Source organism: Chlamydotis macqueenii, chromosome 14, assembly GCF_036417535.1.
Source record: "Chlamydotis macqueenii isolate bChlMac1 chromosome 14, bChlMac1.mat, whole genome shotgun sequence".
Classification (NCBI taxonomy): Eukaryota; Metazoa; Chordata; class Aves; order Otidiformes; family Otididae; genus Chlamydotis; species Chlamydotis macqueenii.
Window position 1 is genome coordinate 15,750,550 of NC_141569.1, and position 282,735 is coordinate 16,033,284.

At 45.0% G+C, this 282,735-nt stretch overlaps 7 protein-coding genes and 1 long non-coding RNA gene across 25 annotated transcripts in view; 4 read left to right on the forward strand and 4 right to left on the reverse strand.

The window, feature by feature from the left end:
- The first annotated feature begins 3,201 nt into the window (after positions 1–3,201).
- On the forward strand, positions 3,202–14,976 carry CLK4 (CDC like kinase 4). 4 transcript variants are annotated; one of them, XM_086758685.1, is made up of 14 exons: positions 3,202–3,326; positions 5,342–5,401; positions 6,053–6,210; positions 7,132–7,357; positions 8,548–8,638; positions 9,034–9,100; positions 10,419–10,535; positions 10,636–10,802; positions 10,906–11,000; positions 12,054–12,183; positions 12,503–12,585; positions 13,081–13,160; positions 14,446–14,533; positions 14,625–14,976. In XM_086758685.1, the coding sequence occupies exons 2-14, from the start codon at positions 5,348–5,350 to the stop codon at positions 14,760–14,762; spliced, it is 1,494 nt and encodes a 497-aa protein (XP_086614811.1). In that variant the 5' UTR covers positions 3,202–3,326; positions 5,342–5,347; the 3' UTR covers positions 14,763–14,976. The 4 variants fall into 4 exon arrangements, with proteins under 4 accessions (XP_086614811.1, XP_086614814.1, XP_086614812.1 ...); XM_086758688.1 differs by having other exon boundaries at positions 6,059–6,210; XM_086758686.1 differs by lacking the exon at positions 3,202–3,326 and adding an exon at positions 4,158–4,170.
- Positions 14,977–17,119: 2,143 nt separating this feature from the next.
- On the forward strand, positions 17,120–200,289 carry COL23A1 (collagen type XXIII alpha 1 chain). Its single transcript, XM_086759245.1, has 30 exons — positions 17,120–17,148; positions 17,438–17,666; positions 17,800–18,144; positions 22,240–22,309; positions 148,092–148,136; positions 155,371–155,378; positions 159,251–159,277; positions 173,824–173,850; positions 175,753–175,779; positions 176,460–176,486; positions 182,021–182,137; positions 182,597–182,632; positions 183,133–183,159; positions 183,581–183,607; positions 184,240–184,284; positions 184,882–184,944; positions 186,344–186,388; positions 186,882–186,959; positions 188,215–188,562; positions 189,340–189,384; positions 189,863–189,952; positions 190,291–190,504; positions 191,026–191,135; positions 192,018–192,044; positions 192,478–192,549; positions 192,642–192,695; positions 192,963–192,989; positions 193,497–193,550; positions 194,195–194,281; positions 198,224–200,289. Exons 1-30 carry the CDS (start codon positions 17,120–17,122, stop codon positions 198,269–198,271), a joined length of 2,448 nt encoding a protein of 815 aa, XP_086615371.1. The 3' UTR covers positions 198,272–200,289.
- HNRNPAB (heterogeneous nuclear ribonucleoprotein A/B) lies at positions 197,219–228,019 on the reverse strand. Of its 10 annotated transcripts, none has more exons than XM_086759277.1 (9): positions 227,863–228,019; positions 227,447–227,735; positions 224,282–224,450; positions 224,039–224,197; positions 223,498–223,629; positions 221,592–221,700; positions 221,346–221,498; positions 221,183–221,267; positions 197,219–197,463 (listed from the first exon to the last, which is right to left on the reverse strand). In XM_086759277.1, exons 2-8 carry the CDS (start codon positions 227,695–227,697, stop codon positions 221,197–221,199), a joined length of 1,044 nt encoding a protein of 347 aa, XP_086615403.1. In that variant the 5' UTR covers positions 227,698–227,735; positions 227,863–228,019; the 3' UTR covers positions 197,219–197,463; positions 221,183–221,196. The 10 variants fall into 10 exon arrangements, with proteins under 10 accessions (XP_086615403.1, XP_086615400.1, XP_086615409.1 ...); XM_086759274.1 differs by having other exon boundaries at positions 197,219–197,637; XM_086759275.1 differs by lacking the exon at positions 197,219–197,463 and adding an exon at positions 197,644–197,777.
- PHYKPL (5-phosphohydroxy-L-lysine phospho-lyase) lies at positions 202,014–218,569 on the forward strand. Of its 2 annotated transcripts, none has more exons than XM_086759272.1 (13): positions 202,014–209,334; positions 211,359–211,477; positions 212,295–212,454; positions 213,140–213,214; positions 214,045–214,132; positions 214,227–214,343; positions 214,563–214,645; positions 214,947–215,172; positions 215,439–215,593; positions 216,104–216,193; positions 216,413–216,543; positions 216,955–217,011; positions 218,389–218,569. In XM_086759272.1, the coding sequence occupies exons 1-12, from the start codon at positions 209,327–209,329 to the stop codon at positions 217,005–217,007; spliced, it is 1,305 nt and encodes a 434-aa protein (XP_086615398.1). In that variant the 5' UTR covers positions 202,014–209,326; the 3' UTR covers positions 217,008–217,011; positions 218,389–218,569. The 2 variants fall into 2 exon arrangements, with proteins under 2 accessions (XP_086615398.1, XP_086615397.1); XM_086759271.1 differs by lacking the exon at positions 202,014–209,334 and adding an exon at positions 209,358–209,573.
- A 3,333-nt stretch (positions 228,020–231,352) lies between the features above and the next one.
- LOC147599000 (uncharacterized) lies at positions 231,353–236,109 on the reverse strand. Its single transcript, XR_015260163.1, has 3 exons — positions 235,974–236,109; positions 235,829–235,875; positions 231,353–231,709 (listed from the first exon to the last, which is right to left on the reverse strand). It is a non-coding gene; the product is annotated as an uncharacterized LOC147599000 (long non-coding RNA).
- NME5 (NME/NM23 family member 5) lies at positions 232,871–246,301 on the forward strand. Of its 4 annotated transcripts, none has more exons than XM_086759284.1 (6): positions 232,871–233,100; positions 237,705–237,872; positions 239,689–239,894; positions 240,284–240,384; positions 241,340–241,458; positions 244,576–246,301. In XM_086759284.1, the coding sequence occupies exons 1-6, from the start codon at positions 233,083–233,085 to the stop codon at positions 244,660–244,662; spliced, it is 699 nt and encodes a 232-aa protein (XP_086615410.1). In that variant the 5' UTR covers positions 232,871–233,082; the 3' UTR covers positions 244,663–246,301. The 4 variants fall into 4 exon arrangements, with proteins under 4 accessions (XP_086615410.1, XP_086615413.1, XP_086615412.1 ...); XM_086759287.1 differs by lacking the exon at positions 232,871–233,100 and adding an exon at positions 236,202–236,223; XM_086759286.1 differs by lacking the exon at positions 232,871–233,100 and adding an exon at positions 236,516–236,646.
- Positions 246,302–264,638: 18,337 nt separating this feature from the next.
- Positions 264,639–268,254, reverse strand: WNT8A (Wnt family member 8A). Its single transcript, XM_010123923.2, has 6 exons — positions 268,184–268,254; positions 268,059–268,092; positions 267,708–267,846; positions 266,631–266,756; positions 266,363–266,505; positions 264,639–265,205 (listed from the first exon to the last, which is right to left on the reverse strand). The coding sequence occupies exons 1-6, from the start codon at positions 268,252–268,254 to the stop codon at positions 264,639–264,641; spliced, it is 1,080 nt and encodes a 359-aa protein (XP_010122225.2).
- A 13,890-nt stretch (positions 268,255–282,144) lies between these two features.
- LOC104482426 (thymosin beta 4 X-linked) overlaps positions 282,145–282,735 on the reverse strand; it is a 2,419-nt gene continuing 1,828 nt past the window's right edge. For both annotated transcript variants that reach the window (XM_010123912.2, XM_086758909.1), the window contains one exon: positions 282,145–282,473. In XM_010123912.2, the coding sequence (XP_010122214.1) occupies positions 282,436–282,473 (38 nt within the window). In that variant the 3' untranslated portion in view covers positions 282,145–282,435. The remainder of the gene's footprint in view (positions 282,474–282,735) is intronic.

Consider the following 282,735-nt stretch of genomic DNA (forward strand, 5'->3'; position numbering starts at 1 on the left):
CAAAGAGTATTGTCATTACTCTGTCCCTGAGCTCCCAAGAGAAGCTACGGCTCGTACCACCAATGGAGGGGATCTACGAAATTCTCTCCATCAGCATAAAAAACAAACCATGGAACTGCAGAAATTCATAAACAACTAAAGGCAAAGCACAGCTACTAATCAACCACCCTCTGATGCTAACCAGAGGGAGGAAAACCAAAACCAATACATCTTTAATTAAGAGAAAGCAAGCACAGCACTGGAAATACTTAAGGCCAGGAATTTTTGGCTCTGCCGTTGAGTTTTTCTGAGGCTTTGGGCAAGGCAGACAACCCCTGCTTTAAATTTTGTGTCCGAACAATGAGAAAACTAAATGAGATTTACGTCTCCTGAATAGCTGCTGTGAGGATGGATCACCTGCTGTGGTAAAGCATTTGAAAGAGGGACCATACAAAATTGCATTTTGAAGCAAATGTTTTGAATGTACCTTTTCATATATGCACAAATGTGTCCCACCAGGATAATTACACTGAATTCTAACACATTCTGTGGTACAAAGCTATCTAAAGCATAGTTGTATTGTGTGTTCCTCTCTCCTCAAGTTGTGCATACATCTGGTGTTGCAGAGTCTAATTCAGCAAGGAAATACCTCATGTAAACAACAGTAAACACCATGAGGGCTGACAGCAGAAGTAGCTGTACCTACACTCAAATGAGTCTCCTTCCCAGTTTTCTAAAGGCTAAATTTCTCTGATTTGATTCTTCACCATTAGATTATTCCTGTCTTAAAAATGGCCGTTTCTAGAGGGGCTGTTGACTTGTTTGCACTACATAACCTGGTCATGGCCAGTGAATTTTTCCTGACTTTATCCTTCTCTGAGACAGCACTTAACTTCCAGCTGACGTTGCTCTACTGCTGGGCCTCCACTGCCACCTCCTGAACAGGAAGGAAAATGAACTGCTTTCAATACTGCTTTGCTTTTGAATCTCTGTAGAGATATTTTTGAAGAGCAATAGCTGAAACTGGTTTGCAATCTGTCTACAGAGGCTACTTCCTATAAAATCTGTTGTAAGGCCTTTTCTTCAGAATGAAATTTCTTTAGTTTATGTATGTTTTATGTGAATGTGGGACATTCATATACCACTTTTCTTCTTCAAAAAGGTTCAAAACAAAAAGCTAATTCTTCTTAGCTTCTTTTAGATTTGTTTCTCTTTCAGTTGTCAGCTGAAAAGCTCTGACTGGAAATGATAAATTTTTACTAGTTCCCATTCATTGCACTGTCATAATGAACAATCGTTATTTCCACCTCTTCTATTCCAGGCTGAAGAACCTTCTTCCCGACAGGAGAGAACCGAAATACCCTAGAACCAAAAATCTTCCTGTTTCAAGGCAGTCAGTTCTGATAGTCTCTTCAGCATTAGCTTATTTTTTTACCATTAAATGGGATTTCCCTAAATTGTCCCTGAGCTGTTACACCGTGTTGAAGTCCCTGTCATCTATTTATACAGGAAGACAAAAATAGCAAAGGTAAGACCTAGTGAAACCCAGAAGAGGCAAGGACGGCAGATAACGTGATCCTGTCACATCCCATCTTCTCTGCCCTGCCTGGGATACCAGTCACCGGTTTGTCATCAGCCTTTCAGCAAGAAACTTCCCATAAAATCCAGATAGATACCCTTCCTAGACATTCCCCTTGGAATAACAAATCAGTGAGAAACTGTAATTATCTGGTACAGTTGGTCAGGTCAACAGATATTTTCTGCATGTTCACAACACTTCTGCGTGCATTTTCACGTGTGCATGCTCGCTCTGTATGTACAATTTTATCCTTCTCTCTTTTTTCTGCAGCTTGCAATCCAAGAGGATTCCTCAGGCACCAAAAGCCCTATTTGGCATTGACAGATTCGGTACACAACAAGGACTGGGATGTTAAAAGGTTTTTTAAAAACCACGTGACAACAAACTGCCATCAATGCTCCGTATCTTAGTTTCTCTTCTTGAAAAAAAAAAGAACAAAAAGAGAAACAGGATTTTCACTCAAGTGCAAACCACATTTGAATGCTTATCTGAAGCTCACTGGCAAACAAATTTTAATGAAAATTTTAAAACCATTAAACCAAATGTATGTCTTCATTTTAGTACTATTTGTTAGTACTTTGGGGGACTGACATTAAAAAGACACCAGCCCTCGCTCAATAAAAGTACACTAGACCTTGGATATTCTGGGTTTTGCTGTAGAAAAGGTTAAAATTATTCTGGGAAAGAGTCACTGAGTTCAGAAATTTTTCAATTTACTCACTAACCTTCAGAGATTTGTAATTTTCTGCAGATTAAAACATTGTGAGTTAATAAATTTGAAGCTTGTGTTTCAGTTCTGCTTTCCCTCATTTCGGGTTTGCTTTTCTTTACTTTAAAACAATCTCTTTGGGCTTTATTCAGTTCTCTATCCCAGCCCTGACTCTGCAGGGAGCGCGGCTGGGGCTCTCCCAGCTCCCCGAACAAGGAAACCCCCATGTGCTGGCGGTCAGCAACGCACCCCCTCTCTTTTCAGCAGCCAGAGCAGTTGCTCTTGGAGGAGGGGGTGGTTGCAAGTTGCCGATTTGGGCAGATAATCGATTTTATTAGGCGTTTTTCTGTACAGCCTGTTAGCATCACAGAGGAACGACTCCCCAGGGCCCCACCTGCGAGCCGCTCTTAGGCGTGCGCATGAAGCCAGGCCTATCAGTGGACTCAGCCTGGACGCAGAACTGCTCAAGCACAACGTCTGGGGAGTGAATTAGGGGCAGTTAATTGGCGCTGCGATCTCTGTACCCCTCCAGCCATTAGACCAGGCAATACTCAGGGCCTATTCGAGCCCCAGGGGAGGCGGCCCTGCTGCTCGCTGGCGGCCTCTGAACCCGGGCTCGCCGCTTGAACCCCTGCACCAGTCTGGGTCGCTAACCCACGCGGCCTCGGCCTCCTTTTAAGTCTCCCGCTACGAGGGGCGCGGGAAAGGCCAGGCCGAGGCGTGCGGGCCGGGTGGGTCGGGCTCTACTGCCCCCAGAGCTGCCGCCATGGCGGAGCGCGCCCGCCCCTCCAGGCGCTGGGCCTCCGCCCTTCCCTCCGTGCCTGTCAGGGCTCGGCTCTTCCCCTCGCCCCGCCTCCGCTAGGGGGCGGCCTTTTGCCCTACGCCCGCCCATTGTGCCGTACGTCTGACGTCACAGCGCGCCGGCGCCGCGAGAGGGAGAGCGAGGGAGGAGAGGAGGAGGAGGAGGCGGTTTCTCCGCGCTCGGTCGTGGCCGCCATTTTGTTTGAGTGCGCAGGGCGGACACGGGGCTCGCTCGCTCGCCTTTTTTTTCAGCTGTAAGTGGTGGAGGCGGCTTTCGTCCTCGGGCTCTTTTCTTCTTCTCTTTTTCCTCTTCCTCGTCCGTTTTCAGGGGGCCGAAGCAGCGGGGAAGCGGAGGGGGCGCAGAGGGTTGGGGGGGGGGGAGAGAGCGGGCTGCTCGCTCACCTCCGCGGCCTGGGGAGCAGGATAAGCGTGGAGCCCTTGCGTGAGGGGTTGATTAAGGAGGTGCTAGGGTGGGAGGAGGGATCCTGGGCATAAGACCCCCCTGGTCGGGGTTTCCCGTGGCGGAGAGGGCGTCGGCGGACGTGGGTGTGGGGGCTGGGGCGGGCAGAGCCGGGCCCTCGTGTGCGGTGGGTGCCCCGGGGGTGGCGGCCTGGCTCAGCCCGGCCTGTACGGAGGTGTCTGGCGCCGGCCCAGATGGCGACGGAGACGAGCCCTTCCTCCCCCCTACGGCTCCAGGAGCCTCCCGAGGGAAGATCGGCGGGGAAACGGGCTTCGTGGCCTTGGGTTGGGTTAGTGGGTGTTTTCTGTAGGACCTGCTCCTGCGTGTTTGTACCCCAGACGCTCAGGTCGGCCTGGCCCGGCGGACTTTAGTCATCTCAAAGAAGTAAGCCTTTGACCTCCTCCAATTCGTACAGCTTGCCAAGTTTTCGAGGAGAGACATTTAGAAATTGCTGTGTAGGCAGCTTATAGCAGGACTTTTGTGGCCTTCCTGAGGCGCTTTATACATGGATCTTTTCCAAAAGGTCCGTGGCTCCTATTTGAGAAACCTTATGGCAAAATGTGGGAGTGAAAACGGTCTGTGCTATGGATTAGGACCACATGCTATAGGAATGCATATGTTCATGTCAGCTGTCAGTATTACGTAAGTGAAGTGCTTCGGTGCATAAATTTAGAGGGAGTCCATAGTAGTAAAAAAATCTTAAGGTGGCTCCAGCTGTAAAGTGGATTGTGACCAGTTCGGGCCTCGCACAGACCGGTTCTAACCATTTCCTCCCCATTTGCATTTACTTGGCTCCTTTGGGGACAGAATTTGCAACTTCCGTCTTAATTCCACTGATTCTGTGTGCGCTTGAGCGTAGTTAAGCAGCAGTTACTCTTCAGCTAAATCTTTTATCCAGTTTTCTGTGTCAAATATCCATTCTTCCACCCCCACCCCCAACAGTACACTTTAGTGGTGATTTTCTTTAGATAATTTGTCCACTGTGGAGCCTTAATACAGCCTGCCTTCTGCCAAATGCGGAAGGAGAAAAGGAAAAAAAAAATGGCGATCATAAGTAAAATCCTCAGCTGAAACCTGAGTGTGTTTCATAATTGGACTTAAGTAGAGGAAAATGGCTTTGGAGCTGGGTAAGAAGAGAAGAAATTCAGACTTGTAAATGAAGCATTAATCGGTTTTACTTTTTTCTTGAATCTTTCAGGTGTTTTTGTTCGTGGTTCAATACATTAGTATTTTTTTCATAGTAATGTATCATAAGTGAATAAGATTTTTGCGAGACCTACATCATGACTGACTCAAAGGGTACCAGTCACTTGTTTTTGCACAGTTTGTTACTCTGTTTGCATTATATTTGTATTTTAAAAACAGATTTCTGTAAAAAAAAAAAAACAAACATTGGTGCAGGTGTATATTGTGCTAGTTTTTTTTTTTAGTTACCAGCCTATCACAAAGACTCTAAGTATCAGGAAACCTCTTTCTCAGAACAGGCTTGCCATTTACATGTTCTAAAAGTTTTGTTCTTAATGCCTGCAGTTGGTTTACAGGCAACCAATGTTGTTCTGTGTAAATTTACACAACCATAGTTTTTTTTTTTAGTGCTATGTTAGTTTCTAAGCTACTTTTCTTTCTGTCACCACTAACTAGGGAAAATTTTTCTTGTCCTGTGTTAGTTCATTCTTCAGAATATACTGAAATAGATACGCAGCGTATCTTATTTTCAAAAACTCCTGTCAAAGAAGAGTAAACAAATAATGGTTGGGTTTGTTATACTTTTAATTCTACAGCTGTGCTTTACTTTTTTTTTTTTTTTTTCCAGTTGTGCATGTACCTGTTTGAACAAAGAATTCCTGCATATAACATCCAGCAACGGAAGCTGGTGGGTTTTGTCTTTAGCGAATCAGCTGAATTGTAAAACGCTCACATCCTTGCGTGCTAATAGGGTTCAAAAGTTGCAAGTTGGCACATAGTACTACAGAGCTGTGTGTCGATACGTTGGAGTTCACTGTGATTGTTGCTAAAACTTTAAAAAGTGTCTGTTCAATAGCAATCTGTAAACAGATTTGTAAGATAAGTTTCTAGACTGATTGTACGTACTTTACTTTTCTGTAGTAAATTAGGTACAGTGCAGTATGAGCAACTAAATCTAGGTTTTGTCTGAGAGGATGTCTGAAGATTAAGGTCTCTTTCCAACAGAAGACTTGAAGGAAATGATTCCATTTAGTCACTTGAGAGTTTATTTAAATCAGGCTTTAATGACATGTTTGAAGCTATTAAGTGAAGATGAGTTGGCCTATTTAATCTTAATTTGTGTTTTGTAACAGTGTTACAGTGTTATGATGAGAAAGCTATGTCTGCTTGCCAAACCAAAATTCTATGTGGGGGAAGCTGAGGAAAAAGAATTATTTGAGGAAATGGTTATTTCTAGTTCTGTCATAGTTGATCATACTACAGCAGTTGACTTGAATCTACAAATATCAGTGTAATGCTTTTGTCTTTTATGTGTTTGTGTTGATTTGTTTTTGTTCAGTGGCAGATGAGGCATTCAAAGCAATCTCATTGTCCTGAATGGGAGGACAGGAAGAGCTGGGATCAAAGAAAGCACAGCAGCAGCCGTAAACGCAGGAAAAGGTCCCACAGCAGTGGACAAGAAAGCAAGCACTATAAACCAGATCACTTTTCAGAAAGGTATAAGACTGAATTGAGTAGCACTACTGTTTCTTGTCATGTCTAAAACAAAATGTTCTCTGGATGAAAGTGTTTGAGTGCCCAAAGCTGGTGATTCCTCAAGGTTTGACTCACTTAAGCTTAAGAGGTGGTTGGTTTTGTTAACACAGTACCTGAACCATTAACTAGAAATTATTTAATAAAGCAATTAAATGTTACTAGTTTGTTTCACTGTTGTCAGTTAAATGTTGGTAATGAATAAGTCCAATATTAAATTTCAAGTTAAAAGTATGCCTTTTCATTTACTTAATGTGAAGAAAAGGAAGAGGTTTGTTTAATCATTCAGTACAGTGGTAAGTATGAGTTTGTCTTACTAATTTGGAGGTGCGTTGGTTTTTCTCCCACACTGCTTTCACTGGAAAGATGTGTTTTTCTGGTTGGTTGTTTTTCCTTGAGAAGAAGATCCCATGGAATTCTTTTAAGAGCTCATACTCACGCTTATAAGAAAAATGCTACTTCTCTCAGTCTCTAGGTTTTATTTTTCTTTTTTAACATTTTGAGCTTTGAAAGCATAGAATGGGATTATTGCTGTATTGAGTGTCTTATCCTGTGACTTTGCAGGTTGTAATTGAGTTGCTCAATATGTTTTCGGAAGGATTTCTCCTTTTTGAGTCTGAGTTTATTTACGGCGCAAACTGTGGATGGATTATATGTTCATGTGGATGCCTGCTATGTAGTTGAGACTGACAGTGTTGTTAGATGCCTAATAAAGTAACATCAAAAGATCAAAAGCTCCGCTATTTTTGGGGAGGGAATTGGTTAGAAAACGTTCTTGGTGTAAAGACAGATACTATGTAACTCTGTAACTGAGCTCAAGACACTTATCTTGTTGGAACCTCAAGTTTTTGAAGTGGAGAACATTCACTTAAAATATATTTTCAGTCATTATTTGGACGATAGAGCCATAAATGAAAGAGACCATCATGACCGGAGATATGTTGAGGAATACAGAAATGACTTCTGTGAAGTATATGACCACAGGCATTATCACAGAGACTATGAAAAGAGTCACCATCATCACTATAGCAAATCCTCTGGTCGGAGCAGGAAAAGTAGTCATAAAAGGAAGCATAAGAGACATCATTGCTCCAGTCACCAATCGCATTCGGTATGAGTAATTTTTAACTTTATTAATAATAGAATTAGTGTAATGAACTTCTTAAGTGAGTGCTAGAACTTCAGTTCCTGGTCACAGTAATTTAAGAAATACCGTATTATTTAAAAAGGATTTGTAGTTCAGTCTGTTTGTGAGCATATGAATATGTTCTTACTTGAGACTTTTGTAAAGGTGTCGGGCGGGGGGTGGTATTATCATCAGTAGGTGGCCAGTAGTTAAGATCACTGAGGTTAATCTGAAAAATGTTATCTCAAAATTGAAAACAGGTAACTACCCTATTTCAAAGTACAGTTGTCACTTTTAAGTTTTACAGAATAGTGAACTATGTATTTTCAGGTAAACTGAGTTGCCATACATCCTGTTCCTAAAAGTAATTGAAGTGACATGCGTTTTTAGTGTACGCTTGATTGGAACTATGAAACGTGCATGTCTGCTAAATTGATAAGAACAAGATTTACAGTTCTACACCTGATTTCAGAAAACTTTGATAAGCCATGTACCTGGCTAATGGCAGCTCATGTCCTACTGAAGATGGGAGAAGTTTGCTGCTTGCCTTCTTTGAAGGCATGCTCTTTGGATTTCTCAATATTGGCATGGCCCCCTGATACATCTTCAGCTCCAGATGTTTCATGTCACGTTTCTGCAGTAGAAAGCAGCAAGTTGTATTAGATTATACAATGCAAATTAAGGACTTCAGAATAATTTTTCTTCTCTCTCTAAACATGAGGGAAGTAAAATGACTTGATTTTTTAAAAAAAATGTTTAGATTATATAAAGTGTATGTTTTAAAAATAGGAACATTTCGCCTGACTAAGTTTAGATATGTAAGTAAATACTGCTTTTTGCTATTTGCTAGTAAGTTATTAGAAATAGTAATGTTGCATTTTTAATCTGTCTTCAGTTAAGCCACTGTTTGAGAGACAAAATTGTGTTGTTTTTTCTGTTGCTTTATCACTTTAAGTATTTATCTGAAAATCTGTTCCTTGCCATGTTTTTCTTCTGTAACATAAACTGTGCCCTGTGAATTTCTGGGGACTGAATTTGAAATTGCTCCTGCCAACTGTTCGTGGCCTGGTGTGTAACTGAATGCCTGAATATCTCCCCGCTGAATGAATTGCGTATTCTGCCCTGAATTCACTCTGATATATTGATTGGCTGGACGATCTTGGTGCCGTTTCCAGAAGAGTCACCGAAGGAAAAGATCCAGGAGTGTAGAGGATGATGAGGAGGGTCACCTGATCTGTGAAAGTGGAGACGTTCTAAGAGCAAGATGTATAGAACATTTTTCAACACTTTTTAAAAACTTTTCAGCAAAAAATCTGTTTAGAATAGTATGTCAGAGGAGGGGGGCTAAAGAAATCTTCATTGCTCTTTTTGTTCTGTTTTTTTTGTGCTTTTTTGTTTTTTTGCATATCTTCTTTTCTGTAGAATTTAAATACTGTGTTCAAAAAGTTCCAATTAGTAAATGAACTTGAATCTTGAGATTAGAACAAGAGATAGTTTTTTGGCTAACTGTTTTCATGACACCTGTCCAATAAAATAATGCATTCAGATGCTGAGATTTAAAGTAATTATGCATTTGTAATGGCACATTTTAAAATCTACATTAATAATGTTAATTCTTGTTAAGTAGTTTTATAATTCTAACTTGTCTTTGTTCTTTTTAGATGAAATTGTTGCAACTTTAGGAGAAGGAGCTTTTGGAAAAGTAGTGGAGTGCATAGATCATGATATGTAAGTGTTGGTTACCTTAATAAGCAGATCTCATGACAAAGGACACTGCTTAGCTCAGGAATTAAAGCTGAGGAACATTTTCTTTAAAAGAATGTCATAGTTCAAATAGTTTCTTTCAAGAATAAACATTTTTATAATTGCACTTTTCCCTGTACAAGCTGTATAACCACATGGTGCAAACTACTGATTACTAAGTAGATGTCATCTGTCCTTTTTAAAGAGGGAGAAGTGTGTTTTGCTTCACTATGTTTTTCTGTTGGTTCTGCAGTGCTTTTGCTGTAACTAGAGAATGTGAGGGTATGTGAAGAGTACAGAATTGATTTGGGAGACTGACTTTTAGAACATGATACAGTGAAATGCTGATAAAGTAGTTTTAGTTCTTCGTAAGAGCAATTGCTTGGAGTTGGTGGAGCTGGACACTTATTTTGTGGGTCTCCATAATCAGAATTGTCCTTTAAAGTTTTTGTGAATGCACAGTACTCCAGTATCCAGTCTCGTTTTGATGGAATGGTTACTTCCATGTGATGGCATGTTTGGTGGTGGAGAAGAATATTGTTGTATTTCCACTACTTCTGTATGTGCTAGAGTTTTTAGACAGTAAAACTCGGATTATTTTAACCATATGCTTTATACCTGTAATTCTGTGATATGGTTCTAGTATTTTTTTCCTCTACCTTTGGTGTTGTGGGGGCAGACAGTATTTCTAAGTCATTAGAATCTAAATAGCTCTACAGAGACAATTAAAAATTGTCTAAGAGTGAATGGGGTAGAAAGAACTATGTGTGTCTGTGTTCCATTTAAGTAACAGCCTTACAATTTGAACGTTAACACTGAGTGCAGGTCAGTTTTTACTAGTACAAAATACTCAGAATCTGAACTTCGGAAGTTATTCATTTCCCCTGGTTCAGTAGGAGCACTGGAAAAGAGCCAGAGCAAGTTGTGCAAGTTGCAGGAAAAAATGTCGAATTTTTGCAGTACTTTCCTCAAATGAGAACTTTGCTAGTTTTTTTTTTTTTAATCATCTGGCAGGTGGATTCCTGATGTTTATTCTACCTTAGATGAGATAATAAGACTGAGAAGTAGTTAATGTAGCAAATACTATGAGTATTTGACAAAGGAAAGAACGGTATTAGATTTATTTATAAGAAGAGTTCTAGTTAAGTGCAGTGTGCTTAGGTCAAACTCCCCTAATCTAACTCGTAATTCTCTATCACTTGTAATCTCCCTGAATTTTACTAAAATTGAACTGCTTTGGAGTTTAACAATAGGTGTTTAACAATAATTGATGCAGTTTGTGATGCTTTACTTTCTTTTAAAGGAGAGGAATGCATGTAGCAGTTAAAATTGTGAAAAATGTTGGTAGATACCGGGAAGCAGCCCGTTCAGAAATACAGGTGTTGGAACACTTAAACACCATGGATCCAAGCAGCACTTTGTAAGTATAAAATTAGAATAGTCAGCATACTGAGGATTTGTGTAAGACAATTATTCAGTAAATTGAGTTTTGTTTTGGTTTTTTTTTTTCCTTTTCTAAGCCGCTGTGTCCAAATGCTGGAATGGTTTGATCATCATGGCCATGTTTGCATTGTTTTTGAGCTACTGGGACTTAGTACTTATGACTTTATTAAGGAAAACAGCTTTCTGCCATTTCATATTAATGACATTAGAAATATGGCTTACCAGATTTGCCAGTCTATAAACTGTAAGTAAATCTCAATATTCTTATCAAAGATGATATCTTTTTTTTTTTTCCTTTAGGAATTAATGTATTAATTATGGAATACTGTTCTTTTTTTTCCTTGTAGTTTTACACCATAATAAACTAACTCATACAGATTTGAAGCCTGAAAATATCTTGTTTGTGGAGTCTGATTACATAGTGAAGTACAATGCCAAAATGGTAAGTTTGTTCTTTATTTCTCCTAACTTGAATTGGGCTGCAACTTTACACGTAGAAAGATCGAGTGATGAAGTTGTTTCTTCGGGATTTTTTTGTGCTCTTTGAGATCTACTCACTTTCTGCTAAGCGAGTTAACTTTGCTCTGATTCAAACTGAACTGTTTCACCTGATGACTAGTTAAGCTCTTTGCTGTTTAATGAAGTTCTGGCATTCATAGAGAGCATTCTGTTAATGGCTTTGAATATAGACAGGTTTTTTCCTTCACACTTCTTAGGCCATTTGAATCCCTTTCTTTAAACCACCCCTCTGTTTTGAGAGGAATGTCAGATTTTGCTTTCTGTCTGATTACCCTGGAATCTGAAGTGCCTGACAGTTTTGCTTAGTAGCTAAGATGAATTTTCAGTTTGTCATTGACGTGACATGTTGATCATGGGGCTGTGTTATAATTGATGTGGGTCCTGAATAGGACTACTCTCCACCAACGCTTCCTTTTAAACGTAAGGAAACAGTAAGACACAATGTTAGGGTGAGAACTTACCTGCACAAATCACTTCTAGCACTGGCAGAAGTGCAAGTTTCTTTTTATGTCGCTGCTCTTTTTTCACAGTGTAAAACCTTATTCGAGACAGAAAAGCAATATGGCCTTCACTGCCTCTAGTTTATGCATAAGACTTGATTTTATTTTTTTTTTTATTTTAGAGCTAAAATTATATAAGTAAATTTATACACCAATGGACGGAAAAGTCGAGACAGAGATAACTAACTGAAGTTAATTTGAAGGTTAACAAAAGAGGAAAGAAGCTCTGTTACTGTGGGAAATGTCTTTACTCAGCTGGTTTGAGTATTCAGATTAAATCACTTTGTTACCAGCTCCTCTTTCTTGGAGCTTGAGCTGAATAGGAATTGATGTATTTTTAAGGAGTGTTTTGTTACACAGGTTTCATTTTTAGTGTTCTGTGTTAACTGCTGTTTTGAAGATAAAGATAGTGTGATTAGTATGTTTTGCCTAAGCATGCTTTTAAAAATACTAACAGCATTTTAATTTTCTTGCAGAAGCGAGATGAACGCACTTTAAAAAACACCGACATCAAAGTCGTTGATTTTGGAAGTGCAACTTTTGATGATGAGCATCATAGCACATTAGTGTCTACAAGACATTACAGAGCTCCTGAGGTTATCTTAGGTCAGTAAAGACTTTAAAATCTTCTGACAGTTAATTACAGTTCATTTGGATATCTTTATTTCATAGACCACAGCAGTTGCTTGTGGTTCTAATAATTCAGTCATCTCACAGATGGTGATGTTAGAATTCTTGAGAGTAAACAGTAAAAGAAATACTACTAAAAATGGAAATCCAGATGTTCCTCTCCCACTGAAGTCTGAGGAGAGATGTGGAGGAGAAGATGGGCATCAGTAAATGCATGGAAACCGGGCACGTGCTTTATGAATTGTGAGTTTTGAGAATATATTAAAAAGTAAAACAAACTTTGCCTGTTTTGCAGCACTGGGATGGTCGCAGCCTTGTGATGTTTGGAGTATTGGTTGTATTCTAATTGAGTATTATCTAGGATTTACCGTGTTTCAGGTATGTACATAAAGTTAAATTGAATGTTTTTGTTACAGGCTACTGGGTTTGATCTTGAAATGACATGTACTTAACTGTTACTGTAAAAGGCATAACCTCACAGGCTTTTCATATGTATGAGATTGTCAAGATGGCATGCATATCTGAAACTGTCATGTCTTGGATAGCGCCTTCAGACTATTTAAAACCATCTCCTCTGGCTTTTTGGATGATGAAGCCTGTCTAGAGTCTGAAGATACTGCTGGAATTAGGAGTAAAGAAAACGTATTTGTACAAAACTTGGTTTATGAACTCTGTTCAGGGGCCACCTCTAACAGTAGGAGGTGTTATATAACAAGCTGCTTTGCATAATCTGTTTTTAATAATTTAAGGTGATGACATATAAAAGATACTGTGATGGTACTCCGGCACCAGCTTGCTTGTAGATGAGTGTTCTTACCAAGTGGCTGAGAATAGAAAAATGTGTTAAGTGCATTCATTGCTTTTTCCACACAGACACATGATAGTAAAGAACACTTGGCAATGATGGAAAGAATACTAGGGCCTCTGCCAGCTCACATGATCAAGAAATCCAGGTAAGTTCATTATAGGAATATGCCTATATATGCCTAATATTTTCCTATCACAAGAGAAATTTTAAAGTTTCCATTGTTAGCTGTGAGCTTCCTAAGAGAACAAAGAGAATTCCAAGCTTCTTGTTACCTGTTAATCTGTTGCAAGAAATTGTGTCAGATTTAGTTGAATTAAATAGTTGACCGTAGTCCTCTCTTCTGGTTTTAGTCTGACTTGGCAGCAACCAAAATGCCAGCCTCTTGAAGAGTAACTGAGTATGAATGTTCTTAAGTCTTTAAAGCTAAGTTTGGTATGGTCACCAGAATAGTGTTAGAGACGCGTTTTTTTGTAAACTGTGAGAATAAAGAACCTGCTGTCATCAGAAGATTTATATTGAGAGGGAAAAAGTCCTGTTTTCCTAATAGAGCGGCCAGCCTCTCCCACTGTCCCTTCATATCCCTCACACGTGCACTTCAGTGATGTTTCTCTTCCTCAAAGACAACTACATGCAGCAGGAGTTTCCCATTTCCATTGCAAGGAGATGCAGCCAGCACAGGGTTCTCCCCTAAGCCTTATATGTCCAAAATCCAGAGCACATGAGATTTGATGGTCCATGCTGTTTCTGAAATAAGTTGTCCTCTTGCCAGCCAATCTAGTTAATTATTTAACTCATGTTACAGTAGAATTCAAATAATTCTAGGTTTGGTAATGTATTTAGTTTATTACAGTTGCCCAGCTGATTCACAATGCATTTTGAAAAATGAGAAAAAACTTAAAAAGCTGCAGTTGGAATACATTCAAATAGTATTTAAAAAAATAAGATGCTACTTACGATGTGATGCTGAGGTGTGGATTTGTCGGAACTGTATTTGCGCTGGTAGTCTCAGGTATTTGCAGCACGCTTTTAAAAGATGTCTGGGAATATCTGATTGTGGTAAATAGTTGCTAACCACTTGAACTCTGCAGATTTTCTAAGAAATGTTTTTTAAAAGTTGGTAGATTGACAAAGTGTCTTTTGTTTGTTACTAGCAGATGAGACCATGTTGTTCTCTTGGAACACATTAAAGGGTCCATCTTTTTAAATGTCAGTGGAAAATGTTTTCAGTGGCTTTTTTGTTGATTGGAATGCTGGAGGGCCTGTTTTCTAAATACTGTGATAATATAAAAGCAACAAATCTCTGAACAAATAGTAGCTAAAAGAGATGTTAGCTCACAGATGCTCTTACGATGTTTCAAAACTTCTTAGGAAAGCATGTTGTTTGCTTTATGTGCTAGCACTGTCTTAAAATGATTTTCTTTGTAATGCAGAAAGCATTATTTTCACCATGACCAGTTGGACTGGGATGAACACAGTTCTGCAGGACGATATGTTAGGAGACGCTGTAAGCCTTTAAAGGTAGGAGACGAGATTTTTATTATTTTGTTAGATATGCATTTGTGAAAGGTCTCTCTAAAATGCTTCCTTTTTTTTTTTTTTTTCCTCTCAGGAGTTCATGCATTGCCAAGACACAGATCATCAAAATCTGTTTGACCTTGTTCGCAGGATGCTGGAATATGATCCCGCCAAAAGAATTACTCTTGATGAAGCCTTGCAGCATCCTTTTTTTGAACCAATAAATAAATAAATTCAAAGATCTTTTATGCTTCTCCAAGGAGATTTCCTAGACTGTGTCAGTCAACAGAGGTTGCATGAAACTTTTGTAAGCTTTAAATTATTTTGTACAGTTAAGTCTGTAAATATTCACATATGTTTTGTAAAACTGTTATGTTTACCTTGTTGAACAGTTGTAGTCTTATGGGTATCAAAGTGAAAAATAAAAGTTTCATTTTTGAAAATTGCTTTTTCTTTGAAACTGTACTCTCCTTTTATGGGGGGGTGGGGCTAGTTAGGCATCTGACTTGAGGTGAGGAGTCTATGGGCTAGCTGAGTTTTGAAAACATTAAATGATTCAACTATCTTCCTTTCATTAGTCATAAAAGATTTGAAGGGTGAAGGCTACCTAATCAGGCTGTATAATACAGAATGCAGAGAAGTAGTGCGTGCCACAGAATTGTGGCGTATTTAAGCCCTTCTCTTGCAGTAGTAACAAGATCATCCTGAAGTGTTCAAATACATATTTCTGTGGCACTTGATCTGTAGCTACTGATAAATTAAGTAACCTTGGCAACCGAGAAACACTGTCATCAGACTCTAATCATAGGAAGGAGGAGGACAGGTTCTCAGTTGCGCCTGACTTCAAATTTTGTGCTTGCTGCCGAAGTCCTAATGCACAGTAAGATTTTTAACTGGTGCCCTTGTTCCACCGATGTGGAGGAGGTTTAATTTGCGAGAGGCTCCAGACGTGCATATCTCTGGCTTTGGGGGCAGAATATAGCTGGGACGAGGCGTTGAAGCTTATCTTCTGTAACCAGGGCCACCTCCTGTGTGTGGTTACAGCTCATAATAGACACCTTCCTTCCTAGGGTCCTGATGTTTCACCTCATTGTTTCTTCCCTGGGTGACAGACAAACGTCACAGCTGGTACCATCCAGGTCAGCTCGGCAGGACTGCGGAGCACAGGAGTGAATTCCTTCCTTTGCTTCTTCCCAGCGCACGTTCCATCCCACACCTTCCGAGGCAACACAAGGATTTGGCTAAGCATATCAGTTAAGCGATGCAAATCAAAGGCAGATGGAGGGAAGTTTGTATGCTGCTGTAACTATAAAACTGTAACTATGAAACAGTTCTATCAAAATTAGAAAGGGACTGATTGTGTCCTCTTGCTTCAGGGCTACTCTAGCCTTTGTCAATGTAGTTACTAGAATGGATTGCACTTGCTAAAGGAGGTACAGGTTAGAAAAAAACACGTATAAAAACCTGTTTAAATTTACTTTCCTTTTCCCTGTAAAACTAAAAAAAAAAAAAGCACTGTCAAGATTAATACAGCATCTGCAGCGAGGTGCCAAGCAGTTTTGCAGGTCTTAGAGCATGTACAAAAGAAGTTTTAGTTTGGAGGGGCATGAATCCAACATCCCCAGGCTCCCCAGTGAAGCAGCGCAGAGCTGTTGGCAGTTGAGCGGCAGCCAGGTGCCAGGGGATCTGTCCTTAATAGGTCTGATTTCTCCTGTTCCCTGGGCTGCCCTCAGCCTTCTTGTCTTTGCTAGGGAAGATATTTTTACACACACACACACCGCCCTCCGTTGTCCTTTCAATAGATGAATATAATCAGGGTAGTTTGTAATCTTTGCATGTTTAGATCAAGCTAATGCCAGCTGCTGATAGCTGTTGGTAAATAATTGTAAGATCCATTCACATCTTTCTCTGCACTTCTGTTTTTCAGCTGCTGGCACCTTAAAAATATGGTCTGTAAATCTGGGAGTGGTTCGGCCGGGCAGGCCAACAGTGCACTTCCATAAGGGGTCAGTTGTACCTTTCACTAAACATGGATGGTGGGAGGAAATAAAGCTGTCTTTTAACTGAACAGAGCAGGGTTTGCCTCTGAAGTGCAAACAGTGAAGGAGATCGAGAACTTCAGAAGCTGGGCAGGGGAAGAGATAAACTTCAAAGGAAAGGGGTGAGGAGCTCTGCAGCAGAGGGCTTAGCTCCTGCAGCAGTGATCGGTCCTTCCTCTTGTGATGGTTTCTGGGTGTCTTTGTAAGCAAAGAGGGGGAGAAGAAGGAATGGAAGAGGTTGCTCACGAAAACCTGGAGTTTTCTTTGTATCTTCAGGCATGTGAAGGAGAGCAGGAACTTGTTGGCAAACGGTATAGATTGGCCTGGCTAACTGGTTTGGAAATGGAAGCTACAGAAAAGCAGTGTATATAGCCCACGCGGCAGTCATCTTGTGTGCACGTGTGCGTGTTACTAGCACACTTACTGACGCCACTCCTAGTAGTGTTTTCGAACTCTTTCCTAGGCTTTACTCATCTGTTCTAGAAGAATTACACCTAGAAGGACAGGAGCTGTGGCCAGGAGGCAGGGAGTACATTTGGAGTAGCGTACTATGTGCTTAGAGTCCAGACAGGCGCTAAGGTACCTGAGGATGGTTCATAGGCAAGTGAAGAGTTGACGTGATGCAATCGCTGACAGCGAGGAAATTACAAGGGTGTTTGGCAAAATCTGGGGGTACTTAGTGCTTATGTATGAGCATCGTTTCTCTCGGGGCACTTCGTTGTGATAAAATCTGTGCTACAAAGCACAGGGGAAGACCGCAGCGGTTTGTAGATGAGCGTCTCTTCCCTAAACCAGATCGCAGGGGCTGTAGCACAGAAAGAACAACCCGCCCCGACGGCTGACTCCTGTCCCAGCTCGCTCTCGTTAGCGGAGGAGAGGCCGTTTCCCAGCTCCGTGCCCCGGGTAAGGCCGGGCGCAGCCGGCTGCCCGCCATCGCGGACGGGGGGGACCCCGCTCCGGCCGCCCCGGCCCCGCTGGAGGGCGCCAGCTGCGCGGCCGCCTCCGCCTGGGCGGCTGGAGCGGGGCGAGCACCCCGCACCCCGCACCGGCACCCCGGGGAGGGGGGAGCGGCCCCCGCGGGGGGCCGGGCAGCGGGGGTGGGATTTGCTCCGCGTAATCGCCCCCCCCCCTCCCCATGGCGGGGCGGCGGGACGCGCTCGGAGCATCCCCCCTTCCCCAGCGCGGGGGAGGCGGCGGGGGAGCCGCCACCCCCCGCTTCCTCCGTTTAAGACCCGGGCTGGCGGGGCGGCGAACGGTGGAGAGCGGTCGCTCCGCAGCCGCCGGCCCCACTTCCGCGGCGGGGCGCTGGATGCGGGGGGAGGCGGGCGGCAGCCGAGCGGGACCCCGCGGAGCGGCGCGATGAGCGCGGGCAGCGGCACGGCCGCCGCGGCGGGCACCGCCACCTCCGCCCTCTGCCTCCTCCTCTCCCTCACCGCCGTGGCCGTCTGCCTGCTGCTGGGCGCCAAGACGGCGGAGCTGCAGGGCCGCTTGGCCGCGCTGGAGGAGCGGGGAGCCGCCGGCCCCGGGCCGCTGCTGGACACGCTGCAGCCCCGCCTGGAGCAGCTCTTCCGCGAGGTGAGGGGCACCCACGGGCGGGGAGCACCCGCCGCACCGGGACCCGCGGGCGGGGAGCGCCCACCGGCGGGACCGCGGGACCGGTCGCGAAAGCCGGGGAGGGCGCTTCTGCCCCCAGCTCACTCCCCACTGTCACCGGCTTTTCCTTCCCTTTTGAAAAACTTTGCCCTTTCCCGAACTTTTTTTTTCCTTTTTCATTGCCGTTTCCGTTGATCGGGCTGTGGGGCGAGGCGTGGCAGAGCCGGGCCCTTCTGATCTGGAAGAGAAAATGCCCCGGGTGGAAGGGAGCAGGGTAACGTTTGGGAACGTGCGGCTTTTCCCCTCATCCCCCCACTGGCAAAGGTAACCCGAGCATTAAATACTGTTTCTCTGTGGATGTAGTGGACTGTAATATAATGTCCTTGTTAGAATTTATGAACGTGATCCCTGGTGTCTGGACGGTTCCTCACGGCATCGCGTGGGCCGGCAGTGCTGAACTGATTTACGGTGGGTAGGGAAGACTAGCAACGAGTTACTTCACTTTCAACCCCAACGTTTTTTGAAATGATTCAGTAAAGATTTCAGTGCTGAAAGATTTCTCCTACTCGGGGTACAGTTATTCACACCGATGCCCTTCTCCATAACTAAACCAAATTGCTGGGACAAGTTACGCTTATATTTTCTCCCAGGCTCTAGTGCTTTGGGGTTTTTTCAGGCGATGGGGACAGGGAGGGCTCCCGCCACTCATAGGAAACGCTGGAAGATCCCACAGCTGGTTTGCTGGATTTGCGTAAACAGTAGTTCATAAAGTACAGCGTGACTCGGCACGGCTTAGGGGTTGCTGCAGGACACTCCAAGAGACCGAGTCTGACATCTGGGGAAGGTTTTGCACCGGGGTTTTACTAATGGCCTGACCAGGATGCGAAACACCATACTGCATTCAGCTTGTTACAGCCGTGAAGCCTCAGTCGTGCAAAAATGTATTTTTTTATGTGGTGCCTTCCAGCTGCGAGCAGCTCTGGGGATACAAGGGGAGATGGAGGGGGCACTGGGGGGACAATTCCAGTTACACGGAGGGTGTTGCTGGCACCACCGCAGCGCGCCCGCTCTCCTGGAAACTTGGTTGCATCCATGTGCCTTGATAAAAGGGAAACGTTCAAAAATATTTTTGTGAAAACCCTGAATACCAGAACAGAGGGGTGCCTGCGAGGCGTAATCACACAAGCTAGTTAACGTCTTTTCTCCAGGCAGGAATTAGCCTGCCAGTCGTGGCGGTGGTTCTGTTCCAGTTACTCCAATAAATGTGCTTAGCAATGGGAATGGTTTCTGTGGCACTGCCTGAGATCATGTGCAACCTCTTGCTGAGATCTAGTTAAGTGTGGAAAGCTTGTTTTGTACTGGGAACGCTCAGATGGAGATTGTACAGGGGAAAACAGAGCAAAACCACATAATTGGGTTTCTAATGCAAGAGTGAGCTTGTTGACACATTCAGTATGACCAAACTTTTGTCAATACTGAAAGCAAATTTTGAAACGAGTAGCAGATTCCAGGAATGCGTGGTAGTGATTGTGCTATCTATTAATAGTCATTTTAAATGAACTTATTTATTTCTGTTAAAGTTTCAGAAAGTGTCTGTTTCTTGACCAAACTCCTCTCTGTTACATAAGACCGCTCTCGCGCGTCGGGCAACTTCTGTCCTTTCTGTGCTTGAGAGTTTCTGGAGAACGAGAGAATTTTTCCATCATCACAAACATCAACTGATGCCTGGGGTCAGTTTTTTTGTTAAATTCTGTGTTGGTCCTCCTTTGAAGTTTACCACAATATTTCAGAAGGGAAACCAAAGCTCCATACGCTCTCTGTGCATGACCTGGCACGCTTTGTTCTCTCTTGCTACCCAAAAAGCATTACTCCGTGTACCCATCTAGGGGTTTGCTGGCGTAATTTATGGCAGAGCTACGTATAAAGAGCAGCAAATACACCACCAACATGCTGGCTCTGCTCCTTTTAGTGTTGTTTAAATGTTTGGCAAGTAAAAGAGGGTAGGAAATAATAAAGGAAGGGTGGATGTGCAGTTAAGGCAATGAAAGGCAATTTGGACAACTACGATTTATTTCTGGCCCTCTGACAGGCATCTGTCTCTTTCTGGAGAAATTGCTGATTTTTTAACATGGCTGGACCTTGCCCTTCCCTTGGCTGTTCCTTCAGCGGGATGCGCTGCAGGGTCCCGTTTTGATGCCCTGTGAAACATTTCCAACAGCGTGGTCCAAACATGACGGCATCTCCACTTGCTCTGCGTCAAAAGCCCCCGTTCGAAGCCCGTAGTTTTCATACTGAAGGGAAAACGTTAACGGGAGGATTGTAGAAGAATCCAGTTGTTGTAAACAAAGCTGGACCCTTTTGTTCACAAAGGATTTATTGTCCATGGTAGGCAGAGAGTGTCCAGATTAATCGGTTTCATGACAAGAACAATTCAATGGGAGAACAGAGGACTCGCTCCAGGATTCGGGGTTCAGATCTCCTCTGCCGTTCCCAGTGATGCCTGCTGAACTGAAAGGAAGGACACTCTTATTTTTGTTTCCTCGAGCATCTTCATCATGCCAATTACTTTAAAATAAACACATAAAAATTGAGCAACTCTCTAACATTTAGACTGCAAGTGGCTGTCAGAAAAGTCTCTTTAGACACTTTCTTGCCACTTTTCCCCAAGGAAAGTGTATGTGCTGCAGAAGGCAGCTGGATCATTCTGCTTTTTACACTTCCCTCGGGACAGCTTCTCTGTCAGGTGCTATGAAACCGCGTTGATACTTTCAGGACCTCTTAGCATCACATCCGAGCAGCTAGAAAGGAATGCATAGGATTTCAACAACGGATAAAACTACTTAATCCCCAGAATAAAAGGAAAAGATCTTAGTTCACAGGTAGCCTAATTCCTGAATAGTCCACAGTGTTCAAATATTTGAACGTAGACTGGGGCATCAGCTGGGTAAAATTCAAGTGTGAACACCCTGAATTTACTAAGTGCTTTGAATTTTCTCTCTTTGAAGTGCGAGGAGCCCAGTTATCAGGTTGTCGGTTTCTGTTTTGGTAAATGCTTTAGGTGAGACAGGGCATTCCTGGAGGACTGAGAGCAGCGATTGCGGGTGGAGATGCGATGTTCCCAGCCTTGCTGGGCTGCCCCAGCCGCGAAGCGCTGGGCCTGAGCTAATACGCCTTACCTGTCATCAGGGCTTATTAACTTGGGCTTGGCAGCGTCCTGCACGCAGGCACGAACATTTTGGTTGGCTCGGAGAGCAGGCAGAGCGCGCTGACATCTGTCTGCAATATGCCACGTAGACATCGCGTTACTTTGGTGAATTTTTATGTGTTCTAGTAGTCCCATGGAAATACTCACCTTGGAGATGGAAACGCTGGGCTTTTGGGAGACAGGAGGGTGGGTGAGCACCCTGATCTCGCTGGCAGTGCCCACCCCACTGTCCTCCAACTCCTTGCCCTTGACCTAAAGAAACCTGTAATACTCCACATCGCGTGACGCTTTAAGTACAAAATCAGCCAAATCGGGTCGCAGCTGTTGCGCAATATCACCCTGCTGTGTAACCTCCAGGCTGCTGGGAAGCTGCTTTGCCGTGGGTTGGTGGCAGGAGGGCTTTCTCCGGGGCATTCGCCTGGCAGCTGGGGCTGGTGTTGGCCTGGGGGTCGGGGCTGGTCGTGGCGGAGCAGAGGGGCTCTCTCCCCCCGGCACTGTTCCCACCACCAAACGCGCCAAGATGGTGCTGGCATCTGAACGTGGGACTCGTGGTAGCTGCTCAGGATAAGCCCAGCCCGACGGTGCTTGGCACAGGGGACCGTTGGGATGTGCAGGAGTCTCTGCCTGCCCCGTCCGAGGGCTGTAGATGGGCCATTTGGTAAGAAACATTTAATATTTTGTGTGCTACTATAGCATTATCTGTTATATCCAATATATTTTGTATCCAAAGAGGCTGCACACAACGTGGTGAAGCTGTTGCCCTCACTGGGAGGAAGCGTGCTGGCTGGTTTGGCTGCTGGCATGCAGGCGCAGTCCGCCGTTGGGCTATAATGCATTCTCTAAATGCTTATTTTTATTCCTCCTCCAAACAGAAACTGGGTGAAGGACTAGCAAAGCTGCGGACGGCGAGAGAGGCTCCGTCAGACTGCATGTGCCCCCCAGGTAGGTGCCAACGCCGGACCGCCCGGGCGCCGCCGGCTTGCTGGACCGACACCGCTGAGCTCCTCCTCTCCTATTTTATATATTCCTCTGTGGCAAGGAAAATGCGCTAAGAAGTGGGGGTTTTTTCCAAGCTGAAGCACTCTCTTGGGCTCGAGACTGTTAACTTCTTCCATTGCCTTGCTTTGGCCTGTTTACAGATAAAGGGGTTTGAGGTTTGGGCAGAAGTGACGTTTGGCTATAAGAATAAAAGAGCAAATAGCTGTACTCAGTTGTGAGCCCCGGGTGTTGGGCCAAAACAATTTAGAAGTAGTAACAAAATCACTGGGGCTTAATGCAAGTGTGATAATTAAAAGCTGCAGCCTCTCTGCTTTTAGGAGGGTAGCGACTTCCCCCGCGCTGCCTTGCTGTAGGAAAGCTGTGACTGATTGTTTAAATTTCCTCCCAGAGTTTAATGAACTTCTTAAACTGTCAAAACTTCCTGTTCTGCTGTGGAAGTGCATGCTCCTTGGAAACAATAAACAGCTTAGATTGGTTTGTAAAGGAATCTCATTTATAGAAATGCTCTGTTAAGTGCTCTGCTGTCATATCGAAAGGCATGAATGACTTTGGGCTGAGGCACTTCAAGCCTTTTCTTCTCTTTTCTTTTCTTTTCTTTTTTTTTTTTCTTTTCCACAGAAGTAGGGAAAGATGGGGGAAAGATGTGCAGTACTTTGATGGGGGAGGATGCATAGGCGTGTCACAAAGCCTCGCAAGCAGCGGATAGTTCAATTCTGGTTTTAAAGAAAAAAAAAACAAATCTGAAACGCTACAGGTGGATGCAGAATAGGCAAAGGGGCAGTCTCAGATTTTCCTGCCATCCCGGATGTGAATCCCTCCAGAACACACAGCGTTAGTCCATACAATCACAGTGGGTGGGTGGGTGGGTTAGGGTTGGAAGGGACCGTTCAAGCCCACCCAGTCCAACCCCCCTGCCAGGAGCAGGGACATCTCCAACCAGATCAGGTTGCTCAGAGCCCCGTCCAACCTGGCCTGGAATGTTTCCAGGGATGGGGCATCCACCGCCCCTCTGGGCAACCTGGGCCAGTGTCCCACCACCCTCAGTGTAAAAAAATTTCTTGTTTATGTCCAGTCTGAATCTGCCTCCCTCTATTTTAAAACCATTACCCCTTGTTCTGTTGCTACATACTCACAGGACAAAAAAAAAAGATGGACTTTTTCTCCATAAGCTTATGTATAATAACCTCGGGAATATTTCAGTAACAATGCTTTTAACTGTGCTGCTGCGGTTGTACTCGCTGTTTTTCTAGTGGAAGGCTCCCACAGGCGTCCTGCGTGCCTCACGGCCTTGTAACCAAACCCTGTCCGCTGAGACACAAACCACGCTTATTTCCAGCCCTTCGGACACCAGTGATCAAATTCATTTTCTCCCTTCCGATGTGCGGACCCAGCCCAGTCCGTCAGCCTCTCAGGGCTCTGCGGGCTGCGTCTTGCTCCAGTCCGTGGGTCTGGGACACTACTGGTGTGCTAAGTGGTGAAGAGGCTTTTCCTTTGCTCTGCAGAAAGCAGTTGGGATTGAAGAGGCTCCTTTGTGCCCGGGAAGGTCCCAGTTCAGTTCTGGGTCACTGATTTTGCTGGTTGCTGTGTTTGAGAGATGGGGGAAAGAGAGGAGGGGGAAGGTTTTCCCACGTGCTGCTGAAATACTTGTAACAGTCATTAGTAACAAATGTCGAAGTAATTGGGGAGCCGAAGGAAGGAGAAGTGGTCTCCTGGAGGGTAGGAAACGTTGTGGCATCGGTGGCGGATCCTGGCTGCCGCCGTTGGGGAGCTGAGCGCCGGGCTGAGGCGAGGATGTGCTGCTGAGATGCCGTGAAGCCTTTCAGCTCTTTTTGAGCAAACCAAAGGAATCTTTACATGTGTTTCTTTATTTCCCTTCTTTCTCCTGAAGAAGGCTGAATTGCCTTCTGCTCTGTAGTTAAAGAGCTCGGTCCGGAAACATCCCGCGAGCTTGTGGCCCTCACTGGTGTTTGCTGCAGAGCTGGGCCGGGTTGCAAACTAACAGCTCGGCTTCAATTTGCCTCCATGCACCAAAAAAGCAGCCCCTGGGGAAAAGAAAAACCCACCGTGAAGGGGATGGGGAGATGGGGAGATCCTGGCAGCCCTGCGCACGGGCAGGGGGAGGTGGGGAGCATGGCCAGCGTTGGCAGCCCCCCGTCCCGCTTCCCAGGGGCGGCTAGAAGCTGGTGGGTACCCCAACCGCCTGGGCTGGGGGGCTTTCCTCTGCCAGAAACCCCAGTGAGCTTCAGAAGTCTTCCTTCTTGTCACTGGGTTTAAAGCAAGCCCACCGAAGAGCTGTTGATGGTGATGCTGTCTGTCCTCACGCCGGCGCGGTCCCTCTCTCGGTGCCTCTTTGCGAAGAGGGGACTCGCTGCCCCAGACCCCTGCAAGCTGGGCTTGTTTTAAACAAGAGCTGTTTCTCCTCGACGCGAGTCAATTTGGGGTTTTTTTGGAAGTCTGGAGGGCGTGTGGGTTTTGGGGGTCACTTTGATAAAAGCAACTTGCTGCGTGTTAAAAGCAGTTTGGGACAAGACGGCTATGGTCCATGTAAAAGTTAAATCAGGGCCAAGTTCTTCCGACTACAGCGCAGCCCTGTGCCAGTGCTTGTAAAACAAACAATCAAACCAAAAAAACCCCTAACAAAACAAAACACCCGCCCCGCCCAAGGAACATCCCCCAGAAACCCCGAAACCGAACCATTTTATGCTTTGTGCTCTGCAGTAAGCCACCGGTTTGGCTGCAGGGCTGGCTGGGTTGTTATAAAGCCGCTTGGCTTCTAAAATGGGACCCGCAGGCTGCGGGAGAGCCGCTGCGGAGCGGCCGGGACCGTGGCCGGCAGAGGGGGCCCGGCCATTTCGCCAGGGCCACAAAGGTATCCCAACGGTCAGGAAAAATAACATTTCTAAAAAAAAATTACTACCCTGGCTCTGACGCTGGGCATGGTGACTCCGCAGTTGCTCTCAGCATCTGTGTGCTGCTCTGTGTTGAGTTGTTTCGCTTTATTTATTCAACCAAAGCAGAGGGGAGGGGGGGGACGATGACAACAACTTAGTGTCATTTTGGCTCCTTTGTGGTTTGGGCGTTTCTATAGCTGAGGAAGAGGAGAGCATCCTTGGGGTTTGGGGCAGTTGGGCTCCGAAATGCCTCAACAGGGCAGGCTGGTGACCCCGCTCCGGTGAGGAACGCGGCCTTTCAGCCCCCCCGAGCTATTTGGGACGGGGCCGCTGCAGTTGCGTGCTGCTGGCGCCGGGCAGGCCCAGGACAGGCTGTCCCCATATGTTGGCTCGCTGTGAAACAGCAGCTCAGGATTTTTATTATTGTCATTCCCTGAGCCAGGCCTGTAACATTTTGCAGAGAGGTCCCTCGTCCCCTGACATTCAGCCTCTTTCTCTGGTGGGATCCTCACCCAGCCTTCCCCGCAAGACAAAAGCCAGCAGGTGCAGGACCGCTTGTTTGTACGGCATTTAGCACAGCCTCCAGCTGAGGAGCGCTTGGATGTGGCTTGAAAGCAAGACTTCATGCATGCAGATACCTTGCTGCAGTTGTGTAGCCTCTGACTGCCTTTTAATTTTTTTTTTTTAAGGAGTCGTCTTAATTTCATCCCCTTGTATTTCTAAGCACAGCCTTTTGAAACCTGAGGTGCAAAAGGCTCTGGTTAAATTCAGTACTTGCCGTGCCAAGTCTTCAGGGTCTGTCAGAAGGTCCCTCACGAGCTCAAGGTGTTGGATGCACCGTGCTAGAACCTGAGAGCAAATGTTTCCTCTTAAATCCAGTTTAAAAAAAGGCTTAAAACAAGCCTCAGTCCTCAGAAAATGCCCTGCCCAGCAGCCGGTCCTTGCTGTATTGCAGACCGAGGGTGTGAAGATCTCCAGCTCTTTCGGCTGCCCTTGCGCTGCGTATTTCGACGCACGCGCTGTGTTTCCACGTGCCTTTCTATTGAACAGCACCTCTGCAGGCTTTGCGCTCCGGAGCCTTAACGCCAAATTTCCTGGCTGCTGGGTGATGCATAGCCCTGTCTTCATCTCGAGTTCACACTGAGACGGTGTCACATGCTTTCGAACGTATGTATATATCACAAAAGAGTGTTAAATGTTCAGCGTAGTAATCCGATGTTCCAGTTAATATGTGACAAATATTTCCCAATAAGGGCTTGGCAGCGGGAAGAGCGGAGTGGTACTCCAGCCGGCAGGACGGCGGATTGCTCCATTTCTCCGCAATTCAAACCATCTGTGCTTGGGGAAGCCGATCGTTTAAAATCCTCCCTATCTCTGCAGACTCAGCAGCTCCACAGGCTCTGTTCCTGTGCTTATCACTATTTAGATACATTTTTATTAGTGTTATTTTTAATTTTTTACCCTAACTTTATACACGGGGATAGCCTTCTCCAGCTTGCTGGGGAAGTTTGGCGCCATGCTTCTCGTGGTTCCCAGCGACTTTGAAATATCTGCCTAATTTTTACTGGTGTAAATGTTGTCTTCAAGCGTCACTCGCTATCTGCCTTCTCCCCGCGTTGTCTCCCCAGGTAATTAGCACAGCAGAATTTCCCTGATTGCTGGAGATCAAGGAGGAGAGGGCTCTGCTTGCTTTGCAGTCCTGACAAATGCAGATGTTTTCCAGCAGGCCAAATGGGATGCGCTGACTCTGTTAGCGCCAGCTCTTTGTTTCACACGCTTGCGTGATAGCAGCTCTCTCTTATTGCTCTCTTTTTACATCTTCAGTATCTGGCTCTGTAGTGCCAGGTTTCTGAGTCATGAGTCCTTCAGGATAGTATTTATTTTTTAAATTAGTGGTGATTTCTGCTTTTCTGAGTTGCTTTGCATCTACTGAGCTTAAACATCTGAAGTATTCCTTACTGTCACTTCAAGAGACACTTTTCTGCCTACTGAAACCATCAAAACTCAGTACTTTTCTGTAATTTCTATGATTTAGAATAACACAAAGAGCTTTACAACATCTTCAAGTTTTAAAATGTTTCCTAAATCCTCCTTGCCTCAGTTTCCCTACCCTGCCAGTCACTTCGCTTCAGCAGGGCTTACTGTCTCGGTCTGACCTGGCCCACGGGAGGCTAGGACGTTGTAATTACAGTATTAGAATAAACAGGATTTATTTTTTTTTGCACTAAACTTACAAACACAATCAGAATTCTCTCCTGCATGGAAAAACCTGTGCCAGGATTTTAAAAAATGAGCCAGAAGCCAAGCGTTAGAGCATCTAAATAACGAGGAACAACTGGCGGGGAAGGACTCGTGACAAATGGTGCCATTTAAATGCAGGCACTGACTTTCTGTTGAATGTGTTTGCAAATCTCAGCCCTTCAAAAATACGATCTGATTGCAGATTTTAGCAGCTTTTGGAAAAACGGTCTCTGAGCATAGGAATTACTGCTGGCTACCTTCCATCGGCTCCTTCCCGGCGACCATTCCCCAATCCCTTTTGGATATTTGTGGAAGGCCCCGAGGACATCTGGAGCCGTGTCTGCTCGCCACATGTGCAGGAGCCGCCAGCCGCCTTCTCCTGGGAGCTACCTGGGATGGGCACGGATACCATCCATCTTCTTACAGGAGATCCCGGACAGCAGCTGCCGCAGAGTGGTGGGTCCCCATCTCATCCTTGGGCCCCTTAAAGTTCTGCTTTAGGGGAGTTGCTCCACGGCTTCCGGACTCTCCGTTGATGGAAACCTATGGGTCAGAGTGTTTTCTTGAGTGGTTGCGTTACGTGGAAATAAATGGAGGAGAGGGAGCCTTGCTTGGTTTGGCATCTCCTCCCTCCACAACTCATGCGGGTGTTGTGCGCTGCAAGGTGCCAGCCAGCAAGGCGGAAGGAGCCCAAAATTCCTCTTGAAAGCAAAGGAATAATTTTCTCATGGCCCTGTGCATTGCTCTGTGTCTGAAGAGGTTCATGGCAGTGTCAGGGGGTGTTCTGCTCGTGCTGGCTTGCCTTTCTCCATTACAAAGCCACTTTTGGCACTGCTCTGCACCCCTGTTGAGGTGCTCATGGTGGAGGGAGCGGCAGGCGACAGCCAGGTGAGCAGCAAAGGGGAGGTTTGAGCCTGGGAATTTGGGGGCTGCTCTCAAACCGAGCTCCCCAGCACGCTGGCATCCAAGGGAAGGCATGTCCTCTGCTCAACACCCATCCAAGCAACACTCTACCAGCGCAGCTGCTGTGTCAGCCAGCAGTGACATTTAATGTCCTACCGAGGTGACATTAAATGCTGGATGTGGCCAGGACTTTCCGAGGCAGGAAATAGCGTGGTACCACTGTTATTCCCAGAGCTGGCAGCGTCTCTGACACGGAGTCAGAGGCGCGAGCTAAAAGGCAGTCTGGCCTCAAAACCACTGGCGCAGGAAAATGGGCCGGAGCCATCTCCCAGTGAGACGGCGGCGGGATTTATCCTGGTGGCATTTGGTGCAGCTCTGGTGTTTGAACATGGAGGCCCAGAGCAGTACACTAGGAACCAGCCCTTTCCCGGCAGCATTCATCTTTGGACCACTTCAGCAAAAATTAATTAAAACTAGTGACATCAATGGGAGAAGGCTTTGAAAATTTATTTTTTCTCAGTCTGCCAAAGTTATTTTGAGTGTAATGAAAACTACAAAAATAAACCTGATGACCATATCCTCTGCGCGAGGCTCTGTGTAACTTTATCTTTGCCTCGACATATGAAGTCATTTATCTAGGCACGGATATTTTTTGCTGCCAGCCCTTTCAGCGCTGCCTCTCCAGAGAGGAGGCCCTCAAGCAGGTTGGTTCAGTGCTCCGGGACTGACTCACCTGGGGGTTTCCCATCAGCTTCCAGTTGGTTTCCTCCTTTTTCTTTTTCAAATGGTGGATGAATGAATGTCATCCATGTGAGCAGTGACTTGGCTTTGCAGAGCGGATTATTGGAAATAGACTGCGCTTGGTGTGGTACCTACTGTATCTCCATGCCGTCTCATTGAGCCGGTAGCACTGTCATCTCCTGTCCATCCTCTGTGTAACAGGATGGGAATGTGTTTCAAACCCAGCCTACTTTAGGTTGATCTTATCATTCATGCAGTGTTGACAGAAGCAGGCTTTAGCACACAAATGATTTTTGGGCAGTCAGCTACCGCTGATGTATTCCTGGAGAGCTGTCTTATTTCTCTGCCACCAAGAAGCTCCAGGCTGATGCTTCACAGTTTGCGTCGCACAAATCTGCGCTGCTCTTACCCAGGTGCTCTGTGCTTGCTCCTGTTTTATTGCACTGAGACATGATCACTTGTTTTACTTTGTAGGGTTGCAGGGGCAGCAGGCGTAGGTGCAAATCCATCAGTAGCTTTTGGGTTATTTTACAGATTTCTGGGCAAGAGAGTCCCTTTCAGTTCTTGTTGAATAGATTGTCCTTAAAGAAAAGTGTTCCTCTGAACTCCAGCACCTACACAGCGTGCCTTCGTGGTGTCAGATGTGCTTATCCTTTGACCATCGTATTTTCATGGGAGGAAGGGAGGTAATTGGAGAGTGGGACCCACAGTTGGCTACAGCTGATCCTAATAGGATCTTAACCAAATAATTATGCTGCAACCGTTGCTCGCTGAGAAATGAGGCTTTCCTGGCTTCTGTGGACCAGGGTGTGAACCCAAATACCAGCCACAGGCACGGGTCATTGTGCGTGTGTCATCTCTCTTGCCTCTCTGCTACCAACCCGAAACCCAAGCCAAGCATCAGCCAGGATCATACTGAAGGCTCCGGGTGTTATTTCAGGCATAGAGAGCGAACAGGGAACTTCTGTCTGTTTTCTCAAAATATGTGTCACCGTTCACCAGGAAGATGCAAAGAGGTAAAGGGGGAAACCTGTCAATGTGGTGAATAATTTCTAGGAACTGCTTGGAGTCAGTGAAGGCAAGGAACCAGGGTGGGTCACACCTCCACAGAGTTTGGGATTTGGCTATGGGTTTGTCCGTCCGTGGTTGTGAGGAGTCTGGAGATGGCATTGCTGCAGTGGTGTCCCTGGGGTCCCTTGGCCCCAGGGTGCTGGGTGGGGTGACAGGGACGCAGTGGCTGTACCTGGCTGGGGTTGGTCCTGGATGTGCAGGATCTGACCATTGAACTGACCTCGCCACCCGCGTGCACAAGGCACACCAGTCTCTGAGCGACAGATCCTCATGGTGACGCACTGCAAGGAGAAGTAGCACGAGGAGAGATCCAGTGGCCGATCTTTTTTTTAATTGCACCTGTCCTGCCGTGATAAACTAGACAGCAAAAAGGCTGGATTTCTTTCTGCTTTTCTATATCAGACCCAAGAGGCAACAGTTCTCATAATTTCCCAGCTATGACCCCATGGTAATCCCACCACTTGTACGCAGCATCCAGCCCTGGGGGCCGGTGATCGTCTCTGCAGGCTGTGGCCTTCCACCCCCAAGCATGAGCGTGGTGGGTGCAAGCATTTGCGTTAACGCAGCCTCATGGGTTGCAATTACATGGTTTGGTGATCTAATTAAACCTCCACCTGTTTTTTGCTTGTCACCATCAGTCTTTGTTTTGTCACGTGCCAGAAGATACGCTAGTGCCAGGATCCTCCTGGACGCTCGGATTTGGCAGCCTGTGCAAATACAATGTGCTTCTTGGGTTTCATCCCTGCGGCTGACGGATTGAGCTCACAGCCTTTTGTACGAGCGAGGCAAAGAGCTGCTGGAAATGCAGGGGATGGCAGGTCCTGAACGTCCCCCTGCCCACCCAGCATCTGCTCGTTTGCTTTTTTTAATGTGACCCAGTGGGGGCAAGGAGAAAAAACAGCACGTGTGGGACAAGTCGAGTGCAGCCAGGAGGCTCACGGAGGGGGCTCAAGAGAGCCTGTCACTGGGTAAATGCCACTTTGGTGCAAGAAGTCCACCTTTTTCTACAAATTGGAGTTGGGGAGGTATTTGTGAAAGACCTCACATTCATCTTGTAGGCTGTACAGAATCTTGGTCAGGGTAGGGATCTGGGGCTGCGTTGGCTGCATTTGAAGCTGTTGTTCATGTTTCTGGCACACTTTTAAATTTGGTCTATTTATGTAATTATTTATTGAAAACATTAAGAGGACTTGGCTTCTGCTGAACGGCAGCTGCCCTTTATGGTTTATTTTTTCAAAATGATTGCAATCATGACAAGACTTGAAGGCCAAGAAAAGCCAATCTTTACCTGGGGATGGCTGTGTAACACAAATTACTTTTTAACCCCCCTGAGCGACTCCATGGCAAGAGCCACTGACCCCCAATGGCAAAGGACTCTGTTCATCAGAAGATCCCCTTTGGTGCAAGTTGACTGGGACCATTTGTGTCAAGACAACTCCAGTGGTGGACTTGGCTCCAGCCCACGTGTGATGTTTCCTATGCACTTGCAAGAAATCCCAGGTTTCTCCCTTGGCTTCTGGCTCGTCACAGCACGACCATGGTCCTTGGCTGTACAAGCAGCATGTGGAGGCCAGCGGCCCCTGGGTGGACCTCTTAAACTCAAGCTCTGTGCACCACATAAAAATTTTACCCCTCATGCCCCAGGCTCTTGGGCAGCTTCCCAGCAAATATGACATGGAGAGGGAAGTATTTACGAAGGAAAATTAAATAGGTTTGATGAGTTCCCAAGCATCTGTGTGCTTGTGGTCAGCCTTCTAAAAAAAAAATACTAGTAGAGATGAGGTCTAACAGCACAGTACATCTAGAAATGTTTCTTTCTGGCTTGAGTTTGTCTGGGCTTTCTCCCCGTTTTGTGCTGTCTCTGAGCAGTCTCTGTTCGTGCTGCTCCAGCGCGCGGCGCGCTTGGTGCAGGAGGATTGAGCAGGTTTGTGCTGCTTCACTGCTAAGAGAGATTGAAGAGCTGGGATGAGATGTTGAACAGATTTTTCTTTTTCTTCTTTTTTTTCCCCCAGCAGATCTGTCTGGAAGATGAGAACAGTTGGTATTGATATAATCTGCTTCATATATTGGGAAGCTTTGGCAGTAACTCCTACCAAATAATGATGTTTCTGGGTCCTCATTGTGCAAACATTTAAATATGTTCAACTGGGTTGCGCAGAGACCCTGTGAAGAGACTAACGCGCTGTCCCAAGGGGACATGAGGGCATGGCAGATCGCAAAAACGGGTCCCAATAGGGAACTGTACGGAATGTATGGCCCATTTCTTAAGAGAAAGCCTGGCTTTTGGGCTACTGGCAGCTGCTCTTAGCTTGTCTGAAAACAGCTGGTTGCTTACTGGAGGGGGATTAGATGGGAAACACGCTGTTGGTAGTGGGTTGTGTGCTGCTGGTGTGGGCGACGATGCTCGTCTGTGCCACGGACGCAGAGACTCCTTATGTTCATTTGCTGCTTTAAAGTTTTGTCCTAAACTTTGCATCTTAAACCACAGCTTTTTCAGCTCAGTCCTGGAGGGCTTGAAGCAGGGGTGATCCTCATTATTGGGGTGACTGCTGTGTGTGAGTCTTCCCCTGCCCTTGTCCTGGGCGCACGTCGATCCCATGCTGGAGCGTGATGCGAAGGCAGAGATGCCGTGACACCAGCCAGAAGTTGCATATGCTTTTCTTTTCTGCTGCATTTTCTTTTTTTTATATTTTTTATTATTATTTTTTTGTATCTATCCATTTTGCAGATCAGGACTGTATAAATTCCAAAGACATGGTTCAGTTCCCCAAGAAGGGGTGTTCAATTCTGACTTGGGAGTTTATGCAGACTGCTTTGGCTTTCAGGATAAAAGCACTGTATTTTAGCTCCTTGAGGGTTGCTTTAATGTGAATTAAGCCAGACTTTAAGGAACTCCATTTCATTTTCAGAGTGAAAAGATTCACAGTCTTTAAACTCTTTCTTCACACAGACGTAAGGTCAGAGTGCATCAGTGCCTGCAGCATCCCCGGGCGCTTGGCCGTGCCCCAGTGCGGGGCGCAGACGGCCGTGCTGGAGATGATCAGACACGCGGGGTCTGGAGGATCTGGAGGAGCAGAAGCACAATCACCCCCCTGGTTTGGCTCCCCTTCCTTACAGCGACACAAAGACACATTCAGACCTTTGATAAAAGCCAGGCTTCTCCGCTTTTACTCACACACAAACCAAAAAACAAAAAAGCAGAGAAGGGGAGGCTGTGTTTTGTTAAAGCAGAGACTTGGGATTTAGCAAGAAAAGAACCCCAAGCTTCACTTTTTTGAGTTAACAAGGGGATCTGAAGTTGGAAGCACCCCTTCTCCATCCCTCCCGCCCCACCAGGTCAGTGGACATTTCCAACCTGTGCCCCAGGCACAGCCCCGCTCCTCTTCAGCCCCATGGTGGTGTTTATAAGGAAGACGGCTTTTATGTGTATATATATAAAATATCTGTATGTACTCTTTAGTGCTTGTTAAGTGGCAAAGCAAAATACAATGAAAACACAGGAGCAGGGAATAACAAACAGTTCCTTCTCCTCAGTGGATAAATGCCCATCCTCTTACTGGTCTTTATTCTGGGCTTTGCTTATTGCAGGTTTTAGCTCCTCTTTGCTCCAGACTGGCCCTGACGATGGCTCTGTGCGAGGGCTTGTCCCCAGGGCATTTCATTGCAGGGGCAATGGGTGAAATTGGGCGGCTCCGTGCTGATTTGGTTTCAGCTGGTAATGACGCGTTGTTTGAACCCAAGAGCCTGTTGAACTGTTTTGCTTTGAAATTGACTGGGTACCTAATTTCAGACGTTTTGTCCACCGCAGCTGGGGATTCCCTGTGGCTGTAGCACTGCCGTGTGTCTATACGCCATTACTGCCCTGAATTTCAGCCAGCGAGCTCAGTGCCGCTGGCAGGAATCCCACGCGGAGCCACCGTGATGAAGTGGCCATGTCAAACCTGGCACCGATACCCCAAAGGAGTTTGGCTTGAGAGACACTGTCTGCAGGCTAAAAATCGTAATGCTGAGCCTGTATTGCCAGATTCTGCTCTCATCCCTTGCTTACGTCCCCCCTGCCCCCAAGAATGACCCCAAAGTTGGCTGCTGCTTCTCTTCCTGAGGAGCCGGGAGTGACACCAGGAGCATCTCTGCCTCCTCTGAGTATCTCAAGGTGGGGAACACAAAAGGTGAGGGGGCTGCTCCCCCTCTTCTTGCAAAGGGGAGCCTTGCTTGGTGCCTGCTCTCTCCCCACGCAGCCTGTTAAGAAGCAGTGCTGTCACCTGCTTTTGCTGGGAACTGTGCACAGCTGCTGCTCCTGATGCCCTGCCCTCATCCCAGGTGTGTCTGAGGGGCTCCTCCTGCCTTTCCCACAAAGCCTGGGCTTGGAGGGAGGTCTCCTCTTGGCTCACTGAGCCTGCGTGGGGTGTTTGAGCAGCATGGATGGTCTCCAGGCTGGTGGGATGTGGCTCTGCTCTCCATGGCTGAGGTGAGTCTTGTGGTGTTCACTGTTCCTCAGTTCTCAGGGACAATTTGCATGTGTGTGCTCATGCTGATGTTAGTTAGGATTGCTTTTCAGCCTGGGAATGAGGGTTATGTGCAGATGTCTTTGAAATATCTGAATCCCCTTGCCTTTTAAGATAGAAGCGGGGGGGGCGATTGCGATGTACCAAGTGAAAGTCCTTGCGAGCAGGCAGGAAAGCAGCAGGGTGTGTGTATTTATGTGTGCACGTGTGTGTAGAGGAGCTCCTGTGAGGTCTGGTCTGTGGGTAGCTGTTGAAGCAGCCTGGGTGTTATCTTGAGAACTCCTTTATGGCTTTGATGTTGGAGGCATGAGGCTGTAGCAAGGCTCTCTGTGCCCCCTTTGTTGCAGGAGGTGGTGTGCTGCCCCAGGGAGGCTTTTGGTCTGACAGGTGACACAAGTGTGTTATTTTTGAAGTCCATTTTGACTCATATGTGCTGGAGCTCGATGTCTGCTTGTTGCAGACTGTGCTGGAATTGGTGAATGTGAGAAACACCTCACAAATGTGCACCTTAAGGAGAGATCCTGAGAAGAAGGGTGAAGTGGCCCAACTTCAAGATGTTAAACCACAGAATGCTTCTGAGGGATCTTCACCTTCCTGGCTGGTTTCTTTGGGGTTTTTTTTTTTTTTTTAGTGCTTTACTTGTGTTGATTTTGCTCTGAAGTAGTTGCAGAGCCCACAGGTATTCCCTCACCCTCCTGAGCAAGTAGTTTCACTGCAAACCGCTGCTGGTAACCCAGCTGGTTTGTCTGTAGAAGAACCTCCCCAAGATGGCCGCTCCCTGCTGGTGGGCAAATGCCAAGGTGAGCCCCTTGTGGGGGTCAGGGCTTGGTGGAGAGTGGGGCCTGGCCATGGGCCCTGGTGAAACAGCAACATTGGGTTCGTGCAATGGCAGATGAAGTAGTGGGTTGTTATCCAGAAACACTCCTGGAGATGAAGAGGTTTTTCAGGCAGTGGGGGGAAATTCTCAATAACACTAATTGGCTTCTGCCTGTGGCAGCCTTTCCACAGCTCTGTGACTGCACTGTTGTCTTTGGGGATTTTTGTTGGGCTGGCTTTGTTTTTTGGTGTTTTTGGGGTGTTTTTTTTTTTTTTTTTTTGGTTTTTTTTTTTTTTTTGTGGAGCGTCTGTATTGGGGCAGAGTGGAGTCAGGCAAACCTTTACAGATGAAGGAAATGTTGTCTGGGGTGGGTGTTACAGAATGTAAGGGGGAAACATCCAGAAGACCCCAAACCAAGCCCCAGCCTGGAAAGGCACCTTGCCCTGTGATGGGCAGTGACTGCTAATTGCTGTTCTGCTGCTCACCCGTGCTGACGAAGCATGAGCTGGTGGCTGTTGGTGGGGCTGGTGGACACAGAGGTCACTGCCGATGGGCGCCAGCGTTTGCGTGGTTGGTGCCGCGCTCTCTGCTTTTAAACCTTGCTGCTCTGAAGAAGTTAGCAAGAGCCTGGTTTAATGTAAAATGGGGCTCTGGGTTTAAGCTGTTAATCTCTTCTGCTTGGGGCTGTACCCTTGCCAAGGAGTAAGGAACAGCCTAATGAATGGGGCCAGCTGAAATACGGCCCTCAGCTGGGAGGGTGGTGGGGGGGACCCTCTGATCAAGGCCATTTACTGAAGCTGTTTCCACTCAAATTAAGACACGCTGACAGGGCCTGTGGATGATACAGCTGTTAGCACCTGAGATGTTGAATAATAACGCCTGTTACAGGCAATTTGTACTTATCTGATAGCTTTAAGTGCAAAAGCTGGAAAAGGGCAGATGAAGGGACCAAGGCTCAGTGCGGGACGGGAGGGTTTGATTTCCCTCTCCCGCCTGGTTTGATTTCCCACTCCCGCCTGCCAGCGTTTTCACTGGGAGCCAGGAAGGCTGTGGGCTGTGAAATGTTTTTGTTTCGCTTCATTGGGTTTGTGCAGCCAAGTCCTAATCGGGGCTGTCATTTCCAGGGAGGGGAAAATGTTTTGTCCGTGTTTGAACACCTCTGTGGGGCTGTTGCAGGGAAAGGATCTTTTCTGGTTAAGAGAGCTAAATGTTGCTGGTTGTTGTTCTTCTTTATTTTTTTTTAAGAGTTTGTGTGTGGTTTTTTTTTTTTAAGAGCACAATTTGATTTGCTGGTTGGACCAGTAAGTGGTACAAAATGGAGCTGAGTTGAAGCTTTTGGGTGCCAAGCACCGCACGCAGCTCTGATCAGCAGGGGAGCTGCCACCAAAATCTGCTCCTTCCAGCTCATCTAGGTAAAAATACATCGGAGATGAACATGTCCCCCACTTTTAGGGATCAGCCTAGATGTATGAACATTGCTAATGTGTTATCATTTAAGTCTCTGATTTCTGCTCACATGCAATTCTTCAGCTCTCATCTATAAATAATCCATCTTGCATTGTGACGAGCAAACTGAAGTTGTTTGCTTGCAGATATTTTTGGTTGGAGGAGCCCTCTTTGGTGCACTTGTCTTCCTTACCAGTTCATGTATCCTGACATGTCACTTCCTTTGTGGTCTTCCCACCTTCCCAGAATGGATTTGCATATGAATAATTAAAAACAAAAGGAGACAAATCTCTGTCATAAATGTCTTTCACATTGGGCAAGACAATTTTGGAGGGAAAGACAACTGATGTAGCCTGTAATTCCAACATCGCAGGCAAACTCCCTGGGCATGAAAGGGAACCTGCTCTACCGCTCCCCCATCTCTTGTCTCATCTTCTCTGGCTAAATGCTCTGCTGTACACATTGCCCTTGCTTGAATCCCCTCTCAGAAGAGCAGGAGGGAACCACAGTGGTTAAATTGGACAGTAATATGTATTTTTGCAGCAAGTTGCTGAAGGACATTGATTTAGTCAGCACGTCCATCCATCCTCCTCCAGCAGCCTTCAGTGCAGCTCAAGCTTGCCAAGCCCTTGCCGTACCTTACGCTGTTGAGTTAATCCCGGATCTCTGCTGTATTCAACAAGTCAGTTGTAATTTAAGGCAGCTCATAATGGGAATATAACTTTAAATCCTTGGGTTGCAGTCAGTTCTGGTTCTAGCTTTTGTTGGTCTGTATTGGTTCTGGTTACTGTTAACAGATTTATTTATTTTTTGTTAGGATTGAAAGGTTTTTGTTAGGATGCAGAGTTGTTTGGTTTTTTTTTTTTATTAGGCTTGTGTGTGCATTGATTTGTGCAATTGTTGCCATGTCTCTTGTTGAAGAGATCACCCAGGAGATGATCACATTTCCTGCAGGAGGTTTAACTGTGTTCTGTTATGTTGTGGTACCACTCTTTAAACAGATCGACCTTTTGGTTCTGGTTCTGCTCTCTTCTGCCAAAATAATTTCCTTCTTACTCTGGTTCACATTATCAAATTGCGAAGCCATTAGTTCTAGCTCTTGTTAAGGGCGCTGCTATCCAAATCTGGGCTTTACTCAAGCTTTATGAAAGTCATGGTTATTTGCACAGCCTGAGGTGACGTACCAGGAAAGATGAGATACAGGACTGAATAGTCCCGTCAATGAGAAATGAGTGTATTTTTAAGTTATTTGGTGGTGGTTGGATCTGGCAATGTGTGCTGAGGAGCTCAGGGTGCAGTGCCTATGTGACAGGGACAAGGACCAGGCTGGCTGGGAGTTTTCTTTAGGAAAACGCAGCGGTGCCGGCCAGCACTGGTTGCTCTCATGGAGGGCTGGAGGGCTCCGCTAAATACCTCCTGTGTCCCTGGACATGCACATCCCTGACCACGTGGACAGCACTGGTCCGTGACACCTCCTGCTTTGCAGGAGGGACTTCCAGGAGGAAATAAATTGATTACATTTTGGTAGCAACTGGAGTGTGTGGAATATATACTTTTTCCCCTCCAGAATTACTAGGTAAAAATTCTATTTGAACATGTTGGAGTGTAAGTTCAAACATTGACATAGGGAAATTTTTATTAAGCTTGAATTCGTCATTCCCTACCCCTGCTACATACAAACAGCCAACGCAGATGAGGAATTAGTCTTGTAGGAACCTGACTTGCTTTGGCTTTCTGGGTTCTTCTGGACTCACAGGTCTCTGAGTCACGTCGGAGAAGGAGGAGCAGCGCTGCTCCTGGGGTCCCAGTGCTGCATCCCTCCCCCTGCCAGCATGGAAGAGCTTGTGGAAACCATGAGCCTGCTGGGACCCAAGGTGTCCCTGCGATTAAAAAATAAATAAATAAATAAAATAAAAACACAAACAACCAAACACCAATTAATTGCTAACCCAGCAGAGCAAAGGGTGCGTGCTGGCGGCAGACTGGGCGCTGCTGCACGGCGTACCGAGGGATGCTTGAGGTGTTGCTGCTGGTGGGGCAGGAGGAAGAAATCTGGAGTGGGAAGGGGACAAAGTGGCAAAAAGAGTTTAAAACTTTGCTAGATCCTTGTAATAGTCAGTCTGTGAAATATTGGCTCACACTGAATGAGGAGATAGTCTTGGCATAATTCAGCGAAGAATATGACTCTTAAAAATGTGTGGCTTTTCTTTAGATTTCCTCTTAATACACTAAATAATCTCTGGCTTTGACATTTTAATTGTAGAGCCCAGATGTGAAAACTTTCCACCAGATCCTGGCAGAAATCCCAGCAAACTGTTTCAAATAGAGACATTTAAAGGCGGGGGGGGGGGGGGGGGGCGGGGAGTGTTTCTTGCACTTGTAAATCCTATTGTTTTAGAATTTATCAGCTAATATTGAACTCTCCGGGCTTTATAAAAAGCAGGATAAAAGTGTTGCAAGGGATAGCATGGAGTACGTGTGAGGGAGGCACTTGAATATGAAGTAGTGTATTTGATGGTGGAGAAATAGGAAGTTTTTGACACTTGTTCTGATTTTTGTAAGGTCAGAGAGGCAGAGATCCAGTCATTGGTGCTCAAAACTTGCCTAGATGTTATAGTTTGAGCCTGCTGCTTTGAATTTTTTTCAGTGGTACCATCTTGCAGGGGACAGAGACTTTTTCCATCTGTTTAGCAAGTAATACTGGTCTTGACTCCTTTTGTATCCACTCTGCTGCCAGGAAAGATAGGAGGTATGAAAAAAATCTACAGAATATGCATAAAATCAATTATGTAGTGGTTTTTGATTCTTCTGAGTCTGCTCTAATGGACAAGCTCCTTGAGAGGAGCCAGCCCAGCTCTGGAGCTGTCCTCCTCGTGTTTAGGGAGGTGGAGGGAGCCCGTGAGGCTCTTTCTTTCCCAAAAATCAGCGTCCTGGCTCTGTGCGTGTGCGATGGGGCTCTCGTTTGGTAGAGGTTTCTGCTTTCGGAGATGAACATGGAGTTTTTGATGCAATTTGTGGATTGGTTTTAGCAGTTGCTGTGCTGGTTACTTTTGGCATTGAAGACTTTATGGGATGGTGGCTCCCTCTCCATCGTGGGACAGCGGGTCCCGTGCTCGCGCTGTACTTGGCAGCTGTTTGTCTGTAACAGCTTTGAGGTTGGCATATGAGGGCTCTAGTAATGGAGATTGTCCTAGTGGAGACTGGAAAACCGGTAAGGGAAAGAGGAGAACATGAAGCTCTTGTAATTGGGCTGGGAAATTCAGAAAATTCAAACCACACCCAGACATCTTCCCCTTATCGCACAGAGTTTGAACTGATGAATGAATTCAATCCGCAGAGGAGGGATGGGCGAGTACAGAGGGACCAGAGAGGGGCTGTAAATGAAATTTCCGTGTGGGAACATGGATGCTGGAATATATCAGAAGGAAGGATTGATGCACAGGCATGGCCACTGCTGTAGGTGAGAGGGTCTGGAGCTCACAAGAGCTCAAGAAGCAAAGAAACATCGCTGGGACTTCAATGCTGCTGTAGCAGGAGAGAGAGGAGGAGGAGGAGAGTGAAATTGAGTTTGCAGATCTCCAGTGGCAAGGCCAGCCTGCCCATGATGGTTCTCCACTGTCATATAGGAATTCATCTCCCCTCTGAGGGCACCTGGGCCAGCATCGCTGAACAGGGAGACAGAAACACTAACGACGCTGCTTGTCTGTCTCTGCTCAATACTATGCAGTTTTCCTTTGGTGCCAGTGACATATTGACAAAAAAAATTGGGTTTTTTGGTGGGTTGCTGGGCATGAATTGTGTAAGGGCCCTTCCACAGAGCTCTGACATCTGAAATGGCAGCGAGGCATCTCTGGCGCTTTGCTGATGTCTCAGATTTCCATTAGCTTGCAATTGCCCTTAGTGCACTAATTGTCTTTCACTCCACCCTTTTTTTTTTTTTTTTCCTTCCCTGCAGGAAAACGTATGGTTTTTTTACAGACACTGTTTGTTATTTAGCTCTGGCTTCACAGAATGCCTGTGAAGATTGCTCTCCATGAGAATCACTTGCAGATAATTTTCATTGCAAACAGAATCCTGAAGTACATACATGTGCAGCCGGATTGGCTTCTCCTTGGAGCATATATAATGGTTTCTAGATGGAAAGGAAAGTCTGAGATGAAATAGTTCATGACATGACATTTTCGAAGTTTATGAAACAATAAAACACAATAATCATGGTTAAAATTTGATAAATATGTGGTGGTGTTTTTCTAGCACAGAATACAGTTCTGCAAGAAACCCTAATTAATACAGGCTGTGGCAAACATTAATTCCTTTTAAAATCAGAAACTTTCCATGCCCTGAACTGAGACAAACATGCATTTTAGCAGCCAGTGTCTAAGCCAGGGAGCAAAAATCTTCTGCTCTCTTTTTTTCTTTTCTTTTTAAAAAATTGTTATTATGTGTATGCCTTGAGCAAGGACAAAAAAAAAAAGCTGAGAAACTGCCCTGGGTGGTGTCGGGCTCTGGCTGTGCATACACAAACCCCCTTCTCTCTTGCTGTGAAACACGTATAGCTTCATATCTGCCTACGTGGGATTGCGTGGGTTTATTTTTTTCATGCAAGTCGTGATTTCTTCGCCAGCTCTGCTGCTTCCCTACCCTGACCCCAGCGCCCCAGCAGGGGAATTTTGCGCCCTCCCCGTCCCCCGGACTGAAGCGTGTGGCTGCGGGACGGGACACAAACGGCCTTGCAGGAATGCCTCGAGTGGGGCGAGGCGCTGGAAATTGTTTGAACCAAACTTAATGTTGACTTCAGCTGGAAAGATGTACACTTCCCCCTGCCTCCCCTGCAGAAATGTCATTAGAAGTCGTTAATTTGGCTATTCATCCTTTGGTAAATCAGGATTTGAAAATTTAAGATGCACAGGACATCCACGTGTGGCAGTGATGGGATTGGGGGACCTGTGTTTTGGGGGTGGGAAGAGCATTTGCCTCCCCAGGTTTGAGTTTCCAAGGCCACTTGGGCATCAGCACGAAGTTTCCTGGGCAGTTACATCTAAAACTGCTGTTGTATCAAACCTTTAATTTCTCAAAAGCTGGAAGAATGCCTGGGATTTCTGCATTGTTGAAATGAACTTTGTCCTTGCAGCATATACCAAATAGGATCTGCTCTGAAAATGCACCTTTTCACCTCTATCCAGCTGTGGTTTTCCTAATGTGTGTATGTGAAACAGACCCGACTGCCAAGGAAAACATCGACTCTTCCACTTGCTGGGAAGAGAGGATTAAATTCTGCTTCCTGATGGGATGGCGGTTGGATTTCACACAGGTAGTTTAGACCTAATACATTTCTGTTCTGGGGTTTGCAAAAAAGAGAGATTTTTATATTGGCACTGACTTGTGGCTTGGAGAGTGTGTACTTTGGCTTCGGCCATGCAGATTTTGTTTCACGGGTGTGGGGATGCCCAACCCCCTGTACCACCAGCGTAAGAAGCCTCTCGTGCAGCTCCCGCTCTGGCCTGCGGAGAAGATGCTCTGCTGTAATATGCATCAGCAATATTATTTGGAAATAAAAAAAAAAGTTAATTGAGGAGAATGAAAGCTTGACAGAATGAGGTGAAGGATGTATTTATCAAAGCTTTGCGCTAGTGCAGTTTGCACTGTGACTGTTGAATGAATGTTTGCACTGTGACTGTTGAATGACTGTTGAATACTGGTTGTGTTGCATTTTCCATTTGGTGGCAATGCCTGGGATGTGACTCTTGGGGGGAGGAACCAGACAAAATAGTACAATTGAGCATGATGGGGTCTTGTCCCCTAATGTAGCAAGTTTGGTAGAGTTTAATCATGTCCTGGCCAACTAGGAGCTGTGGGGACAGCAGTTGATGACCTACAGCAGAAGTCCTAGCAGCCTGACAGGCAGCTGAAGCTTGCTGTGGGAAGCCAAAGGTGAGATCCCTGCTGGGGGATAACAATTTAAGCAAATGTTCCCATGAAGTCCAGCTTTCTGGTGTGTGAGCCTGTGATGAGAACTGGCTTTGGGCTCTCTCTGCTCCATAGGCATAATTAAGAAATTGTCCTGAGAGCGTGGGTTTTGCTGCTGAGGAATTCCAGGTAGCTGTGGGTTTAATGAGGACAGTATGAATCTTTACATCCAAAAATGTCTTTTTGTTAACATAGGATGTCCTACTCAAATCTTGATAATGTGCCACTGAACACTTCCAAAGTGAATTTATCAGTGCCATGTTTGTTTACTGAACTAATTGAGTTTATCGTGTCCACAGTGTTTATAGCTGTCCCTGGAATCCTTCAGATAGACATATTAATGTGTTTTCACATACCTAAAATTTTAAAAACCAATTGTTTAGTGTGCACTTAACCATAAAGAATTGTGCCAGATTGAGTTTTCACACTGAGGTGAAAGGAGGTCTTGCTTCCTTACTGCCTTCCCCCCGCCTTCCCCCTTTTCAAAGCATATCTGAGAAGAGATGTAATAACCTGTAAATGTGAGGGGCAGGCATCCACGTCTACTGTGCGTTGTTACGAAGTAGTCCTGAATGTTTCAGACTGGGCTGTCTCTTATGAATGTAGGTGTATTGGTATTTGTAATTCAGTGGAATAAGATCAAAAGTTCTTAAATGTCTGCATAATAAAGTCTCTGGCCAGGGGTGGACTGTCCCCATGCTGGGCTTTGGGAGGGCATGGCAAGGTCTACAGCCAGGAGGAGTTTGAGTTAGGATCTCTGTACGTGCATTATCTCCTGAACCATCAGGGCTGAAGGAAAAAGCAGTTGTCTGGCCTGTTATGAAGACTGTTGCAGAAATGCACCGAGACATTTAGACTTAAATTTAGAAGGTTTGTAAGCAGTTATCCCCAGGAAGAAACAGGTGCTGAGAAATCAGTTGAGTGAATCATTTTCTATGCTTAGAATGGGTTCCAGTTTTCTTCTTCCTCTGAGCACCAAAAGACCTTCAACTAATCCTGACCCGAGTTAAATGAATGCTTTAATTAATGTGTGTGTCTGTTGCTTAACCATGAGGAAAATCACTTGGAAAAAGGTTTGGGTTTGTTTGGAAAACTCTAAATGGCTTGAATAGTTTCAGCTTAAAAACATCCCTGTTTACATTGACACAGCTCTTTTTTCCCCAGCCCCCTGTCTCTTTTCCTTAATAAGTGCAGGTCTAGAGAGGGATTTGGTAGCTTGGAAGTGAAATGGGTGACAATGCAGGCCCTTCACCCATTGGGACAAAATCAAGCCTTGAATTTCTTGACAGAAGAGGTGCTGATGTTGGGGCTGCATGAGGAATGTGCCACCAGGTCAGACCGGCATCTGTCCCTGTCCTGGTATGTTCATGGGGCCAATGGCAGTGCGCAGTGCCGCTTTTAGGACTTGCAAGTCAGGTTGAAAACTGGCGTAACCCAGAACTACTCCCAGGAAGTTAGCACCCTGCTCCTGAAATGACGTTAGGTTTCACACGTTCAGCTGCAAAGCAGGTGGAGTCATTGTTGGTGTGTGAAAGTGCTTTGGATCACTGGGAAAGCTTGGCAGTGGCAAATGTTCCTTCCTTCCCCCAAAGGTCAGTTGTCACAAATTTGCAAAGCTGTCCTGCAAATGAGTTTGCCTGGCCTCAGTCAATGTGGCGGCGATCCTAAAGGAGAAAGAGAAAAGGTTGTGTTTTCCTGTGAAGAGTGAGTTGAAAAAGGAGATGGAGGAAGGCTCACCATTGCGCTCTTACATGCCTTGAACTTTCCCACCTGAATGGAAATTTTGCAAGTGCCAAGCAGTGGCCCTGCTTGAGGGACACTGTCATGATTGCATTGAGGGGAATGGCGGAATTCTCCAACCACAGTCCTTTTTCTCCCTCTATTTCTGTAATCGAGAGATGAAGAACAAAGTTATTTTGTGCATGAGAAGAGACTACTCCTTTTGAGTAATTTTTACTGAAGGGAAGATTAAGTAACTGTTTATAGTGATTAGTTATGAGTTTTCAGATTGAATCAATAGCAGATGTTACTTTTGAATGACCTTTATGAAATGTATATGTATTTTCATGCTAGACTGACTCTTCAGGGTACTCTTGAAGGAAATCTGATGTCTTTAAAATCCCTAACCTGTGCTGTGCCAGAATGCCATGCGCTTGTGAAATAAATGACAGACAGCTCTGCTGGCCAGAGCAGCTTGGGATCTACGTAAGTGATTTTATACTCTTGCAGCTAACAAACATCAGGATGTAGTTTTCATACAGGTTTTCAGGCTAGTGGGGTTATACATGGAAAAACTAACATGACACAAAATCAACTTCATTTTCATAGAGCAGGAAAAAAAATGACCAGAGGTTCTGTGGTTCATTTTAGGAACTGTTAATTTAGAAAATGAGAAGACTTTTTCTAACATATTACTTCATGTAGCTGGCTGGCTGCTAATTTACAGGTTTATAGCTTTTTTTTTTGGCAGTGCGATTAACAGGCGTCCATGTGATCTTGATTTAGATTAAGATCTAAAAATCTGTTCCTTCTCAGAAGTATTTGACTCTGATCTCTGGTTATTCTTCAGGGGTTTTTTGATGCCCCTGACAAGTAATGCCAACTCGGCTGCTGTATAATCCAATATAATTGTTAGCTACAGCAGAAATACAGAACTGCGATGCTTGAGTTGAGTTAACCTGCCTTGCGAAAACAGGTTTGAATGTGGATAATGAGCAAATAGGCATCTCAAACTTCTCCCAGTAGTCCCTTGGTGCGGGAATACCTTGTGTTTTGGGGACTGGGGTAAGACAAAGTACTTTGTGAGTCTTCATTTTGGTTCTGAGCAGCGGATACCACACTGGGGTCTTCATTCAGGAGTGAGATCTCTTGATGCGCTGTACTCAAACAGCAAGTAACTGAGTTGCTGGCAGGCTGCAGAGACTTCAATCTGTGCCCCATCAAGTTGTGTCTCAAACTAGAGGAGAAATGAATGTTTCGAATTTCATCATTATTTTTCTGAATCGGTTGCTAGACTTGAACTTGCTTGCACAATTTACTTGCAGTTTCAGGTAGATCTTTGCATTATTCAAAAGAACCTATTAAGATTTTAGTTAAATGTTTGCAGCTTAGCTCTTTCTCCCATCTCCATAATACTGTTGAACAAAAAGCATTTGGAATCCTTAGGAGGAGGAAATGTTTCCTGATCAGTAGGCTTATTCCTGTTAGGAAAATATCCAGATCAACTGTAAAACATGGATGAAATCACAGGTCTATTTCCTCTGGAGTGACCCACTTTTATGGTGATCGCTGAACACATTTACAACCTGATACCAACTGGATCCTGTTTACAGGGAGCATCCATGCCGGTGCATGATTCACTTTCAGAGTGAAACTTTCCAGATGCATTTTTTTATTTCTTGGCTGTTTTATATGTTAACATGGGAGTTGCTTAGTAGCACCTGGCCATGATCTTTGTGAAGTTAGAAAACACAGGTGGTATCCCAACATCACATGTGAAACACTTAAATCCTTGCTGGGGTGGAGGGAAGGGGGAAGAGGAGGAAAAGGAAAAACCAGAGGAAGTGCCATGAGATGACTTCTCTGCAAACTTTTTGGTCTTGGCTTGATGGACTTGGGCTGCTGTGTCTGAATGTAGAAATGCAGATGTGCTTGAAGCTCGCCAGGGTATTTCTGAACCTGAAGAAAAAGACAATAGAGTCATTTTAGTTGTTACTAAAGCCTTGGGTGTCATCCGTAATTAAAGTGAATCATCTTCACGCTCTGGAATTTGTATGTGGAGTGTGGGTGTGTTTTTTGGGAGAGGCGCAAGGTATGTGTTGTTGTTTTTTCTTTTGTAGCAGTCTTGCATATGCAGTGTTATGTATGTAGCACCCAGAAACCTCAGCTAAGGACTTACTTGTAAGAAGCTGTGAGCCATAAAGAAAGCTGTGCTGTTGTGAATGCAAGATTTCGAACTTAATGAGAATCACAAAATACTTGCTTTTGGCTCTGTTGCTTACTAATTTTTATATTCTTTTCTATATATAGGTTGGAAAGAGATTTCTTGTATCATGCTTTTCTTTGAGTAAGCATAGCAATGTGACTTTCACATCTACTTGGGGTGACTTAATGAGCCACTGCCTCATGATGTAAGACCTGCTTCACATGATATAAAGTGGACACAGGTATCTTCCAGCAATTTGAATTTCTTAAATAATTTTCTTAAGAATGAATGAAATTATTTAAGCAGGCATCTTTTCTGAGACCTGAGGTGAGACTTGTGTCATTATGAGATGGCCATTGTAAGCTATGACAGAACCCTCCGCTTCAGTGATGGTGCTCATTAATGTGTTTAACTTGGGAGATTCCTGGGGAACTAAACCAAAACATCACAAATCTACATGAAATCTACATGTTTTCTAGTGCTGGGTGCTTGATGACACAAAGTCAGCATGTGAAACCTGATTCCTCCATGTTTGCAGACATAGCCACCTTGCTCTGCAACCTGTTTGGTAGTTATTATTAAGCACCCTGCTCTGGCATGTTTTATGTCTTCAGCTAAGTATTGTGCCTCTTAAGTCTTTGCTAATGATTGCCTGATGTGGGGAAAGAGGCTGTGTGTCTGCCTCTCCATTGGCAAATACATCTTCTAAGTCAGCTTCTAAAATGATGGTGTCCAAGGTTGTTGTTGCCCTTGTGCCAGCCCAGTGCATCTTCATTTCTTGCAGGGACGACGTAGATCATGCAGTCACACGGGGATTGCTCTCTGCCAGATGTTGCTGACAGGATTATCTAACCACTTTTTTTCAGTGCTGCTAAAGTGGACTTCTTGATGTCAGTTGGTGACCTAGGGTTCTGCAAGTCTGTGTTTTAATTCCATATAAACAGTGAAAGTAATTCAATGAAGGTTTGAGGAGCTGGCGTCTGTTTTTCTTTTATCCTTGTCAATGGTTCAGTTCAGGTTGGGGGCTCTCAGCTCAAGAGGATGCTGTCATGCATTGTCCATGTGCAGTGTGGGAGAAAGCTGAGCTGAGGAGGTGACTGCCCCTGGGGCCAAGCCCCTTCCTCCCTTCTTCCCCTTGGAGCTGCTGCCAGGGTAAAACTGGTGCACCTATTTCTGCCTGTTACTTGGCACTTCCTTTGCTTTTTAAAACATAATATTTCCCTTCTGAATTTTACTGCCTAAACTTACAATATTACCCTATATTTTGCTTAAGTCTTAAAGACTGTAAACATTTTATAAATATTAAAACTCAGGGCTGTGTTGAAGCTGCAGCAGGAGGATACCACCTTCCTTTTTAGCAGATGTGTATTTCAAATGCTCTTGGTAGGGTTCTCTTTCTCCTAATGCAAGTGTCAGTACAGTAAAAAAGACAGAAGCTGGACTTTTTTGTTCTTTTTGGGCTAATTAGCCGGGTTTTCCCTTCCTGTGGGAAGGACCTAGCTTGGCTTCCAGACTTTGGGGTGGTCTTGGGGGACCAGGAGCTGAACCAACTCTTAAAGCCTTGGTGACACGAACAACTCACTTGGTCTAGCTCTAAGCAAGAGATACAGGCATAGAAATCATCATATTCTGTTTTGGTAAGATCTTTATATAGCATAGGATCTCCAAAGCAAGCAACATGAGACAATCCTGAATGGGATTACAGCCATACGAGCTGCTGTACTGTAGAAACAGTTGTACCAGCCAGCATCCCTCACTTGGGCGGAGCGATGGGCATGCTAAAAGTGCTGTTAAATGTCCTTTATTGCTTTGGTTAAAACTCTTGTAGCTGTAATACAGTGGCAAAAACACTTAAGTGAACAATCACTTTATGGCAATAAAATCTGTGAGCAGGCCTGTCCAAGGGCATAGGCTGCACGCTTGCTAAAGGGCTTTGAGGGGTGTTAATTGAAGCTGTTAAGACTGCAGAACACTTTGTTACTGCAGGAAAAATCTTTGACTAAACTTCTTGGACTGCTATTGTTTCTTCCAAAGAGAACCCTGAATTGCAGAAACATCGGTGGGGAAGAGTTTCTGGAGGGCTCTTGTCCAGCCTCCTGTGCAGAAGAGTTTGATCAATGTCCCCCTTGATTTGGGGGCCTAAAGCTGGGTCTAGCCCCCCATCTGCAGCTGGGCCAGCCCTGGCAGAGGGGGATAGTGCTGCCCTCAATCCGCTGCCCACAGGGTGCTATTGAGTAATGCAAACCAATAAATCCACAGTGGATGTGGTGTCCTGCTCTGGCCACCCCCACCCTGTGCCACCCTGGGTCATGATATTAGTTTGGAAGGCAAAGCCTTGCTGTCAGAGGATGTGACATTTAACAGTCTGCATTGTAAAATCCATCATCTGTGTTTGGACATCCTCAAATGCCATGGAGGAATACAAGGTCGCCCATTAGGCTCCGCACTTCTGCTTGCACATGTCTGCCTCTGCAGCTCTCCAGGCTGGAGGGGCTTTTTTTTTGTTTGTTTTCCCCCCCATTTTGCATATCACCAATTGTTGCAGCTCTGTGGACCCCCTCAGAGCTACTGTTTTTTATATTGTGATAAGCCACAGCACTTTAATGCTCTTGTGAAAAGCATTGTATAAGTGCTGAAAGAGCATTTATGACTTTGATGTGGGCTGATTATGAATATCATGTGTCGAAAACAGACTACTGTTTTTTAAACATACAACACATGGTGTGGAAGGTGGAAAGTTTTGTTTGGTTGGTTTTTTGTTTGTTTGTTTGTTTTTCCCCTTTTCTTCTTCAGTGCCACCCCAGCACGTAAGGGAAAAACTTGGTCTCATGATTGTCGTGACTCTGGAAGTTCACTTCAGGTAGCTGCTTGAAGCTTGCTTTCTCACTGGCTTATGTTTAAAAGAGCCTTCAGGGAAAAGCTAGATGCTGCTTCATGAAACTCCATCAAAAAAAACCCAAGAAACTGAGCACCAGTCATTCTACTAAATTTAGGCTTTGAAGTGGATACTTGCTGTATACAAGTCCCTGCATTTGTCAAATCCAGTGTTCTGCTCTATCTGCACGTTTTTCTCATTGCATCCATCTCTGCTGCTCCACTTGCATGGAGAACGTAGCGCCTTGTGTAGGGCAGTGTGCGGTGGTAACTGCTCCCTACATGTTATGGAATTTGTTGTCTGAAAGTATGCATTTTTGCAAGAGATTAGGATGAGGGAATAAGCAGAGAGCGATGTATGTATTAAGGCATTCAGCTTGTGAGAAGACAGTGGCTGATGCAGGTGGACCTGAGCACGTTGGCAGAGGTGGGACAGGACATCGACCCCTGAGGCCACTGCAGTTGTGGCTTTAACACAATATTGCTGTGATTTACCAAAGAATAAATCCAACATGACTCCTTCAAGACCTGTGAATTTTTGTGGGTATCATGGCTGGCAGAGTTGGATCTGCTCTGCTGAATCAGTAGTACCTGCCTGAAGGATAGGAGAACAGTCCTGGGAAGCTTTGGTACTGCTAAGCTAGTTCCTTGTTTTGGTCCGAACTTAATATATTTTATCACTTAATGAAAAAAAAAAAAAGTCAGATTTTTCTATATGAAGGAGAGATTTCTGCAAAAGCCAGTGTATCAGTAGATTCTGTGGAAAAGTCAGTAGGTAATTCAAAGCACTGGGAATCTTTGTGGTTGCTGGAGCCGTTTTAACAGTATAAAAACATTTTGATTAACGCAATCTCTGATCTTCAGATAGTTTTGAAAGGGAGCAGGCTTCTGTGGGAAGTGAGCTCTCCTGTGCTGCCTGGGCAGACCGAAGGACAGCAGAAATGGTGATTCTCTGGAAAAAAGTGTTTTGTGATTCACTCAAATTCTGTAAACTGATGTGTTCAGGGTTTATTCTCGCTGAAATCCAGAGTGGTAACACCTGGTTTTAGTTTTTAAAGAAGCTTGTTGCCCACACTACTCTCTCAGCAGAGCATGACATTTTCCATTACTTTAGGCAGGAGTTTTAAGATGTTTTTTTAACAGATGTACTACTATGGATTTTTTTTTTCCAGTTTCTAAAAATACAAAGATTCCATTTTCTGGTAGGAAAGGATGCATTTCCAGGCGCAAGCTGGTTACACTCTACATCTTGCCTTATAGTTCAATAGTGTGTGCATAAATTCTTTTTTCCAAGGAAAACTCCAAGCTTAAAAGTAATAGGTTAAGAGTCACAAGTACAAATTGCTGCTGCTCTGTTGAATATTCCCACCCTGCACACATGGACGGATTTATGTCCACTCTTGTAATTATCATCTGGTCCCTAAAATCTGGCTTAACCTATGCATTACCTTTAATGTGCCTTTCTTTGCCTATAAACATCTGAAATAAGTCACCATTTAGACTTCGCACACGATTTGAGAGGACTCGCCGAACACGGAGACTCGATGCTGACAGCAGGAATCAATTATGAAACCCAATATGAGATTAAAAGGTTCCTGAGTAGATTTGTAATTGAATTGTACAAAATGCCTGATTTGTGCACTGGACAGTGCACAAGAGACCGCAAGCCCAAATGAAGCAAATTATAATTCAATTATATAAATGCTTCCAGAGCCGTTCAAATCACATCTTTAAGACCGCTTAATGCGGAGAAAATGCTTTTGCTTTTTTCTTTTGAGATGTAAAAATAAGCCCTTATCTGAAGGGTGTCCTCTGTACCGCCGCTGGCAGGGAGATGCAGCAGAGTATATAACCGCGCCAGCTCCGGTGATGATGTTAGTCTCTCAAAGAAAAACAAAATGGATAGCTTGTGGAGAAATGAGAGAAAATTACGATCACTTACGGTGAAACACAGTCCACTGTGGTCCACGGCTATCTTGCAAGCTCGGCTCAAATGTTAGCATTTTCATGAGGCATTTATTAATTCAGTCCCCTCAAAGAGGTTGTCACCAAGTAAGTCCAGGCTGACTTAAATTTAATTCAATCCAACTTGTGCTTAGCTGGGGATTTCTGCTTGTTTTCTCTCTTATAATCTTTCAATTTTTTTTCTTAATTTGTAAAATAAAAATAAATCAATGCATGCTTGGGATTTATCGCAAGTGTTGTGATATTTAATTAACCCTCTCTGTTGCTTTGTTTAGTTGCATGAAAAATATAGTCCTCACTAGAAATGCATGTCTAAGCCTTACAATAGCAAAAAAAAAAGTTAATTTTGAACATAAATGAGAACCCACTATCAGAAGGTTTGTGAAATGTGAAGGTTTCAAGTCACTTCTGACTTTTTTTGTTCTCCCTGGAAGGTGATGTTGGAGTCTAGTCTTACCACCCCTAGCAAACAAGCATGGGTATAGCTGTATGCAAAGAAGAAATTGCAGAGAAATTATGTATAAGGTGTGAAACAAATTAGGTTGGTGACTTGTGGAGTCCTAGAAGCTTGGTTGGAATTGAGATGCTTGGAAATCACCAGAGAAATTGGAGTTTGCTTGGCATAGGTTTGACACTAATTTTCACTGTTTTATAGCAGGTTATTGTAAGAGTGGGAAAAAACAAAAATCCCTATTAAATACTTTTTTTTTTTTTCTGGTAGGACAGATGATCGTAATGTGGCATTAGGCTCCTGCAGAGCCAGCAGCAGAAGTAATTCTGGCGACAGAGTTGTGTTGTGCTTTCTTGGCCAGACTTCTCAGCTATTTGGGCATCATTGTTAGTCCTTAAAAAACCCATTAAAATTTTTTTTAAAAAATTAGATACCTTGACAAACTCGGGGCCTGGGAGGGGTACAGCTGTCGGGCGTGCTGGCAGGCTGTAGCCACTCAGTAAATACCACAGGAAATTGCTTAATGAGAGCAGATATAATAATATCTCTGCCTCTCAAAAATTTTTTTTGGCTTGGCTGCTCCCGGATGATGTGAATTAGACTGTGTGCTTCGTGAGGCCCAGAGGGCAAAATTGGCATGGCTTTGCTGCCTGCATTAGGAAATAATTGCTGCATAGATAAGGAAGGGCAAGGTTGCCTATTAATTTTAACTGTAAGCAGTGAACAGGCTTGCTGGTTACTTCACTGTATCCTATGGAAAAGCCACTGTTCCTCCAGCAGTCGTAACGTAAAAACAAATCTGTGCGATGGTTTGTCACATCTCCTGCCTGGAGAAGCTCTGGCTTGGGACACTCCTGATGCACACTTTGTCCAGGAGGACCAAGATTGACCTGGGTAAAGAACACTCATGTAAAACGTGCTATATCTACACATTAAATTGCTACATAAACAAATCGGGTTCAGAAATAAGTAGTATGTTTAGAAATTCAGTGCAAATCTTCAGCGTTATCCAGCAGAGCAGTGATGAACATAAGCACTCATGTTAACTCTTGTGCAAGTCTTGCATGGGTGTGATCTACCCAACAGCTTTAAATGGCTCCATCACCTGCAGTCTACAAATATTTTAGTTTAAAAACCTCTTCTGTGTAATGATGTTGAATTTTTAGCTGGGATGATATAAGCACTATTTCACGATGTGTTCAGAACAGCATGCCAGACTTGCTTGTCTCAAAGTCAGGAGAGTTGCACCAAAGTTGAACTTGATGCATTTAAGGCAAATATCCTTTTGTCTGATAGTTCTGGTGTTTGTGGTAGGCATTTCCCAGCATTGAACATCTTGCTCATTTTAGTTTCTTCTTTGAAAATTCAGAAGTCTGAAAGACTGTGTGATGAATTGCCAAAGTTCATCTTTAAAATTACATTCCTTCTAGGCTATATAAGAAATAAATGAGCATCATGCTGCTTGTGTATTTCTTGTTCACTTTATTACGTTCTGGTTTCAAAAGAAGTGATTCTTTTTTGTTTTTTTTAAACTAGTGAAATGAAATATGCTCTTTTGCAAAAGTAAAATATCTGCACATTCAGATTTAGTGGAGAGCAAGTGCTCACGGATGAGACTTGTATATTGTGCAGCTCTGGGTTTCCAGTACAACTGTTTGGACAGGCTAATGGAGATGTTAAAACCAAGTGACTCATTGTTCCCTGACTTGTGTTCAAGATACCATCCATGGAAGCTGTTTTAAAGAGTGAATTAAGACCTACTCATATGCTCCTGTAATTATCTTTTCTCATAAGTCCTTTCTGGCTTGATGCTGTTCCTTCTGCACGAGCAGATTCTTCAGCCTTCAGCTCCATGTTCATCCTCTCCCTGGGAAGAGCTACACCAATTGCAGTGGCTCACATGAAGCTTTTTGGCCCTCCTCTACTTGTCAGGGCTCATCTGCCTTTCTCTTGCTCCCCAAGGTGAAATGCAGCAGGGCAGACACCCCCAGCTCTCTGACCACGAGGATTTGCTCTCCTTGCCCCCTTTCCCGTGCGTTGCGCTGGTGGGAAGCAGGGCTGTGGCTTGGTGTGGTCGGAACATCCCTGTGGAGCTCTGCTTCCAGCCCTGCAAGCCGCTGTCCCTGAGCCTTGTGTTCCCTCCTAATGTATGCTTAGGGGTGGATGGTGGGAAGATCACGGGGATTGGAGTTTGTTACTGCGTCCCACAATAATACGGTAAGCACTAGTGTGTTTAGAGTGACCTAAATGACACATTTACTAGACTTACCAATTTCTGTGGTCAGGCTGAAGGAGTTCCTTTGTTCTTGAATGTATTTTAACACCAAATGCCCCCAGTTTGTTGTATCTACCAGCAGCACATCTGCAGACCACAGGAGCTGCTCTGTGCAACGGGGTCTCTAAAACGCCGGCGGGCGATTTGCTGCAAGGCTTCCCTTTTGGAGCGCGTCAAGATCTGCCACGAGCTGAGAGCTCAACCCAGTGTTCCACATAAACATTTCATGGTACAGCAGGGAAAACTCTAAGCTCCTTCTGGTCTCAAACTTGTTTTCAAACGGCTCTTCTGTTACTCTTGGCCTGATCTTCTACACAAATACTCCAATAATAAAAACAAGATCTTTATTTCTTAAAGCTCAGTTTCTTTCTACTTTCTTGAAGTCCTCATCTTCTGCGTGCGATGTGCTCTAACCAGACAGACTTACTCTACCTGAATCAAATCCACTAAGAATCAAAAAATTTTCCTGTTTCTTATCCTTTTGAAAACTCTTTTTCCCTCCCCTTTCTGTGCTTATTCCTACCTCAGTTAAGGTATTTATGAGGATAAGTGCAAATTCATAGGTTTTGTTTTCTCAGCTTGAGTCTGCTCTCTTTTATGAGCAGTATTATATGTTTCCTCAGCTCGGCTGATCTGATCATCATCTTTAACAACCGATAAAGCTCCCTGCACAGCACACCGTGAGTGCCCCTTTTTAACTTCTCGCTTTAGGAACTTCATTTATTGTTTACCTTTTAGCCCAAAACTAAGATTTTTTTCATTGCTTTCTTTCTTGAATGTTTAATTAAAAAAAAAAAAACCCAAAACCAAAAGAAATAATAAAGCTATGAATGACTTAATTTAGGAAATGGCCCTAAAATACCTTTTGGCAAACATTTCCAGGAACGGGCAGCTTGCCATAACGCGTCTTTGGAGATGCAGGAAGTTTAATCCTCTAGACCTGATCAAATTTGCAAAGCTTTGAGCTTTTAGTGGCTTGGTTTTGTGGTAAATAACGAGGTTGAAACAAGTTGTGTGTCACCTTGGACCTTTTTGCAGAAGAAGGGAGAAAACTGATCTAACATGTCTAATGCAGAAAAAGTGCTGCTGTTCTTGGCTATCCCAACTCTGTGTTGTAGGATTGGGTTTAGGTTTTTTTTTTTGTTTGGGGGGTTTTGTACACACATTTATTGAAATTTAACTTATAACATGTAAGGATGTCTGGTTTAGTATAACATAGCAGGTTGTGGAGGTTAAGACGAGTGACCACGGGTGTGATGGAGAGGTGGAGGCACAGGGCATGGATGCACACGGCATCAGGGTCAGCCCATGTGCAAGGGACTTGAGGCCTGGGAAGAAGGGGTGGTGATGGTGAGTGGGTTTGGGGTTTTTTTGGTGGTTTTTTTTGGTGGTGGTCCCCACCCCCCCCCCCTCCCCCCCCCCCAAAAAAAAAGCTTGCGCTGTGCAGGCTGAGCTTGTACAGAGCTGGGTGTTTTGGGAGGTGAGGGCTAAGATGAGGAGTCAAGGTTGAGCACAGTGTGGTGGGGCTTGCTCCAGATCTGCTTTTGCATGCAGGAGTGGTGGCTTTCACTTAAATAAGAAAAAAAAAAGAGTGCATTAACATACATGTTTTTATTTATATGGGAGGGGCTGTGTGTCTGTGTATATATATATATCCATTGAAATAGAGCAGATTACTTATTCCTAGTGCTGGCTCTCCAAACTCTTTCCCACTGCATCTTTTGTCATTTGAGAGCAGGAAAGGCAGCAAATACACTGTTGTGCCTTTTCTTTAGGGCAAGTGAGGAAGGCAGAAGGTGGCAGAAAAATCATAGCTTATTGTGATGTGAACTTTTTGGTGAAAAAGCCTCCTTTTTAAAAAAAAAAAAAATCTCTAGCAAAAAGTAAGCTATGAAGGATGGTGTTGTTGAATGCTGACTTCAGCTGTGGTTTTCTTCCAAAAACTAATCAATTCTTTTATATATAAAAAAAGTAGTTTTGTATAAGTGAGTAATATTTCCTCCCAGAGCTCTGCCTGTAGCAGGGTAAGAGGATGTGTAAGAAAATGAAGTAAACCAGACCCTGACCTGCTTCTTTTTATCTGGTTGCCGTCAACTCAACTGATCTTGATTGTCGACTTCTGCGTTCCTGCAGTTTACTTGTTTATCTGAGCGCAGGCCAAATCAAACAGCTGCAGAATGTGCCTTTAATCTCCAGCGATAAAGAATACCTTGGAGAGGAAATTACATTGTAATGTTGGGAGAAGAGGAATAACTAGGGAGAAATGCATGTGAAAGCACTGCTCTGCTTTCCTTAGGACCTTGTTTCCCATCACATCTTTCTCACCGTTCTCCTGAAAGGGGCTGACTGGAGGGGGAAGGGGAGCAGCAGGTTGCTGCTTGCCATTTTGAAAGGAAATTGCACAGTATTAATTAGGAAGACAAAATTGGGGGGGGCAATTAAGAGTTGTTATCTTGAAACATTGGTTTCTTTCCTAAATGCTGTGTTGACTTTGCTGTGATACTGCTTTTTTTTTTTTTCTTTATTAAAAAGAATTTTAAACTTTGTCCTTACTTGGTGCAGTATGAATAAATTATCTTAGTGTTCTCTTTCTCCATTATTTCAAAATATGGGCTGGTGGTGAATTATTTTGAGTTTTCCTGGCCTATTTGAGTCTCTGGTCTTAGCCCTCTGATTGTCAGGGCTTTGAGGAAGGGATCGTATTTCATTATGTGTGGACTATCTAGCCCAGAGGTTTCCCCTCTCCCAGTTGGAAATGCTGATGCCCATATGTTCAGAAATATCCTGCTTTTTTTAGGTGAAAATAATTGTGAATAAATTTTCCCATGAGTTTGGTCGTTGGTTTTTTTTTCCCCCATCAACCAATGGGTTGTCTAAAACCTGGTTTGTGTTTTCTTATTTTCTTGGGCTCATAACTCTGACTTAACGTTGCTTAAAGTTTTACGAGGAAAACTGCCTTCGGGCTCAGACAACGCATGGAAAACTTTAGTCCTTTGCAAAATTTGTTTAATAAAGCTATTTGCAACTGAAAAAGGGGATTAAACTGGAAATGCCATCCAGTCCTAATGCTCTCTGCTGTAACCTATGCCCGCACACATACAATAGCTCAGATCTTTACCATAACCTATTGCCTTACCGAGTGGCTTATCTCGGCATGAAATTCCTGCTTAAATATTTTTGGTGAACAAGTTTAAATAAACCAATGGATAATTGCTTTCCCTACCTCCTTATAGCATTTGGCACTTCTAGACTTTGCAGAGGTTTTTATGAGGCATTTTAGTCTCATGCTTTAAATTGGTAACCTGAGAAGAAAGCTGGTGTATGCTTTATTTAAGTGGAATCAGAGCATTTTAATTAAGCCAGTTCCTTGACTGTGATGGGGACTGGCAGAGATGCAGAACGTAGCGGAGGACAGATGCCCCGTTGAGCGATGTGGATCTCCCTCTGAAGAGGCATCTCTGAGACGTTGCTGAGCCTGTGGCTGCTGAGCTGGCCCGAGGATTTGCATTTCTAGAGACGATGGAGAAACAGGAGGCATCTTGCTTGGTGTCAAGAGCCATTGACATCGTCCGGGAGAGGGTTTCCCTGGGTTGGGTAATGCCCATTATACGGTTTTCTCTTTTGCCAGTCTCTCCTCCTGCTGTACTTTAGCCTGATGCTGGCGTTGGCAGTGCGAGTCCCAGTTTCAACTTGTCGCTCTCTATAGTTGTCACTTTTAGTTTCTGTATTTTTTCAGTGTTTTTGATGTCAGTCTTGTACAAGCCAATTGACATGTTAACCCGGTCTTTCAGGTTCATAAACAGCCTGGAAATCTGAGGAAAATAACTCTTCCCTAAAGAAAACCCTCATATTGTGTTTCCACATGTGTTCTGAACCAAAGCTGGTCTTGGAAATGTAGCATAAAGCACAGCTCTGGTGACTCTGATCCCTGGTTTAGGATGGAGTGGAAACTGGTTTCCTGTGCTGTACTGGGCAGTGCTTTCACTGGGGCGCTTATTTGATGGTTAGGAACATAATCTGGTATTTTGAACCTATCCAGCTGATTTTGGTTGTGATATTTGCCCTCCCTGGGAGTTTGGGGGATGGAGCTGGAGCTGCATATCGCAACCCCAATCTTCTGTGGGGGTCTGAGAAGAAAATGTTATCCTCCCCTTGTTGCTTTTGAGTAGTAAATTCCCATAGTGACTTATGCATTTCATCTCCTCTGACTCCCCAAACAGAACAGGTTATGTGTTCAGTAGTATTTTGTAGCTAAGAAAGGGAAGGAAACGTACACGTTTCTTCATTTGTTGCCATTGGTATATTTTTGTTGAGTTTTTTGGAGGGCTGGAAAAGAATATGCAATTGTCCTCTTTAATCTAGATCTTGTGACACATTGCAGATTAAATACCGTGACTCAAAGCTTAACGTTGCCTGAACACGACAGTTTCAGCCATAAGAAATCAATCATCTTGCAATATAGCCTTGCAGCACATAAAATGCCCCAGCAGTTACATTCACATGCATCACTTGGACTCCTATACTTTAAAAAGTTGCTATTTCTGTGCTCTTTTGGAAATTGAGACATCAGTAAGGAGGAACTGGTTGTACCAAATTCTTTGCTGTTAACACAGAAAATGTACTGATAGTTGATTACGTACAAAGTCCCTTGCATCTGGCTCGGAGATGTGCATTTGGCTGTTGAGTAGGCAGTCATTTTTTTTGAGCCTAAAATGGTGAGTGACGTATGTAGCAAAAGCTAATAAGAGGTACAACTAAACTATTCTCATGGAAATAGTGAAAAATCTTTCAAAATTGCTCTGATCAGTAAGGACATGCAATTATGGCACTTAAGGTACTTGCGCTCCTGAATGGACTGCCCGCATTGGACTCTTGTAATGATTTTTTTTAACCTGTGGTTGGGAGCTGACCATAAGCGCACAGGCAAATAAAAATAGAAATAAGGTTTCTTACGCAAGAGTAGTTGCAAATTATGACGACAAAACCATGTGCAAAGCTTGTTCTGTCTTTTAACTTTTTTCTGGCAAAAATAAGGCCACAACTACGCTACTGATAGCTCAGCGTGAACATGGCAGAAGTGGATGCTGAGCAGGTAACTCTGCTCACCTTTACTCTCCGAACTGGCTCGGTTGGTGAAGTTTCTACGATGTCTTCTGCGGCAGATGAAGGATTGTAATAAAAACCTGGGGCTGGGCTCTCATTTGCGTACTGAGAAAGAGAGGAATCTTGTCCATAACTTGAAAAACACCAAATACAGAAAAAATTCTTGTTCTAGTTAAATAGTACTGGATTGAGTTACACCTTAAGATCCATTTGGAATCATGTCTCTTGCCCTGTTGGTTCAAAAGGCAATTTAAAGGTATATGGGTTCAGATGGTGTTATTCCTGCAATGCCGCTGTGTTTCCCTGAAGAAATTATTCTCGTTGAAGAACTTAAATTTTAATGGCTCAAGGAAGCGAAAAGTTTTAAACTGGATGACTGCTGTTTTGTCCCAATCCAAAATGATGGTTTACAATTTGATAAGCATAAGTGCTGCTGTGCTGAAATCACTGTGTTCCTCAACAGCTTTTTTTTTTTTTTTTTTTTTCTTCTGCCAATGTCGCTTTGACCCAATCTTCTGTTTGGGGGATTAGTCATTGCTTCCTTATGTTTTTAATCAACCTAATTAATAAAAAAGAAAACTAAAGAAAAGCTGAGACTTGTACCATTCAGTTTGGTGATCACAAATGTGGTGTATGGTTTGATGTAGATACTAGCTGTTGCTGCTGGTTGTCTCTGCAATAGTGCTTCTGATGTTAAAACATGCCAGAGTCCTTCTATTTAATTGCTGACACTTCCCAAACCAACCGAAAACTGGCATTGCCCCCTAACTCCTCTGCCTGGTGATGACTGGAGCTGAATCAGACTTTGGTGGCAGCCTGAAACCCTGGGATCTGGCAGAACTTAAAAGGGGCGCAAATGTCCAGCTCATTGCTGGTGGTGGAGACTTGCACTGTAATCAGGACCATAAAACAGTTTTCTTACGTAGCTGGATGCCTGTCATTGGTGTAATATGTGCTGAATGCTGAGATGTGGGCAATGACATTGGTGCCATCAGTAACAGAGCTCTGTGTTGCTTGAGAGCTGCGAGCTGTGGGCCCTGGTTGCATTTACATCTCCTTACTTGGGTTCGGGGTTGTAAAATCGCGTTGGGTGACCTGAAGAGCTCAAGTTCTCGAGAGGGTCCCTGACAGGGCTCTACCTAGCCAGCTCGGTCAGTTTAAGTACATCACGCTTTGTGGTTGTCATTACCGTGACACTGTAATTACTGCTTTCATGACAGCCAAAGTCTGCTGAAGAGAAGAGCAGATGCCAAACCCATCGCTCACCCTCACCAAAGTGACTCTGCCAGAAAAGATAAAGCCATGAGGATAAAACCCTCTAGGTCTGTGTTTAGAGACCATGGTGTCAGAGTCCAGCTAGTGCCCTGACAGCACTGATCAGGGCTTTTTAGTAACAGATTCCTTCCATGGAGTTAACGAGCGCTGCGCTCGTTCGGGCTGCGTTGAGGAATTTCTTGCCACATGCTCACAGGGAGCAGCACGGGTGCTGTGCAACTCATGAGTTATGGGTTTGCTGGATTGCGTACCAGTAATGTGTTACGCAGGTTGATGTCTTGCAGGGGAGAGGCAATATCTCTGCGTTACTCTGATCTGCTTATGGAAGACAGACCTGCTTTTGAGCACACGAGTGCTTTGGTCCCACGGAGACCTCGCCTCGCAGACGTACTCAGTGCGACTGGCTCTTGAGTGGCTGAATCCAAAGTGATTTTTCTTTGCAACCTTAACGTTTTTGGTGTTGAACGGGCAGTGTAATGTTGAAAAATCACTGCTCTGGGTGGCTGTAAAGCACCGTTTCTCTTTGTGTTACTGCACTGCTCTGACAGTCCCGTAAAGTGCTGAGTGAAAGGTGCGAGGCCTGTTGGAAATGCAGCTTTGCCAGCTGGAATGCTGAAGGAAAGAGCTGGAGTGGGTTTTTTTTTTTTGATTCAGGGTAGCAACTAGCTGTCAAGCCAGTAGAGCCCATGCCTTCTTGGTGCTGGAAATTCCCCTGGCCTGTCACTGAATTGCAGAATTGTCAGGGATGAGCAGATTTCCTAGGTGACATGGAGGTGTAGCAAGGAAATGCTTGCAGAGAAGGAAGATATAGAGGAGGGATGAATATGCAATATTTTTTGTTTCTTTCTTCAAAGATGATGATAAAGCAAAGAAAGCACAGGTTTCAAAGATGTTGCTCATATCTCTGTGCAGTATCATGTTTACAGCCAGGATAAAGCTCCGTACTGCAGTGGTAGATGTAGTTTCAAGCAAATGGATTCCTCTACCGCAAACAACAAAAGTGAGTACATGTGCACGTTGACCAGACGGCTGCTGAACTCTGCAGAGCAGCGTGAGATGGAGGAGGCAGAACAAATGGCTACGGGGGAAGAAGAAATTGCAGTTGTTTACAGCTTGCATCTGAGTCAGCCACAAGCTGAAAGGTCAACTGTCCTCGGAGAAGATGATGCTTGTTGCTGGGATCCCATTTCAGACCTGAGGACAAGTCAGATGGCTGAAGATGTTTAGACTTTTTTTACTATTATTATTTTTAACTGGGTGTGGGTGGGTAACAGGAGGCAGTTGGTGGCTCTGGAACTGCTGCCCTCGTATGGCACTGGGCTTCCCCAGGGACCAGCTGCGTGATTTGGGACAGCTGCAAGTGGACTTTGTGTTTTAGAGTAAACCATGCAAGAAATTAAAGGATAAGTCCGATGGCACACAGTGTTCCCGAAGGGCGTAACTTAAGATGTTTCTGAAAGGAGTAGCTCTCACTAAACCTTGCACTACAAGAGCTCTCTTGGAGCGTGAAGGGTTCGTAAATGTCAGGAAAATGTCTGTATTTCCAGGACCTTGGAAACACATTCCCAATAAAAAACTTGGTTTTGTGCTGCCTGGTCTCTGTGTGGAAGCTCCTCTTGTATTTGATAGATTCCTAACGATGGCATCATGCATGGTGGCTTTACTATTGGTTTGGTTTGGGGTTTTTTTGTTGTTTGTTTGGGGTTTTTTTTTATATGATAATTGGAAGCATAATTTGGAAATGAGACACTGCACTCTATCAGCAGGCTAGGACAAGCATGGGGCTACCAGTCTTGCAGGGGAAGCTGTCCCAATGTCTCACTTCCACTTTCTACAGAAGAAATGAGAAGTATTTTAATAAAAAGATGAAATATCACTGTTTGTAATGGAGTTTGCATTTTAAGCTTGCAGCAGGGAGACATCGGGGAGGAGTTTGCTATTCCCGTGCCATGGGAGAGCAAAACAGAGTTGGGAAAAGTTTCCCTTGCACACTCAGAGTGATTGGAAAAATACCTCCAAGTAATGGAAGCCCTAAAAAAAAAAAATCATCCATTCTTGCCTTTGAATATTTTTTCCTAAAAGGCATGAAGAAAAGATGAGCAGATGCTAAGCAGCTGAGCAGGGAAGACTCAGGTGTGCATGTGGGTGTTGACTATTTATTGTCTTTCCTTTGGCTGCTGCTGGTTCTTCAGATTTTTTTTTTTTTTTTTTTTACAGCCATGCATGAGACTTGGTTTGCTAGTGCTTTTAATTATGAGATACTTCTAAGCTGAGTTGCATCATTTAGTTTACAGGGGGATTTCAGAAGTTCATCCAGTCATTTGTCAGCTTTATGTAAACTGAAAATGTCCCTGCACTGAAATACCACATGAAACACTCGGGCTTTGCTGGAAGTTCATAGCTCTTGTTGATGAATTTTGGAGACCTTTTCACCATGGCACTTTGAGGAAGGTAGAGCATCTGTTGTTAGTCTTAACGCTTGTTCGGGCTGGGGATGGACCAGATGCCTCAGCAAAGGCTGGCTCCCTGGCTTTGGGCAGGCGCAGCCCTGGCAGCACAAGGCTGGGGCAGGGCTGAGCTGCTGTGTCCTAGGCATGTGCCAGTGGTAGGAGTTTATGGGGTATCTGTCCTCATCTTGGCTGCAGCTCAAAAATGCTGTCTTTTAAAGCAAACCTGGAGGCTTCTCCTGGAGCTCTGTGTGTTCCAGGTCTTTATAAGTGTCAGGGTTTAACCTCAGCTGGCAACTGAGCACCACACAGCTGCTTGCTCACTGCCCCCTCCCTGGTGGGATGGGGGAGAGAATTGAAAGGGTAAAACTGAGAAAACTCATGGGTTTAGATAAAGACAGTTTAATAGGTAAAGCAAAAGCTGTGCATGCAAGCAAAGCAAAACAAGGAATTCATTCACTACTTCCCATCAGCAGACAGGTGTTCAGTCATCTCCAGGAAAGCAGGGCTCCATCACACATAACGGTCACTGGGAAGATAAATGCCATTACTCCAAACATCCCCTCCTTCCTCTTCCTCTCCCAGCCTTATATGCTGAGCATGACATCATATGGTGTGGAACATTCTGGTCAGCTGTCCCAGCTGTGTCCTCTCCCAACTTCTTGTGCACCCCCAGCCTTCTCACTGGTGCAGTGGTGAGAGGCAAAAAAGGTCTTTAGTTAGTGCAAGCACTGCTCAGCAGTAACTAAAACATCCCTGTGTTATCAACACTGTTTCCAGCACAAATCCAAAACATAGCCCCATACTAGCTGCTATGAAGAAAATTAACTCTAACCCAGACAAAACCAGCACAATGGGGAGGAAAGATAAGGTAGAGCATCCTGCTCAGATGTTGATGCAAAAAAAGTCTTCCAATGACACCAACTCTGAGATGTCTGCCGGATTTGAGCTTTGTATATTTATTTTTCTGCAGATGTATTTACATATTCAAATGCCCCTCCTGCAATGGCAGCAGTAAAATGAAAAAAAAAAAAAAAACTACTGCAATTCTGAGCCCTTGTGCCTGGCACTCAACGTTGTTCCTGATGAGCTGTATACAATTTTCTTTGTTCACGTTTTGTTACAGCAGAAATCATAAATATTTATAACCTACAACTTGGGAAAGCATGTTTGTCAGCACAATGTGCAACTTCAGACTTGATTAATCTAATTGGGATGGGTTTAATCCAGAGCGCCTTACTGGGGGTTTTTCTCCTCCAGTTTGTGTACATGAGCCTAAAATTCTGGGAAACCAGCCTCTGTGTATGGTGAGGGTGACAATGCTAGAAAAATACTGGCAAGTCACATCTGCTTGTGACCTGGTGCCCTGCCTGTCGAATTGGTGGAAGATCTCCCAGTTACTTGTAAAACTTATCTCCTTAAGTTGCTTTTCCTCTGCTCTTTAAAATGTTGGGTCTCTGCCAAACCCAGCTAGGGCAAGCAGGGGACGCATCCTGCTTCCTCCATCTCCGTTGCCACTGAAGGATTCTCTTTTCCTCATTGATTTGCCCACAAAGCAAGAGGGATGAGGTGGGTGGTTTCCCACCAGTTCCACAAAATCCAAGTGTCTGACTACTGGACTGTGCTATGGGTTGGTAGACCTTAAGCCTCCCCCGCAGTGCTTGCGTAGGGGAGGGTGGCTCAGCCACGGTCCAAGAGAGCAGCAGTGCCGCAAGGCTGCAGGGTGCTGGTCTCCTCAGGCACATGTTGGTGTTTCCCCATCCAGCCCTTCCTCCACAATGTATTTCCAATGGGAAATTTGGAGAAGTGATGGCATTGGCAGGCAAGTGGGACTGCGGGATGGTATGATCAGAGCTGAACACAAACTGGGTTGTAGCCTGTGGACAGGAGCTGTGGTGCTATCGCATCGTGTTTCCACAGTTGTATAAAGATCAGTCTGTCTTACACATACCCTGATGAAAATAAACCGGAGAATTCCCATGTGCTAAATACACTTTCAACCACCTCTGGCTTATCTAAGGAGGCCTGTGCTTGGGCAGAGTTTTGCAGAGGCAAGCAACTGCTTTGTTTTATGAAATCTGCATTTAAAGAGTGCATGTGCCATTTGGTCACCAGCTGACTTAGCTTGAAAACCAAAGGCCCTCTTTGACTTCATAAGCTTTCAACTCGTGTGGCACCTACAGAGACTGACTTAGCAGAGAAGTTTTCTAGTAATAATTTCATTATAAGGATAAAAATAAGTGTATGAGTCACATAGTAGGATTAAACACATGGGGAAAATGTCAGCTTTTCGACTACATGGATTATTTGAAAGCTGATGGATGGTTTTTCATAACACGTTCATATTCTCTTGTGGGTTAAAGAAGTGGAAGGCTATTGCCCTGTTGATTAAAATGCCAGACATCTACTGTATTGAACTTGAAATTAATTCATTTTGATTTAATTGCCCTTCCTTTAAAATGTCAGTGAGCAACTTATGCAAAATGTATATTCAGGAAAGATGGGTCCTCACCAGAGGTCCAAAGTCAGAGTTGAGGAATGAGAAGAAAAACTGCACATTATGCCTGGAAGGGATTAATCACTTGGGTTCATATCTTGGTTTGCTATTCCTTGCCTATATCAAACTTGGAATTGTCACAAAGTTGTGCAAAATGAATTCTGATAATGCTGTCCCAGCGATGACTGACTTTTCAGTAGGGCCTGTTGCGATAGGACAAGGGATAATGGTTTTAAACTAAAAGAGGGTAGATCTAGACGAGATAGAAGGAAGACATTTTTTACAATGAGGGGCTATTGCCTGTACTGGAACAGGTTGCCCAGAGAGGTGGTGGATGCCCCATCCCTGGAAATGTTCAAGGCTCTGAGCAGCCTGATCTGGTTGGAGATGTCCCTGCTCCTTGCAGGGGGGTTGGACTTGGATGGGCTTTAAAGGTCCCTTCCAACCCAAACTGTTCTATGACTCAGATAGCAGGGAATCCTCTTTTCCCAGTTCTAGGCTGGAAGAGGCCGTGCCCTTTGAGTGGGCTGTGGTTACTTGTAATGTGATCGTTACGAAGAAGTAAAGCAACATCTGCCTGCCCCGTACAGTAGTTGTGTCCGGAGGAGGTGTGAGCTCTCGGGGCTCTGGTTTCTGTTTGCCAAACACCGATACCTGTTGTTCATGTGAATGAATTCCTACCTTGCCGTTGATATTTTTTAATGCCTATTTCTTATGTATTTTTGTCAACTGGAAGGCATCAAAGCTGCTTTACCCAGGAAAAACAGGAGAGATAGCGAATAGCAATTGTTTCAAATTAGATCTTAATGGGGTGCAGATGTTGAGCTATGTTTGCTAGAATTTCTTTGAAACTGCAGATGGTCTGGTAGTTCAGGGGTAAGAGAGGGGCTGGGAGGTTTTTTGGTTTCGTTTTCCCTCCTGTGTCATTTGCATGACATGTTAGATCAGGGCTGGATGTAAATGAAGAGCTAATACCCTGCTTGGGTCTCCGGTCTTGCAAAAGCAGTGCATGAGTAGTTTTGTTACTGGAGCAGATTTTGTTAAGCATCTCAGACTGATGTACGATACATCTCCATGCCTTCCCTTTACATTTAATATTGCTTGAGGATGGAGGAGAGCAGAGGGGCTGTGAAGCATGCAGAGATATCCCAACCAGCTAGAAATGCTTTGGACTTTTTCTGCTCGAAAATGTATGGTTGTATTTTAACAGAGCTGGCACAAATAGTCGTATTGAAAATGCATACGGCTTTCTCTGCTCTCTTAAACTTGGTAAAATGTAAAATCTGACTTCTCCCACTAGTTCATACATTTTACTGCTCTCTGGGGTGAATCTCAATAAATAACTGGGAACAAGATCAAAGGCTTGTCTTTAAAAGACTTACTGTTTGTAAATGTTCATGTTCTCTGGAAGAGATGATTGTGCACATTGGAGGACGGGGTTTGGTCTGAATGCAACGTGCATGATGCATGTAAGGACTGCTTTAAAATACAGAATATTTTAGTGGCTTTTCTTGCTGTCCCAGAAGTGCTGAACCTCAGAGCTTGGCTGATCTCTATGGGGGGTTCAGGCCCTTAGCACGTTTGCAAACTGCACTATCTGTGCTTATCAGGATAAATGGGAAGCCCTAAGGAGCGTTCTTAAGCTACTTCAACACCTTGGTGAACAGAGGGATGCGGTCGCTGTGCCTGTATCCTGCCCCGCTGGGTACTCTGGGCAGATCTGGCTCCTCTGGTCGCACTGCTGAGCCCCACAGCTCCCATCGCCTCCTATGAGAGAGGGATTTCCCCCAGGAAAAGGGGGACAACAGCAGTGTTTATGCCACAACACCTTGTGTGGCCCCTTATCTCTGCGGTGAATTTCTTTGGTGCTGTTTGCACGCTCAGCATTAGCCCTCCTGGTAATGAATGTGAAACGAAGCCCCTACGGTCCCTTTGATGTGGTCTTCTGCCTTTCTCCTCCTCCAAGTAGCGTTAAGCCTTTTACATCTAGATACATTAATACACTAGCTGCGGCTGTGAAAGCACTAATGTAATTAAACCTTCAGTAATAAGGTTACAACTTTGTTAGTTCAAAATCAGAGTTAGACTGAAATAACAAGGCAAGTGGGTTTCAGCATCTCAAAGCTTTTTTTTCTATTCCGTAGGTGTTGAGGAAGGTGTGACTTGGTCCATCTGCTGCCTAGTGCCTCCCCACAACGTGAGGAGGGATGTGTATTGCACGTGATTCTGGCAACAGGTCAAGGTCATTGGACCTGGGCTCGCTGTGGGTGCGATTGCATGGAAAAAATGGTTGGGGAAAACAAATAGCCTTTTGTGCTGGTATAGGGGTGAAGACACCAAAGGTGTCCCATGCCATGTCCCTCTAGGAAACAGTTATCAGAATATAGATGGTATTTGTAAGTTTTATAGGATGAGGTAAAATCTGTATAATACAAGACACAAAAAAAAAAAAATATAGTAAATTGGCAGGGGGAGGTAATTTGGAAATGCACATAATGAAAAGCATTGGCTCTTTTAATTAAATATCTTGAAGTGCTCAGTCTTAATGAAGCATTAACTCAAAGTGAAGCTTTTATTTTGTGGTGACATCCAGTTTACAACGCTGTTATGACAGCAGTTTGCATCAAAGTGTCAATCTGCAGTTAAATGTTTCATTTTGAATGAGTATTTGGATGAGCAGATTTAGCCCACAAATGGGAAGATCATCTTTAACCAGTTAAGGGGAGAGGCTCTACAACATCAGGCAGGCTTTGCCAAGTTTGGTTGGCTCTGAGAGGAACTTTATGATCCAGTTGCACCATTTGTGTTGGTGCAATAGTGACTTTTCTTCACTAAATAAAGCTAGTGTGAGCTGCAGTCTTGCACGGCTCCTTTTTTGAGGAAGGATAACAGGGAATAATATCTGGTTTCTGAAAACATGGGGTCATCTTCAAATAAAGGTCAACATGTTCTTGGGATGTTGGGTAGGGGTGTGCATTGCCCCGAGATGCGCAGAGGAAGAGGTGGGTGTAAGGAGTCCCCAGCTCCCTGTGGGCGCTCAGGGCTGGAGCTGTTGGTCCCTTTGAAGCCACCAAGGGATCTGGGTGCATGATGCAGATGTGTGATGACTGCTTAGTCAAGATTTGTCTGGATTTTGGAAGAAAAGAGCACTGTAGTTTGCAGTGGCCATCTGTTGATCAGCAAGTCAGTAGTTATTAAACATTTTATATTTATCCTCTTTTTTTTTTTCTTTTGAGATAAGTCTTGAGATTTTTTTTTACGTGACTCTGTAAGAGCAACGGAGTTGTAATCTCAGCGCTGAATAACAGATGCCTGCCACCTCCTAGATTACAGATTAGATTTTTTTTTTTTTTTTAAAGGCCGGAAAGAATTATTAGGGTTGTTAAGTCTGTGTTTGATACCTCCCACTGCAGGATTTCTTCCAGAAACCAGATTATAAATGTCTCATTTTAAAGAAGTATCTAATCTTCCCTGTAAGACTCCAGGCAGTGGCAAGTCATCCATCACAGACTGCACTGGTTAAACAGCGAAGGGCCAGCAGCAGAGATTTCAGATTTGGGTTTGGAGCAGCACCCGGACTTCGCATTCTTGCTCAGAGCTTATCTGGCCAGCTCAGACCGCTGGAGCCGGGTGGATTGAGCGTGAGAGCTAACGGGGACAGGCTCCTTCCTTGCATGGCCGCACAGAAGCTGCCTTGCTGTTCTTCATGTGTATTTGAGCACGGAGTAGAGCGAGATAACCTGGGCTTCTGGGATAGACTGAGCTCAGGTGCTGCTGCCGAAGCTCTGCTTGATCCATCCCTCTCCCAAGCGCACATCCTGTATGGACCCAAATAATGGCAGAAGTTTGGCCAAGAACAAAACATGCTTGAAAGCATCGCTTTGTGCATTTCTTTGGGTTTAATGTATGCAGAGGCATGCGGATTTAAATTTTCTCAGTTTATTTAATCTATTTGGTCTTCTATCCTAAACATTTTCTTGAGGGGATGTATTGGAGAAGCAGCTCCTACTGAACTTGAGGGATCGTACAAGTGACCCAGCTCACATCAGCAGCTGCTTTTGAATTTCATGAGTGAAAAGTGAGAAACTGCAGCGACACAACAACCTGTCACCGCTGGTGAATGTCATGATGCCTACTGGAGAGGGCAAGGGAGGAAGATTAAAATGAGAAGAGAAAGCATAAAGTCAATGAACTTGACTTCATGTTCTTCAGTGAAAGAACAGTGAAAGTTCAATCTACCCTTGCAGAAAGTAGAGCAGTTCAAACAAAGCTGTGTTGTTTATTGACAGATAAATTGCATCTGTTCTACCTGTTGTATTTTAAATATAAGATGTTTTATAGGGATTTGAAACATATCTGATCATAAATTATAAACTTCAGCCTCAAGTGAGATGTAAGTGGGTATTAATTGAGTGCTGGGGGGGCTTAAATGGATCTGAACTGCATTGGAACGGTGGGAATATTGACAGGGTATATAGGCAGTGCTGGGCTCCCAGTTGCAATGTCTACTGACAAGGCTGGGTAAGCTTAAAAAAATCAGGTGGTGGTAAAATACAACCATTATGTAGACATTAACTGTTAATGAGGTGGTTTCTGAGTGGTGAAAAGCTGGAGAAAGAGGTTTAGTGACACGGGAATCTTTCTTTGCTCTTTGCACAAAGAACTCTTCTTTATAGGGAGTTTTGTCATTAGGAACTGACTTTGTGTTGAGTCTTTCTTTTGTGTAAAGTTCTCCAAACCTTTTGTAAGTGACTACTAATGATTTTTTTTTTCTTTGCTTTTGTTTAAAATAAATCTTCACTGCAGTGAAAGAAGCTTCTAAAGAAGAAGCTTTTCTTGGTCTCACTGGCTGACAGCAGCCCTGTGTCACAGTCTCTTGTTTAGGTTTTGGCTTACTTTGTTCCAGGCATTGGCATGCTGGCATGGAAAGTGGTCGAATTTTCAGAAACGATAAAATCTTGAACATCTAGTATTGTCACAAGAGAAAGAGATTAAAGACACGAGCGGCTTCTTCATGCCCTTACCATTATGGGAAGGAGAGTGTTGCTCCAGAAAGGATGACCCGAGATGCAGGTCACTGTTTGGGACTGAGAGAGATCATCTCTCGGATGGGAGCGTCGATGGCGTGAGCCCGGGCAGCTCGTTGTGAAACAGCATCACGCTTGTCGCGTCTCGTCGCTGGTGGGGCTGTGTCTGAGCCTCCCGGCACAGATTGCATCGCCAGGCTGGGGGCTGCCTCATTGTTGTGTTTGCTTTTAACTGCAATGCAATTTGGAAGGATTGTGTTTGCTGCCCACAGACATTCCTGGAGCAGGAGTGCCAACCAGACCCATGGCGTTGTTTTCTCTCAACTGCTCAGCTCTAGTCTGAGAAGAAACCAGGTTTTGGCCTTTGGAAAAACTAAGTTCTGTTTGATTCGCTACTGATGATGTGACCTTGTGCATGCCCTAGGCTTGATGTTACCTGAAGAGGTCAGCTGTGGTGTTCTCAAAACAGCAAGAAATTATTCTGTGCTTACGGTAGGGTTTATTAATAAAAGTCACTGTACAACAGTTGGGTGGCATGAATTTCTCTGGATGCATAAGTGATACAGGCAGGCAAGTGGCAGCAAACACGGTGAAACTCGGACAAGCCCCGATAAGGTAAAGATCTTGCTCAGTGTTATCAGCTCTGGTGCATCTGCAGACTCTTCCTTGTTGACCCTTGTGGTTCTAAAGGGCTAATCGCAAAATCAATTACAGAGTGAAAAACAAAAGCAGTAAATTTGGGAAGGATTAGACATGATGAAGTCTTGCAGAGTGTCAGAACTGGAAGTGCCTCTCTTCACATTGTCAGCATCAGCGAGGTGATGCTGCTTCACTTGGTAGCAGGTTATTAGGCTAACTACAACCTGCGTAGAAGCTGGTTGGCAACCCGGGGCTTGCGTGATGCCCCAGAACTGTTTCTAGCAATTCAAATAACACTTTATTACAAAACAAACAGACAAAACACTAAACCATAGTTCCAGGAGTTGTAAGGATTATTTTATTTTAAAACTTACGCACTAGCAACTTAAGCAGCTTGTGTTGACTGTTGAACATAACCTGTTTGCTTTCTCTTCCAGCGGTTCCAAGCTGTGGTGAGGGCAAGTCATAAGCTTTAAATGAACGAAATGCATTGTCTAGGATGAAATAGCGGCAAAGCAGCTTGTAGAGCTTAAAGCACCCGCGTGTCAGCTGTCTCTGGAGCGGGTTGGGAGGCTGAAGTGGTGTCAGGGTCTGTCTCTGCAGCTTGGAAGAGGCTTGGTGTCCCCAAGGGTGTCCATAGGTGTCCATGCAGTTGTCTCCCAGGACTCTTTGCCATCCTTCTCTGTCGTGGTCCCTTTCCATGTCACAGCTCTCCTCCTTCCCCATCGTGCTGGAGGAAGCCATCTCTCTGCTCTCCGGCCCTCTCCGCAGTGAAGGGTGCAGCCCTGTGGTCCCAGCTCTTCCTCCCTCAGGCTCTCCCTGCTTTGAAGGCTTGCCAGGCGCCAGGCAAGCCAGCACTCTGCATGGGGGGTTTGGGGCAGGTCGAGTGCCACGGGGCAGAGAAACAGCGCAATCGGTTCTTGTCCTGGTTTTTATCTCTGTGCCAGGGATGGCAAAATTGTTTTTCCTTTTGCCTTCAAGTCAAGATTCCTGTCCCTTCCTAAACTAGGGTGAGTTAGGCAGTTGGATGGCATTTCCTGTCCTCGCCTGTGTTTTGGGTTAAAAGACGGAAAATTCTGCGCTGCAGTTCTGATGCAGCCTACATGAAAAGCGGTTTGATCTGTGCAGCGTACATGAAAGCTCCGCTGCAAAGGAAGCTCTTACTAGCCCGTAGTGGTGACTGTCCGTCTTGATCTGGAGGAGGTTGCTGGTTTAGGGCATGTATGTGAAGTTGGACGTTCAGGCTCCAGCTCCCAAAGGGAATCGGGGGAATCATTAAGCTTAATCTCATTGCCCTGGTGACTTCACTCCACTCCTATAGCCTGAGGAGCTGCAAAACTTCCACCGTGGTGGCAACTAGCCAAGCATCCACATGGCGTTGCACCTCCAAAACCAGGCTCTCACCCAGCCCTTGGAGGTTTGCCGAAGGACCATCTACTCCAATTTTGGAGATGACCAGCAGCTTTCTTTTCCAAAGTGCACAAATGGCATTGCAGCAACCCTTGAACTCTGCCTCTCAGGGCTGTGCGCTGAGCAGCTGTTTTGTTGAATTCTTGTCCTTTTTTTTTCTAGCAGAAAAAGGAAGCATCAGGAAAAGCTGTGGAGAATTTATCTTTGTCATGATGACTGTTTTAAATTATTGCTTCAAATTATAGGAAGAAAATACCATGCTGTGTATCAGTGCTACGCTTGTTCCTGTATTTTTCACTTCTTGTGTTGCTGTATATAAATTCCATCTTATAAGGGTTTGTAGACTTTTAGTGCTAATAGGGTCATAATGTTTGTTTACTTAATTTTTCAGATTCACTAGAAACTGCCAGCTCCCTGGAGGGTTTATATTTTTTTTTTCCTCTCTGAGTAGATAGAGACACAAGAGAAATTTGAACCATGTAGACACTGAAAGCTGTGGCGGAGGTGTGTCCCCCCTCGCTGGCCCGCCCTCCTGGGCACCCACCAGCACAGGTTACTGGTCCTGCTGTTTCAGCTTGCTTTTGACTGGGACACGATGCACAAGGGTTGCAGGGCAGAGTTTTAGTCGTTGTTATGTATTAAATGAGTGTTTGTATACTTGTAATGGAAATTTAGCTTGTCAAAGAAGGACTTTGATTTTCAACAGTGGAATTGATAATCGCAAAATCTTAAAACCATGGCCTTTCACCACAGTTCAAGTGTGCCTTTGAAATACTTTCAAGTTGTTCAGTCCCCTGTTGCCTTCAGATCCTCCTTTTCCCAGCTTTATTTGGCTGTGGGGATGAGAATCTTCTCTAGTGGAAAGTGAGATTTTTGTGCAATGCCCAGTTTCCAGGAACTGCTGTTTTGAGGGTGGGAGATGCTCACTCTAGCGTAAGATTTGGAAAAACAATAGTGATTGCTAACATTACTAAAACTAAAACACTGTTAGTGTTTGACTGGGACTGCACAGCGTCTTGCTAGTGGTGATGCCTTTGAGTTGGTCCCCTGCTTGCTGCTAACACTGAGCCAACAAGACATCGGTGCTGGTGTGGCATCAGACGGGACAACCAGATGGGATGACTTTCCCCATGCTTTGTGCTCATGGAAAAAAACATTTAAAAACAAACAAACAAAAAAAAAACAACAACAAGAAACAAACAAACAAAAAAGCCCAAACCAAACCAACAACTTTATAGCACACTTCTAGAGTGTTTAAAGAACTGGGGCCAAGCTAGCCGGGATGCCTTGCAGCACTGCAAATACCGGAGATAATCGGGATGTGTGTCTTCAGTTCTTAACCGTAGGTGCTTGTGCCGTTCCCTGTCTGCAGGAATCCTGCTCTCTAAAACTGGCTCTCCTGTTTATGGGGTTTTAATGTGCAGTGGTATCTTATCTGGAGCAGAAGGTATTTGAGTGGTGTCCTAATGAACAGAAGAGGAAAACATTTTTGAACAGCCATCCCATACCCTTTTTGAAGGGGAGGAGCGGGATGAGGACTCTATATTGCCCTACACCGCCTTGGTTAGTGCCTGGCCTTCCTTTGGGGGGACCCCAGCTGATGCTGCCTCCGGGGGTTTCCCCATTCAGTTTTGTGCAAGAACTACCAGAGGGCAGCTTAAAGATGCTCAGCGCTTTCTTTTTTTTTTTTTTCCCCTCTCCTGCTGCCCATGAAGCTGCTTCCCAGGGAGCCTGAGCCATGTGCTGGGGATTCCCAGGGAGCATGGAGAAGGAGGCACAGCATTAGGAATTTTTTTTTTTTTTTTTCCCCTGCCCTGCAGCTTTCTCAAGCCTAGCTATCTCTGATGTCCAGGCAGGAAATGAAGGGGCTGAGAGGTCAGGGGTGCCTGGGGAGCGCTAAGGACCGGCCTGCCGAAAGCCTGCTGTGACTCTCCAGGCTTGCGCACAAAAGCAGAAGGCTTTGTATATACTTAGAAGGGTTTCTATCTGGATTTGGTTTTGTTCATAGCCAAAAATAAACCCGCAGCCCTTCTAAAAGTGGAATATAACTTTGTGTGGAACTGGATGCTGTAGTTGGGTAGGAGCAGTATGGATGCTGCAGGAAATACAATGCATTGCTCGTTAAAAGTCTATAGGGATTACCTTGGGAGCTGTGTCCTTGTTGCTCTCATAATTAGTTTGCCCATCAGCTGTCATTAAAAATTACGAGTTGCTATCCTATCCAGAACTTGAGTCTTAAACGACAAGTGCTCTCTTGTATTTTCCCAGTGATATTCAGTGGATGAGAGGATGTTTTTAAACACTTTCCCAAAACTTTCCATGTAAACTTTCCAGAGTTGAGCAACACGGTTCACAGCATCACTAGAGAGAGCTTCTGAGCAGCTTCTCGAAGGATTCTCAGTTCATCAGGGCATGACTGAAGGGAAATGGAAGAGGCTTTCTTCACTCTGAGCCTTAGTTTAAGCTAAGCCTTGTTTAGACACTGTGCTGTGCTGGTGTGTGATCTCCTGTCCAAGTTAAAACCAGTTAAAGGAGGTTGTAGGTGAGGGAAACAGGAAAGAGTGCAGTGCCTGGGGCCAGGGTGCATGGTTGGGATTGGGGAATTGAAGAACAGGAATGGCTGTTTCTTCGCATCCCCCTGCTCCTGGCCACCATATCCCATGGGCCATCTGCATCCTCCTCTGCTGCATTTAATATTTGCAGTCATGTCTTCCAGGTGTTTGTCCTCTCTCTGCATGCCCCTCTCCTTTTGGGTTGGCAGAAGAGCCTTCCAGGCGAAACACCTGTGCCTTTTTAGATGACTGACTGTTATCTGGCCGTTTGGTGTCTGTGTGTGTTCAGTTTAAGGGTGGATGGAGAGAGGTGATGAGCTGCTGCCATGCCCAGAGGTGACCTCGCTGATGTGCTGCAGCTGCTTTGCTCCCAGGAGGCAGCTGGGGCTGCTCGGCCATCCTCACCTTGCAGGGATGCAAGTTTAAAAAATGCTCTAAGGAACAGCGTTCAGGGCTTCTGCTTTTTTAGCATAAGTAATTGCAAATAGTGGTTGGTTGTTTATTTTGCACCCCTGCTCCCAAGCCCTGGTGTGCAGTGGGTGCTGACAGATTGAAGCCTGGAGTGTTTTACCTGATGAGGATGTTTTTCCCCAAGTGATAATGAAGCTTTGTTACCGTATGCTTGATGATCTTGAGAACTCCAGTGAGCTACCAGGAAAAACATTTAGAAAGTAAGATTTCTTCCCCTTTTTTTTTTTTACTTTGTTTTCCCATAAGTTTAAATAATAGGGAACTAAATTCTTAAGCTTTTAAATTAGAATTTTGTTTAGTACTCCTTTATGAATAATAGGTTGGATATCTGCTCTGCAGGTCTCTCTCCTGGCTTGAATTACTTAACTTAGTTCTACATATTTTCTTGGCTGAAAGCTCTCAGGCTTCTTTATTTCACAGGAAGTTTGTTCCTTTCTTTTTTCTTGTCTTATCTTTTTTGTATTGTGTGCCTTATAAAAAAAAAAAGAAGCTGCATATGTGTAGTGTGCTTTTTTGGGGGTTTTTGCTAATAAACAGACATTTGTAAACCATTAGCTTAAGAATTATTAAGAATGGCTTTGACAGTTCTGTCAAATTGGACGTTCCTTTATCTCAGAGGAAGGCTTTCCAAGTCATAAGTGGACCAGCTCTCATTGCCTTTTTGGAACAGTAAGATGCATTTCTGCCTTATATAGCATTCTCTTAATAGGATGCAACTTTTTGACCTCCTAAGTTTATGTAGATATAACTATAATTGTATGGGATTTTTATTACTTAATTATGACATTCCGAAGGGTTGGTTAAAAATTGATGATATTCCTCCACTATGCCTGGAGATAAGCTCTCCTGTGGCCTTGTACTGAATGCTTTTAAGGTCGATTATGTGTGTAAACTGCTCCATGGCCTTAAAAGGAGTAGGAAAGGTGTCGTCTTCCCTCTATATGGTGGTACCTATGGCTCATGGGGAAAAAAAAAAAAACAGATGGAGTGCTTATGATGGCTTCGTTTCTTCCTCCATTTTCTCAGCTCACTTCACACTTCTTGCTGCTTTTTGCCCACATTAGTTGGTGTTTGGGTGTTGACCTGAGGTTTTCTTGGCTCTTCTTTTCCTCCAGCTACACAGTTGGAAGTGTCCCATTGCAGGAGCTACTGCGTGGTGGTTGCTCCCATTGTGAGCCGAGAAGTTTGTGCTGTTGGGGCAGGAGGACGTGGAGATGCTGTAGTGTCCCCACCAAAAGCCTGCTGTGTCCTTGGGGTCGCTCTCCTGGCATGGCCTTGACAATTGGTGCCAGGGGCCTGGCATGGGACCTCTCATTGTGCCGGTGCCTCCCTGTCCTTGACTGCTAGAAGTGCGTGCTCATACCTTAACTAGCAGGGCAGGCTTATGTGTGAGTTTTAAGTGGTTTTTCCTTTTAATCACATGGCTTGCTGCACACTGGGAGCTCAGTTGATACTGTGTGCGCTGCACGTGCAGCCCATGAGCAGTGTCAGGTATCGGTGACTTGCACCAGTTACCATCACGAGCTGCGTTTTTGGGATATGAGGGTGCTCTGTCTCTTACTGTCTGTTTCTCATGTTAGGGAGTAACTATTTTACCAGACTGAATTACGTCCCGTTCTTCACTCATTTACTTGCCAAAGTTGTGAATATGGAGACTTTTAATAGTGGCATTGCTTTTTTTTGTGGTCCTAGAGGTCTCTTGATCCAGCCAGAAATCAGATTCAGACATTAGTTATAACTATTTGTCAATATTTCCAAAAGTTTATTTCAGTTTGCATTTAGAAAGAAATGTATACTCAGTTTTCAGACATAGAGTTGTAAAATCATCTCACAGAGAAAACTCACATTCTGCATTACTTCGCTGTTGCAACTTTGTAGAAAAACAAATGATCTTCCCAAAAAAATAACACAGAGATCGTGCCAGCTCTTCTATTGCTCAATTCTCACATTTTTCCAACAAGCACCTTCATGCTCGGGAGGACCTGCATGTAGGCATCTGCAAAGCCATCTCATCATTCCCATCCTTATTCCCACTCATAAATCTCTCTGTAGCTATCAAGACTGGGGAAAAAAACAAAAAAAAAAACTTGGCTGCTAGGACACTGATACTACATTGATAGTTAGGGGGTTTTGCGCTCCTGTCTTGGTTTGGTTGGGCTGTTACCATATGAATTGAAGGCTTTTTGGGTAAGGGATTACCTTTGCGCTGTGTTTGTGCAGTGCTTGCCGTGGTTCTTGTGCACAACTGGAGTGGGATAACACAGTAATGCCAAAAAATACAAGCACTGCTAATAAGGCTTAAATTTGCCTGGCAAGACAAGACAAGACTCTTTAGTTTCCAAAGAGAGGAATGGGTTTCCCTTATGGATGGCACTTGCGTGCTCACTTCCCAAAGCTGTTGAATTGCTTTTTCTCTCTGAAAATATTTCATACTGGAAAAACCTGCAAAGCAGATCTGTACTTTTCTCCTCCCTCAAGTGTTCGAGGATGGCTAACATGGAGCCAGGTGTTTTGCTGGAGAGAAAGCCATTGGCACAACTGCGTGATGGCTGTCCTGGCCTCTTTGTGATGCTAGGGCAGAGCTTGTAGACCTCTCCATTGCTGCTGTCTCCTGAGGACGCTCATAGCTGAGGAGCGAGCAGTCATTCCTCAAGAGTCAGAGAGGAAACAGTTTGTCTTCTTCAAGTCCAGTGATACTTCCTTCTCGTTAATTCATCTCCCAGTGCTGAACATCAGGATGACTTTTTAAGAATGAAACAAGCAGTCAGAAGTCTTCTTTAGAAGATATTTTAAGTGTTTGTAATGTAATCTGTGTGGTTCCTGGTCTCAGTAGTAGTTTGCCAGAGTAGCTAAGAGTCAGTGGCAGGGGTCAATTACACTTGCGTGGAGAGGAGGAGATGGGAGAATAAACATAGGAGGAAAATACTAAATGTTGCAATAAAAATAAGTAAAGTCCTTGTCACGGGCTCTTGGACTCTGAGGCTGGGTTTGATGGGCAGCACAAGATTTGCAGCTGTTGTTCACCAGCCTCTTGATGTGACAGCTTCATAACCTGGGAGGTCTTTAAATACCAGCAGCACATCAAAAGCAAGAGGAGGAATTCAAGCTCTGGGCTTGATGCTTGCTTGTTAGGTTATGTGACTTTGGAAGCATGCGAGGGAATTGTGTGCTGCTAGCACTGTAACTTCTGCTGGGGTTTGCAGATGTAAACGCAACGCTCCGTGCTAGCATCGCTAACTAAAGGGCTCTCCCTTTGATTTATGGCTGGTACGCATGGCAATGAAACGTTATCCCCAGCCTGAGCGCACTGGTATGAGCGCCATGTGGGATGTGTCTGCCCAAGAAACAGGTGGTCACGTATTATCTGGGGGCTCCAAATCTCCTACATTGTATGTTTTGTATAGGGTGAGACTTAATGTTCAGCTGTTGGCCGCCTTTGATGGCTGTGCTTGTTTGCACAGGAAAAGTGGCCCTGCAAAAGCAGGATGATTGTGCTCCTGCAGCTGTACGGCAGATTTCCTCTCTGTGGTCCAAATTAATTTTATTTTGGTGCAAGTTGTCAGTAGTAGCTATTTCCCCCTGTAGACAAGATAGAGGGATGGATGATTCTGCCCTAATAATTATCCTTTGGTTTGCAGAGTCCCATTTTCTAAAGGGTTAATGAATTTTGTTCCCAATGTGCAGCAGAAACTTTCTTTCACTAGTACCATCAAACGCCAAAACACTTCTATTCTGCAGTGAACTTCAAAGGGGTAGAGGCAGAAGAACACAACTAGAAAGAAGATAAAAACAAACATGCTGACTGTCCAGGATGCTGTAAAGTCTTTATTGCTTTTGCTTGGGAAGACCTTCATAATTCTACCAGACCTGAACTGAAGGCAATAAAATCTTTAAAGGAATCTGTTGTTCACTCTATACTTGAATTTCATAAGCAGTGTAAACATGGAATTTTACCAGGCTCTGATCCCAGAGGGAGTCTCTTACATACACAAATAAGAGCAAGGATATTAGTGCTTTTCCCAATTTTTTTTTCCCTTGCATGTTGTTTACCATTTAGATTTCATGGACTCATATATTTTCCTGATTATTATCCAAAGGGAAACCGCAGTAATTAGGGAGGTTTGGGTATGTACTAACATTCTAGCAGCTCTCCATAAAAGAGAACATGGTGATGAGATGACTTGGGGCCTCGGGGTCAAACAGCGCTTTAAACCTCTGTCTGACAGCCCCTGCCTTGAAGCTGTGCTCATGGCAGTATCCATGTATCATACTGGGATGTTGTTGTGGGGACGCTCTCAGGCTTGTGCCTGAGTGACAAATATCGTCAGGACGGCAGGGTGCTGCTGGTTATCTGAAGGCTAGGGAGCCGAAGGAAATTGGTTTTTGTAAAGGAGAGGAAAAAGAAAATAGTAGAAACACTGAGATGTGTGTATATTTTCTCAGGACTCTGTTTTGATTGAGATCATGATTCAACTGGATGGTTTCAAGTCTTCTGCAAATATTAATGTGCTAGGTTTTTGTAGCAGGAGTATCATTGCTCTGAAGTGCACTTCCATGTCCGCATTGGGAGATGAGGTCTGTGGACTCATGTAGAAAGGTTTTGGTTCTTGTCACAATAAACTGTGAAAAGTGGAGGTTTGAGATCCCTGTTGGTGTAAACCACTGTAATCCTGCGGTTTAAAGTGGAGAAACTGTGTGATATGGGTGAAAGATGAATGTGCTTTTCTTGGATATAAGAAGGGGAAAGAGGCTCAAACTTTCTGGAGAATGTGTTGGTTGGCGTGGACTTTGAAGAAAGTGAGATGTGTGATGAACTTGGTTTATTGTATTCTAAAATCACCGCTCACTGTCTATTTGTTATGTTCTTCAGTGGGAGTTTTCTCAGTTTTTAAACATACATAAATGCACATTTTGTGATAGATGCAGAAGTGACTTGGCCTGAACCAGATACAAATTCTTATGATGTTTATGCATGCAGGAGGTAACTCTTGTTTGTAGAAGCAACTTTTAGCAGCACTTCCAAATGATAATCTCTTATTTGCACTCTTTAAAAAGCATCTCTCTGAAATGCATGGTTCTGATCGATCGTTGTCCCTCCTTTGTCTCTTCCTAACCAGCCTCCCTCAAACTTCTTAAGATATAGCTGTCATAGTAGCTTGAAAGGTGTTGGGGGTGTTTGACCAAGTGGTTTCTATAAAAGCAGGACAAGCCTGTGGGACGCATCCTGGGATGCATCTATTATGAGCTCTCCAGAGAGTTTTTCTTGAGGTCAAAGCCAAATGTGTGTTGTGAAGAACGTGGGTGTGGTTGGGTTTGGGTTTTTCTCCACTACCGAGGGGTTTTGGGGATTGTTTTCTAATGACAGATACATGTGTGGTGTGTCCATGTCAGAATTTCGCAACAGCTGCTTGAGTGCCAGGCGATAAAATGATAGATGAAATGTGCAGATATTGTGCGTGTGGGAAAGGAATAATTATTGTGAAAGATGAGAGAAATTTAGGCCTCACCTACATCTTGAAACAGCATGTGTGTCTTCTCCCTTCTCCCAAAGGAGATAGAAGACCTCGAAGTTGGGTGGAGGAGAGTGAAAAGGATGCTGAAAATTATGGGACAGCAAGGAATGGTTAAATACACAATTTTTGCATGTTTTCAAGTACCTGCCCAAGAGCAAGGAGAAAGGCCCCTGGGTGTTTTGGTTGACATGGTTTGGGTTTTTAGGCAGAAAAGAGTGCAAATGCAGTCCCCTGTGAGCATAGATCCTGCAGTTATTTCCTGCCTCGGGGGAAATTGCAGGAGTTGGGAATGTCCACAGCATGAGATGATCCTCAGCCTGGAAAAACTATCCTCCTGATCCCCACCGCTGGACGTGGGTTACTAATCAGAAGACTCATCCCACACATGTTCATGTTTCAACTTCTTACTAATGTTGTCACGTTCATCGGCAAAACTGACAACAGCAGAACTGCGTAACATGTTCTTCCCCCAGCACGGCTGAACTCCTTTGTGCAGTGGAGTTGGAAGTCTCATGCTCAGGGGGGATGTTTTTGGTGGTGTTTTTTTGTTTTGGTTTGATTTTAGGTTGGGTTCTTTTTTCAGTCTAAATCCTATTCATACTCATGGTACGCAATCTTAACCCACCAGAAAGAAAACTGGATTTGTGGGTTTGTCAGGCCAGTTGTAATCATGGCATGTGAGCACCAAAAGCCAGGCAAATCCTTGCACAGTTGTGTAGCAAAATTTTGAGATTCTTTTAGGTATTCAGTGTGCCTTCTCTTTTCATTAAAAATAATCCAGTAGTGGTTTTCTATTAGAATTAAGTTCACCTTATTTCTGAAACAGGTCTGAGTTCTATTGAAGCTATTTTTTGGGCGGTTGTGCAACCCAACCAGCCAAATGTTAAGGTTCTCCTGTTGATTTCACTAGAGCTTCAGTTGGGTCTGAAGTTACACGGGAGCGTTTTTGGTAGGTTGAAATTTTTTTTTTTTTCCTGTTGAGTAAAAAGGCATATCTCAAATTCAGTCAGCTGCAGGTGAGATTTCCTGGTCTTAATAAAGCATCCCATAGCTGGACAAATGATTGTCTCTTATGTGACACAGGAACTGGTCTTACTTGTCTGTGAGTGTGTATTTTGTCATATCAAAATAAAGGAAGAATTTCCTACTGTTAAAACCACTGGTGTAAGATACCTGGAGACAACTAGGAGTCTTTGGACTCCTAAAAACCCATATAAATATTGGAAGAAAAAAGGTCTGTTTATAAGTAGCCGTATGTCAATGATAAGCTAATAATTTGCCATGTGAGGTTTTACTAGTGATGCTCGTTAACAAGAAAATGCCTTTGGTCTTTTTAAGTGCTACATTAAACTTGCTAGTTAATGTTCTCCAATTAAACAGGCCAGAGATGGGCAGACATTAAGCTCAAATAATCTGCCTAAATGTGTGTACACTGTTGAATGCCAAAAGGTACACGTTGGCTGGGTCTGAGTCCACCAGACAGACCCAGTTAGAAGTCCGTCGTGAGCAGCCAGCTCTTCTGGGGACAGAGAAACTCTCCGCAGGCTGGCGTTGAGAGGAATCAAGTTGTGATCAATCCTTTCCTTTGACTGTAGAAGGGGTCTGGATGACCAGCTCTAGTGGGAAACTCTGCCTCAAAGGCAAGTCAAGACAAGTGAGAGAAATCCCACTCTCAAGTCCTTATCAAACATGCTGGAATAATTTTACTTCGGTTTGAGGCTTTCTTTCATAACGCGGTGCCAGGAATAGTGAACTATCTTCAATTTACTCAAGAATTTAGTTGTTACAACTTCTTTCAGATAGGAACAAGAGAACACGTTTCGTAATTTCCTTTACAATTGTGTGCATCCATCTATGCAAATATACAGGCTGTTTGAGTTATTTAATGTTAGAGTGCTTTGAAAATGTAATGTGCTGTGAAATGCAAAGTATCAACGATATAGTCCTACGATTAATACGGCCTTTTATTAAATAAATGCCGATCCTTGCCAAAATTCCAGAGAGACTTGTGGTAGAGCATGTGTACTTAACAGGTCAGAATGTGAAAGTAATAACACACATTCTCAAATAGAAAACACATGTATTTGTTTTTAAACTTGGATATATTATTTTAAATTCTTAATACCTTCACCCTTCTTTGATTAAAGGGCCATAGACTAAGTGGGGTTTTGTAAGAGATTTTTTGAACAGATGTTCACGGCTGAGAATGTTTCAAACTGAAGACAGAACAGATGAAAATCTGTAGAGGAAAATACAATACAATATTGATCTTTAAACCTGGAAGACTATGGGAAATAACAAGCGTAGCTTTCCTTCTTGAAGCAGTTGGTGCGTCGTACGGACTGGGAGGTTGCAGAACTCCGTGTATGGCAGTACCAAGGGGAAGACATTAAATTATAAAAATGGGAAAACTGGTGTCAGTCTTCTTTAATACTCTGTACAGAGAAATTAGGCTGATTGTGTTAATCCCAGTGAATGCAAGCAGATACATGAAGCTGTACTAAGGCTTAGATCTCTGACCTATCTCAACTGCATCGTCTTAAGTGGAAACGCTGCTCAGACTGATGGAGGTCTTGTTATCAAGCTCCCCTGTATTAATACTGGGCTCAGCTCTTGTTTCTGTTAAATTTATCAGGTCTTACTACAAACAGATTAGAAGCAATAGGAGCTTTATCTCTGCAAAAATTGAGCTGAAAGCCTCAAGATTTGACCATGAATAATCTTGTTTTGTTACAATGACCACTGGAAAACACGAACTCATAAATGAAATAAATTGCCTGGATTTTTCAGGCAAAAGCTTGGGCTTTTGAAAAGAGATTACCTTTGCTCTTGAATAGCCTATATTGCAATAAATTACTTTGTACTCATTTTGAGGTAGGAATGGGGAGGGAGTGAGCTTCAGATCCAGGGCTTCAGTGTCCTGAAGTTATTTGTTCAGTTTAAAAGCACAATGCAGAGGTGCCAAACAGACTCCCTGGCTACTTGCATCAAAGTGAGTGTTTTGACAGTTACAGAGGAATCTGAGATCCAAATCTATTGTAGCACAACTGTAGATAACATCAGTAAACAAGCAGAATAACCACATTAAAAAAAAAAAAAAACCCAAAAACCAACTCAACAAAAAATAAACCCTACACAAAACCAAAAAGAAAACCACCCAGACTAATGAACATGTGAGCATTAATGCTCCATGCTCTCCTCCAAAAAAAAAAAAAACCAAACAAAATTTTAAAACCCGCATCTCGGATGGAGTGAGAACTTGCTGTATTTCACGGATTCAGTACTGTGGGGTGGGATTGCAGCTTCACTCCACATCTTGTTCCCTACCAGGGAGCCCCAGTAGCCAAATGGGCTGGGGCTGGCACAGCTGGCGGCTCTGCGTGCCCAGCTGTGCGCTCCCCAGAGGGGCACTGCTGGGAGCACCGGTCCTAAAACACAGGCTGGAGCAGTGTGTTGCTCTGGGAATCCACTGCAGGTGGCTGTCTGGGGAACAAATGGACACCACCATGATGTCCTTCTGTTTTGACGGAGCTCTTGAGCTCTTGGTTTTTGCCCGGCTGTGGTCGAGCGTGTAGGGGGCAGCTGGCCGTGCGCGCTGGGCTTTGGCTGTGACAGAGCACGAGGACACTGATACTGATTTGTAACAGCTTCTCTCGCAAGTTCATTTTTCGTATTAAACTGCTGAGTAGTTGCTAAAAAAGGGTTAGCACAGAATATAGCCATTCTCACTGTTGTTATGCATTTGTTAATTAGTTTATACCTGTGGTTAAGCTGCTTTTCTTCTGTCTTTTGTTTCCCTTTGAATTTAAAAGGTGAACTAAGCAGATTCAAATAGTTTGATCTCTACTATCCTCCTCCTATCATTTTCTAGTTGTCTTTAGAGTTAAATTTGACTTTATAGCATATTGCAAATATAAAACGGGTTTCTGATTCTGCAAAAACTCTATTTTATTTAAAAAAAATTTTTGCTCTGCTTATTTTCTTCATGCTGTGATGTGACTTTAATTTCTCTTGGGTTTTTTTTTGTGGTTTGTTTTTGTTTTTTTTTGTTTTTGTTTTTTTTTTAACTATTAAATATTAATAGCCAATATGTTTGGGGGAAGCTTTTTCTTCTGCCTCGAATGTAATTTTGCATTAGTACTGCTGGAGCTCTGTGGTGTGCACGTTGAGAACCAGAGCCTCTGTCCATTTTGATACGGGGAGAGTCTGGCTTTGGTTTCTGTGCAAGAATTTGTTAAAAGCAGGAGGATGACCTTTCGTTTAATTTACTAAGGGAAACATATTTCACTGCAAACCAAGTTTGGAAAGGAGGGAATGTAGTTTGGGGAGAAGGGAAGTCATCAGGGATGGGGTAGCAAGGGCTTTCAGCTTGGGAGGCGGCGGCCCCGCTGCTGAAAAATGGTGACATCTATCAATCCATCAAAGGGCCGAGCAGTAAGGTAAACAAGGGCTGGAAGCAGGGACATCTGGCTCCCATAAATTAATTGGCCATTTACACAGTGAGGGCTGTTTGCATGTAAAAGAAGGCTTTCCTGCTAACGCTGGCATACGCTTTTGATTCTCCTGGTTCATCCGTGAATTAGGTCGGCTTGTTTGAGTCAGCTGGATTTAATTTATTTTACTTTGTCACTCTTGAAATGAAGAGGAACTGGGCGGTCATGAATCATCTGACACTGACACTCTGTCTTTTGATCCTCTGGGGTCTTGCTTATATTTTCTCTTATAATAAGAAACCCAAGAAAAGGGGATGATGAGCCTGTCTGCACGAACATGAGTTCAGACTCCTGTTCCCTTGAGAAATCTTTTTTCCCTCACCACCACCAGTACTGTTGAGTATAATTGATGGTGCCATGGGCTGAAGAGGTTTCCTTCTGGATAAAAATGTTCTGAAAAGTCCCCATATGTGAGAGCAGTCCAGATCCCCTGAACCAACAGTGGCCACCCCTCATGAGTTACTAACTGGGCATGACGAGCTCCTAGGCCTGAGCTTTCCTCTGGTGCAATCAAGAAGTCATAGCTGACCAGACTTTTGAACCACATGAGAGCGGATGGAGGGGTGTGGAGACGCTGCTGTTGGGATGGACAGGGCTTTGGATTGCGTCCAGTAGAAAGACTCGAAGTAAACTTCATCCAGTGTAAGGAAAAGATTTATGTTCCTGGGCCTGAGGCCAGGACATGCTGAATGCATCCCAGAAGTGTTGTACTACTTAGTTCACATGCCTTTCGCAGGGTTAAGAGAAGTTTGCCCTTCAGGGTTGTGCTCCTTGATTCATCCATTAAGTAGTGTTGCAGAGGAGGAAAAAAAAAAAAAGGGCTACTAACATGTTGTTTTAGCTTGAATGAAGTAACCTCGGCTGCCATGTGTGGCACTGAGGATTTTCAACCAAATTTTTGAGTCTCTTAAATAGTTGAGGCTTCCTCTCTTCTTCACCCTGAGGTGAACAACACATGGTCTTGCTTTTCCAGGAGTGTAGCTGAACTGAGACGTGTGCTGGGTTTTTTTAGGGGGTGGGGTGGTTGTTGTTGTTGTTTTTTGGTGTGTGTTTGTTTTTTTCCCTGGCATTTGTCAGTGACGCTGTGAGGTGGGCAGCTGGCAGGGGACAGCCTGTGCCTTGCAATGCTCGTTTGCTTCTCCATTACACCCATTCCTGAGCACTAACAGACCCACTGGGGAACAGGAGCAGGGCTTTGCTGGAAAACAGGGCATTGCGCACTTCTGCAAATCTTTCTTGAACCTGTGAAAGTCCCCCAAATATCTTTCCATTGCTAGGAGTTGCTGAAGTTAAGCCCAACGGGCGCTGGGTAGCAGTTGTTGGGGTTCTGCTGGGCTGTCTTGTCCTACTGGCAATGAAACAATACAAGTGCTGTTGATGTGATGGACAAAATGGTGATGGCTTTGTGAATGGTACCAAAATATTTCTGTAGTTCTCAAGGAGAAGTTTATTGATTTTTTTTTTTTCTTTTTTTAATTATTCCAGACACAATTGCTGGTGTGCGTTATCTAGGAGGGGAAGAAAATCAAAAAGATATTTTAAGTGGAAGGGGGGAAAAAAGACAATTTAAAACTGTGTGTTTTCATGTTTATATTCCTGTTAACATTTTAATGGTGATTTATCCTTGGCTTCTGACAGTATCCCCTTACACGTGCCTTCCACTCCACCCCGTGCTGCACTGTTAGATGTGTTCCACCACCGTTCCCCTTGCCCTGCTCCTCTGGCTCCGGCTGTCCTGCGCCAGGTCAGCCTTCCACGGTCTGGGGCTTCCTGGGGTTTTCCAGCAGCAATGGACTTTCTCTCAGCCCAGTTTGCTCAAAACACCTTCACAAACCACAGCCATGTAAGGGCAAAAGTTATTTTTCACACGTACGACACTAGGTTAGTTATGGCTTTGCAGGTTAAAACGATGTCCCTGTAAGCCAGGTCCCTCTGACAAACTTACCTATGTATTCAGGTTTGAGTTTCTTCTTTAATTTGTTCCTCAGCAGATGTGTTTGAGGGGGTAAAAGAGTACGTCCTGCTCTGTGAAGGGAATAATGAAATGCATACTGGAGGGGAAGAAGCACTTCTGGCTTACGAGACAAGATGCTTACTCTAGAACTGATGGGTCTGAGAACATGTGTGCTGCTGCTGCTTTTTTCTTTTGAGACTACGCAGAGATATTTTTTTTTTTCCCCATCTGTTTGGCGATCTCTGCCCCAAGGTATCAGGGTTTTGCTCTGCCAAACAGCCCCTCAACTGTGTCGTGGTTTGGCTGGGTGGATGGACCCTCCACAAACCTCTTAGCCTGTCTGGTAGAGATGGGTTTCAGGATCAGGACTATCTGGAGTGCAATGAAAAGAAATTTGCTGTTGCATACAACCAGGGAATCCAGCTTTTCTTGAGAAAGCACTATGGGATTTTATTATTTTTTTTTTTTGAGCTGGTCTGTGAGCCACTTGAGAGACTGGTAAGTAAATATGTACAGTTGGATCCGGCAGGCTTTGTAGTAAAAAGGGAATTTATTAGAAGGTATTCAGAGAATAATAAACATCACTGAGAATTCCTGAGTTCCTGCCCACGGATTTAAGAGTCGATGCTTTAGCTGGATCCATCTCTCTGCTTTAGTTTCCCCTTTGGGATAGAGTGTCATCTCCTGCCTTCTTTCCCTGCTCGTATCTTGAATCTGGAAAATGCGGTAACCAAAAGATACGTTAATCATTCCTGTAAGCCTTCCATCCTACGTCTATCCGTAGGCTTGTCTTCCTCATGTTGAAAGTTTTGTTGATTGCTAAATGACTGTTACTGTCGGGGTAGAGATTCAGGGAGATCCCTGCAGGGCCCAGGGTCTCAGTGAGGAGTTCCCCACGTGGTAACTTTCTGCGTTACATTTGGATGTGCTTCCCTGAGCCAAAAAGTTTGCTTCTGAGCACCTCCAGTCCTGAGAAGAGAGGAGGCATATTTTCAATGTGAGCATGTAAAAATGAATGAGTTAGAAAGCAGATGCTCTGTTTGAATGCAGTCAAAGGGATACCAGAGCCTCTTCTGCAGATTTGAGTTACCAGTGTTTTAAATGCTGGAACTGGCACCTTGGTTGTTCTTGGTGCTGCCCAGTATGAGACCAAACATAGCTGAGGCGGAGGTTGGCTATAGTTTCCTGAGCAGTGACAGCTTTGAGGTATGGGGACCTGCTACTTTATCTCGTACAGCTGTCCCGGAGCACTTTGTGAGATGAGACGTGCAGGGAGACAAAAATGTATGGGGAGAACACTTGTTTTGGAGTTGTTTTTTTTTTGTTTTTTTTTTTTTAAGCAAAGGCAAAGTTAAATGGAGATAGAAGCTCCTCTCCCCACTTTCCCCTTGAGCAGAGAAGTTGATCAGTATCTGAGCCCACCAGACCTCACGCTGTGCCTACGATTTCCCAGCCAATGGTGCTGTCATGGCTTTTGCCAGAGGGAGGGAAGCGATAAGAAAAGTCAATGGTGAGTTCTCTGCTCTTTTCACCTGGTTCAGGTAAAGTCCTCCACAGTGCCAAGTCTCCAGGGGTCCAACTCGGAAAGACATGATGGGACTCCAGACACCACTCTGCGCTTCCCCTTCCTCCTTCTCCAGCCCCAGGAAGAAACTGCCTTAACTGCTGCATTTCCAGGGTTATTTGTTTTGCCAAAACCTGCTGCTGCCAGGCCACCATAATGGTAAATGGAGCAGCATGTGATTCAGGGAGTTGTGTTGAAAGAGGCTTTCCTCTTGTTTCCTTCTTAAGGGGGTCCAGGTTGAACCCGCTTATCTCCTTTCCCGTGGATTATCGGGAACTTGTTTGCGTGCTCCCAAGCCTTGTCTCTTGGGCTTCATCTGCTTTTCTTAAAATGTAGCAGGCTTTTGGAAGCTGCAAGGCATCAATGGCAAAAAGCAGGAGCTGTATTTGGGGTTTGATGGTAAACATAAAAGAGATGGGGTGGCTGTCGGTATTTGGGTTACTTCTGAAGCTTGGAGCAGTGAAGAGTTTTAATTTCTCCTTTTTCCAGAAGGAACAATGTAGGTCTTTGTGTGGCTACATATTAATTCCCTTAGTGCATTTCTACTCATATTTTATCAATAAAAGAAACATATTCTAATAAATGTTTTTTCTAGTGGCATTCAGTAATGCATTCTCTTACGAATGAGTTGAAATATAGCCTTAAATTTTAAGCAGACTCTGTTAGTCAGGGTTGGCTTTGACATTTGAATCTCTGTCCAGTGCTGTAAAATCTAACAAGCGTTTTGGATAAGTAGTCTGGGGCTATTTTTTACTTCAGTGTAGACTTTTTTTCCTAGTACCTCCAATTTAAATAATTGGATTGATACTCCTTGCACTTCCTAAGCAGAGAAATAGTTTTGATGGATGAGATGCTTTAACAAGAAGAGATTAAAGTAGCAAATGCTTGCTTTAATGAGATAGAGTTTGCAGATATTCCTTATAATTTAGGATTTGATAGAAGTCTTTCTAGGGTTTATAGTGCATTCTTTTAGTCTCATTTCCCATTATCTTCTTGTGGTACAGGGACTACTACTAAATGAGGAGCTGGAGTTTAATTTATTATGGGTAACTCTCTTAAAATCTACTTTCATGTACAGATGGGCTGTAGCACTTTTAAGCGACTGCTGGACAGAATGATCTATTTATTTTTCTTACTGCTTGATAGAGAAGAATTTTTCCCTAGGGATGTAGTACTGCACAACTGACCTATTGCATTAAATAAATTCTCTGCTTTCCTTTGGAGTAAGCAAACCAGTCTATTCCCAGTGCGATTACAGATGCATGCCCCTTCCCCTTGCTGATTCATACCACATTGGTACAAAGTCTGTAAATAAACAGAGTTGAATTTTTACCTAACTGTTTATGTGGGCGTGCTTGGCTGGCTGAGGGTGATACGATGCATTTGAACTACTGCCACTGTGCCCGAGAATCGCCTTGAGACATTGGCCTCGTGGGAAAGGCTTGGAAATGAGCGTTGGAGGCACCAGGGTCTGGAGAGATGGTTGCAGCCTTGAGTGGTTGTGAAGAAATAAAGCACTAGCCATGGCATGATGGCTTTGAGCCTCAAGAAGAGATGAGTACAGTACGGCACACCGCGTCGAGCCATCATCAGTGCGTAGCTGAGGGCAGAAATACGATGCAGCTCCATCTTGACCCCAGTGCTGGCAGCCTGGGCTGCAGTGCTGAGTCGCCTGTAGTACCATGGCGGCACGGGGACGGGCAAATAGAGAGCAGTATTTGCTCTGTAGCAGAGATTATTAAAGCAGCTCTAATGTTAATTCTCAGCCCTGTTCCAGATTTCCTTTCTAGATTTTTACAAACTGCTGTTTGCAGGACAGCCCAGTTTGTCTTGATATCATCTGAGCGTTTGACATGAGCACAGATGTTGTCGACACAAACTCCCAAAGAATTGGCACCAGATCTGCGGCTTTGCCTCTCTTTATTGCGCCTCCATTCCCCTAACGAGCAGACACGCTCCGGGGCTGAGGGGAACAATCTGGTCATCTTTCTTCGGCACACCTGACACATCTGCTGCCTTATTTCTTTACCCATGGTTTTTCCCAAACACGACTTTGTTCTCCTCACTGGAGTTCTTATTTGCTTTAATTCCCTTTGACTTCCCACCTTCTGATGAGCATTTAAAGCTAGGAATCATGCAATAGTCATGAACAACCTAAGCCCTGTTCCCAACATGCTTTAATGAACAACAGAAAATGAGAAGGAAGTAACGCTCCTGCCAAACCCTAATGTATGACATAAGTTCCAGAAAACATCACAAATTTGTGCATGTAGTCTGAGTCCTAACATAGCACTTGGGCTTAGGGTTTTATGGGAAATTCTACCTCTGCAGCAGCTTTCCCTAAGAATGATGTCAGACAGTGGTCTAAAATAGTCGAGAAATTGTCCTCATTTTGCTTCAGATGGTGACAAACTTACTCTTAAAGTGAGAACCTGTTATACCCAACCTCAGATCCAAGTTTAGTTACCTTTAGTGCAGACATTCAGCCTGTTAAGCCTGGCCATGGGAACTATAGAGGAAAAACTCTGGAAAGCAAATTATTTATTCCTTAGTTGGGATTGCAAAAAAAAAAAAAAAAAAAAAAAAAAAAAAACCAACAAAAAAAACCCCCACCTTTATTTTCTCTTCTTATAGCTTCAGGTCTTGCTCATACTGCGTAGTACTTTACACTTCATAACAACTTTATAATATACAAAATTGACTCGGCATAAGCGCTTTGTTTATAAAAGGAATACTTTAGCCTGCAAGTGCTGGTGTTCCTGAAACTCGGGGATATCAGTTATTCCAAAGCATGTGATAATTTATATCATTCTAAGTTTTACACTTACACACAGAAAGCAAACCTTTCCTAAATGTATTCCCATGTCTGTTCTATGAAATGGAGCCTGGAGAAGAGGAGGCTCCGGGGAGACCTGATAGCGGTCTTCCAGTACCTCAAGGGGGCCTACAAGAAAGATGGGGAGAGGCTGTTCAGTAGGGCCTGTTGCGATAGGACGAGGGGTAATGGTTTTAAAATAGAGGGGGGTAGATTTAGATTAGAAATTAGGAAAAAATTTTTTACAATGCAAATTATAGAACACTGGCACAGGTTGCCCAGAGAGGTGGTAGATGCCCCATCCCTGGAAACGTTCAAGGCCAGGCTGGATGAGGCTCTGAGCAACCTGACCTAGTCAGGGATGTCCCTGCTCCTTGCAGGGGGGTTGGACTAGATGACCTTTGAAGGTCCCTTCCAACCCTAACCATTCTATGATTCTATGAAATGGGAAGGCTGCTCCTCATTACCAAAAGGGATCCTTTGAAAATATTTTGTATGTGAATGCCTCTGATAGTTTTTGAAGGCAAGCATCAGGGCAATCTTCCATAAAGCATTATGGTTATGATGTTGAAGATCACAAAAAAAAAAGCAGTGTTGCGTTTTATGTGATCGCTCATTGCTGTAGATAAGTCTAAAGCCTTCAGTGAAATGCAACAGCAGATTCTCCGTCAGCCTTAGTATTGTAGAGTGTCTTACTAGCTGTGGGAGTTTTGCTGTTAAAAATCAGGTTTTGATTCTGAAATAGATACCTTGCTATCCTGTCCCACGTAGACCAGTAGAAATCCCATCAGGCTTGCACTAAATTGCATCTAAGACTTCTTGGCTTTCGCCACGGCTGAGTCCAGCTGTAGCGTCTGGTTTCGTGAGCAGAAATGCAGAATATCGTGTAGACTTTAAATAATAAACAGCTGTCAATCCAGGCTGTGTGCTTCTACTATTTTTATCTATTTTTCTGTGTCAAAACTTGGTATTGCATTTGAGTTCTTCAGTTTTCTTTCTGTAAGAACACGAGACCCACATCTTTGCAGTATCAGAAGGACATGGAGTCATTTGTTGTGATTATTTTCAAAATGAACTATTTACTGTTTTTATAGTAAAACACAACAGCTTGAAAGAAACTTGTGCCCTGTCCAGGGATAGCTGGGTCTTCCTCAGTTGCATGTACAGCCTCGAGCTTTTGTCATTATTGAGAGCTGCTAACAGGACATCTGAGGAGTAAATTAACTCCATCCCGTACGCCTGTATCCTTTCATTATTAGCAGCAGCATTTAATTAAGAATCACAGGGCCTGAGATACTAACCCAGACGATAGGAAGGTACGCCTTGTCCTGAACAAATGAGTATTTAAACAAATGAAAAACACATCTAAGAGGCGTAGGCATAGAAACTTACTGCAGACTACAGCACCGTAACCTTGAGCAAGCTGCTAGTGAAGGGCAGCAGTCAGTAAACCCAGGCCTCCTGGGTCATGGTCAGATCTTCTTCTCCATGGATCACATTCTTCTGAACTTCCTTCTTTATTCCAAGTCACCTTGGTGCTCCTGATAAGAGTCACTGTAGAGTTTTTTCCATTTATCGTCCCTTTCTTGGCCAATGCAGTCTCATCTCTGCCTCCATGGTGGTTGTCCACCTCTCTCCTTAGGATGCACAGCATCTCTGGTTGCAGCTGAGTTTTGGGGAGCTGGGGCTGTTGGCAGTACTAGTGTCCGTGTCAGCTGAAGGAGCCGCTTCTGTCAAGTGATTGCTCTTTGTTTCGGACCCTTCTTGATAGCTTTCTTTTCTTCCTTCTCTTCAGAGTTCTGATTTTACAGAGTTTCTCTTTTGTATGTTGTTTTAAGCTGATAACTGTGCCCTGCTGAGACTTTTTTCAACTGCACAGCAATTGATTAATCTGAGCACTGGAGGGGTGCCATTGACAAAATATGTGCACGTTTCTATATTTTTATCAGTATAAAAAGACTAGTAGTCAGTAATCATTGTTTTTTCTCCAATAAAAGTTTTATTTTGAGAGATGTTGAGTATCCCTTGGAGCCAAGGAGAGTTTGTTCTGAGTCAACTGAAAAATAAGACCGTAGATACCAGTAGGAGATTTCTCTAATCAGATTTGTTGATCGTATGTGAATGTAGCATGCTAAAATAGAGCTCTTGGAAACACATGCCATTTCTTGGATTACAGCAATTACAGCGCAGAGAAAATCTTAAACTAGTGGAAAAATAAATTTGTACTTGACAATTTACATCCTAACGTCCAGAAACAATAAGATGTACTTCATGTGCAAATAAACAGATTCTCCTCTCTGATGAATTCAAGTGGCGTAGCTCCAAGCACAATAGGTTTCCAAGGACGACGTTTTCAGGAAAAAAGCACAGGTTTACTTCTTGTTTTCCTTTTCACCCATAGAGAATGCACAATTTGGGGAATTACAAGGGTCTTGCTAGAAACTGTGCCAATAAATAGACCTTGGCGGTGTTGGTTTTGGCAGCCAACCAGGGAATGATTCTGAATTAAAGGTCCTGTTTCTAAGAAGTCCTAGCAGGTCAAGGTCAGGGTTTAAACGACCCAGTAAGGCAGGATACAAAGGCCATTTTTTATCTTAAGCTACGCCTGTTCTAGCGCACTAATCTCATGGCCTGTGTCAAGCTCTGCCAACTGTGCCCAGGCACCTGCGTAAGGAAGATAGCGCTTGTGTGGGCTGACGGGAAAGGACACGGCAGGAGTCCTTGACACAACTACCTCTAAGGAAGAAAGTGATAGTGCACGTGGTATTGTTGGGAGATTGCTGGGGGACACTAAATGATCCCTGTGGAAGGGAAGGAGCTTTTGGGGCTCACCAGAGAGGAGCTCCTGGTGGGAGACTCACCCAGGCTTTGAGCTCCCCATCACTGGGGGCTGGTGGAGGTGATTTTTCTTCTCCTCACTTTCACTGAAGGGAAGGAAGGGATAATACAGAGTCTGTAGCTGTGGATTCATGAGTGAAGAATTGAGTTACTGTCTCTGTCAGCCAAAAGTCAGTTGAAAAGGTTTTCAATTCAGTACTGCTCCCCTCTGCAAGTAGATCTGTGTTTTACAGTATATGGTAAAGCTGATGGGATATTACTGGAAAGTGCTTCTCCTGCGTATGTGGCTTCTTTTATATGTATAATAGATGCCATTTATCTGTGTAAGTGTATGCAGATGAGTTGCATCCATATAAATTAAAAAAATATATATACATGGATGTTGTAATGAATATCTTTCCAGAAACTAAAGATATTAATTCCTGCCTTCTTTCCACTTATTTAGTACAAAACGTGAGAAAGGTGGAGTGCAGCCCATGTGGGGGAGCACTGGCCACCGCCCCAGCTCCGCGTGCTCCACCGTGCGAGGAAACCCTGCTGTCCTCGCAAAGCTTGCTGCAGCTGGTGATGCTCTGTGCACATACTGGGCCTGTGAATCCGCTTGCGTGATTGCAGCCCATGTTTCATGTTTGGGATGACTGTAAATTCTGTAATATGACAAATGTTTAAAAAAAAAAAAACAACCCTCTTTGGAATACTGTGCTGCTTAAAGGCTGAAGTCATTTTGATTTACTACATAATGAAGTTATACGTGGCTTTGAAATAGTATGTGCGTAGTTTACCAAGAGGTCCTTCCAAACTTTTTTTTAATCTTACCACAGAGTACCATGACTGCGGAACGGCTTGTATTTGGTCTGTGGTTTTGCAAATAGACTGCGAGACTGGAGTGTAAAAGACAACAACGACGAAAACCTCAGAACTTCGAAACGTATCCCTAGCTCTATTTTAGGATCCAGAGCTACAAAGGAGCTGGAAGAAGCGGGAGCCAAGGTCTGCTCTTGGTTACCCTGCTGAAGTACGGAGTTATTTCAAGCTGTCGTCCAACCAACGCGTCTTGCAGCAGCAATGCCAGCATCAGTAGCGTCTGCTGTTCTTTGTGGTGAAGGAGGCTAGGAACTGATTTGGTTCCCAAAAATAACATGTGGAAATGGTTCTTCTGAGCCTGGGCCAGGTCCTGATCGGGTACCAGTTGGCTCTGCCACCTGAGGAAACACTTCTCTCGTTCCACGCTCGGCTGATTGTAGCAGCCCTCTTGCTGCATGGAGTAACCAGAGCTGCTTGTTGCCAGCTGCTTGTTTTTTAGGCAAAAACCATCAGAAAATCTCAAACCTGCTGCTGTGAAAATATGGAAGGGGAAGCACTTGAAAGGCAGCAAGAGCTGTAGATGAGGAAAGGCTTGTTGGAGTGGACTTTGTGTCCAGTCCTGTTCACAGATGTAAAACCTGTACTGTAGTGGGGTGGTGCCCAGCTATGCCGACGTGACTGAGGTTCTTGTACTTGATTTACCCGGGAGAGATCAGCTGAGAAGTAGCATCTGGCGTTCAGCTTGCTTTTACACAGATTTTCAACTGGATTGACAAAGGCCGAAGGAAGGCCACAGCAATCTGCCCTGAGCCACATGGTGAATTGATGGCTTATTTTAGTTATAAAACGATCAGCCTTCTAGGCTGCGGTCCTGATAGTCATTGCTGGAGCTGTGTTAGCTTTATTAAAATACACAGATGTCCTTCATCGTAATAAGCCAATAATTCCCATATTGTTTGGAAATGCAGAGAGATGAATCCAACTGAATCTCAATGTGGCTGGAGTATTGCATCTATAATTACTAAATTTGACCACCTTAAAGCACAATGTGTTCGTGTTTCACATGGTATGTGAAATATTGCCTGGACTTTGGGCTGACCTGTTCTTTACCTGCTGTACCTAAAACGAGTTTATCTCAGAAATACCAGCTGGATGCAGAGCTGGCTCTTGCATGGGCAATCTGGGAGCTGCTTGCTTTTAATTGCTAAAAGCAATTAAGTAGTGGTATCCTGTGCTAAGAGGCAATCTTTCTGTGGTTTTTCCTTTTGGAAGTGCTCCCACGTTGTCTAAAAGCACAGACATGCTGTTGAGCCTCTCCAACTCACGGAGCAGGAGGTTGCACCACGATGCTGCTCCCTTTCTTACTACGAATCTGGCAAATGACCCAAAGACCCAAGATAAACACAAATACCTCTGCTTTAGTGGGACAGGGCAAGCAGAGGTGTCTGGTCTCCATCAGATCTCATGAGAAAAAGAAGTCTGTTGTGCCAAGCTGTGTGTCTTTCCCACAGCTGGACTGGGGCTCTTGGCTTGCCAGAGGGATGGGAAGCATATCTCAAAAGCAGAGTTCAGAACCGGCGTGAGAAGTAGTGGGGGGAAAAATACAAGCATTGGTGTGTTATGCTTTTCTATAGCACCTGGCAGTTTGGGATCTCATGGGTGCAGCTCTGTGCCGAACTCTGGTGCGGGCTGTGGGTGCCGCCGCGTGCCAAAGCTGGAGCTGGGCCGTGCTGTGCATCTCCCCCAACCTTAAGTAATTCAGATCAGCTACGCATGGGCGTCTAGGTTGCTCTGCAGTTGGTTTGTGGCATTCACATGCTGCTTTCGTTATACCTTACAGCCTTATTCCTTTTTTTTTTTTCATTTTTTTTTTCATTTTTTTCATTTTAGGGGAGGGAATAAGAAGAGGAACAAGTCCAAAACTAAAATTAGTCTTTTCAGAGTCCAAGTTTGTTTTTAATTTGTTTGCAGTAAGGGTGGGTTTGGGCTGGGGGAGGTTTGCTGAGGAAAGGGGGCCACAAAGATGAGTTGTGAGCCTGAAGTGTTGATGTCTCATCTCCCTCAATGTCCCCGTGGTCCTCTTGTGGTCACACCTGTGCTAATGTAGCACCGAGATCTTGATGATTTATTAGTTTTTTCCTCCCCTGGCTCTCCTCACTTGTGGTGTTTATGTGAAGAAGACGAATTATGGCCAAGCCACCCTCATCAGCACTTATAAGCACCTTGGTGCTGGGATGGCTGATCTTCTCATAGGCCTCCTGATGCCCTGTCACTGCTTCATGCTGCAGTGCCTTGTGGGATAGACTCTAAGTGGGAAAAAAATAGCACAGGTCAGATATGGTCCAGGTGTCATCCCCCATTGCCTCCCTGATGCTGATGTATTGTGATGGGTATTTCTGATAAGTAGTCAATGGCATGTCTATGTCATCATTGTGTCCTGTTTGTGCTTGGAAATCATGAAATGTTCTCTGGTGTCATGGGGCCAACATGGAAAATTATGCCAGTCTTGGATGAGACAGTGATGGTTTGGTGTGTGCTCCAGCTTGAGCTGCAGCCTTGCGTTTGGTGGGGTGCCCACTCTTCCATCAAAACCAGCACATTTTATCCATCTGCACCAATTTTCCAAAGCAAACCTGAGGGAAAGGGGCTTCATTAACTGGGGTTCCTTAGTTTAATCCAATTGCAGCTTTTGGAATGCTCAGTGTAGGGGCTGTTCATTATAAAACTGGCTTTTCCACAGTGTCTGGCTTCTCCTGGCTCACAACACCATTGTGAGAGGTGGCCATACTGATCGACAGCTCCTCCTTGTCAGTGGGCTCAGGCCCAGGCACTATTAACACCTACTTAGATCTCTGTTGACTAATAAAAAAAAAAAAAGATGTTCGTTTCCAACATATGCTGGCCCCCTACCAATCACCTGGATGTAAAACGTGTGGTGCCTATTGCTGTTCCTTAATTCCGTGCCTTTCCTGCCGCTCTCCTCGTGGTCCCTGTGCAGGGACAGGCTCCATTCAGCATTCCTGAGCGGTGCGGGGCAGGCAGCAGAGTCACCTCCTCATGCTGCCTGCCGAGAGATACCTCTGCCCAAGAGGTTTCGAAAAGTTGGGTCTCGGTCCTGCCGCAGCATTAGCAAACCTGCTGGCTGGGTAAAGTCGAAACGAGAGGTTTCCTTGATCGCCCTAATCCTGTCGCGCTTCTGGCTTCTCCTGTGCAGGATTGTGCCCTCACAGAGAGTCATTCTTTAAAAGTAGCAAGAAGCTGCTTTTCTACTTCTCCCCGTAAGAACTTAGGCGGTGAGCTCATACATCTTTCTGACGGGATGTTTCTCCTGGCTGCCAACCTAAACTTATCTTTTCCATTTTCCTAGGGGTCAGGTGGCAGCATGCACTAGATCACGGCTGTCGTCTTTGTGTTTATGCTACCTCTGCTTGGTCGATTCACTACAAGGCCCTTTTCAGGTTTCCTTTAGCCACCTCATCATCTTTTTTTTTTTTTTTTTGGCTGTATGAAGGTAATATTGTGGTTGCAGCAAAACTGAGGAGTGACCCGTTGCCACCCTGGTTTCTGGTGGGAGCACAGCAAAAATGAGAACTTTCCTCCTTGTTTGCAGCAGTTACACTGCAACCTTTTGTCTAATACGTAGATCTTTTTATTCACGTTTTTCTTGCAGAGTTACTGCTTCTCTGGTTTCTTCCTCCCTTTGAAGAAGTTGCTAGGAATGACAGCACTGGCCTTCCCCATAGCGTAGGGCTACAACGCGTTAACTTGCATCCTGTTGGTGATAAAACCACATCCTGCTGCACTTTTATGGTGTATCAACTCAAGCATCAGCTACGTTCATATTTTCTTTTAGACGTTGATAAATACCCTTGTATAAAATCTAATTTGAGATTTATAAGGAGAGATTTGAAACAGGAAAAACATCTGAGTAGAAACTGAGCAAAAATCCTATTAATGATGTGTTATTGAATTTGATGTCAGTCAAACGGTTGTAAAACATGTTACAGTAAAAGTAGGCTGAGAACAAAACTGCTCACTACCTTTTGGCTTTAGTGATTTAGTTCTTCAGTGTGAACATAACTTTATAATATTGCTTTTGTACATATTTTTATAGATTTCTTTTTAAAATACGTGCTGCAGAGCATCTTGTAAGATCCCTGCTGATCACTTTTAACCCCTTCAATACCGTTCCTAATAGAAATTTCAGATCAGGCTGTTGTGTTTGCTGGAAGTTGTTTCTGGTGATGTTTTGTTGAGACATAGAACATGTGTCTAAGAGCTGTGTGAGTGCCCTTTGGGTGGAAACAGGCTCCACTATGAGTTTACAAAAATTGATCGTGCCTGGGCAGAGAGAGCAGGGAGAAAACGCGCTACATATCCTCCTTCCTCCCACCCCCTTTTCCTCTTTGGCATCAAATAAAACAATGTCTCATATGGTAGAGTACACGGTTCCTGATGAGCTTACTGTCTCCATACCACCCAGGAGGAGTCTGGTTCTTATTGTGCGTACTTACACACGCAGTGTGGAAAACCACACTCCTCTGCCAAAGAAACAAAGGTTTCAAAGCAGAGTTAATTGACAATTATACACCTATTACCCCTAGGCCTGCAGGATGGATGTAATATTCTTGAAGTGGGATTTGTGCAGCTTGAGATGGAAAAGGAGATGGTAAACTGTCTGTCTTCAGTGAACCGTCCGGCTCATCTTGGCTTTTGTGTGTTCTCCACAGCCCTCCTGCTACTTATCTTTAGCTGCTCATGTCCTACTGTTAATTGGTGATAAAAGCACAAAAGCTGGCAGAGCTGTGCTACCCAATGGAGGGAGGAAGGGTGCTGTGGTAAGGGGCTGTGGACTAGAGGAGTTGGGAGCACTTGAGCTTGGTTTCCAACTCAAGCACAGTGTGAATGAGGCTTGAAAAATCGTTGTCACTTTGTCTCCCTGCTATAAAGTGCAGAAATTACTTCACAGCCTCAGGATAATTACTGAATTGCATGGCAGTTGTTCATGGCTCTGGTTTGACTCCAATTCGTGGCCTCCCCGAAAGCAGGGGAAGGACCTTTGGAGGAAGTGTCCGCAGAGAGCAAGAAATTGCTTCATCTTCAGCCTTGCTGGTTCTAGATAAATGGCAAAGCCAAGGTAGGCAAGTCAGGCATTTAACCTCTAGCAGGTTGGAAATGATGTTATTTGTTAGCGTTTCCTCCAGGTTCAGAAGCCCAATGATAACAGCTCTAGGTTGGCTTGGGTTCAGCCTGAAAGCGCTGGCCAAGTTATGACAGCACGTAGCCGGCTCAAAGGCAGGGAGAATGGATGTGTGTGGAAAATGTCCCAGCTGTGGGCTTGCTCAGCATAATTCACCTAAAATCACCTAAAGTAAATTATGTATTAAAAAAAGTAAATTTCTTTTCTTTCCCATCCACTTCTGGATGACAGTTTTATGACTCAAGACGCAGAACAGGTCTGGATGGACTGGACAGCTTGTTTAAAGCTTTTATCTACCTTTGAATCCAAAATGTAACACTAAAGAATCAAAGCACTCTGTGAATGATTGAGATAAGGGAAGCAGCAGAATTTGAGCTTTCTGTTCCTCTGAATTTTTTTTTTTATTTTGCTTAGAGCAGTTGATGTAGGATGCTAAATATTACAACAGTGTAATATACTTTCAGTGAATGTGGAGTCCAGAAACTCTACTCCAGGGAACGTTAAGATTGGAGGTACAAGTAACCCGTGGGTTCACTACGAGATTCACTGTTGAACCTGGTGTGAGAACGTGAATCAGAGCAGATATTTGTGGGTTTTATAGGAATCTTACGCAATGTGCTTAGCGAGGTGTTTAGCGCTTGTTCTAGATTTGAGCTTGGCACCATGCTGGCACCAAAGTGTTGGGAGAGTCTCACCATGAGGCTTGCAGCACTTGGATAAAACATTAAGCCTGTGTTGAGTGGTTTTTCCAGGTAAATTTAAGATTGCTGTGGCACGCTTGCAAAAGACAGGGGAGCACCTCTGCATCCTGTTTTCTCGTTGGGAGGCCCCCACACAACGTGCCATGAGCTCCAGGGCTTGACACGAGCCCTTGCGAAGCACATAATAATAGCTGCTCTGTCTGCCCACGCCGTCGTGGAGAGCCAGCGCTGGCACCGCTTGTGTGCTATGGGAAGCACAACTATGCAGAACAAAACGGCTTAACAGCCCACAAAAATCTTGTGGACGCCAATATACTTCATCAGCCAATGTTTTCATGAGGATTAGGTTAGGTCGTTTGATAAAATGCACTGGGTGATACAAGAACCATTGTGTGTTATCGTCCGGGGCAGGTTCGTGTTAGCACTGATGTGCTAACGTGCAATGAAAGGCGGCCGCGACGACTCCTCAGATGTCCGAGGAGGCCGATGATAAGTGTGCTCACTCAGACCCCTTCAATAAAGTCACTCGTGGGCTGCGGTATTCCCTCTGTGGGCAGTGTATCGGATGGGGCCGCGGCTGGCAGACGGACCGGCCGCGGCCGATGTGGGAGATTGAGAGCTCCAGAGTGGAGCTAAGAAGAAATTAGAGACATGGGCAGAAACAGTTAGATAAACAGAGATTACGCTTAAGATATTTTTCTTTCATTTTGATTTATGACAGCTGCGCAGCCAAATCTAAATAAGTTAATCTTGCCTAATACAAACACGGAGTCGTTTATTCGGCAAGAGAAGGCTGTGCTGGGGGGAGGGATGGGATGCAACAGCATGGGGACTCCAGGCTGGGAATTTTCCTTGATTTTCGTGAACTTGCTGTTTTCATCGGGGTGTTTGCTCCACTGTTGGGGAGGGTGGTGTAAAAAGTTGGCTGTTTGAAGCACAGGAGTCGTGTCCCTAGATACATGGCACTGTCTTGGAAAGGAGGGGGGAGGAAAGAGCTTGATGTTAGCTGTGTGGTCCTGCTGCAGCTTGTTGCCTTGGGTGCACCTCAAGGGGCATTAGTGTTGGGTGCCCCCCAACACTGGCCCAGGGGGGTTAGTGGCTCTTCATAATGGCCTGGAAAGACCTTTCATGTGGGTCTTAACGCTAATTCTTGACTAGATATAAGGATTTGTACACGTGTCCCAAATGGAAAAATAAAATTTATTTTCCCCTCTTGCAGATTAAACCAAAATAGTTTTGTTTTGGTCAGAGGAAAATCAATGCTTTAGCAGTATGTTTCTTTTTTTACCTTGAAATGCTGAGTTCCTTCCTCTCAGGCTGGGCAGAGTAAATCCAGACTGACATCTGCAAGCAGGTCTCCCGGGGTTGTCCGTTCTCAGCCAGGTGTTTCGGTGTAGCGGAAATGAGGAGCCGGAGTGTTGGGAAGCAGCTGTAGGAATTAGCTCTCCGAAGCAGTAAATCCATAGCCCTGCAGTTCGCGGGTACTGGAGGGTGGATTTTCACTCTGCTTTGAGCCACTGTAGCTTTGCTAGTGAGGGAAATAAAGCTTAGCAGCTCCCCTCAGCTGTTGTTTGAACTCTAAAAAGAGAAAATAGCTTGTTTTTAAAACTGAGTTTTAATACAGCTCTTAATATACCCTTTCCAAGAACTAAAATTTGCCTCCTTTGAAAATGACACAGGGATATTACATCTGCTACACAAACACGTTAATAAATTCCATATTTGAGTCTCCACCATAAAACCCTGGGCTGTTGTGTTTTCTTCTTTCCTGTGTTTCAAATATCTGCGCGCTCCACCATGGTGTGTCTTGTCCCACTTAAAAGCTTTAATGGTGTCCCTGGGAGAAATGTGGAATGGCTTTTGCTTTGTAATGAGGTTTGAACACATACACCCGAATTTAGTGCTAAATACCAAAGGGGAAGATAATAGTTCCTGACAAAGAATAGCCAAAACTAATGTTAAAGTGGGAAGGGAAGGTGTTACTGGTTAAAAACAGAAATGGTTTATCTTTGATCTTAGCAAACAGTTCCTGATGGTACAAATCATCGGTACTACTAAAATACACAAACATATGTTCCCTAACCCAAGTTATTAAAAGTGCGATGGCAGCTATGTGCGGGCAGCTGAGCGACACCGCGTGTGAAATGAGACACGCGTTTTGGAAAGCATCTACAGACTTGAAAAATCAGGTGGGTGAAACCAGACCCCCCAGCAGCGGTGCGCTGAGGCCATGGGGTTCTGGGCAGCACGGCTCATGCAACTTCTTGGCTCTGAGCTAAACACCCAAGAGCGACCTCTAAAAGGAAAACACCCAAGGAATGCTCGTGTTGATTTTTGAAGTATTGGTCACTAGGAGAAAGGGAGCAACTTCCCATCTATATGGGAGAACTTCAACACAATGTGGAAGTACTGTGCTGACAGCAAAAAAACTATCTCTGCAGATTAGTGTCTAGCCTCACTCTTCTGATCACTTCAGTGCTCTCTTTAAAGCGAGCAGAGATGTTACAAACTCTGAACCATTGTTCTTTTACAGTTTTCTTCGCTCTAATGTGCCGTTTCCTTGGGCTTGGAAATTTTTTTGCTCTTTAAACTCAGTAGTAGGAGGCAATAGGAGTTTCTGAGAAGAAAGGGCTGTGCTGGATCCCCTGATAATAAGGGCTTGCTGCCAGTAACTTGCTGCTTCTGAACTCTCTTGACTTGGGACAGAATTTCATTTATGGTCTGGCTGGGAAGCCAGGCAGACCATTTCCACACGCGTGTGCCCTCCAACTGGCTTTTGGGGCATGATGTGTCTCATTGACTTGACCAAACAGGGATTTCCTACGTTTCCTCTTAACAGTGATTAGCTAACCTCCCATTCCTTTGGAAATGGATTTGGGGAGTGTGTGGCAGTGCCGTGGGCTGGGAGTAATGGCAAGCTCCCATGGCTGGGGCATGGAGCTGGGAATTTGAAGAACTGGGTTTGGGTCTCGCTGTGTGAGCACGCACATCAGTGTGGATTCTCTTTGCGAATCCGTTGCTGTTTGAGGGTGAAAAAAAATCATATAAATGCTCCATTTTGAGGCTTCCAGTTCCACAAAGGCATGTGAAGATCCTAACTGGTGTCACAAGTGGTAACTAGTAAGTAAATTCACTGCTCACCCATGGTTGCAATTACTGCTGCAAGTGAGGTTTCCCTGCTTTTGAGCAACTCATGCCATAAAGCCTAAACCAGAATACACTAGACATAATTCACAATCTGTTCTTAATTCTAACCTAGGGCAAGACAGTCTCAGCTGAAAATGAGTCTTCAAGTAATCGTGACAGTTTGGCAAAGGAAGGGAGAGCATGTTAAATCTCGCATTACGCGACCTACCATTCTCCTTATTGAATCATCTGCTGCTTCAGTCCCTTCTTGGAAGAGGGAGGCTTTTCTTCTGCTAGATGCTTAACAGAGGTTCAAATACTACTAATATTATGGAAACCCTTTTTTCCTATGTGTGTCTCCTGGTACTTTGCAAGCAGCACCAGGAGCTGCTCATGAGCCTACTCTTGTTAGGGTTGTTACCTTGGGTAATGATGAATGTTTTGGGTTACTTGGGTAGTAAGTGGATGTTAGTGTAGTTACAACACCCAAATTCTTCATTTGTTTTTATGTAGAAACAATTGAAACTGTTAAACTTTGCTGGTCCTGAAGTAAAGAAACAGGCAAGGGTTATTACCTAGGTAAAGTACCATGTCTGGTAAAGGCAGCTTGTCTTTACGGGGTCATTTCAACCCTACAAATGTATTTTCTTTTTGGATCAAGAGACTGACAGTGGAAAACCCAAAGGAAAACGTAATTCTACAGTGATTTATTCCCATCAGGGCACTCAGCTATTTAGTGTTTGACCTACACAGTCCATTTTCATTTTAAAGACAACTGGATATCAACCACAATCAATGTGTAACACTGGAAGAGTGGTAAAAGGCTGATGGAGTAGTGCTTCCCTTTTCCCTTTGGAAGCCTTAGAAATGGGAATATTGCTGTGAATGCATGGAAAATAGTCTCTTGTAAGACAGTATTGGGAGTTGGAAGGTCTTTCTAGGGATGAAAGGTCAAAAGCTGGTGTTCAGAGGCAGGACATCAGAGTAAGTGTCGTACAGACATTTTTAAGAAGCCTCTGCAACTTCAAAGCCCAGACAACTGGGTGTTCGTGCCAGAGGGTCACTTCCTCTATGAATTGCTAAGATGCACTAAGAGACCCTTTAGAGAAATTCATGGTACGGTGCCAAAAGTTTAATACTCATAGGGTCATCTTTGTTATTTGTTTTTTCTTTTTTTTTTTTTTCCTCCTTATAAAAATATTTTGAGAATAGAAATACAGCTTTTCAGGATCTTAATTTTTACTTCAGTTTTTGCAACCCCTGGTAATACTTAGCAAGTCTTTATTCTTTCATGCAGAGATAATGTTGGTTTTGTTTATTTTATTGTCACGTCTCACTGGAATATCGTGTTCCCTATTTGTAATTAGATCTTTTTGGATTTGTTTCTTAGCTCATTGCTTACCCCGGTGTCTGTGCACAGCCGCGTGTGTGGTTGGGAAGAGGGAAGGAAGGGCAGAGAGTGGATAGCTGTTTCGCTGTCGGCTTATGCGGTGGTACTGGAGGGCAACTGGGAAGGGGCCTGGGGGGAGTCTCCCATTGGGTGGACTGATATCACAAACCCCTGGCTCGCATCAAAAAACAGAAATCTGTATTTCATCCTGATCACAGGCTGAGAGAGCTGGGGCTGTTCAGCCTGGAGAGGAGAAGGCTCTGGGGAGGCATTATAGCAGTCTTCCAGTGCCTAAAGGGGCCCACAGGAAAGATGGAGAGAGACCCTTCAGCAGGGCCTGTTGTGACAGGACAAGGGGTAATGGTTTTAAAATAGAGGGAGGCAGATTCAGATAAGACATTAGGAAAAAATTTTTATGCTGAGGGTGGTAGAACACTGGTGCAGTTTGCCCAGAGAGGTGGTGGATGCCCCATCCCTGGAAACATTCCAGGCCAGGCTGGCTGGGGCTCTGAGCAACCTGACCTGGCTGGAGATGTCCCTGCTCCTTGCAGGGGGGTTGGACTGGGTGGGCTTTAATGGTCCCTTCCAACCCAAACCATTCTGTGATTCCCTGATCTTTCACCAACTTTGCCTTGTTTTTTTTAGGCTGGGGACAGTCCAGCCACAGTTGCTACAGAAGATATTCCCTGTTTTATTATCCTTCGAACAGCAGCAGCTATTTGAGTTGCCAGCCTAGCAGCAAAGAGAACAGAACCAGTTCTCACTGAGAAAACCGTGGGTGTGAGGAGCAATAAAACCAGGCCTGTTGTTAAAGGGCTTGACTTAGCGCAACTGTTATTTATGACTGTACAGACTACAGGATTGCTTCTTAGGATGCTTATTTTAGACATTTTTGTGGGGATAAATTGTCTTTGTCCTTTCTGCCCCCGCTTAGATGCTTGCTGATACTGTGATTTCAATAGCAGGGATGCCACACCGCGGCTTGCAAATGTGAGCACCACGATGCCAGTGCACGAGCTTATTTTGCACTGGTTTGGGCGGCTGCATGGAAAGCACCCACGCTTGCCTTTGCCGCGTGGTACCTGTACTTAGGAAGTGCGGAAAAGCAACTTGAGGGAAGGAATGGAATGGGAGGAATTGGGCTAACCTTGAAAATTTCCTAGAGCTTTCCAAAAACTGTCATGCTGGCAGGCTCTGAGTTATTCAGGTTCAGGATAGACCATGCTCGCAGGAGGATGGTGTTTCCTTCAAGACCTGTGCAAGTAGGTTTCGGAGTTAGTTTAAAAAAAAAAAAAAAAAAAAACCAAAAACAAAACCAAAAAAAAACTCATACCTGTTCTTGGAAAGGGGAGGAATATAAACCCCTTTGCCAGCAGCCCCCTTATTTGGTGTTTTGTTCTTCCCTGCAGACCAAATTGTACCAGCAAATGCGTCTTCATGGGGCAGACAGATCCTGATGTCATTTTGTGACGTGTCTTTAGCTCACTGGGGCGCAGCCTCTGAAACACATCAAAAAGCCCCAGTGAGTTCATATGAGAGGGGAAATTGGCTCTCTTTTCCTTGCCCCATTGCAGTGGGTCAGTGTGACCTGCTCCATGGGGTCCATCAACAGTGGTCCTGTAGCATCACTTCTCTGGCCGTTTCCTTCAAAAGGTGGTGGAATTGCAACTGCACGAAGCAGTTGCTCTTGGTCCTCTGCCTGCGTCCATCCAGCTACAGATACTATTGCGGTACTACTCAGGTCTGTGTAAGATCAGAAAAACAGTTCCCTGTGTGGCCTGACGTTGGTTGCCACGCAGTCTGAGAGAGGATCTGCCACACGTTGCTTTCTTTAAACTGGAACTTAGTTGTGCTATGTGGTTTTTTGAACTGTTTTCTAAATTTAAGTACAACTTTAGAGCATGCAGTGTTTCAGTTAGCTGTATGAGAGAGAAGGCAAGTTTTTGGCAAATGAGGCAAAACCTTTTGTGTGTGGTGTGAGTTCTGTTTTGTCCTAAATGGGCTGTTTTAAGTCGTGTTGGTGTGATAGAAATAATTTCAAGATTGATTGTAAATCTTGCTCCTGCAGTGAGTATCAGAAGCAGTTGGCATTTTACATACAAAGTAAACAAAAGAATTATCATTAGCCATAATTAGATTTTTATGGGTTTGTAAGCTGACTCATGCCCCCTGGAACTTTTGCACAGCGAGCTAAAGACATGCCAAGGTTTAGAAAAGTGTGATTGCTCTTTGGCTTGTAAAAATATCAAGTTTGGATGTACAGCTGCTGTGTATTCCCTGATAATAATAACAAGACAAAAATGCTGCAACCTTTACTCATCCCTTCTTCCAGCAAACTTTCCATGGAATTGAGTAAGAGCTTCAGGATATAGTTTGTGGACACTGGCTGTTAATGTTAGATTGGAAAGCCAGCAGCAAAAATAGTCAAACCTTGATGTTTCTTCAGTTTTGGGGGGTGCCAAAGATAGCTGGCTTCTGAGGGGGCAGCTGAATCTTGGTCCAAGCTTTGAAGTGATGAAAAATATCAACCGTGACAGTCTTGGCCTTTCAGAAGACCTGCAGTACGTTAAGGTTGATGAGCAAGGTGTTCTGTAGGGCACTCCTGAAGATCCTGAAATAGCTGTAGAGAAGTTCCCTCTGAAACCAAGCAGGTGACTAACTCCTGAGCGTGTAATGTGAGCCTGTGTCTTGCACCCGTAAGGCTTCTACAGCTCCTCACAACGGTATTGACACAGAGCATACTGGATTAGATAATTCTTTTGATCTGCAAATCTGTTGACATTAATTTCTATTTTCAAAACTGTTCACAAAGAAAAAAATATTAAGTGCAGCTCGCCGCTGAGGTGGTCCCTGAGGCAGTTGGCTATCATCGTAGCTCTTCTGGTTATGATGAGACCTGAAGCTGAGTCTGGCACCCGAAGGTCCCTGGGTTGATGTACGGGGGTCTGCTCAGACTGAGATGATACAGATGTATTGGGATAGCTGCTGCTCGCTTAAAAGAAGGGGGTTGCTGCACCACTGTGTTAAAGCATAATGATAATACAGTAGGATAAAGCTGTTCCTTTTTTTTTAATTTAACCTTGTTGGTACTGCTGCTTATAACTTTAGACTGGGCAAAGCACCTGATAAGGGAGTGTGGGCAGGACACCCTCCTGTGTCATTTGGGGGGGAAAAAAAAAAAGGACAAGAGAATTGACTAGCATTTGTGCGCTTCTCAGATGTGTCATTCTGGAAACCCCTAATCAGAACCAGAAGCTTTGAGCTGTACAGCATCTGAATTCTCAGTCGCTTAGTCGTCCTTCCTTGCCCACTTGCCCAGTCACTGCTGGGCAGTGCTGGAGGTTGGTAGCCAGATGACCAAGAGGGGCTTGTGGCTGTTTGCAAGCTTGCTTTTGGCTTCAGGAGTGCTACCTCTGTGGTACTTCTTTTTTTTTTTTTTTTTTTTTTTTCTTCTTTTTTTCTTTTCTTCTTTTTTCTTTTTTTTTTCTTCTTTTTTTTTTTTTTTTTTTTTTAAGCATCTGTTGTACATTTGTCTATGGCAAGAATTACAATCCCCAAAGGAATTGTTGGCTGATGTATAGATGATGCCAGATGAGGAAAGCATTGTTTGGCACATTCCAAATTAAGCAGCTCTCTGTGTATGACAACTGTCATTTGGAGATGATTTACACGGCCACTTTTGCCATCAGGATGTCATCTGCCCTCTCTGCACTGTTGAGCTCTAAGGCTTGGATGCAGCCTGACTACTTAAACACACTGCTGTGATTGGAAACACACCCAGGAAAACAAATGCATGCGCTTGCCTTTTGTTGCAAACTGTTTTATTTCAAGGGAAAGCAGAAGTGGTGGAGTCATTTTTCGCCCCCCTCCTCTCTGATGTTGATGTCAGGATTTCAAGCCTGAATGACGAGAGCCGTGGTGGTGCCACAGGACAGAGCTGCTGTCAGGTTTCAATGTGTTCCCGTTAACGTGGAGGGAGAAAACATAGTCTCCTTCCCATCTTGGCCAGATGGTTCCATGCATTATGATCAGTACCGTGCGTGTTCCTCCAGCTGCATCTTGTCCTTAGGAGATTATTTTAGTTTCCATCCTTTCCTCTGTTTTTGCACAGTGTAAAAATAACTGTAGGCAACTTGTGATGATTAGCACTGCTCTCCAGATAAGGTCTGAGTTGGATCCTCTGCCGATGAAAATCAGCGTAGCTCTGTTGAGTTCTACAAGATGACCGAAGCTAATCTCGCTGTTGTTGGCCCATGTGTGGTGCTGTAGAAGGGGGTTGTCTCAGTCCCCCATTGTGGGTGGCTGTGGGGATGGTTGACCATTACAGTTTGCTTAACCAGTAATCCTTGCCCACAAATTCTGTCTTTCCCCAAAAGCTTCCAACTTTGAGATACATCCAGTTCTGCTCATTTTTCAATGAAGTCTCAGTTTTCCCAGCATATGTCTGCCCTTGCTGGCTTAGGAAAGTATTTGCTGGAGTGAAGGCTCTGAAAGGATGATGGTGGTGACCGTGTGTGACAAGGAAACGCAGGCATATATAAGCTGAGCCTTAAACCCAGAGTTTTCTTCCTCTCCTAAGTAATGTCCTGGATTTAAGCTGAATTTAGACAACTTAAACAATTGTCTTACTTCCTGGCTTTGGTCTGTGGAAGCTGAATTTGCTATTTTCAAATGAATAAAGGAAAAATGGCTTTCCATTCTGCTCTTGGCACTGTATCAATGTTTATGTAGTGATGTGAAAGTTCTAAACTGTGAAAGAAATAATCACCTGCTCTAATCAACGTTTTAGGGGGAAGGCTTATTAAAGAATTGATACATTATCTTAAACTTTTGAGTACTGTTCCTACAATTTACAAGAACTTGCACTTCCCATAGCTTCTTTGATAAACTTTTCAACAGGGTTCAGAAAACTAACAAACCATCCCATTACACCATATGTTAAAAATCTATTCGTCTTATACTAATTGAGGTAGTGGACATGCATAAAATAAAAATATCTGTTCCTTTTACGTTGTTTAAATTGCTACTGTCAGGTACTTCAGGTCCAAATGATAACACGTGTTTAAAAAAACAAATACATTAATGTTTCATGTTATTTTAAAATGTCTGACTTTTTTTTTTTCCCCAAAATGATTTATGTTGTGTTTGTGATCCAAGCCTGAAAGTATGCTAAGAGGCCTGGGGAGAAGGAAACTTGCTTTAAAAGCAGAGCTTTCCCCATATTATTACTCCAATCCAGTGAAGTAATGAAATATAATAAAGAAATTGGAACAGATTGCTGTTTTTATCTTTAGCAAGTTTATTTAAAACACAATATTTTATAAAATGACAAATCAGTTTAGTGATGAGACCTATAGTAAGGAATGCCTGAGTAATCCTTCTGTGTTACGCTTCATTTGCTTGTGGTTTGTTTTTAAGATATGCAACTGTAATATCTTGGAAAAAATGAGTCATGTTATTGTAAGCACATCTCTGAACTGGTGGCGAGTCTTCTGCTTTGATATGCATCTCTGACGTTGAATTATAATGCAGGAAGAGCGTTGACCTTTAAGAAACTCTTCATGGGTCCATGCACGGGTCCATTTAGGAAAGGGCTGTAGGTACGGAAAGACCTGTTTGGCTTCATCTGTAGGAGACAGAACAAGAAGCTCCTATAGAGAGAAAATTCAAGTTGGGTAGCATCTCTCCCTTACAGCTTCTGCTCTACCTGTCTGGTGCTGTGAAGACGTGTCGTCGCACCCTCCTCCTGGTGCAGTAGCCATGTGTTGATGTGTTCTGGCTGCCTTCAGTGCTCTGATGCACATAGGTTTGGAGAGTGCTCGAATAGCTGATGTCAACTAACTTTTAAATCAGATACCCAGCAAAAGCCGTTGTCGATCAGACAGCCGGTTCCTGTGCTGAAGTGGTAACAGGTGTGAAGTGTACTTACAAGAGTGGAGGGTAATTACAAGTCAGGGATTTTAGAGCCACTGCTGCAGCTCAGCTCTGGTGACTGTGGACTGTCACCAGAGTCCTGACAGGGAACTTCTTGGTTCAGCTCCTTCCATGTCATTCACAGATGCTCCAGGAAGGTGGAAACAGCACAGGGATGATGGATCTACAAAGAGCACTTCCCAGCAAGTAATCACATTTGTTCAATCCTAGTTTTAAATTAGTGACACTCCATCTTAAAACCACTTTTTTTTTTGTCTCTACTAATCTGTCCAAAAACTACTCCAGATCTTCTGTCAGTCACAGAACTCCAAATTTTTAACATCAGTTTATTCATGGTCAATGTATTGTTCTTATACCAACTCTATCCTATAGTTTTAAAAGCTTTTTGAAAACAAAACTGAGCGTATCTCCATTTTGTTGTGTTTGTAGATGGCAACCTGCTCATCTGCCTTCATTTCTATAGGTGAAGCATGGCAGGCTCCTCTGGTCCCTTGGCCGAGGCTGGACCTCCAGTGTCCTGCTCCGCTCTGGTTCCCACTGGTTAAGGAGTAGAAGTGGGAATAGACATTTCAGCTAAAAAGTCACCTTTGAAAGGCAACACCAAGCCAGGCTTCTTTAGTTGCATTATGTTTCCTCATGGCAACTAAAAAAAAAAAAAAATGTGTGTGCAAAGTGTGAGAACTCTGTTGTGGATGCAAAGGAGCCTCCTTTGAAATGAAGTGGGTGTGCGTTTGCCATATCCAGGTCCTGGTGAAGAAGCCATAGTGTCGCTGTATTTTCACATCCCTAGGGCAGCAGTTGTGCTGACATTAATTTGGAGGGACCAAAAGGAAAATCAGATATAAGTCTATTACTTTAGCTCTTTGCAAGATAATACTGAAAATACATACTCATAACTAATTTTGAAAGGGTTTTGTTGTTTTTTTGGGGGTTTTTTGGTTTTTTTGGTTTTTTTGGTTTTTTTTTTTTTTGCTACCTTCACACTTAGCAAATCCTACTGATAATTTTAAAAGGAATAATTTTTTAAATTATTGGTTTCTTGGGAAGGTATGTAAAAATAATTTGAAGCAACCCGTAAACGTGTCCTTTCCAGAAAGCATCTACAAACACTAGATTGATGACAGTGTCATGTCTGCCTGAAGACACACCTGGGTTTGAAATGGGACTGGCGAAGGAAGGTCGTGTACGGCCCATGCAGGGGTTTTACCGAGCCAATTTCTGTCACAGTGGTGGAAATGCTGCTTATGGATTAGGACTGTTTTTTGAACTGTGTGCCTGAAAAACAGCCGATCTTAAAAGCACTGTCCTGAAAAACCAGCTGTGTAAATATCTCAGTACATTTTTCCCTCCTGATTTGTTATTTTTCCCCCAGCCCCCTTTGCGATAGCAGATTATTCACTTTTCCTTCGGAAAAGGATCTCTGCAGTTTGAAGTTTCCCGGCATCAGACTCCGGGGAGAGGGGGCCTTCGCTGTCGTTGCAGCAGTGTGTCGAGCCCTCGCTGTCCCATCGGTCACAATTAAAACTAAATGATCCCTGGTATTTCCTTACCAGATGTCACACACAGCAACAAGTCCAGCACCTGACTGCCCAAATCTCTGGCTGTATAATTTGTGGGAATGACCATGGGAATTTTACTTCAGATCTTGCAGATGGAGTTGTCTGAACTTGGGGTTGTGTTTTAGTCTCTAATCTATTTTGGTATTAGCCGTATTGTTATCTCTTTTTCAATCTGCTGGAATAATATCCAGGAAATCAGTCTGACTTTCTCTAAACCAAGATAAGCAGAAAGACTTTGCTTTCTTGCTTTCACAAGGGCTGTAGTTCTGCAGGTTGAAAAATCCAGTGGGTTTTTTAAGTTTGTAATAAACTCTAGTTGGTAAACATTTATTTCACTTCAGTTACCATCTTAATGGGCACAGAGAGAGGTGTCTATCTAAAAGTGTGCTCCAGGAATGGAGCTGCTGTTTCGGAACAGACCGAATTATCCAGGCAGAGTTGGTTACTGCATCAACCATAGCCTGTGATGGATGCTCCTGAGGAATTGCTCTGGAGACAAGTCTGGTCCCTAGCAGGTGATTTACTTACGCCCTTCATAATGATGAAGGGTGGGGGTTCTGGGGTTGTTTTTTTGTTGTGTGTTTTTGTTTTGGTGGGGTTTGTTTTATTTTTGTTGTGGGGTTTTTTTGTTTGTTTTTTTTTTTTTAATATGGACCAGTCTGGACTGGCTGACCTTCATGTGTAGACTTCAGAGGAGGAAGAAGCACTGCCCTGCAAAGCACTCTGCTTTCCCAACACCCGCGTTGCTGTGGGCCCGGGCGAGGCCTCGGGTGCCCGGTGAGACCCAGCAGGACGGAGCGCCTGCCATTTCTGCCGCCCTGTGCCGCAGCCCGAGCGGTGTTTGCTCGCCTCTGCTCGCAAAGTGGTGGGGCTGTAACTGGTGGGGCCATTTGGCTCTGAATTGGCAATAGGATTTTCCTTAATTGACACCTGATACATGCCAATGAACTTTTTTTCTATGGCTTGTAGTTTTCTATTGCAATATCGTATCTAGTTTCCGTCCAGGGATGCCATCCGAGCTGTGTTAACGATGAGCCCTGCGGACTATGTGGTTTGCTCTCAACTTCTATTAAACTGGGAACTGCAAAGCTTGCAAGAGCTGGACACTGACAGCCTTGTAACAGGATGGTTTCATGAAACTATATCCTAAGTGGATAAATCCATACACAAACAGCCTCTTTGTATGCAGTACCTCAGGGAATGTATCATCTCTCCGATTGTATAGGTTAGTTTTCTGAAATTAAACACAGAAACTTTTGTAGATTATGTGCAAAAAGCATTATATTCATATCTCCCTGCAAGCACTGTCACTCGATTTAGCTATCGAGTCTGAAAAGCAGAATCTTTGATGGGAAACACCAGCACCAGGCTGGGCAAATAGCAGCTGTGTGCATCCAACTGGGGCATTTGTGAGCAAACTGGGCAGCCACTGCTACTGGGCAGCTACCTCCTGGGTGCAAGGGGGGAAGCGTGAGTCTCGCATCAGTCATAGATCTTGTTCAACATGTACTTTTTTTTTTTTTTTAAAAAAAAAAAAAAAAAATATCCATCCATGTGTGAACTTGGGAATCTGTGGAGTCAGGAAAGCCTGGAAACGTCAGAGCCAGTAACGCACTCCCTGCGTTTGCTACTGAAATGCAACTTGGGGACTTTTAATGTCTGTGTTGACTTAGAATAGAAAATAAACGCATAAACAGTGTCCAGCAGAGGTTTCAGGGGACTCTTTAAATGGGCTGAAGGAAATTCTTCTGGCCAGAATTTAGCACAGCTATTCCCCGCTGCACCTGCAAGCTTTTCCATCTGCTGCTCGCAGGAGATGTCATCCCATGTATTGCTTCCACATCTATCATTCGACTCAAGATAGCCACTAAAAAACTTTTTTTAAAATTTAAAAAAAAAAAAAAAAAGTTGCCACACGGGGGAAATGGGACCGAGCCCTGTGGCATGGCATCGCCTTGCTGAAGGCTGGAGATGAGCGGAGCTGGACTGGGGCAAATTGTATCCCGCGGGATCACTCGGAGGTGTGCTAGTGAAGAGTTTGGACTCCTGGTGTTTCAAATTCTGCTTTTTTCCTTCCCTTCCACTAGCTTTTCACATGGAGACAGGAGGGAAATGAGCCTCCAGGCTTGTGTCTAAAGACAGGATTTGGGTGCTGTCCGCACCGCTCCGGAGGAGACTCGGGATGTCTTTATGCACCATACTGTGAAGGAGCCGAGTGACCTGACCCGTGCTGAGCTCCTCACGCCCGTGGGTTTGCAGGGTCTGAGTTACACGCGTGTGTCTGCCTGTGTGGCACAAATTGCTGTGGGTGGTACCTCGGCCAGCCAAACAAAAAGGCGTTATTTGGGATGAGGCTGATATTCTTTCATCAGTAGTGGTCTGGGACACTACTTTTGAGTCACAACACTTTTTTTTTTTTTTTTTTAATTATTTTAGTGATTGTTAGGTGTCTTGGAAGCTTTTCCTTGATGCGTGGAGCCTAAGGAGATGGAAACCAAAAATGTTCACATATTGTTCATGTTCTGCCTACAAGTCAGACATGTTAACTCTTGACAAAAACCGAAAACCCCTCTGGTTTAGAGAGGGATGTCAAGCTTGTATTTAAATTGGCACTCTGTGTGCTGTATCCCCCATTGAGGGACAGTATTCTCTGATTTATTTTTTTTTTTAAGTAGTAATTTAATAGAGTAGAATTTAATTAAGTGGAAACTTTTTCAGGAAGGCATTGACTTGTGTAATAGCAAATGAAAAATAGGCTGTAACCACCGTCACTCCCTGAGCGTAATTTGCAAGAAATACTTACATTGACTAAGTAAATGTGATCTGAATCAGAAAATTATTCTGAAAGACTGTTTTAGCTTAGCTTCGACCAAATTAATGTCAGTCTGGTTAGTGGGTTGATAATAAACATGCTTCTGCTTTCTGAAGCCACTACTGTTTAATCTGATTACAGCGGATGTGGCTGGCGGCGAGCCAGCCCCAGCTCTCACAGTGACCTCCTTCCCCATCGGAATGTTCTGATAAAAAAAAAAAAAAAAAAAAAAAAACCACAAAATTTGCTTTGAAAGCAATCAGCCGAGGCTGGCACATTAGTCGGGCGATAGCGCAGGATTGCAGTCCAAGCGGTGGCTCCGCTCCTTCAAGGTGACTTCTCGGCTTGAGTGGCTTTTTCTAGCTGCAAGGGGACAAGCAGCTGGGCAGCAGCGGCACAGGGCGTGCATCACTGCATGCCAGGTCATGCCAAGTGCTGGAGGGTTGGCTTTCGGAGGTGGTGTCTCTCTGGGGCTGGTGATAGCTAAAAACCAGTGACCATGCCTTGCAAGGTCTTCTTAGATACTGGTTCAAGTGTGGCTTATGTTCACTTCTCAATCAGCCGTCCTGGTGTGAGAGTCCACCGCTTCTCAGAATCAGAAGCTTTGCTGCCAAACCCTGCTGTTGATGGAACTTTTTTTTCCTATTTCAAGTTATATTGCTTGATATAACTTATTTGCAGTTTTGCTGATGGCCACTCATGCGGTACGGGCTGTTGAATTGCTGTCCGCAGCAGGGGATGGAGTTCACGCAGTGGAGAAACCTGCGGTGATGAAGAGCTGCAACTTTGTGCAGCGTTACCGGAACAGGATTTTTTCTTGTTATAAGTGCTTATTGCAGTGGTTCTTGTCTTTTAAAAACTAAAATAAACTTTAGGTTTTTTTTTTTTTTAATCTTCCTCTGCTTTTATGGTTCTGCAAAGTGGGTTGGATACCACAAGAATGGTTTACTGGGCAAGTCAGATGCAAAGGATCATCTCTTCCAGATAAGAATTATTTTATTTCTTGGCAGCTGGATTGCTGTTAGTGCCTAAACATCTTCAAAGAGTATAAAAATGGAGAATTGTTACTGTTTATTGAAATAACTTTGTCCAAGATGCTGCTCCCTGGATACTATATATACACACAGGGTCTGTTTCTTATATTTCCAAAGTTGCTGGCATGAAGGCTAATGTAGGAAATCAGAAACAATGTCTTCTGAAGTGGGGAAAAAAAAAACCAAACTAGAAATACCTTCACCTGAATGTAGCCAGTGATGAGGAAAGGAGTTTAAAGGGGGAGGGGCTGGGGGGGGGAATCAGTGAAGTCTTCCCATATTGCTAGTAAAATCAGCAAGTGATTTTGGTGCTTTCATGACAGTGGGCTTTTCCTTTGCTGGTGACTTCTCCAACCATCTTGGAAAAACTCATGAGGTGCAGGATCGGTCAAGCTCATGGGCAGTGAAATACTCCTGGGGTGTGTCCTGAGGGCCAGATCAAGACTTCAGAAACAGCAGCTTTTGTTTTGCTGTTTTTTGGGTTTGTTTTTTTTTTTTGTGGTTGGGTTTTTTTTTTTAATAGGATTTTGGATAATACGGCCACAGCTGCATGTTGTTGGTCCAGGCTCTGAATTCTTTGAAGCTGATTATCAAAGTCTTAACAGCAGAGCAAACAGGCCTTTGAAAGACAGCGGTGGTGGTCAAGGCTGGCTCTGCAGAAGCACTTGTCGGATTAGGAGTGGGATGTGTTTGGCCATTTACCTTGAAGTCTGCTTAGATACCAGTGATTAATAAAACCCTGTTCTGCTACGAGGAGTCAATGGCTGTGGTGGGCATTGCAGTGGGACTCGTACGCTGGGGTAAGCAGCATGGAGCAGTTTGGTGCCGGGTGAGCTGGTGGCACGGGTAAGGTGCGTGGTAGAACAAGGTGGCCACCAAACCGTGGTGCAATGTCTGGGAGCTGTGCCTGTCTGCACCCCCAACCTCAGCCCCAAGTGTAGGAGAGGGTGAGCTGGGGTGGAAATGGGCATCCCTCAGGTTTCTAAAGGTTCTGGATCAAAGCAGAGACACCTTTGAGTGCCAAAAGAGCCTGTTACTCTCCATCTTTCGTTTGTCCTGCACGTTGTAAAAGTGGCACCTTCTTCAGCCCATACACTCATTTGTGTGGGGGGGGGGTGAAATCCATCTCTCTATTATAATGTTAGCTAATAGGAAACAGAACCGTGCTCTGTTTGCTTACAGTCATTACACTAAAATAGATTAAATTTTATATCCCAGCTGAAAAGAATTAGACATAGATGATTGACATGCAAAATGGGATCGGAAAGAAAAGAAGATTGGAAAGAAAAAGAAAATTATGTTGACTTTTTAAAGAACTAACTCTAAAATTGCCTTTAATGCTGTTTAATGGATTGCTAAGAAAAGCACCTGAAACAATAATTTCACATAAACTGTGTGTCATTAGTGGGTTTTTAATGATGGAGACAGAACAGGAACCTGAAAGAATTTCAGGAAAGAGAAATCAACTTGTAAATGGGGGAAAAGAAAAAATAAGGTACCTCATCTCCTAATGAGATTCATCTCTGAATTTACCAAATGTTTTAAGTGTTCTCTGAAGTGCTGCAGAAAGCAAATAAGGATTTTTTCTCCAGCTTCAGAGAAGCACTGTAAGTTTATATTTGCATAATATAGAATACAAGCTGCATGAAAGAGGTCTGGGTTGTGAAGACATTAACTATTTCTTAGCCAAAATGAGGAAATCAGCCACAAAATTAGCAAGAAGTGTCTGGTTTGCCATTTTCTTCTCTGCTTCCCATGAGACACGAGCAGTAAGAACTCATGTCCCAGGCTTTTCAGTTTGCAAATCAATTTGTTCAGTTTTCAATACTGGATTGCTGAACGGAGGAGACACACAGACCCTTGAAAAATATGGGCTTTTGAGTAGTTAGCTGTCCTCTTGCAAAACAAATTGCAAATATTTCAGTAAATTATTTCAGTAGAAATGTTTGCTTAGCTAAGAGGGAAATAGGACAGAAAAGTTTTCCCACTTCATTGTCTTAGGTTTTTTTTTTTTTTAACATGTTTCTGCAAAGGTTTTACAGATTTTAACTGGAACCTTTACTTGGGCCATAAATCAGAGTTTCATTGGGTTTCTTCTTCTTTTGGTTTTTTTTTTTTTTTGGGGGGGGGGGGGGGGGGGGTGTTTGTTTTTATAAATACATATCACTGCCAAAGCAGACAAACAGCTTCAAGGTTAATAAAGACAGAGGAGATGCAGGTTCTTCCAGAGCCATGAATGTTTTTAGTTTATTTGTTGCTATTGAATTTGAACTTACTTTTCAATAAAACTGGAAAGGAAATGCTATTATTTTCCCACAAAATTGTGCCAGGAAATGAATTTTCTGTGATTCGGTTTCATTTTGGAAGCGGTGGCTGGAGATCTTATTGAAAGTTCTCAATTACTACAGCCGTGGTCATCCTGCACGTGGCTCCAGATAGAGAATCTGAGTCCCTGGGGGTTTCTTGGAGCTTGAAGGTAGGGACTGCAAGTCCAAAAGTCTGCTGTGGTCCTGCTCATCATCTGTGCCTGCGCTTTCCTTCTAGTTGTGATGTGCAAAGTCATTTGTATGCAGGTGTGTGGGCACCACTTCTCTGTGCAAGTGTCTGTCCAACAGATTTGTGCTACCCAAAACCATAATAATTTTAGTATGTGGTGAGACTCTGCCTATCATCTAGGCAGACTGTGCTTCTGTAGCAATTACTGGTGCCTAATGGGTGGAAAACCTTATTAAAACAGTTATGTGGAAGTCTTAGTCCACTGGGCTGAACTGTTGGAGCTACAAACTCTGGAGTAAAGTATATAACTTCTTGCAACAAAATATATGTGTGTGTGTGGTGTGTTTTATTTTAAATAAAAGCACAATATTTTTTTTTCTGGATTTCTTTCATTTCCTTCCCAGCATGCCAGGTCTCTGCAGCACTCTGGTCTGCACCTCAGCTGTGCTGGATCAATGCAAGAGATGGTAGAGGAGCTATCAGACTTTTTTCTATGAAACCAGTACTGAAGGGCACACTTGTGCAGCTGGGGACACAGGCTCCTGTTGCTTTTCTGAAATATGTGAGGCAACTGCACAGCCAGAGGAAAGAATTTTTTATGCTGAGGGTGGTGGGACACTGGCCCAGGTTGCCCAGAGAGGTAGTGGATGCCCCATCCCTGGAAACATTCCAGACCAGGCTTTAAGCAACCTGATCTGGTTGGAGATGTCCCTGCTCCTTGCAGGGGGGGTTGGACTGGATGGGCTTTAAAGGTCCCTTCCAACCCAAACCGTTCTGTGATTTCCAGATGTGGTGTGTGTGCTTGTGGGTCCTTGTTCTGGAGGTACCAGCCTGCTCCCACACCACCTCCTCCCCCTTCTCTGTTGGGGCATCTCCATGCATGTGCAAAAAGCAGAATTCTTGAATCCAGGCTAGAAGTGAGAAAAAACAGCTTTATAAGCTCTTGGTCTTGGCCCGTAGCCTCTCTTCTCCGATCTGCTCAGTTTCCCCATGCTCCCTCACGTAATGAAGTTACAGGCAGAGTCTCTGCTGACTGACCGTGTGTACGGGGAGGGATTTCTGTGCACAGGTACAGTGCAAAAATTAAGTGCTTGGCCCTGGCTGCCCTCCTGCTCCACCCTAGGATGATTCAGCTCTTATTTTGCAAATACTTGGCTGTAATGACTTGAGAAATAACAGCAATTGAGTTAATGTTATCTGCCCCGCTTTCACTCGCCTCTGACGCCAGGGAAGAGGAGACCTCCCTGCTGCAGTTCATCCCCAGGGTGGGACCACCCTTTCTCTTTTGTTTAAAATCTTGGAGTTGGTAGATGACTGGGGTGGCATCTGCAGCTCCTCGCTTCCTGGGCAGGCTCGCCATGGGAGGCAGAGCAGATGTTGGGACCTGCCGCGTAACTGCATCAGAAATTGTGGCCAAGTGAGGCTGCTGGAAAAGCTCTTCCTTGCAACAGGAGTCCCAGGGCACCAGCACATTCCTGCATAAATAATCCACTCTTGCTTGGTCCTAATGAGTATTTGGTTCTGCATGTTTTTAGAGTAGAAGAGGAAGGGCTGCTCCCTGCTCTTGGCACAGGTTGCATGGGAAACAAGGAGCTGTAAGGCTGGCGGGGCGAACTGCGTCTTGGTTCTGGGTTCCGGGCATCCAGGTGCTCAGAGTTGTGGCTGTTGCTCTTGGGATGCACCTACCAAAAAAAAAAAAAGCCATCCCTGTGCACATGGAGTTGAGAGATTTTGCAATGTTGTGCCTCTTTCTCTGGTCAGAGGTGGCCATGGACGTCCCTGCTCGCTGACGCCTGTTGCCGTATGTTAGTTGCCCATCAGTGCAAAGGGGATGTTTGGCTGTGCTGGTGGTATTGACTGGAGATTTTCCACCAGTATGATTTCTTTTTTTCCTTTTTTTTTAAAGCCAGCTGTTGCTGGGGGGGCTTTGCATGCGTGTCTGCGTGTTTTGGAATTGCAGAGGATTTGGGGTTCTGTTTTTTAGCAGACTCGTAAAATTCTACCAGGGTCTTTAACGCGGTGTGTACTTCTAGCACTGCTGCTCCGCAGCTGCATGGTTATTGAAATGTTTTATTATTTCAATAACATTTTGAAAGGGATGTTTCCCTCCCAGCTTGAGGGAAGAAAATTGAATCTCCTTTCTGTTGTCTTATGGCCATGGGACTAAAACCAATGTGCTTAGACCTTGTCTGAAATTGCCTGTGCCCATGCCTGGTGGTATAGAAGAGGACAGGACATGTCTCTCTCAGCAGATAACTTTTTGGTTATCTCATTTTATGAGTACATTTTACTCAATATAAGATGTTACTTGTGAATACAAGGACTTTCTTCCGAGAAATCTTAAGAGATTTCTGCTGCCGGGCTGCATGCTGATACACGCTCTAGCAAGGAGCAGCAGGTGATGTATTTATACTACAAAAATCTGTTTAAGAATAGCTTTTCTCAGAGATCCTCTAGCTTATGAAATTATAAATTAGAGATGAATTCATACCAGCTGATGAAAAAAGCACTGAGCATCTCTGCTCCATATTGATGATGGGAGTATACACAAAATCCGCTCTTATTTTCATTATCAGCCCCTGATGGTGCCAGCCGTGGCGTGCCCGTCCTGTGCCACAGCCCAGGCAGCCTCAAAGCGCTCGGATATGTGTCACTCGGGATTTTCCGAGTCATCACGACCTTGGTTGGGCTCTGCCTGTGTCATGCAAGGAAGGCTTTGCTTTGAAGTTGCTCCTGGCATCTGTTCTGTTGAGCAGACGTGTAGCAGGACCTTGTTTTGTTGCTGTCCTTCTGTGTTGGATTAGTTCATTCCCGGCATGGTGTGTCAGAGTGGTGGTTGACAGTTGACATTAAGACCAGGTTTTTCTTGTGTGCAATGTTCCCTGTTCAGATGGGAATGGGCACTGATGTTGAAAGCAGGATCAATTTTCAGTGTTTTGTCCATTATTTTTGTCCTTTCTTCTGAAAGGAGGAATTCCCATGTATGTAAGATGAGTTTGCACTCTGGAGGTTAGGTTGAGAATTTATTTTGATCCCGTGCTAAAGCTGAATGTTCTGCTTACATATGTTTCCAAAGGCAACATATCCCTGTGGTTTAATACTTAATGGTAAGGAGTAATGGGGCTCAGCCAGCGGCTGGAGGAAAACAGCTTCGGAGTCACCAAGCCCATAGCCTGGACCTGTGTTCCTCAGGGCTGGTAGTACCGCCTTGGTGGCTCCTCAAGGGTGCCAAAGGAAACCAGAAGTGAAATGCATTTATTGAATTTTGTACTCTTTGTGGCTGGAAATGAATTAATTAGCTCAAAACAATAATGAAGAGGTGACTCCACCACGTTGGTCTCCAGCAAGGCGAGCAGGGTGGGCTGGGGTGGTGAGTTTTGCTGTGGGGGACAAGTTGTGCTGCTGGCCAGGATGGAAAGGCAAGGACAGGGCGTGCTTCCAAAGGATGGACAGATGCAGAGTATCTGATTTTCAGTTTTAAAGCATGAGTTTGGGTTAAGTATAAATCCTCAGGAGCAGCAGAGGGGCACTGTTTACAAAATCCTGCTGTGGAAAATCTCCAAATGGAGATGCTGGAGGTGGCGTGAGCCTCCGAGCTGCCCCGTGCCCCGCTGGGAGCCAGTTGGTGCTTCGGCTCCTGCCCAGCTCAGGTGCTGGGAAGGGAGTGCTCCCTTGCGCAAGGCTCGTTTGTATGATAAGCACGTGTATGCGTTAATATCTCTTACTATTGTTAATATGAGCACTTTTATTACTATTTAATATCAAGTAGTTGTCATTCGCATGACAACTTGCGAGCTTCAGCCGAGAGCTGGACCTCATTTTTGGCTCAGAAGTAGTTGTCCATGCTGCTGAGGAACCCGACCACGCTGCAAGCTGTGAGCCATCTGCTCAGCATCACCTGTGACTGACTTTGTGCTGAGCCTTTCCCAAACTACACCAACAGAAACTCATAGCGTGGGCAGGGCTACACAACAGTGTCAAAATGTGCAGTTGTACAAATACGGAGAGCGGTGTATGGCATAAATGCCTGAGGTAGCTCTGTAAGTTTTTCCTGTATTTTAGTAGCAGATTACAGCTTCGTTTTCTGAAATAAATTCTGAGATGGATGTTTAAAGAAAGAGGTGAATTTAAAAGCATATGTGTTACTTGCTCCCAAATACAAAAATGAAAAAGGAGAGGGAAGGAAGCCCCAACCCTCATCAAGTCAATAGCTGGTAAAGCACAGGTGAGGCTGAAGACCTGCTTAGACTGACTTCTAGATCTTAATTTGCTTGATTTCTTCCTTCACCCCACCATCCCTAGCAACACATGCGAAAATAAGATGCCCAAGGTGCGGGCTTGATGACAGAACGTGGGTCCTTTTGTTTGGTGCTGAGCACGGGGTTCTGTAAGAGAGCCAAAGGATTAATGAAATAAGTTCCTATAGGCACGACGAAAAATGACTTGATTGCCAAGAAGCTGTCGTCCTAGTGAACTCGGATACTCTGTTTGTTGGAGACACCAGAAAATGGAAATGGGCTTGCATAGCTTTTATTATATTCAAAAATAGACTTTAAGTAGAACATTCTGTATTCTTTCCTGTTTGAGTAAAAACAGGGGCTGATAGAAGTTGAAAGCAGGAGATAAGCTGATGTGGAGACACAGATGGCTTGAAGCTAGTGTTTAAAAAGCAACAAAATCATAATCAGTTGAAGGTAAAAAAAAACGTTCATACTGAAGAGTCCTATTCTCAAAGCATCGCTGCACGTTGGTATGAAGACAAGTTTCGATTAACTCCAGATAAATTCTTTTTTTGATGTGTACCTTATGCAGAATGGATGTTTGTCACTGTCCATCTTCGTTACTAAGGAAGAAAAAATGTGGAAGCATGTTGCTGCCCGAGTGCTCGGAGCCTTAATGCCAGAAATCAATTCAATGTGGTCATTTTACAAAAATGCTCTGAGCAGCCCATGTGCTGCTCTGATTTTTAGTTGAAAAGGATAAATTTCCTTCCTAATCAGTACTGTCGGATGAGGTACAGAAAATTCAGTTTTTCTCACAAGACTACTTTTTCTAGGGGTGTTCAATGGACCTGGGAAATGTTTTTGTAAATAACTTAGATTTTTCTGGAGGGAGGAAGACCCATGGTGGTGGAAAAAGGGACCTGTCCCATCTGACATGATGCATGCCCAAGTGCGAGGACCTGGCTAAGTCTTTGCTGCTAGGACACTGAACTGTGGTTGCTCGTGTCTCGTATCTCTCTGGGATACCTGGAATATTGTTGATATTTGCTAGGATCTTTCACATCCACATGGTGAAGTCACTAGAGGAGGATGTCTGTATAAAAATGTTCTCTGTCTCAGACGCTTTCCATTTGGAAAGAAAAGAGGGAAAACAATTTTTACAAAATTCAAAACACTTTCAACTTTAATACTGTGTTTTTGACTGGAAAAATGTAAATGTGTTGAATTTTTGGCTATTGACTTTTAAAGTAAAAATATTCACTAGAAAACACCCCCACATTCTGTCCAGTATCCGGGCTTTGATACTTTGGACAAGGTGATGGTTGTTCTGGTCTCAGTTTCCTGTAGCAGAGGTGCAACCTAAAACTAGGTTGATCTTTTTTAGATGCTTTGAATTTCAGAAGCAGCATCATGATGCTCGTGGATCAGCAGAATGATACGGAGTTATTTCAGATAGACAGGAATGAAATATAAAAAGACTACATGTTTTTTTCATAAACTATTGTCCTTAGTTTTCAGCAATCAGAGTATAAAAAGCAAAGGTAGTTGCAGATACTTGAACCCAAAAGAGTAATTTACTTGCTTTCAAGCTTTTTTTTATCTGGAATTTAATTTGCAGGGAGTACGTAAGTGATTCTTAATGTTAGCTGGTGATAATAGAGTATGTACATGGGTGAACACTACAAGCCCTCCAGCTGGTACCCAGGATGGCTGTTGCCTTTTGAACTGGAAACCAAAAAACTTGATATTATTCCTGGCCATAACTGCTATTATTGGGTAAACATCTTAAATGTTGAGCAGTTGTGTTGCTTGTCTGTAAAATATGAATAACAATGTTGTATAAATGTTCTTTGATCTCTTCCCATGAAAAGCTTCCCATGAAATTCCAAGAATTCAATATTAAATGCTGTATTTAACCTCTATTGAAAATAGAGACTGTTAAGTTATTCATAAATATTTCTTTTTTTTTTAAGTAAAATATTTATTTGGCATGGTTAATGCTTTTTACTGTAGTCAAATACAAGTGGCTAACAATAAAACAAGTTCTATAGTAGCAGTGATTGAACAACAATTTAATGCCTGTGTCTAGAGTATGTTCAGAGGCAGATCGAAAACATCGCAGTGCGATGAGTAATGCGGTAACGGGGGCTTTGTGAAGTATCGGAGGTACCTGAGGGAAGAATCGTGGCTGTGACTATAGCCCTGGAAGAGTGAGTTGTCACAACATGTGAAAGGAGTTGAAATGGTATTTCACCAAGTCAAACCGGGAATTGACTGGTTATTGCTGGTTTAACAGGCAAAAAATATAAGTCAGGAAGGATACTGCAGTTCAGGCTTTGACACCTAATATCCTCATTTGAACTGATGAGCAATGGTTTCTTGATTCCTTGCCATCCATCTTCTCCTTAGGAACTGCAAGCTGAAGTTAATGGCTTTCATCACAACAGCAATGAAAATACCATTTACCTATTTAAAATGCTCAGCAGGAAAATGCTCAAGAGTGTGATGCCTTGTGCTCCAGGCCATTCATCCAGTTTGATGAAATCTCAGTTTTTCCTTATGGCTGCACGTACGCAGACCTGCCGCAAAGCTTTGAGTTCTCTGTCTGTTTATGAGCGTGATTAATTTGTGGACACACCAGACAGCTTGCTGTGCATTAAGCCCTGCCAGCCAACAGATAATTTTTCTAGCATTTAAACCAATTTATGACCTAGCTGACGTGCTCGTTGTTTCACTAAACCTGGCCAGTCAGCACTGTCTCTGCCACAGAGTGGGAAAATTAATCTTTGCAGATATTTGACTCCATCAGCTTTCCTACCTGCTGCATGTAATTGTGGAGGAATTTGGCAAACTTTCTGTAGGAGTTACATCCACAAATTGTATTCACAATAGATCCTCCTCTCCCGTTCTTTGACCGTGTTCCCCCAGGGCTTCATCTCTTCTCCCCAGCTGCGTGGAACCAGAACACTCAAAGCCCAGGGGAGAGGGTTCAGCTGTGTCGCTTGTACAACGCAGGAGGGAGCCTCTGAGGTTGCTGAGACTCATCTCATGAGTAGACTGGGGTGATCTGAAGACTCATATTAAAATCTTGTGCCGTTGGCTTTAATAGCTTGGAGCTATTGGAGATATTAGGCTTGGAGGCTTCCAGGTTAGGTCCTTGGTTATGTCCCTGGTTTAAGTTATGGGCATGGATGCAATTAAGCTGAACCTTCAGCAGGGTCGAGAGAGAAATTGCAAAGGAAGCATCTGCCGAAATGGTGCTTTTATCTGCGTGTTCATACAGATACCTCAGAAAAAGACAAATCCAAAGCTTGTGTTGATTGCGCTGTGCTGTTGCAATTGTCACTCTTAAGAGATGAAAAAGCAAATAGGAACTGGAAAGAAAATTCGGTTCAAATTTCTCTTAATAAAGAGTGCTGTAGGACTGGAACAAAGCCAGGTCTGTGCCCAAGGCCTTGTTTAGGTAGAACACCCCTTTTGCATAGTGAAGGTTGAAACCAAGTCTAGCAAGCAGCCCGGAGGGGTCAGGAGGTGCCAAAGCCTCGCTGGGATGCTCTTATTTTGGTGTTCCCAATATCTACCTGTGTCCTTGCACTGGAAGGAGTCCACCTTGAATCTCCAATAGACAATTAGAGCTAGTGTTAGTTTTATGCCCACCCTTTGCTGAAGATGAAATTGAAGTTATTTGGCTTATAATTTGTGTGACTAGGAAAATACAGTTTGATTTGTTTGGGTTGGTTTTTGATTTTCAAGGATTGTGGAGACAGAACTATCATGTGGCGGAGAGATTCACAGCAGATAATAGGATGCGTCAAAAAGATGTAGGAAGATAAATTTCAAGCAATCTGAAATTAATTCAGAGATCCCAAGGAGATCCCACTAAGTGACTGATGTTTTGCTGAGCATTTTTTTCTTTCCAAATTTGTTTTCTCTCTGAGCCATATCTACTGCCTTTGAAGTAGCTACAACTGAGGCCAAAATTTGTGAATGCTGGGAAACCAGCAGTTCTGAGCAAGGGAAAACCTTTGTAGTCTGTTCACAGACAGAGAAACAGAGTAGGCAAAAATTTATTTTATTTTATTTTTTTAAATTAATGTTTTATTTCCAAGCCTCTGGCATTTGGCCCCCAGCTTCAGCCTGGTTGCATTAAATTTTGTCATGCAATCTTAAAGGTCAGTCAACCTCCAAGCAAAGAGCTTCCTGGTCAGGGAGAAGCGATGGGGAGACCATTTCCCTCCATACTCCTGTATTGCCGAGTGGTTTAGGTTCAGAATAACAAGTCATGAGCTGAAGCTTGACTGGCTTTGAGATGCAGCATATTGCTGCCTCTGGGCAGCTGCATTGGTTAATTAGGATTGTGGTTGATGTCAGGAAATCTAGCCTTCATTAAAATGTATGCAGCGCTTACGCTGACTGACTTGGAGTTCAAAAATTAGGAATCATGAGCATTAAAGCCAAGCAATAAAAAAATGTGTGTCCTTTGTGGTTACCAGTTGCATCTTGTAGCTTGTTCGTGTTTGAGTTTTCAACCTCGTGTCCACAGCTGCTGAACTTTGAAGTACCTTTGGATATGATGGATAAAGGTCCTGTTACCATCTGATTACCAGTCTGTGGCATTGTACAATGTATGGTTGGTATGTATTATGAGACATGTTGAAAACTAAGTATGAGATTCTCTATTGGTTTTATCTTTAAGATGCTCACTCAGCTGAGCAACAGAAGTTGGTATCTCGTAGCATGGATCCTGCCATGACAGTGCTGCCATTGCAAGTGGAAGCTGAAACTAAATCCCTGAAAGAAGTGGCATTAAAGATCTTTGTTTTCCTGTGATACTGTGTTCCTTTCAATTAATTTCAAAAGAAAAGACTACAAAAATTTGAATACAAAACAGTCTGGATGTCATCTGGAATTTATTTGACCTCTTACATTGGCTCTAGAAGAAATCATAAACAAATAAACAAATAAAACTTCTTTTCTAAGATAAAAAAGACACTTCATTTAATAACTAGATTAAAAAACAATTTGAAACTTAGTGGGGGAGGTTGCGTGTGGCACAAGAAAGGAAGGAGCACATTTCATTTTAATGGTAAGTGGAAATGCTGCCAGTTCATTTGGTGTGAACCCCTTGCCAGAGACGTGTAGGAATTCCTGTTGTGCTGAGCACCCCGTGGCTGCAGCGACCTGTGCTCCCTCAGGTTAGCAAAATTGCAATCTCTATTTGGAGAGTTTGGATGTTTGAGGGAAAAAAAAAAAATAGTTATTTTCTTTTGGAGGGAGTGGAATTTTAAGGCCAGTATTTGGAAAGGACATCTTTCTTCACTAGGCAGCCCCAGTACTCCCAGGTTATTTACATTGACATGATGATCACCAGTCTTTTACTGGAAAATGAACAGACTAGCTTTCTTTACCTTTAAAAAGCTAAATTTTATTTAGGCCTAAATGTACAATCTGGGGCACAGAGGTCCCTGCTTTTTTTTTTTAGTAGGACATGGTCCCAGCTCTCTCATTGTCTCCCCCCAACGCCACTCTTCCCCTCCCATGTGGCGCCACTGTAGATCTCTTGGATAAAATGTGTTGTTAGACATAAAACAAGAAAAATATTTGTTTATTCTGCTGCAGACAGCTGTTTAGGATGCTGTGGAAGTCTAAATCTTATAGTAGTTTTACAGATGTTGTTTGTACGTGACTTTCTTGGAAACCGTCCTTGTTAGGAGGCACGGAGAGTTTCTGTGCATCCGTTGGTGAAAAAAGTTGGGCTGTCTTCCTTCAGCATCTTTGAGGATTTTGAAAGAGAAGGGACAGAGAGGAGTGTGTCCGATGTGTGTGCCAATGTTCGGTCAAAATGAGGACTCACTCAGCCTTGAGCTACCAAAAAGCTTTTTCTGAGCATGAACTAGGATGCTCAGTGTGTCCAAAGGCCAACTGGGCTGAAAAAAAACTTCCCTTCCTTCGAGAAAAACATAGAGCAAACTTGGTGACCTGTATGGAAGTGGTGGACAATGTCTAGAAACAGGGCTTTGTTTTTATGCAGAAAAATTGGTTGGGATGGTCTGTGCTTCCACTCTGGTTAAAAAGAGCTGGTTTGGTGGGATTAATCTGCAAATTTCCTATGCATGGTGAGAACAGGGGCTCCTGGGGTGATGGCTGTAGGGCAGAGCAGGTTTGGCTCCGCAGGTGGGGATGTACATGCACTCACGTTCAAGTACTTACATATTTCTATTAAGATGGCTCAGCCAACAAAACGTATAGCCAAGGGTGATAGAAATTGAGGAATGCAGACTCTTTCTTGGCAGCTCGAATCTGCCTTGGAAGCATTTCAGGGGAGGATTAAATCTTGCTGCTCGGCGTGTCAGGGTTGGGGTAATCAGAGGTTGGGGATGGCTGAACTGGGGATTAGCGCAGCCCGGCAGAGAGTCTGGGGCTGCTGTAAATGAAAATATGTCGAACGTCTTTCATCCTAGGCATTTCCAAATGGGCTGCGGTATTTTCAGGTGCATTGAGCCTGTGGAGCGGTGGGAGATGGCAAAGGTCTGATGCTGTCTCTGCTCAGCGTGGGTTTTGGCCTGGGTTTGGGCGGGAAGGCGAAGAGCGCTCCAGGCTCGTTTCATCCTGTTTGGTTTGCTTTGGAGGGACTCAAATACCTGAAATCCCATGATGAAAAACTGACTTTTTTTTGCCCTGATGTTGTTTGCTTTGTGAAATTATTCACTTTGTCATTAGTTCGCCTGCTTTTGTGCAATATGTGCATTGTATGCAAATTAATATGGTTAAAGCAATGTCAAACACTTGAGAAAAGTTAATATTTCTCTTGGCAGTTTCGATATCCTTTGCTCCTTATGTGCTGAATTAATTTCTTCTGCCATCTCTTGCTCCTTGCACAAGGCGATAGTGTGCGAACGAATTGCTGAAAGGGCTCTGCTTTTTCACCGAACGAGGTGGAAATTCCTCTGTTTTGTAAAGTGCGTATCTGAAATGTAACTGCTTCTGCAGAGCTTCCAGAACAAGACAGCGGACCAAACCCAAAAATTAGAATTAAACAGTTTGCACTATGAAGCTACCACAAGAGAAACAAAGCTGGCCTTGGCCTCATGTTTGGGTTTCTTTTGTTTGCCGGATGCACTGTTCCAGGAGACTCTGTGCCGGGATGTGGGATGGGTCCGGAGCGGTGGCTTGGTGCTCCTGTCCTTCTTGCCGCGCTGGCGTACGTGCCAATAACAGGGTTTAAATGTGAAGGCAAGGTGCGATTGCCCAGGCTCCAAAAGCAAACTGTGAATTTTGGATGCATAGCTACAAATTTGGATTTCATCCACTGTCAACAAGAGCTAAAACCCAGGATGATGCTGATCTGTGTGCCTGTTTATTGTCTCTTTAACTGTTGGGCAGGAGCTGCTGCTGTGATACTATGCCTGGGAACGAAGTGTTTCTCAGCCATTTCTCAGGTGGTCACAGTGGTTCTGCTTTAAGCATCCTGGAAAACAGGTTCAGGTTGGTTTGTTGGGTGTAAATGAACCCCTTGGGTTTTGTGCAGGTTGGTTCAGTGGTGGTATGTGCTGCAGGTCATCATGGCCCTACAAAATGTGACATTTCCTCAGCACCGTAGGTGCAGCCGCGTAGAAATGGCAAAGCAGTTGCCCAAAATTGAGAATTTTGTGGAATTAGAAATGCTTATAATTCCCATAGTATTGTCCAGGGGAGCAAACCTCCTACAGTGTCCCCATGAACTGCTTCTCTCTCTCCTGAGCTCCATTACAGCTTCCTCTAACCAGGGGAAGAATGAGATGAGATTTTCAGTGAGTTAAATGAAGGCACTGATGTTTGATGGTGCCCGCTGAGCTCCATGTCTGTGGTGGAGCTCAGCAGGCAGGACCAGGGAGACAGCAACACAGCAGTGGTGCTGGAGGAGAAGGGAGTGCTCAACATACGTGCACGAAGGCTTTGGGCTGAACCCATCCATTATTCTGGTGTTTATTTCTCATTCCATCAACTTAAGTTGTGTTTCTGGCAACTGTTTGTTTGCTTTGGGCAGTTATATTTATATTAGGGTAAATATTTTCTAGTGATTGTCAAGTGTCCAGTTTACTTTAGTTTCTTGCAATTTCCTGCTGTAGTTGTAAAAAAAAAAAAAAAAAAAAAAAATTATTTTTTAAAAAAAGGCAGAAAACCACTCTTCCTGTAAGCATCTCACTGCTTTTTTAAGGCAAAACTTATACTTCTGAAATTTCAAAGTTACTTTTTTGAGATTCAAGAACTGGAGGAAAAAAAAGAGGTGGCATCTACAGTGTTGAGGTGAATTCTCCTCCGTGGTTGTAAAACGGTACAATAAAACAGGCGTGAGTCACTGCTGCTGGAGCTGAGTGACCATGGGAAACTTATGGTCATACCCTGGCTCTTGTTTACTCTCTTCTTCATCCCATCCGTTTCCTATTCAAACTCATGTTTGTTGTTGCGTACGCACATCACATAGCAGTGCCTTTGGAATGGGAGTCTTGTATGTGTGCACTTTGCAAAACATATTAAAAAAAAAAAATCTCCTGGTTGCTATTACAATAATAGTCAAATCACACGTAGTATCTGTAATTTGGGACTTTATTTTTCTTTTTTCCTAAATGCTTTTCCCAGGTTCCTGTTCAGATCCTGGCCAAGCGGGCACGGGCATCATGAGGGCTGGCTCATGCACTGGGCTGGCCCAGGGATGCCCTACTTTTGCAAAATTAATTTTTCTGGAGCAATACGAGCGAGGGCTGGATCTTATTTATTTTACCAAAGTCATTTTTTTCAATATGAGAACAATTAATAAGTGATTATGGAAAAGAAGTTCAGCATTTCTTCCCCAACCTCTATAAATAAGGTAATTGCCTTCTCCAGAGGGAATGGAGTTGGCAGAAGTTTCACAAGGAACTGTTGAACTGCGGTATTTGTTTGACATGTTTTAAATGATTTAGCGAGCAAAATCAGACACAAAAGGAAAGGGGCTTGTCAATCAACGGGCTTGGGCTGTCAATGTCCCCCTGTCAATCAGAGCAATAGCAGCTTTCCTATGTGGCTGAGGAGTTGCTGGAGGGAGCGGGGCAGCAGCTGTGATAATTTGGGGGGTTTGGGGATTTTTCTGATTTTATACAAGTGACACGTAGTTTCTTGGAGGATCTGATTTATTATTTTATGGATTCAGGCAGAGTGTTTGCAAGATTTACTCTGCTTTATGGTATTACAGCAAATGTAAACACACATGATTCAACAGTGCCAAAAGAAAATGAAGGTGGAAAATGGCCGTTGTCAGCAGCAGGAGGGGCTTAGAGAGCTGTAAAAGGGAGAGGAGAGACAGAGTTGTGACTGACAGTAAGATTTTTATTAATCTCCAAGAGGGAGACTATGGGTCGCTTTTGAGGAAAATAGAGGTGAAGCAATGCTGAGGGTTAGGGGGAGGCTCATGCCACGTGAAATGGTGGCCGGCATTGGACTGGCCATGGGGAAGATGCTGTGCTGGGTTTCCCAGCCTGGGACCGTGGGTGTGGGGGGCCTGTCACGGCTGACCCCCATGGCAGCTGGCTCCTTCACTCAGCTGGAACTTGTTTTAGCTCCAAATGCAAGCAAAAAGATAAGAAACAGAAACATCAGCAAGAGAGAGGTTTGACAGCCAAGCTGTGCAGAAACCAGATGTCATACTTCATGATTTTCTTTCACCCGGGTAACGTGGGTTATTCCACCTCTCTGCCTTTGACTAGGGGAATATCTCCTTCCCATCCAAAAGTCTGATTTAGGCTGAATTTTTAGCCGTGGTTGCAGTGGGCTTCCTGGTTACGGGTCTGTACCGATGACTCGTGAGCATGCGGCAGTGAGGTACAAGCATGACCGGAGACTCCCATGCGGGAGAAGATGCTTCCCCGGGGGCATGGGACTCCTCAGCAGCATCCCCCTGGGGACGTGTTTCCAGTTCAGTAAATGTCATTGCACAGTATCAGATTAATTTAGAGTTGTTGTTTTCGATGGCAGGGAATCATGTGGTGTGAAATGCCTACGATCGGCTGTATGGCAACGTTGCCTTTGCTCCGCGGCGCAGGCAGCGGTACGGTTTGCAGGGGATGACGAGCAGCCGTGTATGGAACGGGTCGAGTGTGGGGCTATGATACCATGTAGACAACGTGGTTGCAAAGCAAAATACCATTTGTGGGTTTACTCTGCCTTTGTGGTCTTTCTAATTATCTGGAAAACCCAAAATGAGAAGTGATATTCACTGAATTCAGAGATTCTAGAAAAATTTAGAGGGGAATCAAAAAATACCATTTTTTTGTTGCTTTGCATGAATTCTTAGTTTAGTGCTACAGACCCATTTCTGTAATACCCTGTTGGATCTGTAGGTATTTCTGCTCTTTGGCAAGATATTTTACATGTTTTAGAAAACCTACAATGGTAAAGAGTGGAAAAGTGAGGGTTTGGGTTTGCTTTCAGGCTGGGCTTCATTGCTCAGTACTCCTTAAATCCCTCCAAGACCCATCCTGTAACACAGAAAATGGCTGTTTGTTACTCGTCTGTGGATGCAGTACGTGTTCAAAGGCTGATTATGAATATTGGTTAATAATCAAATGACACTAACTCATTTGAGTCACTGGGTCTAACAAATTTGACTTGTTTGCTAGAAAATTTTCATCTGTGGGGAGAAAAAACACTGGCTGAAGGCAGTGAGTTTAAAACCTTGTAGTTCTGTAGACCACTGCCAGCATGCAGCACTCTTCCAGGATACGGATGTACTTACCTGCAGATGTTGTGAATTCCGCTAATAAAACTCAGACCAGCTCACTGCTGTTCACCGCGGCCACGTTATCATGGTTTGGAGGGTGGTGGCCCAGAGAGGCAAACTGGAATATAGATTGACTGACTTATTTCTTTATTTTCTCTCTACTTTGAGTATTAATTTCCAACTATTACGCTTTTATATGTGGTTAACTGCCCCTTTGAAGACTTCATTTATCTCCATTTCAGAATTCAGTGGCAAAATCTGTATATTCAAGCAAGACTCTCAAGGTTTCTACTTGAAGTACTCTTAAATCCTGTGAAATTACATCCAGTATATCGATAGTTTAAATGTGTATCCTGGAATCCAGAAAGCAAAATTGAAAGCAGCATTCAGCTTATTGTGTTAGGTTTAAATCCAGGTCTGATTTTAATTAAACACTTGGCAAGATGGGGCAATAGACATCATATATTAGTGAATAAAAGATGAAGCTGCCTGCTGCCCTGCTTTGGGGAGGGACCTGCCTTTTTTTTTTTTTTTTTTTTTTTTACTATCTTTCAAGAACAAGGTAAACTTGGAGAGTTAGCAGAAGTCTGCAGAAGTCTTCGTGCATCACCTGGAGCATATGATTGGGAAAACAGTGGTCTATGGACAAAATGGCTCATAAAATGAAAAAATGGTTCAATCGAGCCTCAAATTGACATATTTGGGAAGTGAAATCTTATGCGTTGATTCAGTTTTGGAAATCTTTAGTTCCTTACTGTGACAAAAGGATGTGCTGTCTCTTCCATGCCCACACATCTGCAGCTTTAGTCCATGCAATCCTACTGCTGCGCTTGTCCTTAACACCAAACCAAAAGGAAATAGGATGCTTTTTGTGTTTCTCTTTCATATTTCTCTGGCCTTGTTTCCTCCTTTCACCATATTTTGCACCATTTTTCTTAAACTTGGGCACTTCCAAATACAAGTGGAAGCTGATGGTGGTATCCATACTTAGTAACATGTTGGATAGCTTTGCTTGGAATAATTGCCTCTTTCTTTTCATCTCTTCTCAATATTTAAAGAACAATAATACCTCATCTCCCGTAAAACTTTGAACCTTTCCTGGATGTTGTTTGGTAAGTTAAATGGGCAATCCAGCGTTTGTTTAGCGGATCTCTAAAACACACAGATGATAGGAACTCAAGTATCTGGAGGTAAAAAGTTGCACTTTTAGAATTGTCAGAAATAATTTAAATTTCCTGTTTGAGCTGCTTTTTGCTATTAAAAAAGTAAATAAAACACTGTGCATCTCCCATACTGCTGCCTTTCGATCTTATCAATACTTTAAAATGGGGAAAGAATGCATTTAGCTGTCATGTCAAAAGATTTATAGACCTATTGCTTTATAGACAGCTGAAACTTTGGAGCTGAAAATGGTCTGATTACCTCTGAGAGATACATTTGGCTGTTTGGTAATGAATTAAGCATCTGGAAGAAGCTGCTGATCAAAGTCAGTCACTTCATTATGGCTTTCTGAGCTGTTTGCAAGGCTGGTGATCCTTAAGCAGCCAAATAAAACAAACTGTTCATCAAATAAGATGCATGGAGTAAGAAAATGAGCGTGGTTAAACAAATCGCGGTGGTAATTTTGGTAATTCATAAATTTAGTGTGCACTTGCAGAGCTCCACAGCGTACCTCTCTTCTTGGAAAGCCATCGGCTGAGCTGTGTGCTTGGAAGCAGGTTGACTCAACGCATTGGCCCAGGAGAAGACTTGGGTCTAAAATGAAGCTGTTAGCGCAACATTCCCCAGATGCATGAGCAGTATATCCTCCCCTCTTTGCGCTTGAATAAAAACAACCAATGCAACTGAGTTCTGGGGCAGAGGAGGCCCAAAACATGGCAGAAAAGGGCTGTAAGTTTGCCTTTGCAACTCTCGTGAGTGTTGACTCTGCTGTTTCATTAATTGTGCCTGTTCCTCGACTCGTGCCAACCACCTCCGAGGCACGGCGTGTGCCAAAGAAATGTCAGCATGCTTTCTGGTATCTCAGCTATGTTTCTATACATGCTGATACACTTCCCTTCACCCCTTGGCCTTCCTATGGCTGTGTTATGCTCAGTCTCATTGCTAACTGTATACTTGGCATCCATCTTCCCAGAGTTCTCCTTCAGCCCGGCTCTGATCTCTGCAGCCTGGTCACCTAGGGCTGGGCATGGCCAAAGGGAAATTTCATGTTTCTCTGGCCAGGTATCTTAGAATTGAGTTGTCTTGCCTTCTGATGGAAGTTGTAATTAATCTCTGGAGTGACCTTTTATATTTCATGGGGTTGTCAGAAGCTTATGCAGTTGTTACCTGGAAGTGCTTGTGCTCTTTGATTTTTATTCTATTTTTAATTTTTTTTTTTTTTTTTTATCAATGCCTTTGCATTAGCCGTCATGCTGCTGCTTGTTAATTGGATTCAAACTTGACACAGGTTAGCTTTACGGCTGGATTCCTAATTCTTTAAACAGAGACACAAATTCTGTTCTTAAGTTAGTCATTAATTGCTTTTATTTATCAGAGCTTTTAAGTGTGGCCATTCAGACCTCAGCTAGCAATCTTGACTGTGACTGCCTCAGTGTTTCTCTGCTGGAAGCTGTGCGGTGCGGGTCAGATACAGAGCAGTAAAAAGGATTGTATTGTTTTGATCGTTCACACTTGGTACAGGAAACAGTGTTCTATGGAGTGAATATGACTGTAGCACATGCTGGTTCTGCCTATATAATGGAAACTATATTTTTCCATAAAAGTTCATTTATTCCTTTGTTGGAAGGATCTCAGATGGGTGGGAAAGCAAACTGTTTACGCACAGCAAATCTGGTGTTTGCCCAGGGTCGTCAGGGAGAGGAGACTGTACCTTTAAGTATATGCTCAGTTAAAATGCAGAGAAGTTCTATGAATAAATCTTCAGCATCGTGAAAATTCAAGGTCTGAATGTGGCATTTCAACACAACAAAAGCCAAGTCTTGAAAAAAGAAATACTTTTTTTTGTCTCCCCCCCTCTGCATCTCTTCTGTAAAAATTTTTCATCACTGATTTCATTGCATTATCAGGACTAAAATGAGAAACACTGCTCAGGAGCAAATATAGCATTTGAATATGGGCCAGGAATTCCTTTTACAGTATAGGCTTTTGTGTGAAATAAAAGCCAAACAGCTGCTCACAACTTAAGTCTGAGTAAGTGATCTAATGCTATTGCTCTGGTCTCGAATTTGAAGTTGAATTGTTTCTTTGCCAAAGACCTCATGCCAACCTACCTGGTCTCAATTTGTGAGAACAAAGTGCATTGTTTCTGCTGCTCTTGGAGTGAAATCCTTTTATTTGACCTTTTTTTTTTTTTTTTTCCCCCCATTATAATTTCAACCCTGATGTGGGAAGTCTCCACGAGGTTGAGACTTTACTTCGCGCCTCCAGTCAACCAGGATATATCTCAAGTAGGAAAACAGCTCCTTGAAAGGCTGGGCCAGCGTGATGTATGGGTGTATTTTATTATACCTGAAGATCCTTTTTGGCCATTAGTGTAATCGGCTTTTGATTTATCTTGCTCTTTTTTTCTCAGATCTTCTGTTCTCATTCTTTTTCTCCTACTTTTGCTGTGTTCTTCATCAGCTGCTCTCCAGGCTTTTCCTCCTGCCATGTGAAACCTCTTCCCAAGGTCTCTCAAGGGCCATGAGACCACCACAGCCTGAGCTGCAAGACCCCTCACCCCAGAGCTGAGCCTTGGTGAAGCATTGGCCGTGATTAATCCTGTTGGCATCAAAGCTTCCCCAGTCCTCAAGGAACACCTTAATTTGGGACAAAGCAAACAGCCACAAATGACTTGAGTACAGGTTCCTAAGGACTTTGGATGCTCCTAAATGCAGCAGATGACCAGAAGCTGGTATACATGCAGCAGGTGGTTTTAAGTTGTTTGATTCCTCCTCCATACAACCACGCTTGTACGTTATTGGGAGGATGGAGGGAGTGTTTAAAATAACCAAAAAACATTGTAGCTCAGTGGTATTTAAACTTAGACCAATTATTTTCACCCTTTAGGGGGAAAAAAAAAAGGTCAAATGACCAAGAAGGGAACTTCCTTAGCTATGGAAAAGGTAGAATATTTCTTACAGCCCTGTTGTCTCTTCAGTACTCTGTTGTGCACTTTCCCTTTCACAAAAAGTTTTAATTTCCAGTGGATTTGAATTGTGCTTTAAGTGTACAGTTAGAGCTTAAATTACCATAAAACTTATGGCAAATGTATTAGCAGAAGGGAGAAGAAAAACCCGTTGGCCAAGAAATGTCATGTCCTCTCCCGTGTGAGTGACTGCATTAGCTGGTACCCAGAGAAATCTGAGTGACCCCAGCCTTATTCATCACAGGGCAAAACCAAGGATTTATGTGCTTGTTCTAAAAATTGTTTGTTATCATAAATGCTAAAATTAGGATATTTGAAACCTGTGTGTATTGTATTTAGAAGTTTATTTTGTTATTGAGCTTTTTTCTATCTAAAAATAATCACCCACAGTTTTTCAGAGTTTTGGTGAATTGATGAGATAAGCACAGTATGAAAGTCAATGGGCAAAGAAAATGTAAAAAAATGCCTTGTCTGCCTCCTGAATAGGGTAAATCATCCCCTTCATTCACGTGGTGCTTTACCTGTGTTTAGTTACTCTTCTGCCCCACCAACGGCAGAAGATATTTTCCCCAGCTCTGGACAGCATCGTTTTACATCTATTGCCGCCGTCCTCAGACAAATCCCAATCTCTGCAAGGTCGCAGTAACGTTAATAATAGCACTTTGCTGGGAGCTGAGCGGCATTTTAACAGCACAGCTCGGAGTGGAACTGCCCCCGGCCTTGTTCCACTGACACATTTACTGGGAGAGTGGAGTTCCTGATGGCTGAGTCATATCTCCTTTAAATTACATTGTCAAAAAGGTAACGTGTCTTGTGCGTGGCATGACTGGCACAAACAGTAAATTGAATAATGTGCCGTCAGTAATCATCTCCCCTGCTAATCTGTGCCGCGGCGTAGTTCATTTTGCAAAATCCTCTCCTGAAACCGTCAGCTGTGGTTGCCTGGCTTCAGAGAGAGCTGCATGTGTTCATGCTTCTAGATCCCACATAGTGCTGGGTGAGATGCAGTGTCCTGTTGAAGAAGGCCGTTTCGTGGTTTCACTGGTGTTTTATATTGGGTAGAATTACTTTGAAACAGCCAGCCTTGTTAATATCCATAGTTTAGACATTTATTTATGTGACACTGCTGTCATTGTGATAAAAATGATATGAGTTATTGTTGTTTTGTACAGCCTTGACTTAAGTTTTACAAGCCTTTATCAATGCTAGCTTGTTGCTCATCTCCTGGCTGGGTTACTGTAGGCTGCAGACTTAGTGAGAGCTAAACCAACATAATACCGTTTGGTTTTCAAAATCAGTTGGTTTTTTATGCTGAGTTTGACCAGGAGCACACAAACACCAAAGGGCTTCTGTAGTTGGTTTGGGGTAGAACTTAAATCCTCAGTGTTGTACCCTCTGGTTTCCCTTGCTCTGCAGCTTCTGCTAGGACACACATGTGCTGGCGGTGGCTTGCTGGTACCGTCGTGTAGAAGAAAATATCTCTGGCTGTGGCACTGTCTCCCCATATATATATTCCAGACAGAAGGGATTTTGTTCTGTGGGTTTTGGTTGGTTGGTTGGGGGTTTTTTTTGTGTTGCTTTGTTCTGTTTTGTTGTTGGTTGGTTTTTTTTTTTGTTTTTTTTTTTTTTCCACTAAGATGTGCTATTGCTCTGTTTTGTGAAGCATGTGGCATCATGGAGTCCTGGTGCTGGGTTAATCATAGAATTGTAGAATATTTAAAGTTGGAAGGGAGCCATAAGGATCATTGAGTCCAACTGAGTCCTCCAATCTATCACCAGCTTCTATAATGTGTATTAAACATGCAGATGATGGAAATAGAAACAGCTCCAGAAGCTGATTTAGTGTTTGTTTGATAGGCTATTCCTGATCATCTCAGTTTATAAAGATGATGTTGCTCATGAGGCAATGTGTAGAACACAAGGTAGTTCTTAGAGGTGGAGGAGATGCCTTCTGCATGCAGAAAATGTGGAGGGGAGAGAGGATGAAACAGAAGAAAAGTCTTTCTTTTGAAGACCACAGGAGGAAGAATTTAACAGCTTTTTTAAAAAGATGCTGAAATTGTGACAAGTAATAGTACAGTGTTGGATGAGTTTTGAAACAGGAAAACTTTGATTTTTATGTTAAACTTGATTTGTAACATGGAAGCAAAATCTGTTGGTGATGTTAGCGTGCTCGCTGCGGGCTTGCTCTTAGGATGGGCTTGGCCCCATCCCTCAGTTGCTTTATGGTTTGCACATGGCAGCTTGCACTCTCCTTTTTAGGAGGCTGAGAAACAAAGAGGGGGAAAAATCCTGCCAAAATGGGCATTAACCATAGACTATGTCCACAAATGTGTTCATGCAAGAATAATATTTAAATACCAAGTATGTGATTGTTTGCTTAAAGTCCCTAATGTATACGCTTCTCCGTGGTGACTGGGACCTTTTCTGGATATACGAGGAACTGCATTATTCAGCTGCTCTCAAAGGCCTGACTTGCTGATTTCTCTTCTCATGCAGTTTTTGCATATTGAGTAATATTGACAATGACAAAGTTTTTTTTTTTTATGCTGTGGGATCCTGGCCCTGGAACGGCTAATTCTGATTGCAGATAATGTGCATTAGCTTTGAGTACTTCCGTGCTCCAAAAATGCAATTCATCAAAACCCAAGTATTTTGTGTCAGATCTGGATGTTTCACAAGAGATTTTGTAATCCAACATGTCAAACTTGTTTAAATGTGAGATTGTAACTGAAAACCGAAGGAAGCACTAAGTGCTTCATTATCTTGCTTACCTTACAGAAGTGCTCTGCAGTTCTTGGGGAAAAAAATAAAATTATCTCATTTCTGCCAGAAATACACAACTATCTCACGCTGTAGAGGTGCTCCCTATAATAGGTGTGTGTGTGTTCATTGGGTAAACAGGCTGGTGTTTCACGGGGCAAATTTAGTGACTTGGGCAGCGCGATGCTTCATCCATCTGCTGAATAACTCCGTGCAACTTGGATGCTGCTGGCTTCTTGCTGCTTCCTAGAGGTGGCTTTGTGTCAGCAATTATTTGAGTGAGGAAAGCCTAATTTAGAAATGCGTTCTGAGAAAGTAGACCTTCAGGGTATCCATTTGCTCAGCTGTTCCAGGCAGTGATGCTTTAAGTTAACTAGTGCTGAAGATGCTGTAAGGGTGGTGAAACCTCTGTCAAACACTACTGAGGACTCCAGTGTGAGTCTGGCATCACTGCTGCTCCCCAGCTCTATCACTACACGGTTTTCTAGCTTGTATTCGTAGCAGAAAAAGGAGCCGGTGTTCATTTTCCCCATTCACATCGATGAAACAGTGCCTGACTTGCCTAACCAGTAAGCCTCTGAGAAGAAGAGGCCACAACTCGCTTATGTTTTCTTAACCTTTCTAGGTGTTTTAGATGTGCAGGAGCATATGGGTACAATACGCAGAGATGGTCACTGTTCTCATAAAGAAAGGCGAAACCGAATACGTGTGCGTGTTTGTACATAAATGCTTACTTGCTGAAATACTTTCGGAGTTACCATCTCAGTCCAGGACTCGTACTGAAGCAGCTGTTTCGATGCAGATGTGGGAAACTGAAATCTGCCATGAAAACCTTTCTACCTTGCCTATAGCAGCACCCACAGCTGCCAAAATATGCATCCCCTTGTTTTAAAAATAGGGGGTAACTGCATACATCTGCCCCTGCGCTGCAGCTGTGCCAGCGCATTATCTGGAAATGGCCTGAGTAAGACCAGCCGTAACGAGAGGAGGGGAAAATCCCATGTTTGATGTAAGTGCAATTGTGGCTTCATTCCAGTCACTTCTTAATTTATATCTCAAATTCAGTTTATCTTCGTGCCCTGGTGACTAAACAAAAGAGCTGTATGTGCCTAACTGTTTGAAGAAACTGTCTCTGGGTGTGGGGAGAAAAAAAAAAAAAAGAAAAAATTATTTACAGGGGTGGGGGGTGGAAATCCAGAGTACTGAGCGAGCGGCACCATCTCAGTTGTTTTAAACAGAGCAAGAATCAGCACTTTGAATGGTTTCAGTATGTGTGTATATATAACTTCACTCTTTCAATGAGCTTAAATATTTTCTTTGCTTTTGCAACAAGCATCCACCTGAGAGAAGAGAGGCATCCGTTGGTTACAATTCAGAAAAGACACTTAGACACCCTAAATTTGCTTTTAGTCTTGAAGAGTTGTGCCACTTTGAGGTAATATCCCTTGTGTGTGGATTTCATTAGTGCTGGCGAATGTTAGATTTGGGACTTGAATTTGCTCTCCCCCATCTTTTTGGGAGGTTTGACTGTGCCCCGCAGCTGTGTGCCCCATCCCATGGATCTCCCTCATTTTAGCTCAGCCTTAGGTGAAGGAGAGCTTGTGGCTGTAAACCTTTAGTGCCAAGGTCCTGAGGTGCTTTACCCAACACATACCTTAAGTGTTGTCCCTTTATTATTCCAATAATATTAGTATTATTCTAGTTTGATTCCTGGAGCAGCAGTTTTCTTCCCCAAAGCTGAGTGCAGCTCCCTGACGTGTTATAAGGAGGATGCTCGTGTGCATCCCCGCTCAGAAAGGCTGCGTGGAGGTATAAAAAGGAAAACAATTTGTTGTTTGTTCTGTATCTTGAAAGCAACTCCATCACGTATAGCATTGCAAGGAGCTTTCCTCAGCTAGTAACCAGGGGTTACTTTGTGGGTGGTTTTTCTACTAACACAAAACGTAGCCCAGGATTTCAAAGAGCTTTCGGGGAACTTGGGCCAAATTTGAAATGAATCTAGATATTTTTTGGTTTGTTTTATTTGGAAAACTTCTGTAGACTGCAAGTGTTGCGTGTTTCCAATCTGCATCTGGTATTTGCTTTGAATCTTTGGGTCCATTGGAATGCAAAGCCAAAAAGGTTCACGCAAAGTGTTGTGACCCAAAACTGTTTAATCTTAGATCTGTGATCTCGGAGCCCGCAGCCCGACTTGAATACCTGATGAGTATCAGCTGAGCAAGCATCGCTGAATCTGACTTCTGCCCATGAACCATAAACCTTTTCCCCAGGGAACAAGAAAGTAAATTGGCCTTTGTGCGGGAAGAGCCAGCTAGACCGGAGCCGCGGTTTCCTCATACTCAATACCAGACTCCGCAGTACGCTGCTGCAAAGTTCTCCTTCCTTCTAAATGAAGCCATATGAAAAAAAAAAAAGATTCACTTTTCTGAGAGTGGCTGAACCAACCAATTTGTTCAAGCTATTCTTCTGGTTGACTCATTTTTAGCTGAAAAAAACCACTGATATATTGAAGGCAACTCGAAAAATGCCATAAGGGAAGAAGCGGAAAGAGAATCAAAACCATTTCAAGCTCATAGGAAAAAAGAAAAAAAAAAGCAAGCATGTGAGTGGGTAGACCCTCCAAAATGGTGTAAAACTTAATCCCATGTTGGAGCACAATGAGTTAGATATGAGTTTATCTCAAAAGTAAGGTCAGCATTTCTGATTAAGAGGTCACAACATATCAGGTCACTGTGTCGTGTTTGCAAGGGAAAAAAAAAATCCTCTGATTTGAAGATACCCAGTAAGATAGGTCTTCATTTCACTTGGCCAAGGTTGTTACTTGAATGCTGTTCCCAACCACTTCTTTGTATCGATGTACTCAAAAAACGTCCCAGAGGTCCTCAGCAGCACATGGCCTGAAGGAAGAGATGGGCACAGATTTACGGTTAATATTTCTGTGTGTATGTTCTCAGTGGAGAAGGGTGGCATGTAGGAGAAATGTAAGTGAAGAGATAGCGCAAGCCTGGTGCCACAAGTTCTTGGGTAAAAATGTGCTTCACTGGTTTAACATTTAAAAAGCATCAGCTATCTTCACTCTAGTGAGATTTTACTGGGCTGTGGTATCAGGCTGCTGCTCTTGTTGGCATTTTAAACTCACTTCATCCTTGATGAACACTGATTTTTACCTTGTTATGCCCAACAAGCTGAAGGGACAGGAGGCAGTGATGTAGCCTCCCAAGCCTGGGAACATGAGTCAAGGACCAGATTTGATTTAATCATGAGGGATAAAAAGACATTAAGTGCATGTAGTGCCATAGACCTGTTTTCCTGGTGTTGATGGATTATGGAGCTCATCAACCAGCCCAATTTGCAGTTACCCTGTTTGCAACGGGTAAATGAGTTCAAGCAGGGGTAACTTACTGCACTGTGAGCAAGTATGTGGTTTTGACTCTTAACAATATTTTATGTGAACTACAAAGTGTTATTGATTTTTAATATTTCATGTACTCGCCCACAGTAGATGACATAAGTGGCTGCTACCCAGCAGAACAGCTAAGCCAATGGAGTCTACTGACTGTAAACTTTTAACCTTGTTTCTGAGTAACTATTCTTTAGATGCTCCCATCAGCTCTGCCTCAGAATGCTTCCAAATAGCAATATATCTCTTTCTCTTCCTTTGTCTTTGGGTTACTAAATCTATCATCTCACTGGAAAGCTCACAGTGCTGTCAGAAATTGCATATTACGTCTTGGATTATGGCTGTTTAGCTTGAATGTGACAAGTTGTTTAAGAAGAGGCTGGCTTATGCTTTGTATTCACTCTCCTCTCCAAAACTGTCTTTCATAACAATGTAAATACAGAACTCCCAGAGCTGATACAGCAGAGCTGGCACGGTTAGAAGAAAAGGCTCAGCTATTACCCAATTGACATTAATGCAGCATAAATCTTAATTATATTGAATAAGCATCAAACTGCGAGGTCTTAGGAGATGGAGTTGTTGGGTAACAGTTTACAGTGAACATTTATCTTCAAACAAGTTCCCAGTCCTCCTTAATTTCCTTTGTAGTCTCTTAAAGGGGTTGGAAATAAGAGGTGTGATATGGATTTGCTTTATGCCCAGCTCTTTTAGCAGTATCCAGAGCTGACCTCCCAGCATAGGCTAGAAATCGCTGAAATAATCATTTCCAATTGTGCAGGCACAGGACGAGGTTGCAGACGGCGTTAATGACTCCTGGGTTACTCCTGCGTGCGGTCCTCTCGCTGCGGGGAGCTGGGAGGTCTCGGTCCTTCTGCTCGCTCCCATCTGCATCGCAGGACTGCGGCTTGCAAGTCTTGCCCAAACTGGATACTGGGTGTGATGTTCTTCCTTTTAATCCCCGCTAAAATCTTCTCTCCTCAGAGATGTTTCCATATTCAGCTGTCAAACGGCAGTATGATTCTAGATGTTGTTTCCAAAATACTACGTTTTTGGTTTGTTTTTTTGATTTTTGTTTTTTTTTTTTTTTTACCAAATTGATTTCAGATAAAAACAGCAAGTAAAATGAATGAGAAAGGAGAGGAAAAAAAATATTCAAGCATGCTATACTTGTAATTTCATGTGCTGCACACATCTTACAGATTTTCTTAAAGACTGTAGGGAAACAATTACAAGATCAGGGAATCACAAAATGGTTTGGGCTGGAAAGGACCTTCAAAGCCCATCCAGTCCAACTCCCCTGCAAGGAGCAGGGACATCTCCAACCAGATCAGGTTGCTCAGAGCCCCGTCCAACCTGGCCTTGAATGTTTCCAGGGATGGGGCATCCGCCACCCCTCTGGCAACCAGGGCCAGTATAGGCAATAGTCAATTTTTCCCTTTTGGCATGAAGTATTAAGAAATCTCTTTTTTTTTTTTTTTTTAAAAAAAAAAAAATAGGCGGTATTAAATCTCTTTTTCAGCAGAATTTTGGGTTTCTGACAGGCTTCTCACATTCTGAGCTGAACGGCTCCAACCTAAGCCTTAGTTGGGAGCTCCAGCATTCACCCTTCAGCCCTATCAGCCCTCCTCTAAATTGCCGAAAACCATTGCTACCAACCCATTAGTCACTTGTTTAAAAACTTGGCCTCCCTCTCCTACACCTTCATTAGGATATTTCCTCCTCCCTAAGAAACCCTGAAGAGATAAATCAGAAGAGATAAAGTGAAGGCATTACCGAATTGCCCTGGATTAAATGCGTGCAGGAGGAGTCTATCTCAAGACACGGAAGGATTTAGCAAGGCTGGAGTTTAAAGCAGCCTCCACACTCAGGCTTTGCCTTTTTGGCTGCAAGTTGCCATCCCCATAGTGTGACGAGCGAGTGGGATTTGGAGCTCCTGCAAGGGCCAGGGGGGTCTGCTGGGACCTGGAGGGAGACCACTGCATGGTTTATCCTGGCTTTGAAGAGTAGAACTCCAGGGCATGGCTGAGGACGCAATTACAGATTTGGGCACAGAAATATTTATGCAGAAGGGGAAAATTTTGATAGGAGTGTGTAAATATTTGATGATCTTTGTTTATTGTCCTTTTCCTGTAAAGAGAAAATGTAAAAAACAACAGCAGAAAGGAGAGGGAGCAGCAAGTTTCATGGTATTTTATCCATCGCTTACCCATCTGGGTAGCAATGGCTAAGAGGACAAGCGAGAGTTTTGTGTCTGAAACCTGGGTGTGAAATTGTAGGTGTATGATCAGATCTAGGGAACTTCTTCTGACTCAGATAAAGAATAGTAGCAAAAGGTTTCTGTTCCTCGTTTTACCGCTTTAAATACTGCGACTTGCAAAACTTTAACAGCCACGCACAGCGTGCGTGGAGTGTGCGGGACTGCCAGCCGCTCTGCAAAGTTTTGTCCAGAATTTTGGAGCATTTAAGACCTAATTCTCTCTATTACCTGAGGAACACCAGTAACTTCAAAACTTTCTTCTCAGCTTGCCTTGGAGCGTGGACTCGGCTTTTTCACCAAAATGATAAATTTTGGGGTGGGGGTAGGGGGGAAGTGGTATTTAAGATGTGTAGCCTACTATTTTCTTGGTAGTTTGGAAAGAGCGGGCGACATGAGGTGGGCTGGATCTGAAGGGAAGGATATGTGGCAAGTCCCCTCCCGAACCCGCTGCCCACAGGGCATCGCTAACCCTCTGCTCTCTGCTTTCCACAGGCCCTCCCGGAAGGCGAGGGAAGCCTGGCCGGCGCGGAGAACCCGGTAAGCATCACCTTTCCCCAGCGACATCGCTGGGCGGGCGTCAGTGGGCTGGACGGTAACCTTTTGATAACGGTGCTGGTCACCTTCATCTAATGGGCTGTGGAATGGAGACTTCCTGCATCCCAGCATGTTGGATATGAAGGGTTTTGTGAAAACCAAAACCCTAAAAAAAAAAACCCCAAACAAACAAAAAACATGGGGGGGGGGGGGGAACAAACAAAAAAACCAAACGGAAAACCTCAAAACACCCACTGATGTTGCGTATTTTATTACCAGCCTTGGGCACATCCCGTGAGCGCACGGACCAACCTTGCTGGGAATTTTTATTTGACCTAACGGTTTGCTTTAGTTATGTCTCTGTCATTTTGGCATCTGGTAGGGTTTTTTTCCCCTCTCTTGTGAGGGACCAGTCCCATTTCAGCTGGGAAGAAGTGCTGTTTACGTTCTGGTGTTAGGTCTGAAGTGCTGTTGAAGAGGGGAGAGATGTGGTTGGCATTGCTCTTTCCAAGGAAAACAGATGGGAAGGTACCTAGAAAGCCACACAAATTTGCAAGTGCCTCTACACATCGGAAAGCAGCAGAGGAAATTTTACACTTCTTGGCTCTTAGGTTCGTGAATGTTGAGTGAATGAGTGGGGACCAGGTAGATTTTTATTCAGCGAGGAGGCTGTTCTCTGCTGCCTGTTGCTATAGCAAACACACAGCTGGGTTTTCAAAAAGGGCGGTGCAACTTTCCGATCACCAATGTTTTAAACAATTTTTTTAACTCTTGGGAGAGGAAATCAGGGGGCTTGTGCTGCTGACTGTGGACAGATCTTTGTGGAAGGCAGGCAGGCATTTCCTATCTCTTTCATTGAAGGTAGTTCATAGTGCATCGTGTGTTTTCTGAGATATTTTTGCTCCTGAAGCATCAAGGATTACTCATGGCCAAAAGGTGGGTACTGCACTCATGGGCATGGTGATGGACCCCAGGCAGCCTCGCTAAACCGTGTTTATCTAGCAGTTGGGCTGTAGGAATAGCCACCTGGTAGCTTTGATTCTCTTTTGCTTGTTGTTTTTTAAATATCACTGTGCTCCTTAAAGCCCTTAGTGGAGAACAGCATTTACCCAAGGGCAGCTGGAGAGGTCAGCTAATGAATTTGGTATTTATATGCAGGCATTTATGTGAACATTGCCCAAGGTGTGTCTCTAGTCCGTACAGGGAGGTTGCACTGAGCTTGAGCATGCCTTTGCGCTTTGCTCCCTTTCTCCCTGTTTCACGCAAGAGCTTCTGGAAGGTGACGTTTGCTCTCATGCTGCTTGAGCATCCCTCTGACAAAGTGGAAAGCTGCCAGGGAATCAATGCAGGACCAGCAGGAAAACAAGTATTATAAAATTAAAATAAAAAAAAAAAAAGAAAAAAATCATTAATAACAATTTATGATCTTTTTTGAACTTTTCTGCAATTCTGGAGGAAAATCAAGGAGACTGCAGCAGGTATATGTGAATGGACACCCTCGATGGGGCGTACCGGTTAAATCCATCTGTGCAAGGCAGATTGCTCCACTGCACTGCAGGTAGAAACGCGGAGAGCAGACATCCCTCAGCATATTGGTTTTGGCCAAGCTGCCAGATGTTTGTTTTCATAGATAGCCTGAATATATATTTCTATATTTGTTTGAGAACCTGACCACACGTAAACCGGGTCCTTGTTCCTTTGCTAGAGCTGATAAATGTGAATAAAGCTTTGTTTACGTAGCATGATAGTGTCCATCCCCAAGGACCCTGCGTGGTTATGGCTTTCCAGCCTCCAGACAAATGCTGTTGTAGAGCCAGAAGGCTCAGCGCTGGTTGCAGCCCTGCCAAGGGGAAAGTTTTTTCTGGCAATTGATGAAATGGTTGTGTTGAAAAATTTTTCCTGATTTATATTGAAACTTTCAATATATACTCTTAGAAAGAAGCAGAGAAACTTTTAAGAGATCATTCTGTCCCTTTTCAATTGCACCCTCTTGTTGATTTAAACCAAGACTGAATTGTACTTCTTTTTTCTTTTGTTGTGATGGATTAATATAATTAAAAATAATTAATTCAGCAGCTCTGTTTCTTTAAACTGAGAATTCACCATGCTGAAAGCGTACTGAGACAACCACTCTCTACCGCAGAAAGACACTATGCCATAAAAGATTAATTTTAAACCATTTATAGGGGAAAAAAAAAAACAACCCTATTTAGACTGGAAGCGGGGCAAGCCTGGCTGCATGTGCTTCAAAAAGCACTTGCCAAGACGTGGAGGTGAACCACCGTTGTGGCCTCCTGTCCCCGCGCGGGGAGATGCCGATGGCGGGTGGTGGGTCCCGCTGGGGCTTTTCCTCTGGGCTTGGCTTCGTTTATTTAGTTGTAGAGGAGCATAAAGGCAACACAGGGGGAGCCTGCGGGCAGGGGGGCTGTGCTAAACCCCAGCCTTTCCTCATGCTTCACATCTCCGGTGAGAGCTCAAGCTTCCCGTGGCAGCACGGTTGTCCCTGCTGTCATCTCTTCCCTGACTCAAACAGGAAGACTGGAAAAAAACAAAGAGTGACTGAGTCAAACGGCTCCATCTGACCCATTTTATTTACTCGTGCTGTTATCTGGTCCCACGGGAATCGCCTCCATGGCTGTGGCCGAGGAGCAGCAGCCTGGAAGAGGTTACTTCTGGAAACCAGTTTATTCTATTATTGCTACCAGACCAGGAAATTCACACCAGCAACCTCCTTAGGGAGGTGTCCTTCCCAACATGACCCTTTGGCTGTCCCCCAGTATGGCCGTGCCCTCACCCACCTCCGCTCTGGCATCTCCCAAGCTCTATCCCATCCTGCCAGGACCAACGCACAGGCCCCACCAGCCTCATCCCCACACGCGAGCATCAGCGGTTTCTTGTGCGGCTGGAAAGAAGACCCGCGTGCACCCACCCATGGAAAACAGCTGGTGTATGAGAAGAAAAAACACATTTTAACGCAACCTTATGTGGAATTTGCGACCTGCTCTGAGTGTGAGGTGGAAGGAAGGCTTTGCCACATGAGCTGTTGTGGTTGGTCCTGACAGCCAGCCTGCACGTCTCAGATACAGTTCTCTTTCCATGCCAAAGGCAAAATCATGTTTAATGTCATGTTAGCTTATTTTTTCAAGGTGATATGTCCCAGTGAGGATGCAGTTCAACTGTTGTAGTGAGCGTTTGCAAAAGAACATGGATTTTAGCAGGGGACCTGCGATATTTTGCTTCCCTCCTTGCTGCCAGCTGGCACTGTGTGAGCAGGATGGGGTACGGCTGCGCAGCCCTCCCAGGGCTTTATGTTTGGTTTTCTTTTAGGAATGATCCATACCAAGGTGTTCCTGAAGGACGGATGAATCAGATCTAGGATTTGGGAATTTAGTTGGTTTAAACATTGGTTCAAAGTCTCGGTGGGAGATGATGTTTGAGTCTCTCGTAACAGCGTACTGCTTTCTTCCCCTGGCTTGAAGATTGATCTAAAACCTGCTCTGAATCTCAAAATCCCTCAAGAAAAAAACAGGAGAAAATACTCTTGAAATGTTAAGTCTGGGAAGTCTCTGAGTACGTCTCTGCTGTCTTTGCATGAAGCAAGAGCTGGTTCCGGACAGAAGAGCCCAAAGCCAATCACTGCGGCGTTGCATAGCGCCTGTTCACATCAACCGTGTGCAGCTTCAGCAGAAGGGAATAAACGTTGGGCATTTTAGGCACAAAATTGCCCTGACAGGTAGGCCTGGAAGGGCATTTTTGTGATGAAGTGTTATTTCATTCAAAAATGTTGACTTGGAAAAATTGCTGTTTCTGGCAGTAAAAGTTTTGTTTATAATTTTTTTCCTATTTCAAAAACACTTGTAGAGGAAATGTTTTGGAATCATTGAAACGGGATAAAAGTCTTCTGCCCCGCCCCCCATAACTTTTGGGTTCCAAATTTACATTACGCTACAACTGTTCCTTTAATTTGAACTTCTAAGAAAGTTTTTATTAAAAGTGTTTTTGTATTTTTTCTTAATACAGCTATTCTGTTTATAGAAATATCCTGACTTGGAACAGGGAAGAACCTAAAGCTCTTTTTGAGGAACAAAAGCAAAGTGATTTCCATGCAGGGAAACATGATTTCTCTCCTAGTCCTACACCTACTTAAACTCCGTATTTTACACGTTACGACCCTTTCAAACCCTCTGATTGTGTGGCCAGGTGTAAATATACAGTTGCTGCTATTCAGTAAGCACATGTACATGGGTAAATCATGCAGAACTTTGCATTTATTCAGGGATTTTCATTGTTCCCTGTGTTTCTCATATATACCATCGTACCAGAGGACTGCTTTGGCTTCTGCAGAACTTAGGAAAAAATCTAATCTGTCCCCCATTTGCTCATATACATACACCCACCTACATAGGTTTTGTACATATATTTGTGTCTATATACGTACTGTTTTTAAATTATTTTTTTTGTATCTCCAGGTGGCCACAGACGTGTGTTTGCTACCTTGGGGATGGGTCCTTTGCCCATTAAGGGCAGCAGGAAAGTTCCCTGATTCTTCCCAAGCTGTTGGGAAGGTCTGGCTGGTTTTGTTTCCCCAGCCTCGCGGTGCTCGCTCCTGTCACGGCAGGAAAGCTTGCCTGATAAGTGATTTACAGATTAAACAGATATAGTAGCTTATCCCAAAATTCCCAAGCTGCAAAAATACTTGGAATAAACGACAGTGACCTATCATTTCCTCTGCGTATGTACTGCTGGGGATGATGCCACTGTGACCTGCTAGGTCTTTGGATACACAAAATAACTGTAATATTAGTTAATTGGCAAATCTGGGTCACTTGTTTTTAATGAGCTTCTGTTTTCACCTCATGCTAGCACACCTGTTTGGGTTCTTAACAAATCTCTTGGTGTTTCCAAGCGTCTCCGTGCCCATGCCAGGCGTTCACTCCTGGCAGCGTCACGGTAACGTGTGCTGCGAATCATGGAAAAGCGCGGCACGTTTCCCGTGTTCAGAGCAAATCAGTCATAGACCAAAAACCTGTGCATTGAGAGGTTATTTTGTCTTTCTCCTCTTCCTTCTGAAATAAGCCCCCAAGTTAATTTGTTATGGAGTTTTAAGTACACAAAAGACTGTTTCCAACTTTTATTCATTATAATAAGAATTTCCAAGTGGTTTCATTCTTCCTTTTGAGCTCTCAAACTGATTCTTACTAGCCAAAATTATTAGCAGTAAATTCTGGCAAATTTCTCTAAGAGGAGCGTGTCTCTTGTGCAATGTGCCCGCATCAAGGAGATGGCTGGGTGGGGGGCAGCCTCTGAGTACACGATTAACTTCTTTATTTATTGTTGGCTTGCAAAATATTTGACTTGCTTCCATAGGAAACAAGTGTCTTGTGGCTGGGCTTTTGAAAAAAACATGTCCAGCAAGCCAGAAAGTTATGTTGTTCTTGGGAGGAGAAAAGATCAGTTCAGTAGGTTTAATTTTATGCCATAATGAAGATTTATCTGGCCCTGTTTGGCCAACAGCGCAGCTGAAGATGAGCGCGACTCCGCTGATGCGGATGGAGAGCGTCCCATCCAACTTGGATTCCTGTATTTGAGAGGAAAGCGTTTTCCAAGAGCATTTGCTTGCACGTGTTGGGAGAAAACAGTAGCTGAGAAAAGGAAAAAGGCAACAAATTCCAAGGAGATTATAATTGGTACATGATTGAAATCCCATATTAAAATAATTTCCTGACCACATATTTTGAGACTTAGTTTTGACTTTTCCACAAAAGGGCTTTTGTGGGTAGCTTGGCACAAGCGAGTTAATAGCTCAGGTTTATGATTCTCCGTTAATAAATTGGCGCGGAGCCATTGACTGCTGTATTCCTAAAAAATTAAACCAAGGAAAGCAAGCTGAGAGCCTGTGTGAATTTTAGTGGTAAAGAAAATAGGCTTGTGGGCACGGAGGGAGATTTGGAGGTTGTCTCCTCCCATCCATGCCGGCCGGGAGGTTGTGTGTGCGGAGCTGGCCATGTTAAGCTGACGAATGCAGGTTAACGGGCTAATTCTTAGCAGCAGGCGCTGCCTGTTGTTACTTGCTTTTCTTGGGTTTTGTTGTTCAACTTTTCAATGTTTTAATTTTTAAACAAATTTTTAAAACCATGAAAAGGCATTACCTGGAAATATGCTTCTTGTTTTATACTCCTGAATAATGTAAGATGAACTAAGCTGACTTAATTTTTTTTTTTCCTTCCACTTTAATTTTTCCCACATTTTTTCTTTTTTAATTGTGATTAGCTTCTGGTTTTGATCAGGCAGGAAATGGAGCATGAAGAAGCCCCAAACAGAGTTATAGGTTGCCCTGTGAACAGGAGCGAAACGTGGTTTGTATTTAGGTTAGGGGCTCAGCATCTACCTCCGCATAGCACCAGCCTGCGCGAGCGGTGGGAAAGCTGCAGAGATCGGTGTGGCAGACAGCGAAGATCCCTGCACCGAAGAGGAATAGAGGCTTTATTGATTTATTTATTTATTTAGTATTGCCATTAATCACAGCTTCAGGCCGTGGCAGCAGTGCCCAAAGCCTCGTGTTGCTGATGGGTTTTTCCCCTGGATCTAATGCACCGTGTGTCAGCCCACCGGCTCACTCTGAGCACAGCAAAGCCCTTGAGCAGGGAATGTGTGGAGGTGACGCAGGGTTGTGTGACGTGTTTTGAGGTCAGGGAGGGATGGGGACCAAGTGACAGTGATGTTTGGGATCTGTGGCAGCTGTCGTAGCATCCTTGCCAGGTGCCCCCAGTGCTGCACGGCTCCTTTTGGCTTTTACAAGTGCATCTTCAGCTCCTCTTGCAAAATGTGAAGGAAAAATAAACTCTGTGGTGAAAATGTACTTTTGGCTCATAAAATTCTAGCTGTGTCTGCTTTTTGCCACCGCTGGTTGCATGTGATGCCCCAGGCCCCGAAGGTGGGCGATACCTTGTGATGTACCTGGCGTCTCGTGGGGGCACAGGGAATACTGGGGAAAAAGGGGGCAAGGTGGTCTTACACCGCTGTAAGCACTGCTGTGCCAGCAGCACGGGTGCGATGGTCCCGTAGCGGGAGGATGGGGATGGTGTTAATTGTATTGGGAAAGTCATCGCGTTGGAATGGAACGGAAAAGTACTGAATCGTTCTGATTTTGGTTTCTGCTATGTGCTGTTTTATCGGATTATACATTTTATTTGTAATTAAGTGACTTTTTTTTCTTTGTTTTTCTTTTGTTTTCCAGGACCTGCAGTAAGTATCATGGATTTTACTGTTGGATCAACAAAGTTAAGGCTTCCCCTTCCCCCCTCCCCTGCCTTTCGGTGTCATTGCAAAAGCACAGCGGTTTTTTGGTTTTTTTTGGTTTTTTTTTTTTTTTTTTGGTAGAGGTGTGTCTGGAAGTAAAATTAGTACCAGATGCTGCTGGGGTTTTTGGGGGGTTATTTTTTTTTTCACAATTGTAGACAAATACAGGGTGGCGGGAATGTTTAGTGTTTAACTTGTTGCCCTGAGGGACTTCCAGTAATTTTAAACTCAGAAAATATTCAGTAAAAAAAGAATTTTCTCTTTAAAAAGTTCTTTAGTCCCCTTCCATTTAGCAGAAAGAGTGCTGTACTAATATTTTAACATTTTAGTGGAATATTTTTTTTTCTTAGTTCTAAAACTATCTTGCTTTTCTTATCTGTTGTGTTTCCATCCTTTAATACGGGTTTGGTAGCCTCACAAGGAGAGCTAGAGGGAAAGCTGTAGCATGCTTACTTCTCTCTTTGAAGTCTTGGGGAGAATAACGAGCATTCCTACCAATGCAACCAGAAAATTTATGGGAATTTGTTGTTTGAAGGAGTAATACTTGAAAACGTGTCAACTCCTCCTTCCAAATGCTCAGATGTGCCTTTGGCTGTGCTACCACCACGTCTAAATCTGATGTTCTCCCGCTGGTTTTGGAGTGAGAATACAGCGTTTCGTTTGTGCCCTCTAAGTTGCTGAGGGATTGTTAGAAAAGAAATTATGGGCATTAGGTGCTTCTGGTTTTCTACCTTTCTTCCCCCGGAGGAGGAGAAGAGGCACGGGCTGTTTGCAGCCACGTGTTTCCTGCTCCGTCACTGCAATAATAGAGACGTTTCTTCAGGTTGTTCTCTTCTTGTAGAGCATTGCTGAGTTGAAAAGAGATTGTTTCAGGAAAAATAAATTTCTTATCTATTCCTGGATTAATTTCCAGTTCTGTAAATTTGTTTAAAAGCCAAAGGGGTGATAAGGAAGCGCACGTGGAGCCGTGGGGGCTGTCACACTGCCATGGCTTTGGTTCTCCTGGGATTGACAGCGCTGCCTCTGGGTTTTTTAGTTAATGGCTTTTACACCCTGGATTTTTGCTTCTATTTCAAGTTCATTTTTTGATGTAAAGACTTAAGAGGGAGTTCAGCAAAATTATTATTTGGCAAAGCTTTGAATGAGCAAATCAGGAAAATTTAAGACTTAACAGCTTTGGCTTAACCATTCTTGGAGGACATCTGAATGCTTTTGCTCTAGAAGTTGTGCCCAACATTAGCAATAAATCCAAGACTCCGACTTGAGAAATGCAAACAAATGAATTTTCCTTGTTAGCATTCAGAAATTGAGTCTGTCAATAAATTCATTTTCCTGTAAATATTCTGTAATTAAAAACTGCAATGCAGCCTCTACCAACCCGCACGATAAAAGTGGCTCTGTGGGTTTGGGAATGTTGGTGCACTGACTGTGGGAGCGCACCGTTGGGAGGCGAATTCCGTCCTGCCTGGCCCGGAGCTCGGCACTGCTCCCCAGCAAGCACGGCTGTTGGCCTGCTCCACCAAAACCTGCATCACGGCCACGTCATCGGGCGAGATCCCGAGGTCCTGGAGAGCATCCGCTGAGGCTGAGCATGGGCTTGCGGCTGAGGGGCACTTTTGGGTGCTAGAGCTGATGTCCACAGGGCTTCTGCTGGGTAATTTTTCATCCTCTCTGCATTTTATGTAATTTGGCCTAATTATGTAAAAAAAAAAAAAAAAAATAATTAATTTCTTACTTAATGGCCTGGTACAAATGAAGAGGATAGTGCATATTTAAAACTCCATGTATACATCTTTTAAGGGACATTTTCTTTTTGATTAAAGTACTTCCGCTTAAAATGGATTTGCTTAACCATTTCAGCGCTGCTCCTGCTCAGAGGCTGCTGTCGGCCCACACGCAGCCGGGTTACGCTTCCTCACGTGTGCTGTCTGTTCACTTTTGTTGTATACGATTTGGCATAGGCAACATATGGTGCACGATTAATTTTTCTTTGTCCTCTGGTTGGTTTCATTTCCTGGTTCCCACGGCACTATTGAATTGCAAATGGAGCACAGGGGAGATTTAACACAAACAAGACTTTTTTTTTTTTCTTTTTTTTTTTTTTCCTCCCCTCTTCTGTCTCCTTGCCCTTCTTTAAGAGACAACTCCTGGCTTAAGTTTTTTTTAAAAAAAAATCCTGCATTTTTAGAGTAAGCAGTACTTGCCAGAGACTTCTTTAAACATAATATATAACAAAAGTCCTAGAACCCACAGAACCACAATATTATTTTATTTCAACAGTACTGTATTTAACTCTATTAGTTTCTTCTGTTTCTTGATTTTGGCCATAAGGAATCGATTACATCTTACATGTACAGCATCGCACTCTGCTAACACTGCATCCTCAATTCTGTTGTTCCCTAGTAGCAGTTGTTCTGGTATTTTATTTTTTGGCTGTCGTAAGCTAGTTGTGTATATGAAATTATTAGAATTTGTGGTACAGGATTTGTGGCTGGTGGATGATTGATCGTCCTGTCTGTGAGTGAGGGGTATTCTGCTCAGATGTGCCGTAAAACCTCTGTTTTGGAGGGTATTAAAATCACATGCTGGGTAGGAAATTTCTACAATTGGAGGACAGACTTACCACAAACTGTAATTAAACATTTACAGTCACAGATATTAACAAACACTTTATGTATTAGCATGCTGGCTGGGGAGCTCACCAGCGAGCGAGGGCTGGGAGTTACAAGTGTTTCTTATTTATCTGTGTGCGCTCCAGTGCCATACGTCTCCATAAAAATCTCACCGTACGCTTCATCCCAAGACTGTAATTTGTTATAATACGCGGTTGTTGAAGTCCGTGTTGTTTCTGGAGGAATCAATAGGGCGGCAGGAGGCATTGAAAGCTGCAGGGGCACTTAGCAAAATTGGGGAACCCCCGTACGTGGTATGAAGGGGGCTGACAGCTATTGCATGCCGTAATACATGTATGAATCTGACTGTATATCCGCAGCATGCTGACATAACCTATGTTTATGGTAGCAGATGACATTGCCGTACCAGATACGCGCTTTACGGCGTACTTCTGTCCCAGCTAATACTTAACAGCTCCTTCCCGGGGAGGCCGCCTGGCGTCTGGCTGGCAGCAGGCCCCTCTGCTGCAGCTCACGGCCTGTTTCGCGGCACCTCGGGCTGTAAACGCCTTTGGGAACCCCCCGAGGAGAGCAGGAAAGGTGAAATATCCTGAGTGGGCTGTGTTTTATTCCACTGATCTTGTAGGGACTAAGTAAGGTCTTTCCCCATAGGGTCATCTCTTTTTTTTTTTTTTTTTTTCCCCCACTTCATTGCAAACCAAAGCGGAGCTTAGAGGCGAGCTGGGAGAGCTGGATGGATCTAAGAGGGGGAAATCTTCCTTGAACCAAGTGCTGGAATAGGAGTTTGAAGCTCAGCGATTGCTCCTGGGCAGCCGCTCGGCACGCCGCGGCCTCTCCCCAGTGCCCGGCTGTTCATGTGCCTCTCGGTACCCAGTGTCCCAGGGTGAGCTTACAGCCAGGATCTGGTGTGCATCCTGCACCCCCAGGCTTCAGGGGCTGAGCACGGGCGGCAGGGATGGGTGTGAGTCAGCAAAAGCCTTGGTAAGTAGCTAAAGGGAAGCACGGGATCAAAATCTGGGAAAAATATATCATAGATGTGACCTTTCTGATAGGAAAATTCCCCTGAGAGGTTTCTCTGGAGCGAGTTTAGTCACCGATGGCCCATCTCCTGCCAGCTGCTATGTGTTGTCGTGCTGCTACGGGTGCATTGACTGACTTGTAATCTCACTTGTTCCCCCACCACAGGGGCAGTCAGGACGCGACGGTTACCCGGTAACTCTGCCATTCCTTGTATTTTTATTCTCTTCTAATCTGCGTTCTGTGGTCTTCTCAGTCCTTTCCATGACACTTGATTTTCTTTGCTTGTCTTGGTCTCTCTTTTTTTTTTTTTTCCCTTCTTCCCTTCCCCTCTTCATCAGTGACAGTTTTTGAGGGATTTAGCCCTAAAACTCAGGAGCCTGTGTAGTATTCTCTGTTAATGCTTACAGGGGAGAAATATTTGAGCCCTTTCATGGTTTCATTCACACTCTGTCCTCAGCATTCACTGGACAGCAAAGGTAGTGAAGGCTTTGGGGTTTGTCCCAGGCACAGCTGTAGGTGGCCTAATTTTGGGTACCTTGGTGTAAGAGCTTCAGGTGTTGAGATAGGTTCCTCGTTTGCACATTTCCAAATTTTTTTTTCCCTGGGAGCAGAGATGTCCTGCTGAGCCTGTTGGCAAGGAGAGATTTTGCAGAGGCTCAGAAGAGTCATTCGGGATGCACTACCCTTCCCATGCCCGTGGGCACCACCAAAATGTCTCTGTGGGAGGTGTCTTCTGGAGGAGAAATAAGGGCTCTGAGCTGCTTTCTGCAGAAGGAGGGAGACCTTGTTCTGGCCAAATCCCAAACTGCAGCCTCCTGGCTGGCTCCCTTAGTCCCCATGACTGCACTTGGATGGCGGCAGAGCTCCGGCTCCGAGGGCCTCAGTGGCTCGTCAGGGAGCGACTCCCAGCACGGGCTGGGAGCAATCGCTGTGTAGATCCCCCTTGTTCCCAGCACGTTTCCAGGAGTGATCAGATAAACTCTGAGCTGTTTCAGGAACTGGATGTGGTGCAAATGCAGAAGCAGCAAGCGGATGTGAAACGGTGTTTGGTGTCAGAGAGGTGTAGTAACACGTGCGTTTCCTGGCTAGCACAGCTTTGGGTTTATTTGTGAGCTGCTGGTGTGTAACTGGGCTGCAAGCAATGGAAGCTTTACAGGGATGAAGTGAACCAGAGCTCTGGAGATGGGGCCCAAAGAGAAAACAGCTTTTATAAGATGCTTTCAATATTTTGATAGTTAACATCTTAAGGGGAGGGGTTTATGCTCTACAATAAAACTTTACAGCAGAAACAGTTTCTTCTTTATGAAGTTCTATAGGTTCATTATTATTTTTTAAAGTCCAGAGAGGATTTAGTTTCTATTTTTAGGACTATGGCATATCCTGCTAACATTACCATAGCAGCTACAAAGAACGTTGGGTTTTGTTGCTTTTCAGGTCTTGTTTGACTTGGTTTTGCCGTCCCCTTGAACACGGATCACAGCGTGTACCTCAGCCTTGAGTTTCAGTGTGGGTTCCTGTGGGCTCAGGGCTGCATGGGCTCTGTCTTCTCTTCCCTTTCCCCAGTAACTTTTGAACTTGGCCCATTTCAGCCAAATTTGTCAGAAGGACAAAGACTGTGCAGATAAGTAGTTTGTTTGATGTGAACTTTTGATATCAGGGGCATGTTAAAGAAAAAAGAGCCTTTTTGATATCCACGGTGAGGCACAATCTTACGCTGCCGTACATGTGCCTTTGCCATGTCACCCACTTCAGAGGTTGCCTGAAGATTGTCCTGCATGAGATTTTCTATTGGCCTAGGGGTCAAAAAAAATATTTTAAAAGCCACCCCAGCACTGCAATTAAAAAAGAAATAATCTAATCCATTTGGGGGGTTTTCTAGCAGATCAGGAAAGCTGATGTTGGAAGGGTGAAACTTGCGCTGCTGCATTTGTAACCACGTTTAACAAATAATTAAATAGCAAGATAAAAACCCTCCTCTGCAGGTAATCCAGCTACAGAGAGTGGAATTGCATCGGGCCCCGGGCTCCCATGGGGTCACGTGGATGCCGGTGACTGGTGAACAAGACGGAAGTCCACAACTCTCTGTGCTTCTCACTTTAGCTGCCAAGAGAACTGGCTCTTGAGGGACAGAAGGGTCTCTGAGAGCCAATTTAAGAACCATTATATTGAATATTACTTTGGGTTCTGCAGGGGCTTGAGTGTGGGTTGTGTGTGTTCTCTGGAGAGCTGAGGGCAGAGAAAGGCAGAAGATGTATTTAGTGTCCACAAAACTTGCAATTTGTTTTTTTTTTCTTATCTTGGCTGTATAATTTGCACGTATTAACGGTGGCAGTGATCATCATGAGCTCCTGGGTTTTGGGGTGCAAATCAGCTTAATCTGAGAGCCCACCTTGTACCTTCTGAGTTTGCAAGAACACAAACGAAGGTGCCAGGGAGCGAGAAGACTTTTACACTTTTTGATGCCAAAACACTAATCTTGCAAGTCCTTTTTAGAGAAGATGACCTAAAACAACTTCTGAGGGAGTTGCAAAATGAGCAGTTCAGGAAAGAAAATAGAGTTTTCAAGACAAGGTGCTGAGCAACCTGATCTACCTTTGGTTAGCCCTGCCTGGTGGTATCGCTGTGTCTGCAGGCCCCCTCCTCAGGGACCTGCCTGGTCGCTGTGGGGACGGTGGCAGAGCTCTGATTGTCCTCACTGTGGGCTTTGTGCTGGTCCAAGTGCATGCTGAGGTCTCCCTCCTGCCGTGAAGGGCATTGCTGCAGGAGGGCCACCAACCACTGCTGGTTTAACTGTGTTGTTTTGTTCTGGTGCTTCCCCTCGCCAGCTTTTCTGAAGAGATGACAGCAACCTTTAGATCAGATTGACAAGGAAAATTTGGACGACACCTTTAGCCTTTGTCAAAAGACCACCCAGCCCATCCCCAAGCTGATGCACAGCCCCAAAGTTTAAGCTCGGCTTTGCATGTTGGAGCAGAGGAAAAACAGACGCGCGGCTGCCGCGACGATGGAAATGTGTTTCTTATTGGGAAGAACCAGGCGCTGGGACCGGGATCCCTTGGGACTTGTCCCGAGCAGCGCTTTCTGTAGCAAGGAGCATCCGCACTGCAGAGCGGTTCCCCTCAACTTGATGCGCTGTCAGTGCGTCAGCGTGTTGGGGGGCATTTGTCCTCGTAAAGCTGGGAGCAGAGCAGAGGGATTGGCTGCACAGAGGACTGATGCAGTGGGGCCTTCAGCTGCTTACGTTAGCAGGGCAAGCAGCTGCATCTGGGCAGGAGGAAAAAAAAAAGAAAATGAGGAACAGATGGAAGAGTCGAATTGTGAGTAAGCTTTCATAGAGTGGTTTGGGTTGGAAGGGACCTTTAAAGGCCATCCGGTCCAACCCCCCTGCAAGGAGCAGGGACATCTCCAACCAGATCAGGTTGCTCAGAGCCCCGGCCAACCTGGCCTGGAATGTTTCCAGGGATGGGGCATCCACCGCCTCTCTGGGCAACCTGGGCCAGTGTGCCACCACCCTCAGCATAAAAAAATGTCTTCCTTATGTCCAGTCTGAATCTGCCTCCTTCTGTTTTAAAACCATTACCCCTCGTCCTATCACAAGGGGCCCTATTGAAGAGTTTCTCCCCATCTTTCTTATCAGCCCCCTTTAGGCACTGGTACTTTGCTGCTAACCTTTCCGTGCAGGCGGATCTTCCCATTATGCAGCTGTTTAATGGAGTCAAACAACGTGTGGAGGGGAGAAGCAATGGCTGGGTGGTGCTTTTAGCAGCCTTGCCCCCATCCCTTCCCCTGCCCCACATGGGGATGGTTTTATACTTGCCTTCAAACTACTCAGCTGTCCTCCTACATGATATTTCTTCTCTTTCCCAGTGAGATGCTGCATTTGCGGTTCACCAGAACCCATTCCCTTCCCTCTTCCCGTCTACTGGAGAGGCCTTTTGAAGCCAGTCTCTGTTTCTTGAGTTTCATCTGCCTCTGCTACTCGTCTGTCCCTAAATTCGGTCTCTGCTGCACCGCTATGTGACATCCCAAATGGGAGGGTTGTCCCTTCAAGTGGGAAGAAACCTAAAGAATGAAGTTGATTAATGAGAGGAGTCACTTCGTGTGCATGTCTTCATTAATAAAAAGCAGAGCAGGGAAGAGGCTTTGCAGAAAAAAAAAAGTATGATATGAAACAGAGTTGTCTTATATTTTATACATTTTCCTTAGAATATTAGCATCTATTTTTACTTGAGGAGAGTGTTGTTCATTTTATTCCTGCAGTGTATAATGTTTGCTTTCTGAATTTTGTAAATCATTCGTGTGTTGCCTGAAAGAGCCCGGGCATCGTCCTGCCTGTCTCTTGCAATGGCGGGAATCTTTTGGGATGGCAGGGAGAAAAGGCTTCAAGTGCTGCCTGCTCAGAAGTAATGCAGCTTGTTACTCAAAATAATTCCATATTGAGTAATAGCATCCTTTTCTAATGACAGGTAACTACACCAATATAATCAATTAGTGGGCTTAGGGTAAAGGAGAGACATAGCACAGGCGTTGCTCGATGCTGGCACACCTTTTGGGGAGTAATTGCTCAGTCAGAATTGAGATACTCTTACACAGGCTGTTCTCATGTATTTACAGTCCACCTCACGCTAAGGAGCTGTTGGAGCTAAGTAGCTCAGCATCTTCAGAAACTTTATTTGGGAGCCTTGCACAGTGAGCTAATATCTTCCTTTGGCTACAGCACTGTAAATGCAGAGTTATCCACTGAAGTCAGCTGTAATGCATAGGAAATTGACTCGTAAGGATTATAAACTCTGGTTTTAATTAATTTTCAAGACATAAAGTGAAGCCAAATGTTTTGGTTTTGTTTTTTTTTTTTTCTGAGCTGACGTCTGGGAGAGGGGTTGGAGAAGCACATGCAGAAGGGAAGTTGGTTCCTTGACTTGCAAGACCCCAGCGTAGTGGGGTCCTGTAACAGTGACTTTGGTCACAGCTCTAGACCTTGGCCATAACCAACAGAGCCTGGGGTTTTCTCTGCTCAGCAATGAAGTATTACAGTGTAGATGACCTAGCAAGAGAAAATCTGTGTAAGCTTTTGTTTGTGACCCATAAATGTATTATGAATGGTAGACAGGCTGATGTGGGAAATGAGGAACGCATGCCCAAGCCTGTTCCTGGTGGCAATTCTTCCATCCTGTTGTGGTCCCGTAGAGTTTACGAGAAAGCTCCGGGATATGCACGTAGCTGGGCATTTTGGAAACGGCAACACCAGAAAACCAAATGTGACATTGATGATAAACTGTTTTTACAGGAGAACTGTAGAATTAACTTGGAATTGGACTGCCTGGTGCCTTGATGAGTTGCCTCCATCTGTGCAATTATCTTCAAGTCCTGCTTGGGCACGCTCAGGGTACATGATGGGAGAGTCACAGAACGTGCTGTGCGTAGCTCAAGATCGCCCCATGCCCAAACCAGAGCAGCAGGCAGTGGTTTAACTCTTCAGGAAGGCTGCCAGAAATCCCATGTGAGACACGGGAGACCACGCTATGTGGTCAGATCTCATGGGCTGTAGGGAAGAGCGTATGGATATCAGACTTTTCCTGTTTTTTTCACGGTAGGCGGATGCTTTCCAGACCCTGGGTGGTAGCTCATGTGCAGACACGGAGTGCTTGTACATTGCATGGGTGTTTTGGTTGGTTGTGCATGCACGGAATTAAAAAAAAAAAAAAAATTCATATTTAACATCTGGCATCGCTAGACTCAGATATTTTCAAATACTGTGTCATGTGATTGGTATCCATTCCTAAAATGAAAGTTTCTGTTGGTAAGCTGGCTGTTTAAATTTCTTAGCTAGGTTTATCAAGGTCATAACTGTAATTTAGGGTTCGGTCCTCTGTTTGTTCTTGTGAGTATCTTTATTCATGAATATTCAGACTTCAATGAGCATCTCCTGTGAATGAAGTCATTTGCACACATACTTCTCCCAGTATGTTACTTCTGTCCCAAAAGACAGAAGTAACAAATATTCATTTTACAAGGCAAACTTTGTAGTTCCAGTCTTTTTCATTTTATTTTAATATCAGTTTTGTGGCCAATTCACGTAATTATTTGCCTGGAGGGGAAAAACCTCCTTAAGCAGGGAGAGCAGATCCAGCGTATTTTCCTGCTACATCTGTTTACTGCCTCTCTGGTGTGGAGACAACAATGATTTTGTAAAGACGAGCTCTTCATGGCAGCAGTTTATTTTTCTTTTGATTTAAAGGTAATTCTTCCACAGGGAAAATAAAAAGTTGTCTTATATCCCACCCAGCAGAGGAATTGCAGATGCATTTGTTTATCTTATGCACTTCTAGTGTTTCTGGCCAGGGAGAGGAGAGGGTCTGATGAAGGTGCTGGTGACAGCGGCAAGGAGAACTTTTCTGCCCAAATTGCTCAGGCAGATTTCTGATACGGGGCACGCACGGCTTTTCAGGTGATGACTTGGACTCTGCTGGCTGCCTTATCCTGAGCTGTCTTGTGCAGGAGGAGGCTTGGTGATGAGGATAGGTGGTGGAAAAGGTCCTTCAGTACCTGGCTGAGGCAGGGATTTGGTTTCTGGCTTCTCACGCTGCTTCTCATCTGGTTCCCCGCTTCGGGCGCAAGTGCGGCTGGTGGATCTGCATCTCCGTTTCCAGTTCTTTTGGGCACAGCCACGTGGTACCGAGGCTTGGCTCGTAGGCAGAGGAAAACTGGGAAAAACCAAGAAGTTTGCTCATTAACCACAAAAGAGAGGTAACCAAACAGCAGCTGTCAACCAGGGATGGCACTGGTGGAGGCAGAGTATAAAGGCAGAAGGAGGCTGAAGTGTTTGCTTGAAATGTCAGTATTCCTCCAAAACAATTGCTTTCCAACTTCAAAATTGCATTCCCACCACAAAGGCCATCTCTCCCATAGTTGAGCATTAAACAAAAAATATCCAAAAACCCAATTGGGCGCAAAATGCTTGAAACAAGCAGTTGCACAGAACACATGGAACTCATTTAAGCCTCAGAAATTTGGGGGAAGTTGGGGCACTCTGTTGTTTTGGAAGAAAACTGGTGCAATGTGATGCACAGATGAGTGAGCTCTTGCTTCTGCAGTGGTGCCAAGCAGCAGATAAGCTGATCTGACGTGCCAGGGCGCTCCTCGCAGGGCGTTGCTGGCCACGGAATGGAGGCAGCTCCTTCCCTTTGCGTCGGGAGGAGCAAATGAACCGGCCCTGTTGTGGCATTTTCTTTGCATTTTAGCCGAGTAACCTTGCTAACAAACCTAAGCAGTGTCCCGCGCAGCTCCAGTCCAGCGTTTGCTTTCCACTCCGTTGCACCAGTCAGCGTCAAATTTACTTCCAAGTGTTTTTCTTGAGCATCTTTGAGATGATGTCCTGCAAAACAAGGAGGGAGCTCTGCAAACAGACGGAGGAAGGTGCATCTTATATTTGAGGAAGAGGAGAAGTAGCCCCTTATCTTGACCACAAAGCCCTAATGAACATGATTGGCATGCCTGGGAAGACACCTGGAAACCGAAGTGCTCTGGTGAGCCCACACTGGTGATGCAAAGGAGGGGCTGAACAGCTGGCAGGGCCTGCCACTGCCTCTAAAACATTCTCAGAATGAGTTTGGGAGTTTTTTTCTGGGTGTTTTTTTTCTTTCCCAAGCTTTTCAGAAACCCTTGCAAGTGTTCTTGCTCTGTGCCTGCCTCTGGTTGCAGAGGCTGGCTGTGTGCGGCCGCCGGATGCCCGGCGTGGACCAGCCCAGCCTCCGAGGTGGCTGCTCCCTTGCAGAGCCCCGTGGTCTGGTTTGCATTATGGGTGAAGTTTTTTAGCGAATTACTGCTCCTTTCTGCTCCGTTTCCATCAAAGAATGGGCAGAGGCCGCCCAGCAGTCTGAGGACAGATCTTTTTTTTGGAATAGAGCACAGATTTGTGTTTTTCGTGGTTGGTTTGTTAACACATGCTTGGCTCTTATCAGGCTGCTGCTCTGCGTTGTTTGCCTCACGTCTCTGCTGGGGGATTTATTGCCCTCAGCGCGGGCTGTGGGATGCGGTTTGCCCCGAATAAATATTTCAGAGGAGCCTTTGGGGGTTTGGTGATGCTGAGCCCCACCAGGTGCTGTGGGCAATGACTGGGGTGCGCTCAGGTGGACTTTTCGGAAATAAATTTGGCAGAGGTGTGGGTGCTGCCACAGGTAGGGGGGTCTGCAGGCAAGGGGGAGGCTCAGTTCACCCCACTGCCCAGAGCAGCCTCCATCAGGATCCCTCCCAAGACCAGAGCTGGATGTTAAATGCGGAGCGGCAGTTTTCAGGGAGATGGATTTTGGGGAACCCCTAATTGTCCTTCTCTCTGAAACGAAATAGGATTTTCCAGCCGAACAAGGAGAGCCTGGCTCTGAGGCCGTGTGGGACAGCGGCAGCAAGTGGGATAGAGGAAGGAGAAAACCAAACCAGAAGATGGTTTCCCGTTGAACTGTCAAAAACTTAGTGGCCGTGAATTGTCCCCCAAAAATTTGTACGCCCAGCTGTCTTCAGAGATGGGGTGGCACACACGGATAGGCAGAAGCAGCTGTGCGGAGGTTTCAGGGTCCTCTTGCTGCTTGCGCTACACCGTGCATAGGGTTCGGTCTGTCGAGGGAAGCCGGATGACAACGCCACGCGACAGCTTTTGTTACGCGAGTGCCTTCTGCTATGCTTTACACCCCGAGCTGTCCCGAGTGGGAGCTGCCACCGGTCGTTCCTCTTACCTGCTGCTCTCGATAAATATGCCAGCAAAGCCTGAGATTTAAAGTAGGTTTTGATCCAGGAATATGACTTAATGGATAAATAAGTACTCATGTCTGGCTTATCTCTTACTTCTATGACATCCCGCCGTCTTCTTGGAGAAGACCATCTCTCAGATGATGTTTGCTTGCAGAAAGCTGTGGTCTCGGTGCCCCGCTGCTGGCCTCGGTTAGGGTGCAGGTGCCATCCCAGCTGATTTGGGGGATGATGGCAGCCAGGGGATGTTAGAGCAGCCCCCCCAGCTACCCCCACCATGGCCTGGGGACACCTGTCCTGCCCAGGAGCCTGTGTTTGCAAAACGATGTTAGCGAAAATGCTGAGAATAAGGCATTTTATTGATTTGCACAGAAAATTGGACGTTACAGAGTTGATGGTTAAAAAGGCCTCTGTCCCTTGTTGGGGAAGCCAAGGTTGTTAAGCTTCCCTCTTTTCAAATATTTTTTTGCTTCCATTTTTTAAACAAGTAAACTGATATGTGGAATAATAACTGTAAATTATTTTCTAAATGAAAACAATTAGTCTTACAAACATTTTAAAAAATCATGCCTCATCAACGTTGCTATTTTGTACTTGTAAGAGAGCTGCAGAAGCTATTTGCTTTTAAAAAATGAAGAAAAAACCATCACCTAGTAATGCAAAAGTAATTTTCAGTTTTGCATGCAGTCATGGACCAAAGCGGAATTTGTGTTGGACAATAGTGAAATAGCTTTTTTCAAACAAAGAAACACAGAAAATTATTAGCAAAGGATTGTTAATAATAATGCTGAAAAATCATTTTCATGCTGAGAAAATTTTATTTATTTATAAGTGCAGGGCCGTTCCCCTGTGCAGCAATCCCACCCCATTCCAGTGAGACCACCCACCGTATATATAGTTAAACGTGAAGCTATCATGATTTTAATGATCTTAATGCTTAAATATGACAGCCCCTGGTAGGAATGTTTCCAACAGAGCGTCGTGCTGCAGGCTGTCACGGTTTCAGGGTCTCACGCTGGGAACCCCAGCAGTCAGGACAGATGCAGGAGGCAGCTCCCACCGAGGGCTCATCGGGGCTCACGGCCGTTACCCCCAGTGATGTTGCAGTCAGTGTGTGCGCAGCGCAATTCCTCCTATGACCGATTTCACGTGTAGAGCCTGTCTCTTCACAGATGTCTAAGTGCTGTTATTTGAAAGGGCAAATGATTACTGTAGCAGAGGTGGCATTGGGTGGAGAAGAAACTTGCTTTTTTATGAGGGCTTCTGGTTCTTCTGCGCTGAGGGCTTTAGGGAAGCAGGAGGAGGTGCCATCCCAGAGCACTTCTCTTGTGCTCGAGTCATTCCCAGTTAGCGCCAGTGGCTCTCAGCTGCTATTTAGAGGACTCACATTTTATTTTTCAATCCCTCTTCTTCCCTTTTCCTTCAGCTGGGAAGCTCCAAGGAGCCACAGCAACCTGGCTGCCTTTCTCCCCTTTCCTTGTGACGGCTCTGGCAGGGCGTGCTTGGCCGCAGCTTTCGCCAGAGCTTTCTTCTCATAGAAAAAGGCGCCGAGGAAACGCCCCGCCAGCAGACGCTGTACTGCTTGCGCAGATTTATGGCGTAGCCTATAGGAAAGGATGGTCCCTGCTCCCTGGCCGCGCTGCAAACCATGCCGCCCAGTGACCCAGGGCCCTTCGCGGGGATACTAAAATATTGTCACGCTCTTTTGTTCTGACACTTTCCTCCTTTTCACATGTAAGATTTTACCATTTTTTGAAACCACAGAGACAGAGATTGAAGGCAGCCCTTTGAATTTGTTAAAGTTTGACTGCAGGGTTCCTTCCGACCCCTGTGCTAATTTTTAGCAGAGCAGGAAACATTAAAAATAACCATGAGAGAAGATTTCCCAACTCAGAAGGATTGTCCTTTTAATAATCTCTGGCTTTGTTTTCACTAGATATTTTCCCCCCCTTAAAATTCCTGTAACACTGCTGGAGCAAGTACACCCCTGCCAGCAGCAGCGGCGGCACCCGAGGAGGAGGGCAGAAGGCCAGTGAGCCAGGCTGGTACCTAGGCTTGTTCTGAGCAGGGGTAAGGGATGTACAAGGGAAAAGCTTATTATTTATTGGAAAGACTTTTGCATGTGAATTAGAGCCTGTAAGCTCCATGTCTTCCCACTTTGGTGAACCTTAAACAGTTCCCAAGCCTTCAGCTGCTCTCAGCATTGGGTGAATCTCACTTCTGCAATGAGAGGTGATGTTTTGGTGCTACATCTCGAGACTTCTGAGCTTCTACTGTGAAACAAAACAGAGGAAAAAAAAAAAATCAAAATTTGTTTTAAAACTTATCTGAATGTAGCCTCTTCCTCTGAAGCTGAAATGTTGCACGGCCAAACCAAGATGTGCAGCAAGAGCGCATGACATAGTAACGAGCTCTGCTCAAGCCCTAACGTCTTATCTGACTTGTCTCAGCATTCTCAGCATCGTTGTATTCAAGATATGTCATTAAATAATATTATTAATGTGTGCCATAAAATACATGTCATTATGTAAATGACATCCTCACCCAGGCAACGGCAGTGGGGATGTGCCGTGGTTTGGGTCGCTGTGCCCGCAGGAGCACCGTGTGCGTACGTGACTGTTTGTGAGCGGTAAAACCGAGGCGAGTCGTTGCCGTTACTGCTCACCTCTGCCCCTGTCACCAGCTCTCCCGCTAACCCGGCTCCTCCCGCCCCAACAATCTGAGGGCTCCAGCCAGATGTTCTGGATGTGTTTTCTTTATCAAACTGACAGCAATGTTTCCTTTTTTTCTCTTCAAACATGGAAGATGTCCTACAGTCGTATTGGTCTGGTGCCAAACACGGGCGGTCCTTACTGGTGTGTGGTCAGAAACTGAGATCCGAGTTGCTCACGGCTGGGAGAGGGCTCTGACATCCATCAAATGATGTCAGCTGGGACCACACCAGTGCTGTCTTCCTCAAAGCACCTGGGATCCATGGGTTTTGTCCTGCTTGGCCAGTGCAGTGATGGTTTTGGTCGGAACCGTGTTTTGAGGGAAGCTGATTGAATTTTCTCTCTACGTTGCCTAGACAGGTTTGTTCTAGGCAGAAAGTTCATCCCCATTTAATTATGTAAAGTGTGATCACTGTGTGTGTGATTCGGAGAGAAAGGCTTGTAATTGAGCGTGGGCAAATGTGTGAGTGAAATTTATCCCTGGGCAAAAAGCACAGCATGAAGCCACTGTGATGCTTTCTCTTACTTGGTGTCTAGAAAACTCACCTTTTTCTTACGCTTTGTGCTGGTCATTTAAGTGGAAGTGATTTTTGTCCCCCCTCCCAAATGAAAACTTCTACAGAGTTGGTTTTTGACTAGAAGAATAGGGAGTTTATTAAATGTTTTTCTGTTCCTTAGTTATCAAATAAACTAAAAATTCTGTCATCTTTAATTAAAATGACATGGAGCAGAAGTCAAATAAAAGACAATAGGGTTCTCAACACATGGGTGCTCCTGAAAGTTGGAGGCAATCAAATAAGCCAGCTGAGATTTCAGATGCGCTCTCCTACCCTGCACATGCAATCCTTTGGTTGCTCTGGGAGACGTCTGGCTGGGCAGGTAGAGCAGAGTCAATTAAATCTCCAGCCCAGATTAGCAAAACATTTAAAAGTCTGAGTTAGCCTTGTCCATTCAGCGGCGTGGCTGGCTGAGAGATGCTTTGAAAGCCCGATGGATATTGTTTCTCTCAAGTATTGAGTGTTTTCCCTCAAACAAACATCCTTTGAATAGGGCATTGTTTTTCCTTCTGGATGTCCCTTTGTGGACTGATACAAGAATAGCTAAAAGCTGATGAATTGGTATTGTAAATTTTTTAAAAATTATATCTCTGGGACTTCTCTTTTGAGAAGTTGAATGTGCTGCAAGTTCTCTGCTCAGGTCCCACATTTTGTCCTCTGGAAGTCCGAGAGCTGCATCGGGAGCTTCAGGTGAACCATCTCAAACAGTCCTAGTTTCAGGAAAGAATCCAGGGACCTGATGCCTTTCGCAGATGTTATAACGTAAGGAATCGAGGTGAGATAAAGTATGAAGGGGTGTTAGGGGAAGGAGGAGTAGTGTGATTGTGTCCTGCAAGCCTTTGTGTTAATGGATGCAACTGCATTCATTTATATTTTTCATTGCTGCTGCGTAGCAGTTGTGTACTGGTAGTTCCTTATGAGAACCAATACGCATCGCATGAGCGGTGTAACCTATGTTTGGTCACTTCAGAAATCTCATCTGTAAATAAATCCCCATTTATTTTCAGGTGAACATCTCTTGTATGGGTCTCTCAGTGCCAACACCCTGCCCAGGACTGAGCTGCCTGGATTTACCTCTTTTTCCTAACACAGCTCTGTGTCCCCCATGGTTTCACATTCCAGGCCCCGTCACCACAGCCACGCAGACCGATTTATTCCTTGTCGATGGCCAGAGCTGTGAGCTGGAAGGATGCTATTTTTAATGCAGTCATTGGTCTCCTCTTACACACGTCTCTCTCTTCGGCTTCACTCTGATCGGTTCCCTAAGAAATACAGAAAGCTTTGATGCTTTGTGGCTGTGTTATACAACAGTCCAAACTACGTTCGCTTTGGTAGGCCCTCCCAGTTTAGAGGGCTGTAACGCAGGAAGATGTTTCAGCCCAGTGCATCTACGGGAGGACGTGCGTGTGCCGCACGCGTGCGGCTGTACTGGGCTGACGCGGGAGGGAGCGGGTGCCGTTTAGCAAGGGTAGCCCTTGAATTTTGCAGTAGGCGGTGAGGAGAGCAAGGCCAGGCTGGGTTTGAGACCACAGGAGCTGCCAGCCGTGCTGCGGCACTGGGTCAGGCTTTGCTGCAGGGACGCGGTGCCCACCATTTGGCACAGCCCCTCCGGAGGCGGACCCTCACCCAGCAAAAAACGTGAACATGTGTTGGAAATTTGGGGGTGGAAGCGGTGTCTGAGGGCTTTGCTGACTCACAACCATCGTGCTGTGTCTCTTCAGGAATGGTTTGCAGGGCTGAGCCTTCTTTGGGTTTAAATGTGGAAGGGTTTTAAGTTCTCAGGCAGCAGGTCATGGGTGGGTGGAAATGCAGTTCTGGGATTTACCATAACTGTTGGTTTTTGAACTGCTTCTCATCATCCCCAAGTGCCTGTGTCCCAGCTCCAGCTGACAGCAGGGGCAGCTTTGGCTTTGTCCGTGGGCCTTGGAGCATCTTTGCTTCCTCTCCCCATGTCCATTCTTCCTCAAAAGCAAGGTTTCCTATGGCCCGGTACATTCAGTGGCTTCATGTTAATTAAGGGCTGCATGCCAGAAACTGGGGAAATAACTATTTATTGTGTGGATTTACTGCACGCTCCTGCAGCAACCTGAGAAAGGGGAGACCTGGGGAAGAACTGGGGTGACCAAGTGCTTGGCCCTGCACATAGAAGCACATTTCCAGCTTTGTGTCACTGCAGATGAGCAAAGCACGTAGATACCAGCTCACCCTTCCCTCCTCCATAGCCAGACACCCCTTCCTATCAATGAGATTTACCATTACGGACTGAGGGTGATGGCTGATCCCCTCATCCTGGGTAAAATGGTGGAGTTTCAGCAAGTCCTTTTGTTCAAACAAAGGATTCAGGTCTGAGGTAGATGGGAATCCCTCCCAGGATCTGCTCAGTTGAACCAAATCAGACGTGTTTTACTGCTGCTCTTTCAGAGCCTTTACAAACCTCAGGGAGTCCCGAGCGCTGTGCCAGAGCAGTGTCACCCTGTCCCTGTCACTAATCCTGTCGCTTCCTCTCGCGCCTCTTTATGCTCTGCGAACTGTTTGACACCTCTTACCGCGCTTCTGTGGAACCTTCCTCGCGGATTGCATGGATGGAGGATTAGGTGTCTAACATAGCCAAAATTGTACTGTACGTAAGTAGAGCCTCTCTCAGAGCATGGCTGATATTGCTAAGTTTGTGGATTAATTTTTTAATTGTTTCTTTTTTAACAATACTGTCTTCTCCTTCCCTTTTCAGGGGCCTCTTGGTTTGGACGGCAAACCAGTAAGTAGCACGAAGTGCCAAATGTAACATGTCTTTATTCGTGCTGCTCTGCCATAGATAGGCAGAGTCTCAACTATTACTCACTTATTACTACATATATAACTGTTTAGGAGACAAAAATTGTATTTAGAAGAAATATTCTGTGGTCTGTAACACATGTAAGTTTGAACTCTGAGCCAGCGCTGGCTGGCACGGCTCGACGTGAGCTCTTCTTTACCTGTCAGCTCGTCTCGGCTGCTTTTCCTCCTGCGCCAGCTCAGCTTGCGGAGACGTTGCAGATGGGCTGCAGACCAAATTTGGGAAATAAATTCCAGTAGCATCTTGGAAGAAGCAAAGTCAGTAATCTTGGTTGCGTGATTCTGGCGCTACAAAGTGGTATCATAAAAATAATTGTTCCCAAACTGGGTTCATTATTCCTCCAAAGGAGCGCGGGTGGGAAGGGCTTGAGAGCGCCCAATGTCCACGCAATGCTTTGTGGAACAGCCTAGGCTTCATTTTTACTTGGAAGCCCTTTAGATACTTAGGTGCTCCAGTCTTTTCTTACTTATTTTACAGAAACACAGACTTTTTTTCTTTTTATGCTAGCTGAGCACTAGCCAGCCTCCAATTCCTTCAGCTGGATGGTTGCTGCAGGAGGTCACGGCTCTGTTTTTGTGTCCAAATCCCACTCGATTCCACCATGTTCACTAGAGGGCACCATCTGAAATCTTTTTGAGCTCTGGACCTAAACCAACTGTGATTTTCCAAGTGGGCAGAAGTTATTCAGTCTACAGTCAAAAAGTCACTCCAGACACTTATTTCTAGCCAGTTGAGGAGCATTTTGCTGTAGCTGTACTTTGCTGTGGTTCATTTTTATCCTACTTCTGAAGATGACAAATGTGAATGAAAATAAATCTAGAAATAACGCATTATGAAAGAAAAAAATTCCAAGAAACTGGAAGGCCAGCTCACACCACTGTGCTCAGGGCTTGGCTTTGAATTGGCAAAACGCTGTGATGGAAAAGCAGCGCAAACCCCAGCAGCAAGCACGCTCCTGCACCCGCTGTGCTTGGCAGGCATGCACGTGGACGTGAACGGCAGCAAGTTGTGCATGTGCAGCTCTCTGGGTGAGATGTAGGGAAAATCTCAACGAAGAAGCAAATTTATCAAATGGCCAAACTCAAACCAGACTGTTCGTGATCCCTTCCATGAGAGCAAGGGGCCAACAGCCTTGCTTAGAGCCAAATTAACAGCAGGAGGGATGCTGCATGGGGATGCAGATGCTGCCACTGTCAGCCCCTCTGCTGACCTTCCCCCGCTGCATCCCACCGGGTCTTGCTTCAGCAAACACTGTGAATGGGGCTGAACCCTGAAATTCAGTGTGTTTCTGTGCTGGAAGGAGGATGCAGAGCAGACACATCAAAGCATGGCTCTGTGGCTTCTCTTTGGGGCTGCAGCGTCTCTGCCTGCCTGTCTTATAGAAAGCTGCTTAGAGGGAAGATGACTTATGTCTTCAGGAGAAAAAGCCAGCACAACCAGCCCATCCTCCTTGTTTATTTCAAACAGATGTATAATTGTTGTAATGATATGCTGAGCATGTGTTTTTCCAGAAGTGATTTAATACTTCAAGAAATCTCTTGCATCTAGTTAGTCACGTGTTTGCGAGCAGCAGTCATGCTGCCTGCCCTGCCCTGGTCCCTCTCTGGTCCTCTGTCATGGCAAGCGCAGGCAGGACCTCGTTGGCGCTTTCGGTATCATGCTGCTCATATGAAGCTGTGCATAATGTAAAATAATAGCATGTATAACATAAATAATGGCAAACGTGGCTCAGGCTTGTGAACTGGTGAACGCAATCTCCTTGATTTTGATGTTGTGCGTTGACGATTCTGCTGTTTCTTAACTTGGATCCTTATGTATTTCCAGGGACCTCCAGGACCAAAAGGGGAAAAGGTAAAGACTTCGTTAGCATGTGGGTTTTGGGAAAGCAGTTGTACAACCTCCTCCTGTTGTAATTCTCTCAGTTCAGATTACCCCAATACGCCAGCATGATGTTGCCACTGGGTTTTGCTGGGATGTGGAGCAGTGACAGGGTTCTCAGGCTGCTTTTGGAAGAGCCCGGGGAAGGGGAGGGCAGAAAGAATTTGCGGAGATGTAGAAGCAATAAGTATGGCCTTTAAAGCTCATCCATGCTGCAGGGTTCCTGGTAGCCCCTTAGGGATTAGGAGAGCAGCATACAACTCTCTTCTTGCTTTCCTCCAAGAGCAAAGCCGTGGGCTCCATCGCTCTGTGTTTGCATGACGTCCTCCAATGAAACTGGAGCAGTCAATTAAGGTCATTACTGAAAGTGCTGTTAATCCTCGCATGTGTAGGACATAAGCAGTTGCTAGGGGAGCCTTACAGTTGGAAACAGTCTGCTTTTTCTGATTTATTGTCTGTTTCATCGGCTGCCAGGGCAGAATCATTCCCCATTGTGTCGTCTCGAGCCCTTCTCCTCCCTAGTTTTGAATACGTTAAGCAATAGGACTCTTGCCTCTTCCCTTGTGTGCCATGCCCACATCCAGCTGACCCTGCGCTCGGTCCTTCGTGGTTGAAATTTGAATTCTAATAGCTGACCCTTCCTGTTTTGCCAGGGTGAAGCAGGGGACATCGGCCCGAGGGTAAGTAGTGAGGTGGCATGTTGATTTGTTCTAAAATCTGATTGGGTTTGGTCACTGCACAAAACAAGGCTTCGTACAGCTTTGTTGCTGCAAATTGAGGTATGTTAACATTTCTGGAAACATCTAATTTTGCCATTGGAGCTCCTTGTGGTGGTGGTTTTCCTAACATGGGGAAGCAAGAGTTGAAGACCTTCAGGTACCTCATGAAGGGTTTAGCTTTTACTGGACTTTCCTATCCCTGATTTCCGCTTTCAGTGTCAGAGACAGACTCCATCTTTCTCTCGAAGCTGTGGTCCTTATTTGTTGTCGTTAGAGCACCAGTATGTCGCGGTAAGACCCAGTGTCCCAAGGCAAGATCTGTAGCCAGGACCTCAGTGGTTAAAGCTGGGCGAACATGCCTCAGAGTCACTTTTCTTTTTTTTTTCTCTAGAGGCTGTTAAGTCACTTCTTGAAGTTGGTGTCATTTTCTGAAGCAGCTCTCAACCACCTTGGGTGCGTTCGGAAACGTCACCCTTGGGGTCTGAAAATTCCTCCAACAGATTTACACCCTGTGTGGCTGAGGAGGGGCTCGGCATAAGGTCTCAGTCTTGCCTGAGTGCCCAACCACGTAATTGGGAAGGGCTTTAAGAGGTGATTCAGTGGCACTTGGGTGTGAATTTTCACTTGTTGGCCGGGGCTGTGGATGACTTCAGGGCTGGCGACTTGGGCAATGCCTCAGAGGATGCTCCAGCTCCAAACCGCGGGTGGTCTATGCCGCTGGATGACGTGGGAACCCACCTCCTGCTGCAGCTCCTGATTGTGCTGCAGGAAATGCTCTGAGGACAGGCTCCCAAGGTGACACTTGTCCTATGTTTTAATCTACTGATAATAATTTGTGTTTGTTTTTTTTTTTTCTCCTGACCTGCATTTGTCCAGATTTTGCTTTAGTTTTCTGGGGTTTTTTATGTCTCTTTGCACAAGAGTAAGAAAAAGGCTCTCAAACGATTTGGGAGGAAAGGGAGATAAACAAGCCTGACAGAGCCATGCCACAAGTAACAGGTCTAAGAGCTGGTACCTGGCTTTGAAAATAGCTTCCTTTATGTCTTCAGACGCTTAAGCTTGTGGGTTGGATATGCAACTTCTCAATGCCATCTGGCTCAGATTATTTTTTATTTCTTAATTTAATCTATCTTCCTCAAGTTTTGGCGGTGGCTTTGTTTAGCTGATTTTGAAAGATGCGTGGCAGCAAGTCGTCACAGCAACGGGAGGATAAATAACTAGGAATACATCCAGTGCCGCCTCCCTCGTAAATGGGTGTGTCTACAGGCAGTGGAATGGGGATAGCGTGTGTCAGGGAACACCAAAATGTCATCATTAGGAATGGCAGGGTAGGAGGGAATGATGCTTGAGGGGGCTTTGGAGGGACCGTCTGCAGTGGAAGTGAGATTGTTTGTGTCTGCACTGCTTCTCTTTCTCTCTCAATAAACACCTGCTGCCAGTGTGGACAAAGAGAGATTATTGCACACGTGAGCGTGCCTAACGCAGCTGTCGGAGGGGGATTTTGGAGAGCTGAGGAAGGCGTTCACGTCGGGTTGTCCTAGGCACTGAACACTTGAGCTTGCAAACGGTATCGAGGAGGATGGAGAATAAACACGCTCAAACACACTGACCAAATGCATGTGAGTGTTTACAAGGAGAAACAAAGACCAAATTCCCTCTGCTCCAGGGAGAAAAGAGGGAGCTGAAGCAGGATGCTGCCAAGACTGGGACTGCTGTCCCCTGATATTTATGCTTGTACTCCTCTCTTAAAACCAAAAATAATGCTATGTCTCTGAAAAGGACTGTTTTTATAAGCCAGGCTTGCTCTCTGAGCCAGCACTAGGATGATCACTCTGGATTTATTACCTTAGCTTGGGTGATCTTGCTCGTACTGACAGTTCAGATGTTTAGACAGATGATGGGATTGATGAATCTCTGCCCATCTGGCCCAGCGGATGCACGGCGTCTGTGGCAGCAGCACCGGCTTTGCTCTTGAGAGGGAGAAAGGGGGCTTCAACTTGTGAGAGATGCTCTGAGCTGCAGCGGCCCGTGCACCATGCTCCCGTTCGGCCAACGCCAATGGAGATGGCACCAGGAATGTCTGCACCTGTATCCTCAGCTGCTGTGGGACTAAATGCTGGCCAGCCACGTGCCTGAGCTGGCTCTATAGCTGCAGGCTGGAGTTTAGGCAGCAGGTAGAAAAGTAGCTTTTTTTTTTTTTCTCCCTTGCTTTTCACAAGAAGATAAATGCTGGCCAAGCTCACATTGCAGATAAAAGCTCAGCGCAGAAAATATCCTGCAGAGCTCACACTCAACAGAGAGACGTATGGATAGTTTACTTCTAACTAACTTACTTTACTTCTGACTTCAGAACATTATGCTGAAATGGCGAAATCGAGTACTCAAAAGCTGGAAATTGCCAGTGTTCAAGGTTTCTGTGCTCTAAGACTCCATTGCTGCCCAAGATCAGACCCAACGGCCAGTTAGCCCAGTGTCCCATGACCAGGTGCAGCGGGAGAGGGTAAACATGGAGCAGAACATGTAACTCCACCACACTGAACTGCTCTCTTGGAGCCTGGTTATCCATGGCCTGGATGCTTCTTGGGCCAGAGGAGGTGGCTCTGTATTTAATAGCCCTCAGGGCCGTTCGCCTTTCCTGGGCCCATCTCTGACAGGGGTTGTTTATAATCAAATGTGCGATGCTGGATTCGGGGTATGGTGTGTTTGGCCTCAGAGCAAATGCACGTTGTCATTTCACATGGAACAGGGAGAACTGGCCTTGGAAAGTGTTTGCTTCAATCTGAGGGGTAAGAAAAAAGTTTTAGTTCCTGTCTTACTCCTTGAACTTTTCTGAAAATCCTGTTTAATGCTCTTGTGTATCTTCCTGCACATAAGAAGCCATAAAACTGGGTCTACCACAAACCCTTTGCTCTCACTAGAGACTTCTTTGTGCTTTCTGTAGTATCTGGAGGGCCTGGCTGAGCAGAAGGGCTCTGTGTCCCTGTTAATTTCAATGTGGCATCGTCATGTTGGTTTTGGTTTTTGTTTGTTGTTTTTGGTTTGTTTGTTTTTTTTTTTAAATCTCAGGATTTCAGAGTTGTCCCTCCCCTAAATGGCTGTATTTAATCGAGGGCTGAGCTAAAGCCTCTCTCTGCAGTTGGGGAAAAAAAAAAAATATTGAGAGTGGTTTATTTTCCAGGGTTGATTTCCCACCCCCACCCCAACCCCCAATTTGCTTTTCCCCTCCTGTTTTGAGGTGACTGTGTTGAAGCATCCGTGCTCTCGATGTACCTGTACACACTCGCTGCTAAGCCTGTCCTGGGAGGCTGAGCAGGAGGTGGGCTTGCCTATGCAATATTTACCCCAAAATTGACGTTTGGGGTTATCTGTTATTTGTGTGCGAGGTTTAAAAGCTCCCTGGGCAATTTAGACAAGAGGTTGGCTCCTTAGAAACCTTCCGAAATCATCAGGGAGGATGTGCTGTGTGTTACTCGCGGGAGTTCCCGCAGCTCCGCTCCATCCTTTTGGTCCTGCGGATGTGCGTGGCGATGGATGGGGGGAAAGGGAGACGCAAGCAGTGTCCTGAGAAAGGAAATGTTTTCCTGCTTCTCCCCAGACAGATAACTGGAAAGGCTAACAGACAATAGCAATGACTACTGACATGGCCTGAATACATTGTTTTTCCATCATATAAATCTGAGAGATTTATCCGCGTTTCGCAGGCTGGGGAATACATCAGTATTCATTTTAGCCTCTCGAAAAAAAAATACAATATTTGGTCTCGGGAGAGGTGCTGGGATGTATCCCCCGTGGGGTTTACTGGAATAATGCTCTTTATTCTGTAGAACGCCCTGCGCGGGGGGAACCCTCGGTACCCCAGCTGCCCTGAATGTCCTATTGTGCAGTAGGCTAATGAGAAGAAACTTGTTTCCCTTGGTCTGTTTCCAGCTTTCCAAGCTCCAGTGTATCCAGAATGTTGAAACAACCACTGTTGGCTACTAGATTATTTCCTCCTTATGCACCAATTAATTATTGTTTTTTTAAGTTATATATTGTTATGGCCTTTAAAATTTATTCTTCTGCTATGCCTTCATCTTAAATTCTTGCTCTTTCCTCCTCTGCCTCCCACTTTACCTGGCTATAGATGGTCTTTCCCCACCTCAATCATGGATTTCTGGCTAACGATCAGCTCGTCTTTAGCCGGCGAGTGCTCAAGGTAGAAGTATCTCATCTGCTGCTGCTGGTTTGCTGTGGTTCTTTGAGTTGCTTTTGTTCCTTCTCTCTGGCTGACAGTGCACTATTGCTGTTTGAAATTGTCACTACCTTGGCGACCTTCAGAGGTGCTTGTTGGGAGCACGCTTGGGTGAAACCCCATTGGAATTTAGGGGGAGTTTTGCCAAAGTAGAGAGACATACAAGTGATGGGGTTGAGCATTTGGTCCTTTGTGAGAATCAGGAATCAAGCAGCAAAGTCCTGTAGATGTTCATCTGAACAGCGCTGATATTGTAAAATAAAACACATTAAAACTGGAGTTGTCTAAATCCTCGTATTCTAAATGTGACGTTTTAATTAGGCAAAATTCAGTGGGAGACTCTTGGTTTGGCATAATTTGATCCAGTGTTTAGCATTTTGCAATAGGATTTTTTTTTTTTTTTTTTAAAGTATGCAAGTGATTTAGGAGCACAGATCTTGTTGAAAGGCCGTGGGATTTGAGCTGCTAAGTCACTTAAGGACTTCTGAAAATCCCACACTTGTCCCTGATTTGAGGGTGGACCACATATTAAATGCAGTCCTCTTTCTGCCGCGGTGGTAACCCTTCCAGATGTTGCTACAAAATTTACGAGACGGCCTTTCCGTGAGGCTTTCCATTGTGCAGCCGCGTGGACGTGCTCGGCCACAGCCCCGGGGCTGGGCTGCAGCTGCCGGCGATGGGTCGGGAGCCAGTAACTGGGTGGCAGAGCCCTGCGGGATGCTTCCCGCCGCAGCGGGTACCTACCAAACCTTCACAGTCACACAGAGATGCAGCTGCCGCTTTTTTTCTTTGCATCCAAGCAATGCGGGGTGTGAGCTACACCGGCTGTTTGTATGTGACCGTGGCTGTTATTTAAAGGATGCTACTAAGCACTACTCTTTTCTTATTTTTTTTTTTTGGATGGATTTTCTGGTGTTGTAGTGCACTAAGCCATGGAAGTGTGTGCATGCTCCATGCTGGCATGTTGTTTGGTCTGGGTTATTTCTGGGTGCTGTCAAATTGGTGATTTCCATGCAGTCGTTGGGCAAGGGTTTAATGAGATAAAACCTTCTTGGAAGGCATCGAGCAAAATCCTGGTTAAGGAACCAGACCCAAAGGTTGTGAAGCAACCGTGAGCTCCCAGCCTTCCCAATTGGCAGCTGTAATTAAATTCCTCAGCCAGGGTGCTGATGGCCGAGGGATGCAGTGCATGTGTTGAGGCACGCCACGGCCACCGCTTGCCAACGCCGCTTCATCTCACCATGTCTGTGTGAACTTCTTCCAGGGCGATCAAGGTCGAGATGGAGCCACTGGCCCCCCTGGTCCGCCAGGACCCCCAGGTGCCCGGGGGCCTCCTGGTGACACAGGAAAAGATGGCCCAAGAGGACCTCCAGGCCCCCCTGTAAGGACGGGAAATGTGCAGCGAGCACGTGCCGGGCAGTCACTGCCCCAGTGAGGGAGAGGAAGGTGAAGGGTGTTCCCTTCCCCAGCATTGCCACCCCAGCCGTTGGGTCCTCATCCTGAGCCAGGTGTTGGGCTCTGGTGGCTGCTCGTACAGCAAAGCTTTGGGGCATAGGGGCAAGGGGGGAGCAGGAAGGGGGCCTTACGTCTTCATTTTTGGAGGAAAGAGCTGGACCTGGAGCATATACCTGCAGGTGCCAGTTGTAACTCGGAGAGCCCGGAGGAGATCTCTTCCCCGATCTGTAGCCTTCAGATGACCTGTTGCAAATCTCCAGATCACTAGCAATTTAATTAATAACAAAATAGGCTCAAACTTAATGCTGCTGAACACTCTGATTATTGCTGAGCGTTTTGGGGAATGAGGAGTAATAGTTTCAGTGTTGGCCTTTTGTTTCTGCAGGGTTTCAAAGGAGAGCCGGGAGAGGACGGCCTCATGGTTAGTATTGCCCCAAAACATCCGTGCGTGTGTGTGCCTCACTTTACATCACCCGTCAGCTTCATGAGCAAGTGGTTTTGTGTCATTGCTTATGGAGGCCAAAAAAAAATCCCGTGGTAAATTATAGATGCCCTACAATGGATGTTTGTCCAGGGGTACCTGTGCCAGCGGAGAGCAAAGAGGCCATTCTTCATCCCCTTGGCCCCCCCAGAGGGGATGTGCTGCTCCTGAATCCCCACTTCTGCCCCTCTGAAGCCTCCTGGCATTGTAACTCTGATTCGCTAAGGTCTAGGTTGGAGAAAGAGGTACTTATTACACATAAAATACCCATCCATAAAAAAAAAAATTATTATTTCCTGGGAGCACAGAGAACTTACACCTGTGTTTGTGAGGGAAGATGAGAAACTGGCACCTGTGTCATTAAAGTACTGTTGGAAATGTTTTTATCCTGTTATACTCTATTGTCAAACAAGCACACCAACTCCTTTTACGTTCAACAGGGTGCCAAGGGACCTCCAGGACCAAAGGTGGGTAACAAATAATTTATTTTCTGTCTAATTTTGATTGAAAATTCTTGAAATATTGCTGTGTAAGAGGAGATAAACATACACATTTCACATTGCGGTTTGTACTCCTCTGTGTTGATCAGACACAGAATTTCTAAGGTATCAAATTAGCCATTGACTTGGAGCTGCAAATGTCTGAATGTGTCACCTACACAAAGCACAACCGCTGCCCACATCAGAACCTTGAAATGGGGGTGAAGGGAGCCATGGCAGGCTGGAAGGTGTGTGTGGGAATGGGTTTTCTTGCATTTTGGGGGTCGATGAAGATGATAAACACAAGCTGACTATTTTAACTTTACAATTAATTTTGAGTATCTGTACAACTGATCTTATTTCTGTTATGTCCCTAAACTTTTCTCTTCTGTGTTTGTTGCTGTTGAAGGGAGAGCCTGGCATCCAAGGGAAAAAGGTAAAACAGGGTTTTTTTTATTGTTTTCCTCCTTCTTCTTTGCTTTGTTCAGTGCTTGACTAGGGAAACCATTGCCAGAGACAGGGCCCAGCCGTTCCCTCTTACTCTTTTGTCCTGAAACAGACCTGGCTGTGGGTGTTTTTAAGGCCAGAATTTAGCTTCAAAAATTCTGTAACTGGCCAGTAACATTAAACTGTTCGGGATCTACGAAGTGGTTTTACTCCAGGAGAGCAATGAAGCGTGACAGGTGAAACAAGAAAGTCTCCTCCAGGCAGATGGGTGTGCTGGTGACTTGTGATGAAGTCCATGAGGATGGCTGGCAGCTTGCAGGAGGTCTTTGGGACCCAAAAAGCCTAAATGGATTAAACATCTAGTTTGTTAAAAGCGAGGGAGCACCTTCCCCAGGGCCTGTTTTAAGCCCTTTCTGGGAGATGCCCATCCACCTTCCTGGGAGCAGGGGACCATGCTGGAGCCGCCTGGGCTCCTCGCTGCAGCTTTCTCCCGGCCTCCTGCAAACCTGAGTGGGTCTCAGGTCTCTGCAACACCCAGTTGGGGTCAAATGTTGTGTTGGATCCTAACGATAAGCGCATACAAGCTCTTTGTATTTCACTTTTTGTATTTTATTTCATCAGGGTGATGATGGGATCCCTGGGGAACCAGGACTTATGGGCCCCCAGGTATGTTGTGCTCTGTGTCCAGCTAACGTATCTGCTGGGCAGCATCTTTTGCTCTCTGGTTTCTTGGCACGGGATCACAGTTGGGACAGGTTGGGAAGCACATTTCTCCCCTGACGTGGAAAAAGACAAAATAAATGAGAAAGAGAAGCGTAACCCACCCCTCTGCCGGAGTAGCTTTGCCCAGAAGATGTTTGCAAACACAACTTGTTGGCAGAGAATTGCCATTTAGAGACTGCTCTTGCAGAATTACACTGGGGAGTGTTGCTGGGAGTGGCCCGGAGCTGGGGTTCAGGCTGTGGGTTTGCAGCGCCCAGACCCGGGGTGCAGTGGGGTCTCCGTGGGAGCCTTCTCCAACCCCTACGGTTTTGGGGCTGACTTAATGGCTGAACACATGTCCCACGGCCAAACTGTTAGGCCTGAAATCTTCATTTTTATCTCCAAACTCCCCTTTTCACCTCGGCAATGTGACGTGTGTCAGGCTTTGCTCAGTGATGAGCTTTGCTCTGTCATGTACGTAAGAGAAAAGATAAAGCAAGAAAGCTCTAACCTGAAGAAACCTGCGTCCTATCCTACGCGTACAGTTTGTCTTGTTTTCAGGGAGAAAAAGGAAGCGAGGGTCCCAGAGGAGAGAACGGCACCGACGGCTTGCCGGGACCAAAGGTAAATACCGGACCACGAGCTGGGAAGCTGGGCACAGCGCTGCTGAGGCGGAGGCTTTCAGCTGAGGAGGTGTTTTAAGCCTTTGCCTTCTAAAAGGCTCGTAAAATGCCCAAATTGAAACAAAACAGGGAGATGTTAAGAAGTATTTCACCTTTTCCTGGTGATTTAATGAAAGCTGGATTCAAGCAGAGATCAGTATGAGCGTTTTTAAAATCATCTCCCTGCGTGTTTTTCATTGAATTGGCTCTTTTTTCCCAAGCCAGCCAAACCCCTGATCGCATTTTGATCCCACGTATCGATGGCTGCAGTCTTGCTTCAAAGCGCAGAGCGCTTACGTGCCGTCCTGTTCCCCTGCCCTTCGTAACTGCCAAGAACTGCAGTGAGACAGCCGTGACGTGTTAAGTGGTGATGATGAGACCCCGACAGCCGTCACGGGCTGGTATTTCCCCCCTCAGCTGCTTTTTATTTAGTGGGATCTGTATCCAGTCCCCCCCTAGGCTGGGGCTCCTTGTTGGGCAGGAAACTGTATATGATGAAGAAACATGGGCTTGGGTGACCCTTAGCCCTTTTTTTTTAATTTTGGGGTGGTTTGGGTTTTTTTTGTGGTTGGTTTGTTTGTTTGTTTGTTTTTGAAAAAGCATAGTAGCAGTGCCGGTTTGTTCCCCCTGGCATCTCCTGAATTGAGTTTTCCCGTGGAGAGTTTTTGCGTTGATACAGTTTTTGACTTTTTTTGAGGGCTTTAATCTGACCAGTGAATGGATTTTCATGGGTATGGCAAAAGGTACATTTTTTTTGAATGCTGAACTGAATTTCAGGTCACTGCTGTGAGAGTGCTACAGCTTTCTAAAACTTCCCAACTTTCAAAAATACAAAAAGAAGGAGGAAAAAAGGGGAGAGGGGAAAGAGGGGGGGAAAAATGGAAAAACTTGGCACAGCCCTTTTCCTTAAAGTCGCCCTTGAAAACGGTTTAAACATGTCGGGTGAAACCTTCCACACCTGAAATTCAGCCAAGAGAGCGCCATGCGAAACCAGTACGAGGAGCCGGAGCCCGGCAGGCTGGGCGCAGAGAGCGGGGCCGGGGAGCGAAGCGGCACACCGCCGTCACCGGAGCTCGGCCCAAGCGCGCTGCTCTGCTCCCTCTGTGACGAAACGTTTTCTCACTGTCAGCTTGCTCACACAAACGTTATTTCTTGCAAAATACATTTGCTCTGAAGTCAAATCAATTTTTTTTTTTTTTTTTTTTTTTTTTTTTGCTAGGAGAAGCGGTTCCTTGTTGGTGCTGTACTTTTTCTTAATCTAAACCATACCTTGGCATCTCGTGCAGTTACAGTACTTTTATGATAAATATCCTATCTTTTCCTTGGTTTCTTTGAACCAAAAATGTGATTTTGATTTTCAGGGTGAACCTGGTGAGAAGGGAGGAATCGGCTCTATCGGACCCCGGGTACGGACGTTCAGGGTTTTGGTTTTTTTTCAGTTTGGAGCGGTGTATTTGTCTCCACCTGAGCTGCTCCCCACCACCTCTTTCTGCTTATTATGTGGCTGAATGGCTTCAGGATCGGTTCAGCGCTAAAAAACAGCGGTGGTCACGTTTACACAAATCATTATGTAGGTACCAGACACCGCTCTGGGAAATGCAGTCAAATCCCATTTTCTTATCATTGTCACTATCCTGTGACCTTTTTTTTTTTTTTTTTTTTTTTTTTGCAAGAGGGGAGCTGTGGATAGGGGTAATCTATGCACTTCTCAGTTACACAAATGTACGCCCTTCAGAGGTTTGGTTGGATGGCAGTTACAGCCGACAGACGAGGAATTGATTAAATCGATGGTGTTTGTAAGGTGATAATCCCCAAACACCTGGGTGTCAGGTCTTTGCTTTCGTACCACCTGCTTCTCAGATGCTGCAAAAACTAAATAGGATTTGTCACTGGTCGCAGGGTCCTCCAGGTCTGAAAGGGGAACAGGGTGACACCGTAGTGATCGACTACGACGGCCGAATCCTGGACGCGCTCAAGGTAAGCCCCACGCCGAGGCCGAGCCGATTCCTGTGGGTTAACGGGAAGGGGCTGAAAAACTGCTGAGCTCTGCCACAGGGATGTTGTGGCACCCTGTCTGTCCCTGTCCTACCTCTCCTTCCCGAGATCTCAGCCTCAGCACAGAGCTTGGACGGGAGGGAAGAGCTTATTGCACGTGGGGGCTGAGGATGTTTAGGATGGATCAGCAAAAACGGTGGCAAAACTCAAGGCTGTGAACTCAGGCGGGGTACCAGGCTGGTGGGATGAGGATGTGGGATGCACGTTAACATTCTGCAGGGAAAAGCAACCCAACACACCCCATGACGTATAAGTGCCTGATGCAATGAGTGTTTTCAGCCAAATTACAGCTTAACTGCTGCTGCTGCAGGGTGTTATTCCCCTGCCACACCGCAGCACGGTGCCGGAGCCGCTGTTTTCGCTGCGCGTCGTCTGGAGCGGTTTTCTCTGCAAGCAGTGGTCAGGCTGCAGGAGGAAGGGAAACGGTGCCCGAGCCCTAACCTGCCCGACCCAGCAGCACCCGGCTGTTTTCGTTAAGATGAAAGAAGACAAATAGAATAAATATTTAATTACAGACATATTTGAGAACCATCCTAATTGTTTTATAACAGGCTGCAGGGATACACAAAGTGATGGTAATTACCCTGCACGGCATGCAGCTTTGGGAGTGGAGTTTGTGGAGTGCAGTGGTGGTGGAGAGGCTCCACCAAATGTCTGGAGACTTCATCTGCTGGGCCCAGGCCCTCTCCGTGTGCTGCATGCGGAGCTTGCCAGGGGGCATGGCACTGAACCTCACGCTAATTTTGCCGTTTTCCTGCTCGTTAGCCGTTTTCAGTGTTGGCGCGCTGATCTGTCTCATGGACAGAGCTTTGGAAAGAGGTGGCTTTACACGGCTCCCAGGGTGACTCGATGTAACAGAAGTTGGGTATGCAGCCATGGAAGAGGCGCTTGGGAGTGTGATGCTGTTTTGGTTTTCACTTGTGGTTTGGTTTTCATGAGTTCTGCTGTTTGCGGTAATTTGCACGTTGCAAGAGATTTGTTCATCTCATGGTCTCCGCAGCCAGCAACGTCCTGGAAACCAGCTTATTTAAGTGTGCAAGGTTTTCCTGCTGTTCGTGCTCCCACAGACTCCTTCGTTTCCCCTCTTTAATTGCACCTCCCTGGCCAGTTGTCACTGTTTCCATCAGGATCCTTCTCCCCAGCCCAGCTGGCTGGAGAGGAGAGAATGTGAAAAGAGGAGCCCAAACTGGGGGCTGCACCTCTGGCTAAAGGTGTTCTGCCTCTTAAACACACATACTGCTGCGCGTGTACACCCGGCTGTGGTTTCTTTTGCATGAACATCCCCTGTGCCAGAGAGGCGCTCGCTTTGCAGTGGTTGTGCTCATTGTGGCGTCTGGGCAGCCCCGCTCACACGAGCGTCGGCTGTAGGTCACAGCTCGGAGCTGCTCCCGGCTCATCCCTGGCAGCGCAGGGACAGCGTGCCATGTTCCCATCAGTCGGGCTCACGCCCGGTTTGTTTGCTGTGTTTCAGGGTTCGCCGGGTCCCCCAGGGCCACCGGGCCCCCAAGGCGCTCCAGGTCCCAAGGTGAGCCCCACCTCTGCCGCGCAGTCAATGTTTCCTTGAGCGACGCGGTCGTTAGCGGCTCTCCATGTGGCAAGTGTCTCCCAAGCCGAAAGAAGGCAGGTGATGCTGCCTGTGGAACTGGAGGCTGTGTGGTAAAGGAAATGCTATTTACCCCTTCCTCTGGCTGAAAAAGGAGGTTTTGACACAAAAGCCAAAGTTTTGTTGACCTGTCTCTGGTCTCTAGCCTCTTCCAGAGGCTGCTGTCCCAGAAACGAATTCACTCCCGGTCCTACACCTGACTGGTGAAATCCCGGTCCCTCCAGGATTCCTCGTTGCCTGTGACGGGAGGCAGAGGTAAACGGGAGAAGCAGTTGTGAGGAGGGGCTGGTGGCTCCAAAGGCTGTGCCCAGCCGCCCTCCATCCCACCCACCCTGTGCCGCTGACTGCCCCAGCGCTGTGTCCGAGTGGGACTGCGCTGTCCTCCCGTTCCACCAGTAATGGCCAGTAACCTACAGACAGCTGTAGTTTCTTTAAAAAGAAAGAATTTAATTTGCAGTAAAGCACCTCTCAGAAGAACGGGATGGGGCAGGATTTGGTGCTTCACAAGGTCTCTGTGTTATCCAAATCGGGATGAGCCGGTAATGCTGGCACATCACCGAAACCTCCTCGCTGCTGCCTCTGAGCCTGGCAGTGGCAACCCATAACCGCAACGGTTGATACATGTGAATAACTCGTTCCTTGGAAAATGCCTTCCTGATTTAATTTACCGTGGGCTCTCCTTTCTTTGTGTCGTTTCAGGGAGAGCTGGGCTTGCCAGGTCCGCCTGGACTGGATGGTGAAAAGGTGAGTGGGGCACGGCTGGATCGAGGGAGACCTTGCAGGAGCTGAGTTCAAGAGGAGTTTACTCGTGTGTTCGTGAGAGCTGTCGCTGTGAAGAGCAAATCTCAGCCTGCTGGGAGCAAACTCTGCCCCATGACGTTGAGCTGCACCTCCTTGAACTAACCGCCTATTGCCGACAGCCCCACACGCAGATGCTGCTCGTGGCCACGTCTGCCGAGCGAAAGGGGCTCCTTTCACCAGGGCTTCCTCAGACGCTATCTCAAATTCTGTCGTAAACCTTCCCACCCCTAAATGGCTGCAATCCCCGCTACGGCCCGGCCAAATTCTGCTGCGCCTGCAAAAGTGGCGTATGTCGGTTTTAATGGTAAAATAGGTTTTTGTGAGTTTGAGCTGTGATATGGAAATAAACAGCAGAAAGGCAGAAGTGGCTGTTGGGGGGATGTTTTTTCTCCTAAGCAATTTGTTTTCTGTAAACTTCCAGGGTCCCAAAGGAGCCAAGGGTGACCAGGGCAGCGCGGGGATCACAGGACAGAAAGGAGAGACGGGAGAAATGGGCTTGGCGGGCCCGCCGGTACGTCGCTCTGTCTGTTCCTGTACGTCCGCCGCTTGGCTCCTCAGTGTATTGATTTCTGGAATCGCTCGGAATATGACTGGGTTTGCTGATTTAAACAGTGGCCTGTCCACACCGTGTTACTCTGTATTTTCTTTGCTAAGGATGATGATAGCGGCTTATTCAGAAGGTGATGTAAGCAAGGAGCAGAAAAATCTTTTCTCAGAGTCCTCTGGGGATGAACCTGAGCTTTGTTTGAGCCAAGGCTGGAGTTTAGGGGAAGATAAATGTATTTTTCTCTTATTTTTGCTTTTCTGTAAGATGCACCACATCAGCATTACATTTTTATTTTTTTTTAGGGAGCAGAAGGGCCAAAAGGAGACAAAGGAGAAAAAGGAGACACTGGGTCACCATGCTTGCAGAATAATCACGTAAGATCCTGGCAACACAAAGCCTCTTCCACGACACAGGGTCCGGCTAATTGGGGGTGTGCAGGCTGGAGCCACTGGTCCTGTGCCCATTTTCTCTGTCCTCCATCAGTGGAGCTTTCTACAAGAATTTTCAGATGCCTCTAAACAGGGTTTATTGGTTAGGGATTTGTGCAGTCAGCACCACAAAGTTACTTTAGATTTTGCATTGACGGCTGAGATATTGGATGCTGCTGTTACAGTTAGGTTTAGTTCTAAAAACGTACTGGGCTTGTTGCAGTTTTCTAGGATTTCTGCATCTTTTTTTTTTTTCTTATTCACGCTTTTTGCTTAAAAAGAAGTGGTGAGTTTTATTAGTTTCTTATTAATGACATAAGAGCTTTAATTTTGGTTTTTTTTGGTTTTTTTTTTTTTTTTTAAATCAAGAGGCTGGTTTCCTCCAGCCTGTGCAGAAAATTGCATCATTTTCCCTTGCATCCGTATTGCAACTGGCAAGTACAGTGAGCAGCACGAGCCACGCCTCTCATTTCAGAGCCTAACTTGATTCACGTGCTTATTGAGATTCATTTATCTATAAATCCTATAAGCAATGCTTTGGTTAGCAGATGTTTTGATTAAAGCCATTAAATCAGAGGGCATTAAATAATGACTTTGGGCCGTGCGAAGTTTCCATTCCCAAAGTGATTCCCTCTGTGCCCAGCCCCGTTAACCTGCTGTTTAATTCCCTCCTGCAGATCATACCCGAGCCCGGACCCCCCGGATTACCCGGCCCTATGGTAGGACTCCAGAAAGCAGCTCATGCAGCTGAGCATTGCTGCAGATTTGTTATTGCATGTGATGAGTTACAGACAAGGGTGGCTCGCTCTGTTTAATCGTTGTGGGCTGCTGTGAGCCTGGGGAAAAAAAACTGGGGAAGAGCTACAGCACCGGGTGCTGTCTTCAGAGAGATGGAAGCACCTGATTTAGGAAAGTACATCAGTGTTTGTGGGACATCTTATCACAGAATGGTTTGGATTGGAAGGGACCTTCAAAGCCCATCCAGTCCAACCCCCCTGCCAGGAGCAGGGACATCTCCAGCCAGGTCAGGTGCTCGGAGCCCCATCCAGCCTGGCCTTAAAATTTGCCCGAGTTGTTAAGTTTTGGGAGAGGAAGCCGGTGGTGATGAACACGCGGAGCATTTTTGATGGAGATGTGTAAGGTGTTTGGTGCCTTACAATGCTCCAAAAGGCTGAGGAGCTGTGAAGGGCGTCAGGATGGTTCCGAAGTGTCCAAGATATGCCTTGAGAAACCGCTTCAAAACACAGCATTCATAACCTGGGAGGTGTCCCCAGCCCTGCCCAGGCTCGGAGGGCCATGGTGGCAGGGTGTCACCCTCCGGACCTTCTGCTGCCACTTATTTCAGCAAAGCTCTTCCAGCGCTTGCTCCCCAAAGCTCGTGTTGCAGAGCTGTATTGTTGCACGGTACGCAAAGTGGTCCTTTTCAGTTCCTTTTCCCCCCGATTTGACATCGGAGAACCAAATAAACTGCCACCTGTCTTGAAAAGAAGTATTTGGCCATTGTCAGCCCATAATTTGAGCAAGAAATGGTTTGAGGAGCAATCTCTGGGGTTTGTTCTTAAATTCTCTTTTTTTCAAATGCACCATTGTCTTTCCCACAGGGTCCTCCAGGAATCCAGGGCCCTAAAGTAAGTCAACAAATTAAATGTCACCCACTGTTTCCTGGCTGCCAGTGCATTATTGACAGGCTCACAAAGGCCTGTCAGCTCCAGGGACTGATTTTTTTGTCACTGTTTGACAACACATCCCTTGGTTGTGCTGTTGAGCAGTTGGCGTTTTGGAAAACAAGCCGGTTTTCGTTCTAAATACATTTACTATCTTAAATCCTCCTCCAGCACGGAGTTCTGAGGGCCAGCGGCACATGCAAGTCAGGGTTTACACACTCACAGGCTTAAACCTGTATTTTCAACTCTTTCTTACATGGTGCCGTCAAGAAGAAAATGTTAATGGCAGCGCGGGTACGAGCATCCCAGAGATGTGGGAGGAGGCGGAGGATGCGCGGTCTGGCTGTCCCGGAAGAGCTGCCAGGTTTTCTTGGTTGATGCCATTTCATTTCTGCAGGGCTTGGACGGTGCAAAGGGAGAAAAAGGCAACAGCGGTGAGAAGGGGCAGCACGGCGAGCCGGGACCTGCTGTGAGTTGTTTTCCCATATCTCGTTTCTGGCCGTGGACAGAACCCTGCCTTAGAGCAGCTGTCCCAACGCCTTGTTTCTTTTTTTTCTGAAGGGTCTCCCCGGCGCTCCAGGGCTCATCGGTTTACCCGGTACCAAAGGCGAGAAGGTAATCACTGGTGTGGGAAAAGAGCGGTTGACGTTGTGGTGTAATCCTAAAACAGGGGCTGTAAAATCCTGCCGTGGGGGTCCAGCCAGAGCCGCAGAGCCAGGCTGGCCGGCACTGTCCCGCTGCGTGGCGAGGGGCTCCCCTCGAGCCCTGGGGGCTGTTGGGCGAGCTCGTGCTGTCGCGAGCGTAGTATTTCACCAACTGGAGATAAGTTTGCAACACCAAACTCAGTACGGCATGTCGTAATTTTTATTTTTACAACTGCAGGGAAAGCCGGGGGAGCCAGGATTGGATGTGAGTATGGAAAACGTGAATTGATGTGTGCAAACATGAACAACATACGTGTAAAGACCATCAAATTGCTTGAGATTGTTGGAAAAATACATAGCTAACGCTGTATATAGACTACTGTCCCTTAAACACGGTGCCTGCAGAACAACGTCTGTAGGGAAGGGCTTAATCCAGGCCAGTTGTCGGACCACTTCCACTGCACGGTGGTTAACTGCTCAGCTAATGATGCCGTGGGGGTTTCCCCTTCCAGTTGGGAATATTTGTATTGGCTTCAGTGAAAGGAAGATCTCCGACAGATGTAATGTTACTGGGGTATGGTGTAAAGCCCTAGCTTTCCCAAGAAATTGCCAAGATACCAAGTGAACGAGGGAGAAAATGTCGTATTCTTCACCATGGGAGGATGGGTTGATTGCTGGAGATTGCTTACATTGAACTGAGATGCCGGGACGTTCACATACTGAACTTACAACCCTCTTCCCCCCCCCCCCCCCTTAAAAATTGTCATGATAGGGATTCCCAGGTCTCAGAGGAGAGAAAGGAGAAAGGAGTGAAAGAGGCGAGAAGGTGAGTGAGGGGGTTATGGCTGTGGAGATGCTCGTGGGGTGGGGGCAGGACTGGCCGCCGCCCTTTTTGGCAAGCAGTGATGGGTGCTGGTTCCCTCCCCATCCTTTTGGGTCACTGCTGTAAGGCCTGTTCTGTGGCATGGGTATTTGTGTCACTCCAGTACAGGGCAGGACACGGAGTTAACTCCTACCCACTCGGAAGCGCTTTCTGCAAGCCTGTCCCGGCACCGCCACTGTGGGGAGCTGGAGCAGCCTGACGGCTCAGTGCTGTGAAGAATTCCCTGGTTTTGGTTTATAGACCTTAAAAATAGATCCAAAACAAAGGTTTTGTTACGGGCATCCTTAAATAAAAGGTGCCCGGCTGAGCACAGGGCAGTGGCTGGAAGCTGGTGCTCCCGCTGTCAGATACCAACCTGGTTTCCAGCAGGAACCGGTCACTTAGCTATTTCATTATAAAATTATCTATTAAAATATCTCCAGCCACCTTTAATTTAAGATTTTCAGAGATATTTAATTACTCAGTTGAGGTTACGCTAGTGCAAATGTCCCTGCTCCGGGGGAGGTGTGGGACTCTGGGAACGCTGTGCGAGTTAAAGCCGAGGCTTTTCCCCTCGTGTTCCTGACGTTTTCCTGATGCGTCAACAGGGCGAGCGAGGAATACCGGGGAGAAAAGGAGCCAAAGGGCAGAAGGGGGAACCGGGCCCTCCTGGACTGGATCAGCCTTGTCCCGTGGTACGTCTCTTATTTCACTCCTCCTAAGCATACATTGCCAGGACTGAGACGGGACGCGGCTTTGCAGCCAGGGAAAGGGAGGGAGGGTTTGGTAGTTCTTTATTTCGCAGTAAATCAGAGCAGATGGTTATTGTTTTCTCACTTTTTCTTAATGGTTTGTTTCATCTGCACTGCTGGAAGTTCACTGCTCGCTGTAAGGGCTCCTCACTGGCCAGATGGGAGCAAGCCACAGCAGTAAAAATAAAGAATCTTTGTGTAAAGACCTTCTTATTGCAGTGGGGAACAATGGGCTTCGGTGAGGCTCTTAGGGAGACAGCGTGGCCTGGTGAAGCTGCCGGCCTGGATTTTGGGTACGTTTGAACTCAGCGCAGTGGATGGGAGGCTGTTTTGAAATCAAGGTCAGCTCCATCCCTTCATCTCCACAAACCAAGCGAGGGATGAGGCCGGCTCGAGCTCTCCCACGTGGGGAAGCGGGTCAGATGGAGCCGATAGCGTCCTAGTACGGCCAAACCTATGAGCTGGAGCTCCCAGGGCTGCCTCTGGGAGAAGAGACCTCCCTGTGCTTCTCTGCCTGAGAGCAGCTCGTGGCTCAGGTCTGTCCCTTCTCAGACACATCCTGCGCCAACGCCATGCCGCGTGTGCACAGACGCTTTCCAGGAAACCTCCTGGGTGTCTGAGCGTGAGGAAGGTGGATCTCCCAAGTCCACTTCCAGAACCTCTCATTCCTTTGGTGGGGCCCAGAAAAAAAAACAAATCTGCACTGGTTTGGCCTGGTAAATTTTGCGTCTTTTTCTTTAGTATTTTTCATATAAGACTAAAGCCAGAGAGATCCCCTCCCTAAAATGCTTTGAGGCTGCAGGATGAGAGTGATTTGTATCAACTGTTGGACTAAAACTACTTAAATGTAGCCACTAGCCCCTAGTTCAGCTGTCCCTAACTAGCCAGGTACCTGCTCCAGCAGGCTCCAAAAAACCTGTTTCTTTTCTCAATGTGTGACTTTTCTCACCCCGCTGGCACAGCTCTGACAATCAGCTGTGGTAAAGCTCCTCTACACCAGCAAAAAGCTCCTTCAGTCAATATACTTTATTTTGCTTGGAGATTGAATGTGAACTGCAATTAATTATTTCATTTCTGATGGATCACCTTTCCTCCCTCAACATACTGGATGGTTTAACCTTCATCTTTTTCACTGTGCTGTTACAAATGTGAATCTCTGGTTTGTGTACAGAAGATCTTTCCCAGATGACATGCTGTACATGCCTGTGAATTCCCTACCATAAACCCACTCTGTAGAAAATGAGATTTTTATTTTTTTTTTCCCCCTGACTTGCAGTGTCATCAGAAATGGAGGTGTGAAGTTCTGGACCCATCCTCCTCTGCCAAAACACAAGTGTCCATTTGAGTAACTCCCGTGTCCTTTATCATTCTCAACAAGCAGTTATTTTTTCAAACAGGGAGATCGTAGCATTACAGGCAGCAAAAGGGACCCAGGTTTACCAGGGCTGGATGGGGTGAGCGTGCCCTGCCCTCTGGTACAGTATCTGCTCTCTTTCTTCCTTGCATGGCTTGTGTGTGGTTCTGCTGTGGCCAAGCCCTGTCCCGAGGAGCGAATCCCTCCAGGGAGAGGAAGGACACAAGGCAGCACAGCTGGAACGAGATGTTTCAGTTTGGCATTCAGGGAAAGATGCCAATGTGTTGTGCCTTCTTCCTCCCAGTTAAAATGGCTTTAGATAAGGAGCGTTAGCAACGGGAGATCACGTAGGGGATGCTCGCCCCTTTACGATACAGATGCTAAAAGTTAGTTGTGGTTTTTCTCAGCACTTCTTGGGCCAGTTTGGTTCCCCTCATGCCCGTGCTGCTGTAGCCCTGCGAGTCCGGTTCCCCGCTGGGTTTTGAAAAGCTTTCCTCAAAGGAACAGCCGGTTCTGCGTAGCGCGGCTCACTGGCGCTCTGGGCATTTGCTGCGTGGGCACGCAGCTCTGCCCCGCAGAGCTCAGGTTGAAGCCCAGCGGTTGTGCAGGAAGGTTTGTGCTCTGCTCCCCAAAAGGGCTCTGCAGCGCTAGCCAAAAGAGGACATTGTTTTATTTTCATTTTTTAACCATAGAAAATGCTGCATGTTAAGATGATTTGCAGTTGTTTGCAGAGAAACAAAAGGGCAGTAAGCTGTCTCTCTTTCAAAACTCCAATTGCTTTCAGATGTGTCAAACCAATTACTAGCAGCAGGCCTGCTTCAGCTCTTCGCATTTACTCCCCAGAGCTGTTACGTTGGCCAAGTATCTCCCATCTTAACCACACAGAAAACACAAGACCGATCTGTACTGAAGGTGTTGTAAACTGCAATAGGTGGTTTCTCCAATACATAACTACTACGTAACTTGCTAGTAAAGACTTGCACATCTGCTCACTTATGTACGTGAGGGTTAGTTGCATGTTGGCCCGGAGTGTTGTCTTCATTCTCCACCCCACTGTGCAGTGGAGGCTTGCTGGGTTCTTGGCAATGGCTTTCAGTCCAGGAGCATGCACAGGAGCCTTACATGCAGGCTGCAGCGCTCTTTTTAAGTTGACAAGTCATTCTGGAGTCACTTGAATGAACTAATGGTAGAAAGGTGTGGAGTTTCATGATGGCCAATGTATTTTGAGTGCATGGGAAGAAAAAAAAAGCTCAGGATGTGCTTTAACAGCAGATCAGGATCTTTCCAGGTCACACAACTGCTCTGCGCCTTGTCCCCCTTACCCTTCTCCCCCAGACAACTCTGGCAAACCTACAAGTTGTACTTATATATATATATATATTTTTTTTTTTTTTTAAATGAATAGTCAATGACCAAAATATTGACTGGTATCAGCAGAAAAAGTGTATGTTCCCTAACTAACGTTGTAGGAAAGCATGTGGAAACAACTTGACCTGTTACACTATGAGTAGCTGGAGAGAGTAACCTTACTTCACTGCATCTGTTTTATTGGGCATAGGCTATTTTACATATAAAATCAATACAGAATACAAAAAATGTGATGACTGACATTTACAGTAAAAAAATGTAAAAATGCATTTTGACCTGTATTTGCAGCCTCGTGGCTTCCCACCCCGGGGTAATCTGGAGGTGGCTCTGAGGGAAGGGTCAGCGCATGTGTGCTCTCTGTAGCTCGACATGCAGAACTTCACGCAATCAGAGATCCAAGAGCCTTAAAAAAAATCCAGCATCAGAAAAGGCAGCTGAGGTCAGCTATTTCTTCTAAAGTATCTTGAAAGAGTTGGTCATACAGCAGTCCATTCCTCTTCTAAGAGGCTCCTTCCTTTGCAGGGTTTTCCTCCTGGGAAGTAAGCTCTTCTGGCTGATTGCTGTATGTTTCTTGTGTCTCCATCAGAAAAAAACCATATATTTTCACTCCCTTTGCATAGTCCACAACTCATCCTATTTCAATCAGTTCAGCAACTCAAGATTTCTTAAAGAAATTAAGGTATTGCAGGATCGAATTTAACACAATTAGGATATCATCTGGAAAAAAAAAATTACATCACTGCCTCCAAACTGAAAAGCACATATTAACAAAAAATACAATGCCACATCATGCTTTCCAGAAATATGTCTGACTGCAAAAAACACTACCTTATAAAGCAGGTTATAAAGTTAATTAACTGTGGTTCCTAATTTTTTTGTTCATTTTTTCTTTTTTGTTTGAAGGAAAGAGGAAGTGTAGATTTACCTTAATTTTTTTTATTTATTTATTTTTTTTTACCCTGGAGTGTATTCGATTGTTATGCGTGACACACAGATGACATTGCTTGCAGATTCATTTTTGTGCATATACAGTAAAAGAGTTTTGCATGGTAATTAACGGTGCTGCTAAACCTTGTGTTGTCGTGAGGACTGAGCTTCAGTTTTTGGGCCTGACACTTAAGTCACTGTCAACAGAAACTAAATCCGTAAATTCCATTTTGCAGGGACCAGATGGACTGCCAGTAGCAGGATGTTGGCATAAGGTACAGTAATAATAATAATTGTGTATCCTTCAGCAGGTCCTGAGAAATTTTGTCTGTTGCATGGTGATTGTTTGCAGCGCTGCACATGTTTTAACAAGGGGTTATATGGCTGGCAGACGCTGTCGTGCTGTGGGAGAGCAGGGTTCCAGCTAGCTTCATGTCTTGTTCCCCACCGCTGTAACTGGTGGCAGGAACGCTGCTCCAAAAACTTCCTAAGCATGAAAAATCATTCCTGTTAGTATTGTTGGCAGCAATGTGGGTTTTTTTTCAGGCTTGCTCAGGCTGGGCTTTTATTATGGCCCAGGCAGTTTAGGAACCACTCAAGCAAGGACTGCACCGCTCTGCAAAATGCGCGCGTGTGCCTTAGCCCGTACACTCCAGCTGCGGCTTTTACAGCGGGCTGTCTCTTTGTTGCAGAGTTACAAAATATTTACTGCCAAAACAAAGACCCTCCTGCCGCTGCAATTACAATCCGCAACCACCAAGTTGCTGCAGTGCTTGAATCAGTAAATCAGGGACAGGCTCTCAGGTGATTCGTACCTTCTAACGCACCCCAGCAGCCAGGGCTGGAAGTGCTGAGGGCAGCCAAGGAGAACGCGGCCCCAGTAAGATGAGCGTTTGATCCAGACTGGTAGGAGGGTGCTGTAGCCTCGTTCTCTGACGAGGGCAGGACACAGATGCTGAGTGGAATCCCTAACCCAGTTTCAAACACGTGGAATGCGGATGCAGTTTGAGTTAATAGCAAGCAAGTTACTAACTGGCTGCAAACCCTCAGGTAGAACGTGAGCACGCCCTCAGCACATAAAAAGTTTTTCATTCTGTGGCAAGTCCTTTAGATGTACTGTTAATATTAAAAGAAATCTGAATGCCAGTCCATATAATGTTAACAATAAGATTAGTAAGTGTAATGAATGAAACATTTCTCTTTGATTTAAATTTTTGTCTGTGTGTTCTTTTTCAGTGATCTCTAAGCATGAAGCACAACATGTAAATAATGTGATATATTTGGATCTTTTTAATTTTTGTATAAAAAAAGGAAAAAAAAAACTTTGAACAGTAATATATTGACCTTTTTTTATACTGGATTCTGTCATTTATGGACTTTGAAAATATTGTAAAGCTCCCAAACCCGTACGATACGCATGATAACATCAGGATTTGATAAAAGTGCCAATGCCAGCAGCTGGGATGAACAGTACTCACTGCTAAAGTTGCTGCCTGAACTAACAGTACTGAGACAGCGCGTTGCCTCGTGTGCCTTATCGCATGAAGGAGGGAGAAATCCCCATCCTAATTTGGCTCTCAACTCCGTATTTGCATTGCACATGCACGTTAAAAGGGTGAAAAAAAAAAACTGGCTGAAAACAAAAAATAAAAAAAGGATGCAGCCCTAGAAATGAAAGAATCTGCTGTATACCATCCGGTCAAACAAGAGATGGACTTTGCAGAGGAAACAAAGCCAAGCTCCGTTCTTTGCTACCTGCTGCTGATACGATGGAAACAGCAAATCTTTGGCTGAACAGAACAACCTTGACTACCTGTGGATACTTCTGCTACCACCAAGAAAAGCCTTTTATCTCAAGAGGAGGCACCTCTGGGTCCTGTTCTGGGGTCTGCGGCTAAAGATGTGTGAGCGCTTTGTTACTGCAGAACCCAAACTTCCCAAGAAACCTCCACTGCAAAATTTCACAACACAAAAACCTAGCAATACTTTCAGCGTAGAGAGCTGCAGGACAGGGAGGGTTCTGCTGAAGTCTTTTCTTAAACAGAGCACATAATGTTGCTGTTGGGGTTCCCAAAACTTGGAGTTTGGAGTATTTAATTGTGTTGGCTTGTAGGGTTCATTTGCATTTGATTTTTCTTGGTTCACATGGTTTTAATTGTAAACTCTGTAACTCTGCACACTCCTCTTGTCCTCCTCCTTCTCTCTCCTTTTTTGGTCTCTTTCTTTAAATTATCTCATCTCGGGCACCTGCCACGTAGAGCAGGGTAATGAATAAAAGGAGGATTAAGATTTTGTATCTGCATATGGCATTAAGTGAAAAATTTGCAAACCGTTTGCTTTTTTAAAAATGTTTTGAAAAACAGAGATTGTGCAGTAGAGAGCCATAACCAATTATTTCAGGGAGGCTTACAGACAAGTCTGTTCAGCTTACAATGAAGATCAAGAGGCAATCAGATACTTTTACAAGGAGGAGATACTTTATATTAACAAGTTCTTAAATTGAACAGAGAAAGATGTACAAATATCCATCCAATGAGTGGAAGCTGAAGCTACACAAAATCAAATAAAGTAAGACATGGATTTTTAATGGTGACACTGGTTAATCCTAACCAGACCAGTGATGTAACCCCCATCACTTTTAATGCTTTTTTGATTGAACATTTCTGGAGGAAATACTTTAGCCCCATACAAGTTGCTAGGCTCTGTGTAGGAGTCTTAGGTGAAATTAAGAGCCTGACCACAGTACCAAACCGGATGATGCACGGACTCTTTGTGGTCTTGATCTTAGAGAATACAGAGATCTGAACCCTCTGTTAGATCCTTGATCCACTGCATTTCTTATGGCAGCTGCTGCGAGACAAGGATGTGACTGTGCGGGGGCGATGTGCCCTGCACAAGCTGGCCTAGCGCTAAGGCGGTTCTTGCTCTGATATTCTGAAGAACAGTAGGAACATGCTCAGTGCTCCATGCAGAGGTAGGGTGACGTTTGACTGATGTCTGAGTTCTTATCTGTGACTGGGTCCTAGGTGTCCTTGAGCTTATCCCTTTAGTCAGCTGGGAGCATCTGTCATCTGCTGGTAACTGCTGAAATGGCCGTCTAGCTTGGTAGATGCAGACACAGAAGGCTTATGGCTGTAGGCAGTGAACTTTTGTTACTTGTTTTTGTTAGCTGCTTAGGGTCTGCACCTGCACACTGCTTGCTTAATTGCGGTACCTTGCATCTTTACCAGTTACTGACCATTTTCTTGGTCGCTATGCAAATTAAATCCATGTACATTCAGATCAACTAACAAATCGAGAAACAAGAATTATGTAACTCAAAACAGCAATGAAAATGCATTTTATTTACTTCCATATCATGTTGTTAGCTATCACTTTTGGTGTAGGGGGTTTTAAAGGCATAAGGAGCAGCTGAACAAGCTCCTACTGGCTTTTAGTGCTTTTGAAAAACCCCTTTACTGTCCCAAATTAAAGCTAAAAATCTTCTTCTGTGGAAGGTTGAAGGCAAATCTCTCATTGATGTCACCGGGAAGATGATCTGTAATTGTTCCCTTAATGCACAGTTGCTCTTCCCATCTCCCCCAGTCATCTCCAAACTAAAAGCAATTCACTACTCCAAACCACACTGTGGGCTTCTACGCTCAAAATCCTGCACGTGTCCTGTTCATGGAACCTCTGTCGGTATCAATGAGAGTTCAGTCCCTAGAATGACTGCAGAAAGCACAAGAATCTGGAAGTGTCCACAAACAATCTACAATGCAGATAGAAAAGTCTTGTTTTACATACGCTGGCAAAAACTAAACAGCTTTCTATCTAGCTCCTACTTGAAGAAGTTTGATATCACTGAAGCTACAAGACAAGCTAACCTCCAAAGCTTATGAAATTATATTAAAATTTATATTTTCTCTGAGGAAATACCCCGAAGTCCTATTATCTTCAGGTAAACAAGTCAGTATTCCGTCTTCAACTTGTGGAATATCCAGTGCTTGTAGGCATCAACTGTGACCACTGCCAGGCCTGCAAAACATTGATACAGAATACCAGAACAGTGCTTTACCTATTGCTCTACTCGCTCTGCATGGCAGCCGTCCCCCTCCCAACACAGAGCCTCTGCTGCCACAGAACCCAAGACATTTTCTCGTAACGGAGGAGGGGAGCTCTTTTTGAATCCGCTAAACCTCTCAACCGGGGTTGTTCTTCCCCGTCCCCAAGGTGCAGCCTGACCACTCACAGCGTTTCTGCGCCAGTCAAGGAGGAAGGCTGGAATCATCTTCCTAGCACAGGACCGCGGCTGGTATCCATGCCCGTCAGTGCTACTGCCTCAGCTGCCAAACCTCTGAGTGATCATCTTTGAAAATTCCCAGGCAAACACCCTCTCTGTATTGGTTTATTCTGCATCCTGAATATGGGAAGATCCATCTATGCACGTCTAGCAAGCCTGGTACATTCAGAACACCTGATTTCGCTGATTTACTGCACCCTTACAGATCGGCAGCCTGCGTGCAGTAGCTTCTCTGGAGTTCTGCCGCTGGCATTTCCATTAGAAATGCTGGCGGGTGCGGATCCTGCTGTATACAGAGCCTACTGCCACTTCAGCTATGGGGAACTGACCAGTATGTCTCCTAGGACCTGCTGGTGGTACATCTACCAACCCCATCCATTACCAAAGCAGCTGAGACCTGTGGAAAGCAGAGCTCCCAGGAACACAGCGAGGTACGGATCCCTGGGGGGCTGTGGTTGTGATCTGCACTTGAACTCCTTCCCGGTCCTCAGCCAAGATGGGTGCATTTGGCCTTTATTTTCTGAACAAAAAGTTCCTCATCAATTGTGTCGTGCAGATTGACAGACTGAATTAGAGGAACTGTTGATTTGTCGTATTGATTGCACAGTCTAAGAGGAAAACTGCTCAGACTTCCATGTGCTTTCCACGCACACTTATTTAGAAGAGTAGGTTGTTAAATGATGAATTGTTTCAGAGCAGTCATGATCTTGTTGGAAAGAGTTAAAAAAAATATATGCTTTGCTTAGCAAATTCATGCCAGATCAGTTGGTTGTGTTCTCCTTCCATATGAAAATGTTTATGTGGGTCTTTCTGAATACTTTCAGTTTGCAAATTGCACCCTAAGATAAATTTTACTTTTAGATAGTGCTGGCAGTCTCACACAAAACTTAGCAATTATCTCAGCTTCTCACAAAGTGTAATGCATTTTTTTTTTTTCCCCCTGAGGAAACCTCTTTTGTTCCACCCTCCCTCCTCTCGTTTGAGAGAATGTAAGATTGTTTTACAGGAAATGTAGAAATGCAGCTAAATGTTACCCCTAGATGTCAGCAGCAATGAAGATGATTGACAGGGAGGCAGCTAATGCTTGTGAAATGTAGGTCAGTCTGAGACTGAGCAATTGATTTATTGTGATCACTATAAATATTTACTATCTTAGCTTCATGGATTCATCAATAAACATTTTGGGTAACACACTTAAGTTACTGGTCTTGGGGGAATCTAAAGCCCAGCCAAATTTAGTTTATCTTTGTTTTCTGGTTTATAAAACAATATTCCTTTGTTTAATTTAACCAACCATGAAAGCATGGTGATTATGTTAAGATAACCGTGTCTGCCTGCTGCCCAGGAGCAGAGGACAAGCAGCTTTCTTTAATGCTTGTTCTATTTAAAACTGTAGCTAACGGCTATCTTTCCCGTTACTACCAAGATCCTCTCTCTAACATACTGTAGCCTAATCAATTTTGGAAGCAAAGTTCCCAAACTGAGTCCCTAAGGGCACAAGACCTCATTTGAAACCCCTAAAAAGTTTTCCAGCCACAAAGCTCTGCAGGCACGTCTGCCTTGCCATGAGCCATGGCGAACGCATGAGATGAGTAATGCTGGAACCGCTGCTCGCTGGGGCTGTGTTGGTCCCAGCTCCGGGAGTGGTCATGCTGAACCCCACTGTAAACATGAGGAGTACTCCGAAAACCTTCTGGGAGGACTGGATTTTGGGAAGAAGGGAAAATGAGCAAATAACCCCTGTGTCTGTAACTCCAGTTCAGTGCTCAAAGTGCACTGGCAGCTGGAGAGGCCCCTTGCCGGAGCATGACCCTGATGATTTGGCTTGTGCTGATGGGGGCAGGCGAGATTAGAGTTCTGCAGCTGAATAGTGGGCTTGGCCAGTGAGCTGAGGAATATTTCTCTGGGTTATGAAACAGGTGGCAGAGAAAACCCAGTCTTTGCTCCAAACCGAAACTGATTCCAAGCCTTAACGCACTGGGATTGCAGTGGTGTTTGGGTTGGTTGGTTTGTTTTAAATCAAGACTTCGCACATGCTCCGTTTTATTCTCATAGGGGGAGATGCCTTTCTTGTGTACACTGCTTCTAACACTTGCTGTATATATAATGGTGATGAATTTATTTCCGTATGGATTTTTCTCCTTTGTATTTAAAAATAAGAACGTTTCTTCTAATGGTAAGAGACTTTCTGATGTGTCTTCTTTTTAGGAAACCACTAGATGAAATATTTAAGTGAGCTTTTGCCTTCTAGTAATTTTGTAAATTCAGCATTTGAAATCCTTAAGCAAACCAGCAGAACACATGCGAGGTTTCAGCAGTTCAAGATATCCTATGCAATGATGAAAAGTAATCCATGGGAAATGACACAGGTCATCACCGTGCTTTTAGGATTGTTACAGTAACCTGCTACCCAGGAAGCACGTTTGCGATGACCAAGACTTTCATGGCGGAAAGCCCGTGTTCTAGTTTGGCTGCTTTCTTCTCTCTCCCCCAGATGCACGCTCAGTGTCCCGTTCCAGCTGCTGAAACTGAGCACAACTGTGCTGGCTGTAGCAGCGCCGAACTAGGTTACACCAGCACAGACTTCAGTCTGCAGTGTTCACTGTCTTGCCAGCCCACAGCTCAGAATGAATCTGTGATTTTTTATTTTTTTTTTTATACACAGCACATGGTTTTGCGATCAGCCAAATATAGCGGGCTCTTGGGTCAAAATTAAAGAACTCACCCGTTTGCAATAAATAGCTTAATTTAAAATATTCAGATGCCAGAAATTTCCAGCTTTATCGTAATAGTAAATAACCATCCTTGGGCAATATAACTGTGCCTTATTAGCCTGTAAACTTCATAAGTACTAGAAAGAGTAAACCTAGCATATACTACTAGAGCTTAGGTTCCCTGCTCACTGAATACTGATTTAATGCTGCCCTCTAGAGGAAATCTTCTTTTAATGGAGAGAAACAAATTTTACGCATTTTTTTTTTTGCCATGACACTGTGCTTTGTTGACAGCACACGTAGGGATGGGCAGGCCTTTTGCGTAATTGTATGATTTGAATAGACATTTGTAAAACAGGAGCACATAGATAGAAACTGTAATCTTTTTCCAAATCTGGTATTTCTTTTTTGGGAAATACCGTCATATTGTCACTTCTTTGGGGTTTTTTTAGTCCCATTGTTGCCCAGACAACTTAAAGGCACTACACAGATAAAATCTATCTCTAGTGTGTTACCTGTCAAGTTTGCATTTTTAAATTTTAGAGCATGGAAGCTCTCAATTATTTTCTTCAGACAACAGATTTCCATTTAAGATATGCAAAAATATTAATAACAAAAAAAAAAAGATTAAAATGTAAAAGTTCAGATGTCTGCAAACCATTTATCCTGGAGCCAGGTATCTGTCTCAATTCAGATCAGTGAGTTTGCTTCCAGCTCGCACTGGCATAGCTAGGATTGTCCTCAGTAGGTGTCCAGGGATGGACTAAAACCTCAGTACTGCTTTATTTCATTTGAAGCTCCTAAGTTTCAGCTGTTAAGTATCTGCTGACATGCTTAGTAGCACAGCCAGCCTTCCAGTTGTTTAACGGGGAAGATCGTTCAAGTGAGAGGTGAAGTATTTGGGTAGATTTCAAGAGGCCAAAGACACTTCAGCTTGTCAAGGCAATCGCTATGGCATATACTGACCTTGGCAACTTGACAGGACAGCATTTATGGAAGAATATTTCTTAGACCCTTCTGCAATAGTGATTTAAAAAAAATAAAAAGGTCAAGGGAGTGGGGGGCGGGGAACCATCTAGTCACTCTAGTTAGCCCAGTTCTCACTGTCATTCACTGGAGTCACCTGCCTTTTAACTGTGTTCCTGGCACTGCAGTGAACCTGACCATCATTAGTCCAGTCTGAAATACTTCACAGCTCTGCTTTGGGGAATCTATTGCAGATGGAAGCAAACCAGTGAGTAAAAAATACGCTTCTTAAACTTTGTTTTCCTTGACTATAATTTACATCTGTAAGCTAAGAAGTACTTCTAGTATTTTCACGTCCCCAGGTGAACTACTGCAACTTTTCCATATCCTTGTCTAGCATCAGACGGCACAACAAAAGGCATGTCTAACTTGTATAATCTGCAGCTAAGTAAGTGCTGAAAACCTGTCACTTAGAAATGAATGAGAGAAGGACTTAATAGATTGTATAACTCTATACTGTGGTAGAGAGCCTGGGGGAAAACCACAGGAAAGCTGGGAAAACATGTTTTCAATGCGTAAGTGGCGGCATTATTGACAACAGCGTGGAATAAGAAATACATCGTTAACATTTGCAGTTTTCCTATGTCTTAGGACATCAATCCTTGTTTGCTAAGTTGTGGTAGAACTTGCCTCAGTTGCGCAGTTTCATGGAACAGTCAGCTCAGTTGTGTCCCCATGTGTGGTTTCTTATATAATGTAGATACTAATGAACAGAAACTTTAAATGGTTATGTCCCAAGTGTCTGTAAATGACACTAATACCGCTTACTGCTTTTTGATATGCTGGTAAACACCGCATTGGATGCTTAGCTTTGGAAAGTGCATTTTACATGATGTTGTTACGTATGGGTGGGTGGCGTATCAGACCTGCATTTCTGCAATTGTATTTAAAGAAAAAACAGGACCTGGTTTTACAAAGCAAAGCACCCACGTTACCTGCTGAATTTCCAAATTAAGCAGAAGAGGTAGTAAATCGCCTGTAGCTAGAGTGAGAGTTGTGTTTGCTGGTTAGTTTCATAGACAGAGTGCAGTTTTACAGACAATTTTGTAACATAGCAACTTTTTGCGCTACTACTTGGGGCTGGTTTTTTTTTCTGGTATCTTAAAAAAGAATCACAAATATTCAATATAATTCATGTTCAGCACAGAATACCACAGTCAAAACTGAAAGCCACCTGCTCTGTTGCATTAAACTTCTTTGCACATACAAATAATTTAAAACTGGCATGTACACTAGCATTTGTGAAACAACATAATTTGAGAAATAATAATAATAATACCTGCTGGTATTTAAAATTTAAATGAAACTCTCACTTATTTGTATACAGTTTAGAATAATACATGCAATGTCTGCTTTATCTGTCTGCATTTGCGTTGAAATTATGCCGATAGGGCTTAATCCTCTATCAGGTTATGTAAGTGTCCCTAATTTATGTGAGTGGTTGCATCACTCCAGTAAGGCTGTTCAGAGAAAGGGCTATCTGCGTGCGTGTGTATGTGTGCAGTTTAGACATCTTGTGAAAATTAGTTTTGTTTTGAATGTATTTACATGATATTTTATACAAAGCTGACTCAGTCTCTGTAAAATGTATCATCTTTAAAAAGAAATATATAGAGATATTAAAAATACAGAAAATGTACTTAACATCTCTCTTTGCAAGCTCTTTGTGATTTTTAATCATGTATGTACCACGAAAAGTATTCTATTTACTCATTTCTTTGGGGAACAACTACTTTAAAAATGAAGGCATTAATAACAGTATTTCTTATCCATTGTTTTAACATGTTAAAATTATATTAATTAGTATTGCATCAGGTATTTCTAGTTTAAAGCTGTAATGGATAGTACATTAACTTGAGAACTCCAACAATTTTTTTTTTCTTGTGCTTTCTGTAATAAAAGCAAAGACTAGATTTTTTTAAATGGTCTCTCTGTACAGATTGCTTTTACAATTGTGTGAATATGTATAATGAACTCTGCATCTGTAACCAAGAATAAACTTTCCAAATTGTAAATGTTCGGGTTGTTATTATAAATAGCTACTAAATATATTAACCAGACAAGAGTTCAAATAAAGATTAACAGTCATTATTAACTTTTCCTCCACTGACTTTTTTTACTTGAAACCTGACTTTTATGCAACAACTGCATTTGTCTTCCTAAGTTCAGTCTAACTGTAAGTGCATAGCATGCATAGCAATTTGGTTTTGGCTTTTTCCATATTACACAAAATGTAAATTGATCCTGTGTTTTATCAAATAACTGCAACTAGAGATAATTATTGGTGGCTATATCTGGTCAGAGACAAAGTCTGCTAAGTGAGTAGTTTTAAAAGGGTCTGCTCTACTTTTCTAGGAGTCTTAACAGATGTTGGTTTAAAACAAAAGAATGTGAATATGTACTGGGAAGGGAAAAAAAAAATCTGGCATCTTTTAGAATGAAGCTTAATAAGTTTATGAACTCAGTCATGGGATACAACATATGCAGTGGCAGAGGACTCAACCCATCCCAGAAAATCCTTCTGGTTCTTTATCTTATTTTGATTTAAGCAATTCCAATCAAACAGGAACAGAGGAATGACCACTCTGATCTGAGGACAGTGTTTCCTCTTTTAATCCTAACTATTGCCTATTCTAGGATTGGCTCTTAAGTGGTCAGTCAGCTCTAGCTCTCTGTCACTGACCAAACACAGGAGTACAACAACATAAATGGTTTCGTTTGCTTAAATAGTGGAGTTTGTGTTGAATAATTAATAATACAGTCGTAACACCTAGGCTACCACTTCAAATTATTTTCAACTGTAAAAGAAACTTTGCCGATGTGTAAGTATTGCAAAAGACAGTGTTATGACACAGCTGTAATAATGATCCTAACAAACCCTCAAAATCATGTTATTACCTCTGAGGTGCCTGGTAACCGAATGGAATCTGGGGTGGTGTGCCACCACCAGTGGTCTAACACCATGGGCTATAGTTTGCACTCTGGTTCCATGTGACCTGCCAGCAGCCTTGCAGGACCCCAGCGGAGCCAGCCTCACCCCTATTTGTGCTATGGGACCTTGGAGGTGAAGTCCCCACTCCTGATGCTGTAAGTGAAGAGTCCAGCCTCACAGCCAGAGGAACCCAAAAGCACCGGTGAGTTACTGTTTTGCTCCTTGTGATATCAGCTTGTCTAAAGTTTAAAGTTATGCACTGGATGTTTTTTGGGAGCGGCTGGGAGGTCAGGGGCTGGGCTCTGCGATAAGGGAGGCGCACGGTTACAGTGCTGCTCGAGCAGACACACGTGCAGTGCCTGTGTCCCTGTGCAGCTCCAGCTAAATGTCGCGGTAAGGCGCTTTCCGTGCGCTCGGCTGTAACCGCTCCTGCTCTCGCATGCGGCGCTGCGCCAGCAGCTCGGCGCGGCCGGCAGGGGGCGCCGCAGTAGCGGGGCGGGCGCCTCCCGGGCCCGGGCCGCCCTCCCAGGGAGGCGGCGCCTCCCGGGCTCCTCGGAGGCGGCGGGAGCGGCCATGAGGCCGGCGCAGCGCTCCCGGCAGGAGACCCTGGCCCTGCGGCGGCAGCTCATCGGGTAAGTGCCGCGGGCGGGCGCCGCCGGTGCTGCAGGGCTGGGCGCCGCCGACCGCAGCCCGGCCCCGGGCGGCCCTGCCCGCCGGCGGAGCAGCCAGCGCGGCCTCCTGCACGTCGGCAGCGGCGGGTTCTGGCTGCTCCGCGACTGCTCCCGAGGCTAAAGCGACCGAGTTCCTGCCTTGCCAGAATTTTAGGTTTAAACTAGCAACATCGCGGGGGGAGTCCGTGCTCTTAGTACATAAAGCCTGATTTTACTGATGTAATTAACAGTAATTGTTTCTTAAAGAGGGGAGTTGCAAAAACTAAACTATAAAAACTGTACAACTCTTGTTTAAACTTTAAACTGCTTAGAAAGCATTTCCTGCCAGCTTAGCCAAGAGCAGACGTGGAGCTGAAGGAGCCGCCCGCAGAGCTGCTGGGGGCTCGGCAGCCGTGCTGCTGGGATGTGGGCAGAGGTTCTGGCTGACCTGGTACTGTAGCCTGGTCTTTCAGAACCTTATTACACCAAAAACGTGCCAGAATTAACAACACGTTTGCCCAATCTGATAGAATTAAATACAAGATGCGTTTTCAAACTTCCAATTACTTGTCTTGCTTCAAATAACCTAAAAAATTCTTAGTTCTACAGAAACTATGACTGCTACCAGGAACAGCAGCAGAACTCTGTATATTTAACTCTGAGAATGCTTTTATGCTGTACCTTACATATTCAAAATCAAGGCTACTTTAATCTGTACATATTTTATGAACCCAGAAGTTGGGCTGAAAGTAAATGCTGGCATTAGAACTGTGCCATTACACAAACCTGAAGAATACCACTCGGCATATTCAATCTTTTTGTAACAAGATTTGCTCTGTCACTGGGAACAAAGACTTTGCCTCTGGAAGTGCTTTCTTAGCATCTGTTGATAACTTATCTGTTGATAGCTGTTGGGATAACTTTACCAAAAAAAAAAAAAACCCACGGTTTTACTATTCTACTGCCAGCTCACACAGGAAGGGTAAGATTCCTGTGGGGAAGGGATAGTGAAGCAGTTTCTTATTTTAACATTGTCTAGAGGGTTTTTTTTATCATTTGACAATGCCTTTGAATTTATGGTCAAATTATTTTATTTTTGCCTAAGTAACCTTTTACTAAATGAAGCATGAAGTTTGGCACTGGCCCTCAGAGTAAAATCTCTGTTACTCCTAGTTAGGCAGACATGTGTTTCAATTTTACTCATTTAGCCATTTATTTAAAACGTAAAACAAAACAAACACACTTAAATAGACCCAGCCTTATAAAATCACTCAAAGTTCAGCTAAGGTTAGTGAAGATTTATACAGATGTAACAGTCACCCACATCATGCTACCTGGAAAATCAGGACCATAGCCAAGTCTATAATAAAAACCATCGCAAGGTAAGAGACACCAAAGAGGGTTTTAAGAACACGAAGGGCAGACAGCACGGACAGTAAGGAACCGTGGTTAAGAGTGGATGAAACTACAGAGTTGAGCGCTATCCGTGTGCTATGCCTAGATTCCTAGGGAAGGATTTTCAGTTCTAGAGCGTGTCCCTGCAAGCCTTAACAAAATTTGACTTGATATAAAGCACAAGGCCTGTTCCTCTTCCCCATGCCAAGCTCTGTTTTAAGGGCCAGAAGCGGGAGGACAGCGTGTGCCGGCAAACTAGGGAAATGTCTTTCTCTTGATTAACTGACTGAATTGAAAATATTACCATCAGAATAAACTATGTGACTTTTAGAATTCACTAGGATTTATTTTGCTTTTTGATGCTTGCTATAGCTCTTCTTGCAAGCTGTTTTTTTCCAATGATCCGGTGAAGATTGTAAAGGCAAAAGGCCAATATATGTATGATGAGAATGGAAGACAATACCTTGACTGCATAAACAATGTTGCTCACGGTAAGTTAAATAAGTCATATTATTTGATAGCTTGCTTTTCTATGCAGAACAAGGAACAATCAGTACTTTTTACCACTGTTGCATTGTCTTGGAGCGAAGGGTTGGAAAAGTGTAAGAAACCTCTCTCGAACCTATAGCTTGGGAATTACGGTTCACATTTTAATTTCTGTATGCATGAATGTGATTTCCAGACCTGCTTCCTGTTCTGTCTTCCTAGAAACTTACTTGTATAAAAATTTACCAATTTTTTTTTTCCATGGAAGCTCAGGTAAAGCACCTAACTGTGAAGCTAACAAATGGCTTGACATTTTGTTGTGTTTGTACAAGTTACTGCTAAGGGTACTGTCACAGGACCAGGGCTCAGTGTGGTGCCCTGTTTGTATATGATGAAGTAGCTGTTACTTAGAGTATTTGAAATATCCCTAAATAATCAGCGCTGTCACTAGCACCCTAGCTGGGCTAATAGTTCTTTGATAGTAAAGGTTACCTTCATGTACTCAAACCCCTGCCTATATTATTCAAATACAGAAATCCAAATGAGACACTGTTTGGTCTAATATATCAACTTCCAGTATTCAACTACACACCAGTAACAGGCAATTTCAAACTTTCTGAGGAAAAAAAAGTGTTAAATATAGCTTTCAAGGCGTACCAACATTGCCTTCTGCTGACAATATCATTAATGCCCCACTATGAAATGCGGTCTATCAGTCATTGATAGTTCTGTACTAATAGAGAAATCCAAGTGTTAATTTGTTAATGAACACCATCGGTAATATGGAAGAACTCTCAAACCGCTCTCCACACTCTCTTGCAGTTGGACATTGTCACCCTGATGTAGTAAAAGCAGCCCATGAGCAAAATCAATTGTTAAATACAAATTCTCGTTATCTTCACGACAATTTGATCGATTATGCAGAGAGACTTTCCAAAACGCTACCTGAGAAGTTATGCATATTTTATTTTTTGAATTCTGGGTAAGTTGGTTATATTAGAATTGATACTGTGTTTTCACTAAGTACAGACAACGTTTTCACTGGTATACAGACAAGTATAATACTGTTCAGCGATAAGCATGATCTGGAGTGGATGACTAGATATTGACCAAAAACATAGTTTGTGGTTTCTGTTTTTGAAGAACTTGTGGTCCTTTTTAGAACTTCAGTGACTCTGAAGTTCACCTTTAGCAAGCTCTCTATCAGGAAACTAAACTAGTGTTTTATTTAAGAAGGGGTTTATTCTTATTTTTATAAGGCCTTGGACTTCAAAACTATGTAAATATTTACTGTATTAGTTTCTGGTTTGACTTGTCTTCTGAACTGGGAATTACTTCTATTATAAAAATTAAATGTAACAATGCCTAATTCTGTGGGAGTAGGGGGAGAGGGTCAGGAGAATGTGTATTCCCAAGCGAACTACACCTAAAAAAAAAACAAACAAGAAAACTGTTTCTGAAGTAGTTTGTGCACTGCAGCTTTTTAAGATGGATTCTGTTCTGATGAACAGTCCTACCTACTGAGTGCTGATTTCTAAGGGATCTGTGAGTAACACACATTGAGTTCTGTCTGTACTTTGCAGACACAAGCAGCATTGCAAGGGAGGTTAGAATTTCAAAACTCAGGCATCCACAATGAAATACTAAACAAAATTTTTCAATTGTAGATCTGAAGCTAATGATCTTGCCCTAAGACTGGCACGACAGTATACGAAACATGAAGATGTTATCGTTTTGGACCAGTAAGTATATTGGCAATTTTATCTACTGCAGGGTACAAGGCTCAGTTTTGGATGCATGGTCAGAGCATTTCTGAAAACCTGTTGAGGTAGAAAGACTGTAACCAGGAAGTTGAGGGACGTAATTTTTCCCTCTGCTCAGTATCTGTGAGACCAGTCCAGAGAACTGTGTCCACGCTGGCCTCTACAGTACATGACAGACATTGCCATACTGGAAGGAGGCCAGCAGTGACCTGCCGCAATGGGTAGGAAGCCACAGGCTAGACAGGTTAAGAAAATTGGGTTTGTTCAGCTGTAAGAGATGGCTAGAGGGAGATCTTACTGCAACTACAACTGTCTCATGGTAAGGAGCAGAACAGAGGGAGCCAGGCCTAAAGATGCATGGTAACAGAAAAAAAGAAAGACAACAGACAAGTTGAAACCTGAAGAATTCTGATGAAATGCAGGGGAAAACTCTTTTACCGTTAAGGTAGTCAGATATTAGAAGAAGATGCCCAGAGAGATTGGAAGCTCCACTGTTGGAGGTTATTCAGAGCAGGCCAGATACCTTCCTTCCAGTTGTAATACTGCTCATGACTTAGTCACTGGTCCAGGCAAACCAGTGACAAAGAGTACTGTCCCTCTGCATCCCTTAGTCAAGATGTGCAAAACAAATCCAAATACTACTAAGCTGATTGACAGAAATCTCAGAGCTTTTCTCAGTTTAAGTGTGACTGTATTCCCACCAGGTCACAGAGCCTAGCTGCTCTTTAGCTATCAGTAATGCTAATCCTAAAGAACTCTTTTGATACTAAGGAAATTACACTGTTTAGTTGTGCTAATTGTTTTTTAAGTGCTTACCATGGACATCTGACATCCTTGATTGACATAAGCCCATATAAATTCAGAAATCTAGAAGGACAAAAGGAATGGGTCCACGTGGTATGTACTTCAGCCTATAACTATTGTCTACTTGTAAATTTAATGAAGTTTGTTTTATGAGATACTGAATATAGGACCCTGTTCCTTTGTATAGGCTCCTGTTCCAGACACATACAGAGGACTTTATAGAGAAGACCATGAAGATTCAGTAACAGCCTATGCTAATGAAGTGAAAAATATTATTGAGCAAGCACATAAGACAGGCAGAAAGGTAAAATTATTTCCTTAACCATTTGCCTTGCCTTAGAAATAAGCATGGCTGACTGTCAATGCCATTCAGGATTACCGAGCTAAGTGGTATGGGACTTGTCAAAGAGAAAAGATCCTGTAAATCAAGCAAGAACCATCTAATGACAAACAGCTTGCTAATTGTTAATTTCCACAACTTTCTGTATTGGGTTTAAAACAGTACATGCTACCTATGTTTCAGATTGCTGCATTTTTTGTTGAATCTCTACCGAGCGTGGGTGGTCAAATCATTCCACCAGCAGGCTATTTTCAGAAGGTTGCAAAGTAAGTGGTCATTAATTATCTTAACTTTTTCAGTTTAACATACTTGCTAAATACAGATGATAGAAAATTTCTCTGCCTGTTGTAGCATATAGCTTCATCAGCAGGAAATGGCCTGTGCCTTCATGTTAGAACGTAAACTTTGTATGGCAAAGACCTGCTTTTAAACACATGATACAGAATACAGGCCTGTACAAGTTTGTTTCCTGAGAGTTTGCAAAGTAATGCTTTCTGCATGTTTTTAAACAGTCAATATTATGTTCTGTTTCCTCTTAAGAAACTAATAAAATCTGTTATGTTATAGGCATGTGCACAAGGCAGGAGGTGTGTTTATTGCTGATGAAATTCAAGTTGGCTTTGGCAGAGTTGGCAAGCACTTTTGGGCATTCCAGCTTCAAGGAGATGATTTTGTACCTGATATTGTCACTATGGGGAAGCCAATAGGAAATGGGCACCCTATTGCCTGTGTAGTAACAACAAAAGAAATTGCAGAAGCATTTGCAGCCACAGGAGTAGAGTATTTTAATACAGTAAGTAAAACTTGAGCAAACTCTTTCTCTCTGGGAATATAAATATTAAAATTAGATAATCATGCAGCATTTTTATTCATCTTTGTCACCCCCACAGTTGCTGTTTATCCTATGTGTATTTTTCTAGCATATAACTTTCCCTTTACTGGCTCCATTTGATATAAAGGGCAGTACAGGCTCATTATATCACTGAGGCTACACTTTCAGTGACAAGACGGCATCTTTCTTTCCCTTCCTGGCTATGTGTATTCTTCTCCTGAACTCAGTTTGGAGGAAACCCTGTCTCATGTGCAATTGGATTAGCTGTGTTAGATGTGATTGAAAAGGAACAGCTTCAGGCTCATGCCACAGAAGTAGGAAACTTCTTGATGAAGCTACTCAAGGAGCAGAAAATCAAGCATCCCATCATTGGTGATGTCAGGTATCAGTTACCTTATTTACATTTTTAGCTGCTTTTTGTTTGGTTTGGTCAGTCACACTCCTCAGTCCAACTGATGGAGTTCTAAGAAATTAATTAATTGTGTGTTTTCAGCAAAAATCAACAGCCTGCTATACATTAGATTAAAAAAAACTTGAGCTTATCAGAAGTCTGCTATACTCTGCCCCTCTAGGCCCAGATTGCTTTATTGATTGAACAGGAAAGTAAATTCTTTTATTAACTATTAAAACTCTGACTTCAAAGTGCACAAAGAACAGAATTAATGAGCTGGATAGAAAATATGCTTAACCTCGTGTCCTGCACTGCCATTCTAAGCAGACAGAAGTCTGTACTGTATTACTATGTTTTTTCAAAACAGCAATACCTTTTCTGTCATTAACCAAACATGAGGTAATTCTCATGCAGAAAAGGTCTGGTCTCACAAAAGCCTCAGTTTTTTAGTTCACTTGCAGTTCCTTTCTCTGACACAGACTGTTTTAATTTCTTTTAAAGGGGTTCTGGCTTATTCATTGGAGTGGACTTAATCAAGGATCAAGCAGAAAGGACCCCAGCCACAGCAGAAGCCGAGTATCTCATAACAAGGTACAAGGGACAATCATGTAGGTCCTCAATGTGGGAGGCAAGCACACAATTACAAAGTAACCTTGCCACTCAGTAGTTGTTAAAAATACAGCCAACCGGCAAAAAAAGCAGCCAGTCAGTGCAGAAAGGCATTGTCTGGACAGCCTGCATGCTGATGCTTGGAGTTTTTCTGAACTACATGCAATGGTAAACATAATTCTTTGTTATTGCTCTTTCCAGACTTAAGGAAGAATATATTCTACTGAGTACAGATGGGCCAGGAAGAAATGTGCTTAAATTCAAGCCCCCCATGTGCTTCAGTATGGAGGATGCAAAATTTGTTGTGGACACAATTGACAAGCTACTAACAGGTACTACACATTAAAACTGCCTTTTTAAGTCAGTGCTGAGCCTGCTTTTCAGAAGTGCCAAAATAGAGCCAAGATGGTAGATGCTGAGCACATAGGAAAATCTGTTTTAGTCAATGCAAGTTTAGCCTTTAAAGTTTTTCTGTTTTAAAGTTCTCTAACAAAACTACTTACTCCACAGATGCACAAGCCTTTTAAAATAGCTTTGCTCTAGCAAATGTTGAAGTGTCTACTCATCCGAACAAGGGGAACTGGTAAAAGCTCTCTAAATTTAATTCTTGAAAGCCATAATCTGTGTGCGTTTACCACTCAGCTTTTTATACAACTTATGCACACTCAGTATTAAGCAAGTTAGTCAAAAAAACTTGTCTCAAACTCATTTATTTGCAAAATTGTTGCTTATTCTCTCTCCAGATATGGAAAAAGTGTATCTGAACCAACAGAACACATCCACTTGCTCTGCCTAAGCAGGTACTTATTATCTATATTCACCCTTTAGTATTTAAAAGCCAAAGTTCCTAAACATAGCTTCACAAGCATTGTTACTGGCAGTAGGGCAGGACCAAGTATCCTCAGAGATGATGCCTTTACTTGAAATTAGTTTGCAGGAGTTTCTGGCAATTTAGAAGCACAGACCAGACTTGTGTATATCTGGCACTCACAGCTACCTTCCATCAGAGTCTGACACTTCAGTAACACTATCTGTATTCGTTTGCAAGCTAGGTCCAACATGTCCCAGAAATGCCTACTGCTAGAGCATGCTATGTTTGTCTGGGAAGCTTTAAGAATGACCACGTTTAACCCTTGGCATGCAAATGACATGCACATCAAGACAAAAACATAGCTTTCATGCTAGCTGTTCAGTGCCTTAACTCTCCAGACAGAAGCTGTTGGAGCTGCATAATTACTTCTCAGCAAGTCTCACCTGAAGTGCCCTTAAAGGCAGGAGCACCGTACATTCTGCATGCCACAATTTGGGACTATAGAGTTATAAACAGTAATTTTACTACTATAGCTCCTGTTTTACTTAACGTTTGCCTTCTGTTCTCTTGAGCATTTTTGACTACTTCACAGGATTATTTCAGGTTCATGGCCGTTATCTCATGCTTAAGCATCAATTTACCCCTATACTCACAAGTTTGTGAGCATCAGTAAGACTGAGTCCTGTTAAGTCTCCCAGGCCTTATAAATCTTAGTATCTAAAGCTTGCTTACAGAGAACATCTACCTGCAACTCATTTTGCCACACACTCATAAGTAGTGTTCTCTTACAGTTAACACCTCTGTAACAACATACCTTGGTAGACTCAGCACTCCTTCAACTTACTCTAAAAGACAACCAAGGGTTTTTTAGCCAAGTGACCTGTAAAACTCTAGGTACCTGGACAGCAGGGTACCTAATGTAATCAATGTAATAATTGGTGGCCTCAGCCACCATACTAGATTCATAGTGCTATGGCCCTGAGCTAAGGAGAAACATGCTTTTGTAGTTCAGTGCAATATTAGTATAGCAGGCACGAGAAAAATGTGTTAATATTTTATTTAGCAAGTTAATGGAAAGACATACAGGTGTTTGTACTAATTCTTGAGAACAGAAAGATTACGTAACAGTACCAGTTTAACTTAGAGGCCTAATGACTTAATGTGCTTGTCTGCAATCTAAACTAAGCAAGAAAAATGCTTTTATTTTCTGCAGGAAACCAAGAATACAAAAAGCCTCTTACTAAGTACAGTATTAGTATGACACTTACATATAATGTAAGCGGAAATGAGGCAATGAAGTAGATTCCTTTTAATGACGCTCTTACAAAAAAAAAAAACACACCATAACATTATTTTCTTTCCATAGGTTTCAAAGTTCAAGATCTACTACTAAGAAACATTATTGTACTATAATAATGCACATTTAATCTTCATCCTAGCATGTCTAAGACCAGATAAGTTACCTTTGATTTTGTTATTTTCAGTTATCTTGTTTTTAGTAAAAGCTTTAGGAGAAATAAATTTTACAACAGCTTCTTTCAACTCTGGCAGAAGTGTGGAACTGGCTTTTATTTAAAACAGCATGTCTAAACCTGATTATAAAGGAATATATTTCTAGTGGCTACTATAAACTACATTGTCTAAATTCATGCTCTTTCAGGTTATGACTTTTTGAAAGTTAAGATGAGCCAATGGGTTCTCTTTTTTTTTTAACACATCTGCCTCCTACCTATGCAAACACCATTCTAGCTGCCAGTACACCCAGCCCTTCTCAGGCTCCTCTAACCAGTTTCAGTAGCCAGTTTCATAACAACATCCCTAGTAGCACTATATTCAACAAACAGTTTCAGTGACTAGCTTAAGTCAAAAACTTCAGCTCCAAATTCAAAACATCAAATACATGAGGAACAAACAGCAGAGGGCCACAGCTCCCAAACTGGTTCTTACAAAATATTCTGTCCTCCAGGAATAATCAAGTAGGATTAGTAAATTAAGAGTACATTACAGCCATAAGCAACAACCTTGTATACAAGCCCTTGCTTTCACCAGGCAATTACATGTTCTTTGTATCACAAACTTTTCATGCAAATCAGAAGGGGAAAGCCAGCTCTGCATTTAAGTACCAGTATCCTCAATTTCTGCTTAAGGCCACATCACCTGTCAAGGAAGCATTACCTGAGAACCTACTTCCAAAGAACATCAGAGTAACAGCCAGCTGACACAAACTACTGCCGATACACTAACCAGAAGTACTGCAGCAGTATGGTCCTGACACTATGCAAATTCCCTACTGGAAGGCAAACTGTTTGCTAGAAAAATATTATGCTACTTGCTTATTTCAAAATAAAACAAGTAGTATGCAATGAAGCATTTCAATTTTAAATCTTGAGACAGTAATATTTTTAAATACTGTACTTGTGTTTCAGTGGTCTGCAGGTTTTTTTATTTGCAGGTAAGCTGGGCATTAGATTACATGCTCCAGCTGTAAAGCTGTTATGTCAACTATCAGACTTAAAATCCAACTCATCTTTTTTATACTCAAGATTTCCACTTAACCCTAGAAAAGTCTTACAGACTTCTAACTTTACAGCAAGTTTTTCTTTTCAAGGACAGCCAGCAGGGAGCACCATATTCTAGTCTCTGCAGGAATAGCTGCATCCCTTGTTAAAAAAAGCTGAAAAGGTCACTAGTAACATCTGTTTATGTCTTGTCTTAGTTACTTGGTTTGATTCCACTTCTGGTTCCCATTTGTTCAAACAGAATTTATTACAAGAAAGAAAGTTTTCAGATTTTAGCTTTAATAGAAAAGTGAAAATCAAAATTGATTACTGCAACAAAGTTTATACTTTGTGCAGCAGCACTTTCTACTTCTAAATCTGAGATTGGGACTACTCTGCAGCAAGACAGGCAAATCACATTATAGTTATTGCCTTAAAATAGAGGTAAACCAGTCAAAAAGAGGAGAGCATATTACTAGCTGGTCCCTCTTTAGAGGCAGCTTTGTTGTTTTCCCTCCACAGCTTGTAGAAGTCTTTAGCCTTTTTTTATATATAAACAAAAAGGCTGCAAAATTCAGACTTTGCAATGGTAATTTAATGTCTGTCACCTAACCTGTCTTTCAAGAACCTGTAGAAAAGTCTCAGACTCAAGACAGTGAAACATGAAGTGCAGCTAGCTTCTTGCACACCTCTTAGCTTCCTCCTGCCATGCTGTCTAGACTCCCAAGCCCTACCTGAAACCTATGCCTCTGGCTTATCCTAGCAGAGCCCTACAACACAGACACTAACACAGTTAGGCTGAGCCTCTGTGCTTGTCTAGAGCACAAGCCACCAGCACAGCCTCCACAACAGCTGGGGTTTTCTGCTCAAGTTCTTATCCACAGCCTCCAGGCAGAAATGACTGCAATTTTTAGCTGCCATTCAACTGCAAATGAGCACAACTACCAATACAACCTTCTAGTTTTAAGATTAAAAACTTTTAAGCACAGCTCTTCATCTATCAAGGTACTGCCATGAACTAAGTTCTGGGAACAGCATACTGGCGTTTTACTAACACATAAGCTGAAGAATGGCACAAGACACTAGAGTACGCCTTTTTTATTTCAAAAGCTAGGATAGCTTCAATATCCATGTCACGGTGAATCAGAACACATGTAAAATACCTTACAATACATTAGATTCCAAAAAGGTACCAAAAAGTACAGTAAAATTAACACTTCCGTTACAGGAAATGTATGACACAAAAACAATACAAAATAAAAAGGTGGAAAGTGACACTGGTTCCCTAAGATGCATCTCATTCTGTACAACTGGAGTAATGCAGAGTCCATAGTTAACTCCAAGAGGCAGTCCCTAGATGCAGAGCTGCAGCTTTAAGCAGACCCTCAAAATCAGTTTCAGTTTAACCTATTAATAAAATCATTAATTAATATCTTCAGCAAGGCTGAAATTTACACACCACACTGTCTAGACAACTAGTTTTCTGTAAGTATTAAACATGTAAAACATTTCCAGGGAGCTCTTCCAAGTAAGATGCACATTTAACAGGCCATAGAAATTTATTGTAAAGTTAAATTTGGTACAGAACTGAAATATCAATCTACAGCATTGTATACAAAACCTATGCAGTCATTTTCCAAAAGAGACCATGCCACTGCATACCTGAATAAGTTTGATCAATATGGCTTGTAGTTATTCTGATGACCACCACGTCTTGGTGTCTTCCCATAATTTGCACTGCCTTGACCTATGAACAAGAGAACAAATGCATTAAACTGCTAATTAGTTACGCTTGCTTATACCCAATACAGTTCTCTTTACTTACTGTAATCATAGCCTGGTCCATATCCATAATACCCATATCCTGAATAATCATAGCCTCCATAGCCACCATAACCTTGCTGATAGCCGTATCCTTGATTCCCATAACCCTGGTTCCAGTAATTGCCATAACCTTGATTCCAATTTTGACTTTGAGCTATAGAAGGGAAAACCATCCACAAAATCCCATTTTAGTACACACAACTTATTTAGAATGTGTCCATACTAAAGTAGTGTGTGTGGTACTTACCACCGCCTCTTCCACCTCTGCCTCTTCCTCCATAGCTACCTCTTCCTCCACCACTACTGAACTGTTGCTGCTGGTATACTTCTTTTGGCTGTGCTACCTTAATCTCGCACTGAAAACAAAAAACAAGGAAGAGTGTGTATACTGTCTTATGGCAGCAGCACCCAACCTAGCAACCTAGGAAAGCCAGAGGTTACTCCAGAGGCAAAGGAGGTGTACGTGCTGTGCTCCCTCATGTGACCAGGACTAACGCACATCCAGAAGCATCATCTGATTTACTGTGCCAGCTGGGCAAAGGTAAGTCATTATTGGCCATTCAAAGCAGGCCACTGCTTCCAGAGTAGTTTATTCTGCCAATTCCCTACTACCAACTTCCCCATGGAAGAGGAAGGTTAGTCACTGTGGGCCATACAAAGCAGGCCACTGCTTCCAGAGTATTTTAATAGTGCCTGTTCTCTACTATCAACACCCCCATGGAAGAGGTGCTGAGGCCACCTCAGCATAGCCACCGCTCCTGTAGGAGCCACAAGTCTGCCCTCTATCCTGGCACAACCTCCAAGAGGAGGCTGTTGCTATTGGATTGCTTCACCTGAGTGGCACTGAATGAACAAGGCTCTGAGAAATGCACCAGAACAAGTTTTCCTGGCAGCCTTCATACACAAACAGGGAGCATCTGTATTGGACTGTAGAGTCCTGCCAACACTTGAAATCAGCATTTATCAAGTACTAAGGAACAGCTAAAACCAACCGGAACTGACACTTTAAGACAGGTTCCCAAGCTGCTGTTCAAGCTGTGAGCCAGCTTCCCAGTTCCTGAATCTGTGCACAGCCAGAGATGAGCTGCTGCTCCTCTGAAAGGAACACCTCCCTTGACAGTAGCACCTGAGCAAGCCTGGCTTGGAATTCTTAACAGAGGAGCTTTAAGGTAAGCTGCTCTTTTTATTATCACTGTAACACAAAACCAAGCCGTATTCACAAGATACACAGATATGATTTCTCAGCTCCCTTTGCACATAAGCATTCATATCTCCTGAAAAAAACCCATCACCTTTATTGCTAACTACAGTGTCTTCTCAACTACCAGTGCATTAGGTTTGCCAAAGTTTATTCTGTGCTGTCAAGACCAGTCTTAAACTAAGTGCAATCTAAGCAACTGTCAGACAGCATGACCAGATCTAACAGGGCTTTAAAGTTAGCATATGGTCAGCACTGGCCATGGAGCAAGGCAAGAGGGACAGCTCCAGCCAGCACACATCATTTGCCTCCAGTCCTCATTAGCTTGACACATGAGTCTCTTAGCTAGTCCCACAGATGAGCGCTGTCAGCTGTGCGGAGCATTCCCACCACTTTCACAGTGGTTCAGCTGACCAGGTACAAGTTACCATGAGCACACATTTACTGGCTGGATCCTTCTATTGGGTTTACATTACAAGATTTTGGTAGCAGCAGGGGGCTGTAGGGGAGGCTTCTGAGAAGAGACACCAGAAGCTGCTCCTGTGTCAGACAGCCAGTTTCAGCTGGCAGCTTACAAAGTTAGTGTCTATAAGCCTTGAATTTATGCAAGTGCCCTTTGCTGAAAATAGTTATGTATTTTTTGAAATGGCTTGTACTGCTAGATTGATTCATAAATAAGCCAGTTCTTCCATATGTATTTAATGAATGCAATTAGATATTTTACATACAAAAGCCTCTAAAAGTATTAAAGCCATAAGTATTGGCAAAGAACCTTGGTAGCCTCTGTGACTGAGCTTATGGCAAAAAAAAAAAAAAAAAAAAGGACACTGCAAGCTGTCCTTACTGTCATTTGGGTACCTTGAAATCAGAGGTCTACAAAATCCTTTTTAGATTATAGATGTAGTGGTATTATGCTTGATAACTTGGACAAAAATTTACAAGTCAAAGTCTCTACCTTGCTTCCACTGACGTTATGGAATTTCTTCTCCAAAACCTTCTTCACCGGATCCTCTTCCTTGAAAGTGATGAACACAAACCCCCTCCTTTTGTTGGTCTTTGGATCCATTGGAAGTTCAATTGCTTCAATCTGAAGACATGAAATACTATTTTCAGACTCATATTTTAGCAGAACATTTAAGTGCATGACATCTGGGACACTGAAACAGTGAGTTTCCCATCTAAACATATTACGCAACACCAAAGTTGCAGTATTCTTCCTATCCTAACATTGGCTTTCAGACCAGAGGTTTCAATTTTACAACTCTTAATTTTAACTAAGACAAAATAGTTTGAGTTAAAGATAAGGGTATCTAAATAGCAAAGGAAGTACCTAGTGCAGTACGTGCCTTCCTTGCTCCCAAGATGGGAAACCTCTGGATCAGTTACACAAGGTGTGATACATCTGAAGTTAACTTAATTTGCAACTTGCAAATTATCAGTAAACTAAACAGCAACTGAAGACTACATATTTCAGTTACTAAGGTAACATTACACACCTCTCCAAACTCTCCGAAGTATTCCCTGATTTTCTCTTCTGTGGCTTCTGGGTTAAGTCCACCAACAAATATTTTCTTCACTGGATCCTTTTTCATTGCCATGGCCTTCTTCGGGTCAATTAGTCGTCCATCTAGCCTGTGTTCTTTCTGTTCCAGAACCTGAAAGATAGTTTGATAGGATTAACTCAAGCTGAAAAGTTTCCCCTAGAAGTTAAGAATCTGAAATATGAAACTTAAATTCACCTTTTCAACACTCCCAGGTTCTTTGAAGAGAATAAATCCAAAACCTCTGGATCTTCCTGTGTTAGGGTCCATCTTTATCGTACAGTCGGTTACCTCACCAAATTTGGTGAAGTAATCTTTCAAGTCTTTTTTGCTTGTATCCCAACTGAGGCCGCCAACAAACATCTTCCTGAAATTTCAAAGAGATAAGAGCTATTTAGATTCAGAAAGTACTACCAAAAAGCATATGCAGCAAGATGCTCATAGTGGTACACACCTCAGCAGCATTGTCAGAAACAGGACCAACTGTTGAAAGGTAAGCATTTCTGCATCTTGTCAAAAGCTAGTGATACTATATGAGTCCCCAAGGGCGAGTCCTGTCCCAGTCTTTTTGAGGGAATTACACAATGCACCCTGCAGTTTGTTACCACCTATAAGAAACAGCAAAAATTGCCTAAAGTATTCCTTGCCATTCCTTATGTGCTTTCAACAGTGTTCTGTTATTTGCAACAACGCAGCATTGATTATCAATTACCATCAACTCAGTTTTTGCAAGAACCCAGGATCATTCCTTCTGCTTTGAAAGCATTCAGGATAGAATAAGGCATCAAAAGCAAAATACTTGAGCTCTTTTAGGGTTTGGACAAATGGCTTTTAGTCTTATGAACAACGTAAAAAATTTAAACCAAGTATCTATGACCTCCAAGAACAGTCACATAGAACAGATGGGACTTTGGACCTGCCTTAACTACTGTGTTGGGCACTTCTTCCTGCTTAGTGACTGAATCCAGTTCTGTCTTCATCAGTGCCACAGCACTATCTCCACTATTAGTTTTTACTTTCATGAAAGGCCAATACAGTACTTCTCTGCCCACTCTGCCACACAAAATAGCCTGAGGCATCTCAAAGAACTAAATACTAGTGAAGGGCACTACAGATGTGCAGCTAACAAGCAAAACTTAGATCAACTTAGAGCGCTTTCCAAGTGCCTCACTTCAAATGAAAACATTAATACCATGGCTGTATTTTCTATTTTCAGAGTTTCCAAGGTAACAAACTCAGCTTTTAAAAGCAGCCAAGCTTTTTTATCTAACTACAGACTAAAGCAGTTTAAGTTGTCATTATTCTGTTTAGATGCAACCTACATTTGGCACTAGGAGCTAGCAGCACTTCAGAAACTAGATAGTCTTTAAAAAAAACTACTTGTAACTTCATTTGCTACAGCTAGCATCCATTTATGTTCAAAAGGCAACATGAGAAAAACTGTATGTGCCACGGGTTTTTTTTGCTTTTTTTTCCTTAAACTAGGTGAAACCATATCCTTTGTAGGCTAAACCCTTATTTTTTCAGAAGATCAAGCTGTGCACTCTTACCTGACAAGTGCAGCATGATACACAGGGTCCAAGTAAAGCCTGTGTGCTTCTTGCAGCCATTACAATAGAGCCTTACAGAAAAGGCCTTACGAAGTTTACTACACCTTTCAATAACAGGTGAAAGAAAGGTGACTTGATGAATTCCTTCTCATCACAACAGCCTACTGACCAAGCATGACTGCTGTAATCTGTACAGACTGACAATGGTTTCCCATAGCATACCCTGTCATCACTGACTACACTTACAGAATGATCAAGAGAAACTCAGTGGTTGGGGGATGACAGGAATTTGTCTGGAAGCAGCTCTAGCTGCTTTATGCCGTGGGGATGGGGCTGCGGTACACACATAGATGTTGCCACATGCTCAATTCACCTGTTACCACAGCAATAGATATTAGATACTACACTTTGTAATTTACAGTCCTTTGTTTTGTAATTGGAATGACTGACACCTACATGGATTTAAGTAACATAATATAGAGCCTTTGAAATTAAGACCAAATTCCTAGTATTTGGCTTTGCCTTCAGAGGCCACACAAAGTGAACAACTGCACTCTTAACATGTTTTCTCCTTATTTTCCACATAGGTCAATCCCTCTAAATAAATGCTTTTCTTAGAAGTTTCATTTCACACGGATTGGAGGTTGAAACTTGTCACCCTCTATGCAAGAAAGGGAAAGGGTATCACCCACATTTCAGAGCAGAATACTAAATGTAAAAAAAAAAAATTTCACACAGCTAAAAGCCTGGTTCTCAGTCTTTCTAGTATCTGTAAAAGATACATCCGGCCCTAGCTTATAGGAAACTTGTGCAAGTCTTACTCCTTCCCTTACAGCCAAAATCTGTTATGCTACTGTGGCTTCAGCTCTGTTCAACCTGAGAGGTCTGACCCTCTGGTTCAAGGCCCAGGCATAACAAAGGGAGTTCCAATTAAATATATGCAGTAGCTTGAATAACAAAGACCCACTTGAGAAACAGGCAGGTAATTTTCAAGTCAAGCACGTATACTCATAAACAGACTAACTGTTATAGGAAATAAGTGACTCTTGTACACAAGGATGCCACTATCAAAACACAGCGAAACTACACTGACTCCTCCAGAAACCGCTCGGAAGAGATAAGCCGTTTTCTGACAATGCTGCAAAGAAGTACACCAAAATAGCTCTTACTGGTTTAAGCACACCGCGCATCGTCTCAGTCATGCTGGTTTTCTTTTACTCCCTCCAAAAATACTTAGCCTACCCCGACTAGCTTCTAACGCCAGGATTATTTTTTTTATACGCGTTACACAAAACCTGTTCGCATTTACACCGACACCGGTGACCACCGGTCGTGCAACCCCAGAAAAGTTTAAACCAGTCCACCCCACCCCCACGACAGAAAACAACTCCTTCCATCAGCTCCTTTCCTTAAAAATGGAAAGGATGAGGAAAACGCGGGACGCGAAGCGAGCCGAGGTAAATCCCCTTCCATTTTACAGCGTGAGACGGCAACAAACCCTCTCCCCGCCCCTCCCCCAGCCACCACATGGCGCCAACAAAAGGCAGCTCCAGAACAAAGGAAGCGCTGGTGCTGCAGGGCCTCCGGCTCACCGCCCGCCCGATCCCTCCGCAGCGCGGCCGCCCGCCGCCCTCCCCCGCCGGGCGGAGCGGGGGCCCAGGGCGGCGGAGCGCGCCAGCCGCCCGCCTCGCTTCCGCTCCCGCCGAAGGGCCCCGCCGGGGCCTAGCACATGGCGCCCGGGGCTGAGGGAAGGGGGGGGGCCGGGACGCGGCCTGCTCCCGCCTCAGCCCGCCGAGGGCGGCGCGGCGCTTACCCCGCGTCCTCCTCGTTCTTGCTGGCGTTGATCTGGTCGCCTTCGGCTCCGTTCTGGCTGGCGGCCGTCCCCGCTGGTCCCGCCGCCGCCGTCGGTCCGGCTCCCGCCGCCGTTCCTGCCGTCGCCGCTCCGCCCGCCGCCGCCGGAGCCCCGCCGGTTTCGGCCTGCTGCTCTCCGGCGTTCTCGGCCGCTTCGTGCCCGTTCTGGGTGGCGCCGGCGGCGGCCGCCAACTGCTGCTCCGTTTCGGACATGCTGCCCCGTCCGCAGAGGCGAGAGGGACGGCAGACGCCTGCAAGAGAGGAGGGCGGCCCGCGGGTCAGCGAGGCGGCTCCCCACCGCCGGGCCGGTCTGATCCGGTCCGGTCCCGCCCCTCCCCCACCCCCCTTTTCCGCCGTCGCCATCCCGCTCATACTCACTTTAAAATCCGCTCCCAATAAAATCCGGGCCGGCCGGAATCGGATTAAAATGCCCCACGCGCTGGAGCTGACACCCCTCCCCGCGGCGCTCGGCTGCTCCGCACCGGCCCCACCGCCGCCACCTCCTCCTCCCCCTCAGACACGTACTCTCCGGCCCGGAGTCGTAACGCGTGGCCGCCTTTATAGCGCCGGAGCCTCAGTCACACACCAGTAAAGCCCCTTCTGGTTGGTCAGGGCCGCCTGTCAGTCAGGCCGTTCGCGGTTCCTGTTGGCTGTGCCGCGGCAGGCGGGCGGGGTGGGGCGAATGGCGGCCCGCGGGACTGGGCTGGGAGGGAAGGCGAGGGGAGCGGGAGCCGCGCGCCTTTCGCCTCGGCGCTGAGGGTGCCCGGGCCTCGGCCCGCCGGCGAGGGGAGGAGGGCGGCCGCGGAGCGCCCCGGCCGCTGTGGGGAGCCCGGGCAGCACCGCCCTCCCTCCTCTCTTCCCTCCCTTTTTCCTTCGGGGGCCCGCGGATCCGGCGCGTTGTCCCCTTGTGGTGGGCGGGGACCGGCGGCCGCCACATCGCCCCGGCGAGCGTTCCCCGTCCTCGCCGGGCGCCTCGGGAAAATCACAGGCGTGATAAGGAGGAAACCGAGCCCCTGAGGGTGCGGGGCCCGGGCGGGAGAGACAGCCTGCGCTCCTCTCTAACCTTGTTCCGTCCCGGCGGGACCCGCCAGAGCCCCGCAGTGGGAGCCCAGGCCCTCGGGCCGCGCACGGTGAAGTTCCGGCAGCGGGCCTGTGACTGCAGCGCGGTATTTACTTACAGCGTTGCTCTGGTTTAACTTAAGGTGTGGTATGCACTCTGAGTCAGTTACTCAGTCGGTACAAGAGATTTACTTAACGTTTCCATCTCTGCTGGTTTTGCAACCAAGAGGACCAGAATTTGTTGGTTTTTGTGGAAGCTTGAATTTGGATATTACATAACTCCAGGAGCTGGAGCCCTGAGCATGTGCCTAGGCCTCAATTCCTTTTGCCCAAGGATATATCAACCTTGTTGACAAAGTTGTGTGTGGAAAGTGCAGAAGACAACTGCTCTTTGTAATCATACTTCAAATTCCTGAACAGTGTACATTCCTAATGCCCGACTTGCCCACGTCAGGGACAGAGTTTGGCTCTTGGATAGACAGCCAAAGCTTACTGCCACATCTTTAAAAAAGTTAAGCCCTTTGCTCATGAGCACAAAGTAATAATTATTACCTAATTTTCTGTAGTAATGAATGCATATGTTATTACTTGCTTGCTCCACCCTCTGTCAAATATCTCCTCTGGCTCAACTTCCATAATTTCATCTGCTATTACAATCCAGAAAGAGTGCACATAGCTGCTTCTGAATAAAAATAAATAGTGGGGATACAGTTTGTTAAGTAATGTAGCGTAGGATCCAGGCTGTCCTTCAGTGAACTGCTTTTAGAGCATTTTTTATCCTCTACAGGATTCATTTTCTGAAGCAGGAACATGGTAAAACAAGGCACATCGGGTTTGTTTTGTAAGCTTTGTAGCGGTACAACATGCAAAGCTTCAAAGATGAACACAAAAGAAAATCAACGTGGTATGTTCAGGGTAAGGGCGTGAATTGGCTTTTTTTTTTTTTTTTTAAATAAAAGCATTCCTTTGTTTCAGGCTATAAGCCAGACCTCTCAAGGGGAAGACTGGGGGGAAAAAAAAAAAGGAAATTGTGCTTAGTATTGGAAGATTGTATGAAAAATAGCCCCCCACTACAGCCAAGAATTTCAAGCCACTCTTGTTTTGGTGCTTGCGGTACTTGCCACGAGCATCACTTTAACTGGGCCAAGCTGATCTTTCTGCTTTGATACCCATGCACAAGACTGCAAGACTTCAGCATATTTGTTACTGGAATTAGCTCAGAACTTTATCTTTAGAGATGTTTACCACAACCCAGTCTGCTGACAGGTAGGGTACACTATGGACAAGCTCCACAACCAGCTCTTCAGGCTAAAGTTTGTGAATCAATGTTATGTGAGGTCAGGGCTACTAAAGACAGGACAAAGAGTCCCTAACCAGGGTGCTTGAAAATTGTAATGTCCGCAGGACAGGTTGTATATGTTAGCTGATAAAGAGATTCATTTTTGTGAGAATTAAAAAAAAAATTGTTTTTCTTTTATTGAACCTTAAATAAAATGTTAGAAGCAAATAAATTTTTCATAAGATATTCTTTACCCTAATTTATAGCATCTCAGAGGAACTTACCCCGCATCCAGCAAGAGAACATCTTTTGATTTTTTATTTTTTTTTAGGCAGGTTTGGCTTTGATAGTTAGGTCCCTTTGAACCCTAACCATTCTATGATTCTATGATTTCTCCTGGTCAGGTCTCAGTCTCTCATCTTGGCAATTCCAAATAGCGGTTCCCAGCTGCCAGGTCTCTGTGATTCCCAGTTCCCCATTTTAATAGCTGTTTGATGCCTTATATGTCCCATACCCAACAGCAGGACAACAGTGTGGTTGTAGAGTGGCTAAGCAGCCTGGTTTGAAAACTATGACTAGCACGACTAACAAAGTCACTCTTTACATATCTAGACACCGAAGACTGAGAAACTTGGGAATATAGGTTGTTATGATTACTGTTTGTCTCACCAGGCCCCGTCACGCCACACGTAATTTTAAAAAATTCCTCTGGGTTGTGACTTGGGTTTTTGGGCTTGCATTTCACTCCCCACTCAAAGCCTGAGGTTAATCAAAGAAAAACACACGTGTACCTTCTTGGGTGGTAATTCTGCTTACATGACACATTTACTGCTGAGAAAAAAAAACGATAATTCTGTTTGCCATTTGTAAATCTTGTAATCACTGTGATTATTCACGATGTTGACTGGAATTCAATTGAATTTTACTTGTGTATGGACTTTCTAATCCTGAGCCTAATTTTGCTGTCCTATCAAACTTGGTTTAGTCCAAGCCTGCCCTTGTTGTCTGCTCCTACCAGTTTTGTGCCATACCTGTCTTAATTGCCTCCTTCGCTTTCTTCTTTATCCTCTCTATTTCCTGTTATTTCCATTGTGTTGATTTTTCTAGTTCTCCCCTCTAAAAAAAAAAAAGAGAACCGACATATCATTCACTGCCTTGAAATTGTTGATGTAATTTATCCTTTTCCCACACACTGTGTCTGTCTTGTCTAAATTCATTGTAAGCATCTCGGGTCACGGACTGCCTACTGTATACAAAATTCCATGCTATAGGAAGCTTCTGCCTGAGTCAGTCTTCGTGCAGAGTATAAATAAATAAATGTAATAATAACTCTATGCGAATAATCCCATTTATTTTAATGGTATGGCTGAAAGTAACTGCTCAAAATAAGAATGGCAAAAAGGATGCCTTCTGCTACATGGAATTAAGATGAAGAGAAGATGCGTCTAAGGAAGTATTGATAATATAACATCAAAAAAAAGCTGTATTTAACTGATTGCCTCATGTAATTTGCCAAATAAAAGATTTTTATTGGTTTATTCATTCCGTAATTTATTCATTGTGGATAGTATCACACTGAATAATTATCTCTGAGCTTAGTGGCCTCAGGGATAATCCAAGCCACTATTATGTTAAACATTATGTAAAACAATGAAAGAGCAAACGCGTGCAAGTGTTTCTGCTCCAAAAGGTTAGGTAAAAGCTTAATATCTAGCTGCACTATCTCTGCAGAATGTCTATATACAGATGAGGAGGAGCTTTATAGAAAATAAATTGTCAATGCCAGCCTCGACAGGTGTTCAGCAGGAACTCATCCTGAGCAATGAGGTGGGATACAGCAGGAAGGTCTTTGTTTGAAAGTGTAGTTGTGGAATTCAGTTGTACCGGCTGGCAGGAAATAGGAGATATTACTTCAGAGTGACACAAAAGGTACATAGGGCCAGATCAGCGAGTGAATGGGCTTGCAATTGAAGAGTAACGGTTTTGTGTGACAGAGAAGACTCTTTAGAAAGTTGTGGAGAACTAACATCGTTAAACTGAAAAACTAAGAAAATGGTGCTGCAGACCTTTCTGACTGGAAGCAAATGCTGTATTTGTCAAGGCCAGAGAAAAGGATGTCAATAATAGCTGAGATGAGGAGAGCTTGAGCAAGATTCCCAGCCATGTCAATAAATGACAAAGATCACATCTTGATTTACATCCCCACAGCAGTTCAGCCCAATCGAGCCCAAACCCCACACTCCTGGCTGTAAGGTTCCACCCACTCCTTTGCACAGCTGGCTGTAAAATAACTCAGTAGAAAAGTGGTTGGTTTTCAGGTACGCGGTTGTTTATCTAACACATGCTCATTACCAAGACTTTAAATTGCAATGGAGACACCTGAAGTTTGAAAAGAGACAGTAATGAGAGGCAACCACATCTATATTTGCCCATTAAGATGTTGAGCTGTGAGCTAGAAGGGAATGGAGGAGAGTCAGGAGCAGTGCTTACTGCTGCTCTTGCAGAAAAGGGAAAGAAACACAAGGTACGGTACTGACAAGCCAAGCTGAAACAAGGACTGGAGAAGAAGCAATAGGTGAGAATAATTGCAAAAGTTAAGCTAGGACACTAGCCAGCTGTGCTAAATGTGAGTAAAGGCCAAAGAAGAGATTGGTTTAAGATGGGCTGAGAAGCTTTCAGATGACAAGAGGAAGTAAAACCAAGTTTGAAAAGGATTTAGTGTAGAATTGGACAAGTGATGCAATTGCAAGACTTGGAAATGTGAGATGACAAGAGACACTTCTACAATGGCTTTTTTTTTATATAAAAAAAGACAAGCGTATCTGTGTGGGTGCTGGGGGTCAGAGCATACTCAATGACTAAGGCTGTGAACAAATGAAAGAGTGGGTGTGAGGAAGATCAGGAAATGAAATAGGGTGAGGTTAATAGGGCAGGTGGAGTTACAGAAGACGTGTAGATAAGATTTTTGTTATTGCCACTTACAGACTTGTAGAAAGAGGAAGCATCAAGAGAATATTTGTTAATTTTATCTTTAAAGAAAATGGTGTGAATAGAGGAAGCAGCAAGGAGGGCTTGACAAGGGTTAGTCAGCAGCAATGAAAAGCTAGTTAGGATTAGAGGCGTGCAGATAAGCTGCAGAAGTGAAATTGTTTAGCTGTAAGAAGGCAGAAATGGAGGAGAGAGCAGGCTTGCAGGAGAGGAAGTTAGCTTGATCACAGGATTTCCGTCAGAGATGCTTTGCACTGCAGAAGCAAGCATGGATGAAGCAAGTGCTGAAGGTAAGCTGGTGCTGTGGGTAGGTATGACAGTTTATTGTGAGAGAGAGAGGAGCAAAAAAAAAAAAAAAAAGTCAGTGGTGAATGAAAGTTTTATGTGTGGTAAATGTACAGCTAGTAAATTACAACTAAAGCAAATTTTTCTGTGCTTAATGTCAAAATGCAAATAAAGCTAAAAGATGTGCAAGCCTCACTTTTAATCAATGCAACTAGTCGATGTTATTCCTTTATCTTTTCTTCACTCTGTTATTTTCTTAATTCTGTTTTTCTTCTTTTTTTTAACAGTCTACAAGACATTAGTTTCTCCACCTTCTTGCAGTATTGGAACACAAAGCTCTGAAATAATATTTTTCCTTTAAAAGTTACTTATATCTTGTTAGTAGAATGCAAATGCACCTGCAGCAACAATTTTTCAGTGTTGTTATATTCCATGCCAGCTAAAAATAAGTGAGAGAACTAAGGCTTGTTAAACCGCTTAACAGATAAGATAGAGCAGCAAAGCTATGCCCAGAGCAGTATTCAGAACGGTTGCAGTTCGTTATATTGTAATTATATTTTTACTTGGTTTTGTTTCTTTTTTAAAACCACACCCCTGGCCTACAGAAGTTAGGGAAGGCGCTTCAGACCAGCCTTTTAGTTATCACAGATATTTTTCCAAGCACTATAAAGATAATACACATAATGATATTAACACAGGATTGTAAGGTCAGGTTTATAGAATTCAAAGCTTTAGAAGAAACCTTTGAGATTCTACTACTGTGAAAAAACATGCTTTTGTTAGGGAACATATAATGTTATTTTCTCTTAACATGTGGGGCCTCTTTAAATTTGTAAGTCTGCATTATTAAACCATCGTGGGAAGCCTAGCAGGAGGAAACCCGGGGTAATTGGCTGCAGCTCCAGATGCAGCCCTCCGCTCATTGGAGAGCAGAGGATTCTCCGAGGTACTAAAATTAGACACTCTCCGCCCTCCAGAAATGCTTCTGGAAACAGCGAGGAGGAATTCTGACACAGAGCGAGGGCCCGTGGCGGGGAAAGAAGTGTACAGGACTCTGCTCCCGGTGAAACTGCAGCATATAAGGATGCACTGAAAGACATTTATTTATTTATTTTTTAACTTGGTTAATCGGAAAAAAAAATGCACACAGTAAAGAAATTGCAAGAGATTAACGTTAGCAATGTTTTATACGGATATTAAATTCAACATTTCTTATGTAATAATAATTCTGAAGTATTCATCCAGGCTGAGGAAGCCTTTGAACTGCTAAATCTAAGCTAGGGCTGTCCGACTTGGGCTCATTGACTTTGAAAAAAAAATAACTGTTGAATTAACTCTGAACTAAATGAAAAAAACCTGCTGAACTCTTTCTATCGTCTTTTTTTTTTTTAAATAAAACATGTTTATCCATTATCTCTGTGTAGTTGCAGGGTTTACAATGTCTTCAGATTAAATACTGGATAAGGTATCTCTGTTAAAGAAACAAATGCTGTGTGCCTGTGTCAGTGAAGGAAAGTCTGTGTCTGAATGTGAGTCTGTATCTCTATCTGTATCAGCCTTGTGCACTTGGAACCTTTATTTTCTGAGGTATATGAATAAAAACTGCAGTCTTTGATTTTTAAACATAGTTCAGATGGGCTGCAAGGAAATAATTACACAGGGTTTTTTTTTTTTTTTGCTATTCTATTTTTACATTATTTACATTACTCATTAAAAAGATTAAGGCAAAGTGGATTTTTCTTACACTAAAACCAGCTTTTCCAGTATATTTGCTATTTTCTCTGTTAAGCAGGGTACACAGTGTCAGCATCTATGGCCCTTAAAGTGGTGGTTTTTTGTCTTTTCTCTTTGCATCTACTTTCAGTCTGATTTCATCAAGAAAATGAAGCCTTTATCCATGTGCTTTCTCTGTCCCTTTGTCAGTGTTACCTCAAGAACTCAAAAGCAATGGCCAGTTTCAGCTGAATTTGCCAGCAGGCCGGAGGTCTTAACAGCACCTCAGATGCCACAATTTTTGATAAATTGGTAATAAGAGAGGATGAGGCCCAGATGAGCAGAGGCATGGCTGCAGTAGTTATCAGCGCCATTTGTCGGTCCACACCCCGATAGTGCTGGGCCAGCTGGCAGGCGTTCAGCCCGGAGAGCTGGCCGCAGCACGGGGGTAAACAGGGTGGATGGGGAGGCGATACCGGGGCACCCAACACTTTGGCTTCCAGGTCACGGGCTGGGCTATGGCACGTAAGATCCCGTCAGATGGATGATGGCTGTACTATAGTTGCCATGAGTGGGAGCGGCCCTGGAAAGCCAGGGAAATAGGGAGTGCAGAGAGGACAAGGGTATTGGCACAACGGTTGTAGAATCTGGTCAAAATCCCCAGGGAACGTTGCTTCCCCAGAGCTGTCGATGGCTCACCTCATCATGGTTTAACTTGGAAAACAGTGACCATTTCTTACTCATTATGTTTGTTTTTGAGATAAAAGTCAAGTAGTACTAGATAGACACTGTAATTCAATAAAAAAAAAAATGCTGAAAAACAATATTAGACAGCTGTAGATTCAGGTTAGTACGGCTGGTATGCCGGAAGGCTGCGTTCTGTAAGCTCCCAATCCCACTGATGTTGTTCAGGCATGTAAACAGGAAACCTTGTGCGTGCTCCCACAATAAATATTGGCATTTAAAGAACCTGCAAGACGGCTTGTGTCGTTATTCTGTTTTTCCAATAAACAGCATTACCTCAGTTCTTGAACGTTTACTGTGAGATCATGACTCCCTCAGCAGTCCTGCGTGTGAGGTAAAACAGACATAAAGCTTTCATTGTCATACAGAAATGACATTTTTGATCGCTCCTCCCTGCAAATCACGCTTCTCCCTTCCTTACCCTCGTATCACACGAGGTGCCCAGAAACAGGCAGAGGCGGCCCTCGGTTATTTCCCCGGAGACCGCGGTTGTCCGGGGCTGCAAGGCGCGTCCCAAGGGCGGCCGCTTCTCGCTGCCGCCGCGGCCGCCATCTTTGCTGCCACCCCCACCGGGCTCAGCACACACCCGAGGGGCGCGGAGGCCATCTTGTGGCCGCTGCACCCGGGGAGCCGGCCCCGCCGTCGCCTGGCAACGGCGGCGGAGCGGGAAGGTGCGTAGCATGGTGCCGCTGGGCCGAGCCGAGCCGAGCCGAGCCGAGCCGGGCCGAGCCGAGCCGGGCCGAGCCGAGCCGAGCCGAGCCGAGCCGAGCCGAGCCGGGCCGAGCCGAGCCGGGCCGAGCCGAGCCGAGCCGAGCCGGGCCGAGCCGAGCCGAGCCGAGCCGAGCCGAGCCGAGCCGAGCCGAGCCGAGCCGGGCCGAGCCGGGCCGAGCCGAGCCGAGCCGAGCCGGGCCGGGCCGAGCCGAGCCGAGCCGGGCCGAGCCGGGCCGAGCCGAGCCGAGCCGAGCCGAGCCGAGCCGAGCCGAGCCGAGCCGAGCCGGGCGGTGGGGCTGGGATAGGCTGGGCGGAGGGACCGGTCGCAGCAGCTGTGGGGTCAGGACAGGCGGAGCTGCTGGCTTGGCGGCGGGTCCCTCAGGGTAGGCGGGGCTGAGCCCCTCTCCGGTCGGGCCGTAGGGAGGGGTCTGTGGAGAAGAGAGAGACGGTTCCTCGGGTCTCTATCGAGTGCCGGGCCCCTCGAGCCGCCGGTGTCCGTGACAGGGTGCTGCGGCTCCAGGCCGGCTGCCCCGAGCGCCCCGGTGTGTGCACTTCCAGCCTGGTTCCCAGGCGAAGGCAGCCCCGGCCGCCCTGTGCTCAGCTCTCCCTTGTTCCTCCCTGCGGGTGGTGGCAGCTGCCTCCATGGAGGCCGCAGCCTGTTCCACCGAATTTGAAAGGAAAAGTCTCTGAGGTATAGGTGCAGAAAAGATCATCCCAACCGAGAAGGCAGGTATAACTGAGCAATTATATATGGTTTTTCAGCAGGGAGCCAGCCAGTCAGCTGTGTACCTGTGTCTTGTCCAGTGCAGACAGAGGGAGAGACCTAGGCCTGGGAGCCTGGAGGCAGGGGGGAAAAGAAGGTCACAAGTCTGTAGGGAACACCTCTGCACTAGTTCCTCTGCTCACAGAACAGTTTTGTATCCTAATTGCCTGCTAGTGGCCCGATCTGCTCAATTAGAAAACTGGCACTTTGTCTTGTGTCCATAAATAGAAACATAAAGTGAAAATTGAGAAATACCCTGATGCTTACAGGTGGAATAGATCCAAGGAATAAGTCCCACACTGCAATCTCCGTCATGGAGAATACAGATTTTGGGCTGGGTGGATGGAGGAGTGCAGTGAGCCTGGCTCACTCTTGCACATAGCAAAGTGTATGATAATAGTTCTCTTTCTGCCATACATTGTCTGAGTTAATTAGTGAAATATTAAAATAGTTAACACTTTATCATTGCCTAACATTTAATTTTTGGCTTATTTTCCACAAAATATTGCTGCATTGAAAACTGGAGTGTGAACTAGAGTGCTAACTAGTCCAGAGAAAATCCCACGCGGGTGTTGTGAAGTGGGGGTGACCCTCTCCATTCCTAGAGTACACAGTAAATGTCGCTGTGGGTGATTGTGGTTGACAAACTCCAAATATTGTGAACTGGTGTCATTGCAGTACAAAAGGAGCACGCGAATTCCTAATTTAGAAGCCAAGATGCAGATGGTAATGCCCGAACCTCAGATTTTTGTGGAAAGAACTCTGGCCCTCATCAAACCAGATGTTGTTGATAAGGAGGAAGAAATAGAGGATCTCATTCTCCGATCAGGATTCATGATCATTCAGGTAACAGACTGTACTCTGGAAAAAAATAACTGCGCTTTAGAAGTCAGATCAGTATTTATCTTAACTTTCAGAAGTCAAGCCAGTAACTAAAAGCTAGTGTGTCCAAAAATCGATTTGTATTTTTCATATGTCATCAACCACCGCTGCCAGATTCTGTAGGGGTATATTTTGGTGGTGCATGGGATGGAACAGAACAGGCCGACTATTTTGCTGACCACAGGAGAACACAGATTTTGCTAATAAGCTTGGATTTAGCAAACATATGTAGCAGATATGTGGACTCCCCGAAGTAACTCTTGGCAAGCGTATCGTTCTGGTACACGGCGTTTCATACAGCGTGTGTTTGCCAAGTGGGTACTTAGAGAATCGATTGAATTAGACAGCTGGCCAGTTGCAGTCTGATGTATTTTTTTTTGTTTCCACTGTGTTTGAAGTAAATGGGTTTTATGATTATTTAAATGTATTACAGATTTTTAATTTAAATAGGCCTTACCGTGCTTGTGCTTTTACGTTTTGGACCTGACGTGGTGGCCGTGGGAATGCTGTGTCAGACCCTGTGCTGCTTGGAAAGGCTCGGGAGCGTGATTTTCAGCAGAGACTGCGTTAAGAGAAAATTTGCGGGTAGCTGATAACAAATGTGTTCTCTCAGCGCTCTTTTGCGGGGCTCTTCGTACGGGGGGGTGCGGGGGGGGCCGTGTGCGGCGTGGCGGCCGCCGGGGGGCGCTGTGCCCTCGCGACTGCCCGCGCCGAGGGGCGCGGCCGGGGCCTCCCCTCAGCGGCGCCGCCTCCTCCGCCGCCGCCGCCTCCTCCTCCTCCTCCGCCTCTTCTTCCTCTCCTTCCTCCCTTGCCTCTCCTTCCTTATGCTGGTCCCGCGGCAGTGCCCTCGGCCCTGGTACCTGGCTCTAGTGGCACTGAGTGAGCGGCGGCTGCGCTTCTAGATACGACTTTAAGGGCTGTGGTTGATATGTTGTTTTTTGTTTTTTTTTTTTTCCTGGAAATGTAATAATTTTCTTATTCTTGTAAAAGCGTTCTTTTCACATTTTTTTTTCTTTTTTAATTTCCTCCCTTACCTTTCTGGTTGTTTTATTTATATGAAACGTATCAGAAGACTAAAGAAATTAAGATTTTTAATTTTTTTTTTTTAATGTCAGGATGTCTATAGCATCTTCTGATGTCTCCAGTGACTTTTGGCACCAAAGTTAGTAGGAATCTGAGTTTGTGGTGCTCTTATGTTGTGTAAGTTCAGGCTAAAAGAACACTCTTAAAATTTTATTTACTGCTCTTTTTGTGACTGCCCTATGCCTTCTGATAACCTCCCAAACTTGTCCTAATCCTGGGCACCTGCAGGCTAGGTAGCTGTTGTGAAAACCGTAAAGCAAGAGTACTGAACAAAAATAGAACAATTGCATAATTAACGGTGTGGGCTGAAGAGAAAATTGTTTATAAGTAGAACATTGTTTTGGAGCAGTTGAGTAATAAAATCTTGCCCTAGTAATCCTCTTCACTTTTTCTGTGCTGTGCCCTGGCTGTACTTTAAGTCATCCAGCAGTTTTAAAAGGCTGTAGTTTGTGTAGGCTAGAATCACATCTTACTCAAACGGCCTGTTTGTCTGCTTCATTAACTTGTAAAACTTTTCTTCTTTATTACTCTGTATCTCAGAGAGGATCAGCTCTGTGAGAATCAGATTAGGCTGGGGTGTTACTCTGCGCTTGAAGATAGGTCTGCCAGAGAGCTATACCCTACCTGAAGTATAGGAAGCTATCTTAATTTGGCAAGCTTTTTTTCATTATTTTTTTTTTTCTTTTACCTTTTATAGAAACGGAAGCTCCAGTTAAGCCCAGAGCAATGTAGCAACTTCTATGCAGACCAATATGGAAAAGTGTTTTTTCCTAATTTAACAGCCTATATGAGTTCTGGACCTTTAGTTGCTATGGTTCTTGCCAGGCATCGCGCAGTCTCATACTGGCAGGAGTTGCTTGGACCGTCAAACAGCATAAGAGCTAGGAGAACTCACCCTCACAGGTAACTCACTGATTTGCCTTGGTGAAGGCAGTAGGAATTTGTCTTTCTCTTAATTGAGACTAGAATTTCTCCCTCTTCTTTTTTTTTTTTTCTTTTACAATAGAGATACAGATTTGGAGTGGCCTGTTATCTCTTCAGTTTTGCGTAACGTAGCTTTTCACCTTTCTTTTTTTAGTATGTAATGTTCACCCATAAAGTGTTCACCCATTTTATGGAAAATGGTGAGTGCGTGAACATAAATTTTAGGTAGCTATGTATTTTTTAAAAAACAAAATCAAGCCAATGCCTTCTTAATTAGTCCATATATATTGCTTTTATATGCTCTCAGACTATAGAGACTTGGAAGGGATTTGCAGTTGCCTACCAAGCAATTTTTTTCTCGTTTTTAGTTTAAGAGCAATCTACGGGACTGATGAGCTGAGGAATGCCCTTCATGGCAGTCTCAGCATTTCCTCAGCAGAAAGAGAAATTCGATTCATGTTTCCAGAAGGTAAAATGGTGCAAATAATACACTGCAGATCTGTCCAGATGCTAGATAAAAATGGATTTAGAAGGGGTTTTGTTTGTTTTCTTTATGAGAATGTGAGTCTCTTTACATATAAGTTAATACTTTCTGCTACAACAGACATACCAAAATGTATCTGAAGAGCCACTATAGTTAGAGGGACTGTTTCTACTTTTCAAACTCTATAGTCTGGAAATTGTAGCAGACAGAGCTGGTAAATGAGAGGAAATGTGAAGCTATTACACTCCAGCATGTCCTTCTGGTACTGTCAGCCCCGGGGACTCCTGCGGGCTTGAGAAGACTCACTCCCTTCTTGGGCTCAGGCTGAGTAATTCCTGTTGAACAGCGGCTGGATGCTCACGATAGTGCAATTTCAAAGTTAAGTGCCAGTGAAATGGGGCATGGAACCTGGAAAAGCTGGGAGAGGATCTCGTTTGTAGTGTAACTGTTGAAAGATGGTTTTGCTGTTTGAAAGAAAGATGCTAGAAAATCTGGTCTGTTTTTGTCAACTGTATCAGTTTAATAAAAGATGTTGGGCTTCCCTACAAACCTTACCCATTTTAAAACATGTTTCTTCTCCTCACTCTAATGACAAAGCTGGACTTAAGGTGAGATTTTTAGGATCTTCAGAAACCAGCTTCACGCTGCAAGGACTGTTTCTCTCGTGTCCTAAATGGAACTTCAAGGATATAGGTTTTCCCCAGGTGATCTGATTTCCTCCCCTTTCATAAGTATCTCTAATTAGTAAGGTGACCTCAGGGACATTGTAAAGGGGTGCAGGTAGTTTCTTTGCAGTTTTTTGTGGGAGAAGCTAAAAAAAAAAACATTATGTATTATTAACTTATTGAAGAAAACAGCTCATATAAAAATAACCTTGGAAAGAATGCCTTTTCAATCACTCTGCAAGCTGCTTTCCAACACCTGTGGTTACTCTTTACAGTGATCTTGGAGCCAATTCCAGCTGGACAAAGAGCCAGGGATTACCTGAACCTTTATGTAAAGCCTACGTTACTGGCTGGGCTCACTGCGCTGTGTAAAGAGAAGCCCTCAGATCCAATGGTATGTCCGGTGTGTCAGTATTGTGTTGTATGCTTTGTGATACATTTACTTTGTGCTAGTAACATCTCTGTAGATAGGAAAGCTACGCTTCTGTTACAGAGCTATGCTGTTTTAGCTACTTGCTAATGAGCTGGTCAAATAATGTTTGCCTTTCAAGAAGTTGATTGGTTTGTTAGCAGGTGAAATGAGGGCCAGGACTAAATGAAATCAGCCTTGATGCAATGACAGCGTTTTTAGGTGGCTTCTATAGAACTCTTTCTAACACGTAGTTGTTACAGATGGCTGAAAAAGTAAATGGGTACTATCATATGATGTCAAGTATAAGTTTTTACTTTACTGTTTCTGAGGTGAGTTTGAGATTAAATAGCTCTTATACAGTAGATACTAAATGAGATTAGATACTAATCTCACTAGTAGTAGTTGTTACACAGTAGAGTATCAACTGTAGATTTCTTAGCAAGGCTTCTGTATTTTGTCATTGTTATGTTTATTTAAATTAATATTATCAATCCTTCTTTAGGATAAGCTATTATTTTGACTAGCATTGATTAGCATTCATTTGGATTGCTCCACAGTTCAGCAGGAAAAATGAATTACTATTCTTCTTAGTGAAACTTATCTTGAATAGTCAAACAGACCTACAAAAAATTCTATTGTCTTGTGACTCCCTTCTTGATAACTAGAAAGTTATCAAGTTGATGCGTCTTGCCCTCCTCTCACATATTATTCCTTTTAACCATGGATGTCGTTCAAATTATAGTTCTTGGTGGAAAGACTAGAGTTAATTTCCTGGGGGTTTTTGTTGGTGGTGGTGGTGTTTGTTTTTTTTTTCAGTCCCTAAACAAAATTAGCTTCCTTTTGTCTGGAAAAATATGGTAAATGTTTTTTGTATTCTTAAAGTTCCAGTTGTTCACACTAGCACTTCTTTAAGAGTGCAGATAATTAATCAGCGTGACAACTTACTGGCAGTTGTGGTGGATTCTACATCATTATCAGGTTTTTAATCGACATTGCATTTTTCTAAAAGATACATTTTAGAAAAAAAAAGCCTGAAAAATAATTCGGGGCTGGTTCTGTGAGCAATGTGGTATATATGAAGTCAGATTAAATAAAGCTGGAACAATCACAGTACATAACCTCTTCCCTTTATCTGCATGTCTGGCACTGTTACCATAGAAATCTAGAAAACAGAAATGAAGTTGTCCTTTCATCCATCCCTTTGCCCAAAGGCCAGACCAATTGTAGCTAACCTTTCCTAACAAATGTTTGGCCTGTTCTTAGCACTCCAATGATGGAGAATCTGCAGTCTCCCTAGGCAATCTATTTCAGTGCTTAAATATACTCAGTTGAAAAGCTTTCACTAAAAGTTAACCTAAATCTCCTGTGCTCCAATTTCAAGACCATTACTTTTTTTCCCTTTTACTATCCCCAGGGGACGTTGGAGACAATGTAATATGTCCCTTTTTTTTTTTTCCAGCAACCTATTGCATATTTAAAGAGCATTACCATCTTTTTTCCCCTTCAGTCATCTCTTCACTATATTAAAAACTGATTTTTTTTTCCCTTTTACCTTGTAAGTCAGATTTCTCTTTAGTTATTGTTTTATTTTGCTAGCAATTAATCTCCGCATTCTAAGCACAATTTTTTCGTCAGTTATGTGGTAACTAATAGTAACTTTGAGACCATGCTTTCCTTCCTTGCTTGTAAGAAAGCTGTAAAATTATATGAAGCAGTGTCAAGAGCTTTACAAATATGAGAACATATTTGCTCCTTCTTCTTTGTCCGTAATGGCTGTGACCTTGTAATAGAAGGAAAATAATGTTGACTTGATGCAACTGTTTTCAGTAATATATGTTGGGTATTGCTTTTCACTTTGTTGTCTGCTAGGTGACTTACCGGGAGATAGATGGAATGAGGTTTTTTTTTTTTTTTCCTAGTATCCTTCCGGGAACTGAAGTTATGATGATTTGTCTCTTCGTTTTTTTTTTTTCCCTATTTTTCGTTTCTTTTTTAAAGATGGCGTCAGAAACTGTCCACTCAGAAATACTTGGTAGCAGCACAGAGGTCATCTCAGCCAATTTCTTAAGTAACATGGGATAAATTTAATCAGGCTAATTTAAGATTTCTCATTTTCCCAAGTAGTGTTTCTAAGGGCTTTTGTGTTTTGGGATTTGGTTTTTTTGTATGTTTGTTTTCCATTTCCATCTTGAGTTCTTGCTGTTCTGCTATTACTGACTAACCTACCTGTAAGGATTGTCATAGCGCTCTGGTTGTTGTTTCTTTCTTTGCAAACCGATCTTCTTGTACCCGTTAATAAAAGGAGACTGTTGCTTACCCTACTGGTCTGCTATTCAACCAGTTCTTTCACTTCACAGTATGGTTGTACAGTTTGTTGTACTTAGCATTCCCGAAACTAATCAACAGACCTGTGAGGTAAATAAGCATGTGTTAAAATCTCCTTTTTACAAGAGGAGAAATCGAGGCAACCGGTTAATTTGCCTAAGGGCAGGCTGAGACGTTGGCAGATGAAGTTAGGACTCAAGGCATTCCTACCTCCCACGTTCTTATTTAAGTACAGTTTGCTGGAAAACTTACAAGACTAATTTCAAAAAGTAATCATGTTTTGGTTTTAAGTTTTAGGTACTATAAGGTGATTTCAGTGCAGAAGACTGGCACTTTTCATGAATGATTACTAGATAAAGTATCTCTGAGTGTTGTCAGGAGTAATATTTCATTAAGCAGCGTATTTCATTAAGCAGTTTCATTAATATTGTACAGCCTCATTCCAAAACAGAGTTGTCTGCCTTATTTGAAGTATGGCTCAAATGTTGTTACACATACGCAATGCCAGACACTGCCTGGAAAAGTTTTTTCTACAGATTAGTGTGAATTGTTCAAAAGCAATATAAGCTGTGAAGATTTAAAAGAACATGTTAAAAACCCAGGTTGCTTGTATGTCCATTGTTTATGAAAGGTCTTTGTTTTGCAGCAGAGTAGGAGAGTGTCTATATCAGAGATTCCAAGTGATGCTTTTGATATTCTCCCATATACTTAGAGAACAACAGAAAACTAAAGATTTTTTTGTGGGTGGTTTTTTTTTTTTTGTTTGTTTCACAGACTTGGCTTGCTGACTGGCTGCTTGAACACAATCCTAATAAACCTAGGCTACAACATAAGATCACTGAGGAAGAGCATCAGGGGTGAGAGATCAGTGGAAACCATCTCAAGCATTCCAGGTTACAGATAGATGTTATCATCTTCAGTGTATCCCCTGTCTATGTAATCAATACTATCTGAAGTAAATGTTATTGTCATAACTACCTGTATCTTCATGAGATAAATAAACTTACACTGAGCCAGGATTTAAGAGTTCTAGTAGCTTTATATTGACAAAATTAATGTAGACTTACATGGTAAATGTATGGTGTCAGGTGACTAGAAACAGACAGAATTCCCATCAGGTATGATTCAACTGCTATTTTCTCCATTTATCTTGGTTTGGCTGTTTGGGGAGAACAAAATTAGTTACACCAGTGCAGATTCCCAGATGACACACAGCTGGCCTATGCTTTGTGAAACTGACAGTTGTGTTTCAGCACTTTTTTAGCAGACACAAATTCTGTTATGAAGGCAGGTACTTAGATGTAACATAGAAAACAGTTACTGGAGGCATAGTAGCATCTTTAGAATTTTAATTGCTGATTATATGACGGAGATAAGGTCACGCTTGAAGATTATTCACTTGAGCCTCATGTATTTTGTCAGAATGTAATTTGAAGGACTTATTTGAAGGTACATTGAATGCAGCTTTCCCACCTCAAAAGCACAGCGATGATAAATCAGCCTTTGATTTCCATTAGAAGTCACAGGAAGGTGTATTTTAGTCAAGGACTAATGCTGTCTTCCAACATTTGTTTGAAAGAAAGGTGCTTAACTGGAACAGCTCACCTTAAGGGTGTATTCTGTGTTCTCCTCCTCTTCAAAGGTATGCTAATTTCTGTGGTTTTCCTTGTATTGTTGTTTACCCTTGAACTTTAATGTGTTCTATTTGAGGACTTCAAGAGAATGGAGTAGGGGCAGTGCTATTCAACAACTAATGGGTTAATGGCACACAATGACCTTTTGTAAGGTAACTGAACTGTTTTGTTGTTTTGTTTTTTTTTTTTCGGGGGCATGGGGCTTTTTAATTTTCTTAAGAGCTGTGCTTGCACTGTTAACTTCAAGCTTTGTATCTTATGGTTGGAGGACGGAGAAGAGCGTGCCGTTTTTACAACTCTGAACTATTAGTGTGCTTGACTAATGCTAAACAAACAAGCAATTTCATAATTTGTTTCATGAAAAAACTTGCTCCCACAACTTGAGGAATTGCCAGAAACATAAGTCATTTGTCTGTAACATTAAACTTTGTTTAAGCTAATTGTTTATCTTCTCAGTGGAATAAACCACTATTGCCAGCCCAGAGAATAAACTTGTAGAAAAGTGGCCCCTACAGTGCCAAGACCTAAAAATCTTAGGACTTCTAGGAGAAGAAGAAACAAAGCAAGCCCAAACCCTCAAATATGAAGAAAAAAAATATGAGCTGGTTAGAAATACAGTAATCGGATCTGTTTACAACTAATTTATTTTGCCTATATAATTATTGTCCCCATACGTGTCTGCTCCAATTACAGGACAGTTGTGTTTTGTGGTTTCCTGGCAGGCAAACAATTTTTTTTTTTAAGATGCCAGAAACTAAAATCTGGTGAATTCACAAGGCATTCTCCTGTATTTTGTTAGTTACTGTGGCGTTTGCTTACTAATTTTGATGTAATACTCCTTGACAATAAATATCTCCTTTATGTTACTGCTGGAGTTCTCAGTTCTGCTTTTGTGACAGACCTGTGTTATACTGTACCTACAGAAGATCATAACTTCTGTAGAAAATATGAGTCCTTAGCAGGAGAAAGGGCAAAAGCAGCTGACACTGCAAATGTTACCTTTGTTACCCATGCAATATAAAGTTTCAGTCATTCAAGTGTACGTCTATCGTGGATTTATTCTCCAGTATTAGAGCTAACACCTTGAATTGCTGACTGGTGTTCACTTCCATTTTTCTAAGGGAAAGGTAGGAAGAGAGAAGGTATCTTCATCGCTTGGGTGCCGTGCTGGCTCACTGTGTCTGTACACCTAGGACAAGTATTGATGCAGCAAATCTCACAGCTTAGATCCTGAGGAACCTGCATTAATGAGTGGGATGTGGGCAGGTCAGTCCTGGGGGTGTAAAACGGACAGCCGGCCGGGTCCCCTGGGGGAGCTGTGACACCACAGGAGAGGCTGTTGGGGGACATGCTGCGCACATTTCTTTTGGTCTGTAGGTTTTTGTTTGTCCCAGAGTGATAGAGGCTTGGCCAGTGTTATAAATCCGTATCACAGAAAAGTAGCTTTGGGAAAAACAGATCAACTGAATAGTCTTACTATTTGGTGTCGCAAGGTAAGCTCCTCTCTGTGGGAAAGAGTGACCTGTCTTCTCCCTCTGTTGAGCCAAAATAATTACCTTGCCTATTGAGTTTTATTGGGTATTTTTAACTTGGAGGGAGTTCATCTTAGTTTTACTGCCTGAGTGCTGGAATAGAGCTATGTCCATAAACCCAGCAGTGTTTCCCATAATTCTGTTTTTTTCAACAGACTTCCTCCTGGAACTTTGCTTATCGTACGCTTGCTATCACCTGCACTGGAAGTTATTCTTGGAACTTTACAGATTGAGCTAGTCTGAAGTACATGTTGTTCAGCCTTCCTGTTTCATAAGGGATTTATTGTCTTTAGGAGCAGTTAAACTGCCAGCAACCTTGAACATACTTTAGAGATGGCAGAAGCCTCAGTCAGAGCCAGTTCCACATTGCCTACATAAGTCAGAGTGTTCCAGCATGCGGAGCTTCAGAAATGAGTTGCTGAGGATTCAGCAACTTCAAGAAAAAAAAAAAGTGTTACATAGAGATTTGCAAGCCCTTGTCTTTCTTACGTAGGAGAAGAGAGGATTTGTTTTTCTTCCTTCATTCAAGTTATTAATCTTGATAGTCCTTTAAACAGCAGTTGACTAAGCAAAATTGATACATTGATGATAAACTGATGGACATTTGTCTTGTGGTGCCATATGAAGGGAAGGAGTGACTCAAACTCTTACTTTTTTCAGTGCCATATTACAATGACAGATTCTGTTTAAAGACACAGGAGTCTTAGATAATTTTAATTCATTAAGCCGGAGCACTGAGATCAAGATAATTTGTGTTGTTCTGGAGAAAAATGTTGGTCGTTTTTGGCGCTACACAACAACAATGAGTCCTCTGAAAGTACCGTGGTGAAAACACTGTTTCTTCAATTTCCTTTAAAAACAAATCTGCAGAGTAGTTATTTTTATTTTGTTGGAGAGAGAGACTCTTGCACATCATAAAAAGGTAATTACAATTGTTCTTGCAGTGCTATTTCCTTTTAGATGCCAGTCAGGAGACTTGTTCTTGGACCAGAAATAGGACTTCAGTCCTCTCTGCTGATTACCTGCTGCTTTGTTTTACTCAAACAGACTTAGCTCAAACCAGCGTGGCAATGTCGCAAGGACCATCACAGGAAATAGATACTTTCTTGCTCCTCTGTGAAACAGAAAACCCTGCTCTGCTCCATCAGGAGCAGCTGCCTGTACCTAGAAATGTTCTGAAGTCTGGATGAGCTCCTCTGGTGCGGACCGTGTCAGCAGCGTGACTGATACGTTTGGGCCTCCTTGGGAGGATGCCTGTCAAATTATTGTTATGTTGCCTCCTGCCAAGTGATCGTGGAGATGCTGCCATAAGCACAGGGGAGAGCCTGTTGTTGGTCTTCTGAGCCCAAAATGAGGCATTGTTGTAAGATGAAGCAGTTGGTGGGAGAAGAAGGCAGCTTGCAGACAAGTGAGTGAATGATACTCTAATAATGATAACACTGAAGGATTAAGAATTCTCTTCAGTTTACTGCTTGTGAGTGTTTTACAGCTGAGGGGAGTGATGCTTTCATACAAAGCACTCATGTAGCGGCGTGCTGGGTATGCTTACATTTGTGTTGTATGGCATCGTATTTTGTCCCCTGAGAACACCCGACTGACTCACTTGTGCTTGGTGGTACTATTCTGAAGCAGGATTATTTTTTTAAAAAAAGAGACACTTTTACCCTCATATTTACTTTATTTAAGTCTTCTCACCTGGGATCTCTGAGTCAGCCTGGATGGATCTGCTGTATTACTAGAGAGAATTGAGAAAGGCAGTTGGGTGCAGTCTGTCAGCCCCAGACTGCCTGGGCAAGCAATCACATATGAACTCACCCTAAATTCCAGGGAATTTTTATGTGCAAGAACCTAATTTGGCTCTAAATACTCTTGGCTTTAGTAAACTACTCTGCAAACCACCCATGCTTCTTTATAATCTATTTATAGTCACCGCCTAAGCTCTCATTTCCTCGCAAGGAGACAGTTGGTTTTTTGTTACGTTTCCAGAATCTGCACTGATTGTCAGGTTAGGAAATTCTGCACTTCCAAACGCAACAGCTTATTGCTGTGCTGGCTATCGGTTCTTATCTCCTTTAGGTGTTGTAAAGTTTTTTTTTTCTTACTGGGTGGCATTCTTGTTGCAGTGTGAATGACGGCAATGTTTTGTACGTATTTAGTTTTGTCAGGCCTTGTCTCCCTATGTGAGAAAATTCCCAGGAGTATTTAACGTACGCGTGCGGATAAATCTCCTGCACGCCCCATAAAGTGCTTTACTGTGGGCCAATATAAAGCAGTCATTACAGGGTGATGTTTAAACTTCTGAGATTAACACAGTCTCTCAATTGCACTTACTTATTTTTATAATGTGTAATTTAGCAACTGAACCGTGAAAAGTTATGGCATAGCAAGGTCTTCTTAAAAACAGTGGCTCCAACTGTGCTTTCAGTTTGCTTCGTTGTAAATCTGGAGCAATTCCGTTCTCTTAGTTAAAAGAAAGAAGGAAAGCCAGATCATTTCTGGGCGCTGCTCAGCTGGTACGTTATACATACATCTAAAATGTATTGTCGGATGGTGGCACGGCACATTCTCTGCTCCCGTTGAAAGCAAAGAGTTGGTGCAGATTTCTCTGGAGCCAGACTTGGCCTGTACTGTTTTCTGCATGCAGAAAACACTTTGTCTTTTGCCATTTTGCTCAGGGAGTTGCGCAATGGTATGTTTGCCTGGACAAGGAAAGCTTGATCGAGCATCTGTTTTAAAAACAGATGGTTTTTTTCTCTGGCTACCGCACATCTAGATAGCTGGGAGATCATAGCTACACTATCTCATGAGGCTATTTCAGAATACTTTTTTTTTTTTTCCTTCAGAGGTCTTCCGTGTAAATATACAGAATTGACCAGCGAAGTTTTGACCGTGACTGTCTTTGTTTTGCAAAGTTCTCTTGTAAACAGGCACCATGCTGGCTTCCCTGAATAGCATCCTCATGCAGCTGAATGGGAGCAACAAAGGGGTAGGAAATGAAATGTCCTTTCAGTTTCCTGTTCATGTAAATGACAGTTTATCATACTGTTTATTAGCTTTGTGTAGTTGGGGTCTGTGATGATTCTTAAGACTTTTATTGCTTTTTTTTTTTAATCAACTGCGGTAAAACGTTGCCTCACTTGAGTACTGACTCAGTGTTGAGGCATTCTCCAAACTTAGTGTTATGATTGCTATTAATTTGTCATTAGATACAGCAAAGAACACTACAAAGCAGTCATGATGCATCTTTATCAGTTGCTCACTCTCTGGAAGATGTTCCTTTCTAAGACTGCATGAGATTCCTGGAATGAAGAATTTTTAGCAATCCATAAACATAGTTTTACTAATGATACCTGGTTTCTTTATGACATCTCTCCTTGGTAGATGAGGGAATGCTGTACAAGGGAACTAGTGCTGCAGAAATGGTCCAAGTGTGAAGGTCAGGGACAGAGAAGTGAAATGACTGCTGGGGTCATCCTTTGGAGCAGCAGCAGAATGAAGAATAAAATCCATCTCTTTCTAGTTTCAGCTTTGTGTTGTATCAGCTGAGCAGTGTATCAGTATATCTCTTCAATTTAAAAACAAACAAATAAACAAACTTGCTTGTAGTTGATTCAGCGCTGGATCTATAGCCCTATCTAATGTCCTGTGACTTAATGTGGAAGCAGCCTCTTCACTGACTTTTTTGGAACAGAACACAAGGCTCCTGGACTCAGGCTTTTCCACCCATCTTCTGGGTGCTTACATCTCCATTTTCCCACCTGAACATGGACAAATATTCACGTGCCCATCTGACACCTCGTGGGCTGCTAGGTTGAGCAGCCCGTGTCTGGGCACGTTAGTGCTCACGCACCTGTTGCCTGCACTCGACTTTGGAGTGGAAATCTGCACAAGCAGATGGGTACTGCATATGCACGGCTGGGATCTGCGCGTTTAAGTACCTACTTGTAGGTAGGAATGGGGAGGCTGACACCTGTGTTCTCAAGGTTTGCCAGCCGTTTGGTGCTGGGATTTGGCATATTGCATTTTGAAATGTTTCTTTGGAGAGCGTGGCTGTCACCTGAATGTGTGTGGAGAATTTCTGTGGTGTGATACGACGTTTTAATGAAGAAAGCTGATGTCACTGTAGTAGTGCCTGTTACAAGGCTGTTAACTACTTCTTCTGGACTTCCTAAATTAGTGATCAGAAATTAGTGGCCAGTTTTCTTTCAGTCCAGCCAAGGCTTATTTTAAAAATAACATGTATTGCAGAATAACCCTTAAAGAATTGATTCATCTAATATTTTATAAGAATGTCTGACAGTAAAGGAAAAGGCAGTATTTTAGCATGTCTCTTGCTAAGGCATTGCAGTAATAATTATGTGTAAATTCAATTTCATGGGAATAAGTTGAGGCCAAAACAACATTTCAACTGAAGATAGACATAAGAAAACTTTTATGTAACACAGCTGTGGGAGAGGGAGGCTGGGGAGCTGTAACGGAGAGTGACAAGTCATGTCACGCTTCGTCTGTGGAAGTGAAAATGAAGAGAGCCGTTGTGATGTCGTGTTGATCTGGATTGAACTGGCAGGTTTGGAGCGCAGCTCTGAGGCTGGAGGAACTCAGCTCTGGCCGTACAGGGTGAGTCTGTGACCAGGAGGATCCATGTTTCTCCGCTCCAGCGGCATCTCCGACTGTTTTGTTATCTGTTCTGTGTTACTGTCTACAGCTGCTAAAGGCAACGATCCGAGAGGAAACCACACCGTGTGTCGCTTACACTGTCTTTTGGAGCTGTAAAACAAAGAGAACAGGTGGAGAAGAGGCCAGACGTGAGGACACGCGCGTTCCTCTTCTCTGCAAACTCAGCTTTGGCTGCCTATGTCCTCTATTCCTACAAAACTGAAATAAAATGTCTCCCTATGTCTCCACCTTGCAAATATTCTTACTGACCTCTGCTCGGCTCAGTGACAATCACAGGTGTGTGTGACCTGGACAGAGAGAGCAAAGACTGACTGACATTTAAATTGTCCAGCTATCTTTTTTCCTCTCTACCTGCCTTTTTTCAGGGCACAAACAGTTGATGTGACTTCATCAGGTAACGTGAGGGAAAAGGTGTAAGGCAAAGTGTATTTTTAAAATGGAATGAACAATTTTATGAGTGCTTTTATAGATGTACTGCAGATGATGATGCTGGGTGATGTCCTTAGGTACTACAGTCTGGCGTAATTCTACTGAGGTGAATGCCAGCTTAGGTATGACCTCAGAATGTAATGTCCCGTCGGTATACACTGTCAGCTTTTGATTTTCACTCCCTTGTACTGACAAGAAATTGGATCTTTATTTATCCAGTTCCAATGAAAATAAATTCTTTCATTGTCACCTAGTATTAATTTGCAGTTCTGCTACAGGGTTTTTCTTCCTTATGGTTGAGAGAGTTTGAACACAGAAGAATTTTCAGAAGTCGTCGTTTGTATCTGCCGACCCACCCGTGCCTGTGAAACAGCAGTACCTGGTGCCAGGTGAGTTTTCCAGGAACATAAAGTGTTTCCAGGAACATTATGTGCACAGGCATGTAACGCTAAATTGTTTCTGCTCACAGAGGTTGTAGGGTTTGCACACTGGTCCGGAGGTGACAGGTTGCTGATGGGAATTTGTTTAATCTTTAGAGGAAAAAAAAAAATCTCCAAAAGTTTCTTCTTACCTTGACATATAGTGAAAGGGGAACATGTTGAGACCTGCCCTTTTCCGTTTGCTTTCAATGAAAATGGGGATTCTCTAGTTAAATTAAAAAAAAAAAAAGGAAATTTCCTTTTTTCCCCTCTCCAGTATGTTTTGGTAACTGAAGCACATTCACACTTGGAGAGATGGGCCTGTTTTGCAAGGGAAAACCAAAACATTCCAGTGCAGCTAATATTGCAGCTCCTCTGGTGCCTTAAGTTCAGGCCACAGCAGGGGGTGCAGACACCTAAGGGACTGCGGTAACTTTCTGGAGCTTTTCTTTGGAAGAAATAATAAGATGAGTCACAATTAACCCATTCAGCTAAATTAGTAAAGCTCTGGGAGATGAGAGAAGAGACCGGTAGTCTTTTAAGCGAGGTTGGGGCAGAGAGAGGTTACCTTGGAGCAGTCTGAGTCTCCACGCGGGGAGTGGGGGGGGGCAGTCCTGTCCTTGCCATCGCTGCTGTTCTACCTGACTGCTTGGTGGAAGTCAACATGTTTTGGCATCACTCTCTAGTTTCAAAGAGCTATTGCTTTCTCAAATGACTGAACGTACAGAGACAGCATCCTGAGAAGGTACCTAGACCCTCACTTCCAGGACATGTGCTGCCCCCCACATAAAGGGGGCTGTGCCCGTATGAACAGCTGGTGGCCGGTTTTATTCTAAGCTTGGCTTTTCCTGACTTCTGTACCAGCTGTCTGACTTACGGCCACATCGTAAGTTTACTTGACTGCCCACTGCAGTGGGTACGGCATTTTTCCTTGGCTGAAACACCTAGAAAACTGATTCCAAGCCTGAGTTGTGTTGGTTTTTTTTTTGTTGTTGTTTATGTTGTTGTTGTTCTGCTAAAGTTAAACTTGGTTTATGAGTTAAACTAAGCCATTGCTCACTTGTAGGCTCTGCTTCTGGCTTAGCCCTCTTAGTTCTAATGGCTTGCCCTGCAGAAAATAAGTTTGTTGGTTTTTTTTTTATCCTTACATCCCTTCAGGCCCAATCAATCATTCATCTTTGCCATTGCAGAAAGCAGAAATTTACTCCTTTTCTTACACCCTTCTCTTGTACATCCTTCCCTGAGATATCCGAGCCTGCTGTAATGATCTTGCTTTGATTACCTTGCTCCAGCGCACCCACGGACTTGGTCGAGGCGTCCCGTGTCATGAAGTGCACAGCTCCTTAGATAAAAGGGCTTCCCAGTGCAAGTCTCAGCACGAAATATTTTATTGCTCTTACAGGATTAATGTGGAAGGAGTGTTTTTAAGTATACTGGCTGTGCGTAGGGTCCTGAACAAGGACTTTAAAAATAAAATGGAATAAACATCGCAGCAGAGTAATATGAAAACGTATACCACTGCCAAAACGGATTACGTCTGGTTTTCTCCATCATCCTGTGTGACAGAGCCTGGGAAGCAGATTGTCTGCTCCTCTGGACCATCAGCCAGGGAGCCAAAGGCTTTGCTTGGGATGTTTTGAGATAATAGGAGATTAAGGACACCACATTCTTCTGGCGTCCTAAAAAGGACAAAATTATACTTGTGAAGAGGCTGTCCAGGCTATCCACAGCCCGGAGGTGTTCCCAGGTGACCTCTTGGTGTTCCCAAAGCCTTATTGCTGGTGGGGCAGAGGAGTGAGAAGCCAGGATCGAGTGGTTCCAGGCCTTCAGCCCACTGTGATCTCTTCTTGCATCACACCAAGCATGTTTTTAAAATTTCTAAGTGAGAATACAGGCTGCTGCAGTTCTTTGCCGAGCAGCTGTGTAAGTCACCTTTTTCCCAGCTGTTTGCAGATTTGCAGTGGTATCATTTGCGTGTCGTGCACTGCAGGCCTGTGGTGAAGTTAGTCAGAAATTGCTTTCTGCTGGAAACATGTACCTTTTTTTTCAAAAAAAAAAAAGTTTAAAAAAATATTAATGGGTGTCAAGAAATGCTAGATGTTTAGAAAAAAAAATACATACAAAACTTGAACTGTAAAACCTGCATATCATCAGCTACCTTATCTGTGTGAACCCAGAGTTTTTCTTAAATATAAACACCACTGAAGGCATTTCAGGGAAAAAACACTTTGTCGTTTGTCACAGTGTGACTTGCAACGGGAAACACGGCACAGCAGCCGCAGTCGGGACCATGACGTGCTGCCTTATCAGCTGGGCTGTCGTTAGGAGGTGAGGACTCCTCCTAAGCCAGATGAAATCTCCAGAGAGTTTTTCCTCGAGCGCTGGCGGGTGGATTAGCGGTCAGACCCCTGAGGAGCAGGCTAGAAGCCTCTGTGTCCATGGTGGTAGGGACACGGCTGGAATTAAGAAGGAAAGCTAGCACATCCAAACTTTTTTAAAAAGGTTTTTATTGTTTTTTACCATTAGACCTTTTCTGGTTTGTTTTATTTAGCTGTCTTGAGAAGCCATGCCTTTCAGCAAGCAGAGGAGTGTGTGTCTTCTCCAGTATGTCAGAAAACAAGGCTATGCCTTTGGTCCATCACGGAAACATCTTCACATTGGTGAAGATGGGCGAATGGAGACTTCAAGTCCCTTTGCTCACTGCCTCTCTCTAGCAGCCAAATGCTTGCGGAGAAGCCCCGTCCATCACTAGATAGCTGGTGGACGATGATTGATGGACCTTTGCTTGACAGAGCAGAGGACAATGCTGGGGTAAACCTGGGGAATGGACCTGCCACTGAGGCTCTTCCCCCTTCGCTTCCCAGACATCTGTGGCCCTGGTGACAAGCTGCTGCTGGTTGTAGCTCCACAGGGCACATCTCTCCAGCAAGTCTCCTTGTACCCTGTAAGCACCCATCTGCTTGATTTAGTAGTGCTTTGCTGCTTTCTGTTTTCATTTTTTTCCAGCCTTTGAGCCTTATTTTTTTTTTTTCCCTATCACCATGTGGCTGTGAAAAAGAAGTGTCTCAGGAGCGAAGAGATCTGTGTGAAAAGCTGCCCATCATTCAAAACACAGGTCAGGGTGGCATTTGTTCCAGGGAGTAGCACGTGGAGGACAAGTCTGTTATTCTGTGACTCCTTAGCTGGTTTCCCAAAGGCTGGTCATCTCCACGGAAGAAATCGCCTGTCTGGGAAAATAAAGCAGGACATGTAAATTGCATTAATGGGTTGCTCTAATGTGTTTATATCTCCTCAAAAGGAAGCTAAACTGCACGCACTAGATGATAGATGAGTTTATTTTCACATGTGGATTTAATAGCCTACCAAGATATAACTGCATTTCTAGTGCTAGAAAAAGTCTCCAGAAAAATAGTTCCCTGGGGTGAGGTCGGTGTCTGCTTACAGCCGAATTTCAAGGGAATGGGTTGAAGAGTGGCTGGGCTGGTTACAAGGCAGGGTGGTTAATAGGATACAGAACAAATCATGGCGATGTGGAAATTAATTACATCTTCACGGAACAGATAGGGTAGAAGTGCCCCAAAGACCATCTGGAGTTTAAAACGCCAAGGAGTTGGGAGGACCTGATTGCCACTCTCAGCTCTCCTCATAGCAGTATTTGTTCCTCTTCCCAAGTATTTATTTGATCATAGCTGTAATTAAATTTGTGCTGAAAATGCACAAAGGACCCCGTACTTCATGTGAAATCTGAGATCCTCTTCACTGAAGCAGAACGGTGGCAAATCCTTGGTCAGAGCAGCCCCTTCGGAAAGCGAGATAATCGGAAATGATCTAAATAAGACTCCCCAGCCCATACGGCACTTGCTAGGTTAAAGCACAGGAAATTGTGAATTTTGGGCTCCATCCTGTTTGACCGTTTACACTATCTCCTTATCAACGTGGCTGGCCTGGTCCTGGGAGATTGGCTGGTGTCTGGATACGAGAGGTACAATTTAGTGCTCCCAACTGCTTGAAAGGGACCGGAGGGTGATTTGTGGCCTCTCTGGTGATCGGTAAGATAAAGCTCTGCAGCGGGGATGTCCTCTGCCCTGCCACTAATCCTGGCCAGATCCCATCCAGGCTCCTCGTGCACACCTTGGAGCTGGAGCTGAGCGAAGGCTGTGACCTGATCGCTCCCAAACTGTGGGCTGTTTCAAATCCCGATTCAAGTCTCCCAACCTGTAGTGGATCAGGGGTAAAAAAAATGAATGTGCTGCTGTCAAAAGCATATAGCTGTTTCAGAGGGAGTTTAAACGGTAAGCTGTTTGGTAAAACAGAGGCTGAGCTTGCTACCTGAGATGACAGCCCCAGCACCTCACAGGGGGAAAGCCCACGGGACAAGAAAGAGCCAGGAGGATAAAGTGCTCCAAGCAGGGAAGTACAACGTGTTTGCCCTGGGATAAGGCTTATTAACTTAAGCACGTCAAAGCATAAATGTAGCTGGTTTAGCCCTGGACCCGAGCTGGCTCGAGCAAAGCCGTCCTGAGAGTCTCTTCCCCACACTCCTGTCCAGGATCGGCTGCTGCCAGTGCTCCCACGCCAGCAGAGATGTCCCCGGAGCCACGTTTGCAGCCTGCCACCGACCGGAATTACCTGCTCTCCAGACACCTGCGGTGCTGCTGCAATGCTGGGAATGCTCGGCACCTCGGGAGGTATTCGAGACTGAGTTAATTTAATTATTCTCTTACTTATTGCCTTCGAAATCCACTTAGTGATAGGGAGGAGGTGCCTTGTCCCTACCACAGTCGGTGGCAGCTGGCCAGCAGAAGTCTCTGCCTGACAGGAGTGGGGATGGAGATGTGGGGCAGAGTAGGTTTAGCTCTGAGGAACTGGGCAAAAGAGAGAGAAATAGAAATTATTGTGTTCAAAGCTGCCGGCTATAGTCTTGATGGATGATCCCCTAGAAGTGTCAGGCCAGGAGCTGGAGTGTGGTGAGTTAGAAAAGTCTGTGAAATTGGGAAGAAACCTGAGAATCGTTGTCTTTCCCCTTGCCTATGTCTGACTGAGCTGTTAGGCTTGATCTAAATCAATGACAAGAGTCCTACCAGCTTCACAACCCAACATTTCAGACCACGTAACTCCTCACAGCGCAGGTTTGAGCACTGGCAGCCAGGCTGTATGGTGGAACATGGAGAGCAGCCGTTGTCCCAAGCAGAACTCGCAACCAGCAAACTCGGTCCATGCATGGCCTGAGTTTGAGCCCAGCTGAGGTAACGCCTGTGCCTCTCCCCATTGTTTTACAGTCTTTCCACTGACCTCATCATTATCATCTTTTATGGCATCCCATGAGCTACTGAAAGCATCAGAGGAGGAAATTAAGGGCCGTATACTGTCCAGGCTCTGTGGTCATATGTCCCCTGAAGAGCTATTCTCTCCTGGACGTGCCCACAGTGGCTTCAGTTAATGTTGCGTGGCACAGTGAAGAAAGATTAGGGAAAGAAAGAAAAGCAAAGCTCAAATACTACTTGAGATCTCCCTCTCTATTTCCCATCATGTCCTTCTTGTAAACCTCTATGCTGCCTTTCCACAACAGATTTGGACTTATTCTCTTTAATTTTCTGGCCCTATCCCACACTGTCCCACATGATTGCTACTCTTCTTTGCGTCCTAACTGCATTTGGTGAGTGTTTCCTAGCTGGGGTCATCACCCTCTGCTCCTTACTGCCCTTGGAGTTCCCATCGCCTCCCTCTCCTTTCCTCCCTGCGTTTCAGACCCTCTGGAAGGGACGGGTTTGGGCCTGAGACCTGATACAGGCTTTAGACGGGGTCTTTTGTAAACTCCAGAAGTGTTTGGGCCGAGGCCACTTTGGCTGGGAGTGCTCTTGTGTGACATTGTCCCAGCAGTCACCTCTACACCTAAATAATAATTTAGCTAGGGAACATGTCACCTTTCTTGTTGATAAATGATGGGTCACTGGGCGTTTGGAGGACAGGAGAGCGGGAGGGGAGAGGAAAAGAGGAGGAAGGAATTAATTTTGAAAGTACATTGCAAGTTACATTTATTTGATTGTCTCTAATCCATCAATCTTCTGTTATATTGCTCATCTCCTTGGGGGCTGTTTGAAAAGGGGGAATTTACTGCACTGTAAGGCAGGGCAGTGATTTGCAAAGTGGGGGGCACGGGATGTATCCTAGGAGAGAGCAGGGAACCAGAAAAAGAGCAGGAGGGAGCTTGTGAATCCCTCTGCAGAGGTGTGAATCTTCCTTGTGAGTCGTTGGAGAACAACCTACCTGAGCCACACCTTTTGTACACCCTCACACGTGGCCAGGAGTGAGTAGGGACCAGTGGGTGGGCAATAAATCCACACCCTGGCTCCCTGTGCACCTCTTTCCTCGTGGAGTAACCCTGGGATAAGAAACTTTCCCAGCAGACCTATGCTTACTGGTTGGACGTACAGTATGAACTCATGGTGAAGATGGACTTGTCCTCTCCAGCCAGGGAGAGCAGATGGAACGCATCCCTGTAGGCGCTTCTTGTAGGTGTTCTCCCCAACTGAGAGATGTTTGGGAAACACTTGTAACTCTTTTTCTCAGGTGTTGCAAAGAGGATTTGTTTTGTAAATAGTGAAGCTGATAATTGCCTTGCCTTTATTAAGAAGGAGCTGAAAAGGTGTTAACAAGTTTCTGTTGCTCTGCGCTGGCGATGAGCGCGATGAGGAGCGAGAAGAAAAAAAAAATAGTCACCAGTTTAGCCAAAGACTAAGGGTAATGTGTGAATTTTGTAGGAGGGATTTAACTTGAATCTCCAGGCAGTTCAGTTCTAGGAGATTCCCTTTCTGTCGAGCAACGTGGACTGGAGTGTCCCCAGCGCAGCACAGCCATGAACGTCTGAGATGGACGGGCTTTTAAGGGTTTTCTCCTTTGCTTCTCCGAAGGAACAGGTAGAGGGAAGCTCCTACATGCGCTGTGGGAAGCCCAAGTGCTTAGCAGCTTTCAAAATCAGGGCGGTGGGCTTTAGGGATCTAACTTTAAGCACCTCACTAAAAAAAAAAAATTGTTGCTTCAGATTAGACTTGAGTTTTCAGTCACTAACTGATCACGAAAATCTTTCCTATACACCCCAGCAAGGCAGCCACCCAAATTCCCCATCTTTCCCTGGAAATCCCTGTCAGTAAATCCCGCAGAAAGCATCGCGGAGATGCTGCTTCATCCTCCCCTACGGTACTGGCATTAGCAGGGGCTAACCAGGGGCTGATTAAGGCCCTTTAACTTTGTCATGCTAAGGCTTGGTTTTGCAAGTCGAAAAGGACCTGTGACTTGTTTTTTAAGACTTTAGGGAATTGCTGGCACTCACTGGTTTCCCTGCACCAGATGCAGCGTGACCGGGAATCTACGCTGCATATGAAAAGGTCGCTTACCCCGTTGAAGAGAGGAGATTCTAACACTTGTCAGCTTGAGTGATGGAGACGCTGCATTGAGAGCCATAATATTCATGTCGGAGAATTGCCAAGCCCATGCGGAAGCGTTGAAGATGGATGGCCTGGGGATGTACTCCTGACACTTTAATACGGGGGGAGGATACGGCACAAACATCTCGTACAGAATTATAATCCATGAAAGGGCGCTGGGGTGTAAATTAAAGCTGAAGTGAAGCAGGCTGGGGTAAAGGGGAGCTGCTGGTGTGGCTGCGGCCCAGCCTTGGGGGGAGAGCACGGCCCCGGCTGGCGTGGGAAGGGGCAGCGCTGAGCCAAAATCCAGCCACCGCCAAACTGCTTTGCAAAGGCCATCTGCAGAGCCTGCACTTTGTGAACTGAATAAACTCGATGCTTAGCTCGCTGGTGGTCATCGTACGGTGACGTGACCTGTCGAGGGGAGGGGGACTGAGGCAGGTTTGCTCGCTGTGGTACCTCAGCCTCCGAGCACAAACGTCCTCGCCAGCCTGCGGGGAGAGGCTGACGAGGCACGCGGCCAACGATGACGGTGTGAGTTCTCCGTCAGGGTCATCCCTGCACTCTTTTCTGGGAGAGGGAGCAAAAGTCACAGCAAGGATCCAGTTTCTGCGCTGGGTGACATCCTCAGCCCATACTGGCGGCACTGAGGTCTGCGCTGCTGCTGCCCAGGCAAATGCGAACACTTGCATAGCACCCACGTTCCTGCCTGAAGGGGAATTAGGCTACGGGGCATTTTTTCTACCTACTGGGGAGAATAAACAAGAAGAAAAGCTGCTGGCTGCTGCTCCCAGTGAGGGTGCTGGGACAGGCGCCTGGACGGCAGCACGATATGGTCAAGAGTCAAAACAGTGACAGTGATGATCCTGGGTTCGATGGGAAGATCCAGGAAAGCTTGTGGGCTTAGCCTGGGCTCTTATCGCGGTACAAGTAGCCCAACGCTGGTTTTCTGAAACCCTGTAGCTGGGCAGGCACCTTTGACATCTACCTGCCCTGTAACGCTCTAGCTGGACTGTATTATTTCTTCATTTAGGCCATGTTTCCCTTTCTCATTAAAAATGGAATATAAACCAGTTCTTTCCCACAAATACGCTGCTGTGACGGTGGTGGTAAACCTCCACAAAGCCAATGGCGACGTCGGGCCCATTCCACTGCTGTCCCGCAGGTTTCTCATCGCATGGAGAAGCAGTGCGGGCAGCTCTTTGGGGGCAGGCTGCAGGGTTTTGGTTTTGGTTCACACAGCACGCGCAGCACCTGGCTCCCACGGAGATTTTCACTTTTTCATTGTAACTGGGACCATGGCTATCACTGCGGGACAGCAGCCGGGCTCCTCCTCGAGCGTTTGTAGGGCCGGTCCGTCCCTTCCTCCGAGCAGGCGGGGAGTTACAGGTGGTTGGGATCAGTGTCCCAAATTGGAGCTGACTTTGGGTAATCATGGGTAAATATATTCAGGTTTGAAGGCATCATCACTCCATCCCTTCAGAGGCTCTTTGGCTGAGGCTGCAGGATGAGTTTTTGCGAGCCAGCAGATAACAGGACTTGGTTGTGCTGTGTGCTGTTATTTCTTTGGAAAACTGTTATGGGAGAGCTTGCTGCCCAGGTAAAATCACCGCTAAAATGATGAAACCAGCCTGACGGACTGGGATGTGCCGCCCTGTGCCCGCGGCGTTTCTGCGTGTGCCGTTCCTGAAGGCGAGTACGGGTGGGCAGGGTGCAGGGGCTCCCTGACAGTGCCGTGATGGATTAAGATGATCCCGAATTTCTATTGTTTTGTAGTGAATGTAGTGAGAATTGATGACTGCTGTATCCAAGCAACAAGGGGGAGGATGAGAGAGCTTTGGCTTCTCCAGGACCATAATATCTCTGGCAAGGTGCAGCTCTAAGGCATGGAGTTGTCTTTTGTGTTTGTTCAGACTCGGCATTACCTCTGCGAGTTATAGGAAGGGAACAGAAATGTGTATCGTGGGATGGCGTGCGACTTTCTCTTGAGTTTGCTTCAGTTTGCATTTGGTCTCTGGCTCTTGCATGAGACATGCTCATTGCCTTAGGTAGCCTGGGTGCCAGAAATGCAAATAGATTTTTAAAAGCAATTAGACAGATTCAGGGAAGAACAGTTCCTCTCCAGCGTTTAAATGCAACTTGGTGGGTACGAGTGCCGGGCAAGCCCCTGGCTGCGGCTGGGTGGGAATGGTGGGGTTCCACAGGAGAAGGATCGGTCTCTGCCACGGCATCTCTGCTCCTCTCTGCAGGGCCTGCATGGGACAGAGATCTGGTCTGATGCCGTGGGCACCTGCAAGCCTGTCACTTCTTTTCTGCAGTAAGGTCAGTTTGGAAAGATGCCGCAGAGGGGCGTGAAAGATGATACCCAATGTGTCCTGAACACGCCTGCGCTCGGAGAGTCCCCATCTCCCGGGATTCACCTGTGCGGGTTATTGACCCTCATATTGGTACACAGCAAGACGGTTTTCACGTGTGCTTGGGCGTTAACTTGGGGAAATCCTGTTTTCCTCCCTTGAGTGCGCATCAGCAGCAACTGTCCTGTGCTCTGTGTAACTTCACTTTGCGGCTCTGCGGGCTGCCCGGGCACGGGGCTGGCGCTGCGGAGCGCTGGCCCGGGGCAGAGGCAGGAATCGCAAAACCGGAGCCTGTGCTTCTGTGCTGACGAGCCAGCCAGTACAAAAGGTGTGGGAAAGGGGTTTTGTTTGTCTGTTTTTATTGTTTCCAGCTCAGCCTAAATTTTGTGGGTTGCAAATGCTGTTGCGGCAACACTGTGCAAAAATCTTGGGGGTTTTTTTTTGCTTTGGCAGTGTGGCCTGTCAACGATGGAAATTTTAGAAACGGCTGCTCTGAAAGCAACAAGCAAGCCCTGCAAATGGGTGGCCTGCTGGTGTAGCCCTTCCAGGTTTCAAGACACTGCTCTTTGCAAAAAATAAGCGCGTGGCGGTCCGGCGCGCTTCCTTCCCGCGCTGTGTGTCTTACACCTCCAGCTGCCCGCTCTGGCTGGAGCGTGCGCGGAGGCTGTGTTTGCCCTACGAGCCGTAGGGATACCGGGGTACAACGGCATCGAAACGCTTGTAGCGTGGGCGCAACGTGCTGGCAGAGCTGTGGGGTTTGGGTTTTTTGTTTTTTTTTTCCACTTGTCTCTCCTCCTCTTCCTCCTCTGGCTGGGAAGCAAACCTGCCGGAGCATCCTTTGCCCTCGCCCAGCCCCAGCTCCCCTCCAGAGCAGTGCTGGGACTCCCGGGGGGAACCTGGGCTGAAGCACAGCCCTGGGGAGCCCAGGAGAGGAGCAGGACCTGCTGGGGACAGCGTGGCCCCTCCTGCCCTCCCCGCCGTGCACGGGGCTGTTTGCACCCGGAGCAGCAGGGAACCAGCAGACACATTCACAACTCTTCCCAAATTTTCTCTCCTGTCCCCAGTTCAAAGGGTTCCTCTCCTGCTTCCAAGAATTTGGCAGCGAGTGCTGATGCTTTCCACATCAAAGCCGGGGCAGCTTCGCATTGTCTGGGGGACGTGGGGCCGTAGGCAAACGAAAGAGGCGTTGGGAGTGTCAAAAATCAGCTCTAGCTGCGCAGTGCCTGCCTCAGATACGGCAGTGACGGGTACTAAAGCAAACCCTCTGGGACTGAAGGCTGGGGCCAACTGTTATTAAGGTCTAGAAAAACCTTCTCGCTGGCTCTGGGGACTTTTGGGTCAGTGATGAGAAATCTTGGAAGTGCTGGGTTTTACACGGAAATTTTGGGGCAATTTTGCACCTAAAGTCATACTGCTGGGGAGCCAGAAAGGAAGAAGCTGATCCTTTTCGTTGTGGAGTTTATTGCAAAACACAGTCCAAAATCTAGCTCTTTAGGGATACCTTCCAAATATATAGAGAAAACAGATTGTGCTAAGCAATAATACAACTTCATTAATAAAAACCATCAGGCATAAAGAATTCTGAATTCTTATCCACTATTTTTTTTTTTTTTTAAAGTATAGGCATTGTAAACAGCTTAATTTCATACAGTACAAATACAGAAAGCTAGTGTCTATTGGGGACAGGGATTCTTGAATCAAAATACAAAATGTTAAAAGAAGTGGTAAAAAAAAGCAAAGAAAAAAAATGAAATCTGTAAACATTGGCTGTAAACCTATCAAAGCCCTCAAAAGGCTGCAGTCGTCGTAATACGCACCACGACGCTGCGAAACCCCCTCTCCCATCAGAAAGTGCATAAGTTTTCCAGTGGGAATACCGCCCAGCCGCCGCTGTGCGTGAGCTGCCGGGCCGGGCCGCCCCCGCTGCGGTGCCCCGCGACGGAGCCGCCCAGAGGGACCCACTTTTGGACACAGCGTCCATCCCCACCTCGCTTGCCGTGGGGCTGGAGCCTCACCGCTGGCCTTGGTGGACCCGGATGTGGCACAAGGGGTTGAGCCCATCAAAAAGATGAAATTCTTCCCTCTGTCCGATACGCAAATAAAGTGACTCCTGAAAAGAAAGAACCTACTGGTAAATATTGAGGAAAACCCGTGGAAGCAAGAAGGACCGTGGTCCCTCAGCGCCTGCGCCTTGTGCTTCCTAATCTCACAGCATCCGTTGCAGGAGGCCCCACTGCCTTATGCGATGTCCCGCTCAGCCCTCCGGACCCTGTAGCTCCCCGGTGACGCTCCTTCCCAACCCAGCTCCGCCGGTGGCTGCCGAGCGTGGGGACACCAAAGCGTCCTCCTCGGGTGCCGTGGCTGCCCTCTATCTCTTATGGCCCTTGTTCCTCCGCTTGATGTGGTTGGGGGGGGCGGCGGCGGTGTCGCGGTGGGCGCAGAAGTGCTTGGCCACCAGCTGCCGGCACTGCTCGCACCGCACCGTGCAGCACCAATGGAACTTGCAGTTGCAGCTGGCCACCACTTCCGTCCTCCTCTCCTCCACGCGGAGGCCGCACTCGGTGCACAGCCGCCGGCAGCTCCTCTTCTCCCATTGCGAGAGGTTCTTGCCGGTCTGCAGGCACTCGCGGCCCTCGGTGCCGTGGTGGCCCAGGCTGGCGTTCCTTGTGCAGTAGTCGGGAGAATCCTCCAGGAAGACGAGCTCTGTGGGGTGGACATGGTGGAAGGTCTCCGCCGTGGCCCCGCGGCTGTCGGCGCTGTTGCCGGCTCTCATCCGCCTCTTGTCCATCTCCAGCTTGTGGGCCTGGTCGTATTTTATCTTCAGGTAGTTCCCGATCTCGCGAAACTCGGCGAGCTGGAGCCAGCAGGTCTGGACGCTACAGCTGCCCGACACACCGTGGCACTTGCAGGCTCGCTTCATCGTGGCTTTCACAGCCTTGGTGGAAAAGGTGGGGAAATTAGGAGCAGCAGCGCATTCGTATTTAAATCCCCGAACCAGGCTCTACAGCACTTCTCATTTGGGGGGCAACGGGTTAAAGGTGGCTCATGCTGGGTATGACTTCAGGTCCTTCCAAGACACGGGCTGAAGCTCTTATTTCAGTTCTTGGAAAGCATCTGTTCCTCTTTGCTCATTAAAAGGACAGAGATAAGGAGTGGGCACAAACGATTGTCCCCAGCCCTTACAGGAGCTGTTTCTCCAGGACAGGAGACAAGCACGTTTGTCGGGTCATGCCCTTCTCGCGCCGTTCCGGTCTGCAGCTCACCTTGATCCTCAGAGCATCGACCCATCATCCCTCTCAGAGGTTTAGTTCAAAATGTGTGAAACTGCTTGGGAATCACCGTACCCAACCTTTCTGCATCTCCTCCAGGCCAAGCACTTCACAGATATTATCTGCCCATCTCCCTCTGGTATGTATAAGGTCCCAATCACTGGTATCTATGTGAGATTAAGCCTCGACACACCCTACGAGATAGGTATGTTAAGTGTTGCCGTCCCTGTTTTTTACAGACAAGGAGGTTTGGCAAGATGCTGAGAGCCTCCACCAGCCCAGGCGGGGAGCGGGGGGCGAGTCTGGTGAGCGGGGCCAGCTCACACCTGGCTTCCCTGGCCAAATAGCTCGGAAATGCAGATTGCAAGGAAGTAAGGTGGCTCGTGCTTTGTTTTACAGGCCAGGTGAGTGCTAGGTGAGTATAAAACCCGTGCGTTTCTGAACAAGTGGTGTGTGCTAGTAGTTACCTGCACTGCACACAGCTGCGGAAACTGGAAATCATAGAATCACAGAATGGTTTGGGTTGGAAGGGACTTTCAAAAGTCATCTAGTCCAACCCCCCTGCAGGGAGCAGGGACATCTTCGACTAGGTCAGGTTGCTCAGAGCCTCATCCAGCATAAATGGGAACAACTCTTACTGCAGTTGTGCGTGTTTGGGTTTAGGGCCGGATCCTGGCTGGATGTTTTTCCCCATGCAAACGCTACAGGGCTTAGATTGTCACAGAGGGCTGGAGACAACAACCTGAACAGCCTAGCAGACTCTCAGATTTCATTTTCAATATAGACTATTATTATTATTATTATTATTATTATTTTTACTTACAAGTCTCCCAGCTTCATTGTTGTGCAGGTTAATGAGCGCGCGGGTATCGTGTCCCGTTTCCAAAGCATCCACAAAGAGCTTGGAAACCCTCTCCCCGAACTCCACGTTGTCGCTGCATCCTCCCCAGACCCAGCCTCGGCCACCTGCAAGACAGACGCGTGCTAAGAGCAGAACGGCCCCGTCGGGCCAAATTCTGCCCTGAAATCCTGGGAGGGCTGGGTGTGGTGACGGAGAGAGGATGTCAGCCCATCTTGAGGCGGCAGCTCACCGACGCGGCCGTTCCTGGAGTCGTCGCAGCCGCAGCTCTCGAAGTCTCCCAGGCTGCAGTTCCTGGTGAGGGTGTACATGACGCCGGCCGAGCTGATGGCGTGTACAAAGGATGTTTCCCGGGTGGCTGGGGGAGAGGAGAAAAAAACATGTCACACGCGAACATAGACATCGGCCCTGGTTTATTGGGAATGGAGCTCTTCCATGCTGCAAAGGTGCAAGAAAAAAAAAAAATCATTTTGTGCAAAAGGTGAGGGGCTACAGAAATTAAATGCTCCTGCCTGGAGTCTTTTTGGGCTTCAAAAAGTTTGGGTCTCAGCAGTTTGGCGCAATACTACTCAGGTGTCCATGCATGGGATGGTTTTTTGGCCACAACAGGATCTGAAGGCCATGCCCCGGTCCTGCTCTGGCCAAGGCTGGTTATCGCTCCCCTGGCACTGGGTTTGTCTCTGTCCTTCCCTGCCCGGGGGGCATGTCCACCCTTTGATCTTGCCTGCTGGGGAACATCGCCATTGATCTTCCTTCACTTGGTGGCTGAACCTGTGCTAACAGCCGTCTGCATCCACGCGCCTAATGCTGTTTCTTTTCTGGCTTTCCTACCAGGTTCAAATAGAGATGCTGCTCTGGGAGAAGAGACATTTCTGCTTGTTGGAGTAGATTATTGAAATATATCCACAACTTTCTTATGATGACAGTTTCTCAGTGCATGACTTTTTTTTTTTCCCCCTGCTTCTCCCTGTTGTGAGCCTCTTGCGTTGCACTCCCTGGGATGCTGCAGGAAAAGTGGCAGGAGCAAGCCCGCGGAGAAGGACTGCGGGAAGGCCTGAGCTCTCACCTGGCACGGACGGAGACCCAGAGAGAGCCTGGGGCTCCTGGAAAAATACTAGCGCTATTCATTAGACCGTTTAATACAGACAGAGAAAAACGACCATGATTTTTGGGACCCCAAAACCCTTCTTCGGTTGGGTGAATCAGCCGCCCCAGCTCTCTCCAGAGCGCATCCCGGCTCGTACCCAAAGCTGCACCCAAAGGCATCCCGGGGCGGGATGCTGGTGTTGGCGGGTGAAGGAGCACTCACCGCTGCGGAGCCGGTTGTGGGTGGAGAGCTGCAGGGCGCTCTCGGGGCAATTCCAGCGCTCCCACCCGAATTGGAACTTGCACTCCTCCATTCCGCTGTGCGCCCCAGCCGCCACGCTGCTGGAGTACGTCAGGTAAGCCTGGCACGGGAAAGAGCGGGGTTAAACCCACTGCGTTTTACCAGTTATCAATGAAAACAGACGCAAACGGGTTGTGAGTCCTCTCCCCCGTTACCCGGCAGGGCTTGGAGCCGATACGCTCTGGGAAGCCTGGTTCCTTGGAAAAGTACAGTTTCCCATTTGCAAAAGAAAACTGCGCTAGTTAAATTGCTGTCGGTCCGTGTGTTAATTACCTTAGGTCCTGTCATCAGAAAGTTGTTCACAGACCTGAAACACAGAAAAGAAAACAAATTGCAGAGTTTACCACAGGCTGAAGAGCATCCCCTAAAAATGCCCTTTCCACTCAGTCGGACCCTACCATGCTGCTGCGTGGAGGACGGCGCCGTAGACCCCTGCGATGGAGAGGATGAGAAAGGTGCTTCTCTTCATGGCTGTCACAAGGAGCAGGGTGGGATCCCCTTCGCTGATCCGTAGCTCTCCGCGGCGCAGGTCCCCGAGCGAGCAGGGCCGCCTCCCTCCTCTCCTTCCCAAGGTGAGCTATGGGGATGGAGGAAAGCGGCAGGAACCTACAACCCTGATATTTATAAGGTGAAGTTGTGAATAGTCAAAACCCCCCATTCATTTGCTACTCAATGACTTAATGTGGGAAAAAAGCTCCCGCTCCAATGGGTGACAAGGCACCGCCTAAGGTTGCACTTCAAAAGGCGGCGCAGTGTCCCTGGGAGCGGGATGGTCTGAAGGAGAGCAAACTTCCCTAACAATGGGACACTTTTAACTCTCTTCCCCACCACCAGCCATCCCTTTCTCTTGGCCTGCAGTCCGCTTGCCTTCTCCTTTTCATCCTCTGCTCGCCGGCGGAGGCTCAGTCCCTGCGTCCCTCCGAAATAACGGGCTGATGCATTTCTATAGTTCCCCTGCTATCTGCCTGCTCCCTCCTACGAGAGCTCCCTGAGGCGTTTGAAAAACTGCTCTGTAAAGATCTATAGGGGATGGACCTCCCAGGTCTTCTCGATTCGAAGAGATGCATTTAACGGCGGGGCTTTTTCCCTCCTCGCCTCTTTATAATGAAAGTTGCTGCATTTCCATCCCGATAACAGCGTGCACAGCTCGGGAGCGTTTGGAAATCTCTCTAATTTACGCGGCTGCAGCTTGGGAACGCTGTGTGAATCGTTTATGTGGTTTGCTCTGGGCTCCAAAGCTGTAATTAGGGGAACAGTTTTCTGGGGTTAGCAATTTCCCTGCGCTGGAGCCTGCTGCAGCAGAAGCCCGGCCGCTCGCTGGCTCTGCAGGCAGGAGCCGTGCCCGGACCCTCCGCCGTGCCCAGACCCTCCGCCGCGCCGCCGGCTGGGCTCAGGAAAGGAAAATCCTTATCAGAGGAAACCCAAAAAAGCTTCTTAATAGTTACGGGCAGTATCATTAAGGGCTGTAAAGAGCTACGGATGGAGCAACAGAGAGATGGTGTTCATGGAAACTTCTTGGTGTGTTTTTCAGTGGCTGGATGGTCCCAGACACTGGCTGGCTCGCCCCGGGCAGGGATCCTGCCCGCTGAGCGGGGCAGCGCAGGAGCTGAGCCTGAAAGCCGTGCCGGGCCGTGCCAGCGGTGCCAGGCAGCTCCATGACAGGGCAGAGGGGCTGCCTTCCTCCTCTTCCTCCTCTCAGCTCACAGCCGGTGACTTGCTCTACACGGTTTTACGTGTCACGGCGCTGGGTGTCCGCAGCACAGGTCTGTCTATCGGCTGGGGTCCCAGGCTCTGGGGGGCTGGCGCTCCTCTCTCTTCCAGCCGGGAGCAGGCAGGCGAGCTCCTCGCCGTTCCTGGCTGCAGAAACCCCGGAGTTGTCCCCACTCTGCCTGTCAGCACGTTGGCGGGCGAGAGGAGAACCCTCTCCCTCCAGAGCCTGCGGAAGGGAAACCTGGAGTCAGTCGGGCAAAGCCGCAAAGAACCGTTTGCAGTTGGAGGATTAAAATTGCAGATGGGTTGAAAAGCAGGGATGCAAAAACCTTCCAAGTGAGCAGAAAGCTGGTGCAGCCCGGCCAGCATGGCAAAAGCCTCTGTGAGTCAGCATTTTAATCATTACCATCCCAAGCAGATCCTACTTGTCAGAGCTGTCAAAGGACAATTACTGGGAAGAAAGCGTTTCCCGTGTACCGGTGAAGTTTGTTGGTTAAAGCCCATGCATACGGCTGGGAAATCTGCCCTGCATTTTCTAAATGCACGCAGGTGATTTTGAGGGTTGTGCCTGGCTGTCCCTGGGGACATATTGATGGTTTTTGGTGTTGTTTTTTTTTTTTTTCTTCCTGTCTGAGAGAACTTGTCAAGCTAAAAAAATGTTGGCGTGCCTGCTATGTCCATTCACACATGATATTCCTATCACACGCCAGGAGAACAGCAGCGTCCCGGGGCGCGCAGCTCTGCCGTGGGCAGCCGCCGCAGTTGGCAGGAGCGCGCGGCCGTTTGCCGGGGCTATTAAAAATGTCCTTTCCAATTAAAGTCACAGGGATCTTAAAAGTCACTGGCAACGTTGTCACTTAGGCTAGCTGTCAGCAAACAACGCGGCGTGTTAGGACAAGCCTTCCCGTGCTGCCGCAGTTGTTTTTTTCTGCGTTTACAGTTCGGTCCCGGCGAGCAGGAGCCAGCGCTTCTGCGGGGTCACCCAGCCCGGCAGAACGATGGGGCTGCAACCATCCCAGTCCTACCACTGCTGGACTTTCCCACCTCACGCAGAACCAGGCTTTGGCATTGCTGTCTTGTTCAATTTTACATTTATAGAGCGCTTCACGCCATGTCCTCGCAGTGGAAGAGAATAAATAGAGCTGCCTGTTCCACAGCTGGGTAAACTGAGGCACAGAGCCAGGCATTCTTGAGATCTCGGGGTAAACCTGTGGCAGAGCTGGACTGGGCGTAGCTGTTTGGAAGCTGATTTCGGTGCTTTGCTCTGTACGTGGCGGGGCATGCGCGGGTGAAACCCAGCCGGGGACAGCGGGGCTGGGTGCTCCCCCATCACCCGTGGGAAGAGCCCGCCAGTCGCAGCCTGGGCCGCCCGAGCCAAAGGTCCCATCTGCGAAACGGTGCCGAAGGAGTTTCTCTTTGGTTTTCTCACTGTGTAGAAACTTGCTTTTGGTTTGGTTCTGGATAGGGGAAAAAAAAAAAAATAATAATCTGAAAGGAATTCTGTTGGACTTACCTGGTTATGCAGAAATTGAGTGTCAGTCACTCCTGGCAGCCTGGGGCCTCAAAGTGAGCCGTGAGCCACTCGGCACGGGAGTTTGCCGCAGCTCCGCGCACTGTCGCAGGGGAGGTTGTTTGGAAAGGAGTGTCCTGAGCATCAGTGGGAGCCCCTTGGCTTTACTGATAAAACGCTGAGGCTTTGTTTCTTATTTTCTTGCTACGTGACCAAACAGCCAGTGCTTTTCAGCATCCTAAAATAGGCGGGTGTCTGCCCCAAGTCGTGAGGCAGTGGTAGTGTATACAGCCCCATACGCCCACAAAGCCCTCATCCACTTCGGAATATGGGTTTTAAGAGAAGGTAGACATGAGAGAAATCGGTTTATTTAACGGCCACACACTCTGCCAGCAGTGGGTCCCGAGGAAAATAAAGCGCAGACCACTTGCTAAATTGCCCCCGGCAGGTGACACATTCAGACCCCTAGCGTCAAATCCTGCATTGCTGGCTTCGTTACAATAAAAATCCACCTGGGTCGTTAGGAAGCCACCCCCTCGCTGGCGAGGTGGAGGGTGTTTTACGGTGCTCTCCCACACCGCTCGCCGCGGGAAGCCGCCCGAGCCCCGTGTTCCTTTGCTTCAAAATACTCCATCACGGATGACTGCAGCCATGGGGCAATCCTCCTGCGTGCTCAACTCTACGCAGGAATTGGGATTTTTTTTTTTTTTTAAGTCTTCCCAACTTTCCTGTATTGGGGAAAATAGGTCCTCATTGCTCTGCCTGCTGCGTGGGCCCCCACAGACTGCTGAGGGTTCCCAGCAGGACCCCAGCCCTGGACCCGGTGATGCTGGTGGGAGTTTTGCCTGTATAACGAATATGTTTTGATTAATGAATGGTAATTGAGGATGGAGGTGAAATTGAAATCGGGTTTTATGCCACACCTATCCCACGGGCTTAGTCCTTCTCATTCCTATTCTGGCATGCAATTAGAAATATCTCAATATTCCCTGAAAGCAGAGTTAAAACATCCAACTGTGACAGTTTAGTTGTGCTTTCCTAGTGACAAAATTCTCTCCAGGAGTTCCTGTCTCCTGCCTCCCTGCAGCACTTTGTTCCCCCTCAGTTGTACCAATGCAACCAGTTTTTCGGTCTTATTTTTAATCTCGATTCCCAACACAGCCTCATGTGTGGCGCGATGAGGCGAGCGGCGAACTTCGTCAGAGAAGCCGGGAACGAGCAAGTCCAAGGTAAGTGGCTCTGCTACTGAAGGGAATCCTGGAATCCAACGCGGGACCATCAGGATGCCAAAAAGCAGGGCCACAGGAGGCTCCAGGTTGCACAGTTTGGGCTTTACATCTTTTGGTTTTTACATCTTTTGGTTTCAGGAAGCCAAAAATTTGTGTTTGGAACCAAATTGTGATTTTTTTTCCAGCCGCAAGCTGGCTGGGAACATGGAGGTTTCCCAGCGAGGGCATTAATGGGGGTTGTAGAAATGGCCCCGGAGCATCATTGAGCTCTTGGGCCTGTGTGCACAGGGTGTTGGATTTGGGCTAGAAAAGAGAAGAAGGAGCAAATGAAGGAGGAAAAACTTGGTTTTTTTCCATCAGGAAGAGGCAGAGCAAGGGGCTCAAAGGGAAGATTTAATTTGCTGCAGGCCCGTCATGCGGCAGGAATGAGATGGGTGAGCATGGCCCAGCCATGGCAGCGGGGGACGGTTTGGGGCCCCTCCAGCCCGATCGACTGCTCCTCCGCTCCCGGGGCCGGTGGCTGGAGGGGGATGTTCGCCCTGCGAGCAGCAGTGCCCGTTTCCCTGGGGAAAATCTCTTGTTGATCCCCAGATTCCCGTGCTGCCTGCCCTGGATCCCAGTGACCATCCCCTGGCACCAGGCCGTGGAGATGAGCGGCTCGCCTGGCCGGGCCGGCTGCCTGTCGGTGCGGGGCGAGGCGGGGAGGCTGCAACCCCTGGCCAAAACTGTTTGGGGAGGCTGCGGGCACTGCTGTGCTGGAGGTATGGGCCAGCTGCACGCCCGCCAAAGCAGAAGCTCGCATGAGCGTCCAAGACAGCAACCTTGGCCCAGGAGCCAAGCCGGGACGTTGCTCATGGGAAGGTGGCAACTATTTCACTTTTAAGCATATCAAGGGCGTTTCTTCCCCTTTTTTCCCTGGTTTTGCATTGCGTCTTTCAAAGCTGCGCTCTTCCGCTATCATCTCCTCACTCCGGTGACTGCCCTGCTCCCCTCCTAAGCCGCTGTCTCCCATCCTCCTTGCGCTCCCAGCATGGGGGCAATCGGCAGATGAGCCTGCGGAGTCAAATGCCTCGAGAAAAGCTCCGGCACGTCGCTCCGCCGAGGTGCAGGCAGCGGCATCCCCTCTGCCCTGCGGAGGGAGGTCACATCTCCTACCCCAAACTTCTCTGGCCCTTTCAGCGGAGCAAAACTTTTCCTTGCTGAGCATCTGCCCCTGGAAAAGGGCTGTTGTGGGGCTGTCGGTCACTCCTGGTTGAGTTTCCTAAATCTCCATGCCTCCATCTCTGCAGCATCCAAAACCGATGGAAGTCTGCTTCTGGGCAATGACACATCTGAACCCGGTCCTGCTGCACCTCGAGCTGCCCCGAAAAGTGGGGCAGAGCAAAACACCCCGGTTTAGATCAACCCCCAGATCTCAGTGACTCTGGAGCGGACTCAGCCACCTGGGCAGCCCTGGAGAGGCATCTCCATGACCTGATCAGCCTCGCATCGCCCGCATCCTTCAGGCGTGGCCTTCAAAGCCCACAGGGCTGTTTACACAGCAGCGTTATAAAGCAGGGACGAGCGTTTTGTTTTTCTCTCCTTCTTTAAAGGAAGTGTCATGCAAAACGGTGTTAGTGCAGCAGATAGGTTACTGCCTGGGCATCTGCATGAGGGAACAGATCGCTGTCCTGGCAACGCCTCACCTCAGCAGATAAAAGCCTGTCCAGGAAGAGATGGGGCACTTGATATGAAGGAAAATTATCACCTCCTTCTTAATCATTCCTGGCCAAATTCGAGTTAAATGAACTGATTACAGCCTGGCTCATGCGGTGCTCCCCAGCCTTTCCCAGCATGGTTCCTCGCGCTGTCCCTTGGCAGCTGTGGCTCTGCCACTCCTCCTGTCCCCCGTCCACTTCGTGTCATGGGGAGCAGATTAAACCCAAAGATCGTCATTTCTGAGCTGGGGATACGTGTGTCAGCACCGGCTGTGTCTGGCACATGGAGCGTGGGAGGTTCTGAGACTTGCAGAAGAAAATGGTGATTCCTAAAACTCATCTTTATTTCTTTGGGCAGAGGTGATTGCTGGGGGGAAAAAAAAAAAGTGAGGAGAAAACTTACTTCTGGCACCGGCCTCGCCCCAGGAAGGCGGTGGGGAACCTGTGATGCTTGGGGGCTCGCTTCCCCCGTGGTGCCCGCTGCAGCTCTGGCACTTTGCTTTTCTCTCCCCTCCAAGGAAGCTCTTCCTGCCTTGCCTTGTCTTTTCAGAGGCGTCGGGCTGCGTATTTCCATTTCTTCATGGAGCGGGGCATGGCTGTCATTTGTATAGATGCCTTGACCAGCCTGCAGATGAAGGCAGTGCCACGCATCTATTAATCTTAGAGGTGGGAGGAGATGTCTCCACTGTTACCCAAGTTCAGAGTGAGGTGACAACTCGTGGCAAGGTCTCTGGCTTTACTAAACCAGTTTTAAGCCTTTACCGTTGGGTTTAAAGTCAACCCAATGGGAACATGTGAGGTGGGGATTCAGCTCACTGGTCAGAGTTGTCAGCACCCTCCAGGCACGGAGAGCCAAGGAGCCTCCAGGATGAATTTTTCCTAGTGATGCCCTTTGAAAACAGATTTCCTTCATCATGTTCCCTCCCTGAAAACCTGAACTGTGGTAGTTTCGGGGGGAACTTTGCCCAGTCCCTTTGAGGATGAAAACAGCACGTTAATTCAGAGAGGGTGGAAATGGAGCAAAACCTACGGTGCTGGGATCAAACACAAGGGTGGTGGGGCTGCCTGGGATGAGGCTGGTGACCAAGCTCCCCCCTGTGGGATGTCCCCACATCGCATACCCATCCCAACCCATCCCAGCACCCCCCCCCCGCCGTGTCCGGTGGCAGACCAAGGCTGGGACATCGGCAGCGCTCGGGTGGATGGTTGGTGGATGGGACAGGTTTGCAAAGTCCCCCTCATCGCAGCAGCTCAAGAGGCAGCTGGGATGGAAGCGCCCAGCGATCCCGCCTGCCAGAACACCCTCTGGTGATGTTTCGATGCTCGTTGCTCAGGTTGGCTGGCCCGTTCTTGGGTTTTTCAAGCTGTATTGATTTAAAAAAAAAATAAAAATCTTGCACACCAATGCAGTTGGTATCGCCGCTCCCAGTTCACACGTGGTGAAACTGAAGCATACCGAGATGACGAGACCTGCTCAAGGGAGAGGCTCGGAGTGCAAGTTTCCTAAATCCTGCCTGGTTCACGTCCCTGACAGCCTACCTCGCTTAAGTCCCCCACGGCGTGGTCGGCGTCATTACTGTATATTAACTGCGGGGTAAGATGGGTGCTGCTGGTCCTGAACGTGGACAGGTCCGGCTGGAGGCACCCGGTGTCTGCGGGGAAATCCGGCCCTGCTCCCATCAGTGTTCTGGTTCCTGCTTGGCTTGCGCAGGAGTTAGCAGTGCCCAGGGGTTTAATCTCAAGCCTCAATAAATCGCCATTCCGAGGGGTCCCAGCGCGGCACCGTCCCCTGAAGCAGGACCCCTCCCCAGGGACTCGGTGCACGCTGATGCGGACACCGAAGCCACCGACGGGTGTTGCTGCTTGGCACAGTTATCTCAGCATTATGGAGAGAAATCGCATCCCTGCCACTCGAGTGTGGCTCTGGGATTTATATTTTTTAGCTCATTCTGGATACCGAGTGCTATTTCAGGTTAAGCTCTTTCATTTCCACTGTGGCCATGCACCACAGAATGCTTCAGACACAAAGTTTATAAAAGCAGGTAAGTTAAAGCTTTATTAGGTCTTTGTACAGCCAGAAGATAAATGAAGCGAGGGTCAGCGCCGTGAGGAGCCAACGCTCACGTCGAGGCGGCTCCTGTTTGAAACAGTCTTTAATTATCTATTGTGAACAGGGAGGCAGATTCCTGCGGCCGATACAGCCACGCCGGTGTCCTGACATTTCCAATTCCCTGGGTATTTTTGAAATGCATCAAAAGAGACGTAAAATTAAATTGGAGCCCCAGCCGTGCGCGTCGCACTTGGGATGTTAAAGCAGCGTGATAATAAAATGGTGCCAGAGGTATGTTAGAACAGGGACGTGATGATTTTCAGCCGGATGCGTTAGAAGAAGTGATGCCAGTGTGGACCCAAGCGGGGTGGCACACCCCTGGGAGGGAGCACCATTACACACCGTGCCATGCCGTGCCGTGCCGTGCCGCTCCGGGGCTGCCCTGCGGCAGGGAGATGTCTGAGCAGGCCCGTGTTTACCATGCGGTCACGACAAATCCCCACTCGCTCACGCTGGGAGCAGTTTCCTCCAGGTTTTCCCCTCTTTGAAGCCCTCCATAGAGCAAACGCATCCCTTTGCTACGTGACCAAGCTGTGGGGAGCGCTGGGTGGGCAAGGGCAGTTCTCCAGCGGTGCCCGCAGCCTTCCCAGGCACAAGCTAACATCATTTTAGCTGCCCTCATCTCATCTGGATTAATGCCACCAAAGTCATTAGCGGTACTGGGGATGTCTGCCAACGCCGGAGAACTGCAGCTGGCACAAAAGTTTTTCGATGCCTCCTCTCTCTGAACGCCCTCGCTTGCCAGCCGTGCCGGTACCAGCTGAGGTCTGTGCTGGAGCTGATGGCCGGAGCCGGCACGAAGCAGCGCCGCGGGCTCAGGTCACCCGGCTCCTGCTGTAACAGCAGCCTGGACGGGACAGAAATAAAAAGGTACATGTCAGGAGGAGCTATTACAAAGCCATTATGGAGATATTACAGCACTAGCAGCTACTGCTGCTCCTGCTTCCTGGAGAGAAGGGTCCTGGGAGCATCCTGCTTCCCAGGGCATCCCTGCTGCCTCCATCCCTTGCCCTGGGCTTGGCACCGTGCGCCTTCACCCGGGGCATCTCATGGCTGATTTCTTCATCACTAAACCACACGTGTGATATAGGACCCACATGTGTTTCTTGAGCACTTTGGGGCAGTGACTCCGGTGCCAGGAGGGACGGGAGGACCAGGCGTGGTCAGGCATGACCTGGTGAGACAGAAAAAGAGAAAGCCAATTCTTCCCTCTGAGGAGGAGAATTATTTCCAGCACCACGAGAAAACAAAGCAGACCAAGAGGGATTATTTTCCCCAAACAAGATGCTGTTTGAAAACACCCACTTGGAGTCACACATCATTTTTTCTTCTCTGCTTGTTGCAACTTTGCCAAATCCAAAAATTTCAATACTGATTTGGCCTTTAAATTCACAATACCAGCTTATAATTGCTAAAATTGTGGTTTTTTTTTTTTTAAATCTCATTATTTTTGTTCAGTGCCTACTACCAGAGCCCTGAAAGACCCCATTTTCACGTCTCTGACCACAGCAGCTAGAAACCTCCTTTTGCTCCCCCCTCAGCCCCCGATATTCTCGATTCCCCATCGACTGAAGGAATTCTGGAGCCAGGCCTTGAAGCAAACATGAAATGTTGGGGAGATTTGCAACTGATGGTAGGAGTTGTCAAGAGCTGTTGTCAGCACAGCGTACAAGATGTGTGTGAACCATCCCCAGCAACTGTTCCTTCCCAAGCCAGCTCTTCTGACAAGACAGAAAGCGCACGGAGCCGCCTTTCCCAGCACAGATACCCGCCGCAGAAGATGCGACGAGAGCTTACCCTGCTGTCAGTTTGAGCGGCGTTGGGTTTGAGTTGGAGAAACACCCCCGCGCGCACACGCACCTGCTCCCACACACTCTGGCTCAGCCCCAACCGTCCCCACACCGCATTTCACATCCAAGGCTGAGCAGGTTTTGCTGCCGGGACACGTCTCAGTGCCCAGGATCGGGTTGGGACGGCCGGAGCTCGCTAGTGACCCACGGACCCTGGGAGCAGGTGGAACGGCCAGGGCTGGCTGCCCGTGCCTGGGAGGACACAGCGGCTTTGTTTGTCTGCGTGCGGTGTGGGAGGCTCCCCCAGCTTGGCACCAGAAGGTTAGTGCTTTTTGAAAGACTATTGTTTTCACCCCGTGTTTTTGGAAAAACAAGGAGGGACCTGGCAGAAAGAGAGCCACCCTGGCTTCTTTTGGCTCAAAGTTCTGCTGCTATGGACACCTCCTCGGCTGCTCTCCCGTCCCCTTGACCTCCTCCTTCCCATGCAGCCACGGCTCAGACCCCTGATCCCCCTGAGCCTGTGTTCCCTCACATCTCCCCCTTGTTTCTTTCCCTGTCCTTCACTTAGTAGGAGATGTCTCTGCTGTGCACCAACAGCGGAACAGAAACACACAAGGCTGTTTCCCCAAAGCCAAGACTTCTCCAGCCGTGGTCTTGCATGGGCATCTCAGCTTTTGTTGTGGTAAACCAGCCACTCGGCCAAAGCCCATTGCCCTCCTCGCTACAGAGCTGGACACAAAGATTTGCTATGAGATGCCTCAGCAGCCATGGATCTCATAACACAAAGAAGAGAGAATACGCAATATATTTGGAAAAAAAAAACCCACATGCTTTGGGACTCTGTGGTATCTGAGCTGAGGTTGGTAGGATCCCCAGGAGGTTTTAGCTGGGCTCCAACTGAGATGAAACACACACGTGCTCTTTTCTTGGGAAAGCTAGGTTCAGGGCTTGTCCTCCTTGGCTTTCACTGTTATCACGTGCCTGCCTAACAAGACTTATTAAGTCAAATATCTTCTGTATAATAACGACAGGAATGCAGATTTCCTTGCTGCAACTGTGCCGAGCAATTAGAGGTGACTCACAGGGGCGGGTGGGCTCCGCCAGGATCCCAAGAGGGCTGGCCCTGTCCACGGGATGCAGGGGGCAAGGTCAGCTTCATGGTGATGCCAAGAAAGTGGGTGTTTATGTGCATATAATGATTTTTTTTTTGCTGCAACTGGATTAGCGTGGAAGGTGCTCTTCCTTTGGAGGAGTGGCAAGGTAATGCCTTGTTATGTAAAGGATCTAAACAGAAAGGGCTGTTGCTAATTGGCAAATTGGCAAGAATATTTAAGTTTCCCACCTGCAGCTGGTTGAGTTTGCTGATGAAATTGTCTGTAGCTCAGCTCCCCACCAGCATGGATGCTGCAGAAGGACCCTGGCTACAGAGGGGATGGCTGTTGGTGAGCCTCAGCATTGGAGGATGCCCAGGAGTGAAGGTCAGGAACAGGTTAACACCCAGAAGGTGTTTCCTAGGTGTGGGTAAGGTGTTTGGTTTGGCTTGTTTTTTAGCTTCCTTCCAACAGCAGGAACAAATATTTCCTGAGTATAATGACGGGAATTATGAAAATTCACTGTCTTGGCCCTAAATGCTGAGGAGCTTCCTGGTCTGTGTCCCCAGCTTGCCAGTAGATAAGGGCTGTAATGCTCTTTGGTTAAGATAACAGGGAGCCAGACCCACCCCTGCTCTTGACAAATTTTAATCTCGTGATCTGGTTCCTGGGCTGAAGTGTTTTCACACAGCAGTAGAGATGGATGCTCCTCAATTTGGGTTACTGTAACTACATGTCTTTAACTTTAAGCCTCTCTTAACTGCCAGTGGTGAAGGAAATGGTCTCCAAGCCCTGCCATAAAGCCCTGTTCCACCTGTGGCAGGTGGGTGAAGGGTGGGAAGATCTGGCCTTTAACCCTGAGGAGATTTTCCTGCTGTGCACTCTGCCGTAGCTTGATGGCTTTTGCAGTCAGATCCAGGGGTGGGGAACGTGGCTAAAGTTTTTCTCGTCTACCCAGCCTTTTTGGTGGGGTGAGCGGTAAATAAAGGTGCTGAGACTTTGGATTTATGGTGTCAGGCTTTGAATGCAAGCGGATAAATCGGGAGGAGGTTTCGGGGGGGCAGAGTGAGCCCTGCAGCCGTGCCAGGAGCAGCTCCAAGCCAAGTGCTTGGACAACTCTGCTGTCTCCAGAGCTGTGGACAGTGCTCTGATCTCATGTCGCTCCTTAGAGCCACGCTGCTAATCCTCCGTATCTGTGCAAACACGAGAGGAGAATCTGTTGTTTTCTTGCTTTGGCCAGACCTTTGGCCTGCAACGTGCAGGCTGGAGGACACAGCCCAGACCAGGAGTTTCTGGGAGAACTTGGGGGCACAGGCACCGGCCGGTGGTTCAGTCATGCCGGAGGGGTTTTTGGTGATTTACAGTGTATTGTGCTGAGCGAGTTGGCAGACGGTCTGAACTGGCAGAGCAGGAGGGAGATCGTCACGTGGAACAAAGTGCCGTCTCCTGGCAAAAACCAGGAGAAAGTCTCGTCTGCGGGCCTACCCGCTGAGCGTCAATATGGTGCTTAAAAACCACCCTGCGGAACAGCAACGGGCAATCTGTCCGGACGGCATTAACTGCACAAGTTTCCAGATGATGCTGTTGCTCTAAGTGCTATCTCTGAATGCTTCTCCATGAAGGAGCTGCCATCAAAGCAGATATTTGAATAATGTCACAGGCTCTTTGACCTCGAAGTGTGTGGGGGCGAGGGGAGGCCATGAGTCACAAAGCAGACAGTACCAGTTTCCTTGCTGCTCAACCTTTCACCTTCTTCACTCTTTAAATAAAAATGAGGATTAATAAATCCAGCAGACCCTAAAAAAAAAACCAAAACCCTTAGAGCCAGGTGCCGAGGGGAATAAGGTCTTCAGAGGAGAATATGCAGAGGCGTGGTTATGAAAAGAAAACAGCAGCCATGTTGAGCTGATGAGCAGTGACTTTAAGAGTGGTCTCAGCCCTTTGAATACAGCTGACATTAATTAAACCCTTACTGAAATCACTAGTCCTGCAGGCCCTGTGTTTCCCTTGGTCTCCTGGCCACCTCTGTTTACTTTTTGTTGCCACCGAGAGTCACCTTTCTTGTGGCTGTGCTGCTATTGTTTAATTAAGGTTCTGACTATTCACATTAAATGTCAAGTGTCAAGCAACACCTAAGCAAACAAGATCATTCTAAACACCACCCCAACCATTCATTTCTGCTTTCTGGAGCCTGCAGGCTGCTTTCTGCCTCGCCTTACGCAGGCATAAGCCCAGGGTAACCCTGCTGAAGTAGACAGAATTACTCCTATTTCACAGCACAAGTAGGATCAAACCGAAGCTCCAGGGACAACAGTTTATCTTCCAGAGTAAGCACTTGTTTTTCTAATATGATTGCAAATTAATTCCAGAGATAATGTGATACCATGTAATTGAGAGTCCCCCGAGCTGGTACCAGAATCTATTTTTGCCAAGCCCTCTGCAGAGCAGGGGGAAGTAATGGAGATTTGGGGAGACCTTGCTTGCTTTGAAGGTTTGTGTCCCACACTCCCATGCTGCTGAAGGTGTCTCTCTCATCCCAGAAAATCAGTGCAATAATAAATTCCTTGCCTCCTCCCTTTGACATCTTCCCGCATTCCTGTATTGTTTGATATCAGGTGGGCCAAAGGCTGTGCGTGCTGTGGTTGTCCCAAGGTTGATCACATCTCAGCAGGCTAAAGGGAGCAAAAACACTGCAGAGAGGGTGCTGCAGCCCTTCTCCCTCCTGGGATGCCAATTTGGGTCTTTCCTCAGCCCAACCATCAATTTTTCATGGAATTTGTAAGTGTGTACTTGTCTCTGAGATCTCTAACCTACTGTTGGACAGGACTGAAGCAGGCTGGTGGCTTCCCATCTTATCCACACCTGTTGCTGAGCTGAGGGTTTAAAAGCTTTAGAGCTATCAGCATACAACGTTTGCCACCCAGAGTTCCCCCGAAACGCTCTCTTGGGTGAGACAGGGAAAGGGAGGGAAGTCTCCGGGTGGCTGTGAAGGCAGTAGGGGGTGCCTGGGGGGTCGGTGCCGTTTGGGGCTCCGGGAGTCTGCTGGATCTGGGTGTACGTGGGATGGAGCGGGGCTGTGCGCTGGCCGGGGGTACCTGTGGGTGCCTGGGGTAACTTCCCAACCCGGTCATGCTCTCTAAATGCTGTGACAATGCAAACAAAGTGAGAAGGAGTAAGAGTTGCAATGTAAATCCTATTTCTGCAAGGCTCAAAGACAGCTGATCAGAGGCAACCTGTTTATTGTGAGGTTCAGGAAAACAATTTTAATGCAAATTGGGTTTTTTGGCAAGTAATGGGGATGATACATAATTTTGAATTACAGTTTTAAGAATACAAATACATAGCATCTTGTTCAACAAACACAAACCAGACTTCTCCAGGGAACATTAAATGAGCAAATGTTTGCTAAAGTAAATGGGCAACAAACATAGGGTGAGGGGACAAAATGAAACAACCCAACTCAGAAGCCAAAACCCCACTGAAGAAGCAGCAGTCACATCTTCAATTTTGCGCTTAGGCTGTACTTTCACTTTGCTTTTCCTGTTCGATAGCTGCCAGAAAAACAGAGGGGAAAAAAATAATCAGTAAACACGATAATGATTCAGCAAGATACAGATTTCTATGGTCGCTCTTCAAGCCAGGGGATGGTAAGGCCCCACCAGCTCCCTTTGGCCACCCCGGAAATGCCAGCCCATTTCCACATCTGCATAGCAACTAGGGTGCAGTTCATGATGTGCAAACCTCCTCTTGTATTTCCAGCTGTAGCGCTGGAAGGGATAATAAGATGGGGCAAAACCAGGTATCTTGTCTTGA

Coding starts and splice junctions, on each gene's coding strand:
- CLK4 (XM_086758685.1), top strand. CDS start 5,348: ATGTACCTGTTTGAACAAAGAATTCCTGCATATAACATCCAGCAACGG. Junction 8,639..9,033: donor AGACGTTCTAAGAGCAAGAT/GTATAGAACATT, acceptor TGTTCTTTTTAG/ATGAAATTGTTGCAACTTTA. Junction 9,101..10,418: donor GAGTGCATAGATCATGATAT/GTAAGTGTTGGT, acceptor TTTCTTTTAAAG/GAGAGGAATGCATGTAGCAG.
- COL23A1 (XM_086759245.1), top strand. CDS start 17,120: ATGTGCTTAGAGTCCAGACAGGCGCTAAG. Junction 18,145..22,239: donor TGGAGCAGCTCTTCCGCGAG/GTGAGGGGCACC, acceptor TCCTCCAAACAG/AAACTGGGTGAAGGACTAGC. Junction 191,136..192,017: donor CCGGATTACCCGGCCCTATG/GTAGGACTCCAG, acceptor TCTTTCCCACAG/GGTCCTCCAGGAATCCAGGG.
- PHYKPL (XM_086759271.1), top strand. CDS start 209,515: ATGAGGCCGGCGCAGCGCTCCCGGCAGGAGACCCTGGCCCTGCGGCGG. Junction 211,478..212,294: donor CATAAACAATGTTGCTCACG/GTAAGTTAAATA, acceptor ACTCTCTTGCAG/TTGGACATTGTCACCCTGAT. Junction 215,594..216,103: donor CCCATCATTGGTGATGTCAG/GTATCAGTTACC, acceptor TTTCTTTTAAAG/GGGTTCTGGCTTATTCATTG.
- HNRNPAB (XM_086759277.1), bottom strand. CDS start 227,697: ATGTCCGAAACGGAGCAGCAGTTGGCGGCCGCCGCCGGCGCCACCCAG. Junction 224,198..224,281: donor AACCTGGGAGTGTTGAAAAG/GTGAATTTAAGT, acceptor ACTATCTTTCAG/GTTCTGGAACAGAAAGAACA. Junction 221,499..221,591: donor CAGAGGTGGAAGAGGCGGTG/GTAAGTACCACA, acceptor TCCCTTCTATAG/CTCAAAGTCAAAATTGGAAT.
- NME5 (XM_086759284.1), top strand. Junction 240,385..241,339: donor TCGATTCATGTTTCCAGAAG/GTAAAATGGTGC, acceptor TACTCTTTACAG/TGATCTTGGAGCCAATTCCA. Junction 241,459..244,575: donor AGAAGCCCTCAGATCCAATG/GTATGTCCGGTG, acceptor TTTGTTTCACAG/ACTTGGCTTGCTGACTGGCT.
- WNT8A (XM_010123923.2), bottom strand. CDS start 268,254: ATGAAGAGAAGCACCTTTCTCATCCTCTCCATCGCAGGGGTCTACGGC. Junction 267,847..268,058: donor TTCTGATGACAGGACCTAAG/GTAATTAACACA, acceptor TTCCCGTGCCAG/GCTTACCTGACGTACTCCAG. Junction 266,506..266,630: donor CTCCAGGAACGGCCGCGTCG/GTGAGCTGCCGC, acceptor TCTGTCTTGCAG/GTGGCCGAGGCTGGGTCTGG.